A 264,047-nucleotide genomic window follows, 5' to 3' on the forward strand; every position below is an offset into this window, starting at 1 on the left:
CTGGTTCAGCCGTTTGTGCCGCGGCCTGGATCTATTCACCCCCTTAGCCCGCCTTAGTTTCTATATTCTCAGTTTCCAGTGAAAGCTGCCCTGTTTAGGTTAGTGAGGAAGGCGGAGCATTTCTTACTCCCTATTTCCTTCGGGGTTTGGTTATATATTTAGCCAATTTTTTGCTAGATCATACCTTTGGGTGTATTGCGAAACATCTAGAGGCTCCAAGGATAGGTTTTTCTGTTTCTGGTTGAAGATCTTGTTGAGTTTTGGGGGAGATTTATCGGTATCGCTTCCTACCCCGCCATTACTCTGACGTCATCCTAAACTTTCTTAAAAGTGAAACTTAAAAGAAAAATAGGAAAATAAATGCATAAAACAAAAACTCAATGTACCAAAATTTATGGGATGCAGCTAAAGCAGTACTGAAAGGGAAATTCATATCTTAATGCCTAACTTAGAAAAGCAGAAAGATCTCGAATAAATAAGCTAAACTTCCACCTAAAAAACTAGAGAAGGAAGAGCAAACTAAACCCAAATAAAGCAGAAGAAGGAAATAATAAAGATGAATGGAAATAAATAAATTCAATATCAGTGGAGAAAAGTAATGAAATAAAAAACGGGTTCTTTGAAATGATCAAGAAAATAGATAAGCTTTTAACTTGGCTGAAAAATCAACAACAACAAGAACAAAAAACCTAGAAGGTACAAATTATCAAATTCAGGATTAAATAGGGATATTGATAGCACCATTACAGAAATGAAAATAATTATAAAAAAATAGTTGAACAACAATAAGCCAATAAAATAGATAACTTATATGAAAAGAACATATTTCTAGAAAGACACAAATTACTGAAAGTGACTCAAGAAGAAATAGAAAATAAATGTGTGTACATAAACACTTTCTTCTTGAAGAACATTTTTCTTTGTTAAAAGACATTTTTTTAAGTAGTTTTAGGTTCACAGAAAATTGAGAGAAAAGGACAAAGATTTCTTATATATCTCCTGTCCTCACACATGCATAGCTTCCTCCATTATCAATATTTCTTACTATAGTGGTATATTTGTTATGAAGTGATAAACACTGATACATCATAATCACTCAAAATTCATGTTTGACCTTAGGGTTCACTCTTGTGTTATGAATTCTATAGGTTTGGACAAATTAGTAATGACATGTATCCACCATTATAATATCATACAGAATATTTTCTTTTTTATGAGCAAATATTTTAAACATTAAGCGAGAAAAAATACTTTGGAAAGTATACAGAAAAGGTAGTTAATGTTGAATTACTTATAAAACAGAACCTCGGGGAGTCTTAACAAAAATACACCTTCAGTCAACTTTTGCTTAAATTCCTCGTTTGACTTCTTGTCTGAGTGTACATGAAAATGACAGCTGCTTTGAGAGGTGTAGAGTTGTGGAGTTGGAGACTCCAGGACAATCGGTGGGGGGGGGGGGGTTTAAACTGGCAGTTTCTTGATCTTTCCTTCTTGATCTCACTTTCATCTCTTGCTGTCACCAAGAAGGGTATCCTGATCTGTGGAAATGCAGTCCAGCGTCTTCACCTCTTGAGCTGCAGGGGAAGACTTGGACTTGTGGTTTCTGGAGCCCTGGCAAAGTAACCACTCACAGAACTGGGGGGGTCACTGTCACATGGTCTGAAAATGGGACCAAAGGGAACAGCTCTCGGAAGGTCAGTGATGGGCCCCAGCTGATCTCTTTCATTTGCAGCCACAGTGCTGCTGCTCTTCCCACAAGCCAGGCTCTGGGTTCTCCAGCCACAGAAGTCCTGCATGGCCTTTCAGTACATGGTATATTCACAGAACACGCTAATGGTCCCCTGGACCCCCTGGAAACACAAACCACCCAATTCACTGACAGCAAAGGAGCAGGTATAGCCAGTGGTGGGATTCAGCTGGTTCACATTGGTTTGGCAGAACTGATACCTAATTTTTTGTTGAGTTTGGTGAACCAGTTGTTAAAAATGGTACTTGTAATCAGGGTTCTCTCTTAGGTGGGTGCCTGTGCGGCCCCCAATGTGGAAATCACAAATTTATATTCCTTACTCTTTCTCAACGTTCATCTGCGCAACAGCGTGTTCTAAGCACCTGTAGTAATGTTCATTCCATTCATAGGTGAAAAAAATTACAAGTGAGGACACCAATCAAAAAGCAATATGGAAATATTTTAAATACCAGTTTGATTGTTTTTTTGTCAGGTATTATTTAATATTTTTTGTTAATATTTTTAAACTCATAACAGTCTAGTTTTGTATACCTTTTATTGTTTTGGGGGGTGTTTTTTTATGTATTTTTCTAAAGTGAGAAGTTGGGAGGCAGAGAGACAGACTCCTGCATGTACCCGACAGGATCCACCCACTAGAGGGCAATGCTCTGCCCTTCCAGGGCATTGCTCCATTGCAACTGGAGCCGTTCTAGTGCTTGAGACAAGGCCATGAAGCCATCCTCAGTGCCTGGGCCAACTTTGCTCAATGGAGCCTTGGCTGTGGGAGGGGAAGAGAGAAATAGAGAGACAGGATAGGGGAAAGGGTGGAGAAGCAGATGGGTGCTTCTCCCGTGTGCCCTGACCAAGTATCGAACCTGGGACTACCACACACTGGGCCAACACTCTACTGCTGAGCCAACTGGCTGGGGCCTTATTGTTCTTATTTAAGTATTAAATGCATGGAATAATAAGCTACCTTTCGGTATGTCATTTTTTATACTCAAAATGGTCATTAAGGCAGAGAACCAGTTGTTAAATTATTAGATCCTGTCATTGGCTGTAGCCTGCGTGGATCTGGGATGCCCCCACCAGGGAAGTAGAACAGTTGCACCAAGTGGGGGATAATCTGGTCCTTCTGCTCTGCGTGGCCCAGACAGCTGCATCCCACAGAGTCCCAGGAAACCCTTTTCTGGGAGTCAAGGACCAGCGTGTGCTTAGCACCACAGACCACATGACATACAACTACATTGGGGACTGGCAGAATCTACCTGTCTTTTTTCTTCTCAGTGAAGATGGCCACTCACCAGGCACCAGCTCACAGTCCTACTCTATCCACTGCACCAGGGCAATGAATTTGCTATCTCAGTTGTGTCCCAGCTGACCATATTTAGGGCAAATAGAGGTACCTTTGCAATCCATTATCATACTGAATTCAGCCCCACAGGCCATTTTGGTAACTGGCTGCCCGTCATCTATTACCTATGCAGGGCTCGGGAGGGCATCGGTCTGGTTGCCAAAGCCCAGCTCCCACCTCATACAGAATATTTTCATTGCTCCCCAAATCCTCTGTGCTTCCCCACACACTGACTCCTGGCAACCACTGATCTTTTTACTGTCTCCATAATTTGGCCTTTTCCAGAATGTTTTATAGTTAGACTCATAAGGTAATTAGCCTTTTCAGACTGGATTCTTTCTCTTAGTATATGCAGTTAAGGTTCCTCCATGTCTTTTTATGGCTCAATAGCTCATTTCTTTTTAGTGCTGAACAATATCGCCCATTGTCTGGATATACTGCAATTTACTTATTTATTTACCTACATCTTGGTTGCTTCCAAATTTTGGTAATTATGAATAAAGCTGCTATAAACATCTATATGCAGGTTTTTGTATGGACATAAGTTTTAAAGTCATTTGTGTAAATACCAAGGAGCTCAACTCTGGATCATATAGTAAGAATATATTTAGTTTTGTGAGAAACCATCACACTGTCTTGCAAAATGGCTTTACCATTTTGCATTCCTACCTACAATGTATGAGATTTCCTACTGCTTAATATCCTCACTAGTATTTGGTGTTGTCAGTGTTCCTGATTTTGGCCATTTTAATAGGTGTGTAGTGGTATCTCATTGTTGTTTTAATTTTCATTTCCCTAATGACATATGATGTCATAATGTGCTTATTTGCCACCTGTATTGTATATCTTCTCTGGTGGAACATCTGTGGCCCATTTATTAAGTGGGTTGTTTTTATTCTTATTAAGTTTTGAGTTCTTTGTGTATTTTGGATAATAGCCCTTTATCAGATTGTCTTTTGTAAATACTTTCTCCCAGACTGTGGTTTATCTTCTTATTGTGGTTTATCTTCTCTTGACATTGTCTTTTGCAAAGCAGCAGATTTTAATTTTAATGAAGCCTAATTTGTCAATTATTTCTTTCATGGATTGTGCCTTTGGTATTGTATCTAAAAAGTCACCAATATACCCACAGCCATCTAGATTTCCTCCTACATTATTTTCTAGGAGTTTTACAGTTTTCCATTTTACATTTAGGTCTGCAATCTATTTTGAGTTAATTTTTGTAAAGGTTATAAAGTCTGGGTCTAGATTCTTTCTTTCTTTTGTTCTTTCTTTCTTTTTGTCATGTGGAAAAATATTTTCCTTTTAAGAATTTTTTTTTCTGAAGTTGGAAACGGGGAGGCAGTCAGACAGACTCCCTCATGCGCCCGACAGGGATCCACCCGGCACGCCCACCAGGGGGTGATGCTCTGCCCATCTGGGGCGTCGCTCTGTTGCGACCAGAGCCATTCTAGCACCTGCGGCAGAGGCCATAGAGCCATCCTCAGTGCCCGGGCCAACTTTGCTCCAATGGAGCCTTGGCTGCAGGAGGGGAAGAGAGAGACAGAGAAGAAGAAGAGGGGGAGGGGTGGAGAAGCAGATGGGTGCTTCTCCTGTGTGCCCTGGCCGGGAATCGAACCCGGGACTACTGCACGCCAGGCCGATGCTCTCCCACTGAGCCAACCAGCCAGGGCCAATAATTTTTTTTAATATATGTTCAATGCAGGTAGAAATAAAACACAGATAAACAAAAAGAGGAAATACTCCATGACCTGACATGTGTACTTATATAGGTATGTCATGGAGGGTTAAAATGTGAGTCTTTCTGCTTACTTTTTGCTGATGCCCTAAACCCAATACAATAGTTGCCTAAGGATTCTACATCTTAAACATCCAAACTGAGGTGCTATGTCTCCTATGCAACCAAAGCAGGGTAGATTAAGAAATCATGAAACAGGTTCTGCCAGTGTTAAGCAAGCACCCCTCCAACCTATGAAAGTGAGAGTTGGAGAGCAGTTAGAGAAAATATCCTGGAGAGTCTTTTGGTGGGGTGCGTCCTGCCCCAGCTGCCAGGGGAAGAAGAGGCATACATCTCTTCATTCCAAGCCAAGTGAGAGGGCCTTCCAGAGACACACTCAGGAAACTTGGCATGTGCCTCCTAGAGTTTGGGGACTGGTATCCCTTTGGCCAAGAGGAGCCTACAGGTAAAAGATTGTAGCTGGACCTCAGCCCGTGGGGAGAGAGAGAGGCTGCATTTCCACAGTGGCAGGGAAAGATGCCAGGGGTCATGTGGACCTGAGGAGGGAGCAAGTGTGGGTAGTTTTAACAGGAAACCGCACACCCTGGCCAGGTAGCTCAGTTGGCTAGAACATTGTCCCGATATGCCAAGGTTGCGGGTTTGATCCCTAGTCAGGGTGCACATAAGAATCAAACAATGAATGTATAAATAAGTAGAACAACAAATTGATGTTTCTCCCTCTTTCCCCCTGGTCCTCTATATAAAAATCAATAAATTTTTTAAAAAGTTATCAAAAAAGGGGAACCATACAAGAAGACTCCTGAGTTGGAGGACAAAGGGCCCAGAAGACAGTTAGTGTAAGGGAAATTGCTGGAGACTCCATGGGCTGAGGGCTGAACTGGGAGCTTCCAGCTAGAGGAAATACGGCATCCTCAACAAAGAACCTTGGGAGCAACCTGCAAAGATACCTGCCAGAGAAAGAGGCTGCAAAGGTGCATCTTGCCACACCCACGGGAAGCCTTCTCCCAAGCCCATTTCAGGGCCCAGCCTTGGAGGGATCCTAGATGAAGGGCAGAGGAGGACCTGTAAGAGGGAGACGGAAGTCACTGACCTTTCCAGGATTCCAAGCTCGAAGCAGGTCAGCTTGGGGGATGAGATTCCCGTTGTGTGGGAAAAAGTTCAGAATGGATTGACCATTTTAATTTTTTATTACTTTTATTTATTTATTCATTTTCGAGAAGAGAGAGAGAGAAGGAGAGAGAAAGAGAGAGAGAAAGAGAGAGAGAAGGGGGAAGAGCAGGAAGCATCAACTCCCATATGTGCCTTGACCGGGCAAGCTCAGGGTTTTGAACCGGCGACCTCAGCGTTCCAGGTCAATGCTTGATCCACTGCGCCACTACAGGTCAGGCCATTCTAATTTTCAAAGTAAGACTGTCCAGCCAATTTAAAGGGACCAGCAAAGCTTTGAGACCTGCCTGAGATTTCACCCTGGGACAGGGAAAGGACAAATCCAGGGAGGGAGTTTGAATCAAATGTGGGAGAAAGGAAGCACTTGCTTTATTATTGCACTTGTGCCCTGTCTTGTTCAACAAAATAGTAGTGAATACAAAAGTATTTTAATTTATTTTTTGAGAGAGGAGAGAAAGAGAGAAAGTTGGGGGGAAGGGAAGCATTGACTTGTAGTAGTTGCTTCTCATATGTGTCTTGACCAGATAAGCTCAGGGTTTCAAACCAGTGACCTCAGCATTCCAGGTCGATGCTATAGCCACTGTGCCACCATAGGCCAGGCAATACAAAAGTATTTTTAAACAAATATTGGATCATATCCAGGTTCTTATATAATTAAAATGACTTAATATATGTAAAGCTTCTAGCACAGGGGTCGGGAACCTTTTTGGCTGAGAGAGCCATGAACGCCACATATTTTAAAATGTAATTTTGTGAGAGCCATACAATATGTTTAACACTAAATACAAGTAAATGTGTGCATTTTATGTAAGACCAACACTTTTAAAGTACAATAAGTCTCTGAATTCTTTTTAATAACATTGTTATGCTGTTGCTAACCAATGATGAATAAAGTACTTCTTACCATTAATGTGACTTCTGGTGCTGCATGGTTTTGCTGATGGCTTTGTAGTCTGGATGATATGTGGTGAGGTTAAACTTCATGCAGGCGTTGAGACTTCCATCTGTTAAATGTGATCGTAGGTTGGTCTTAAATTCTTTAGATGTGAGAAAGACTGCTCACATGCATACATAGAGCCAAACATTGTCAGTACAGCAATACTCACATGCTGCTTTGTGTAGTATGTGATGGGAAGCGTGTTCCAAGCTTTGATAATCAGCTGGTCCACAGGTTGAAGTTTTTTCATTTCTCCCCACTTGTGTTTGCTCGTCAACTCTACTTGCTGTCGTGCAAGTCTTTCCAAATCTTCATTCAGTGACTTAAACTTGTTCCCCCACATGTCCGAGGCCTTCAGGTCAGCAGCTTGTAGGTCAAAATCTCTGATGGAGACACCGGGGATGTAACTCAGGTCGGCGCTGTCCACTGCACACTTGTGGAGATGGGTGATGAACTTAAAAAGACGAGTGTGCTCACAAAATTCTCCAAAGCATGCTTTGAATGACTGCAGGAGATTAGATGTGAAGCCTGCTAGCTGCTGGATTCAAGATATTGAGCAGGGTCACTTGCTGTGCATACATCTTTAAACTCTCCCAGTTTTTCAAAGTGTAGTAAATGACCTGTTTCAAAGTCTGTGATGAAGAGTCCCAGCTTGTTTTCAAATGCAAACACTGCTTGTTGAAGGGATAAGACTGTATTTCCAATGCCTTCCATTTTCACATTGAGCTGGTTCAGATGTTCAGTCATATCCACGAGATAGTAGAACTTCAGGAGCCACTCAGTGTTAGCTAACCCAGGATGCTCAACGTTTTTCATTTCAAGAAAAGTCCAGATTTTGCTCAGACAAGCCACGAAATGGCTGAGCACCTTCCCTCTTGACAACCAATGCACATTGCTGTGCAGAAGCAGACCAGGATAATTATTCCCATCTTTATCCAGCAGTGTTTTAAACTGGCAGTCATTTAAAGCTTGGGCAACAATAAAGTTGACCACCCGAATGACCAGTGACATCACCTCACCAAGCTGCTCACCACATATCTGAGCACAAAGTGCCTCTTGATGTAGGATGCAGTGAAAACTTAGGGTGAGTCTCTTTTCATTTTCACGAAGAAGCGCTAAGAATCCTCTGTTTTTCCCCACCATGCATGGAGCACCATCAGTACACACCAAAATAAGTTTTTCCATTGGTAGATTTTTTTCTTTAGCGAACTCAGTGAAAGACTTGAATAAATCCTCCCCTCTTGTTGTCTCTTTCATAGGCAAAACAGTAAGATTTTCCTCATGTAGTGTGTCACTGACAGCATACCTTGCAATCACGCTGAACTGGGATAAATGGCTTACATCTGTTGACTCATCCAAAGCAAGAGAAAAGAATGGTGCTGCATTTATGTCCTTCACTTGTGTTGCCTCAATTTGATTTGCCATCACAATGGTACAATCATAAACAGTTCTTGCCGACAGAGGCATGTCTTTTATTCACTTGATTATCTTGTCTTTATCCAAAAGTCGTCAAAAACTTCATTGGCAACATCAAGCATGAATGTTTTGGCATACTCCCCATCTGTGAATGGCTTTCCGTTTCTCACAATTGCTAAAGCACCAGCAAAGCTAGCCAAATTCTAGTCACCTTGTTGTGTCCAAACACAGAGTTGCTGCTGACTAGCTTGCGCTCTGCACAGTAACTCTTGACATGCTTTCTTCCTGCTGTCCCCTGCTGGATATTTTGATGCAAATGTAGTATGGTGTGTGTCGAAGTGCCGCTTTATATTTGACTGTTTCATGGATGCAATTTTATCATTCCATATTAGACACACTGCAGAACCTGCTCTCTCCACAAAGGCAAATTCCTCTTTCCATTCCTGCTGAAAAGTATGATACTCCTCATCTTTTTTTCTTTTAGCCATCTTCTTCATCAAAAAGGTTTCTGCAATTAGCTCTCTACTTGATTAAAATGAGGGAAGTTTACTTCCTGACCTCACAACGACCCGTGTACATTACGCATTATCCAATAAAAATTTGATGTTGTCCTGGAAGACAGCTGTGATTGGCTCCAGCCACCCACAACCATGAACATGAGCAGTAGGAAATGAATGGATTGTAATACATGAGAATGTTTTATATTTTTAACTTTTTTAATTAAAGATTTGTCTGCGAGCCAGATGCAGCCATCAAAAGAACCACATCCGGCTCGCAAGCCATAGGTTCCCGACCCCTGTTCTAGCAAGATGTCTGGCATATAATAGATGCTATATATAATTGTTATCTATCACTGGGGAACAATTTGTTTTTCATTTTCTGTAGCATGAGGTTTTAGAACTGTTTCTATATACTTCTGCATCGCTGATTCCAAATCTGTAATCCATCTTTTGGTGCATGCCCTAGTTTTTATGCAATTTTAATTTCTTTTTGTTACAGTTAATGGCATGCATTGGTTTTTAAATTGGAGTTAAAGGGCAATGACTCTTGGATTGAACATAACCACAAGGCAATTAATGTTTTACAAACATCACTTTTACATAGTTGTAGTTGTTTTTAAATGTAAAAAATTGTTATCTGATAAAAACACTCTCTTATTTTGTTTTAAGATTGAACCATGGCTTCTTTGAGTAGGTGTAAATGTAAGAATAGTCCTGACACCTTATTTTATATATGTGGCTGTTACACACTTCAACATCAAAGGCGCAATATTTCATCATTTGTGACACGTGCATATATTGCCAATTTTCAAGTTCCCCTTGGCGATCAACAAGAATTGGGCTCCTCATAGTGTGTGTCATAATGATAAGTAAATGCTTCATGACTGGACAAAAAGAAAATGCAAAGGAATGCCTTTTGGTATTCCCATGGTTTGGCGTGAACCTAAGGACCACAGCAGTGACTGTTATTTCTGTCTGATCCATACAAAGGGCATCAGCAAGAAAAAACAGCATATGATCGCATATCCTAATATTCTTTCAGCAATATGAACTATTCCACACTCTGAGACACTCCAAGTTCCAGTTTTCAATGGTTTTATTTCTTCTAAGGGCGAAGAAAGTGAACATGGTGATCAAGTGTATTTTGATAAGATGCATGAGGAAATGGTTGTAGAATCTGAAGGGTTTTCTTCTAATGCCAAGCAGTCATTCACCCCTCAGCAGTTTAGCCAACCTGAATTGAATGACTTAGTAAGAGATTTGGGCCTAGCAAAGAAAGCAGCTGAGTTATTAGCCTCCAGGCTTCAAGAAAAGAATGTACTTCACCAGTCAGCTAAAGTATCCCATTTCATGAAGCGTGAAAAAATTTTTGTGGACTTTTTTTCTGGAGACAGACACTTTGTTTACTGTCATGATATCAGTAGTCTTCTCAGCCAGCTAGGTGTTACCACTTACAGGCCAACAGAATGGCAGCTATTTCTTGACAGCTCTAAATGGAGTCTGAAATGTGTTCTCCTACACAACAGTAATGTTTATACAGTGGTTCCAATTGATAATTCAACTCATCTGCAAGAAGAGTATAATGACATAAAAATTATTTTCAACTTTCTGAAGTATGAGGAGCATAACTGGATCATTTGTGTGGATCTTAAAATGGTAAATTTCCTTCTAGGACAACAGAGAGGTTTCATGAAGTATCTTTGCTTTCTGTGTTTGTGGGACAGCTGAGCTCGGGAGAAACACTGGACACAGAAGGAGTGGCTGAAACGTGAAGCTCTGGAAGTAGGGATGCAAAATATATATTATGAATGAACCTGTAGTTAATCGATACAGGATCATTCCCCCCCCCCCCCCCACTTCACATCAAACTTGGCTTAATGAAGCTGTTTGTCCCGGCTTTGAATAAAGAAAGTGAATGCTTTTAACATATTATTTCTGCTTTTCTTGCCTTGTCTTTTGAGAAGATAAAAGCAGGTGTATTTGATGGACCTCTAATTCAAACCTTCATCCATGATGAAGAATTTGCCAGGAAGGTAAAAGGAGGAGAAAGCAGCATGGCAGTCTTTTGTAGCAGTTACAAAGAACTTCCTTGGCAACAAAAAAGCAGAAAACTATGAACTTCTGGTTCAAAGGATGCTGTTGACTTTCCATGACATTGGATGTAACATGAGCGTTAAGATTCACTTCCTGAACAGTCACCTTGATAAGTTTTCCGAAAATCTCGGAGTTGTTAGTGATGAGCAGACTACTGCTGGAGCATCAAATGGATTGTCCTCAACAAGTACACAAACGCAAGAGCTACAAATGCATATTTTTGCCTGAATAGAATTTAAATAAGTTTTGCCTAAATTTTATGATTAAAATAAGTGTTTTGATATGTTCTATTTCAAAATTGTAGACAAATTCTGATGCAATCATATCTTTTAGTGTATTAGTGTATTTACTGCATTATATAAATTATTATATTTTCACAAAGATGATGCCCAAGAAGACATTCTACCTCATTATGTTAAACTAAATGTTGAAAATTTTATAATAAGATGAAAACCTAAAATCTTGAATTGCAAAACAAACTGTAGCTTACAAAGAAAAACTAATGTCAGATTTGAGATCAGCATACTCGAATTAGGTAAGAAAAAGTGTTTTTGTGGATGCAACAAAAATTTTGTTCCCAGTGTTATTATTATTATTATTATTAATTTTTAATCTGACTTTTTAATTTAACAATATAGCCTAAATATGATTTTATGTCAATAAATACAATTATGGCATATAACCAGTTGTGAGATCCACACTGTTTATTCACTAATGTATCCTTCTATTTACAACAGTGCCTGTTACATAGCAGGTAATCAATACACAATTGTTAAGTGAATCATTTTCAAGTGGATGCCATGTGTTATTGTATGAAATGTACTATATTTATTCATCGATCTCCTATTACTGGTCAGAGTACATTGAAAACAATCACATGTAGGTGTATTTCAATATTTCATGGTTATAAACCAGGCCTTAACAAATATTTTTATTTTTGTATCTCTGTGTATATCCTTAATTATTTTCTTGATATATGCTCTTAGAAGAGGAATTGCTGGGTCAAAGAGTATGGACATTTTATTAAACCTTGAAAACTGTTGCCAAACTGCCTTCTGGAGAAATTTTGAGGCTAAGGAATAATTAGGAATTTCCAAGTACAGAAATCATTTTTATCATCTTTGCATATCTCTGGATATTTTCCAGTTCCAAGAGTTTTGGCATGACTTCAACCCAACAAGGATTTCTGCAAGGTTGAAATGAAAACATATTTCAGAAACAACATTTTCTAGGGCATAGTTGACTGAAACAGAAGGAAAACAGAGCAGTCAGCAACAGAGCAGTGATAAGTAACTCCTCTGCCCAGGAAGCCTCTGCTTGGAATAGAATAGATTCCTTCGCAAGCATCACAGAGAAGAATTATAAGTCAAAATACAACTATTTATTGAGCACCTGCACAGCACGGCACTGTGTTGGCTGTCGTGGATACAATGCTGCACACCTGTTTCTACTGTGCTGGTTTACTTTAGAATGCAGTGTCTGTCTCTGCAGCTCCTCCAGCCCTTCCTTCCCCCACCCCCTTCCCATGCCCAGACTCTCCAGGGAAGAGCCTTTGTTGGTTTCATCTTGCATCCCTGATACAGTGCAGAAGAAATGCAGTACATGCAGTACGTATTTGTGAAACTGAACAGAACTCCCCTAGAAAAATTCTAGAAGGTTTGGCACAAACATTGGAAAATATACACACATACATACATTTGAATAGTTGCTGGGGTCCTTAAAGCTAGGGAAGCCATAGCCCTTGGTCTTGCCTGTGTGTTTGTCCAGGGTTACCTGAGCCTGTGGAAGCGTGGGAAGCAGCTGAAGGCACGTGCCAAAATGTTGTTGTTCACCTCATTGCCCAGACCCCCACAGAAAACCTGGACGTCATCTGCATTCCACTCCAGCAGGCTGGGGTCTTCCCAGCTGCTCCCAGCTGCCATGCAAATGCAGCACTTCAATTTCTCTGGATTTCCTTTCTTCTTGTCCTCAAGAAGCTAAAACACTATCATCTTGATTTCTCTCACTAGAAACTCAAGGAGACTTGGGGAACCAAGCCCCTTCCTAGATTGGTCTGCTGTCCCCATGTTTGTTCTGTATTGGATCTAGTCAGAACAAATCATTGTGATGAGGCTTCACTCTGCTCTCTTGCATGGAATAGCAGACAAAAAACTGAAGCCAATATGAACCTGAGGCCCTGAGCCAAGCAACCCAGAAGATTGCATATGCCTTTTAGGACCTGTGTGTTGAATCTGTATTTGGGCTTCAGCAGGTTTGGTGGACATTGTCAATAGGTAAAACAATATGGTAAAGATCATTGGCTGCCTACATAATGTTCATTCAGTCTGCTTCTTCACTGGAGAACCCAATGTTATTAGAGACAGTAGTAAAGCACCTAACTTAGAAATTACATTTCCAGGTCCTTTGAGGATGAAGTAGCCAATGAAATAGAAAGGAGTTGTTGAATAAAACTTCTAAGAACACCTTTTTTTTTTAAATTTTATGTGAGAGAGAGGAAGGAAGAGAGATGAGAAGCATCAACTGGTAGTTACATTACTTTTTTTAGTTGTTATTGATTGCTTCTCTTATGTGCCTTGACCACAGGGCAGCAGCAGAGCCAGTGACCCCTTGCTCAAGCCAGTGACCTTGGATTTCAAGCCAATGACCTTAGGCTTCAAGCCGGCAATGCTTTTTTTCTTTTTGGTATTTTTCTGAAGTGAGAAGCAGGGAGGCAGAGAGACAGAGTCCTGCATGTGCCCAACTGGGACCCACCCAGCATGCCCACCAGGGTGTGATGCTCTGCCTGCCCATCTGGGCTGTTGCTCAGTTGCAACTGGAGCCATTATAGCACCTGAAGCAGAGGCCATGGAGCCATCCTCAGCTTCTGGGTCAACTTTGCTCCAATGGAGCCTTGGCTGTGGGAGGGGAAGAGAGAGACAGAGAGGAAGGAGAGGGGGCAGGGTGGAGAAGCAGATGGGTACTTCTCCTGTGTACCCTGGCTGGGAATCAAACCCTGGACTTCTACATGCCAGGCCAACACTCTACTTCTGAGCCAACCAGCCAAGTCCCAAGCCAGCAACCTTTAGTCTCAAGCCAGTGACCATGGGGTCATGTCTATGATCCCATGCTCAAGCTGGTGAGCCCATGCTCAAGCCAGTGACCTTGAGGTTTCAAACTTGGGTCCCAAACATCCCAGGCTAATGCTCTATCCACTGCACCACTGCCTGGTCAGGACTAAGAATACTTTTAAAGGAACCTTATACATCTACTGGGTGGCAATAGTCTTTCTGACTTCCTCTACTCTTTCTTCTTCTTACCTACATTACAGACACAATAGCTGGAGTTCCAGCAGCCATTTTGTGACCATGAACTCAAGGATGGAAATCAATACTAAGAATGTTAAAACAGAAAAGATAGGAGGCTTGGATTTCCTGCTTCCAGATTTATTTCACTTGACAGAAAAACCCCTATCTTGTTTAAGCTACTGTCATTTGGGGCCTTTTTTAGTAGAGGTCAATGGTAATTGCTAATAGAATAATTTTCTAAGGGTTAAGGGCATGGTACTACCCTCTGGGTGCATTTCGGAAATTCTTTTTGGGGGGAATGGTGTGTGTGGTTTTTTCTGTTGTCACAATAAATGGGAGCACTACTTGTATTTAGCAGACAGGAGCCTGAGATGTTCTGTTCCAAATGTTCATGTAGATTTAAAACAGCAACAATAAGATGTTTATAATTACTTGAAACTAACATGTAAACAAAATGGTTTTTGTTTGTTTGTTTTCCAAGATTTCAGACATACCTCATTGTTCAGGAATACAACAACCATTTAAAATAAAGAAATCTTGTACTTTGTGTTTTTTTTTAATTTTTTTTTTATTCATTCATTTATTCTTTACAGAGACAGAGAGTGAGTCAGAGAGAGGGACAGACAGGCAGGAACAGAGAGAGATGAGAAGCACCAATCATTAGTTTTTCATTGTACGTTGTAACACCTTAGTTGTTCATTGATTGCTTACTCATATGTGCCTTGACCACGGGCCTTCAGCAGACCCAGCAACCCCTTGCTGGAGCCAGCGACCTTGGGTTCAAGCTGGTGGGCTTTTCCTCAAACCAGATGAGCCCGCACTCAAGCTGGCGACCTTGGGATCCTGAACCCGGGTCCTCTGCTTCCCAGTCTGACACTCTATCCACTGCGCCACCGCCTGGTCAGGCTGTTTTTTGAACTTATTAAGATTTGTTCACCATTTGAAATATTAAATCACCAATGGTAACACTAATGGTATGCAATATAAGACACCTGTATTGATGATCTATGTTTACAGCTGTCCAATAATGGTGAAAGTATGAATGATTATTGCATTTGACTTTTTCACTTTATCTTCTAAGGTAGTTGGACCCAAGCATTTCCATATTGAAATACATATTACTTTATTATAAATTACCTTCCTTTTATTTCTTTTTTGAATCTCCCTAGTCAAGGCATTATGCTGATTTTACTTTTGAGAAGGTACATATGGGTAGGTTTATTATCTATATATTTCATCATAGGATCAATATTTGCTCCACAAAGGTGGAAGGAGGGCTGGCATGGGTCTTGACAGTACCCATTGTCCTAACTGATTAGGCTAACACTCAGCCTTTGTCTGCCTCTTTGTTTTGGTACTAAGAGGCAGAAGGGCCTGGCAATAGAGAGCTGAGTGTTTGGGGTTTGTGCGTCAAAGCACAACAAGCATGATTTTTTCATTCATTTGTGGCGAGCCTGGCTTTAGGCATCAGTGCAGAAGATGCTTCATGTGCAATGTCATTTGAAAACCAGTTATCTCTGAGAGATTTGAATATTAGTGTGTGATCTACCACTGACAACTCTACATACATTAGTTTATCACAGACACAGAAGTAGGACAGAACGATCTGTTGATAGAGAGGGAGGCAAAGCAAGGCACAGTTCTGGAACTCCAGGGACTCAGAAAGGAAGGAGAAGGGAGGTGAGGAAACCACAGTGGCCCTCCAGGGGTAGAGGAAGAGTGCCGGGGGAAACAGTGCAGCCCGGGCCACCAAGGGGACCTGCAGCCGCATGGCCAGTCCACCGTTTGCCTTGGTCACCCCAGTGGAGTGACTGAATTAACTACATCTCACACTCTAATTGGAGCAGATAATTGGTGAGCTGGCTCTGTGCACAGGAAATGTGTTCAGATAGATTTGGCAGAGTAGAACAGGAAGAATGGGGACCACCTGATTTCATCTTGTGCCAAGGAGGGTGACACAAAGCAGCAGTGTCCCCTATGGAGCCTGGCCCAGCAAAGCAGGGGGGTAGAGACCCTGTGCAAACCCAGAGGTGAGTGAGATCCTCCTGGGAAGATAGCTGGAGCAGAATACGGTCAGGAGCTCTGAGGCTGGGCTCAGTTATTTAGCTGCTTTATGACTTTGCGCTAGTAATTTAACCTCTCTGTTTCCTCATCTATAAAAACAATTGAGAGGAAAAATGTTACAACCCCCTTAAAATCACATCACTCCTCTCCATCTGATCCATGACATTGCTTGAATGCCTATTTGGTGGGCAGAACTCTGCCAGGAGCTATGCCTGCTTTCTTGAATCCTTATGGGGGTAAGATATGTGTAAAACAAACAAATATAAACAATCCTTGCAGTGTGTTTTAAATCTTTACCTTTTCCCCAGATAAATCTCAAGCAACTTTAACTTCAGGTTAGGAAATATCTTGATCAACTCTTCTGCCTCAGCTCTTTGGCCATCTTCTTTAAGAGATGCCGGGGAGAGGAACTGCTTGGAGATGGCTGTTGCTGGGACAACAGAAAACAAACACCAGTGAAGGTACCATTATTTCTGAAGATGTGGTAAGTGAAGTGTTTGCCTGATGACCACCCTGTGACTGCGATGGATTCTTTTCCAGCTACCAGTTGAAATCTTTATTCTTACAAAACCCTTTATTGTGAAATGTGCTCAGGTCCAGAAAGGATGCAATGCCTCAGTGAGCAATGCCCCCTCCCACCCCCACCCCTATGTGAACACTGGAATAGCAGGATTTTTTGAAAGATTCATCTTTATTTGCTCCTATGTTAGGGTTGGTTTATAATGACTGTTTCCTGGGGATTTCCACCAAAAATTTCAAGGAACCTAGGCCCCAGGTCTTACCTTCACAGAGGGCAGAGATGGCTGTTTTTCTTGCATGACTTTCTCTGTCCCGCAACAGGTAGTCAAAGGGAGTCAAGAGAAAGAGCTTGCGTGACTCTGGGCAAGTCTCTTTGCTTCCCTGAGTATCAGTGTAGCAACTGCGGCATACCCATACCTATTTGAAACAAAGAGTATTATTATTATTTATTGCTTTTTGCTCAAGATTTAGTTTTCATGATCTACAGTTACTCAAGTGAACATTTTCTTTTGATTTAGAGCTGTTCATGGCTAATATTATCATTCATTAGAAATGTTTCAATGTAGAAATGCATTTGTATTTTTCTTATTAAGCTTGATTCTCATGCATAACTTAGTCTGAATTACAGACAGTGTAATCTCATAAAAGTAGTAAAGTGGAAAATATTTGGCCTAGCTGTAAAAATCATCGAACATTTCCACAGAGAAAATGAATCAAAAAGTCACATGTCATTCCCACAATGAGCTTGTAGTAGATTATTAATCAGATTCTATTGTAACATCTTCCTCACTGGGCTGTTGTGAGAATTCAGTGAGGATATCTAGTTCTTGGTGCCCGGTAGGCATCTAGTAAATGATAGTATATATGTTTACATCCTTAAAAACAGACGCACCTACAAACAGACATGCGCGCGCACGCATGCACTCTCTCTCTCTCTCTCTCTCTCTCTCTCTCTCTCTTCTGGTTCAACTCTCTTACATAGAGTCCAGTTCTAGTGGAAATAGATGAATATTCTTTGCAGAATCTTGGCATGAAAGGTAATCTCTCTTTCTGCTTTTGGGGTTTGGATCACTATCTGAGAACAGTTAGTATCCCTTAGAGTCTCTGAGAGTACAGCCCTGGCTAGGTCAGCCAGCCCCTGAACTCACACTTCCAGACTAACTATGGAAACAAACCTTCTAAGTATGAAAAACAACCCAAGACTGCCTCTGAGTAAGTAACTGGATTCTGTGGTGTAGGTGAGGTTTGAACTTCCTGATCCACCTGGAACAGTCTACAGGTCTGTGGCTGCAAGCACTGTGCCGAAAGGCTATGTGGAAGAGGCACATGTGTGCCCGGGCTTGGACGAGAAGAGAAGCTGTTCATGGAGTGGGAAATTATTTGAAGGACAGCAAAAGTCATCTTCTTCCAAGATAGATTGACCAGGGGACTGATAACAGGGAGTTTATGGCACTATAAAAAATAGTGTCTCGGGAAGGCCCTGCACAGCTTTAGTAAGAGAAAAATTTGGGTTTTGCATGGCTTGTGTTGTTCCAGCCACCAACTACTGACCTAGTTCTTTCTCTTCACATCACACACATAGTTTGACTAAAGTGTTACTTATATTGAAAGATATGTATGTTACAAATAACCCTAACCACATAGGAAACTTGGAATATGCCATGGTGGGAGTATTTACACCAAGAAAGTGGCAAATGATGCCTGACCTGTGGTGGTGCAGTGGATAAAGTGTCAACCTGGAAATGCTGAGGTCGCCGGTTCAAAACCCTGGGCTTGCCTGGTCAAGGCACATATGGGAGTTGATGCTTCCAGCTCCTCCCCACCTTCTCTCTCTCTCTCTCTCTCTCTCTCCCTTTCTCTCTCCTCTCTAAAATGAATAAATAAAATTTTTTAAAAAAAGGAATAAAAAAAAAAAAAGAAAGTGGCAAATGATAAAAAGCCAGGTCAGCTGGGAGAGTGTCAGACAGAAGAAGCCACATATTAGCAGGTACAGGCAGCCCAGGAACTGAGAGGCTATGCTGACTGGGCTGTGGGAACATGGGGAGAGCAGTCAGGATGAGACTGAAGAGGTAAGAAGGGGCAGACTTGCAGGCCTTGCAGGCCATGACAAAGGTCTGTTCCTTACCTTAGAAGCCACAGGAAGCCATCAAAGTTTCCTACTATCCCTGAAAGATCTACTTGAGCAATGAGAAGCAAGACCAAGGAGATAATAAGAGAGATTCCTCCTCTTGTCATCCTCTCTCTTAAGCCCCGTGTCTTCCGAGGGCTTGCTCATAGACCAGTAACAAGGCCTGGAACCCAGTGGACTCTGAGCATATGGACCAATGGAGCCAAAGTCCAGGGAGAATCAGCTCCTGGGGTCTACTGAGCACAGGGCAGTCTGGAGCAGGCCCCCACCTCTTTAGAGTCTTCTCCACCACAGAGGCTTCTGACCTCTGTATCTCCTGGCCCCAGTGCTGGTGGCTGGAGAGCTCCTCTTCTGTTTGGGAGAGGACTAGGTCCAGGAAGTGCTGTTCCACTTCTGGTCTGCCTACCCCGAACAAAGAAGGGGCTATACCCCACGGAGAGGGGTGACTGTCTCATTCCAGCGGTCAAGTGAGGAAGAAGGGTCCACACCCTAACTCTAAGCCTCAAGGAAATACAGGATGTTCCAACAGGTCCTGTAGAAGGACTTAGTAATTTTCCAGTTACTAATTTGCCATACCTGTTCTGTTCAAACAAGCTAATAGTTTCCTCAAAAGGACTCAGGTATAGTGGGATGAGGTCACCAGAGACGTGTCTGAACAATTACCAACACTGGTAATGGGCGCGCCAAGACGTAACTAGTTTACTCAAGACTGTGGGTCTGATTTTATCTTTCCTAAAGCAAATTCAGTGAGGGCGCGCCCCCTGCTGGTAACAGTAGAAAGAACCATTCTGCTGAGTGAGCGATTCCTCTGGGTAGGAGAACAATTGAGAATAGGTAATGTTTTTGGAAAATTCTCAGAGGGACATATTAATGCTTATTTCTCAATAAATATTTGTTAGTTGCAATATGAAATTAAGGTTAGTATAATGCATTCGTAATCACAATCTTGAAATGTGTGAATTTAATCAACAATGAAAAATCTACCAAAGTAGAAAAAAAGCAGGGAGAATTGGTTTTTGGTTTGATAAGGCAAGAGAACATAACTTCCATATACTTTCTGTTTTTACATTCTGGGTATTATATTCTCTTTTTTTTATATATGGCAGTTGAATTTTTATTACAAAAGTTTCCATATATATACAAAAACAGAAATGAAACCAATAAGTCCCCATATAGTTACCACTCACGTTGTGGAATTATTATAATTTTTGTCACTCTCGTTTTATATATACCATTACTTTTTTAGTTGATTTTCCCCCTTAACTTTTATAACCCAGACATTGTGTCAGTGCACTAAATACTATACTTCAGAATGCATTTCCAAAAACTGGGCTTTTGTTTATAACCATATACCATTATTACATCTTAAAATGTATAATTCCTTGGAGGCATCTATCTCCATCTCTCTCCCTCTCCTCCTTCCCTCTTAATTAACTTATCCATATGTACAGGGTAGGGTAAGAATAGGTTTACAGTTGTGAGTACGTGAAACATTTATTCTTGTGTCATCATTTACTTATTTTTGTATTATTTTCCATATGAACAACTGTATATCTACTTTTTCCCACCTGGTATAGTGAAATGCATCAACATTAAGCATACAGTTTGGTGAGTTTTGATAAATGCATCTACCAGGTAACCCACATCCTTATCAAGATACAGAACATTTCCACTGCATCAGAAACTTTCTTCCCGTGCCTTTACAGTCAACTCTTCTCTCACCTCCATCCAGTGCTCTGATTTCTTTCACCATGGGTAAGTTTTGCCTGTTCTAGAATTTCACATAAAATGGAAACTTAAAGTACATATCTTTTTGTGAATAGATTCTTATGTTCAGCATAATTTTTTTTTATGTGCCCTAGGCATGAAACAACTCTGGCCACCAATACAGGCATCAAGCTAGGATGAACTAGGGCTGAACATCTGCTTTGCCCCTGACTGATATAAAAACAGCACCACTAATCAGGTGCCTCCTTGCCCATTGCCAGGGGCTCAGCATAATGTTTTTGAGGTTCATCCATGTTGTTGCATGTTCCTTTTATTGAGTAGTATGCCTGTATCATAATTTGCTTATGTACAGTCCTGTTGCTGGACATTTGAATTGTTTCCTATTTGGAATATTATGAAAAAAGCTGCTATGAATATTTTTGTATAAATTTTTACTTGGACATATGTTTTCATTTCTCTTGGGAAAACACCCCAGAATAGAATAATTGCTCACAATAAATTGTGTATGTTTAACTTTGTAAGGAAACCCCAAGTCTCTTTTCATAAACACTACCTGCTCTTCCATTTTTACAGTAGTGGAATAGTTCTACTTTCTTCATATGTCCATCAGCTTCCTTGTGCTGTCTCTTATCTTGTCCCTTTAACCGTGGGTTAGCTATAAACTAGTTTGATCAAAAACCAAGATGAGATCCAGTTTAAATTCTTTGGCAAGAATGCTTCAGATGTGGTGCTTTCTAGTTCATCCTACATCTCATTGGAAAGCACGTGTGATATGGTTGTCCCACTCTTAGTCAAGATGCTAAGACTGATCAGTAGACCCAGAAGGTGGCAGCCTCATCCTCCCCCATTGTAAACTTCTCCATCAACCCTTCCTCTAATGCAGTGGTTCTCAAACTCTTTGAAGTTGAGGCACATTTAAAATCCTACAAATAATTGTAGGCACACTATATACAAATTTCTGAGAAATATGTTATAATAATTAAGTCAAATATTAAAGAAAAATTATAAAGTCCAAGCATGCTTTTATGGTAATTAAACAAAATAAATACAACAAAATTAAATTTATTCTGACATTAAAAAACATTTTTATGTTACATTTTTTAGTTATACTTTTTAGAATTTGTAAAAAAGAGGGGTTAAAAAATTTTAAAATGACAAAAGTTATCTTTTTATATATATAGCTATATTCTTAGTAAGATTTAATAAATTCGGCAGGTCCCGGTACAAATGTGTTTTTTTATTCTTGTGTTTATGAGAAACATGAACCTGATGTGTCCTAGCAATTTCTTCAATGTTTGGGCATACATTTGAAAGGCAAACTCTCATTTCCTCGTCAATACATTGAAGAGTTCCTCTTTTTTTTTTTTACTCTTAATTGTGTTGAGTGCAGAAAACCCCCACCATACATATCATCTTAACTTTACACCAAACAAAGGATAGAAGAAACTTGCCTCCAGTCTTTCCAGGGAACATAGAGGGTAGTGTAAACAATCCAGCACCACAGCTTAACAGCCTTTTGCAACCTAATCAGGCAAGTGGGGTGGGGGGGTTGGGCAGACTGTCAGCTTACAGCCAATTCCTCATACCTCTGTCTCCCAAAAATCTAAACTCCAAAAACCCTGTTGGTTGTTTGGTCCCCAACAGGCACATATTTCTCTGGAATACCATAGGGCACTCCTGGAAATCTTCTAGGGCGCACCAGTGCACCTCGGCGCACACTCTGAGAACCACTGATCTAATGGTTTCAAATGATCTTTGCCTTTAAGGGTTGAATAACATGCAGTTCTCATCCTAAAGATTTTTCAGGTTAGTTGAGGTCACATGTCTAAATATAGTATAATAGGCAATTCACAATTTAAAGAAAATAATTGCCAATAATGGTTCAGAGTTTCAAAATACTAAAGGACATCAGAGAAAGGAAAACAGAGAGAAGAGAAAGAGTTAATGTAGGGAAGCATTTTCCAGGTGGTGGGGAGCAGGGAGGCCATTTAGAACAAGAGAGGGGCTGTGCACAGAAACAGACGGGTGTTGGGGAAACTGACTGAAATCACAACCAGTGAGTCTGACCAGGCAGTGGTGCAGTTGATACAGCGTCGGCCTGAGACACTGAGGACCCAGGTTTGAGCCCCCTCATGGGGGCCTGATGATTGGTACTATTTGTAGAGCTATGGAGAAAGGTGATACAAGCCTGGCCCTTAGAGAATCAGAGAAACCTGTACCTTCACTCTGCCCTTCTGTGTGATGCGGACAAGGAATAAACTGTGAAATTTGCAAAAGTTAAATAAGCAAATAAACAGTGGGTAATAGTAAAACATCTTCAAAAATTAAGGATACCAGCCTGACCTGTGGTGGTGCAATGGTTAAAGCATTGACCTGGAATGCTGAGATTGTCACTTCGAAACCCTGGGCTTGCCTGGTAAAGGAACATATGGGAGTTGATGCTTCCTGCTCCTCCTCTGCTTCTCTCTCTGTCTCTACTCTCTCCAAAATGAATAAATAAAAAAGAAAAAGAAAAATATTAAGGATGCCAATAAGCAAATGAAAGGGTGTTTATCACAAATCATTAGGGAAATAAAAATCAGAACTACAATGAGATACCATTTTGCAACCATTAGGACTACTATTATTTTTTAAATGTCCACTTATGCATGAAATAAATAAAATGTGGTATGTTCAGCCTTAAAATAGGATGAAATTCTGACACATGCTACGATATAGAAGAACCTTCAAAACGTGCTAAATGAAACAAGCAGACACAAAAGGGCAAAGATTGTATGATTCTACTTATATGAGATGCTAAAGCAGTCAAATTGATAGAAACGGAAAACAGAATGCTGGCTGCCAGGGGCTAGGGAGAGAGAGGAATAGGGAGTAGAGTTTCCTGACAGGGAGTTTCAGCTTGAAAAGATGAAAAAGTTCTGGAAATGGGTGGTGGTGATGATTGCATAACCATGTGAAAATCTACTTAGTGTTACTGAACTGTGGACCTAAAAATGGTTAAAATGGTAAATTTTATTTTAGGCATGTTTTATTGCACACACACACAACAGGGAATTCCATACAGTAGAATTCAGCAATGGACTTCCAGAAATGTGAAAGTTAATTTTTACTCTCCACCTCTTCTATCTCTCTCCCACCCCATGCCAGAAGACCAGACTTAACAGCCAGTACATCCTATCCCCCTATCTAGTTTTTTTTTTTATAAATAAATGTTAATTAATTTTAATGGGGTGACATCAATAACTCAGGGTACATATATTCAAAGAAAACATGTCCAGGTTATCTTGTCATTCAATTATGTTGCATACCCATCACCCAAAGTCAGATTGTCCTCTGTCACCTTCTATCTAGTTTTCTTTGTGCCCCTCCCCCTTGCCCTCTCCCTCCTTCCCTCCCCAGCCCCCCCATAATCACCACACTCTTGTCCATGTCTCTTAGTCTCCCCCTTAGTATCTCATTTATCACCCATTGTTCCTCAACACATATCCTTTGTTTTACAGCCAGTTTAGAGACCAATGTTCCAAAAGAAAGGGCAAAATTAGAATAAATAGGAAGAAGAATGGGGAAAGAGAAGGTTTCATGCTTAATAAAATGGCACTTTTTATTATCCAAGTGTAATAGATGATCAAGATTAACATCTAATAGGTGATCAATCAAGATGATCAATATTAACATGTTGCTCCTGCCCCTTTCCCTGTAAACAGCTCTAATGGTATATATTTTATGAAAGGATAAGTCGAAATAAACATCAAGGAGTATAATACACTCTTAGGCATCCTCCCCCCAATCTAGGACTCCTTCACCTTCTTTCTGATCATTTAAGCTAAACGGAGACAATACAGTCTGCAGTAGAGGCGAAGGACCTGGGCTCTAATTTTGCTTCTGCCATTGTCTGCTGTGTGACTTTAGATAAGGTACATTAGGGTCCTGTGCCTAATCTATCATTCTTCTGTCTTGCTATGACTGGGATGGGCAAAGCATGAGGGCATGGCCAAAGGAAGGAGTTGCAAAAATTCAAAGTCCGGAATTTCTATTTTTAGTAGAGTTCCTCAAAGTTGAAAAGCTACAGATTTTGCCTCACCGAATATTCATTACAAAAGCTGAACTTTGGAGTTCACTGCTCAAGAGAAAAATCATTTGAAGGAGAAGGCTTTTTCTCCTCCTCACCCCTTTTAATTTCATGGTAGAGTGATAGGCATTTCCCACTGGATTAAAAATATAAATAACAAGGACAATATGTCATACATAATGGAAGGCCCACAAGCAGCATTCTTTAATCCTTTTCTTGTATAAGCACTCTTTGTTGTCCATTATCTCAGTGATCAAGAGTGGTGACCAGCCTTGGGGACTGTGAGACCAAGGCAGAGAAATTCTTTACTTAGATATCTTAATGACCATGTGGGGAGATGTTGGTGGGACGAGCTGGTCGTCCGACGTCACTGTGGTAGCTGCTACATACCCACAGGTTATTATGAAGTAGAGTGTATGATTTTAGAAGCTAGAGCTTTGAAGCTTGAGAGAAGTTCTTCATTTTCAGATGTATGCAAAGATGAAAAAAACAAGACATTATTGTACCAAGAGATAATGCTCACTCAGAGATGCACAATATTGTCTAAACTCAATGGCATAATTGATCACTGTCTTTATGACCAAGGGAAGTTCCACACTGTTCTCTATCTATATATAGTTGAATCTTATTATTTACAGCAATTATGTTCTATAAAATCACTACAAACACTGAATTGACAAATAAAATTGCTCCTAGGGAAAAGAAAGGGTTAGATTCCTGTAAGTTTCACTCAACTTGATCAATGCCTTATTTTGGATGTGTTTCTGTTTACAGACCCCTTATTTAATATATATTGTTGATTCATTTACATTGAACTAATGGTCAACAGCTCTGTTCTCCATCATTATTCCCTTCATGATGCATAAAGAAGTCCTCAAGTCTTTTTTTATTCCAGATCTTTTCTTGTTCAGGATGGAGCATGAATGATACAAACCAAAACTTTTTCTTGCTGTGTGACCATAATTGATCCATGCTTTGCTTAGAAGTGTAGAAAAAAAAATGAAGCCTTTCCTTTTTCTATGACAGATCTGGTCTTCCATTGGAAGGGGAAAGCCCAGTGGTGGGATTCAGCCGGTTCACACCAGTTCGGCAGAACTGACACCTAATTTTTTGTTGAGTTTGGCGAACCGATTGTTAAAATGGCACTTGTAATCAGGGTTTTTTCTAAGGTGGGTGCCTGGGCAGCTGTCCATTGTGGAAATCACAAATTTACATTCCTTACTCTTTTTTAACGTTCATCTGTGCAACAGTGTATTCTAAGTGCTCATAGTAATGTTCATTCCTTCCATAGGTGAAAAAAAATCACAAGTGAGGACACCAATCAAGAAGCAGTATGGAAATACCTTAAATAACAGATTTATTGTTTTTTTGTCAGGTATTATTTAATATTTTTTCATTAATACTTTAAAACTCTTATAATCTAGTTTTGTGTACCTCTTTTATTGTTCTTATTTAGGTATTAAATGCATGAGATAATAAACTACCTTTTGGTATATCATTTTTTATACTTAAAATGGTCATCAGGGCAGAGTATCGGTTGTTAAATTATTTGAACCCAACCATTGGGAAAGCCTAATTCATCAGTTAATAATTTCCCAGTCTTTTCAGTTAAAACAGTTTTCTTTTAGTTTACAATAGTTTCTCCTTTCAGAAAAATCCTCATTTGTTCTGAATGTTGTGCCTTTGAGGTCACAGCAGGGGACCTTAGAGTTGCATCAAGCAGGTTCTGGTGCTGCTTCCTGGTCCTCATAGCCTCTCTGGTTATGGTACCTCACTCAACCTACCACTGAAGTCTTCGTCTGAGGAAAGTGTAATCTAGTCTCTTTTGGTTTGGTCATTGCCTAGGAGTTTTCCCAGCAGACCTGCCCATCCTACGTGACTGAGACTTTATGCCAGAGCTGACTGACACAGGGATGTACTTCACCCAAGGTGGGCCAGCAGAGACCTTCTTAGATATTTTCCAATTGTTGGTAGACAACCTAGTTCCTCTGAAGGAAAAGTGAGGGGCTCAGGACCTGAGGGCTGTTATGCTTGCTACCTAACAGAAGTAGAGGTAGCCAGGTAGAGAGTATGAAAGTTGCAGAAGCATTATGATCCCCAGTCTAAGTTGTACATGAGTTCCTGCAACTCTTTCTTTTTTCTTCTTCTTTGAGAGAGAGACAGGAACATCGAGCTGCTCCTCCTATATGCACCCTGACTGAGGAAGTGAACGAACAACCTTCGCACTCCGGAAAGACTATCCAACTAACTGAGCTATCCAGCCCTGGTCCTTTCTTCCTATTGTCTGTGACCTATACATACATCCTTCTATTCTAGTAAAATTTCCCCTTTGAGTGCAATCTAGTGTCAGTTTTTGACACCTGCAACTGAAAAAAAAATCCTAAAACAGTATGTTTTAAAGTACTTCAATCATCATCACAAACTTGTATGTTTACAATAGCTCCAAACCACTTTAGTTTACACCAGTCCCCACAAGTGTACCGTGTTTAAAGGTTGGGAACTATTGGTGGAAAGCATATGAGACATTCAAAAATAATCAAGCTTCTGATTTCTATTGTTATCATTTCCTTTTCTTTCTAGTTTTATTACCCAAGCACGCATCTCTGAACCGTATGGTTAAATTCTGCCTCCTTTCTTTTTAATGTTATATATATGAAGTCATACAATCTGTTTTTGGATTCGGCATTTTTGTTCTGGATTGTTTTTTTCAGATTTATCTAGTAGTTAACTATAGCTATAATTCAGTTCTTTAAACTTGCTGTTTGGTATTGCATTATATGAATGCATAATCTTTATTCTGTTGATAGCCATTTTTAGCTTTTATGAATAATGCTGCTGTGAATATTCTTGGTGAATATATGCACACTTTTTTTTTTAGTATTTATGTAAGAATCAAATTGTAGGTCATGAATATGTGTGTTTTCAGGTGAGTCAGTAATATCAAATTCTTTTCCTAAAGGACTGTTCCAGTGTTTATTCTCACCAACATTTTATGAATTTTTGTTCCATGTCCTAACACTTGTCAGTTTTTTAAATTTTAGCCATGGTATAGCATTGTGGTTTTAATTTCACTTCCTCCTGATTACTAATGAAACTGAACACATTTTTGTACATTTAATGGCCATTTGTATATCTTCTTTTGTGAAATGCCGTTGAAGTTTCTTGCCTGTTTTTCTATTTGGTTGCCTTCCTCCTTACTGATTTTGTAAGAGCTCTTTATATACTTGGATGAGACCCCTGTTGGATATATGTTGGCACCATCTCTCACACTCTGGCTTGCCCTTCGCTTTCTTAATAGTGTCTTGGGGGAAGATATTTTTAACTTTAATGTATTCAGACTTATTAATTGGAAATTGAAAATAATGTATCTGAAAGAGTAAGTAGATTAAGCAATGGAAAATAAATTTCTCAATTTAGTAAAAAGAACTTACACAGGCTCTATAACCAAAGTTGCACATTCTTTCTTTGGAATGTTATTTCTGTGATGGCATTTTATTTTTAGATGATTGAAAATTCCATTACATTACAAACCACAGAAATACATGTACAGTATATAATTTCGCTACTTGCTGGTACCATAAAAACTAATAATAATAATAAAAACTGTTGTTCTTAAAGTTTGCTGAACAATAGGATGTGGCTGTTAATTAACAAATTAAAAAATATAAACATGTTAAAAAGTTTGTAATCCTCTTACACATTACAGTTGGCTGTAAAATGCATAGACTCAGGCTTTCGCTATAAAATGCTGGCCATACATATAGCCAAACAAGAAACCAGAAAAACAATATTTTAATTATGGAAAATTTCAAGCATTCTACATTGCCAATATAACTAACATCCCTGTACCTACCACCTAGATAATGTTAACATTTTGTCATATTTACTTTAAAAATTAAATAAAGTTTATGCTCCTTTGTTCTCCTGTTTCACTCCTTCTTCTGTTCTCACTAGAAGCAGCCACTATCCATAATTTGATATGTACCCTTCTAGTTCTTGTTTCTCTTTTAGTTCATGTTCATGTGTTCATGAACAATACAGATATTGCTTCATGCTTTTTAGATGTATCTTTTCATGTTATAGTATACAGCCAGTTCATTTTAAACATAGTACTTTGTCATGTTGATCTGTACAGATCTAGTTCATTGGTTTTAACTGCTATGTTGTAATTTATGGCAAACATGAACTCTGAATTTATTTCATTCCTATATCAATTAACATTTCTGTGTAGCAATAAATGCAATACCTAGAAAAAAAATCTAACATATAATAGATCCTCAAAAAATTATTTAATAAATGAGTAGAGGCAGGGTTTTAATTCAAGGCAAAGTGGCGTCAAATATCTCAGGCAAAATACTTAGTGTTCCAATTCTCCAGTTATTTGTTAACGTCCACCCTATCTGCATGCGTCGCAAGAATCATTCCTGAAAATTTCTAATGTCTTTTTATCCATTTCACTTAAAAAGTCTCTGATGTGGTTTGCGTTTTGGGGTAGCGATCCAGCGGTTAAAGAACACAAAAAATCTCACTGTCAAAATATAAGACAATAAAGACTTGTCTGGTGTGGAGCAGGGGTGGGTGGCAGCAGCAGCAAGTGTTATACATTTGGGATAGGTCTGAGAGTTTACAATGCAGGGCATGTCCGGTGTTACCAGATCCGGATAAAGAGATAGCAGAATACAGAAGTCTTTCTCTGGGTGCACGTTCTGAAGGATGTAACCATCAAATACCAGACGGTTACCATGGGAACCAGCGGGGAAGAGGAAAGGGGGTTGGCCAGAATTCTTGATACGCTAAGAATATTTCTTCTTCCGGTCCTCCGCTCTTCGCAACCACCGCTACTCTCCTCGGTCTCCCGCCCATTCTGTGAACTTTCATCATTACCCTCCTCCGTGACTCTCCTCGGTCCTAAGTCTCCATCTTGAACCATGCGTCAAGATGGCGCTCCCAGCCCCCGAGGCCGAGCCTAGGCGAGTCACCGAGGCTGCGCGCGGCACCGGCTCGGGCGCGCGAGGGTGGGGCGGTGACGTTGAGACGTCGCCCCGCCCCTGGCAGTCGCCCCGCCCCTGGGCGAACCCGGAAGTGGAGGAGGAGGAGGCGCGGCGGCGGTGGCGAAGCAGACAAGCGCAGGCAGAGCAGTACCCGGAGCGTGTCTGGGGTTGGGGGCGGGGGGCGGGGCTGGACGGCCCGGGCAGCCGGGCCTGGACGGGGTGGGGGAGGCCATGGCCTCGGCAGAGTTGCAGGGGAAGTACCAGAAGCTGGCTCAGGAGTACTCGAAGGTACCCACCTTGGGCGGGGATTAGGGGTCCCCGGCCCTGCGGCCTCGGCTTGCCCTGACTCAATGGGACGGTGGGGTGCCACGGAGGAGGCACGGCGCGCACCCCTCTTCCCTCCTCCACCACCTCTGTCCACGATTACCTAGCCTCCACCTGCAGCTCCCAGGAGATGGAGACGGGCGGTGTCTGGGTTCGTGTGCGTTTCTGCGGGAAGGAGCAGAGTTTGATTCTTCCTTGTCACTGAACTAGCGGGCATGGAACTGGATGTCAGAAACCTTGGATTCTGCCTCTGGTGCTGGCCGGGAAGGTGCTGTTTCTTCAATTTTCCCAGCCCAGTGATGGGGAAGATCAAGCTTTCTCCCATCCCACAGGGATGATATGAGAATAAAGAGATTTTATTTGCCCCCATTCAATTTGGGAGGGTAAATAGAGTCATGCGTGTAAACTGCTTCATCAGGCATGGTGGTTACGATGTAGTCAGTGATTAATTAGCAAGATGTCTGGAAATGATTTTTGAAAGCTTCAGTTCTGGAGCTGGGCCCTTTTCTCTCTCTTCCCTCCGTCACTTGGAGTGGAGCAGGGCACCCAGCAGGTATTCATTCAGTACATGTTGAATTAGGTACCGCTGTGGTATTTATGATATAAGGAAAGGACTGCTTCTGGGGAGGATGTTTCTGCCGTAAAAATATTCTAATGAAGTTAAAAAAGCGGAATCTTATATCTGTGAAAGACGATTTAGAAGTCATTAAGCTTAGTTTTGAATGATTATGGCATTCATGGGGGCAATGGAAAGACTTAGTCTCCTTTTAACAATTTGGAGAAACTGAGACACAGTTTTTCTTATGACTTAACAAATATTCAGCAAGGTGAAATGAAAAAATAAAACCCATGCCTAAACATACACATGAGTCTTTTCAGCATTGAATGGGAGCCTTTTGAGATACTACACTTACTCCAACGGTGCTACCATGAGCACAGATTGCATTTCTGTTTGAAATTGTCCTAAGAGCCTGTTGCACAATGTCAGTGATGACAGTTTTCCTCCTTTGAAATAATATTTTCTTGATTGAAAGGGCCAGAAGTTGTTCGAAACATCCATATGATGAAGTGGGATGGATGGAGCATGGCAGTAGTACACAACTTGGCTCTACTATTTTGGGGTGAAAATGTTTCATGAGTATAAAGTAAGATTGTTTTTTTTTCTTCAGACAGTAAACAGGCTCAGAAGGCAGTTTCAAATGGCAAAAGGAGTTCCAAAAATGTTTCAAATAGTGACTGAATTGCTGAAAAATTGTATAACCTCCCAAAGAAAGTAATAAAAACTTTGAAATATTTTATTCCTTTGTTCAACAGACACTTATATGCCCCCCTGTAAATAGTCCACCAGAGTCGTTTGAGTGAGGTGGAGTTCCAGTTTAAGGAGATCTCTTTAACGGAATGTTCAAACACTGCATGTACTTATAATACACTGTGACGTGTATTCCGTGGGAGCACAACGGAGATGGAGGGTGAAAGTAGAAATTACTCATGCTGAGGAGTAGGGAAGAGGGACGGAAGGATGGTAGCATTCCTGGCAAAGGGAACAGGCTATGTTTGCTGACATGAAAGCACATTAAGATGCATGGCAGAGAGTAGTGAAATAGGGTTGGAGAGGTGATTTGGACCCCATCATGAAAGGTTATGAATGTCAAATAAGAAGTTTGGACTTTAGTGTTTACATAATGGAGAAACATCAGAGGTTTTTAAAGAGAGGTGTAACATTACTTTTAGGAAGTAAACTGTTTGGAGAGTGGATCTAAGTAGGGAAAGATTGGTGAAAAGAAGACCAGATTGTAGGTTGTTGAAATAGTTTGGGGAGAGTAATATAGGGTTAAATAAAGATAGAGAAGGGCCCTAGATTTAGGAATTTAAAATACTTTTTAGCTTACTTTGTTGAGTGCCTGCTTTTCACAGAGAAGTAAACTCATGACAGATACAAGGAATGTATGAGCTGCTCATCCTTGTGTCTCTCATTCTGTGGGACATGGTGAGTGAGGGAAAAAGACTGTTGACCTTGAAGTTCCAAAATGAGGGAACATGACTGCCACTGACAGCACAGGGCGGGCAGAAAGGTGAGCCGATCTGAAGTGAAGAGGTGGATTAAACTTTAGATGCAGGCATAGGATTTGGGGATTGGAAGGTACATTCATGTTATTCATACTGTAGCTTGAGGTGATTGATGTTGGGGTAATCGCTGAAAATTTTTAGTGGAGATGGACTGACTAAATGTCAGGATGAAGGCTAAAACTTTTGGAATAATTCCCATAAAGACAGTAGTTGAACTTTAAGAGTGAATCAGGGTAGAACACTTGAGGTAGATTCTTTGGGGGTGTAAGATATTTTTCCCGCCAAGAAGGAGGGGCTGGAGCCACGAAGTGTGGAATAACAAAAGGTTTTATTGAGTACAGAGCATGCTTCCCGCCCGCCCAGGGAGGTTTCCTGGCCCTGAGGAAAGAAGGAGGCCAGGGAAGTCGCAAGGATTAAACCAGGGAAGTCGCAAGGATTAAACCGTGTGGGAGATATTTAAAGGGTCCCTCTAGGGAAGTCGAGCTAATATGATGTGGTGAAATCTCACTGGCTGGCAGACGGTCGCTTTTTTCCAAAGGGTTCCTGCAAAGCTTCTTTTGGCGTGCTTGGTTGTGGGCGGTCCTAGCCAAAATTCGTGGGTCTGGGTTCTCCACATGACCATCCCTCATTATTCACCGACCTTACAGGGGGACATCTGTGGAAAGAATGTGACAGGAGGAGGAGATGCTAAGGAAACTGTAACAGGTCTGTCAGACTTGGGGTTATTCTCTCCTATTGGGCCAGACCACTTTTCATCTTTTGAATTTTTAAATATATTTTTATTTATTTTATTTTATTTATTCATTTTAGAGAGGAGAGAGAGAGGAGAGAGAGACAGGGGGGAGGAGCTGGAAGCATCAACTCCCATATGTGCCTTGACCAGGCAAGCCTAGGGTTTTGAACCGGCGACCTCAGCATTTCCAGGTCGACGCTTTATCCACTGCGCCACCACAGGTCAGGCCATCCTTTGAATTTTTAATGTGATGGAAATTTCTGAACACAAGAGAACAGAGATTGGTCAAAAGATTTCATGTGCTTTTTATTTCCTGTCAATTCTACTGCCAAGCTATTTCTAGATAAGATCTGTTCTACCTTCAACCCTGTCCCTGTGGAAGGGATATTCTATCTTTTTATTACCTTCCCTGGTGGAGAGATTGTGGGCTGATGTTGATCTCCAGTTAGGGTACAATGGAAAAAAAGATTTTCTCTTAATCTGTAGGAATCCTGCATATCGAGAGGAGCAAACATGATTCCTAAACCAAGGGCGTTTACAAAATGTTCTTATTCTTATATAAATTAAATTGCAGCCTGTGTTCCAGGAATGAGCCCACTGCTTGCTTAAGAACCATGGTCATAATCGCCTTTCCTCCTGAGAGGGGAAAAAGCACACTTAGGAGTTTGAGAGTTTAGTTAGATAGAAGATGAACTGTGGAGGCCAAAGCAGATGAGAAGGTATGTAGACGTTGATTTTCAGAGGTTATGAAGTTAGTAGGCCACAGATGGAGGCAACCTCTTTGAGATGTGAGGAAATGCTAATCAAGCCCTCAGTTTACTACACTGTTGATGACAAATTAAAGACCATTTTTTACTTGGTGTTCATCCATGGCCTGCTCTGTTTCTGAGGATCTGGTGTATCATTATAGAGGAGAAAAGTGTTCCTGGTTCATTTGATTTTAGCCTGCTTTTTTCGCAGGGGCTTCTGCACTCCTGCGTGGCACCATATTATGTGTGTAAGCAGGTTTCAAGTTCTGTCTGTCTAAAGTTTGTGTTACTCTGGGTCAGAGGCTCTCTATCTGCAGCCCCTGGCTCAGCATCATTAGATCTGGGAATGGGTTAGAAATATAAAGTCTTGGTTCCACCCCAGAATTAATGAACCTGTAACTGGTGGTCAGATCCAGCAATCTGTGTTGTAACAAACTCTCCAGCAATTTAGATGTACACCAGAGTTTGAGAACTGTTGCTTAAGGAGTGATACCAGTATAAGCTTTTTCTCAAAGATCATCTTTTTCAAACCCTTCTGAGGCAATAGCAACCAATGAGGAAACCAAACATCCATTATTTCTCTAAAATATATATTTTGCAATTGATGCTTCTTTTAGTTATGAAGAATATTGCCTTTAGGAACTTCTTAGATCTGGGTTCTTAGTATAGAGCTATTCGTACTGGGAAAAGGTCAGCTATGATTCTGTGTGTTTACTTTCCAGGTAGGGGGCCCCGGAAACCTGAGTAATCTACCCCTCCTGTGAGAGAAACAGACTCAGGAGCTGGAATGGATTAAAACTGAGTATTGGCCTTTGTTTTGTTTTTTTTTGTTACCCTGGTTTATAGGGTTGACTGCTAAAGCTGGATTGGAAAACGGCTTTAGTGCTATCAATGTGTGTTCAGTGCTATCCAATGGAACTTTCCATGAAAATGAAAGTGTTCTGTATCTGTGCTATCCAGAGGGTAACCACTAGCCATGTGGGGCTGTTGAGCACTTGAAATGTGGCTAGTTCCATTGAGGAACTAAATTTTAGATTTTATTTAATTTCAAATAATTTAAGTAGGCATGCGTTAGACAGTCCTAGCTCGGCCCCTAGATCAGTGCATCACAGACATAAATGTCTATGTGACTTGTTGAATTGTAGATTCTGGTTTGGTCGGTCTGGGGTGGGGCCTCAGATTCTCTCCCAAGTAATGCTGCTGCAGCTGTCCACAGACCACACTTGGAATAGCAAGGCTTTAGAGCAGTGGTTCTCAACCTTTCTAATGCCGTGACCCCGTAATACAGTTCCTCATGTTGCGGTGACCCCAAACCAAAAAATAATTTTGGTGGCTACTTCATAACTGTAATTTTGCTACAGTTATGATTCAGAATGTAAATACCTGATATGCATTATGTATTTTCCGATGGCTTTAGGTGACCCCGCCAGAGTCGCGACCCACAGGTTGAGAACCGCTGCTTTAGAAAGACGAGGGTTGTCTTAACCCTTACTCTTTTTTTTTCACTCAACTTACCCATCTAGTCTCTGATGGAGCAGCTAGACTGCAAGGGCTGGGGTTGGGAGTTTCGTAATGAGTTTCCCTTCATGGTAGCAGGAGCAGGAGAAAAGGTTCTACTTGAAGACCGGTCTGAGAGGAGAAGGTTTTTTTCCTTCCTCAGTGACCAAATAGCCTCAGCCACTTGTAAGGAGACTACACAGCCACCAATACTTTATCCCCTTCCAAGGGGAAGAACAGATAAGCAGGTAAAAAGACTCAGTGGTATTCCCAGGGCTTTGGAATATTTAAAATGTTAAATCTGGAAGGAATTTTAGGGATCATCAAGGCCCGAGATACTGTAGCTGGGGTCTCTAGATGACTTCAGTATTCTGAAGCTGCAAACCAGGGTTTCGGGGAGGTGTAGGACTGGGACACGGGTTGTCTGTTGTATACCTTGATTTGTTTTTTTTTTTTTTTTTTTTTTTTTTTTTTTTTTTTTTTTTTTTTTTTTGCATTTTTCTGAAGCTGGAAACAGGGAGAGACAGTCAGACAGACTCCCGCATGCGCCCAACCGGGATCCACCCGGCACGCCCACCATGGGGCGACGCTCTGTCCACCAGGGGGCGATGCTCTGCCCATCCTGGGCGTCGCCATGTTGCGACCCTCCTGGGTGTCGCCATGTTGCGACCAGAGCCACTCTAGCGCCTGGGGCAGAGGCCACAGAGCCATCCCCAGCGCCCGGGCCATCTTTGCTCCAATGGAGCCTTGGCTGCGGGAGGGGAAGAGAGAAGGCGCGGCGGAGGGGTGGAGAAGCAAATGGGCGCTTCTCCTATGTGCCCTGGCCGGGAATCGAACCCGGGTCCTCCGCACGCTAGGCCGACGCTCTACCGCTGAGCCAACCGGCCAGGGCCGTATACCTTGATTTGTAATGAAGAAAAACTGTATGTTAAAATATTGGTTTTATAAGGTTATAAAACGTGTAAATCTTGAAATGCCCATTGTATGAAAAGATCTGTGTGAGAGTGGTTCTAATACAGAAGATTGTTGAGGATTAGATGAGAAAATTCATGTAGATGATTTGTCTCTCTTTCTCCACTAACTCTTCCAATAGTTTGTGATCAAAGGTAATAAGTTCCTAATCTTGGGCCAGTTACCCCACTACAGATTGTCAAAGTGGCATGAGAGAGGTCATAGTTGGCTCACCGCTACATTGTCTGTCCTTGGAGAAATAGCTTTGTGATAAGCCTGACTGAGGCTGGGCTGCGTTAGAACCAAAGTTACGGAGAACAGGTCAGGACACTGGTTGTTGAGAGTTAGGCCCAGGGCTTTTGAGGATGCTTGGTGTCCAATAGGACCATGAAGTTCAAATTATGTGGAGAAGGGTCTGAGGCACTGTGAAAGTAGTGACAGTCTCTTACAGTTGTATACTGCATTACATTTTTTTTTAACTCTTTTTTTTTTAATTTTTATTTATTTTTTATTTATTCAATTTTTTAGAGAGGAGAGGGGGAGAGAGAGAGAGAGAGAGAGAAGAGAGAGAGAGAGAAGGGGGAGGAGCTGGAAGCATCAACTCCCATATGTGCCTTGACCAGGCAAGCCCAGGGTTTCGAACCGGCAACCTCAGCAATTCCAGGTCGACGCTTTATCCACTGCGCCACCACAGGTCAGGCCCTGCATTACATTTAAACACTATTTGCATACCGTATTTAATTTGATTATCTAAAAATTTATTAAGTGCTTTCTCTTTCCATCACATTGATCTTTCATTATAGGCAGTAGCTACAAGGAATTATACCATTGTCTCTACCAGGAAGGACAGTTTAGTTGGCAGATGAGAGATTAATAGAGAAATCATAAATTAATCATTAATCATATGTGAGTTAGTAAATGTAAAATTTACTATTTTAAACATAAAATTAAAACTGAACAGTTTAGTAAGAGCTGTCTTGTTATTGTATTAGCAAGTGCCAAGGGAACTGAAGGGCAGGCTCACTGTGGACCATAAGGGGACCACAGGGGGTGGTTAAAAGAAATTTACAGAGGAAGCAGGACCAGAAATAGGAAGTGAGCTCTTAGAAGAAACCTCAAAGTTGGAGTTTGGTTGGTCAAAATGAAGAAGGGCTGTGCCTTCAGAGTTAAATCAAAGCAAATCAGAAGATTACAAGAAAATGGAAAATAAGGTGTAAAAAGAGGCAGGGTACAGAGTTGGGATTCAGAGGTGCTGTCCCTCTACTGAATGGAAGGGAAGAGTTTGGTACACAGCTGCTGGAAATAGGCAGTATCATCTCCTGGGGAGTTTCCCTCCCTAAGGGAGACTTCAGTATGTCTGTGTGTATTGGAGTCTCCACACTTATCTCCTGGAGGCATTAAGGACCATTTGGTGATCTTATCTCTATTTCTACAACAGGAACAATGTGCATGTGCCTCCCTACTGTGCTAGATGCTGGTGAGAAGAAATAGATCCTAAATGACCAGACTGAGGACAGCAGTGTCAGCAGGGCAAGTTGCTGGCTCAGTAATGCGGAAGTGTTGCATAGTGATGCTGAAGTGCAGGAAAAGGCCAGACACCCCCAAGTGTAATTAACATAGCAATGGAGCATGCCTTTTATCATTGTCATCCTTTTCTACCTACTACATAATAGAAAGGTATTTTAGAGAAGTATTTCTGAAAGCTGTGTTTTCTATTAGGCAGTTTCATTGAAACCATGTTTGGATTGTTATTAATTTAGCAAACTGTTTTCAAAAGGAAAATCCCAATCATTTTTCATTATAGTCAGATTAAATGCTAAACAACAGTGATTTGAAAGTTTTTTTTTTCTCTTTCATAGAGTAGGCTGTTCAGTTTGCTTAGGTAGCGTTTAAGTGTGCCTTATACATGAAAGGTGAGGTTCTTTTAAATTCTATTTAATATTTTCTATAGTTCTGGTCCTACAGAAAATTTACATTTTAGAAAATTTCAAGCTTCATCTCTAGGCCTTGAAGCAGTCACTAGGAGCTTCTATATACCACACCAAGAAGACATTACACATCAAAGATAGGACAGGGGTATGCATTGAAGCCAAATACTCAAGTAGTATTGCTATCTTTTGGCTAACTGGGTTTGAAAGTATTCATTGAATTTTGTTACTTAGGTAACACATTATCTACGACTATGTAAAAAAGTAAATTATTACTTGATGGAAGCCAACATTAAAGTGATACTTCTTTCTTCTGAACTTCTAGAGCAGAGGTACCAAACTTTTTCTGTAAAGAGCCTAATGGTAAATATTTTAGGCTTGGGGCCATGTGGTTTTTAACTACTCATCTCTGCCATTTTAGATCAAAAGAACGCATAGACAATGAAAGGCAATAAATAGATAATGAGTATGGCTGTGTTGCGGTAAAACTGTAAAATAGGTCGCAGGCCAGTTTGGTCCATGGGCCTTAGTTTGCCAAGCCCTGTACTAGAGAATTTAATGTCTATACAACCTTTTTCTTAAAGCAGAAAATACTAGGATTGCTGCTGATCTTTCATCTTCCTTTTTATTTATTTTTAGTTTCATTATTATTATTTTTAAATCAAGTGAGAGGCAAGTAGGGGGAGAAACAGACTCCTGCATGCGCCCCCACCGGGATCTAGCCGGCCACCTCTGTGTAGGGCTGATGTTCTGCCCCATCTGGGGCTGCTGCTCTGTTGCTCAGCACTAGAGTTGTTTTAGTGCCTGAGGTGAGGCCAAGGAGCCATCCTCAGTGCCTGGGGTAACTTTGCTCATTCTAGCCGTGGCTGCTTGAGGGGGAGGGGAGGGGGAGAAGCAGATGGTTGCTTCTCTTGTGTGCCCCGACTGGGATTTGAACCTGGGACTTCCACATGCAGGGCTGATGCACTACTGCTGAGCCAACTGGCCAGTGCCTTCCCTTTTTAAATTGTAAGCGCTTTGAAAACAGAGACCGTTTCTTTTACTTCTTTCTCTTCTCCATATCATTTAGTGCAATGCCTTACATCAGGCAAATGATAAGAAATATATCTATTCCCCTTTATAGTCTATTTTAGTAAATAGCTCTGTTTCCATTTGTGAAGCACTTTATGGTTTAGAAAGTGCTTTTACATATTTTTTTTTCTGGTTCTCACTACTACCACAGAAGAAGGAAGATAGGGTAGATGTATTTACTTAGTTTTTAGACCATATAACTGAGGCTCAGAAAGGGTAAGTGAATTTCTGAAGGTTATATTGTTTGGTAAATTGGCAGAGCAAGATTGGGGTTTTTTTCTGTTGTGGTAGTGAACCGTGATTGTGAACAGAACAATAGAAGGAGCTCATCTCTGAGTCTGTCTTTTGCTCAAACCGACTATCCTGCAGTATTTCTGCTTTTCTTCTTAAAATCTTAGCTAAATTTTCTCTTGAGTTTCAAATACTCAGTTTAAGGGTTAGTTTAAAATATTCCTATTCTTATCGATGGTATTGTCGCACTTGTTTTGTTTCTCAGAGAAGAACCCAGTCTCTCAAGGTCTCAGTACTGAACCCCAGATTATTAGTCTATAAGCATTTGGCTTTGTCTGCATTGCACTGATCTGTTTATACTTCCACACTCTGGGTTATCTGGCTGAAAACGTTTCTCTTTCTACAGAAGTGGATTACTCTTTCTACAGAAGTAGATTTCAAAACTCTGCCAGTGGTGGTTATATTGATGTACACATACATTGGTCAAGCTGTATAATTTTTTGTTTGTATATACTTTATATAAAATAAAAGTATGCCTCAATTAAAAAAATTAACTAGGAAGAAAAAATAATTCCAGTCCTACCTCTTCAAAGGCTTCCCCCACCACTCCAGCCCCCTCCTTTACTCATTTGTATGTAGCTTTATAAAACAGTAACCAATATTGTCTAATGGCATTGTGACTCTGGAGTCAAAATGGCTGGGGTTTGGATCTCGGCATTGCCACTTCTCTGTACCTGAGTTTGCTTCTCTGTAAAATGGAGATAATATAGTGCCTACTTCATGTGGTTGTGAGGTTTAATGAAGTAATATATGTAAAATACTTAGGACAGTGCTGGTATGTGATGAGCATTCAGATCCTAGCTGCTATTATTATGAATTAATTTCTAAACAGAGCCTGCTTCTTAGTTGCTTTTGGTCACTGCCTCAGCTGATGCCTGTTAACAGGTTGCCATTCCTGATGACATTTTTACGACTAATGCTAGGAAAATTGTCCTGCTGGGTATATTGATGCCCTACACTTTGATTTCCTATAGAATTATTATTTCATAATTTGTCCAATTGTACATATTTTACAGATGAATGGTGTGCCAGAGATTCAAGGAAAATAGTTTTTATTTAAGATGACTTGGTTTCATACAAAGAACCATGTACTAGAGATTGAGAGAACTGGATTTTAGCTGCAGTTTTGCCACAGATTATGTTTTATGTCATTGGTCACCTCAGCCACTATGTGTTTATCTGAAAAGTAGAAGAATGATGATACCTAATATCCTCTTCTGGCCTAATGTTTTTGTTCCATATATATGTGAGAAGATAGTTATTCAGTGTTATGATTCCTATAAAGTAATCGTAAGTGATTTTCTTGCTATGAGTGATTTATTTAAATTAAAAATTATTTCTTATTCTGTTGTCAGCTTCGGGCTCAGAATCAGGTCCTGAAAAAAGCTGTTGTGGATGAACAAGCAAATTCTGCTGCTTTAAAGGTATGAACAGGATACTTGTATTGTGAGGCTGAGTGAGTAGTGTTTGGTGTGCATAAAGCAGGGAATTTAGTTGGTTTCCTGGGTTAAAGTCCCAACTCTGACACTAATTTACTAGGGATAGTGATGAGTAGTACAGTTTTTGTGTTTAACTTTCTTCTTTTTTCACTATGAATATTATATTCTTTGATTTTCTTAGCTAAAAATTTAAAAATTCTATTATTCAACTAATGCATTTCTCTTACACCTCAAGGCCTTTATTTAGCTAAATTCTTCTGGATTAATTGGGCTTCTTGTTGTCTTGATCACTGACAGAACTCTCAGGAGGCCCATGTCATATTCATATTTATATCATATTATATCCCCATATAGATGGTTGTTCCCTAATAAATGGATTTGAAAGTGTGAATCATTTAGTCCATTAATCTTGTGTTTGGGTTGAACTTTTTAGTAGTAATAACCTGTGTTAATCAGGACACTCCGTTTGATATTTTACCATCAGCAGGTTTGTTAACTGAGGGGAGAAATATATAGGAGATGAAAGCATTTGTTTCTAGTTCATTCTAGTTGACATGTAATAAATATTGCTTAGTGATACATATGCATATATATATATTTATTATTACTTTTTTTTAAATTTATTGATTTTAGTGAGAGGGAGATAGGAACATCAGTCCATTCCTGTGTGCGCCCTGACAGGGATTGAACTGGCAGCCTCTGTGCTTTAGGACGACACTCTAACCAACAGAGCTATTTGGCCAAGGCTGGTTTTTTTTTTAATTGGATATATTAATTCTAGGATACGGATTCTTTCTTGGCCAAGTTTTAGTTAAATGCATGTATGGGAAAAGTAGGTTTACAATTGTGAATATGTGAAATGTATTCTTTGTGTGTGTGTGTGACAGAGACAGAGAGAGAGTCAGAGAGAGAGACAGATTGGGACAAACAGGGAGAGAGTTGAGAAGTATCATTTCTTCATTGTAACTCCTTTAGTTGTTCATTGACTGCTTTCTCATATGTGCCTTGACCGGGGGAGGCGGGGGCTACAGCAGAGCCAGTGACCCCTTCCTCAAGCCAGCAACCTTTGGGCTCAAGCCAGCAACCATGGAGTCATGTCTATGATTCCATGCTCAAGCCAGCGACCCTGCACTCAAGCTGGTGAGCCTGCACCCAAGCCAGCGACCTCAGGGTTTCAAACCTGGGTCCTGTGCATCCCAGTTCGATGCTCTATCCACTGCACCACCACCTGGCCAGGCTACACAATTTATTCTTGTATTATTATTTATTAATATGACAGTTGTAAACGTACTTTTGCCCACCCCTATATACTGCCTACCTCATTTTTTTTGCTCTCTTCTTTGTTCCTTCTTTAGACTATAAAGGGATTAGGATTCTCTTTTCCCTTATCTCTTTCTGGAGTAGCCCCTAGCCAGTGACATATCCTATAGAGTTTCATTCAGTTACCTGAATGGGAACCCAGAAGTATGTCCTTTTACTTAGCCAGTGTTGCACCCAACACTAAAGAAATCATCTTTTAAGAATGCCCCCTTGGGCCCTGGCCGGTTGGCTCAGCGGTAGAGTGTCGGCCTGGCGTGCAGGGGACCCGGGTTCGATTCCCGGCCAGGGCACATAGGAGAAGCGCCCATTTGCTTCTCCACCCCTCCCCCTCTCCTTCCTCTCTGTCTCTCTCTTCCCCTCCTGCAGCCAAGGCTCCATTGGAGCAAAGATGGCCCAGGCGCTGGGGATGGCTCCTTGGCCTCTGCTGCGACGAGAGCGACGCCCCAGAGGGGCAGAGCATCGCCCCCTGGTGGGCAGAGCTTCGCCCCTGGTGGGCGTGCCGGGTGGATCCCGGTCGGGCGCATGCGGGAGTCTGTCTGACTGTCTCTCCCCGTTTCCAGCTTCAGAAAAATACAAAAAAAAAAAAAAAAAAAAAAGAATGCCCCTTGGCCTGACCTGTGGTGGTGCAGTGGATAAAGCATTGACCTAGAATGCTGAGGTTGCCAGTTTGAAACCCTGTACTTGCCTGGTCAAGGCACATATGGGAGTTGATGCTTCCTGCTCCTCCCCCCTTTCTCTCTCTCTCTCTCTCTTTCTCTCACTCTCCTCTTTAAAATGAATTTAAAAATTAAAAAGAGTGCCCCCTGCTCATGCTATTCCATAGACTCAGGGCTGAGATAGTTCAGGATACCTTACCCATACTTCCAAAATTCTCTGTGCCCAAGCCAACATGATTAAAAATAAGCTTTATAGTCAAGATTTGTTAGTCGAGTTATTATTTTGCCTAAATTATTGACGAAATGATCAATATTTGTCCTAATGATATTTAAAATCTGTTAGTGGGGAAAGTATTATATTTTTCGCTCCATAAGATGCATGGGCATTTTCCCCTCCACTTTTGGGCAAGAAAAGTGCATCTTATGGAGTGAAAAATACGGTATTTCCTAGCTTGTCTTTATAGCCCATTTTTGGTTTGACACCCTGTTGCTGGTTATGTTTGATTAACTTTAATGAAGTGATTGGGGTGATGGTGGTATGGTGATGTTGACAGCAGGTTCTATTTATTGAACACTCACTATGTATCAGGCATCTCAGTTAATCTTCATGATAACTCTATAAGAGAGGGTAACATTATTTTCATCCCCCTTGCACAAACTAGGATTTATAGAGAGTCTGGGATAAATGTCTTCTGAAATTAATGATTGGGTAATGGAGTTGGAGCATTAGTCAGCTAGTGATTACTTAATTATAAAGATGTAAAGAAATTTGTTTTACCATTCATTGCGGTGGTCATTATAATTATAGTAAGAATGACAGTTTGCTGGTTCACTCAAAAGGAATGTTAGGATGTCTTCCGTTTAGTAGGCTTTTAATTATATTGGGTTTGTCTCTTCAATGAATTGTGGATACAATAAGCATTCACTGATTTGAATGTCTTTAATTTGAAATACTGATAATTTGGACATGGTAGAACTAAATTTATCATTGAATCTCAACTGAAAACCAAGGGCTACTAAGCAAACAATAGAAAGGAACAATGTTTTTCTACTTACTCATAACTTATTATTCTATCGCTCTAGCCCAGCTCTCAACATTTAAATAGTCAATAGATTGCAGGCACCATATGTAAGGCTGGTGGCCATGGCCATGCAGGTTCACCTTGGACTCGGGCAGCCGGTAAAGGAACTGTGGAGCCAGAAAATGGTTTATTAGAGTATTGTAATGGTGGATGGACAAACAGGCAGGCAGGGAAAACCGTTTTCCTCTCTCAGGGTTCATGAGCAAACAGGCGTAAGGGAGGGGGGAACCCCTTCTCTGACAAGCAGTAGCAAAAAATGGCCTCTCAGTGGTGGCAGGCAATCTGCAATCTCCAATCTGCCCAGAGGACAAGCACCTGCAGCCTTACATAGACTATACACACTATACACACGTCGTGCTGCTTCGTGCTCAGGCACCAATCAGGCAAAGTACCAGTGAGCAAGTCTAAAACATTTGTTTGCCCAACACCAGCCTATAGTTTTTAGTTTGCTGCTTCAAAAACTTCAATCACCTATTCATTAAAACTTGACTTCATCTTAGTTTTGCAGTGGTTTTAAAGTGAAAATAATAAAAGTACAGTTCTTGGTTTTTTGTTTTTGTTTTTGTATTTTTCTGAAGTTTGAAACGGGGAGGCAGTCAGACAGACTCCCGCATGTGCCCGACCGGGATCCACCCGGCATGCCCACCAGGGGGCGATGCTCTGCCCATCTGGGGTGTTGCTCTGTTGCAACCAGAGCCATTCTAGCGTCTGAGGCAGAGGCCATAGAGCCATCCCCAGCGCCCGGGCCAACTTTGCTCCAATGGAGCCTTGGCTGCGGGAGGGGAAGAGAGAGACAGAGAAGAAGGAGAGGGGGAGGGGTGGAGAAGCAGATGGGCGCTTCTCCTGTGTGCCCTGGCTGGGAATCGAACCCGGGACTCCCGCACGCCAGGCCGACGCTCTACCAGTGAGCCAACCAGCCAGAGCTCCCAGAGCCATTCTAGCGCCTGAGGCAGAGGCCATAGAGCCATCCTCAGTGCCCGGGCCAACTTTGCTCCAATGGAGCCTTGGCTGCGGGAGGGGAAGAGAGAGACAGGAAGGAGAGGGGGAGGGGTGGAGAAGTAGATGGGCGCTTCTCCTGTGTGTCCTGGCTGGGAATTGAACCCGGGACTCCTGCATGCCAGGCCGACTCTCTACCACTGAGCCAACCGGCCAGGGCCTAAAAGTACAGTTCTTTAAAGTAGCATATGGCTGTCTGTATTTGATTACCAGTGAACACAAAGTTGTCAGAATGTTATAAGTAAAATGTAGTTAGAATAATATTTTTTAAAAAATCGAGTGAATAAAATATTTATCCAGTTTCTCATTTTCTTACCCTATTATGGTATAAACAATACAGAATGGCCTGAAGAAGATATATTTATATTTTGTTTCTTTTTTCACTTAACTTTAAAGGGGATTCATGTAGAACAGCAGCTGAAAATATTCTTGTGTTAGGATAACAATGATTTTTATCTCTGACAAATCAGAATAAAGTTTAGTTAAGTCTATAGAAAAGACTTCTTTTGACAGATTTAAATTCAGGGAGGGTTTATAGAAAAAAATGAATACAAATATATTTCTGCTTGTTCTTATTCACTGAAGGGCGTTATCAATTGAGTCTGAGGTTATCTTTAAAAATTCAAGTTTATAAAATTGTAGCCTCAGGCTTTGAGTCTGCTCACTGCCAACACGTATATAACAACATTGTATAGTAACAGATAGTTGTGGGTATTTTACTTTAAGTTGATGGCTGTCTTGTTACTTTAGTATTTGTATTCTATTTCTGAATTTCCTTGGTCTGGTCAAAAAATGTTTTTGCCACTAAACAGAGCTAAAAACAGGGGCTGGAATTATAAATGTACAACTGGAATTCTCTGAAGCAAGAGGTTTTGATTATATTTTGGTGAAGCAAAAATAATTGTTTTTTTATTATTTTTAAACCTCCAGGCTAAATTATAAAGAATAGTTTGTTTTCACTTTGTAGGAACAACTAAAAATGAAGGACCAATCATTGAGAAAGCTACAGCAGGAAATGGACAGTTTGACATTTCGAAATCTGCAGCTTGCCAAGAGGGTAGAATTGCTTCAAGATGAACTGGCTCTAAGTGAACCCCGAGGCAAGAAAAACAAGGTAGGTCAAATAAAAGCAAGGTAGTGTCACTTTGTTGTTAGGTACAGACATCTATAGGCCATCCTGCTTGTAACAGAAGACCCCACCTCCAAATTCTCTAATATTCCATTATTACACCTGGATATCAGGTCAAGAAAGCAGGTATTTACTATTAACATATACTAGGCATTAGAAGCATTTTCATATGAATGTGAGTTTGAAAGAATTTATTAAGAGCAACATGCATATATTTGCTTTAGTGGCTGATAAAATGAAAGGAATAATTCATATTGGCCAAAATTATTGACATCTTCAGTTATACCAGGTTGCCATTAACTCAAGATCTGGCAAATAAAATGAGAAACATTGCCAGAGTGTAACTGCTCACGTGAAAGTAGCAGTTACACACCTTAGGCTTGTAGGCTTGCTGTAGATGTTTTTTCTAAGTGTTCATTCTTATGAGGCCAATTTGGTAGTGTTGTCCAAAGAGGTAAAAATAAACTTTTCCCTTTATGGTTTATGTAGTGAGTCAAGATTCTTACTGCTCTAAGATGGATGATCTGGTACTTTAAGAAGTTGCATTTTTTTAAGGGTTAGGGCTAGTGATTGAGTTTCGTTTTTTTAAAAGATTTTATTTATTATTTTTTGGAGAAAGGAGAGAGAGAGAAAGGGAAGAGAGGAGGAGTGGGAAACATCAACACATAGTAGTTGCTTTTCATATGTGCCTTGACTACGTAAGCCCAGGAATTAGAATTGGCAACCTCAGCATTCTAGGTCGATGCTTTTATCCACTGTACCACCACAAGTCAGGTGTGATTGAATCTTTAAGTCATGTATGTGTGTATATAGACCAACACTCCCAAGTGTGTAGATGTGAGGCTGTTAGAATAGAGTTGTAGGAGGGAAAAAGAAGACCCACAGTAACTGTAGCAGCACAGAGTGGCTGGCAGTAAAGCCCAGGCTTGGATTCATTGCCTGCCATTTATAGTTTTATGACTTTAGGCAAATTTTTAAGCCTCGCAACCTCAGTTTCTCCATCAACAAAATGGGAATGATACTCCTGTCATCACAGGATTATGTAAAAACAGGTATGTATTAGAATCACTTGGGAAACTGTCAAAATACACGAACTCTGGAAATTCTGAAACACCATTGGGGAAGGAATAACCATCTGTACTTGAACCGTCTGTGCTTGAGCCGTGCTCCCCAGGTTGGCGAGATGCCCTCCAGGGCTGTTCTAGCGGAGATTCGGGTGTCACACTCCTGGAATCACGTTAATTAAAGCTATCCAAATTTGTAAGCTCCGAGGACACAGAGTGTGTAATTCAGCAGTTCCTTGTGCTCCTCTTCTGTCCCAAGCACAGTGGATATTTGATACATTTTTTAATATAGCTACTCTGTTTTCAAAGAGTTTTCTAATTATTGATTCACATTGGATCAGTAAGTGACTTCATTTGCAGTAAGGAATGAAGGCACAAGAAAGGCAGAGAAGTGTGGTGACTGATGTCTGAACACAGTTTCATTGTTAGGCTGTCCCTTGAATAGTCTCAGTTCTTATATTCCATGAAAACAAATGTTCATTTTTGGCTCTTTTAAATAGTGCTATTCTTCTATGTAGAAAAGTTAATATTGGTTAAAAAAGTAAAAAGCAAAAGGAAGGTATTCTTTAAAATCTTTGAGCTTTTTTCTTCTGTTTGTAACAGCTTTATTTTGTTTTTTTGAAATTAGAAATTTATGTGAACTTTTGTACAAACTTATCTTTGTGAATGCTAAGTAATTTATTACAGTATCTTAGAGGAGTTTAACAACTCAGATTCGTGGATTGCTAAAACTGTCATTTCCCAAACCAAAAATTTAAAGTGAAATGGTATTTGTTAGCATATTTATATCACTAGTTTTTTTGTTTGTTTTTCCTTTTTATTGAATTTATTGGGGTGACACTGGTTAACAAAATTATATAGGTTTCAGTATCCCTAGGTTTTGGGTCTTCTCTGTCTTCCAGCAGAACTACTCCTGAATTCATCTACAAAGAATAGTGAGCCTTATATGTTTTTTTCTCTCTCTTTTTTAAGCTTTCCTGTCCATTGCAATATTTGCAGTTCCAACTTGTGTCACATAGGAAAAGTTAAATGATGGACTGTATACCTTTTGCAGGATTTTTTGAGAATGACGAACACGTAGAAGAGACAAGCTACTAAGGTGATAGAGAATCTATGTACCTTAGGATGTTTCTCTAAAGGATGTAAGTTATATGGACATAACTTATTCTTTCTATCAGAAAAGTGGAGACTCTTCTTCTCAGTTGAGTCAAGAGCAGAAGAGTGTCTTTGATGAAGATCTGCAAAAGAAGATAGAGGAGAATGAACGGTTGCACATACAAGTGAGAAGATCTTTCTGTTTTTCCATGTGAATTTAAAAATGGGTCATATGATCTGGAATGTGGAAAAAACAAATGCAAGATAGAGTGTTCTGTGTATGTACAAGTGTTTTAATGTTCCCTGTGGTTGCTAGTTAATATATCACTGTCATTCATTTGTTAAATCTCATTCAGAGTAACTTTATAACTTAACAATATAGAAATATACAGAACACTATTTTATATAGGAAATTATTAGATGGATCATTTTTTTCCCCCAAGTGAGAGGAGGGGAGACAGACAGACTTCTGCATGTGCCCCAGCTGGGATCCACCTGGCAACCCCTGTCTGGGGCCAGTGCTCTGCCCCTTTGGGGGCCATGCTCACAACCAAGATATTTTTAGCACTTGAGGTGGAGGCTCCATGGGGCCTGGCGCTGATGCACTGAAACCAGTTGAGCCATGGCTGCAGGAGAGGAAAAAAGAGACAGAGAGAGAAGGGGGGCAGGGAAGTGGTGGAAAAGCAGATGGTTGCTTTCTCTTGTGTGTCCTGACTGGGAATTGAACCCAGGACATCCACACTCTGGGCTGATGCTCTACCACTGAGCCAACCGGCCAGGGGGTTGGATCATTTAGATGGGGGCTTATGAAGAAGTAGTGTTTGCCTTTAACTTATTACTGTTCTCCTGTTACTCTGTAATGACTGTTAGGGTACAAACCATGTTGGCTTTTTATGCCCAGCTGCAGAACAGGGTTGCACTCATGACAGGCCCTCAGATGTTTATGGAATGTTGAGTAATGTTTGCCTCCAAACATATTGTAAGTGTTATAGTACAGGCAGTCCTCGGGTTATAGACAAGATAGGTTCAGTAGGTTTGTTCTTAAGTTGAATTTGTATATAAGTTGGAAGAAGTACATTTACATATTAAATACAACTTAAATAGATATTTGTCTTAACATAGTATATATTTTTACCTTTCTGTGCATATAAATACTTAAACATTTTTTAACCTACAGAACCTATTTCATTTGTAACTTGGGGACTACCTGTGTAGTGTATCCAACTATGCTTCCTGATTTTGTGTGTGTGTGTGTGTATGAAATGGTAAACATAGTCAAACAGTGGAAAGTAAAAATGGCTTCATTCTCAGTCTTTGCCAGTATTTAAAAAAATGAACTTTTGACTCAGTACATTTTGTGTTAAGTATTTGTAATTTTTAATTAGTATTGAATTCTCAATAAGAAAAAGACCTTTACCTGTATTAGGTAGGAATAACATCTATTTGAATTTTGAGTATTTAATTATGGAAGTTAATCCAGTAGAAAAGTTATACCCTGGGCAGTTGAATTATCTGTGTGCCAGGACTTGAAATGGAAATTCATGAGACTGAGAGGAAGGAGGTATAGCCTTTGGAGTAGATCTCTTATGTTCTAATCTATTACTGGCACATTTTAGCTGTGAGACATTTGACATGTGATAGAGCCCCTTTAAGCTCCCATTTTTGTATCTGTAAAGGAGAGCTAATGTAAAACTACCTCTGACATACTGTGATGATTCAATGAGATCATGCCTGTGCTAGTTTTGCATAGCGAGTATACGGAACCATATGGAAGTTGATCAATGAATAGTCACTGCCATTGTTTTTCTCTTCATATGTATATGTTAGGATATTGTGAGAAGAGAAAATGATCTTTTCTTTTCAGTTTTTTGAAGCTGATGAGCAGCACAAGCACGTGGAAGCAGAGCTGAGGAATCGGCTGGCCACTCTGGAGACGGAGGCGGCCCAGCACCAAGCCGTGGTCGATGGCCTGACGCGGAAGTACATGGAAACCATTGAGAAACTGCAGAATGACAAGGCCAAACTAGAAGTAAGCCCAAACCTCGAGTGAGAGCACTTGAAGAAATAGTCAAGGCTTTTGTAAATTGTTTGTGCCCTTTATCAAACATAAAGTTAGTCATTCGAGGTGATACTGTTGCCAGTAGTGTCTCAAGTGTGCTCTCATCTAGAGTCTGAGCCACGTGCTTTTCTTTTTTTTCTAAAATTCAGGTAAAATCTCAGGCTCTAGAAAAGGAGGCCAAGGAATGTCGGCTTCGAACAGAAGAATGGTATGTGGAAACATGAATTCCAAAGGGCCCTGAAATAAGAATCAGAAAACTAGGGTTTTGGTTTGGCAGCTCCTGTGTCTTAATTTTCTCACATTTGAAATGAGACAGGAGTCAGTCATCTCCAGGGTCCTTTTCAATTCTGTTATCTCTGGGGCCTGATGCATTGTTGGTAGAGTGGTTTGTGCATTAGTGCGCAGCCTGCAGATGTTTTGGGCCAGGAGAGATAACATTTTTGGGCTCCTGTACTAGGGACTACATAGTTTCTGTTTCACACTACACTCAAGAGAGAGCCTTCTGGTAGTCCCAGGCAGAAAACTGACTAATCATCACTTTGCGAACTTTTTAATGGTTCATTTTGAATAAAATAGAGGTTATATGGTCTAATTTGGAGATATCTAGATCTTAAAATATTACATATTGATGGGTGTAAAAGCATATTTCAACATTTATTTGATAAATGATATAATATTTTAGGTTTTAATAGAATCAGTCAAGTGAGTTTCTTCAGTTTAGTTGCTTTGGTGGAGTTACATGCTTGGTGTGAATATATGCCTCATAATTAAATCAAAATCAGAAAAGTTAATCAGATTTTGAGCCAAAGGGAAAAAATGATATAACACCTAAAAAGAACTTTACCATAATACTTAAACACACATTTATATGTCGTAAAGAGAAAATTCATGATGTTGAAATGACTCTAAGATCACTTTGCAGTTGGGAAATGAAATTGTGGGAGATACTGAGAGTATGATACATTTTTCCAAATTTCAACATCATTAAACAGAAGTGGTGGGGGCTTGGGAATAAAAGCTTAGTAGTTTTCTTGTCTTCATCTTTTAATAATTTTCTACCACCAAGAATATCGCAGATGTCAGGTGTAGTTCTCTGAAAGCCTGACACCAGCCGTTGAGGTAACAAGTAAATGATCAACTGTCTGATTGGTGATAATGTGGTTTTGTATTTTTTTCTTTCAGTCAATTACAGTTAAAGAATCTTCATGAAGATTTGTCAGGTAGATTAGAGGAATCCTTATCAATCATCAATGAAAAAGTACCTTTTAATGATACAAGTAGGTATTAAGTACAGCTTTTCAGTATTTGCAACTTTGAACCTCTCTGTGGTAGCCAACTAATTAAAATAATTTCTAATCTATTTGGCAAAACACTTCATTGGCCCAATAGAGGGTTACTTTCTTTTTGTTCTTTTGATTTGTAGAGAGAAAAATTTTGCTCATTTTTTGTTTGTTTGTTTTTTCTTGTTTTCTTTTTTATAGAGAGATTTTAAATTGTCATGTAACTACTTCAAAGCCAGTCTTTTTGGAAAAAGCCTAAAATCACATATTTTATCGTACATATTTAACATACCCCAAGGTATAAACCAACCTACACATAAAGTACTCAAAACTTTGTACCAGAAAAGTGGTTGTTGGTGGTGGAAAGGTGTGGAGGTGGGAGGTTGGCCTCTTGGCTCCCCTGGGACAGTCCCTAGTGATAGTTAGGGAGCTGGTTCGGATAGTCCTGCTTCCTGTGCCTTCTGGGAGTGGTTGGTAATTTATACAGCCAAGAGCAACAAAAAGGACTTTTTAAAAAATTCAACTTACGTGTATAATAGGTGACGATTTTGTAACCTTTAGCCAATGATTAAATTACAACCTTGAACACAGAAAATGTTTGGTTTTTGAAATTTACATTTAAAAAGTACACATTTTCTTTTTTATAATCACATAATTGAATTAATTTTTCTTTTGCTTCCTCTAAATATTTTTTAGGGAAGACTTAAAAAAAGAGGAAAGAAAAGGCACCAAAGAAAAACAATAGTTTGATCTAACACCAGCTTCAGCATATGTCATAATCTCATCAAAAACCTAAATTCCTCGGAAACACCTGTTTCTAGTTCCTGCATTCATGTAAATAGCACTAGTTTACTTTGATCCACAAGATTTGAAACCTTGGAGTTTCATTTTCCCTTTAATTTTTGTATTAGGCATCGGGTTCTAGTAAATTTTTTCTGAATCTCTTTTGGGTTTATCCTTCCTTTTCTGATACTAGTTGTCACCAGTGGTGGGATTCAAATGATTTAACAACTGGTTCTCTGCCCTAATGACCATTTTAAGTATAAAAAAAGATATACCAAAAGGTAGTTTATTATTTCATGCATTTAATACTTAAATAAAAACAATAAAAGAGGTATACAAAACTAGACTATAAGAGTTTTAAGCCTGACCAGGTGGTGGCACGGTGGATAGAGCTTCGGACTGGGATGCGGAGGACCCAGGTTCGAGACCCCAAGGTCGCCAGCTTCAGTGCGGGCTCATCTGGTTTGAGCAAAGCTCACCAGCTTGGACCCAAGGTCGCTGGCTCGAGCAAGGGGTTACTTGGTCTGTTGTAGCTCCACGGTCAAGGCACATATGAGAAAGCAATCAATGAACAACTAAAGTGTCGCAACGAAAAACTGATGATTGATGCTTCTCATCTCTCTCTGTTCCTGTCTGTCTGTCCCTATCTATCCTTCTCTCTGTCTGTCTCTGTAAAAAAATAAATAAAATAAATAATAAATTAATAAATAGTTTTAAAATATTAATGAAAAAATATTAAATTATACCTGACAAAAAACAATAAAACTGTTATTTAAGGTTTTGCCATATTGCTTCTTGATTGGCGTCCTCACTTGCAATTTTTTTCACCTGTGGACAGAATGAACATTACTACAGGTGCTTTGAATATCCTGTTGTGTGGATGAAAGTTAAAAAAGAATAAGGAATGTAAATTTGTGATTTCCACAGTGAGTGGCTGCCTTAGAGAGAACCCTGATTACAAGTGTCATTTTAACAACCGGTTTGCCGAACTTAACAAAAAATTAAGTATTGGTTCTGCTGAACCTGTGTGAACCGGCTGAATCCCACCACTGGTTGTCATCCTGCTTTAGATTCTTATGTCATTGTGGGTTATTTCTTTTAGTTCTGAAATATTTAGAAATCATTTGCTGAGTGTCCAGAAAGTTAGGTAGCATAGGGGATGCAAAAATTTATAATATAGCCCTGCCCGGATAGCTCAGTTGGTTAGAGCATCTTCTGGAAGTGCAGAGGTTGTTGATTTCATTCCTGGTCAGATGGGTGTTCCTGTTGTGTGGGCTCCCTCACTCACTTTCCTTTCCTTTCTCTCTAAAATCAATAAATAATTTTAAAAAGCCTCTGGTGGCGCAGTGGATAAAGTGTCAACCTGGAATGCTGAGGTCACCAGTTCAAAACCCTGAGCTTGCCTGGTCAAGGCACATATGGGAGTTGAATGCTTGCTGCTCTCTCCTTCTCTCTCTCTCTCTCTATCTCTCTCTTCTATCTAAAATGAATAAATAAAATTAAAACAAAATTTTTTTAATTATAAAAATCTCAACCATCAAAGAATTTATAGTTCAGTAGGGGAAAGATAATGCATAGAAATGTCCAAAATATAAGCTAAACTATTCTATAGATAACCTGGGGTCTCAGAGAAATTAAGAGAAAGGCAGATTACTGCTGGTGGGGTTGTTTGGAGAAACCTTTTGGAAGTGTGCTTTGAGCTGGGCCTGCATTTGCAAGTAGGTTTTATTGTGCAGAGATGAGGGAAAATGAGCCAGGGAAGTGCATGGAGTATGGTACGCAGGACAAAAAGTGCTGTCATGGCCTGTTGAGCAGCAATTAGTGAAGTAAAGAGGGCAGTGACTGATAAGTTCTTAAAGGGTGTGCATGAAGAGTTCTGGGCACAGGACTTGGGACTTAATTCACAAGGCAGTGGGATTAGAGAAGCTTTTGATCCAGGGACTGTCATGATGAGATTTGTGTTCTCCTAGTTAATCTGGCTAGAGTGTAGACCACCCTGGCATGGGGAAACGGTCCAGACTATTGTGATGGTAGTCCTGGTGTGCTGCTGTGAAGGCTTGGGTCTGTGTTGTCAGGGCCATGCAAGCAGGCAAGAGAGAGGGAGGCCAGGGAGAAGGAGGAGCCAGTGTGGTGGGAAGATATGGTGCAATTGATAGAAATCAAAAAGCAAGTGAGGAGCAAGTTTATGGGAAAGATGACATGGTTAACATTGTTGTTTATCTGACAGATGAATTTATGCATATCTATTTACCTATTGTTGCATCTATTTATAAATAAATGCTTAGACCTCTGCAGAGCAAACGATGTTGACCCTCTTAAGATGGATAAACACCATTATTCAGAGTGGCGGGAATGAGGGGTACAAAGAACAGAGAACTGTACGGGGTCCTTGGAGAGTTCTCCAGCATGGTGATTAAGAAGGGGAGGGGCTGAGGAGAGAGGAGCTGGGGAAACTGGTGAGATAGAAGCAGACAAGGGCGTGTTCCCCTGATGGTGCTACTCAGTTCTACACATTGCTATGGAGAGGTCAGGGAGAGTAATGACAGTAAAGGCAACTGGGTTTGGTGACTTTGAGAGGACTAGTGTTGCTTTTTTTTTTTTTTTTTTTAATTTATTGATATTTTTAGAGTGGGGTTGAGAGAAAGAAACATCGATTTGTTGTTTCACTTATTCATGTCATCATTAGTTGATTCTTATATGTGCCCTGACCAGGGATCAAACCTACAACCTTGGCGTGTCAGGAAGATACTCCAACCAAGTTACCTAGCCAGGACCTAGTGTTGTCTTTGAAAGAAGTGCTTCCATGCCGAGTAGACACCAGATTTTTTTTTTTAATTAAGTGAGAGCAGGGGAGGCAGAAAGACAGACTCCTACATGTACCCCGACAGGGATCTACCTGGCAAGCCCCCTACAGGGCGATGCTCTGCCCATCTGGGGCTGTTGCTCCATTGCTCGGCAACTGAGCTATTTTAGTGCTTGATGCGGAGGCTGTGGAGCCATCCTTAGCACAGGGGCCAACTCGCTGGAACCAGTCAAACCATGGCTGTGGTAGGAGGGGGGAAGAAGCAGACGGCCGCTTCTTCTGTGTGCCCTGACTGGGAATCGAACCTGGGACATCCACACACTGGGCTAAAACTGCTGAGCCAACCGGCCAGGGCCAAAAGCATTTCTTAGAAACAGTAAAACAGGGTTTTAAATATATATATATATTTCTTATCTTAAAGGTAAAAAAATATTGGAGGTATTAGTTTATCTGAGAAACAACTGATTCTATGTAAATTTATTGTCCTAGATGGTGATTGTGGCTTCAATCATTTTGAATTCTTACATAAGGGTGATTTTGCTGCAGATCCTTTGTTATTTTGCAGTTAAGCTGTTTTTCTGTAAATGTAAAATGAGAGATTTAATGTATGTTTCTTTTTGTTTTATAGAATGTAGTCAGTATAATGCTCTGAACGTTCCACTCCACAACAGGAGACATCAGGTAAAGATGAAGTACATGTTTTTCTTTGCAGCGATATGCATGTCTGACTTTTCAGAAACAAGAATTAGTTGTTTGGAACTCTGTTTAGTACACTAAACCATTGTGTTTAACTTTGGCTTTACTTTTTCATACATTTTTTAAAAATTTGTGTAACTTGCTGTTTTTTGAATTTGCTGTGTCTGTTGTCTGATACCATGAGAGCTAAATTATGGGATGCACTAATTTCGTGAGCCATCCTTTCTTCTAGGTTGGTGGACCTTGCAATTAAATGGTCCAGGTTAAGTGGAGAAGGTGTATTTGCCAGAAGTGGTGGCTTTCTAATTTACTTTGATGAGAATACTAAAATCCAAGCGAGAGCAAATGAATTAAAATTAAGGAATAATTATACTAGAATTCAAATGTTTTTTCCAAAAGCAGGCTTAATAAAGTAGTTTGAGAATGATAATTTGATAGTTGACTTTATATATTTTTCATTTTAAAGCTGAAGATGCGGGACATTGTTGGGCAGGCCCTGGCTTTCGTTCAAGACCTTGTGGTGGCTCTTCTGAACTTTCACACTTATACAGAGCAGAGGATTCAGATTTTTCCTGTTGATTCTGCCATTGACACTATATCTCCGTTGAATCAGAAGGTAAACATAACTCAAGATACCTTTTGTCTTCATTGAACAAGTAGGGAAACATTTATTTTCAGACCACTTCCATGCAACAGGCAAGTACTGTGGAAGGCATGGGGAAAAATCTAAGTCATAGTCTTTACCCTCAAGATAAAGTATGGCAAACATGGAGATTCTTATGTTAAATACTGGGGGAGTTAAAAGTATGCGTGAGGCCCTGGCCAGTTGGCTCAGTGGTAGAGCGTCTGCCTGACGTGCAGGAGTCCCGGGTACGATTACCCGCCAGGGCACACAGGAGAAGCGCCCATCTGCTTCTCTACCCCTCCCCCTCTCCTTCCTCTCTGTCTCTCTCTTCCCCTCCTGCAGCCAAGGCTCCATTGGAGCAAAGTTGGCCCAGGCACTGAGGATGGCTCCAAGGCCTCTGCCTCAGGTGCTAGAGTGGCCCTGGTTGCAACAGAGCAACTCCCCAGATGGGCAGAGCATCGCCCCCTGGTGGGTGTGCCAGGTGGATCCCGGTCGGGCACATGTGGGAGTCTGTTTGACTGCCTCCCCGTTTCCAACTTCAGAAAAATACCAAAAAAAAAAAAAAAGTGTGCGTGAGTGGTTATGGCCAGTAAGTGATGTGAGTTCATTAAAGAGGGAGATTGCTGTTAGTGGTAGTGTCTGGGAAAGAGTCTTTGGTGATTTGCATGTGCTTTGAAAAATGGGCATGATTTGAATAGGAGGGAAAAAGTGGAATAGGTGCCTGACCAGGCGGTGGCGCAGTGGATAGAGCGTCAGACTGGGATGCGGCAGGACCCAGGTTTGAGACCCCGAGGTCGCCAGCTTGAGCGTGGGCTTATCTGGTTTGAGCAAAAGCTCACCAGCTGGGACCCAAGGTCGCTGGCTGGAGCAAGGGGTTACTCGTTCTGCTGAAGGTCCGCGGTCAAGGCACATATGAGAAATCAATCAATGAACAACTAAGGTGTCACAACAAAAAACTGATGATTGATGCTTCTCATCTCTCTTCGTTGCTGTCTGTCTGTCCCTATCTATCCCTCTCTCTGTCTCTCTCTCTGTCTCTATAAATAAGAAAAAAGGTGGGATAGGTGTCTTTGTCCCTAGAAGAGAGAAAGGCATGAGCAAACTCGTGGAGTAGGAGAGCACAGGGAGTATGAGTGTGGGGGTAGGGGGGGTTTGTCTAAGCAAACCAACGCGCGCGTGCGTGCCCCTACACGTGTGCGTATGTGCCTGTGTCTTCACATATCGTCACTTCTGCCACATTGTAGTGGTCATTCAGACCAACTCTGAGACAAAGGGTGAGGGGACTATACCAAGCCATGAGTAGGGGAGGCAGAGATTATCAGGGACGTGTTGAAGTTGGTCCCCACAAAGAAGAAGTTGGGGATCTTGCTATAAATGTGCTCTAAGTGCCACCCTGAAATGAGTTATACTGTTTTTTCTCCTTACCTGCTTTTTCGTCCCAGTTTGTTTTCGTGCATCATTCAGTACTTCCAGGGTTTGAATTGTGTTTATGACCACAGATCCCCTAAGTGACATTTATATTGATATTGCAAAGACTTAGCCTCTGTAATCAGACTTTTGGATTTTCTGTCCAGTTTTTTGCCGCTTTCTTGAGCGATTTATTTAACCTTTCTGTGCTTTAATGATAAGGTCCCTATCTCACAGATATGTATGTATGTGGGAAGGTTAAATGAGATAATACATGTAAAGCACCAAGAATAGCATTTAATAAAGATTAGTTATCATAATCATCATTATGCCTTACATATAAGAAGCTTTAGTGGGTGCTTGGTGTTCATCAGTTTTAGTGACTCCACAAATCTATTGAAGTTTGTAAAAATTAAATTTTGATCTTTGAAATACTCTTTAATGTCACAGTGGAAAAAAGCTATCAGAAGACGTAGGAAACAGTACTACAACATTTTAATATATTTTCTTTTATACTTTCTATAATATCAAAAACTATTTTCTACTCAATGCTGGTTCTTTGTTCATTACTGGAGTTTTATTAAAGGCCCTATGTGATTTTCTAGTAGGTCTGTAATAAAGGAGATTCAGAAGCCATTTATTAAAAGAGGACCAGAGTATTTAGACTTGTTAATAGACTTTTTTAAAAAAATTTTTATTTTATTTTATTTTTTTACAGAGACAGAGAGAGAGTCAGAGAGAGGGATAGATAGGGACAGACAGACAGGAACGGAGAGAGATGAGAAGCATCAATCATCAGTTTTTTGTTGCAACACCTTAATTGTTCATTGATTGCTTTCTCATAAGTGCCTTGACCGTGGGCCTTCAGCAGACCAAGTAACCCCTTGCTTGAGCCAGCGACCTTGGGTCCAAGCTGGTGAGCTTTGCTCAAACCAGATGAGCCTGCGCTCAAGCTGGCGAATTCGGGGTCTCAAACCTGGGTCCTCTGCATCCCAGTCCAACGCTCTATCCACTTAGCCACTGCCTGGTCAGGCATAGACTTGTTAATAGACTCTTAAAGTAGGTGTGTATACCCATAAGTTTAGAGTTCATCTTATTTTACAGTTCTAAAGATCAAAGCCCAAAGAGATTTAAGTAAATTGCCCAGGGCAATATGTTTGAATAGTTTGTAGTCGGGCCTACTGAATCACATTTCTGCAGAATGTGACCTCACAGTTTTATACTGAGAAATCAGAATTTGAGCCATTTTACAATACTTATTATTATTATTACTACTATTATTATTATTTTTAGCGAGAAAGAGAGAGAGAGACAGACAGGGGCAGACAAACAGGAAGGGAGAGAGATGAGAAGCATCAATTTTTGTTGCAGCATCCTAGTTGTTCATTGATTGCTTTCTCATATGTGCCTTTCACTGGGGGCTCCAGCCAAGCCAGTAATCCTTTGCTCAAGCCAGAGACCTTCGGGCTCAAGCCAGCGACCATGGGGTTATGTCTAATGTCTCTTGCACAAGCAGGCGACCCTGTGCTCAAGCTGGATGAGTCCATGCTCAAGCTGGTGTCCTTTCAAACCTAGGGTCTCAGCATCCCAGGCCGACACTATCCACTGCCTGGTCAGGCAACAATACTTAGATAATTGAAGTATTTCATAAGTGAAAATTAACCTTTTGCTTCAAAATTGTTTAAATGCCTGTAGGATATTCTCTGAATCTATTCTTCCTACTTAATTTTTGTAAATATTAAAGTGTCAGTAACAGTTATGAAAGTTTTTATATCATTTTTTTGTTGATAATTACATTCCTGCAATTTGTGACCCTGAATATTGTTTACAGTAAAAATAAGAAGTTGTCCTCAATAGATTTGTTAAAAAATGAAGTATGATACTGTAAAGCCAGTAGGCATGGCCATCATCACAGCCGCCTGGCCCATGCAGGTTTGCATTAGATTTGGACAGACGGTAATGAAACAATGGAGCCAAGAACTGGTGGGCCATCATCTTTAATCCTACCTTGCACCCGGCGGGCAAGTAAAAACACACACTGGGTTCCAAAACCCACTCATTCAGTGCTCAGAAAGCTACTGACTTATCTGAGTTTCCTAGAATCAAAGGTTTCTAGCTCACCAGACTTACTCACCTCTGTTCCCCATCTCCTTCCTTCTCCCTGCACAAACTCTGCACAAACTGGCTTCTCACTCAGCACTCCACCATCTTGGCTGCTTCTCCTGGCCTCCTCCACGTGACCTTTCTCTGCTCTCTCCTCTCTAATGCTAATCCCAGGAACTGAGAGCAAGCTCCTGGTCTGTCTCCCTTTATAGTATAGAAATCAAAACCTTTAATCCAATATACAAACAAGGAAGTCCCTGATACAAAGTCACTTATCTGAGGCATAATGAGATTCCTCATGAGAGTGCACCACCCCACATCATGCAATCAGTCAAGGGTGTGGGGAAAAGCTTAGTCTTAAAACTAAGCCTTAGGCTATAACCACCCTGCCAGTTTACAGCCTGGCAAATGCACACCCAATGCAAAGTATAAGTGAGCAAACATATATATCATATTTACAAACTTATTTGACTAACAAATACAAAAATCTGTCACTCAGTTTTTTTTTTGTTTTTTTTTTCACTTTTCTGAAGCTGGAAACAGGGAGAGACAGTCAGACAGACTCCCGCATGCGCCCGATCGGGATCCACCCGGCACGCCCACCAGGGGCGACGCTCTGCCCACCAGGGGGCGATGCTCTGCCCATCCTGGGTGTCGCCATGTTGCGACCAGAGCCACTCTAGCGCCTGAGGAAGAGGCCACAGAGCCATCCCCAGCGCCCGGGCCATCTTTGCTCCATTGGAGCCTTGGCTGCGGGAGGGGAAGAGAGAGACAGAGAGGAAAGCGCGGCGGAGGGGTGGAGAAGCAAATGGGCGCTTCTCCTGTGTGCCCTGGCCGGGAATCGAACCCGGGTCCTCCGCACGCTAGGCCGATGTCACTCAGTTTTGATTTTCAATTTTTATATTTTAAACGGGGACCTCTGTGGAGAGAAGCAGATGTTTGGGAAAGAGGGTCTGCTGGTGCTGGGTTATAATGCAGTTTCCCCTCCCCATTTCCACCCTGCCTGGTTGTTAACTGCCATCCCTCTTGTAGTTCCCTAGTTTGTATTGGGATGGGGACTTGCAGATAGTATCTGGGACTATTAGAGGGAAGCATCTCTGTATAAAAGCCCATTTCCCCCCACCCCCCAAAAAATGTTTCTAAAAATATATAGGTTTATAAACCCAGTGAGTCCATTTACAAATACGTTGTTGCAATTCTTTATTTTACAGTGATCTAACGCAGTTTCCCTCCCTTTCTATTTAGTTCTCACAATACCTTCATGAAAATGCATCCTATGTCCGCCCTCTTGAGGAAGGAATGCTTCATTTATTTGAAAGTATTACTGAAGATACTGTGACTGTCCTGGTAATTTTCTTGTTTGATTTCTGGAAGTGGGAGCTCCTCTTTATCATATAACACTATTAACCTTGAAATTGTTTTTCTTTTCCAGGAGACAACTGTGAAATTGAAAACTTTCTCAGAGCATTTAACCTCTTACATATGTTTTCTTAGAAAGATTCTTCCTTATCAGTTAAAAAGGTACTTACCCTTCTGAGGCTAGGGAGGTTGGGGAATTGTAGGCTGTCACCTGACCTATGCTGGTGTTAATAAGATAGTGACACGTGCCTCTTGTGATCTGCCTGACCTTTCTGCACCACAGCTAATTTGGATTTCTGTGAAAAAGAACCATGGCCTGAACAGCATAAACTTACATTTAAGAAAATTGAATTACAGTCTATAGAATTTTTTTAGTAGTTCTGTATGGTGGTTATTACTATAACCATATAATATATGTATGGTTATTTTCAGTAACTGTGAATGACACACTTATTATAAGAAATATTTCAGTTTTAGTGGGGTTTTTTGCAGAAATATCTAGAGGATTATAATAGTTAACTTCTGCATTTCAATCTATAATCCTTAGGTGTCTTTGAAAGGCATATCCTTTTTATGATTAGTCATAATTTATTTAAGTTATGAATGGAAAACTCTATTTACTTTAACCCTTATAGGATATATCATTTAGTAACCTTAAATATTCCATCTTAAATATTTTTGGGAGGATGAGAAAATAATTTATGTGACTGGAAAATTGATATACTACTAAAAGTTTCAGTACTTATGGTCTAAAACTATTAAGACTTCTAATTCTAAATCTTTCATCCTTAGATATAACCTTTAGATAAATATCAAAGAATAATGGAATGTAAGGAAAATAAGAACATACATGTATTATAGTATATTGCCAAATAAGGTTTAGAAAATTTGTACATGAATTAGCTATAGACTTTTTTCTTTTTGTTTTTTTTGTATTTTTCTGAAGCTAGAAATGGGGAGAGACAGTCAGACAGACTCCCGCATGTACCCGACCGGGATCCACCCGGCACGCCCACCAGGGGGCTACGCTCTGCCCACCAGGGGGCGATGCTCTGTCCCTCCGGGGCGTCGCTCTGCCGCGCCTGGGGCAGAGGCCAAGGAGCCATCCCCAGCGCCCAGGCCATCTTTGCTCCAATGGAGCCTTGGCTGCGGGAGGGGAAGAGAGAGACAGAGAGGAAGGAGAGGGGGAAGGGTGGAGAAGCAAATGGGCGCTTCTCCTGTGTGCCCTGGCCGGGAATCGAACCCGGGACTTCTGCACACCAAGCTGACGCTCTACCACTGAGCCAACCAACCAGGGCTGACTTTTTTTCTTACAAAACTGAAATAGTAGATGTTAGCTTTTCAAAAATATAAAATTCTATTATTAAAAAATTAATATGTGTTGAGAGCCATCTTATTTCCTAATTCTAACCTGTCAGGGTACTTCAATAACTGAAATTTTTTGAAAATTGACTCTAGAAATTTAAAAAATACTAAATCAAATATACCTTATTTGATTTGGCTTATTTTTAAGAAGAATCTGTTGAAGAACCACTGCAAAATGGTATTTACTACTTGAAACAGTTACGTATTTTTATTTTCAATTATTTTTTCACTATTACATTTTTAGAAAGACTGGATAAATCTTTGATCTAAGATTTCTATTCTTGGAACATTCTGTCTTATATGCTTTCAGCCCTACCTCATCAGGTATTCATGTTCTTAGGCATTTTTTTTTTTTTGGTCATTGGTTTAAATACCATTCAATAGACCAGATGACATGTTCTTTTGTAGTACATGGGCTTAGTATTGAATGAAGCTGTCTGCCATAAATAAAATAGGAGAAAAGTGGCAAGGTCAAGGGAATGTTTATGATTATCATTCCTGTGCTAATAACTTCTGTAGTTGTGTATAAAAAGCATTTTACTTGATCACCTGCAACAGTTTTTATAAAGCGTTAAGTTCACATGGATTTCTAAAAACTTCTAATTGAGTTTTCCACAGTAACCATATAAAATTGAAAATGATACAATGTATTTTATGAGTATTAATCATTTACTTTTAAGTTTTTTTGGTGTGTGTGTGTGTGTTTTTTGTGACAGACAGAGACAGAGAGAGGGACAGATAGGGACCGATGGATAGGAAAAGAGAGAGATGAGAAGCATCAATTCTTTGTTGTGGCTCCTTAGTTGTTTATTGATTGCTTTTTCATATGTGCCTTTACTGGGGGGCTACAGCAGACCGAGTGAGCCCTTGCTTAAGCCAGTGACCTTGGGCTCAAGCTGGTGAGCCTTGGTCAAACCAGATGAGCCCGCGCTCAAGCTGGCGACCTTGGGGTTTCGAACCTGTCCCAATTCGATGCTCTATCCCGCCTGGTCAGGCTAATCATTTACTTTTTATTTTTATTTATTTTTTATTTATTCATTTTAGAGAGGAGAGGGAAAGACAGAGAGAGAGAGGAGAGAGAGAGAGAGAGAGAGAAGGGAGGAGGAGCTGGAAGCATCAACTCCCATATGTGCCTTGACCAGGCAAGCCCAGGGTTTTGAACCGGCGATCTCAGCATTTCCAGGTCGACGCTTTATCCACTGCGCCACTACAGGTCAGGCTAATCATTTACTTTTAGATTTGAGTCTATAGATTGTTTTTTTCAATCTATATGACTTTTGCAAGTTAATATACTTAATGATTCTATCTACTAGTTTCTATTTAATTAGTTATCATTAGAAATTTAGTCCATGAAATATTTTTCTTTTGAAAGTATTTTTAAGGGGAGCATTTTTGTGCTGTTCTCAGGCTGAAAAAATAATGGACACACACCTTTATCTTTTTTCCATTTAGTCCTCTGTTACTTCATTGATATTTGCAGCAAGCAGGTATATATACATGTATCATGGTATAAAAAATGAAACCTTATAGGCCCCGGTCAGTTGGCTCAGTGGTAGAGCATTGGCCTGTCATGTGGATGTCCTGGGTTCGATTCCTGGTCAGGGCATATGGGAGAAGCGACCATCTGTTTCTCCACCCTTCCACCTCTCCCTGTTCTCTCTCTCTCTCTCTCTCTCTCTCTCTCTCTCTCTCTCTTCTCTCATGCAGCCATGGCTCGATTGGTTTGAGTGCATTGGCCACAGCCATTGAGGATGGCTCTGTGGAGCCTCTGCCTCAGGTGCTAAAAATAGCTTGTTTGCAAGCATGGTCCCAGATGGGCAGAACATTGGCCCAAGACAGGTGTTTCCAGGTCGATCCCGTTTGGGGCTCATGGAGAATCTGTCTCTCTATCTCTACTCCTTTCACTTGGAAAAGAAGAAAAAACAAAATGAGACCTTATAAATGAGATCAATTTTTTTTTTTGTCTGTCTTTGGATAGAGTTGTTTGAGAATTTAGATGGTTTCTTATAGCTGAGTGAAAATTGTTCAGGATACTCACTTTAAAATATCTTCCCATTCCTAGTTTAGAAGAAGAATGTGAATCTTCTCTTTGTACATCTGCGTTAAGAGCCAGGAATCTAGAGCTGTCTCAGGACATGAAAAAGATGACAGCTGTGTTTGAGAAGCTGCAGACTTACGTCGGCCTTCTTGCTTTGCCAAGTGAGTATGTGTGTCACTCATGGTTCAACTTGAAGAATGTAGAGGACAAGAGCCAGAGAAGGGAGATGGTTTAGCTTGGTTGAGTGAGTCAAGTATAGGATCTAAAGTTATAAAAGCTCAAATTTAAATCCACTGTTATCTGACTTTTCGAAGTGGTATCTTATTGCAGTTTTGATTCGAATTTCTGTGATTTGTAATGATTTCAAGCATCTGTATATATTCTTTGAGGATGTGTCTACTTAGATTTTTCTTTCATTTTTTAATTAGCTTGTCTTTTTATTATTGAGTTGTAAGTGTCCTTTACATATTCTAGATACAGATCCCTTACTGGATATATGATTTACAATATTTTCTTTCATTTTGTGGGTTATTTTTTTTTGTTTCACTTTATTGATGATGTCCTTTGAAGCACAAAAGTTTTTAATTTTGGTGAAGTCCAGTTTATGTACTTTTTGTTGCTTGTGCTTTTGGTGTCATATCTAAGAAGCCATTGTCAAGTCTGAGGTCATGAAAACTTAAATCATGTTTTCTTCAAAGAAGACATTATATTCAGCCCTTACCTTTAGGACTTTGACCCATTTGAAGTTAATTTTTGTATACAATTTGTATTTTGCATGTGGCTATCAGGTTGTCCCAGCACCAGTCATTAAAAAAATTATACTTTTGCCCTGGCCGGTTGGCTCAGCGGTGGAGCGTCGGCCTGGCGTGCGGGGGACCCGGGTTCGATTCCTGGCCAGGGCACATAGGAGAGGCGCCCATTTGCTTCTCCACTCCCCTCCCCCTCCTTCCTCTCTGTCTATCTCTTCCCCTCCCGCAGCCGGGGCTCCATTGGAGCAGGGATGGCCCGGGCGCTGGGGATGGCTCCTTGGCCTCTGCCCCGGGCGCTGGAGTGGCTCTGGTCACCGCGGAGCGACACCCCGGAGAGACAGAGCATCGCCCCCTGGTGGGCAGAGCATCGCCCCTGGTGGGCGTGCCGGGTGGATCCCGATCGGGTGCATGCGGGAGTCTGTCTGGCTGTCTCTCCCCATTTCCAGCTTCAGAAAAAAAAAAAAAATGATACTTTTATTGTTGAATGGTCTTGGCACCCTTGTTAAGACTCAGTTGACCATAGATATATAGATTTATTTTTGGTTTGTTCCCATTGATCTGCATGTCTATCCTATGCCAGGACCACACTCTCTTGATGATTATTGCTTTGTAGTAAGTTTTGAGGTCATGTTGTGAGAGGAGTCCTACTTTATTCTTTTCCAGGATTGACTTGGCTCTTGTGGATCCCTTGAAATTTTATATGATTTTAGAATCAGCTTGTTAGTTTCTGCAATAAAGTCAGCTGGGATTCCAGTGGGGATTGTGTTGTATATGTAGATCACTTTGGGGAGTTTTGTGGGCTGCATTGTGTCTCGAAAAGGTATCTGAAATTCTAACCCACAGTACCTATGTGTGTGACCTTATTCGGAAATTGGATCTCGGCAGATGTAATCAAGTTAAGATGAGGTCCTACTGGTTTAGGGAGAGCCCTACCAGACCAGTGACTGGTGTCCTTTAAGGGGAACTTTGAAGAGAGAGGAGACATAGGGGAGAAAGCCATGAAGAGAGAAGCAGGGCTTGGAGTTATCCTGCTACAAGCCAAAGTACATGTGATGCTAATAGAAGCTGGAAAAGATAAGGGAAGGCTCCTCTCTAGAGCCTTAGGAGGGAATATGGCACTGTCCACACCTTGATTTCAGACTCCAGGCCCCCAGGAACTGTGAGAGAATAAATTTCTGTTGTAAGCTGCTCCATTGTGGTGCTTGATTGTAAACAAGCAGCCCTGGGAAGCTAATACGGGGAGAATTGCCGTCTTAACAATGTTAAGTTTTCTGATCCATGAACATGGTATGGTTTTCATCTATGTAGGTCCTTAATATTTTTTAACTTTATTTTATAGTTTTCATGGTATCAATTTGCACCCTGATATCCTGCTTTGTTTCTCAGCAGGCTCAGACTTGGGCACACGCAGTCACCATCGAGAACAGTGTTGTTGTTTTTTTAAGGATTACGTGAATGCTACTTTATTTTTTTAATTTTTTAGATTTTTTTATTTATTCATTATAGAGAGGGGGGAGAGAGAGAGAAGAGGGAGGAGGAGCAGGAAGCATCAACTCCCATATGTGCCTTGACCAGGCAAGCCCAGGCTTTTGAACCGGCAACCTCAGCGTTTCCAGGTTGATGCTTTATCCACTGTGCCACCACAGGTCAGGCCGAGGACAGTGTTTTTGACAGGGCTCTCTTTCATTGTCTCCTTCTTAATCACACCTAGGTTTAAGCTTCACTAACTGCTGGGTTTTGCCCTCTTGTTTTTTTTTTTTTTTATTATTCGTTTTTAGAAGCTGGAAACAGGGAGAGACAGTCAGACAGACTCCCGCATGCGCCCGATCGGGATCCACCCGGCACGCCCACCAGGGGCGACGCTCTGCCCACCAGGGGGCGATGCTCTGCCCATCCTGGGCGTTGCCATGTTGCGACCAGAGCCACTCTACCGCCTGAGGCAGAGGCCACAGAGCCATCCCCAGCGCCCAGGCCATCTTTGCTCCAATGGAGCCTTGGCTGCGGGAGGGGAAGAGAGAGACAGAGAGGAAAGCGCGGCGGAGGGGTGGAGAAGCAAATGGGCGCTTCTCCTGTGTGCCCTGGCCGGGAATCGAACCCGGGTCCTCCGCACACTAGGCCGACGCTCTACCACTGAGCCAACCGGCCAGGGCCTGCCCTCTTGTTTTCAACAATGCCTCTAGGGGCATAAATTTCTCCACATATTGATCTAATTAAATTTGGGCATTTTTGTAGGTAGAGTTAGTTATAGACCTAGTATATACCAAGTAGGTATAGTTTTTGAGATAGTGTTTGAGATTTGTTCTGAACCTGGGAAATGGCTCTTCTTAGCTGTATCTTTCTCTGGTTCTCTCTGGTAAACCAACCAGCCTATTAGTATATTTAGCTTATATCATTAATGAATTACCAGTTTCCTCATAATTGCATTTACTACCAGCTTTATCATTTTTAGAGCATGCATCCTTAGGCTTGAGCACTCTTGTAAATTAAGTTAGTTTCTTTCAGTAGAGATTGAGAGCTTTCTGTTTTAAGGCCTACTTCCCACTTCAGCTAAATCTCTGAGCATGGTACTCTGGTACTGGGGGTGGGGACAGAGATGCACTTCTCTCAGAGGAACACCCCTGTATTACACCAAGTGTAGCTGAGCACTTGGTAGAAGAGGTAGGGCAGCAGCCCCAGGTCTCTCTGGCTTGCCTCTTTCAGTGTGTAGCTCCTGTTGGTGAGCTGGGGCACAAGTGATCAGGGCCCCATATGCTCAGCAGTACCATGCCTGAGTAGAGCCTCCATCCCAAGAGTCGGGGTTGGGTGAAACAGAGCCCTCATTCCTCAGTCATGCTCAGCAACAGGGACCTGGGGCAAGATGAGAACTGCAGTCCTCCAGCTGGGAGTTAGGGAGAGGGTGTCCTGTATTGGCTGTACCAGTCTGAAGTGGGATTTCTAGTTTATGAGCTAGTAAGGGAGGGAGGGAAGGAGTGGAACTTGGTTCACATACCAAAGACTCTTGCTGTTCTTACCAAATTGTTATAGAGTTTCTTGAGTAAAAGTTTCCTCATTTGGTATATGTTTTTAGAATCATTTCCAGAGTTTTAAATGGTTGCTTTTAATAATTTTCACTAGTTGTGGTGGAGAGCGGACTGTATAGCTCATGCTGCTGTGCCAGAAGTAGAACTCTATGATGTTTGAACAGCAGTGTTCTTAGTGATGCTTATTTAAAAAATAATGTGTAGGACCTGACCTGTGGTGGTGCAGTGGGTGGAGCATTGACCCGGAACACTGAGGTTGCTGGTTGAAGCCCTGGGCTTACCTGGTCAAGGCACATATGGGAGACAACTACGAGCTGATGCTTCCTGCTCCTCCCCCACCTTTTTCTCTCTTTCCACTCTCTAAAATCAACGCATAAAATCTTTTAAAAAATAATGTGTAGGGAAAGGATAAAATAACAGATATGTAATGTATTTTCACAAGGTGAAAATTCAGAAAGACTTCCATTTCCAAAAGAATCATGAAAGGTATAATTCTGCTTAACAATTTAATTTTGATTCTTAACCATTAAAAATATTTATGGACATGGGGGATGCAGATCAGTTAGATGTATTTATATTTATCACCATTCTATCTGAATGTGCCTGCAATGATTTTGAAAGCCAGTATTTTCAACATATCACAAGTATTCTTTATCCCCTCTCTTCCCAAAAGCTCAGGGAGATGGTGCATTGTCCGTTCTTCAGGTGAAGTCTTCTGGGACAATGCTTAGGTTGTGGTTTTGGTTTCCTAGGTACAGAGCCGGATGGACTCCTTCGGACAAACTACAGTTCCGTCTTAACAAATGTTGGTGCTGCTCTGCATGGATTTCATGATGTCATGAAAGGTGAGATTTGAAAAAGAGCATAAATAAACTTAAAACCTTCTTCCCACTTTCTCAGATCTGCCTGAATGAGATTTAAACAAACACTGCCAAGGCTAATAGACCTCAGATAGAGGCTCAGTAGCATTTGGCTTATGATGAAGTGCATAGCTCACTGCCTTCTGCTTTTCCCATCTGCTTCATTTCTGAAGGTAAACAAAGTACTGAAGAGGAACCCTTGTGCACAGGACTTTAGCCAAAAATACATTACACTGACTTGAGGCAGGTGTGTGAATTCTATCAAACCAGACATGCTATTCAGAAACATTTAGCAAAATACATCACGCTTGTTAGAGCCCAACATGAAGGAATTGAAGAAACCAAGGCTTAAAGATCCCAGGCCGAATGCATGAACTTTCCACCAACCTGTGCATTTTTATGTGTAAAGTGCCCATTTTAAGTCCTGTTTTGTTCAGCAGAGCCTTAAGAAGTGAAGGTCTGTTTTTAAGCTTTGGTCAGTTTTCAATCGCTTATATAAGCATAGTTAGCTGAAAAGCATTTTATATGCTTCTTAGCATGTGACTCAGAGCCCTGAATCTGAACATTTTTAATCTATAGCTCCGTGTGGCTTCTAGATTTTCTTCTCCTTTCTGTTCATTTTGAAGACTGTTGGGGTAGGGAAAGGTGAATTTGGGAAAAATTATTAAGGACTATTGGAAATAGATTATTCATTGTGATGTTTAGTTAACAATTAGTGACCAATTACTAGTTTCACAGAAAATACTTTTTAAAAACTTAAAATTGTGTTGGTTAGCATGTATAAGATGGGTATGTTTGGAGCCCTTTTATAGATTGGCATATAACCTATGGGACTCAGTATAGGCTCAACCGTATTATCCAGCACCACCTCACCATTCAGTCTGGAGAATGGTCCTTCCTGTGGCCTGTCTTAAATTATAAGGAACTTTAAAAGTCACCCCTCTTGTGGAGGTAGCCCTGGTTGCAGAAACCATAGCTTGAATAGGCAGTCTTGGTGGCAGGTGACAATAGACCCGACCCTGCAGACTCTAGTCTGGTTTATATGAAACCTAAGGGATTGTGCAGGCTTTTTTGGGGAGCTCAGACTTACCTCTAGTCGTATCTTCCAGAATTTTACTTAAACTAGAATCAGGCCACTCAAACCACAAGTGGCTCTGTGGCTAGAGGTTTTTGGTTTTGTTTTCTAAATTTTTCTATGCTGATACTATGATTTGTTCTGCTAGTAATTTCCTCTAGCATTCCTGTGAAGGAGGGACTGCAGCAGGGGAGGTAGCTATCCTATGAGATGGACCTTAGAGCTTCATTTGCATTTAAAAAATTTTTGATTTTATTTCTAATGCTATTTTAATTAATCTGTAAAATACAAGGTTTTCCAAAGATGCTTTTGTTCACATTATACATTACAAAATTTGAGAAAATGCCAAGTGGTCCAAATCCAAGGCTGTTTCTGTGACTATTTGCCATGAATTGATAGAGATTCTGGGAAGATCAGAGGCTCTCTAAGCCTCTAAGGGAGGCTCCCTCTGTGTGCCTTCATTGGTTTCTGTTCTTGAAAACTAACATATATGAAGAGAGAATATTGAGAAGCATGAAGGATGGTTGGCGAGATTATGGGTCCTGTTGATAGGTTTACATTTTAAATATCTTTTTCTCACTTGGGAGACTATTGTGTATCTTTCATGAAAACTCAAGAGTGAACATTTACTGGTATTAACAGAAGAAGCTTTGTGTTTAAGAGAACTGTTGTTTCAAACCTCTTCCCTTCCTGCTTTGCCCTGAGTAATTGCTTTATCTCAGTTTTAAGGAAAGAAGGAAGGCAGGTGGGCAGGTTGGTATCAGTGTAAAAAGAGAGCTATTTATTAAAATGTGTATCCTACCTGGATTTAAAATAGAAGTGAATTAAAATTTTAACAATGGGCCCTGGCCGGTTGGCTCAGCGGTAGAGCGTCTGCCTGGCATGCAGGAGTCCGGGTTCGATTCCCGGCCAGGGCACACAGGAGAAGCGCCCATCTGCTTCTCCACCCCTCCCCCTCTTCTTCCTCTCTGTCTCTCTCTTCCCCTCCTGCAGCCGAGGCTCCATTGGAGCAAAGATGGCCCGGGCGCTGGGGATGGCTCTGTGGCCTCTGCCTCAGGTGCTAGAATGGCTCTGGATGCAACAGAGCGACGCCCCAGATAGGCAGAACATCGCCCCCTGGTGGGCATGCCGGGTGGATCCCGGTCGGGCACATGCGGGAGTCTGTCTGACTGTCTACCTGTTTCCAGCTTCGGAAAAATGAAAAAAAAAAAATTAACAATGGGCATTCTAAGAGAGAATTGTTCATCTTTAGTCTTAGATCTAAAGCAGGTAGACTCATAGGAAACATAAAAGAAAAATCTCTGATGTAGGTCATGTGATTTCTTTGTTCTTTTAGAATTTAATGTCAAAGAACACCCTAAATATTTAAAATATGTGGACTGAATAAAGAGTAAACAATTGGATTGAGAGAATTATTATTGTCAAATCATAGTAGCATTGATCCAATAGAAGCTACATGTGTACGTCTTTCATAAGTATCTCAATTACCTGCCAATCAACCAAGGTTGCCTACCAACCACATTGTATTATAGCATTGTACACTTCCTATAAAATGTTAAATACAGTTTTCAGTGGTGAACAGAAAGAAATGTGTTAGGGATTAGAAAGTTCATTATACAAGAAATGTTCATTCCAGTTGAATTTTTATTCACTTGGATATCTTGTATAGAGAATAATCATTTATTTTAAAAAATATATTAAACATAATAGTAATATACCAATTAGCTGATTCCTTTGCTGTGACAGTTGTACTGTAGTCATATAAGATGTTAACAATAGGGAAAACTGACTGTAACTTTTCTATAAATCTAAAATATTAAATTAGAAGTTTATATATGTATATAAGTTACACATGTATATAAAATATATAAATAAAATAATACCCTAGTTTAAAAATTTTAGTAAAAATTTGTTCATAACATTTACAGTAATTTTATATTAAAATATCATGGTCATATCAGGTTAAATCTCAAATACCATTTCTTTCTAAATGGTCTTATTTCCTCTGAATTATCTACTGTCTAAAATTAACTAAATTTCTTGATTCTCAATAAATGAAAGTCTCTGCATACACATCTGCTATAAAAGTTAATTTTCATATTGTGTTATTTATTTTTAGCTTTGTTGGTAATGATAATGCTGTATAACAAAAGTATTCTTAAAAAATTTAAAGGAGGCTGTATGGTAAACACTTTATTACTTAAAAATATAATTACCCTTCCTTGTAAATCATGTTCTCTTAACAACTCTCCCATTTTCCCTTACTTCCAAGACAAAATTATTCACTTCTCAGAGACCCAGAAAACCCCAATCTTGACTGTTTGGCCAGTTTCACCTATTGCAGTTTGTCTTAACATGCCGATAGCTAAATCTCTGTTCTGTGCCTTTCTAACCACAGACCTTGGTTGTACTGTTTATTCTTGGACTGGAGGCAGTAGCACGTGAAGCCAGCCACTGTAGTATACTGTCCTTCTTTGGCTGTGGAGATGCTTCTCATTGTTAGAGTGTGTACTAGCCAACTAGCTACCGTCCAGTAAGGACTGTGGGACCTTGTGCCTCTGTTGGCAGTTTTGTTCCCACCTCATGGTTTGCTTATATAAGTACAAGATAAATTCTCATTTGTGCCTATTGGACTATCAAATCCTAGGTTTTAACTGGTAAATACTGGTCAGGGTCATTTACCCAACACTAGAATAAGGGCTAACACTCAAGTGAAGGACCAACAAGCTAGTGGCTGTGAAAGAGATGCTGGGATGGTGTTAAGAGACCCTCACTTCTCTCTATTCTTTTCACTTGGGTTGTGACCTAATTGATATTCAGCACAATCCTGATATTTGGGCCACTTTTTAAGTAAATTTGTAAGAATAGATATGGGGTATTAACAGCATAGTTATCTATATGCCCCTTATATAGATAATAATGAGTTTTTGTTCGATTGCTTTTACAGATATTTCCAAACATTATAGTCAGAAAGCTACAATAGAGCATGACCTTCCAACAGCAACACAGAAGCTCATAACAACGAATGACTGTATCTTGTCATCAGCAGTGGCATTAACAAATGCAGCAGGAAAGGTAATTTTTCTCTGGTTTACATTGACATTAAATTCAATTCTTACATATGCTCCTTCTTTTTTTTCCTTAAATGACATAGGAAAATTGATCTGTAAAAGGATTTTGGAGTATCAGGCTTTTTGTGAAATAAAGTTGTCTCCCATTTCCTCCTCCCTACTTAGTATTTAAAGCAATGTGTTAATTACTTTTAAGTATGTGTGATGAGTATGAGGATAACTAACTTTTTATGTTTTGATGACCTGTTTGATGATTTGAAGATTCTAGATGGTCTCAATATACACCCTTATATATCAAAGGTTTCCTATTAGAAATTGGGATACATAAAAACAAAAGAAAATCTTCTGTTCATATTTGAGTTTTTTCCCCCAAGTTTTTTATTTGTGTTTTGGTAATACTGTGGTAATGCTAACTCTGTGGTTTTGAACTTTAACAAGTACTTTTATTTTTAATGCACCTCTTCTTTTTTTTTTTTTTTTTTTTTTTTTTTAAGATTTTATTTATTGATTTGAGAGAGAAAAAGGGGCAGGGGAGGAGCAGGAAGCATCAACTTGTAGTAGTAGTAGTTACTTCTTGTATGTGCCCTAACCAGGCAAGCCTGGGCTTTCAAATTGGCGACCTCAGCATTCCAGGTCGACACTGTTCACTGCGCTGCCACAGGTCAGGAAACAAGTACTTTCAAAGTGCCTTCAACATATGTCTTTTCATTGAACTCTTAATATTGGATAATGATCATTTGGATCATTAAGTACTTAATTATTATAAAATGACCAAAGTGCAGTTTCTTTAAACCTCATTCTATCTTGAATATCTAGTTTTAGCAGAAGTCACATTCTAGGAATGCATGTTCATGTGGCTATGATCAATCCCTTTAGAGAGTAAGATTTCTCTGAGAATTAACCATATATATTATGCTGGAAGGACTATATTCAGGATTATTTTAGCCCATTTATTTCAACTGACTCAACGTAATTTCTCAAGGAAATGCTCATCTTGATCCATGTTTATATACCATTATTTTTCTGACAAGTTGACCATAATAGAAACATTTTTTTCCCCAGTGGTTTAAGTTAATCAGAAACGATCATAGATCATGTCAGATATTGCCAAACTTAACTGGTGCTTCCTTTAGTTTCTGTCAGTTCTCAGATCTGTGCCTATAGGATTCCTTGGTCAGAAAACCACACCCACTGCCTCCACTTGAATGCTTTTATTCTACAGCCATGTCAGTTAAGACAAATTCCAGAAAAAGAGAATGTTGGTATTTTACAGGAGTCTCTGCATTTGCCACTTTTTATAAGAACTCTGGTATATTTAATGCCTATATATTCATAGTTTATGTTAGATTTGCTTTGCCTGAAACCTTGAACTGTCTCAAGAAAAAGTATTTGAACTTCATTTCGAATTTTTATAAATGGTTTTTAACTATATATCTGAACTAATGTTAGACTATGGTATAATAGCTTAATACTTAGCTAATGTGATTTGATTAAATAATTTTATAGCTTGTATTAAAAAACAATAAGAAAGTGTAACATGCTTATGAAAGAGCATTTGGGAACTGTAGACATGATAGAAAGGGGAAAGAAAATAAACCTTATTGTACACTACCATGAAATAAATGCCAACACTGAGTGTGTAATTGTCCGTGTCGTTCATAAGGAATATATAGCTCAAGAACTTTAGTAGGTCCTCATTTTCTAGAATATTGCCTAACATAGAATTTAATTTGACAAAGTAAAGTATTAATGAAAAAATATAATCCTTCAGACCATTAGTAATTAATTGTCTACTTTTTGGACAATTCTTGCCAATATAGAATACTCTGTTTTATAAGTCACTTATTTATTTTATTTCATTTTATTTTATTTTATTTTTTTAGTGAGAGAGACAGAGACAGAGGGACATTTAGGGACAGACGGACAGGAAGGGAGAGAGATGAGAATCATCAATTCTTTCATGTGGCACCCTAGTTTCTCATTGTTTGCTTTCCCATATGTGCCTTGACTGGGGGTGTGGGGTGGGCTACAGCAGAGTGAGTGACCCCCCCATACTCAAGCCAGCGACCTTGAACTCAAGGAACTCAAGCCAGCGACCACTGAGTCATGTCTAGGATCCAACATTCAAGCCAGTGAACCTGCGCTCAAGCCAGTGACCTTGGGGCCTTGAACATGGGTCCTCTGTGTCTCAGTCCAACGCTCTATCCACTGTGCCACCACCTGGTCAGGCTCACTTTTTCTTATTTATCAAGATAGAATACTCTTTAGAGTACCCAAGACTTTCTTTAGACATTTTTATTTGTACCACCATTTCATATATAGCACTGTAGATTCAAAAAGATTGTGGCTCATCAGTTGTAGTTATGGATCTTTGTGGCTGCTTATGTACACTTAATAAAGGCTAAATCATTAAGTGACAAGAATCTACTTAAGGCCCTGGCCTGTTGGCTCAGCGGTAGAGCGTCGGCCAGGCGTGCGGGGGACCCGGGTTCGATTCCCGGCCAGGGCACATAGGAGAAGCGCCCATTTGCTTCTCCACCCCCCCCTCCTTCCTCTCTGTCTCTCTCTTCCCCTCCCACAGCCAAGGCTCCATTGGAGCAAAGATGGCCAGGGCGCTGGGGATGGCTCCTTGGCCTCTGCCCCAGGCGCTAGAGTGGCTCTGGTCTCGGCAAAGCGATGCCCTGGAGGGGCAGAGCATCGCCCCCTGGTGGGCAGAGCATCGCCCCTGGTAGGCGTGCCGGGTGGATCCCGGTCCGGCGCATGCGGGAGTCTGTCTGTCTCTCCCCGTTTCCAGCTTCAGAAAAATACAAAAAAAAAAAAAGAATCTACTTAATTTTCACTCTTTTCTATTATATTTGTGATGTACAGATTGAGTTTTACAGAATTAAATTTAAGCAGAGATTGCATATTCAAGATGCCTGCATTATGTCTTATGTTGGAATATGAAACATTTAAAGTTAAAATTCAAATGGAAGGTATAAACCCAAATGTGTATATTTTGAGAGTAGTGGCAGAATCATTGAGGTCAAGCTCATGGACATCATCTAGGAATATACTGAAAAAGTCAGAATCCATTTTGGTTTTCAGGAAGAATAAAAATTGCCTAGATTAAGACCTGTCAGTAGTACAGTCTCAATATTTATACTGGTATTGTCTTTTTATTATAAATCATTGTTTAGGCATTCTCAAATAAATGTGGACTTTGGGGCAAGTGCTGATATTTCATTTCCATTCTGAGTATCTTTAACTTTGCTTCAAAAACCACTATATATATTTATTTATTTTAGGTATATTATTGGAAAATAAAATCTATCTTCTTGTCACACTTCATTTAGATTGCATCTTTCTTCAGCAACAACGTGGACTACTTCATTGCTTCACTGAGCTATGGGCCTAAGGCATCAAGTGGATTCATTAGTCCCCTTTCAGCCGAATGCATGCTACAGTACAAGAAAAAAGCTGCCGCCTATATGAAGGCTTTGAGAAAGGTTTGTGAGCTCTGTTAACATTATTGGAGCTTCTGATAACATAAATTGAAGGAAAAATCAGGAATAATTCCAGAGAATGGCAAGAGTTTTTCCACCACTCATATTATTTAGGTTTTACACAATTTTGAGGCAATGGTGGTTGGTGGGTGTTGAGGATGTTTGGAGAGGAGGAGGTAACCGAGACCCAAATCTCACCTAATAGGTGATATACGCATAGGCTGTGGTGGACTCATGTCCCCAGTGCCTGGTGGACTGCTCAGGATGGAGCAACCAGGCAGCCAATAAGTGTTAAACCTTAGAAAATCTTAAACTTGTACAAACAAAAAATATAATTTTTACCTGAGTATAGTAAGAATACACAATCATTGCAAAAAGAAATCAAGATACAGTAGTACATGAAGAAGACAATTATGGTCATCCCAAATTCTACCACTCAAAGCTAGCTACTCTTGACTTTGTTAGAGTATATCTATATCCAAAAAAATTTTAATGCATGTATGACCATGCACACACACAGATACATATGCTATAAAAAGAGAATATGTTTGGATATGTTTGCTGTTTGAGAGTCTGTTTTTTCCTTGTAATATAATGTGGATAGCTTTATATATCAAAACATTATAAATTGTTCTCCTTTAATGCCTGTATAGTATTTCATTTATAGTATTTCATTCTGTTAAATGTGTAATAATTTAATTAATCCATTTCTAGTAGATTTTTAGGTTGTTTCTTATTTTTAATTGTTACGTGCAATACTACAGTGGGTATTCTTGCACATGCAACTTTGTGCGTTTGTTTTTACCTTTTCCTTCTTATTTCCTTTTCACTTTTACCTATACATAGTGCATAAATACATTCTTATATTACCTTAGAATATTATAGGCAAATCACAATCTCTAATTCTAGTTCCACTCAAACTCTTTTGAAGCATTTTTATGCACATATATAAACCTAGAGACAATATACAATATATAGAACTTTCTTTTTTTAAACCTAAATGCATGTTTCATTGTGCAGTGCAACTTGCTTTTTTATTTAAAATATGTTTTAGAGATTTGTCTATGTTATGACACATGGTGGCTACAATTTCCCTTTTAAATACGGCATAGAAGTCTATAATGTGACTATTACGTGGTTCATTTAGGTATTCCGTTATTGGTGGTTATTTCGGTTGATTCCAGTTTTTTACTGTTATAATACTGTGATGGATAGTTTTATAAATGCCTTTTTGAGCAAGTGTGTGGAATACTGAGAAGTGGAATGTTCTGGATCATGTCGTTTGCACATTTTAAGTTTTAATACTGTATTTACTGTCAAATTGCCCTTACAAGTGGCTATACTGTTTTTCCCTTCCCTTCCCTCCCTCTCCTCCCTCCCTCCCTTCTTCTTTCCTTTCTCCCTCCCTTTCTCTCTCTCTCTCTTTCTTTCTTTCTTTCTTTCTTTCTTTCTTTCTTTCTTTCTTTCTTTCTTTCTTTCTTTCTTTCTTTTGTTCGTTCTTCTTTCTTTCTTTCGAGGCTATACTATTTTTTCCCTTCTAGTAATGTATAAGGCTACCTATCTCCCTATATTTCTCTAATTGTTTTAATTATATCTTTAAGATTAATTTCTAAAAAATGAATAGCTGGTTCAAAGTCTAGGAATACTTCATATTTTGACACATTTTCATATTTTAAAACACTTTAGGAAGGTTACCTATTTATAGTTTACCATCAATAGAAGTATAAGTTTAACCCATAAATTTAATATTTTTTAGCCTCAGATGAGCAGCCTCATATTGTTAATTTAATTTACATTTCTTTGCTTATTATTGAAGTGGAACATCTTTTCACAAGTTATTTTGAATATTTATTGTATCAATTCCCTGTTCAAATCATTTTTCTGTTTTGAAATAAATATTCCTAAGTAGGGTTGAAAGCTCTCTCTATATTAAGGATTTAGATATCTTATTTGTATTATAAATATTTCCTCCTCCTCAGTTTGCTGTAGTTATTTTTCAAAAAATAAGTCTTAATTTTTATATCATCAAACTAATCTTTTTCTTTTCTTTTTTTTTTTTTCATATTTCTGAAGCTGGAAACGGGGAGGCAGTCAGACAGACTCCCGCATGCGCCCGACCGGGATCCACCCGGCATGCCCACCAGGGTGCGATGCTTTGCCCCTCTGGGGCGTCACTCTGTTGCGTCCAAAGCCATTCTAGCGCCTGAGGCAGAGGCCACAGAGCCATCCCCAGCGCCCAGGCCATCTTTGCTCCAATGGAGCCTTGGCTGCAGGAGGGGAAGAGAGAGACAGAGAGGAAGGAGAGGGGGAGGGGTGGAGAAGCAAATGGGCGCCTCTCCTGTGTGCCCTGGCCAGGAATCGAACCTGGGACTTCTGCACACCAGGCCGACGTTCTACCGCTGAGCCAACCGGCCAGGGCCTAATCTTTTTCTTAATGGTGGTGATTCTCAGGGGAATCTTGGAAAGTCAGAGCACTTCCTAAAATTAGAGACAGTCACCCATATTTTTTCCCAGTTCTTTTGTGGTCTAACTTTTTAAATTGAGATTTTTCAATCCATCTTGAATTCCTTTATTCTGATATGAGGTGCAAAAATAGGGATCTAAATGCTTAGTTTTCTAAATTACTTAGAAAAATAATTTGGTTGTTCTTGTACCATTTATCCAGGCTACCTTTCTCCATTGACTTGCAAATGCAACATTTGTCACATAATATATTTTTGTATTTGCTTTTGTCTGTTTTTAGATTTTTATATCCTGTTTTTTTATCTTTCTATTATGATGCAAGTCAATACAGTTTTAAGTAGTATATCTTGTAACTCGGATAACAAATTCACCTTTATTCTTTTTCTTTTTTTTTTAATGGAAAGAAATTTCTTTTTACATTTATTAAAGGAAATAGTCTATCTTGGCATACATCTGAATTTATTATCAAACCCCATTTAACATTCTAATTTGTATATGTGGGATCAGGAGGATAATATCTTTTTCTTTAATTTTTGTGATGATTTTCTCATAGCCTCTCTCTGAGTCTGTGCCTTATGAAGAAGCACTGGCCAACCGCCGGGTCCTACTTAGCTCTACCGAAAGTCGAGAAGGCCTTGCACAACAGGTATGGCACCTGGATATCATAGCACTTGCTAAAGGGCATAAATATTAATCTCCCTGCAAAAGGTTTTTAACATACATATGGTGATTTATAAGGCTATAGAAATAAACATTAAAGTTAATTGTTTAACACATGCTAAAAAGCACCATAAGCATAATTCATTGAAAACATTTCTTTGTACTCTAAATTTAAAGTCATCTTGATTCAGTTGGTATTATAATCACCAGTAAAATAATATCAACATACTTTGGCCATGATGATTAATTTTTTCTTTAGGCACTAGATTAAATGTCTGAAATAACTCAGTGGGTTATTTTATTTCTTAAATGCACAGGAATGAAAAAATTTTAGTATTCAACTGCTTTATTGTATTTGGAGGCAGGTGAAGGTAGGAGGTACTATCTTTGTACAAGTTGGTACAAACTGACACCAGTGTAGCTTTGTCAGAGGTTTATTCACTTTAACACTAGCTTGCTTTTAGTTTTGGTAATGTTTATTTTAAAAGACAACAGAAATAAATTCATCTGAGACAATATTTCATCTATACTGATCTTATTCATTGGACACATATCAATTATCTTTTCAATATTAGTATATTGTGATGTTGGAACTAAAAATTTCATTCACAGAATAATTCCTGAAAAACAGAATTCCTGAGACAATAAAATGTGGACGATCTAAAAAAAAAATTGATTTTAGACTTTTTCTTTATCTTATGTGAAGCTAGTAAAACTCAAAGAAATGAAATAGCTTTTATCCAGAGTAGCTAGTAAGTGGCAGAATTGTCTGACTTCAAAGCTATTGCTTTTCCCACTCTTCCATTGACCAGCTGCAGGCTAGTCTAATAACCACTCTAGGTCTCACCTCCTGCCTCTCTAAAGTAAAGATAATATCTACCTTTCAGGGTCCTGTAAGGATTAATTGAGCCAATGGGAGGCAATGTGATATAGTGAAAAAAATCAGACTTGTGAGCTAGACAGATGGGGCCCTAAATCCTGGCTCTGCCATTTGCTAGCTTAGCAGGTGGTTTAGCTGCCGGGAGCTTTCATTCTGTTTGAGAAATGAGAACTGTAGGACTCTTAGGAGACCTGGTGGGATGACAGGAGGAAAGTACCAAGAATAGTGCTTGGTACTCAGTGATTGCTCAGCCATGATAGCTGGTAAAGCACTTGGAATTCACTATAAGATTTTATTTTCTGTAATTCTCAAGCTTTTCTGTGCCCCGAGAATTAGCTTTTTAAACTTCTTATTGAAGTATAATGCAATTAAAGAAAAGTATACAAATTGTTAGTTGTATCCCAATAAATTAATGTAACCAGCACATAGATAAAATGTTTAAAAAAGAATATTTCCTTATTTATGTAAATATTATGTGGACCCCAGGAGCCTTTCTCATGCCCTTTTTAGTTGCTATTCTCCTCTCCCCAAAAGATAACTATCATCCTGCGTTCTAACACCATAATTGTGTTTGTTGCCTATACTGATTTTTTTTATTAAGTGAGACATGTTGTGTATACTCTTTCAGGTCTGGCCTCTTTCATTCAACATTAGATTTGTAATATTCATCTGTGTTACATGTAGTTGTAATTTGTCCATTTTCATTGCTGTTGAGTATTGTGTGAATATACATTATTCTTAACTGCTTATGAATATGTGGGTAGTCTTAAGTGTTTGCTATCCTAATGCTGCTATGAACATTCTTATACATGCCTTTTGATGAACTTGCATGCATTTCTATTGGGGATGTACCCAGAAGGGGATTACTGGCGATGATATGTTCAGTTTTTTGGGGTTTTTTTGTATTTTTCTGAAGTTGGAAACGGGGAGAAAGTCAGACAGACTCCCGCATGCGCCTGACCGGGATCCACCCGCATGCCCACCGGGGGCGATGCTCTGCCCATCTTGGGCGTTGCTCAGTTGCAACCAGAGCCATTCTAGCACCTGAGGCAGAGGCCACAGAGCCATCCCCAGCGCCCCGGCCAACTTTGCTCCAATGGAGCCCTGGCTGCCAAAGGGGAAGAGAGAGACTGGAGGAAGGAGAGGGGGAGGGGTGGAGAAGCAGATGGGCGCTTCTCCTGTGTGCCCTGGCTGGGAATTGAGCCCGGGATTCCTGCACGCCAGGCCGACGCTTTACCGCTGAGCCAACCAGCCAGGGCGATATGTTCAGTTTTAAAAGATCCTGCCAGACAGTTTTTCAGTGTTTGTCCCAAATTTTACTCCTTTTAGCACTATATATATGATTATTACAATTATTCCATACATATGCCTAGCTTTATATTTTCTGTGTTTTTTTTTTTCAATTACAGTTTACATTCATTATTATTCTTTAAATTTATAAAGTGGTCAAGTACCTACCTGGCCCCATCCATGGTTATGACATTATTACTGACTGGACTGCCTGTGCTGTGCTTCACATCCCATGACTGTTCTGTAACTGCCAGTTTGTACTTAATCTTTCCACTTTTTTAAAATTTTAGTCATTTAGGTGGTTTTCAATTGCTTTTCCTTGATAAATAGTGACATTGAGTACTGTCTTTCTTATATTTATAATCTTGGTCAAGTGTCTATTCAAGTCTTATTTTCTTTTTTTCTGTTTCTCTGTTGGGCTGTCTTTTTCTTACTGATTTGTAGAATGCTTCAGTACGTTCTGGATATTAGTCCTCTATTAGGTACATCTTTCTTCCATTTGGGGGGCTTTCCTTTTTACTCTCTTAATACCTTTCAATGAATAGAAATTTTTGATTTTACTGTAGTTCAGTTTCTTAATTTATGGATGTGATTTTTGTTGAATAAATCTTTCCCTATTCCGGGGTCAGGCTTTTTTGTTTTCACCTCTGAGGTGGTTTTGGTTTACATTCTGTAAAGTATTTGGCCACTAAGTTTTATCTTCATCATCCTCTAAGGTGCAGAACTCTCTGTTGCTTTCAAGGTTCAGCAGAGTTTGGAGAAGATTTCTAAACTAGAGCAGGAAAAAGAACATTGGATGTTGGAAGCACAATTAGCCAAAATCAAGCTGGAGAAAGAAAACCAGCGAATCGCAGTTAGGCTGAGGAGTACGAGTAGTGGGCAGGTGGCTGGGCCGGCCCAGGGAAACGCCTCTGTGGTGAGTGCTTCGGGCCAGGAGGAAGCTCCCGCGAAGGCTGCTCCAGAGCCAGTTCACAGCACCAGTCTGGTAAGTGCCGTCTCTTTTTAATGTTAATTGGTAAGGCCCTAACCCAGTGTTCAAAGTTAACCATCTAAATTACGTGTCAGTTTATAATAGGGATAATCCACGTTCTTTTGAAAAAGCAGGTTGGTAAGCAGATACCTCCTTCGAAAAGCATCTCCATTAAATTCCCTTTGATTTTACATGAAACTTTCCCAAGGTGAGGGCTGTGTTCCTGGAAAAGATAGTGCAAGTCAAATTTAAGAAAATTCTGTTTTTCCATAGTAACATTTATAAAATGGAATTATGTTTCTGACCAAGGGCTAAATGCCTAGCACTTTATAGAAGTGAACACAAATAGCATTTTTAACCAATTATGTGGTATATGTCTAGACACTATAAAGCTTTATGACATATATTTAATACAAAGACCCATCGGGTTAGTTATATTTCATGAGGCAGTAGACTGGCAGAACCTTGCAACTTTGTATTTCTTGCTTTATATTTAATTGAAGTGATTTAGAAAGTGAAGGAACATCTTTTTTTGAGTTATGGAATTCAAAGTTACTTTGAGAGAAGTTTTCTTATTATAATATTCTCCCTACTGTTAAAAATTTAGAAAATCTAGGAAAGGAGAAATCGGGAAGGAAAAAATATTCTCCTAACCAGAAAGGACTGATGGGAATATTTTTACAAGCATTTCTCAGGGAACTTGAGGAGAGCTGCGGTGCTTCTTGAGGGCCTCATGCCAACAGTGTGTGACTTAATCCTGTAGCTCACTGATACTATTGAAAAACAAACACATCATGGCCCTTCTACACTGACCTTGCATCTGATTCAGAGCATACCTGCTAGGAAAATATGCAAGCCAACTTCATTTTCAATATGTATACTGACTTCATTGCACCTTAACAGTGTCAGAAACTCAGATTATAATTTGCCTAGGTGTGATGATGGTATTATGGTTATTTAGGAGAATATCTTAATTTGGGGGAGATAAATGCCAGAAAACTTAGGGTAGGGTATCATAATGTCTGCAGTTTGCCTTCAGATTGTTCAGAATAAATATATACACACAGATAAATAAAGCAAATGTAGCAAAATGTCAATTATTGAGTATAGATGTTGACTATACAGATGTTTTCTTTAATATTTTTCCCTTCGACTCTCTGTATATTTGAAAATTTTTGTAATAAAATATAAGGGAGAGAAAAAAGAATTAAAAGTGTTAGAAAAGTGAAAAACACAGCCCAAACTTCTCAGAGTTTGGACTTGAATGGACACCAGGCACACAGGATAGCCCTATAGTGAGCCCTGTACAGAGTGCTGTGGGATCGTAGAGAAGTCTTCTGGAGCGCTGGGGGTGGAAGGAGGTCACAGAGCAGCAGTCCAAGTCGGGAGAAGAGTATTTCAGGCAGAGAGAAGGGGCTTGCTCTGGAATTCTCCCTCCGCACACAGCTGATTCCTGCCAGAAATGACCTGAAGACAGAAGAGATAAAAAGAGATGGCGTTTTCTGTCCTCCTTGATGTTTCTGCTTTTCAGCCTTTCCTTTTATCATCTCTCATTTAAAGTACAATGGAGATTGCTACATTTACCACATTTTCAGTGAAACCCAGTTTTAGGCGTGGTCTTTGATGGTCAGGATTAGAGAACCAAGAGATGGTCGGTCTCCTTTCATTTTTTGTATGATTGGCTTTCTTCCTTTCCCTTAGTTGTTCTCAAGCTAATGGAATAAGAGCTTGGATCAGCATCTGTACAGAGGAGCTGTGTGTTGTCCCACATTCTCAAACCATAAATCGGAAGGGATGAGGCCGGAGAAGCAGAATGAGTGCCAAATGTAGTGATATTTGATATTTGAATATGTAAAATTAAATGATTTGGTGTGTTACTGTAAACAGTTTTTAACCGAAAGGGAAAGACTAATTGCTACTCCTGCTTCAGTTACTAGAAAATTATGACTCTTTCCTAAAAAAAATAAAAAGTCTTATAAAAACCCTTTTAGCTAGATGGGCATAACATTCTTTATTAGCACACGTTCAGTTGATGTATAGCTCACTGTTCAGAGTAATGCTCTTGAGGATATAATTTAGAATCTGTGAAAACTGTTTACTGGGTTTCATCTCAGATGAACAGAATGCATTGAGACTGAGTTTCCAATGGTCTTTTTAAGTTATAGTGCCCAAGCACAGGAACAATAACCTGAGTCTAGTAATCATGACTGTCTGTTTTTGGAATCTTAATCCACAAAACCGAGCTCTAAAACGTGGCAGCACTTTGCCTGACTAGTAGTTGTGCAGTGGATAGAGTGTCAACCTGTGATGCTGGGATCCCAAATTTGAAACCCCAAGGATGCTGGCTTGAGCATGGGCTCATCTGGATTGAGTGCAAGCTTGTCAGCTTGAGTGCAAGTTTGCTGGCTTGAGTGTGGGGTCATCAGCTTGACAGTGGGATCATCAACATGATCTCGAGGTCGCTGGCTTGAGCAACAGGTCGCTTGATGGGCCTGAGTCCCCTGGTCAAAGCATGTATGAGAAGCAATCAATGAACAACTAAGTGACACAACCACCAACTGATGCTTCTCATCTCTCTCCCTGTCTCTCTCTCTTGCAGAAAACAAAACAAAACAAAAAAACCTGGCAGTGCTTTAATGTGTCTCAAATTACATTTTCATTGATTTAAATCTGAAATGAACACAGATTGATGTCATAATAACATTGTTTCAAAAATGTATTTCTTCAATCTCCTTTTGAATTTTCAGCCAGTGATTTTTGTTATGTTGGTGGTGGTTGTGGTTGTTTTGTTTTTGTTCTTCTTTTTCTTGTTTGGAATGTTCTGTTATGATGGTCACCATCTTGGCTGCTGCTTTTGAAAGAGGCACAGAAATGACAAGGCCAATCAAAACTGTTCTCTCTTCCCCGTTGTTGGTTTCAGTGATGAAAATGACTAACATCTTTCTGATAGAGGAAACAGTGATGATCGTTATCCATTACTGCCTCATGGCAGCATAGTAAGTGCAGTTCCACAGGTTCTGCTTCCTTGTGGTAACACGCCCCGAGGGCAATGTAGTACTCCGGTCCCAGTGTGTTCTCAAACGGTGTGAACTGAGGAAATATTAAATGTTTGTACTGTTGTGTTTGAAATGTAAACAGTCCAGTATAAAACACTTTTTTTCTTATGTTCTAGATTGGGATTTTAACCAGGACATCTGACAGTGAGGTAATGTGTGCTTGGCATCGTGTTGTTTATTAGTAAATATCTGGTTGCATGTTTGTTGACAAAGCCGTACAAAAGTCAGCTGTGTCTGATTGTGTTTTCTGACCATTTGAGCAAATGTGGAGCCAGTGTTTTCCCCCTCCACTGGGGATCCATGTTGCTTTTTCTCTGGTTCTGTTTGAACTGTCACCAACAAATTATAGCCTGTTTTGTAAATGTCTGTTGAGTGACATGTCTTGGCAGTTTGACAAGGTGTGGCTCAAGCGTGGCCATCAGCTGGCTGGCACGCTGGTGAGGCTGAGCCGCTGGCCCTCCCACTGGGCCCCTTGCGCATGAGCCGTGTGCTTCCTAGTTGTTTCCAGCCCTCAAGTGAGTGAATCCAGTTTCATTTGGCTTGTCACATAGGTTAGCATACTTGAGTTTTGAAAAATTATAAGATGTAAGTTTATAAATAACCATTAAATGAACACTGAAGTCATTCAGCTTACCACTCAGTATGGTGAGTTGGTAAATATAGTTCAAGTCAGTTGGTAGATTCTTTGATTTCCTTATTGGCCTTATACCTTAGGTAATCTTGAACTTCTGCATATATTTTTAACTGAATTCAATAGTGTGTCATTGCTAGGGTAACTAGAAGAAATACTAGTCATAACTGTTCATTATAGAAATAGTTTAATTGGTTAGTATCTTTAAGAGCATTAGAACTATCTTAAAATAATGTGGAGAAAAAAATATGTTCAGATTTTAGGGGTGCCAACACATGTCCGCTTTTCCTGTCCTCTTCCAGTTAGAGGAGGACAATAGGAGTCAGACAGATGGAAAATTTGAAAGTCAGGTTTGTGGCTCATAAAAGCAGGGGGGGACATGGTCCCAGGGCTTCCCAGTACTTGCCTTCTGCTCTGTCCCTTGAAGCCACAGCCTCATTCTGAGATAGGCAGGCTGTTGAAAGAGAAAATTTAGAGTATTCATTTACCTGCCCTGTCTGAAGTTTTTTTGAGGGCTAGGAAAACTAGGATTCCTCATCAAATTTCAAAAGAAAATGTACAAAATATTGTCTCCTTTTTCCCCCTAAAGCAATGTTACTATTTTTTTTTCTAGAACTGCTCCATCTCACTGGCATTCGTTTATTTAGTTATGTGTGCTCTCTTTAGGTTCCAGATATGGAATCTCGTGAAAACTTAATTAAAAATCACTACATGGCAAGGATAGTGGAGCTGACATCGCAACTGCAGCTGGCTGACAGCAAGTCAGTGCATTTTTATGCTGAGGTGAGTGCACAGCTAATTAGATTTGGTGGGTTTTCCTAATGCCGTCAGGAATTAGGTCAGTGTCCTGCTGCTCACTAGAGGAGCGGAGTCAGTGTCTATTATTTTATATGAATCTGGTTGGTGTTCCTATTGCTTGGTCTGTATACCAACCAAAATTTCCATTTCAATAAACATAGGACTGATTTGTCATTTCCAAGTTACTGAAAAACAGTTGAGACTTACAGGTAACTTTTCTTATGGTCATGTATGTTTTGGAACATTATGATTATAGATTACTTGTTTTAGAGAGTTAAAGGCAGGTAATATTTATAGGCCAAGGAATTTTCATATAGGTAGGTTAAAAAACAAAATATGCCTTTTTCCTTTTTTCAAAAAATAACCAGTTTCGCTTGACTTGTGGTGGTGCAGTGGATAAAGTGTCGACCTGAGAACGCTGAGGTCGCCAGTTCAAAACCCTGGGCTTGCCTGGCCAAGGCTCATATGGGAGTTGATGCTTTCTGCTTCTCTCCCTTCTCCCTCCCTCCCTCCCTCTCTCTCTCTCTCTCTCTCAAAAAAAAAAATGAATAAAGTAAAAAATAACCAGTTTCTAAATGACAATTTGTTGAAATGAGTTACTATAAGTGATAAAAAATACAATAGTTTTTCAACCTTTAACAGATACAAAAATTTACTTACTATTTATTACATTTTCTTTCCTCACTAAATAATTCATTTTAAGAGAACTAGAAAAACACTATGCAGGATAATCAATAAAATCATAAACAATTCATTGATTAGAAGGGGAGGAAATGAAGGAAGAAAGTAGAGCTATCAAAGTAAGAAACAAATGATAAGGTAGAATGGATGTTGCTCAACATGTAAGAATACCTGTAAGGTCTCTGATTTGAAACTTTATATTAAAAGGTAAGCTGTAGATGTCAGAGAATTATAATGTTGTAATTATTAAATTTAAAAAAAAAGAGAACACCCTTTTATTGGGATTTGACTTCATGATTTTCTACAATAACTATGGAAATGGAGATGTTGATAGGCAGCCAGTTGCTGGAAGTGGAGAGGGACTTTGCTCCATTTTTCCTGCTGAAATAAATGATGAGCCTAGCTTAGTGTTGTTCACAAGCAACCATTACATACCTGTTTGATAAGTGGACCAATAGTGACAGCTTGCAGGGCTCTAGAAAATGGGGAGACCAGCAGACTGCATGGATTACAACAGAACGGCTGAACTACTTATTATCTGAGCCACGCAGTCCTGCAGCACAAAATCATGCCCTTATATGGATCCCTAACTGCCTTCGGAGTTAGTGTCCCAGACTTGATTGTTATCTTCACAAGGACTCATGCCTTAGAAAACTTCCTTTCTCTTGTGCAGGTTTAGTGCTGGACACATTGATGTTTGGTTTTTAGAGGGCTTGCCTCTGTTGGCCGAGCTTGCCTGAAACAAGTGGGGATTTTTGAGGCTGTTTTATTTCTAAGAGACTTGTTTATCTTAGTTAAATGTCTTCAGCACAATTGTGATACAAGAATTTTTAAATTGTCCTAGTTTTTTTTCATCTGTAAACAGGAAGTGGTGACCCCCTGTGCGACTTTACTGGAATGATTAGTCTGAGTGTCTGACGTTGACAGAGTATTCAAGTGTGTCTCAGCAGATCCTCCTCGTCAGTCTCTTGGCCTTATCAGAAAGTTTAGTGATCTTTCTAATAGCATATCCTCTTTAAACAAGAGTGTGAGATAGATTGTTTTCCTTTTTTCTTCTGTCTCTGGAGAGCCTAGATTTGGTAAAAACCCCAGAGAAAGCAGCTGGGATTTTTACAGTCCTGTCCTCAGTCTGTGTTTCTCTTTTCATGTCGGCAGAGCATTATCTGTAAAGTAGGACTGTGGAGCTTTTATTGTTCCTATAATGTGGTCTTTAATAAAAGATTTAAAATGCAAGAGACGTTATCTTAGAATCCATATTTCATGGTCAGACACTATTAATAATGTTTAAAATAACCACTTCCTTTTTGTCCAGTGTGAGTACAAATGAATCCTGAGTAAATGTAAAAACTTTTTTATGTTTTTTGTAACCCCACTGGTCATCAGACTAGAGATAGGAAAAAAACATTGATGAGCTTGGGTTTGTAGACATTTTGTCTCCTCATTAAAATGCTGAGTGGGACCACATCTTCCTATATGCACTCTGGTGTTTGGTACAGACCTGTGGGTATCTGCAGGTATTTGTGGAAGGGGAGGGAGGGAAGGAGGATGGGCTTTGCTTTGGGTGGTGTGGGAGGGCTGTTTTCTAATAATCTTCCCTGAAGTGAATTTGCTTTTGGGAAATGTGATAATGGAATGCTTTCTGATTAACAGTGCCGAGCACTCTCTAAAAGACTGGCCCTGGCTGAAAGGTCCAAAGAGACGCTGGCAGAAGAGATGAAAGTGGCCAGTCAGAACATCAGCAGACTTCAGGTGAGTCCGTAAGTGTTACCTAAGCAGTTTTATTCAAAGTTCTTGGGCAGCAAAGTCAGCATTTCCTTTCTAAAGTAGTGGCATTCGACCTCTACACACACATTTTTCTGACCACTTTATTTCTAACTCATTTTAAAGTAACGTCTTTTATTGTAAGGCAAAAAGTGGTTGTATTGTTTGTTTCTCTGACTTGATTTTAATTTTAAATAGCTTTGTAGTCAGCATTTTTTTTGTAAGTAAAGTTACTTTCATATAGACAACACTTTTAGCAAGTTAGCTGTCACTGTCTGCTTTAAATGCAGTTTGAAATGTATGCAGTAGGTAATGCGCTCTATTGCAGTAGTTACAGCACTCTTCCTCTTCCTGCAACTTCTTTACATTTCTCAGCTTCCCAAAATTTCCAATATTATTTCAAAGAATATGATAAAAAATAGAATATTTTAGTCAGTGTCACCTTTGCTGTATTTATCTGCTTATGTCAGAGTTGCTAATCATGGATTAAAATACCAGTATTTGCTGCATTTGACTGAAGCACTGAGCATATTACATGTTTTCATTCCATATGTGGTAGTATGATCCACAGCGATGTCAGTGATAAAGCAGTTCTTTAAACAGTTACTTACCCAGAGACCTTTCTTTCCCTCCTCCTCCCTGTTAATATCTGTCATATGACTTACTCTGTCCCTTCTCTTTCATAAAACTGTTTCATAAAACTGACCTAAGCGGAAAGGTAGGGCTGCAAAATATTTCTCCTTACTCACTGCTTTGTTTTAAAGCCCCGTTCCCAGTGTGATACAGGCAAAGAAAAACACATCAGCTCAGCAACACCCACTTCCTCCTGGTTCAGCTTAGTTGATTAGATTAGGTGGGAGCGCAGGATTGGAATGGAAGGACCTGAAGTGAGCCTTAGAGACCGGAACAGAGAGGGACGTGCTTCTTCCCAGGAGGATTCTGCCTGGAGGCCTGTGAGCCATCCCTGTGGGGGGTGGTATCGGAGGGGGACTGCCCACCTCACCAAAGCCTCGGGAAAACCTGAGGGCTGTGGGAAGACCAAGTAGCTCTCTAGTTTCTTTGCCACAGTTTTTAATTGTCATGGAAGGAAATGTTTTTATTTTTGCGAAGACATTCAGAATGTTTTGAAGGCTGAGAAAAACTTTTTCCCCATTTCTTGTAACTTGGTTCTCTTGTCAGGCCTTTGGCTTAACCTTCATGTTAACTGATCATAGAAGTCATTTAGATAAGTTGCTTTTCCAAAATTCTTTTAATAGAAAAAGCTTTAGAGGGGTATGACTGGTGGGGTTTTGACTTTTTACCTCCTTTTCCCCTGTTCCTTTGCCATTTAGGATGAACTGACAACTACGAAGAGGAGTTATGAGGATCAGTTAAGTATGATGAGTGACCATCTGTGCAGCATGAATGAGACATTGTCTAAACAGAGAGAAGAGATTGACACACTAAAGATGTCCAGTAAGGTAAGGGAAGGACGGGGAGGGGGGTATTCTCTCTATAATGTGATATTTAATATTTAGTGTATTTAATATAAGGTATTTCATTGCTGTGCATTTCAGGAGCAAAAGGTTAAGAGATTTAAAGTATTTATAAGTCATTTGTAAAGTATTTATAAGTCATTTATAAGTCTATCTATAGATAGATAGATATAGATATATAGATATAGATATAGATATATATTATCATTTGTTCTCTTATCCAAAAGTAAGATTTCGGCTTTGAGTTATAAGTTGAAAGGAAGTCTGACCTCTGAGGCCCTAATACAATACTGTGTCCTTTGTTTTCTGGCATTTCAGTCGCTGTTGTGTAAGTTTGGAGGACTCTTGGGAAGTTTATGATGGGGCTGGCTCTTTTTTATACGAATCTAAAATGATACTGTTGAAGAGTAGCCCCTTTAGCAAATTAATTCTCATATATATCATTATAACCTAAAAATGCCTTGTCCTTTTCTTTTTTTTTTTTTTTTTTTTTTTTTTAATTTTTATTTTATTTTTTTATTTATTCATTTTTAGAGAGGAGAGAGAGAGAGGCAGAGAGGGAGAGAGAGGAGAGACAGAGAGAGAGAGAGAGAGAGAGAGAGAAGGGGGGAGGAGCTGGAGGCATCAACTCCCATATGTGCCTTGACCAGGCAAGCCCAGGGTTTTGAACCGGCGACCTCAGCATTTCCAGGTCGACGCTTTATCCACTGCGCCACCACAGGTCAGGCGCCTTGTCCTTTTCATTTCAAATGTTCCTTCGATTTCATTCCACATAAAGCCTCCAGGCTAGGGTCAGTCAATAACAGCATCATTATTAATGTTGAATGCATATCCACATACCATGAAAAGTACACTTCAGGAGGCCTGGGACTTGGTTCCATGCATCACCTCTGAGGCTCTCATGTTTTGGAAACTCAAACAACTCTGTACCACCGCCAGCTGGGATTGACTATCTCCAGCCTGTGCTCTTTGAAATCCACTGGTGCCCCTTACTGATTCAGCAGGCATTTATTGAGTTCCTGCTCTGTGCTGGCACTGGGAAGGAAGTAGAGACAAACAAACCATAGGTTTATTTTAGCATCTGCCTAGTGGCGGTGCAGGGCAGCATTCTGCTCAGTTGGCATCTTCTTCGAAAATATATCATGTTAATGTATTGGAATCTGCATTATATAGTTTTGTTTCTCAGGGTAGTTTCATGGTATTGACTGGCCTCTGGTTACATCAGAGAGTGTCTGTGATGCTTTTCTGGGGCATCTTGTGATGATTGTAGTAACCAACCAATGTGGTTTTGATTATGGTTCTCCAGTTACTTGTGATTCAGGAAACCTGAGCTTAGAGGTAGGGGATGGGGGTTGGTCCTCTTGAAGAATGCCTTCTTTAACCCCTTTGGCCTCTTGCTATTCCGGCAGGGCAATAGCTAGCTCACACAGAAAGTACATTAGTATGAGCAGTGTGAGAAAGCCTGTTTTAGCACCTAACACATGAAAGAAAGTAGCAGGGAAACTTCAGACTCCAGAGCTGCAGAGGCACTGGGTTCTGAATGGAGGAGGGTTAATGTTGAGTATAGCAGAGTTCTCTGAAGCTACTTTTTAGAAGAGGGGATTTTCAGGCCCTCTCAGAACTTTCTAATCTAGCCCTTAAAATACCTGTCATTATAAAAATCTGAGTTAGAGATCCTTCTTCACTTTATACTATATATTGTTAACCTTTCTTTGGTTAATCTATGATCCCCATTGCTCTTTTTTCCCTCCCTCTCCATGTGTAATTCAGATTGCCAAAGCATTATCTTATGGCTGAGTTGACATTGTCTCCACTGGATACCAAGTAAACATCCTGAAAACCATTTGCTTGCTATTATCTTGCTCTTAATATTTGTATTCTGCAAGCATTTCCCACTTACATGAAAAGAATGTAATAATTTGAATCCAATAGTTAAGTATAGGAATTTAATTATAATTTTTTTCTAAAAAGTGAATTTTTCCGGAAAGAGGAAAAGTTATGCAAAACTGAAAAGTGCGAATGCCCGCTTGTTTTTTATTCAGTTTCATAAAATCATAAGCTCCTTTGTCCTTGGAACAAAAAGAATATTTGAGGTTTGATAAATCCAAAATAGCTTTATTTCTTTAAGCCTGTCTTCGGTTCCCAGGCAGATAAGGGCCCATGAACTTAGAGCAGGAGTCGGGAAACTTTTTGGCTGAGAGAGCCATGAACGCCACATATTTTAAAATGTAATTCCGTGAGAGCCATACAACGACGACCCATGTACGTTACACATTATCCAATAAAAATTTAGTGTTGTCCCGGAGGACAGCTGTGATTGGCTCCAGCCACCCGCAACCATGAACATGAGCGGTGGAAAATGAATGGATTGTAATACATGAGAATGTTTTATATTTTTAATGTTATTATTTTTTTTTATTAAAGATTTGTCTGCGAGCCAGATGCAGCCATCAAAAGAGCCACATCTGGCTTGCGGGCCATAGGTTCCTGACCCCTGACTTAGAGAGTGGGGAGATTTAAAAGTAACAAACTGCTTTGTGATTACTGAATAAAAATGAGCAATGCAAGGTTATCAGCTTTTCTCCTTTTGGAAGCTAAAGTTGTCTAAAGTATAATATAAGTTCCAGGCACCTTGGTCTGTAAACGATGGGATTTGTTTTTCTTGAAGTTTCTGTTCTTATTGTTGATATTTTTCTTTGCACAGGGAAATTCTAAAAAGAACAAGAGTCGATAGTTTACACTTAGCAGGTTGGTGACTTCTTTCCAGAGCTGCTACTGCTGCAGGGAGCTGCAGGCCCGAGACTCCTCGTCCAGTGCTGGCCGCCTTCAGGAAGCTGGAGTGTTGTTGGACCTAGTAAACTAATCAGTGTTGTAAAAGGCCTTGAAACATTCAAAATATATTTGTAACCAATAAGGCAAATACGTACAGAATTTGATGTTGACAGTAAAATGGAAAACTATACACATACCATGGATATTGTAGGTTTCCTTATGCTGTTTTTACTGTGCACTTTTTAAAATTAGGTTTTAATTTCGGTATGTAAGAACAACAAATATTTTGTATATTTTCAAACTCAATGATATGGTAATCGATTTGGTATCTATGGAATAGATATATGTTTCTGGATAAAATGCTTTCATTGTCAAACTCATTACTTCATGCTATAATTGAAAATAGTTTCCAGATTCTTTTTGAAGACTTTTTCTTTTTCTCTCTTTCTCCTTCTCTTTCTCCTCCTCTTTCTCTCTCTCTCTCTTTCTTTCTCTGAGGGAGTGGGCCTTGCAAACTTCAGATCTTGTGGGTTTATTATTATTATTGTCTTCAGCTCTTCAGTACCCTCTCTGTGTTGGAATAATAGCTTAAGGAAATTGGTGTCAATAAATTCGTACATATATCAAACCTTCAGTCTCTATGAAAATTTGATAAAGGAAACTGAAACCTATCAAAGTAGGTTTTACAAAATTTACCAAATACCAATTGACTTAGATAGACTCTTTCTAATCCTCCAAATAAGAATAATTGTATGGTTAGTCCTTTATTAAGGCTTTGAGTTTTGCCTTGAGGAAGTACTTTTAAACATTGTATCATTTCATTGTACACCTCAGGGGTGTCTCTCCCAGTACCCCTTTGCCTGGTCCTAAATATACTGATTGCTTCTTTCTTCTGAGTTGCTTACACAGGCCCTGCTCACGCCATGTCCAAGTCCTCAGATTAGCTGAGATGTTTCAGAAACCCCTTCCTCCCTACCTCCCAACCTCCCTGCCTGCAGTGCTATCTCCTTTAAGTCTCTTCTCCAGGCAGTTGCTAATCACTCTCCAAAATGCTTTGTTATGGTTCCCCTGAGAGCTCACCACCAGCTTCTCGCACCAGCCCACTCTTGGCCTCTGCTGCAAATCCTCTGCTGCCTGTTGTAGAGAAGCCAGTTGTTATGCCCAGTGTTCAGTGAAGGAGTGTTTGGATCCTGCCTTGGGGCTCTTCAGTGAGTCAGCTCAGGCCCATTCTTCCTAGTCCTTCAAGTCTATAGTCCCTTTGTCCTTTTCGTGTCCTGTGACATTTCCAGTTCTCTCTCAGCTGAACGAGCTGTCTTCACTGTAGCTATGCCTAGGACTCTAAGCACAGTGAGGGAAACATCAAATAACCTCGCTGGCAATCCTTTTGGCATTCTTAGTCTATTCCTTTTCCTCCTTTGGAGGGTCTGGGACAGAGGAGGGATGCCGTCTGACTAGTTTTGATGGAACTGTTAGCTGCTCTGACAGATTGTGGGAGCAATGGTGGAAGCAGAGCCCAGTTAGGGGGTTGTTACAGTAATAGGCTGTTGGAGGTGGTGGTGGACTTGACTGTGTTGGTGGCATTGGAAGTTGTGTGAAGTCTGTTTTTGGATTTATTTATTTATTTATTTATTTAATTTTTTATTTTTTGTATTTTTCTGAAGCTGGAAATGGGGAGAGACAGTCAGACTCCCGCATGCGCCCGATTGGGATCCACCCGGCATGCCCACCAGGGGCGATGCTCTGCCCACCAGGGGGCGATGCTCTGCCCCTCCGGGGCGTCATTCTGCCACGACCAGAGTCACTCTAGCGCCTGGGGCAGAGGCCAAGGAGCCATCCCCATCTTTGCTCCAAAGGAGCCTTGGCTGCGGGAGGGGAAGAGAGAGACAGAGAGGAAGGGGGGGTGGAGAAGCAGATGGGCGCCTCTCCTATGTGCCCTGGCCAGGAATCGAACCCGGGTCCCCCGCACGCCAGGCCGACGCTCTACCGCTGAGCCAACCGGCCAGGGCTGTTTCTGGATTTATTTTGAAGAAAGGGTTTGATAAGATTTGCTGACAAATTTATCTAAAATTACAGCTCCTTCCCTCTATATTCTTTGCTGTATTTTACTTCTTAATACTTATTATGATATAACAGACAATATGTTTGCCTTACTTATTGCCTGTTTCCACCTCTAAAAGATATGGCTTTGTGAAGGCAGGAGTTTGGTTGGGTTTTTCATGGCTGTATTCCCTGTACCTAGGACATTGCCTGGTGTTTGGTGAATATTTGCTGAATGAATGTTGCTTGGGTGGGATGTGGAGTGTGAGAGAAAGGAGTCCAAAATGAAGGCAAGGATTTTGGCCTTAACAAACCTGACTCAGAGAAGACCGAGGGAGGAGCAACTAGCTACCAGTTGTAACTTAAGCTGGATACCTGGGAATCAGGTATTGGTTATCTTGTCTTACTGAATCTTCCTGCCTTTGCAGAATCTCTCAATTCTAACTGCTCCTTTTTCGATACCTTAAATTGAGCCCTGGCTACCTAATATCCAGACTGCTCTTTCTTGTACTCCAGACCTCCCACTCCTTTTACCAGAGCATCCTTCTAAAATCTCTGCAGAGCCCGGAGGAAAGGAGCCCCTGTTGCTTGCTGGGCACTGTCAAGCGGTGGTGTGTGCACAGGCAGCCCTCTCTCACGGGCTGATGATTCTTCCCCATGCATCCCGTGTTCTTTCCTGCCACCTTTATGAAAACCCTCAGTCCTCTAGGAAACCCTCAGACTCTAGGAAAAGTCTTACTTATCGTGCACAGTGGGCCTGTTTTTCTCACGGGCAATGTGACTCCTGGGATTGTTTCCCTTTTTGCGTTGGTGGCTGAGATTCGTGTCTGCTACCAGCTGTGAGTTGCCAGAACTCCCAGACCAGCCACCCCTATTATCCTACGTGGCGTCTGTCCCCATAGACCAAGGGTAGTCAACCTTTTTATACCTACCGCCCACTTTTGTATCTCTGTTAGTAGTAAAATTTTCTAACCGCCCACCGGTTCCACAGTAATGGTGATTTATAAAGTAGGGAAGTAGCCCTGGCCGGTTGGCTCAGCGGTAGAGCGTCGGCCTAGCGTGCGGAGGACCCGGGTTCGATTCCGGCCAGGGCACACAGGAGAAGCGCCCATTTGCTTCTCCACCCCTCCGCCGCGCTTTCCTCTCTGTCTCTCTCCTCCCCTCCCGCAGCCAAGGCTCCATTGGAGCAAAGATGGCCCGGGCGCTGGGGATGGCTCTGTGGCCTCTGCCTCAGGCGCTAGAGTGGCTCTGGTCGCAACATGGCGACGCCCAGGATGGGCAGAGCATCGCCCCCTGGTGGGCAGAGCGTCGCCCCTGGTGGGCGTGCCGGGTGGATCCCGGTCGGGCGCATGCGGGAGTCTGTCTGACTGTCTCTCCCTGTTTCCAGCTTCAGAAAAATGAAAAAAAAATAAAAATAAAAAAAAAAAAATAAATAAAATAAAATAAAGTAGGGAAGTAACTTTACTTTATAAAATTTATAAAGCAGAGTTACAGCAAGTTAAAACATAGAATAATAATTACTTACCAAGTACTTTATGTCGGATTTTCGCTAAGTTTGGCAGAATAAATCTTTATAAAACAACTTACTATAGTTAAATCTATCTTTTTATTTATACTTTGGTTGCTCCGCTACGCCCACCATGAAAGCTGGAACGCCCACTAGTGTGTGGTAGGGACCAGGTTGACTACCACTGTCATAGACCCACAGCAGGACTTGTGGACCTGTGGGCCACTTTGTGTCAGTGCATCCTGGGAGGTTTCCCAGGCTGAGGGATGGGGCAGGACTGTAAAAGGTGCAGTTGGTTTTCTGGCAGAATAGTCCCTTTTTAACTTAACTAGTAAGATCATTGCCCTCTTGGCAGAATCCCTTCTCCAAGGCATGTAACGACCATCATTTATTAAACATTTGCCTTAGTCAGGCATGGGTAACAGGTGACATGTGTTTTATTTAAACTTCCAATAACTTTCTCACTTGTGCTGTTAGCATCACCATTTTACAGACAGAAAACTAAGGCTTACAGAGACTAAGCAGCATGTTCACAGTCACACAGCTGGAACATGTTGAGCCAGGATTCAGCCAGATTCATCTGAGTCCAGAGCCTGGATTCTTCATTCTGTAGAATGAACCTTTCAGTTGGGACATTCATTTCTGTTCCTGTAGGTTCTATATATTGGAGGATAAAATATTTAATTTCTCAGTGACTCCGGTACTTCATTCAGCTCTCCTTTCCATGTCTGCATTAAGTACCCCTGAACCTTCTTTCAATCAGCTTTAGTCAGCTTACTGGGCGAATGGTCTGGCACAGTGTTTGCCTTTGACATGCTTTTTTTTCCTTCCCCAATGCTTCATTTTTATTTACTTAGTCCCTGTTATACAAACCTTCCTAATTACTGAACTCTGAATTTAATATATTTATGCCAAAATGCTGCTGCTTCCTTTTAGCCCTCTTTCTGTACAAACTTTGTTATTTCCCTTTTTTTTAAAGGAATTTTCTAACATACACAAAAGTAGAGAGATGAATGCAGCAAACCCTTATGTCTTCATTACATGTTGTGAACATTTGTCAATCTTGTTTCCATATTTTTTTTTCTCCTGGTGCAATTTAAGGCAATTCTCAGGTATTGGCCCATTTGGCCCATAAATACTTCAGTTATGCACATCTTTGTAAAAATGGAGAGCACTGACTTCTAAATCTGCCTTATCCATTTCATCATTCATTCAGCAAGTATGTGTTGAGAGCCTGCAATGTGCTCTGTGTATGGAGACTGTGATAAGCAAAACAGATGGGCTGGCTGTCTCTGCCCTGCTAGTGAGACAGCAAAGTGATCACGTTAACATATAATTACAAACTGTCCAATATGTGTTGTCTGTCCGGCCCTGGGGTTGTCTCAGGGCAGCAAGTGAGAGATAATACGTAAAGGCTATACTTTTCTTTATTAAGTGTCTATGTTTTCACCAAAATTATGAACTTAGTTTTAGTCAAGCTATTCTAAAGTATGTATTACACAGGAAAAAACAAAATGAGGCAAAACAAACCAACAAAAACAGTCCAGTGATCCTTCCCCCCACTCACGCTCCCCAGAGAGAACCTCTTGCACACACTGTTTTGGTGTCTATCTCCCTAGTTCCAAATAGCGTGTTACTTGTGTTTTCCTGTTGGGCACTGTCAAGTCACACTCAGAAGATGAGTGTACAACTGTCTCCCACTCCTCACCACTCACATATACACTTCCTCTCTTCCTGTCTTCTCTTCAAACTAGTTACATCAACATTTTGATTAGGTCAGTATTCTGTATATACTTTATTATTAAAGAGTTGTTTATAGCTGAATCATATAATGTACTATGATTCCTTTTCCTTTCCTCTACAATTCTTTGTTTTCCCCTGGAGTTAACAATTGTATTTTTAAAATTTTTACTTACTATGTTTTCTATATTACTTTATTCCTGAATTCTCTCCCACGTGTATAACTCTCAGTGTGATCAATTCAGTTGGGTATTCAGCCAACCTCATCTTCTTCAATGAGTCTTCTAGCGCCCTCTGACCTGCTCCAGGCGGGACCGGCCATTCCCATACCCCAATATTCCTGCTGTCTTGGGACATCCTTTCCTCAGCATCCCAGGAAGCAGGTGTCTCCTACTCTTAAAATAACCCTCTCACACCCCATGAGCCCTTCCAGTGACTACCTTGTCCCTCCACTTGCCATTGTAGCCCGCTTCTCAAAGACTTGTCTATTCTGTCTAGTCCTCCGTGGCATGGAAAGGAACAATGAGAGGTCATTCTAATCTAGGCACAGAGCAGTCTAGGCACTCAGTTTGCTGAAAGTCCACCTAGGAGTGAAAGAAAAAAAAAAAAAGCAGCAGCAGCAGCTCCTGACCAGGCAGTGGCACAGTGGATAGAGCATCAGACTGGGATGTGGAGGACCCAGGTTCGAAACCCTGAGGTCACCAGCTTGAACGTGGGCTCATCTGGTTTAAGCAAGGCTCACCAGCTTGAGCCCAAGGTCTCTGGCTTGAGCAAGGGGTCACTTGCTCTTCTGTAGCCCCACCCCCCGCCCATCAAGGCACATATGAGAAAGCAATCATTGAACAACTAAGGTGTCACAACAAAGAATTGATGCTTCTCATCTCTCTCCCTTCTTGTCTCTGTCCCTATCTGTTGCTCTCTCTGTCTCTGTCTCTCTGTCTCTCTCTCTCTCTCTCTCTCTCACACACACACACACACACACACACACACACACACGCGCAGAAGAAGCAGCACTTAAGTAATCACTCCCTGCTCCCTGGAGAAGGTGGAATTTTTGGAATTTATTGAAATGACATTTCCTACTTTTTTATATATTACAGGCTCATCATTGAAAGTGTGGAAAATGAGGAAAAGTATCAAGAACACACATCTCTCTTTGTAGAGATTCAACTATTAACATTTTTTATGCCTGCTTTTTTCATATATATATAAAATATTTGTTGTTTTTTTTTGTTGTTTTGTTTTGTTTTTCATTTTTCTGAAGCTGAAAACAGGGAGAGACAGTCAGACAGACTCCTGCATGCGCCTGACCGTGATCCACCCGGCACGCCCACCATGGGGCGACGCTCTGCCCACCAGGGGGCGATGCTCTGCCCATCCTGGCGTCGCCATGTTGCGACCAGAGCCACTCTAGCGCCTGAGGCAGAGGCCACAGAGCCATCCCCAGCGCCCGGGCCATCTTTGCCCCAATGGAGCCTTGGCTGCGGGAGGGGAAGAGAGACACAGAGAGGAAAGCGCGGCGGAGGGGTAGAGAAGCAAATGGGCGCTTCTCCTGTGTGCCCTGGCCGGGAATTGAACCCGGGTCCTCCGCACGCGAGGCTGACGCTCTACCGCTGAGCCAACCGGCCAGGGCAAAATATTTGTTTTTAATCAAAATTGATATTATAAGAAACTTCAAATGAGGAAAATAAGGTTCTGTAATAGGATGGAGGTATAGGTTAGCTGGCTGCACAACTCCAGGGGGCACTGTTCACATTATGTTACATAGTAGGACTGTTATATGTTATATAGTGAAGGAAAAAGACCCTTCAGGGACAGCTTGAGAAGCTGTGATAGATGACGTGTCTTGTGTAGTATTTTTTTTTCTTGTGTAGTATTTTTAAATACCACCCTCATTATCTTGTTATAAGCAATTCTGCTCACTTTTCAAAGCTGATGAAATTAGATTTTCCATTGCTTTTGTTAAACTAATTCTATCAGTTCAACTAATATACTTTTCTCTAGATATTTTTTTTTTAATTTATAGAATCTTAGGAGGAGAGAGAAAGAGAAGGGGGGGAAGAGCAAGAAGCATCAACTCCCAAATGTGCCTGAACCAGGCAAGCCGAAGGTTTTGAACCGGCAGCCTCATCATTTGAGGTCGATTGTGTGTGTGTGTTTGTGTGTGAGAGAGAGAGACAGAGGGACATATAGGGACAGACAAAACAGGAAGGGAGAGAGATGAGAAGCATCATTTCTTCATTGCAGCACTTTAGTTGTTCATTGATTGCTTTCTCATATGTGCCTTGACCTGGGAGGCTCCAGCAGACTGAGTGACCCCTTGCTCAAGCCAGCTATCTTGGGTTCCAGCTGCTGAGCTGTGCTCAAACCAGATGAGCCTGCACTCAAACTGGCGGCCTCAGAGTTTCAAACCTGGGTCCTCCACGTCCCATTCCGACTCTGTCCACTGCGCCACTACCTGGTTAGGTGCCAGGTCGATCTTTATCCACTGCTGCACCACAGGTCAGGCAGCTAATATACTTTTTAACATGACCACTTTCCCAGCTGTTATCCATTAAAACAAACAAAAACTCAGCTGCTCTATTTCTAAAACAAAAATGTAAGAGAAAATAAGTAAAGTGAGGAACCAATTAGCTAAGAAAGTGACCAAAAGATTGGAGCAAAAGGCTCTTTCCAAATGACCATGAATTAAAGGCTTCTGTATAATAAAAATCTCAAGAGAGAAAAATGTGCAGTTTATAGTTTTGTTTTTTGAAGCATTATTTTTGAACCCTGGAAGTTGCTCCCAGTTCTTGAAAGGTTTCAAACTCTGCAACCTTGACATATAGAAGACAGCAACTTGGCTGATGGCTAAGGAACCATCTGGCAGGACCACTGACAAGGACTAGTTTGTTCTGTGATAGAAGAGGAAGCTTCTGTCTTGGCTAAGACACCATGGTGATAAATGGAAAGCTTGTCAGTAAGCCATTGCCCATGCCTTAAATTTTTTTTTTTTTTTTTTTTGCATTTTTTTTTTCTGAAGCTGGAAACAGGGAGAGACAGTCAGACAGACTCCCGCATGCGCCCGACCGGGATCCACCCGGCACGCCCACCAGGGGCGACGCTCTGCCCACCAGGGGGCGATGCTCTGCCCATCCTGGGCGTCGCCATGTTGCGACCCTCCTGGGTGTCGCCATGTTGCGACCAGAGACACTCTAGCGCCTGGGGCAGAGGCCACAGAGCCATCCCCAGCGCCCGGGCCATCTTTGCTCCAATGGAGCCTTGGCTGCGGGAGGGGAAGAGAGAGACAGAGAGGAAGGCGCGGCGGAGGGGTGGAGAAGCAAATGGGCGCTTCTCCCATGTGCCCTGGCCGGGAATCGAACCCGGGTCCTCCGCACGCTAGGCCGACGCTCTACCGCTGAGCCAACCGGCCAGGGCGCCCATGCCTTAAATTTTTAAGCAGTTTAATAATTAGGCATTAGAGCAGGAAAAACCATTATAGTTCTTCCACGTCTTCGAAAGAAAAGGTTATAGAGAATTGGAATAACTTTTCATAAGGAAAGGATTAGAAGAATTGACTCCTAGGTGAAAACATAATAAAGGCTATTGTCTGCTTGGGGGTGTGGTGGTGGTGGGGCCTCAGAAGGCAACCCTCCTACACACACTTAGAACCCTTGTGTTTTTTTCAGAAGCTTTAATGATCTCTGAACTTAACCCTACTGTTCTCTAAACACTAGTGGAATAGTCAAGTGGTGATACCACATAGGTCCAGAATAGAATCAACATAGTTCAGTTAACTAGCAAAGAACAAAATGTCAGTCATATCTTGCTCAGATGCTAAGGAATATTCTCCCCTAAGCTTTCCTGAATTTCTTTAGGACACTTCTGCTGTGTTAAACTGTCAACGTATTTCATGCAGTCATTTTTATGTATGCCGTCTCCGTAAGCAGCTACAGATGTGGGAGGCTTGCTTATACTACATACTCTCCCACAATGACTAGCAGAATGTCTTGTACATAGTAGGTGTGTAATAAATACTAATTGGGTACTTTTTAGGGAGCAAGCCAAGGGACTGGCCAATAATAGTGGTCAATGTAGCTCAAGCCACATCTAGGAGTGTCCCATTTCTAGGACAAAAGCTAGCCAGTTATGTTTCTGAATTAAGAGATCATCTTCCTAAATATCATTTATTTCAGTTGGCATTCTCAGTGAAGATATAGGCTTTTAAATTATGTCTGGAAACTTCTAAAGAGTACTTAGGTTTCCTCATGGAAAATATTGTTTAAAAACTGTGTGCTTCAGATGTCAGGCCAGAATGTATCATGCACCTAAAATGGGATTTTTCCCCCCTTGTTTAACTTTCACTTTTGTTGAAGCCATCCGTACACTCTAATCTTTTTTTGAATATGGCTTTCCAAAAGCTTTTACTCTATCTTTAATAGATGCTGCAACATAAATAGAGAATTAATTGGTGTAAAGGTTTTAGAGAGGAATGTTCTTAAGCCTTTAGGGCTAACTTGTCCTAACTCTGAAGTCCTCACTTTTTCCAAATATATCCCCTTTCAAATCAGGCATTTCTGCCAGCTGGTTTGACTTTATATTAATTGATCTCAATAGCTTCAGCTGACTTGAGTTTGGAGAAATTCCATGTTAATCTACTGGGTCTTATCTGTAGACACTTTGGAGACCTCTTACTAAACAGCATGGAAGTTATAAATGACTTCATGAAAAGGCTGCCAGGAAAGGGACCTGTTAATAAAAAGGAGAATGATATCATCTGAAGATCTACTTAAGTGTAGAGCAAGGAAAAGAGCAGGAACTGGAGTAAGACCAGGTCACAGCTGGCAAGGAATAGCTGTGGTGGCTTAGCTAATTGAGGCCAGGCTGAGCCATTTACCAGCAGATTTAGATACAAAGAGTGCCCAGAAAGGGCCCTTTGGAAATACATGATGGCGTTACAGGAGATAAATCTGCGTTCATAAAAGTGGCAACCTTTGGGGCAATGCTGAGTCACGCAGAAAGGGGTGGTGGTGGGGGTGCTGTCCCATGCAAAAGATAGATGGTTTTCAACCAACTCTTTGGTCTTTAGAAAATTATGGGCCTATTTGCTTTGCAGAAGTGTCAGTTTCCAAAAGAGATGTCATTCACTAGGTAACCTATCTACTAAATCAAGGCCATACTGCTTATTCAGAGGTGATAGAATTAAAAAGGTGCCTTCAGAACTCTGTTTAAATGCATGATGATTGCTATTTGTCAAGTGTATTGTTTCCTGTATGAATCAGTCCTTTCCTTTCTCCAGCTGTTACCTTGGGCATTTCCTGAGATGGGCTGGCCTCCCTAGGAGGCCCACTGGTTGGACACATGATATAGGAGGTTCAATCTGGAGCTTCAGCCAGGAGGCCTGGGGTCAAGGCATCTCTTTTTTTTCCCTTCCTCTACCTTCCTCTTCCTTTGTCCTTCTTGCTTTGCACTTCTCTCAGCTCCTTACAAGAAGACTGACTTAGCCCAGTACCCGTCTGGTTCCATAGAGGAGTTTCTGAAAAGTTACCAGTCATTTGGCTTTCTGTTCTCTACTCTCCCACCTGTCCTTCCTCAACCCTTGGCCATTGCCAGAAAGGGAATGGGGGAAATGGGGAAGGGAGGTGGATCAGTGCCTTTTACTGTTTGTTTAGGGTGTCTTAGGGATAAAAAACATTACACAGTTTAGCTGAGAATAAAAGTATCCCAAGTAGATCTGGCTGTGTGACTTCAGGCATCTCAGAATGTTTCCTTCCTCTTAGCCCTTAGTGCAGGTTCTTAACTCTGGCTGGAGGTCGAATAGGATCCTGAATATCTTTGCCATTTCATCAAGAAACTCCAAAGTCAAAAACAAGACTAGACCTGGAAGAACATTAAAGAGAATCACATTGCAATGTGTTCATTCAGGAAGTGTTCATTCAGAATTCTCGCATTTCCTCTCTACCATCCAGGCAGAGAACTGCCACTTGAGATTTTCAGAGGGCCTCCTGACCCCTTCTTGGGTCCAGGCCCTCTCTTCCCAGATAGTTCATCTTTCAGACTGTTACACCAATGGTCCTCAATTACCATTTTGAGACCACAAGGATTTACTGGTGCCTACAGTATGCCAGGCTCTGGGAATACAAAAGTGAATAGCACACCATTTGGGTCAAAATATTTCTCTGCTTAAAAACTTTCATAGGCCTGACCAGGCGGTGGCGCAGTGGATAGAGCGTCTGACTAGGATGCGGAAGACCCAGATTTGAGACCCCGAGGTCACCAGCTTGAGCGCGGGCTCATCTGGTTTGAGCAAGGCTCACCAGCTTGAGATCAAGGTCGCTCGCTCGAGCAAGGGGTTACTTGGTCTGCTGAAGGCCCGCGGTCAAGGCACATGAGAAAGCAATCAATGAACAACTAAGGTGTTGCAACGCGCAACGAAAAACTGATGATTGATGCTTCTCATCTCTCTGTTCCTATCTGTCTGTCCCTGTCTATCCCTCTCTCTGACTGTCTCTCTGTCTCTGAAAAAAAAATCATAAAAAAAAAAACTTTCATGGATTTCCTCTTTGTCTCTGTTTCATGTCCTGTTCCACATTCCCATCCAAACATCTCCCACCTCCTCTAAGGCTTCTAGTCTTGCCAGCCTCCAAAGCACCCATGACCCAGGCCCCAGAATGCCCTCTTTTCCTCCAAGTCTGTTCAAACCCAGTTCAAGCTTCCCTTACTGGGGTTGGGGGCCCTTTCGGGGTAAAAGGCACAGGTATATCTCTTCATTCTGATTCACTACCAGTGAGGAGCCCCAGTTTCGGAAGAGGCTTAGATGCCAAGTGACTTGCACAATCTCACCTGCCTGCAGGTGATGGAGTAGGGACTAAGGGCCACCCTCAAACCTCTCAGAGGATGACTCCCCGTCCCCTCTTCTGCACTCTCCGGGCAGCACCGCTCAGAGGCACACCTCAGCCCATCCACACAGCGAGGCCCTTCTTCACCAAGCGGTCCGGTGTCCTCCTCGACTGTTGATTCACTCAGGAAGGTGAGCTTTCATCGTTATAGTTCATCTTACCCTACTACCTGAGCTGATCCCACTTCAGAAGGAAAAAGAAGCACTCAGAGCTCTAAAAATAATTCTTTAGTTCTCCTAATCCCAAGACAAAACCAAACAAACAAAAAATCTCAATGAAGCAATGGGAAGCATGACCACAAAGCCCTCCCCCCCCCCGGCCCCCCATTATCTCATGCCGCAGAGATGATGACAAGGCTATAGGGAATGCAGATTGGCTTCAGACCTACCAAGGGTCCTGGCCATCTGTTTCAAGGGGGCATGTAACATATATTGCCCTGGCTCCCCATCACCACCCTTCATTTTTGCTCCACCTTGGGGGCTGGAGACTCAAGGGAAGAAAGAGAATGGAGAATCAGACACCAGAAAAACGTGGGGTTATCCAGGGCAGGAAGGGAGTGAGGAGAGAAGTGGGGATCTGGCCGGGGACGGGGCAGTGGGGGAGGGGAGGACAGGAGCGTCTCCGAGGAGCAGCCGCCCTCCCCTGCGGTAGGCTCCAGGACCTCCCCCTCCTCCTTACCCTCCGCCTCTCCCTCTTCCTCCCACCCCCCTCCGCTGTGGATGGCGGCGGCCGGAGTTGGAGCCCCAGCGGCGCTGTCCGTGAGTGACCAGCCCCAGGGGACAGACGGGGAGGCTGAGGGAGCCCCCTCTCCGGGGTGGGGGAAAGTTTGCGGCGGGGAGCGCGGGCGCCCTGGGAGGCGGGCATCTCCGGGCTGGCGGGGCGCGCTGTGCCCGGTCGCTGCGCACCGCCGTCGCTGCCCCGGAGCTGCCCGGGGCCGGCGGGGTGGCCCCGACGGGGCTTCCCCTCCGCACCTCGGCTCGGGCTCCTGCGACCTAGGTCCGGCCCTCAAGAGAAAGAAAACTAGAAGAGCAAAGAAAAGACCAGACTCAGTTCTAAGGGAGGGGCCGGTGCTTGTGCGAACCCTCCCGCGCGGTACGGCCTTCGTGACACCGGCCACCGGCCTCCGTCCTGTATCCTCTCTGGGGACTCCAGGACTTTCCCCTTCCTTTTCCCTGGCTCCCGCAATTCGTGCTGCTGCTACCCCACCCCTCCTGTCCCCCAGGCTGCGGCCACAACCGGTGTCTCCAGCCCGGTGTCTTCTGCAGCCCCAGAAGACGACGACCCAGGCCAAGGGGCTACAGCCACAGTGCCCTCCACACTTGGCCAGACATTTCCTGCAGGAATGACCGTCAGTGTGTTTGGTGTTGGGCCCCTTAGACCCACAAACTATATACCGTGTGGATCCAAGGGGAAATTAAACACTGTATATTCTTTCTTAGGAATTCCTTCTTAGGGTTTTACTATTTGTTAATTGGGCATCTTTTTAAAAACCTCTTCAACTCTGCTTTTTTTCCAGTAATAATGATACTTCATGTCATTAACCATTCTAACTCTTGGAAAAAAAAAAAGAGAAAGAACCCAGGGAAATATAAAGAAAAAGAAGATAAAAAGAATGCTTGCTGTGCAGAGATGTTTTTTTTCAAAATGAAGACTTCATTCCACATTTAACCGTGTTAGTGGGAGTTGTGAATTCAGTATTATAGCTTGTTCTCTGACTACCCCGAACAGACCATTATGGCCTCCTTGAGGCTAGAAGTTTTAATTTGCCTGACAGAAACCGCAGAGTTTGTTGGCATTCCTCATCTTGGCATATTCCCTCTGCGTTTCTCCCCTCCTGCTAGCTCTCCTTCTCTCTCCCAACTCCCCCACTCTCACTCTTTCATAAACAGGAGTTGTGAAAACAAGGCAGTGGGGCCGGCTAAAATGAGCAGGACCACAAAGAAAATACAGGCTCACTTCTTTTACTCCTGAGGCTGTTGCTTCAACTTGACTCTGATTGGGTGGAAGAATGTTTTGTGTGGTTTTCTGTCGGTTCTCATTAAGGTTGAATCAGTGTTTCCATGACAGGCCTAGTTCTCTGGGTGCTTAGAAGGAGCTTGTTAATTTTCAGATGGGTCTGGACAGATCAAGTCTGGAGTCTGGAGTTATTTTTCTTTTTCTTTTTTTCTTTTTAGGAATTGATTTGGGTTGAAATTGTAAGCCTCTGCCCACTCAGAACTGGAGCAGCAGGGGGCAGCTAGATCTGGGGTTTGCTTCCATTTGACCCAGGAAGGAAAAGCTTTCCTAAGGAGTAAACTGTGAGTACAATCCTAGAGGGTGTTGAACTTATTATTGTCTTTAGGGACAATGCACTTCTGAAGAACTTTAGCTATTCCCACTTCTGTATCAGGTTCTGAAATACCTGTCAAAACAAGTCAAGGTATTAAACTATTGGGAAATAAATTTTTTTTTTTTTTTTTTGTATTTTTCTGAAGCTGGAAACGGGGAGAGACAGCCAGACAGACTCCCGCATGCACCCGACCGGGATCCACCCGGCACGCCCACCAGGGGCTACGCTCTGCCCACCAGGGGGCGATGCTCTGCCCCCCCCCCCCCCCCGGGCGTCGCTCCGCTGTGACCAGAGCCACTCTAGCGCCTGGGGCAGAGGCCAAGGAGCCATCCCCAGCACCTGGGCCAGCTTTGCTCCAATGGAGCCTTGGCTGCGGGAGGGGAAGAGAGATACAGAGAGGAAGGAGGGGAGGGGGGTGGAGAAGCAAATGGGCGCTTCTCCTATGTGCCCTGGCCGGGAATCGAACCCGGGTCCCCCGCACGCCAGGCCGACGCTCTACCGCTGAGCCAACCGGCCAGGGCCTGGAAATAAATATTTTTTTAAAAAGTGAATTTCATTGGAAATAGCTTCTTTATTTTATTGATTGATTGATTGATTGATTTTAGTGAGAAAGAGACAGAGATAGACTGGAACATCGATGTGTTCCTGTATGTAACCTGGACAGGGATTGAACCTGCAACTTCTGTGCTTCGGGATGATGCTCTAACCCAGTGGTCCCCAACCTTTTTTGGGCCACGGACTGGTTTAATGTGAGAAAATATTTTCATGGACCGGCCTTTAGGGTGGGACGGATAAATGTATCACGTGATGGAGACAAGCGTCAATAGTGAGTCTTAGATGGATATAACAGGGAATCTGGTCATTTTTTAAAAATAAAACATCGTTCAGACTTAAATGTAAATAAAACGGAAATAATGTAAGTTATTTATTCTTTCTCTGCAGACCGGTACCAGTCTGCGGCCCGGGGGTTGGGAACCACTGCTCTAACCAGCTGAGCTGTCTGGCCAGGGCAAATTCCTTTATTTTAAAAAAGATGTAATTCGGCCCTGGCCGGTTGGCTCAGTGGTAGAGCATCGGCCTGGCGTGCAGAGGTCCCGGGTTCGATTCCCGGCCAGGGCACACAGGAGAAGTGCCCATCTGCTTCTCCACCCCTCCCCCTCTCCTTCCTCTCTGTCTCTCTCTTCCCCTCCCGCAGTCGAGGCTCCATTGGAGCAAAGCTGGCCCGGGCGCTGGGGATGGCTCCTTGGCCTCTGCCCCAGGCGCTAGAGTGGCTCTGGTGGCAACAGAGCGACGCCCCGGAGGGGCAGAGCATCCGCTCCCTGGTGGGTAGTGCCGGGTGGATCCTGGTCGGGCGCATACGGGAGTCTGTCTGACTGTCTCTCCCCATTTCCAGCTTCAGGAAAAAATAAATAAATAAAATAAATAAATAAATAAATAAAAAAGATGTAATTCTTTTCCGTTCCCCATCAGTATGAATTAGTGAAGTTTTACTGTGGTCTCAAAGTGTAGCCATAAGGAAGTGTTGTGACTTTTATTCAAAAATAAAGCACTTAAGGTTTGGACTTGTTTGGCCCTATTGATTAGAAAGACAATGCACTCAGATAAAAATCTTCAGTCTCTTCCTCAGGATTTTTAATATTGTATGTAATGCTCTGGAAATAAACCTTATACTTTTTGGGGAGAACTCGCTTTCAGCCTTGTTCAGCTTTTTTTAATTGATTTTATTTATTTATTATTGATTTTTATTTATTTATTATTGATTTTAACTTATTGTGTTTACATAGATTTTAGGGTTGCCCCGAATGTTCAGTTGATTTTAGAGAGAGAGGAAGGTAGAGAGAGAGGGAGAGACAGGAACAGTGATCTCCTGGATGTGCCCTGACTGGGGACCGAACTGGCAACCTTTATGTTTCAAGATGATGCCAACCAACTGAGCTAGTTGGCCAGGGCTGCCTTGTTCAGCTTTTGCACCAACACTTCATGAAATCGTGTTAAACTGGGTGGTTTGCCATCCATCATCAGGGTTTGCTGTGCTGCTCCATATAGGCTGCTCTGATGCTGGGGGTATAATGACTGCTAGCAATGTGTCTTTCCCTTACCTAAGGAGCAGTTGTTTCGGGTGGTGCGATGAAGGCTGCATCCCAATAAGCCAAATGGAAAGCAGCCAGTGATCACCTGAATGGGTTAAGGGAGTTGTAAATACATGAAGCGTGGGGCCTACAGAGAGAAAGGAGGGCAGGAGCCATTAAAATAACCTAAAGGGAAAGGTATGGCCTTTTAAAATCATATTGTACAAGAATACTGAATTCCACAGGACGTGCTTAGGGTGTGGTGTTAAATGTTAAGGGCAGGTTATGAAGTAGAAAGCACTGTAATCTCACTCTTTAAAAATACATAGAAAAATATTGGAATTATATGCATCAAAATGGATGGTGTGATTATAGGTCTTTCGATTTTCTTTGTGCTTGCCTACATTTCTCAACTTTTTTTTTTTTTACAATAGTAATAGCTAAAATCCATTGACTATAAAGTACATACACGTGCTATTTTATTTAAAAACTCTTGAGTTGTGTACCACTATTACTATTCTCATATAAGATTCAACAACTAGAATCAGAGGGGTAACTTGCCAAGGTCGCATAACCACTGTGTGCAAAGTTGAATTCAGGTCAGTGGCCAAAGTCTATGCATCTCAGTCTTACTCTCTACAATCTCCCTGCACATGTATTATTATTATTATTATTATTTTAAATTTTTTATTTTTCTGAAGCTGGAAACGGGGAGAGACAGTCAGACTCCCGCATGAGCCCGACCGGGATCCACCCGGCACGCCCACCAGGGGGCGATGCTCTGCCCCTCCGGGGCGTCGCCATGTCGCGACCAGAGCCACTCTAGCGCCTGGGCAGAGGCCAAGGAGCCAACCTCAGCGCCCCGGCCATCTTTGCTCCAGTGGAGCCTCGGCTACAGGAGGGGAAGAGAGAGACAGAGAGGAAGGAGAGGGGGAGGGGTGGATAAGCAGATGGGCGCCTCTCCTGTGTGCCCTGGCCGGGAATCGAACCCGGGACTCCTGCACGCCAGGCCAACGCTCTACCACTGAGCCAACAGGCCAGGGCCTATTGTTATTATTTTAATGGTAAAGAAGAAGATACAAAATGGAACAAGAGTACTATTCTTGTGTGTGTGACAGAGACAGATAGATAGAGGGACAGATAGGGACAGACAGAAAGGAAGAAAGATGAGAAGCATCAGTTTTTCATTGTAGCACCTTAGTTGTTCATTAATTGCTTTCTCATATGTGCCTTGACCGGGGGGCTTCAGCAGAGTTGGACCCCTTGGTTAAGCCAGTGACCTTGGGCTTCAAGCCAGTGACCCCATGCTCAGGCTAGTGAGCCCGTACTCAAGCCAGCGACCTTGAGGTCTCGAATCTGGGTCCTCTGCATCCCAGTCTGACTGTCTATCCACTGTACACTGCCTGGTCAGGTGGAAAGAGAGTATTTTGTGCTTTAATAACCGTTATTTTGATTAATTGTAAAATGCTTGGAAGACTTATCTCTCTGTCTTCCACTGTCACTTCTCTTTTTTTTTTTTCCTTTTCTTCCACTGTTACTTCTCTTTGGAAGGCCTTGGGAATTACTCCAGGCTTAGCCAGAGGTAGTTCACCTTCCCTTGAGAGCTGGCTGTACTGAAAATTGTTCAGCATTCCTTGGAGGCTTCCCAGCCAGACTGGAGTTCCAGGAATCCCATGGGATTCTGCAGCAGTACTGGTAGAACACAGGATTTTTAAGTAAATCAGGCAAATTATGTCTTTAGAGATCTGCCAGTATGGGCTTACCTTGTTCTTGGCATTGTCAGGGGAGTGTGATGGGCAGGAAGACTGAGGCAAAACTCCCAGGCTCCCACTTACCTGCATGTTATATGGAATGTTTAAGGTAGGAAGGTAGGGTTTACTATGGAACAAGAGAAAGGGGAAAACTAATTGCTTCGTGATGTTTATTACAGTGAAAATACAATAATAAATTATTGTTTAGAAGAGTGGCTACGTAGGTGGTCCCATGTGTTGGCAAGATGAACTGCTTTAGTGGAGGTAGAAATATTCAGGTATTCAGTATGAAAAATGCCCCCATCCTTTGCCACCATGTGCCCTCAGAGGTCACCTTATCCATCGTCTTCTAGAAATACACCTAATACCCTAGAAGGATGGGCTTTCCTAAAACGCCTGCTTATTCCAATAATATGCTTTCAGAAGGAACCTTTATTCTACAAGGAAGAGATTCTGGACTGCTGATGCATCTAAATCATCTCCTTGTTGAAAAGAACCGTTTAAGAGTCAAGAACTTCTTTCCCAAATTACTATACTTGGACCAATGTCCCAAATCTTATAGACATTTAACTGTATGAGAAGTGTTTTTCAGGTCCTAGTGCCAAGAAAAGTTATTGTGAGCAACTTGTTTTGTATTGTGGATGCTGTGGACCCATTAGTTGACATTTTCCATTTTTTGTTCGGCTTAAAGCCAAACCACAGAGCCAACTCAGTGGCCCACATCTAGCATAGGCACAGGACTTTAAGGCCTCTATTTTTTGATAACTAATAATGTTATACACCTTTTATTTCTACCTATACTTCTCCTTGAGCCTCAGTCTTCTCATCTACTTTACGTTGTTTTTGTTTTCTTTAGTGCGTTTGGGAGACTGCAACTTCTGACACCCCACTTCTTCTGAGTTCATTTTTCTTCATGTCAACAGAAATTTAGAAGTTCTTCCATAAAAACCTTTGGTAAACTTTAAAGTATTTGTTTTCCCTGAAAATGGCTCTATTTTGCTCTTACAAATGAGAGTTTGACTGAATGTAGAATTGTGGACTCACAGTTATTTTCTCCCCATACTTGAAAGATATTACACTCTTAATGTCCTGCGTCTGTTGCTACTCCTAAGTATCAAGTAACTTTGGGCAAGTTACCTAATTTCTCTTATTCTCTCAGTCTATAAAATAGATCATGGCATCCACTTCAAGGATAATTGTGAAGAGATAATGTACAGAATGTTAGAATAGTACCTACTATTTAAGGAAGCAACGATAATTATTAGCTATTATAATTGCTTTTATATCTTTTCAGAATTTTTTGACTTTCTTGGTTTTTACTAGTCCATCTAAATGTTAGTTGGTCTAGTGCGCACGTGCGCATACACACACACACACACACACACAAAATCCTGTTGAGAATTTTATTTTAAAATTGCATTCAATTTGTATTCCAGGATAACTGACACGTTTACAGTATTGGGTCTTTCATTCAGGAAAATGACTGGTGATTTTCCCTATAAATGATTGACACAACTTTTTGCTGTATTTATTACGTATAGGTTTCATTGATATTTTACATGATATCTTTTTTTCTTATTGTACTTTCAGTTTGGTTATTTACTGACCCATAGAGACATTTCTTATTTTTGAATTTTGATCTTTTATCCAGCGTTTCAGCTGACTTCTCTTACTAGATCTAAGAATCTATACGTAGCCTGACCAGGTGGTGGTGCAGTGGATAGAGTGTCAGCCTGGGATGCTGAGGACCCAGGTTCGAAACCCCAAGGTCACCCGCTTGAGTGCAGGGTCATAGACATGAACCCATGGTCACTGACTTTAGCCTAAAGGTCACTGGCTTGAAGCTCAAGGTCACTGGCTTGAGCAAGGGGACACTTGCTGTGCTGGAGCCCCCCTGGTCAAGGCACATATGAGAAAGCAATCAATGTACAACTAAGGTGCCGCAACAAAGATTCGATGCTTTTCATCTTTCCCTTCCTTCTGTCTGTCTGTCTGTCTCTCACTAAAAAAAAAGAAAAGAAGCCCTGGCCGACTGGCTCAGTGGTAGAGCATCGGCCTGGTGTGCAGAAGTCCTGGGTTCGATTCCCAGCCAGGGCACACAGGAGAAGCGCCCATCTGCTTCTCCACCCCTCCCCCTCTCCTTCCTCTCTGAATCTTTCTTCCCCTCCCGCAGCTAGGCTCCATTGGAGCAAAGATGGCTCGGGCGCTGGGGATGGCTCCTTGGCCTCTGCCCCAGGCGCTAGAGTGGCTCTGGTTGCAACAGAGCGACGCCCCAGATGGGCAGAGCATCGCCCCCTGGTGGGCGTGCCGGGTGGATCCCAGTCAGGCGCATGCGGGAGTCTGTCTGACTGCCTTCCCGTTTCCAACTTCAGAAAAGTACAAAAAAAAAAATTCAGTTTCGTTAACGATTTTTGATGAATTTGGATTTCTATACTCAGACCAGAAGAATTCTGAACTTCCCAAACACACTGCTTCAGTCCCCAAATGCTGTCCTTTTGAGTGTCTCTAGCAGATGAAAACCTTCTCATGACCAGCCAGTATCTTAACTCATCTTCATGTGGAAAAGAAGAGCCTCTGTTGAGAGGTTCCTGTTGCTGTTGATCATGGAGATGATATTCTCTCTCTGCTTATGTGCATGTTTACACGTGTCTCTTATCAGTGCAGAGTGGTTTATATTCAATAACTGATTCTTTACTTGTGGCTGACAGCATATCTGGGAATGCTGATTGATATCAGCAAAGCATCTTTATCATATATAGAGAAATCGACACAAACATATCTTTCCCACACCTTCCCGACGAACCCTGTTCTTTTTAGGAAACCAAACCAGCAACCGTCCTTGGCCTTCTTCCTAATGGAAAAGAATGGACTTTGGGGTCAGGCAGATCCAGGTTAGAATCCAAGCTTTGCCACAAACTAGATGTGTGGCTATGTTGGTGTGTTCAAGCTGCTGTAAGAAAAAGTACCACAGGCTGGGAAGCTTATAAACAACAGAAATAGATTTTTCACAGTTCTGGAGACTGGAAGTCCAGGATGAGGGTATTAGTATGGTTCCGGTGAAGATTCTCCTCTTGGGGGCAGTCAGCCACCTTCTCTCTGTGTGCTCACATAGCGGGAGGGGTGACCTAGCGCTCTGTGGCCTTTTATAAGGGCACTACAGCAATCCCATTCTTGAGGATTGTACTCTCATGACCTAATCAATTCCCCAAGGCTCTACCTCCTAATGCTCTCCCCTTGGGGGTTAGGATTTCAACATGGGTTTTGAGGGGGACACAAACATTCAAGCTATAGCAGTAACTTGGGCCAGTTGCTTCACATCTCTGAGGCTAAGTTGCTTTCTCTATAAAATAATAAAACCTACCCCCCAAAATTGTTTTTAAGATTGAGATAACAGGAAATAATACAGACCAAATGCTTGGCATATGTTGATGCTCACAAATGTTAGTCTCCTCCCATCATTTCCTCTCCCCTGCTCTTGCGTTCAGACTAGGGTTGTGCTTCAGAAAGTCTGATCCGAGAGACCTCTAGGAAGATGCCATGGGTGCACCTCCTAATATCTTATGTTTTCTTGGTAATCAATTTAGATTTCTCCTGGATGAATTTCCTGAAAGCTTTTGGACTGCCATTTTGGTCTTGAATCTAACCCACCACTTAGTAGCCTTCCTAGACTGTCGATCAGAACACTTTATGGAATGTGTTGTTAACTCAAGAACCATGCATCTCTTAATCAGAAATATCTGTATTTGTTGGCGCTCCTTCCTTTAAAAAGACAAAAACCCTTTATCTTCCTTTAAGAAGATAAAACAAATATAAGGAGTAAATAACAGAATCACTCTTGGGACAGAAGGGGTCATGAAGGCCCAAGTGACTGAGGGGTAGGTGGGGGTAGAGAATTAACAAAAAGGAGGCAACTGCAGTGGGTAGAGGAATGGAAGGTATTCCTTGAGGATTCATTCTCTAAGACCTAAAATCTGCCTGTTTTATCATATTTTACCTGGGCCCTCTGGAATCTGTATTTGGCCCAGATCGTTTTGCTAGTGTCTTGTCAGTAATGATAATGGTAGTCATTATTGTTCTTAAGTAGAAGAAAAGAGCATCATGAAAACAAAACATAATTGGAATTATGGCAATGCCTCCATATAAATATCTGTGGCTCGGAGCACAAGAATAACTTTTCCATTGGAGACCTAAGCCAAGAGTTTTATGGAATCACACTGAGAATCTAATTTAAAACAGCCATGACCCAGAAATTTGGAGATGGGGCTAACACTTTGGCCTCTGTTCATCCCTTTGAACATTTTATTTTCCTAGCTCATGGTAACTCAAATTCAAGGTCAATTTGGAGGGCCTAGATCAAGGGTCTCCAAACTACGGCCCGCGGGCCGCATGCGGCCCCTTGAGGCCCCATTTATCCGTTCCCCACCGCACTTCCGGAAGGGGCACCTCTTTCATTGGTGGTCAGTTAGAGGAGCATAGTTCCCATTGAAATACTGGTTAGTTTGTTGATTTAAATTTACTTGTTCTTTATTTTAAATATTGTATTTTTTCCCGTTTTGTTTTTTTACTTTAAAATAAGATACGTGCAGTGTGCATAGGGCTTTGTTCATAGTTTTTTTTATAGTCCGGCCCTCCAACGGTCTGAGGGACAGTGAACTGGCCCCCTGTGTAAAAAGTTTGGGGACCCCTGGCCTAGATGATGGTAATTGATGCTACAAACCTTGCATTTGTTGGCCTCAGTTTTGTGTTAATACGCCCATAGAGAAATGTTTTAATCTCATGTCTTTATAACCGAGAACCTCCCCTAATGCAGCTGCAGGCCTATTGCCCATTTGTGGCTTGAAGTGGAACCTTACGAATTTTGTGAAAATTGCCGGTTCCTCTGCCGATCATGGATTCAGTGGGTGGTGCCCAGTTGGGGTCATTCGAAGTAGCACACTGGCAATCAGGTGCTCTTGGTGTTCACTAAAGTTATCTTGGGGGAGAAAAGATCAGGCTGTCCTAGGAACTGGGTGGTAATGTCTGAGTCCTTGAGTTCTAAGAAGGTTCAGACTTGCATGGATGAGCCTATCTCCCTCTTAAGGAAGGAGGTTATTTTAGCCTTCTGACTTGATCCTCTTTATCATTCATCTTTTGACTGTAGAAAGTCCAGTAGGAGTGGCTGTGTACCATATGTGATGGGATTTACTCAGCTTTAAACAGCCCTTGCTTGTCAGGATCTGCGTCTTTCTCACCTACACCTCCCCTTTCCCACCAGCTGTTCCTCCTTAACTGCTTGCACTTGCCCTTCCAACTGTGCTCACAGGTTTGACCAGTCATGGCCGGGAGCCTTGCTGCCAGTTCCATCGCCTGTGGCCTGCTGGTTGTCTCTGGCCACAGGGAGCGTCTTTCCTGGGTTCTCCCAGGGGCACTGTATGGACTACCCAAACTGAGGCAGGTCCTGGCTCCTTTATTGGTTTCCTAGTCTGTGCTTCTAACCCTTCATTCCTGTGGAGAACTAACATCTTTAACCCCTTCCCTCCTGGAACTTAGGTTTGTCCTGTTTCTGACTAGTGCCTTGCTGGGGCTTGACATAGCCGTGCTTCTGGGACCCTGACTTTACTTTGTTTAGGGCTTGTCTGCTCCCATCTCCTTTTGGTAGATGTGGCTCATGCATTCAGGCACCACTTACTGAGCGGCTGCTCTGTTTGAGGCTCCTGCACATCAGCACTGGTCACAGAACCACTGGTCACATCAGCACTGGTCACAGAACCACTGGTCACATCAGCACTGGTCACAGAACCACTGGTCACATCAGCACTGGTCACAGAACCACAGCTGACACCGCTCCGGTGCCGTCAAGTCACTGTGGAGAATGATGAAGATGATGTCATTCTGCAGAATTTTGGGGAAATTATCCTATGCCATGAGAGGTGTGCATAGAAAATAATTCCTTCTTATATTTTAAAACTAAGTGTTTAGGACCTGGTCAGGCAGTGACGCAGTGGATAGAGCATTGGCCTGGGATGCTGAGGACCCAGGTTCGAAACCCCAAGGTCTCCGGCTTGAGTAAAGGCTCATCTAGCTTGAGTGCAGACTTACCAGCTTTAGCACAGGTCGCCAGCTTTAGCATGGGATCATAGAAATGACCCTGTGGTCACTGGCTTGAGCCTAAAGGTTGCTGGCTTGAGCCTGTGGTCACTGGCTTGAGCCCAAAGGTTGCTGGCTTGAGCCTGTGGTCACTGGCTTGAGCCCAAAGGTTGCTGGCTTGAGCTCATGGTTGCTGGCTTGAGCCTGAAGGTTACTGGCTTGAGCAAGGGGTCACTGACTCAGCTGGAGACCCCCCTCGCAACCCCATCAAGGCACATATGAGAAAACAATCAATGAACACCTAAGGTGCTGCAACTACCAATTGATGCTTCTCATCTCCCTGTCTGTCCCTCTCTCTCTTTCTTTCTTTCTCTCTCTCTCTCAAAAACAAAAATAAAAACAAAACCCAGAAACAAACAAACAAAAAGGGGGCAGGACCTATGAAGTTCAACCCTTGTTTCTTCCCTGCCTGTGGCATCACCATCTTCCAGTTCATCCTCCACTGTCCGAGCTTTCCTTCTAAAGTTCTTATCTGATCCTGTTCACTCTCTATCAGAACTCTTTCACTGAGTCCTGTTGCCTTTGGATAAAATCAGATCTCTTCACATGATGCAGAGGGCTTCTGGACCTCACTCACCTGCCTCTTTCACTGTGTCACCCGTGTTAACTCCTGCACCAGCCGTGCCCTTCTGCCATCAGGGACACACACCTCTCTCCACTCTGCTCTGCTGATCAGTTCATATTAGCCTTCAAGATTCCATCTGGAACAGGTGTCCCCAAACTATGGCCCACAGGCCACATGCGGCCCTGGCCACACTTCTGGAAGGGGCACCTCTTTCATTGGTGGTCAGTGAGAAGAACACTGGATGTGGCGGCCCTCCAATGGTCTGAGGGACAGTGAACTGGCCCCCTGTGTAAAAAGTTTGGGGACCCCTGATCTGGAAGACTGCTCTTCCTCAGGTAGTTTCTAGAACACCACTAGAACCAGCAGCTTTGTTTCTTGCCACCGTGTGGACACTGCCACCATCGCTACCACCTGTCTTAATTAAGTACCTGGCTTAATGAAGTGCTGCAGGACCCTGCATTTCGCTTTATCACATTAACATAACATTTGAGAATTGTCCCTGCTAGATAGAGAGGTCCTGGGGTAGTGGATTGTGCCTGTTTTTCACTTACACCAGTGTGTAGCATAGTGTTAAGGGTGATCATTGTCAGGTGAATGTTGGCATGCATGAAAGAATTAACACGCACACACACATACATATACACACATGCTGTGTGCTCATACCAACTAAGATAGATCCCTGTGGGAAGCTTACTTTAAGTCTTAGAGTATTTATAAAGTACATAGTAGGTGCTTAGTGAATGTTGAGTCAAAGAAAGAATAAGTTCAAGGTCCTGGCTGGTTGGCTCAGCGGTAGAGGGTCCCCCGGCGTGTGGAAGTCCTGGGTTCAATTCCCGGTCAGGGCACACAGGAGAAGTACCCATCTGCTTCCCCCTCTCCACTCTCTCTCTCCTCCTCCCGCAGCCAAGGATCCATTGGAACAAAGTTGGCCGGGCACTGAGGATGGCTCCATGGCCTCCACCTGAGGCGCTGGAATGGCTCCGTCCTCACTGGAGCAACGCTCCAGATGGGCAGAGCATCACCCCCTAGTGGGCATGCTGGTGGATCCTGGTCGGGCGCATGCAGGAGTCTGACTTGCCTCCCCGCTTCTAACTTCAGAAAAATACAAAATAAATAAATAAATAAATAAGTTCACATAAAAACAAACTGGAAAATTTACTCCAAAATGTCTTGAGGCCTGGCCAGTTGGCTCAGTGGTAGAGCGTCGGCCTAGCGTGCGGAGGACCCGGGTTCGATTCCCGGCCAGGGCACACAGGAGAAGCGCCCATTTGCTTCTCCACCCCTCCGCTGCGCTTTCCTCTTTCTCTCTTCCCCTCCTGCAGCCAAGGCTCCATTGGAGCAAAGATGGCCCGGGCGCTGGGGATGGCTCTGTGGCCTCTGCCTCAGGCGCTAGAGTGGCTCTGGTTGCAACATGGTGACGCCCAGGATGGGCAGAGCATCGCCCCCTGGTGGGCAGAGCATCGCCCCATGGTGGGCGTGCCGGGTGGATCCCGGTCGGGCGCATGCGGGAGTCTGTCTGACTGTCTCTCCCTGTTTCCAGCTTCAGAAAAATGAAAAAAAAAAATGTCTTGAGAGGCACAGTGTAGCCCTGCTACCTCTTAACTACCTTAGAAAGAATGTGGACTCGAAAATCAAAGGTTAGAGTTCATATTCTTCTTCTTGGCTCTCTTTCCCTGAGTGAATCATTTTATCTCTTTGGACCTCTCTTTTCTCATCTGTTATATGAGATGTTAGAAAAGGTATTTAATGCCTATTTAATATTCTAGATTCCCTTTTTATTAGAAGGCCTAAAGTCAAATGACCAGCTGTTGTCCATTAAGTTTCATGAATGTGGGACTCATTTTACAGCTCATCATGGAGCATGTTCAGGACAAGCCCTCCAGCACTGGGCAGAGCAGCAAAGCTGAGACCTACAGATGGACCAGAGTTTTCCCAAACTATGGCAAGAGGCCAGACCTAGTTGGAAAGCAAACACAGACAGGCAGGAGCAGCAGTCAGTGGCCCATGTCAGTCTGAGGTCAGTGCTGGCCAGAGATACCCAGGAAAGGAGCACAGGAGAGAGCTGGACAGTGTGCTATCAGGGGTTTGCTGAAAATGCGTTCCCTTCCCAGGAGGGTCTGGGAAGACCCAGAGCAAGTCACCAAAACCAGCTTCAGTTGTCAAGGACGGAAAGTTGCAAAGGTATTTAGACTTAGTCTGTGTCCACACAGAGCATAGATGGAAGCAGCCAGGGAAAGTTAATTTGAGGTTAATTGGAGGGAGAAGAATTTATTTAATCCTGTCCAAAATGATAATAAGATGAACTTGCTTATAAAGTAATGAGGTCTCCACTACTGGAAGTGTTTATGCAGCACCTGGATAATTCCTCAGCAGAGAGATATCAGAATTCCTCAATTGGGAAGGTTGGATGAGATGATAGTTCAGGTTTTCCTCTGATTCTAGGAGAGCCTTTGCTTCTCAGGTCCTCCCCAAATTTGGTTTGGGAAACACTTTCAGATTTCAGAGCCCTTCCTCTGCATGCCCTGCCGTCCTGGTGACCAGCCTTCTGCGCCGCTCCCAAGGGCTTTGTTCATGTGCATGCATCAAAGTCCAACCAGATGCAAACAGTTTGCAGCAAAGGAAGTGGAGGTTTATTAGTTGAAGAAATGGCACCAAGCCTGGAGTCTCAGATAAACTAGTGCTCAAAGACCTGGCTCCCCGATGTCTTCCAGGGGATGGGTTATATGGCAGGGGTGGAATCATTAATCGTGGTTGTTAAAGCAGTTTACTAATTGATTAGGGCCAGGGAGGGGAGTAATTGATCATTGTATCAGATTCTGATGTCAAGCTAGGCATTGTGGCATTATTCTGTTTCATGAGGATGTGGCACATTTTCATGGGCTTGGGGCTGAAATACAATTGAAATCAAGTTAGTATCTTTAGGTTGACCAAACTCAATTTTCTTTGGGGAACAGACATGAGACTGTTCTTAAGAGGGTGTGATGCTGTGGGAAAGACAGCTGTGTTAGGATTGCTCGCTGGTTTACCAGCTGCAAGCACTTTGCTTGACGCAGTGCGTGGCAGTGCCACGTGTGGATAGTCTATGTAAGGCTGTGGGTACTTGTGCTCAGGAATGATGGCGGATTGTAGATTGCCTGCCTGGCACTGTGAGGGGCCTGAGAAGAGGTTTTTCCCTGCCTGTTTGCTTGTCCGCCATTGCGAGAATCTATTAAATGGGAATGACCCTACACTTTCCGGCTCTGCAGTTCCTCTACCGTCTGTCCAAATTCAATGCGAACTGCCTGGCTTCAACCACCAGCATTACAGATGCTGATCAGCATCTGATGTCCTAAGGACTTAGTGATTAAGGAAGAGAGTGGAGGACAGAAAGGAGAAAGGGTCATGTTAAAGAAATGGAGTTTCTACACTTTAAAAACTCTTAGCCTTTGGATGGATCCCTTAAAATGGAGCACCCTGTTTCAAGGTTGATGCTTTATCCACTGCGCCTCCACAGACCGGTCAGAAAGAAAAATATCATATGACCTCACTCATTTGAGGAATCCAAGGAACAATGAGAACTGAGGAACGGAATGGAGACAGAGGAGGGATCAAAGGGACCAGAGGAAAAGAGGACAGAGGGAAAGGGGATGATAGGATGGGATAAACCTGAAGGGAAGGGGGGAGGGTGCTGTAGGGAGGAGGGCAAGGTAGATGTTGAGGGGAATAGGGGGGAGGGGGGATGCATTCAAGGTGACCCTAGAATCTATGTAAACACAATTAATTAAATAAATAAATATAAAAAAAAGAAGTGACCAAAAGATATCTTGAGACAAATGAAAATAAAAACATGAACCCCCCAAATCTATGGGACACAGTGAAAGCAGCCTTGAAAGGGATATTCACAGCTTTCCAGGTCTACCTGAATAAGCAAGAAAAATCTCAAATAAATAATCTAACTTTATACCTAAAGGGACTAGAAAAAAAAACGGAGCACCCTGAATTGGACTTTATGGGCCAGGATGTGTCCTGGCCAGGGCCTCTCTGGGGGATAGTCCACAGTTTTTACAGATCTGATAGTGGACCTATTAATTACTCATCTGGCTTGCTCTGAGCTGAGCGGTAAAAGCAAAGAGCAGTGAGTCTGGTTACTCGGGCAGGCATTCTGGCCGCTGCAGGTGATGGACGAACTTGATTTCTTACCCACTTACCCACTTTGCTTCACTGGAGTTGAACTTCTGACGCCTTTGCAGTAAATCTTCTAATCTAGACAGGGACTTTCAGACTCGGGGGACATTTTCTGCACTGGGAACTTGCATGGCATTCCACCCTTGCCTTCTCAAGAACCTCACCTGTCACCCCAAATGCTTTCTCTTTCCTTTCTTTTACCCTTTCATTTTTCTTTTTCATTTCTTCTCTTCAGCTCTCTTTGCTCACTGAATACTACACTTCTACTTTCTCTTTTTCAATGTTTTTCTTTTTAAATTCTTTGCCTTCCTGGTCTCTCGGTGAATAGGAATGCTGGCTTGTCAGCTCCATTGTGTGCATGAAGAAAAATGCCCAGAGGTTGTGATGCGCCTGATTTACTGGCAGAGCCCAGGTTTCCTGATTCCCCTCCCAGCCCCCGTCCTGGAGATCACGGGCATTTGCTCAGGAACGCTGGAGTCACAGGGATCAGGAAGCTCTTTTCCGAGGGTGTGCTCATTCTACGGAATTTACCCCGGGGGGCTAATCCAGGCCTCTAGGGATCAGAGTCTGAGATCACACTGAAGTAAAATAAACTAACAAGAGTGATGAGAGCAAAGGAATTTATGGAGTGCTTCCTAATTTTTAAAGAAACTGTTGAGTCCATCACTTTTTATGATGTTCCCCAGAGCCCTTTGAGGTGGAATAGCCCACGTGAGCCTCATTTTGCAGGTGAAGGTCATGGGTGGAAGAGGTCCTCAGCAGACATGCCAGCTCCTGGTTCCCAAATCTTCTGTTTGGCTTGTGCTTTAGGAACACTGGGGAAAGGGAATGAGTTGTTGTGTCCCTCTGGTGTCAAAGGAAATGGAGACCGAGGGTTGTGGGCTTGGCCTTTGGCCCAAGAAGCGGTTTCATGCCGTGTTTGAAGGTAGGAGCTGGGCTAGGTGCTGGGCAGGTTCTGACCCTGGAAGTCAGGCCAGCTCCAGCAGGTTGGGAGAATATAAGGCCAGATTGGAGGAAGTGTGCAGGCTTGGTGAGTTGGTTAAGATATGGGTGAGCTGGTTTCAGTGGCCTGAGGACAGAAGTGGCCCTCTAAGATCTGCTAGATACACTAGCCGGGGCATTTTGAAGTATAGAGAGGGACACTTGTTATAATGTGAGTCTTGATATAATTTTGGGCTACTCGTCCATTTATTCAGCAAATAACAGCAAGCACTAGTAAACCTAAGTAAACCTCTTACATATTTATAGTTCTTTTATGAGGATCTCATGTATGTATGTATGTGTATCTATATTTCTGCATCATCTCACATATATTTATGCTTGCTACTGTGCATAGCCAGTGGGAATACAAAGTATTTTCCTCTGTTTATGGATTGGGAAACTGAGGCCCAAAGAGGGTAACTGGTTTGCTCCAAGTCCCACAGTTATTTAGAAGCTGAGCCAAGTCTAAAATCTATGTTTTTTGAGTTCTTTTAATTGTGCTTCTAGCTACTTCCCATATGGTAAGCAGTTCCTGTCAGGGTATATGCTTTGAAGAAAAACAGAGGAGTACTCTTTTGGAGTTATGACAAGGCTTCACTTTATCTTTATTGGATGGAAAACCTAAATGCAGAGTGGAAACACAACTTGAGCTCTTTTTGGTACCCCCCCCAAGTGGGCATATGTGTTTTTGGTATTCACTCATTAAGTCAATCAGGAACAACAACTCTTCCTAGATTTGGAATTCACGTCCATGCTCTGGTGCATCCACCCTGTGTTGGGCACCCCAGTTGCGTGGCCAAGTGAAGTGGAGCAGCAGGAAGAATGGGTTGGGTTTCCTTGGTCAAGTGGTTATGAGCGAGAAGGCACCCAACCTGGGTCCTCCTGCAGTGAGGGAAGGTTGCTGTCCCAAAGTTCCCAGGCTCCTATATGTGACTCCCTCACAGCTCAAGTTCCCTTTCTTACGTCGCACAGCCTGTACTTACACTACATGACAGAGGCTCAAGCTCCTCTAAGCCCGGCCTCTCCCCCTATAATAGGCACATAAGGCTTAATCATGGGCAGTTGGGCTCACAAGCTGAGGAAGGCTGATCCCTGAGAGGCCTCATCTGTTGGCAGCCTGATGCCTGGCACAGCCTTCCTAGTGGGATGTCCTCACCTCTACATGAGGCTCGTGCTGGGCTGCCTCAGTTGGGTGGGTGGGTGCTGTGATGGAGATTCTGAGCTCCCTAGGAAGTCTGGGCCTAGCCATGAATTTTTTTCCTGTCAGGATATCCTACTGCTGCCTTGGCCAGGTAGCTCAGTTGGTTAGAGCAGTGGTTTTCACCTTTTTATACTTGAGGACCGGTGAAAATAGAATTATTTTTGGGACCACTAAGGCAGAAATCTCTCTGAGCATAAGTGAATTTGACTAAGATCATTGGGTCTATAATCTTCATACAACATCAGGGTGGTTAACTCTTTCACAGACCAGTGGTTGAGAAACACTGGGTTAGAGCATCAACCTGATATGCCAAGGTTGTGGGTTCAATCCTCGCTCAGGGTACATAGAAGAATCAACCAAGAATGCATAAATAAGTGAAACAACAAAATCGATGTCTCTCTCTCTCTTCCTTTTCTCTCATTTCTCTCTAAAACCAGTCAATGAATAAAAATTGAAAAGAATACCCTGCCCCTTTCCAGCCAGAAGCAGCTGCTCTTCTGTGAGCCCCACGGCACAGTTCAGTCCTGCAGGGAGCCCCTAAGAAACTGCAATGAGTCAGAACCTGGCGTCAGTGTCAGGTGTATTTTTCGCTCATTCACTGAACATTTTTTGGGTCTGTGAGCTTGTACCAGGGCAGGGCTCCCAAGCATGAATAAGATCCTGCCAGTCCCTGGCCTGGGGTTGCTCCCAGCCTAGGATGGAGACCCCAGGAGACTCCCAGCCTGCTGTGACAGGTGCTGTTGGGAACTGCAACCTGGTCACTGGCCAGTCACCTACCCTGGGGGTTAGTGCCGTGGTGCTGTGTATTTCTGCCAGACTCACCAGGTCCTGGCGTCTGTCTGGGGAGCCTTGCTCTGCTGTCCCTGGGCCGCATTGCCCACTGCTCTAGTTACTGTTATAGAACAATGCTTCTGAAGTAGAGGGTTTTCAATGATGGGTGAATGAATAAATGGAAAGTGGTATGCATGCATAATGGAATATTTTTCAGCCTTTAAAAAGGAAGGAAATTTGGGCACATGCTTCAATGGACGAGTCTTGGAGACATAATGCCTAAGTGAAATAAGCCATTTACGAAAGTTCAAATATTGAACGATTCCACTTATAGGAGGTAGTTAGAGTAGTCAGTTTCATCAAAACACAAAGTAGAATGGTCGTTGCCAGGGGCTGAGAGGAGGGGAGGGAGTGGTAGTGTTTAATGGGGATGGAGGTTCTGTCTGAGAATGTGTAAGTTCTGGAGATGGAGGGAGGTGATGGTCACACAACAACGTGAATGCACTTAATGCCGCATTTTTAAACGTACACTTAAGAAAGGTTAAAAGGGTAAAATTTATCTTTAAGTATACTTGACCACACACAAAAACAATGTAGAGGCCTAAAACCACAATTTTATATTGTTTTTGCTGGTTCTGGGGGTTGACTCGCCGCCATTGGGTGGGCCTTGCTTAGGGTCCCTCCTGTAGTTGTAGTCAGATGGTGGCTGGCGTCGGAATCACTGACAGCTCAATGGCTGTGGTACCTTGATGTGGCTCCTCTGTGTGGCTTCTCTGTCCAGCCTGGGTTTCCTCTGTAGTGGCACAGGGCTCTGCCAAGCAGGGCATGACAGCTTCTAGGTCAGTTGAGGCCTCTGCCCAGAATTGTCAGTGTCACTTCTGCCACAGAGTATCGATCAGAGCAGTGACAGACCCACCCAGATTCCAGGGGAAGAGAAATGGAGCCTCTCTTTCAGTGGAGAAGGGGTAAGGTGACATTGCAGAAAACTTCCAGCCTGAAGCATGCTTGCAGGAGTCCTGAAGAGTGTAAGTTGGAAAGTCGTCAGGCAGGCCCACTCTTCTCTGCAGACCCCTTTGAGGAGAATTCATCCTCCAGTTTTGGAGTATGTAGGACTCTTGGAAGCTTGCTAGCAGTGACTTGTGTGTGATATCTGTGCTTGAGATGAGGAACCCAAGTAAATGTTGATGTTATATGCTTAGTTTGTAAATAGAAACTTTATAAATGATTTTAAAACTCTATAGTTTTTGGAATTGTTCAAGTTGTTACCGATTATACACATGCACATTCATGGAATTTCCATGAAGCAAAGCCATTATTGATTTTGTTCTTTCTAAAAGTGGTTCCTGCCTCTGTGTTCCCAGTGATGTGGACGTTTCCAGGCGAGCTTGGTGGTCAGTAGCAGCCGAGGGCTGGCCATGGATAAACCAGAATGCACTTGATCCGGGGTATGCATGCAGCCCTGATCTGAGGTTGTCTCTGGCTTGTGGCCTAGTTTGGGCAGCCAGAGAGGAGACCTGCTTGGCAGTGATCAGCATGTGCGTAACTGGATTTTGTGTTCTCTTAGTGGAAGGCATGAAGCCAGGAGAAATTCCCTTATGTGGGTGTTCACTGGCACAAGACCCAAATGCACAGAAACGTGAGCCGAGGGTGTGATCGTGAATGCCCCATCTGGTGCCCGTGTCTCTGCCCACGCAGATGTCCCCTCCCGTGTAGCCTCCCCGCTCCTGAGCCAGGGCTGTGCTCTCTGAGCCCCCAGTGTACTTTCGCACAGGAGACAGCACACTTGTCTGTCATTTGTTGTTCTCTCCTTACCAGGTTTTAAGCACTTTAGCAGCAGGACTCGATAGTGACCACAGCCTCTGTTGACGGTCTCCCCCTGCATCTATTACTTTAGTATGCACAGAAACCCCAGCTCAGGCTGCCGTGACAGAATACCAGCCTGGGTGACTCACTCAACGGAAATGTGTTTCTCACAGTTCTGGAGGCTAGAAATCCAAGATCAAGGTGTTGGCTGGTCTGGTTTCTTCTGAAGCCTCTGTGTTGGGCTTGCAGATGGGCGCCTTCTCACTGTCCTTACATGGTCTTTTCTCTGTGTTTTCGCCTCCCTGGTGTCTCTGTGTATCTTAACCTCTTCTTATAAAAGGACACCAGTCAGATTGGCTCAGGGCCAGCCTATGGCCTCATTTTAACTTAAAACAGCACGTTAGAGGCCCTACCTCTAATTACCAATACATTCTGAACAGTGGGAGTTTGGGCTGAATTTTGGGGGTACACAATTCAACTCATAACAAACCCAAAAAGTTAACTTGTCCAAGTTTTACACCTGAGGAAACTGAGGCTCACGGAATTCAAGTAACTTGCCTGATGTTGCTCAGTTTGTCGGAGGCAGGGCTGGGATTTATATTAATCTAACTTAACCTGTTTTTCCCCACGAGGTGGCTAGCGAATCAGATCTTACTTGTGTCTGTAGTCTGCTGAGGCTTCACTCAGGCCCAGCACACTGAAGACACTGTAACTACTCGCTGAATGAATGAACAGGGGGTGTGTGACACAAGATTTTGTATCAGAACCTTTGGAAGAAATTCCCCACAGCCCAGCATCCAACAGTGAACATCCTGGGGGACTTTCCTGGCAGTCGTTGGTCCTTAACTTCTCATACAGACCATTCCAGGCTGAACACAGCACCATTAGTGTGTGTGTAGGAATCATTTTAAAGTGTTAAGTATTCTTTCTGGGCCATTTAGCTACTGTCTTCTCTCAAAACCCTCAAAGCAATTACACAGTCATTAAAATAAATTACTTGACCAATTTTCATAGCAAAGTGGCCAATTTTGGTCCCTCCATCTCAGTATTTAAATCCAAAGAGATGCCTGACCAGGCAGTGGCGCAGTGGATAGAACATCAGACTGGGATGCTCAAGACCCAGGTTCGTGACCTTGAGGTCGCCAGCTTGAGCATGGGCTCATCTGGTTTGAGCAAAAATTCACCAGGTTGGACCCAAGGTCGCTGGCTCCAGCAAGGGGTTACTCGGTCTGCTGAAGGCCCGCGGTCAAGGCACATATGAGAAAGCAATCAATGAACAACTAAGGTGTTGCAATGCGCAATGAAAAAACTAATGATTGATGCTTCTCATCTCTCCGTTCCTGTCTGTCTGTCCCTGTCTATCCCTCACTCTGACTCTCTCTCTGTCTCTGTAAAAATAAATAAATAAATAAATAAATAAATAAATAAATAAATCCAAAGAGAGAGCGTCGTGTCTTTCCAGTTCTTTAAACTCCCAGGACTTTCTGCTTATTTTCAGGAGGGCCCTGGGCCTGCAGGGAAAAGGGGAAGTAGATTTGCATATTTATGATGTGTGCTCTGTGCCCAGCCCCTTCAGCTAACCCACATGTCTTTCAGTTTCCTCTGAGATTTCAGAATCCAACTTCAGGAGCCGCCATCTAATAAGTACAGGGCCCCGCACCCCAGTCCAGCCCTGGGGGCCCCTAAGGAGATCATGCCTTTCCTCATTTCTGTCCCTGAGCGTCTTGTTCTTCCCACTGCGGAACCCACGGGAGTATGAATACCAGAAGGCAGCCCTGAAAGCAGCCTTGTGTACAGGCCCTCAGCCTGCATGAAGGCGCACTTGTTTGCCCCCTTCCTCTTCCCCTCCCTGTGGAGGGTGGGCTGGATTTTTCTGAGAGTGGGAAGCCCTGGGGCCCCTTTGTGCTCCTGAGACCAGAAGGTAGGTAGGGTACAAAGAGGCAGGCTGTTGCTAGGGCTGCCAGGAACCAGTACGCCTGGAAACTACCCAGCTCCAGAGCAGCAGAAGCCCAGGTGCTGGGGATTGGGGGTGAGGTTGCCAAGACACGCACAGCTGGGCCCGGCCTCTGCCTGCGGGCTCCAGCACCCCTGCCTCCTCTGCTCCCAGACCAGCAGCCAGCCTCATCTCTACCCTCTGCTGAAGTAACCCCCCCATCACTGTCGACCTAGTCACTCAATGCAGAGGTCCTCTGTGTCTGTTGTCTGCACCCTCTGCAGCTCTTCAAGGACCCATGAGGACACTCCTTCCTGACCTTGGGGTCCCTGCACCTCCTGGTTTTCCTTTGGCTTTTTCCGAATGACTGACTTTCTCCCTTTCCTCCTCCTGTAATGACAAGGTCCCTAGCTTTGGGTGCCTGGTGGCCTTTCCCATTCGGCTCTCACCCCCAGCCCTACATGTGTAACCTCCGGTTTTCTCCCCAGGAACCGCCTATTGTTTTAGCCCCTGTATAAATTTCCACTGGGAGTAGCTCAGGCCAGACTGCCCTGGCACTGGCCCTTCCTGCCTCTCCCGTGTCGCTCCTTTCTAAGGGCCAGATTCCCCCTATTCCCAGGTTTTCTGGATCACGTTAGGTGTCTGAATCCTGTCAGATTTTCTTCTGAAATATTTTTTCCTCTGTGCTCTCTCCTGTTCTGATTCCCACTCTGGTCATTGTGGGTTAGTGGCAAGAACATGAGATTTGGGCCCAAGACAGAGTTAGATTCTGGCAGCACCTTTTTTCTGGGTGTGTGTTGGGCAAATGAGATGTAAAATCTGTATTTTCTGGTTTTGTTCACTTTTTTGGTTAATATTAATTAATGATAATATTAATTAATTAAATTAATTAGGTGATAATATTAATGCCTTTCTTGCTTGAGAAGGGGCTCAGTTATGCTAATGTGTGTTGGGGGAGGGCTTTTGCGCCAAAGGTTTTTATTTAAATTAATTAATTTATTTTTTAATGGGGTGACATCAGTAAATCAGGATACAAATATTCAAAGATAACATGTCCAGTTTATCTTGTCGTTCAGTTGTGTTGCATACCCATCACCCAAAGTCAGATTGTCCTCTGTCACCTTCTATCTAGTTCTCTTTGTGCCCCTCCCCCTCCCCCCTTCCCTCTCCCTTTCCCCCCTCCCCCCCATCCCACACTCTTATCAGTGTCTCTTAGTCTCACTTTTATGTCCCATCTCCGTATGGAATAATGCAGTTCTTGTTTTTTTCTGATTTACTTATTTCACTTCGTATAATGTTATCAAGATCCCACCATTTTGCTGTAAATGATCCGATATCATTTCTTATGGCTGAATAGTATTCCATAGTGTATATGTGCCACATCTTCTTTATCCAGTCATCTATTGACGGGCTTTTTGGTTGTTTCCATGTCCTGGCCACTGTGAACAATGCTGCAGTGAACATGGGGCTGCATATGTCCTTGTGTATCAATGTTTCTGAGTTTTGGGGGTATATACCCAGTAGAGGGATTGCTGGGTCATAAGGTAGTTCTATTTGCAGTTTTTTGAGGAACCACCATACTTTCTTCCATAATGGTTGTACTACTTTACATTCCCACCAACAGTGTATGAGGGTTCCTTTTTCTCCACAGCCTCTCCAACATTTGCTAATACCTGTCTTGTTAATAATAGCTAATCTAACAGGTGTGAGGTGGACTCTCATTGCATTTTTGATTTGCATTTCTCTAATAACTAAAGAAGATGAGCATCTTTTCATATATCTGTTGGTCATTTGTATTTCTTCCTGGGAGAAGTGTCTGTTCATATCCTCTTCCCATTTTTTTATTGGATTGTTTGTTTGTTTGTTGTTGAGTTTTGTGAGTTCTTTGTATATTTTGGATATTAGGCCCTTATCTGAGCAGGTGTTTAAAAATATCATTTCCCATTTAGTTGGCTGTCTGTTTATCTTGTTATCAGTTTCTCTTGCTGAGCAAAAACTTCTTAGTCTGATGTAGTCCCATTCATTAATTTTTGCCTTCACTTCTCTTGCCTTTGGAGTCAAATTCATAAAATGCTCTTTAAAGCCCAGGTCCATGAGTTTAGTACCTATGTCTTCTTCTATGTACTTTATTGTTTCATGTCTTATGTTTAGATCTTTGATCCACTTTGAGTTAATTTTAGTACAGGGGGACAAACTGTAGTCCAGTTTCATTCTTTTGCTTTTGCATGTGGCTTTCCAGTTTTCCTAGCACCATTTGTTGAAGAGGCTTTCTTTTCTCCATTGTGTGTTGTTGGCCCCTTTATCAAAAATTATTTGACTATATATATGTGGTTTTATTTCTGGGCTTTCTATTCTGTTCCATTGGTCTGAGTGTCTATTTTTCTGCCAAAACCATGCTGTTTTGTCGTGGCCCTATAATAGAGTTTGAAGTCAGGTATTGTAATGCCTCCAGCTTCATTCTTTGTCTTTAGGATTGCTTTGGCTATTCGGGGTTTTTATAGCTCCATATAAATCTGTTGAATTTTTGCTCCATTTCTTTAAAAAATGTCATTGGAATTTTGATGGGAATTGCATTAAATTTGTATATTGCTTTGGGTAATATGACCATCTTGATTGTATTTATTCTTCCTAACCAAGAACAAGGAATATTCTTCCATCTCATAATATCTTTTTCGATTTCCCTTAACAATGGTTTATAGTTTTCATTGTATAAGTCCTTTACATTCTTTGTTTATTCCTAGGTATTTTATTTTTTTTGTTGCAATCATGAAGGGGATTATTCTTTTGAGTTCGTTCTCAAATGTTTCATTGTTGGCATATAGAAAGGCTATTGACTTCTGTATGTTAATTTTGTATCCTGCGACCTTACTGTATTGGCTTATTGTTTCTAGTAGTCTTTTTGTGGATTCTTTGGGGTTTTCGATGTATAGGATCATATCATCTGCAAAAAGTGATACCTTTACTTCTTCTTTTCCTATATGGATGCCTTTTATTTCTTTGTCTTGTCTGATTGCTCTGGCTAGAACCTCTAGTACCACATTAAATAAGAGTGGAGAGTGGACAACCCTGTCTTGTTCCGGATTTAAGGGGAAAAGCATTCAGTTTTGTGCAATTTAATATGATGTTAGCTGATGGTTTATCATATATGGCCTTTATCATGTTGAGATATTTTTCTTCTATACCCATTTTAGTGAGAGTCTTAAACATAAAATTGTGTTGTATTTTATCAAAAGCCTTTTCTGCGTCTATTGATAAGATCCTGTGTTTTTGTTCTTTGTTTTGTTGATATGGTGTATTACAGTAACCGTTTTACGTATGTTGAACCATCCTTGAGATTCTGGGATGAATCCCACTTGATCATGATGTATTATTTTTTAATATGTTGTTGTATTCGATTTGCTAGTATTTTGTTTAGTATTTTAGCATCTGAATTCATTAGAGATATTGGTCTGTAGTTTTCTTTTTTTGTGCCATCCTTGCCTGGTTTTGGTATGAGGGTTATGTTGGCCTCATAAAATGTGTTTGGAAGTATTGCTTCTTCTTCAATTTTTTGGAAGACTTTCAGTAGAATAGAAACCAAGTCTTCTTTGAAGGTTTGATAAAATTCGCTGGTATAGCCATCTGGGCCTGGACTTTTATTTTTGGGGAGGTTTTTAATGGTTTTTCCTATTTCATCTCTACTAATTGGTCTGTTTAGGCTTTCTGCTTCTTCTTGACTCAGTCTAGGAAGGTTGTCTTGTTCTAGGAATTTATCCATTTCTTCTAGGTTATTGAATTTAGTGGCATAAAGTTTTTCATAGTATTCTACAATAATTCTTTGTATATCTACGATGTCCGTGGTGATTTCTCCTCTTTCATTTTGGATTTTATTTATATGAGTCTTTCTCTTTTTTCCTTGGTAAGTCTTGCCAAGGGTTTGTCAATTTTGTTGATCTTTTCAAAGAACCAGCTCCTTGTTCTATTAATTTTTTCTATAGTTTTTCTGTTCTCTATTTCATTTATTTTTGCTATGATTTTTATTATCTCCTTTCTTCGGCTGGTTTTGGGTTGTCTTTGTTCTTCTTTTTCTAGTTCCTTAAGGTGTGAAGTTAAGTGGTTCACTTGGGCTCTCTCTTGTTTGTTCATATATGCCTGAAGTGATATGAACTTCCCTCTTATCACTGCTTTTGCTGCATCCCATAGATTCTGATATGTTGTTTTGTCATTTTCATTTGTCTATATATATCTTTTGATCTCTGCACTTATTTCTTCCTAGACCCATTCATTTTTTTAAAAGTATGTTGTTTAGTTTCCACATTTTTGTGGGATTTTTTTTCCTCTTTTTTGCAGTTGAATTCTAGTTTCAAGGCTTTATGATCAGAAAATATGCTTGGTACAACTTCGATTTTTCTGAATTTGCTGATATTGTTTTTGTGGTCCAACATATGGTCAATTCTTGAGAATGATCCATGTACATTGGAGAAAAATGTATACTCAGTCACTTTGGGATGAAATGTCCTGTAGATGTCTATCATATGCAGGTGCTCTAGTGTTTTGTTTAAGGCCACTATATCTTTGTTGATTCTCTGTTTGGATGACTGATCTAGAGCCGTCAGCGGTGTATTGAGGTCTCCATGTATGATTGTATTTTTGTCAGTTTTTGTTTTAAGGTCAATAAGTAGCTGTCTTATATATTTTGGTGCTCCTTGGTTTGGTGCATATATATTAAGAATTGTTATGTCTTCTTGATTCAGTGTCCCCTTAGCCATTATGAAATGGCCATTTTTGTCTCTGAGTACTTTTGCTGTCTTGTAGTCAGCATTATCAGATATGAGTATTGCTACGCCTGCTTTTTTTTGGATGTTATTTGCTTGGAGTATTGTTTTCCAGCCTTTCACTTTGAATTTATTTTTATCCTTATTGCTTAGATGAGTTTCTTGTAGGCAGCATACAGTTGGATTTTCTTTTTTGATCCATTCTGCTACTCTGTGCCTTTTTATTGGTGAGTTTAATCCATTTACATTTATTGTAATTATTGACACTTGTGAGTTCCCTATTGCCATTTTATATCTTGCTTTCTGTTAGTTTTGTGTCTTGTTTGATCCTTCTCTTTCGTTTTTCTATCTTTTGTTTTTATTTGGTTGTGTTCCATACATCTTTCCTCTGTTGCTATCTTTTTTGTCTCATGTGCTTCTGTGGTGGTTTTTTCAATGGTGGTTACCATTAAGTAATGAAAAGGGTTCCTACCCTGTTCATTGTAGTGCACTATTTTGTGAGTACTTTTGCACTCCATTGTCCTTTGCTACTGTTAATCTCCATCCTCTCCCCCCCTTTCTTTTTGTTGTCACAGTTTAAATTTGGTTTTATTGTGTTCTTCTTGGAGCTTTTACTTGTGGCTTTGTTTTTTTTTTTCTTCTTTGTATCTGATTGGAGAACCCCCTTTAGTATCTCCTGGAGTGGGGGGTTTTTTTGATGATAAATTCCCTCATCTTTTCTGTATCTGTGAATGTTTTTATTTCTCCTTCATATTTGAAGGATAGCTTTGATGGGTATAGTATTCATGGCTGAAAGTTCCTCTCTTTCAGGACTTTAAATATTGGGGTCCACTCTCTTCTAGCTTGTAGAGTTTCTGTTGAGAAATCTGATGATAATCTAATGGGCCTTCCTTTATATTATATGTTGTATTCTTCTTTTTCCTGGCTGCCTTGAGAATTTTTTCTTTGCAGTTGGTTTGTGCCAATTTCATTATGATGTGCCTTGAAGTAGGTTTGTTGGGGTTAAGAAAACTTGGAGTTCTGTTTGCTTCTAGAATTTGAGGCTTTAGTTCTTTCCACAGGCTTGGGAAGTTCTCATCTATTATTTGTTTGAGTATGTTCTCCATTCCATTTTCTCTCTCTTCTCCCTCTGATATACCTATTATTCTTATGTTATTCTTTTTGATGGAGTCAGATAATTCCTGTAGGGCTATCTCCTTTTTTTTAATTTTTGAGTCTCTTTCTTCTTCTCTCTGTTGTCCCTCAAGTTGCTTGTCTTCTATTTCACTAATCCTCTCTTCTATCTGACCTGTTCTATTAGCTAAGCTTGTTACCTCGTTTTTCAGTTCGTGAATTGAGTTTTTCATCTCTGTTTGATTTGTTTTTATAGTTTCAATTTCCTTGGAGATATACTCTTTGTGTTCATTGAGTTGTTTTCTGAGCTCCCTAAATTGCCTTTCTGTGTTTTCTTGTATATCTCTGAGTATTTTTATGATTTCTATTTTAAATTCTCTGTCGTTTAACTCCAAGGTTTCCAATATCTTAAATTTTTTCTCCATAGATTTTTCCTCATCTATCTGTGTTACCTCTCTTTCTTTTGTATCCATGATATTCGATTTTCTCTTCTTTAATGGCATCTGAGGGTGGTTTTGTTGATAGTATTAATGAGATTTAATAAAGAATAAAAAGTTAAAAAAATAAAAAATCGAAGTTTTTTTTATAAATTAATCACTAAATAAAGAAAAATAAAATAAAATAAAAATTTGAAAAAAAAGGAAATTATTCCTCCCCCCTTCCTTTTTTCCTCTCCTCTCCTCTCCCCTCTTTCTTGAGAAAATCTTGTTGTGAACTGTGAATTATATTGTACTAAATAGAACAAACAATACCTGTAATGGAGGGCCTGAATTGGGGAGAAGTAATAAAGGGGCAAAGGAAAAAGAGAAAAGAAAAAAAAAGGGGGGGAGCGGTATGGACCCACAAAAAGCAAATAAGGAAAAAATTTGGGTCAAGAATAAAATGATTTGCTTTTAGGTGTTGGCTGACTAAGAGTTATGATGAGAGGAATAAGAGGGAAACAGGAAAAAGGGGGGGGAATTAAAAAATTACTATTGTATTTAGTGGAACAAGAACTAGATAAAATGGAGAGCCAGGGATGGGAGCACTGCTAGTGAGTTAAAAAGATGAAGTAAAAACCCCCCAAAATGCCACAAACATAAGTTTGAGTCCCAGATAAGATAATTTGTTCATTATTGAGGTTTGAATGAGAGGAGACGTAAAGGAGAAAGGAAGAGACTAATATAGAGGGAGAAAAGAGAGAGAGAGAGAAAAAAAAGACAGAACCACTAAAAGAAGAAAAAAGAAAAAAGAGGAGAGAGAAAGAGAGAGTTAAGGGTTTTGGAGTCCAACCCTCATAGAAAGAAAGGAAGAGGACAGAAAAGATAATGGGAGATGTAACACTTATGGGTACTGTAGTTCAAATAGAGGAGAGAGTAAGGTCGGCAGAGAATTAAACGACCAAATTGGAGGAGGAAAAAAAAAAGAAAAAAAAAAGAATGAAGATAAGAGACACAGAGGAACAAATATAATAAAATGGGATAGGTTATAAAGTTTGCAGATTATTCTTGATTTTGAGAGGTTATCTTCTTGCTTTTTCTTTTCTGTCCCTCTTCTTGGTCCGTGACTTTGTACCCGGGTTCTGCCCCTGTGGCACGCTCTGGTAGGGGTTTGCAGTTGATAATTCTCTATGGCAATGTCATGTATTGGGCTTCAGTCTCGTTGGCAGTCGAGGCTCATTAGTGTTTATAGGCTCCGCCAGTGAGAGAGTCCGTGTTCCTGGAGCCTCTCTCCTAGTCTTTCCTTCCACAATTGGAAGCCTGATAATCCAGCTATGGGGTTGCTGCTGCCTTTGCCTGGATAGTAAGAAGCTCAAAGAGTTGGCAACTCCCCACTCTATTCCCACTCAGCACTGGTCTCTGGGTAAGGCTCAGTCAGTCAGAGCTGCTAACATGATCAGGCAGGGCTTCCGCCCACTCAAAGACCTCTAACTCTGCCCTTCTGTGGGATAACATGAGCGCCCACCCCTGAGGTGCTCGGAGGAATCTCTTGCCCATTCTCCATGCGCGCTGACCAGGATATCAGGCCGGCAGTGTCTCACTCCAAGAAAGCCCTCCGCCCGCACGGAAAAGTTCCAGCGTTGGAATTGGCTCTAGCTCCCTCCCCGTGCGCGGCCCCTTCAGGGCGCTGGGGCAGTTAGGAGATTCCACTTTTGGCCCACACACAGGTCTTTGACTCTGTCTCTCTGTGGGACAACACGGGCGCCCACCCCTGAGGTGATCGGAGGAATCTCTCGCCCACTCTTTGTGCGCGCAGACTTGGATATCAGGCCAGCCGTCTCTCACTCCGAGAAAGCCCTCCGCCCGCACGGAAAAGTTCCAGCGTTGGAATTGGCTCTAGCTCCCTCCCCGTGCGCGGCTCCCTCAGGGCACTGGGGCAATTCGGAGATTCCGCTTTCAGCCCACACAAAGGCCTCTGACTCTGCCTCTCTGTGGGTTAACATGGGCGGTGCCCACCCCTGAGGTGTTTGGAGGAATCTCTCGCCCACTATCTGCGCGCACTGACCAGGAGATGGGGAAAATGGCTGCCCCACTTGTCTTTCTTTATCTGGGTTTGGTGCGAGTGTTAGCTTGTATTGCCCGGGTTGCCACAGTCACAGTTTTTCCTCGGCTTGGATCTCCGTGCCACAGCCTGGTTCGGCCGTTTGTGCCGCGGCTTGGATCTATTCACCCCCTTTGTCTGCTTTAGTTTCTGTACTGTAAGTTCCTAGTGAAAGCAACCTTATTTAGGTTAGTGAGGAAGGCGGAGCATTTCTTACTCCCCATTTCCCCCGGGGTTTGATTATATATTTAGCCAATTTTTCGCTCGACCATACCTTCGGGTGTGTTGTGAAACATCTGAAGGCTCCAAGGATAGGTTTTTCTGTTTCTGGTTGAAGATCTTGTTGAGTTTTTGGGGAGATTTATCGGTATCGCTTCCTACCGCGCCATTACTCTGACGTCATCCACATTTAAATTCTTCGCCAAAAGGTTTTAAAAGGAGGAGCTAGGAAGCCATTTGAGAGAGAGTGATCATATTCTTATAGAGAGGAAGAGCCCATAGTGTAGCAGGGCAGGGAAGCCACGTGGAGGAGGCAGCCAACATGGTGGAATGGTGAAGGAGAAGCCAGTTTGTGCAGGAGAAGGAGCTGGGCAACAGAGATGAATAAGGCTGGTGAGGTAGAAACCTTTGATTCTAGGAAACTCAGATAAGTCAGTGGCTTTGGGAGCTCTGAATGGAAAGGGAAGTGTTTCCCACTGTGTGTATTTCTTGCCTGCCGGGTGCGAGCTAGGATTAAAGGAAAATGGACCACCAGTTTTTGGCTCTGTTGATTCTTTACCGTCTGTTCGAATCAAATGTGAATCAGCGGTGGCCAGGCAGCTGTGATAGTGACCATGACCACTGGCCAAACAGTGTGTCACCTCAAGCAAATCGTCAAACGTGCCTCTAATTCACTGTCTATGAGGTAGACCCATGCAGAGAGTGGACACCCTTCTTGGCATACTCAGCTTACGGGCCTCAACAGAGAGCATGATTTTTCACCCTCAGTGCTCATGATGTTTTGGGCTGAGTAATTCTTTTTTGTGGGGCCGTCTTGTGCATTGTAGGCTGTTCAGCAGCTTCCTAGCCTCTGCCCGCTAGATGCCAGTAGCACTTCTCAGCCCCAGTTGTGACAACTAAAAATGCTCCAGACATTGTCAAATGTCTCCTGGGAGTGAAACCACTCCAGTTGAGAACCAGTGGTAGAGAGGATGCTGAGTCGGGAGGGTGGGTGACAAGCCTGACCCCAGGTCTTCAGGTTTTCGCCTTACATGTCAGCCACGTGTAGAAAGGGATCACATTACTTTTGTTCCATTCTTTTTTTTCTGATTCCATTTGACATCTCCAGTTGCTGTGCTGACTTGCTTGACTATGTAATGCCTTTGATTTCACACCTCCGTTCAGCCTACGCTGGGCTTGCACCCTGATGCTCTCTTGCTGAAGAATGAGAGCGTTCAGGGTTGGACAGGCACCCTAGGACTCTCACCAGCATCCCCTGAAGGTCTGGCCCAGCCTGCTCTCCCCCCGCCCTGCAGGCTGTAGCGATGACTGATGCAGATTCAGAGCTTGTAAGCATTGTTCTACCATTTTTTTTGAGTGCTTACTATGTAGCAGTTTACTTATTAATTTTGCATTAATGTATTTGATGCTTAGGAAGTATTATTTATTTTCACTTTATAGATGAGGAAATTGAGGCCCAGATATGTTAAGCAACGTGCCTCAGGGCTCATATGTAAAGGCACTAAGATCAGAGCCAGCCGACTGTGGCACAAAAGCCTGTGTACTGGTTGTCAGGGCCCGTCTGTGTTTGTGAGCTGAGCCTCTGCTGTGACTGGAGGACAGGAGTCCATGAAGGAGGAGCTCCTCTTAACCATGTCTCCGAAGGTCCCCATCTTGCCACCTACAGGTTCTAAGGATGGATGGGAGATCTCTAGGCCTGGCAGGTGGCTGGCTGGTTGAGACCATAAGTCCCAGCGCCGTGTCCAGCACAGGGAAGACCCCCATTCAGGTAGTTTCCTTCCTTCACGGCTTGGATGAGACTCTGCTATGGAGTGTGTTGGGTGCACAGTTCCTTCCCTGAGCCCCTGCGGTGGGAGAGGGGAGGGTCCCAGAGGCCTGTGAAGGGCAGATGGGGAGGTGCTGGCATGTGGAGGGGGGGTTGGGTAAAGACAGGCTGTGGCCCCACAGCCCCAAACAGAGTGTGCACTGGGCATCCTATGGCATTCTAGAACCTCATGTGTGGGGTGGGGTCTGAGCCCTCCAGCGGCCTCCCTGCCTCAGCCAGGAGGAGTGCCGAGCTTTAGTGCTGACAGGGGCCAGGAGGCACCGCCAGCACTGCCCGGGGACGTTCTGGGGAACGAAGCCCTTGCATGTTTAGAGGTCAAAGGCAAAAGTTCATTCCAGCCATAGCCTATCTGGAGGCTTTTTGGTCCCTTATCTAGGAAAGCAAAGGGGCATGTCTCCTTGTGAGGACTGCTGGTGTCCCAGGGGAAGAACCTATGGCTGCTGCTTGTCCAGACAGCGAAGTCAAGATGTTGCTAAACTAAAGAAGCCAGTCCTCAGGTCCGAGCACAGCAGCCGACAGCAGAATGACAAGGCCTGTGTCTTCCCCTCTGGCTATAAGGCCAGAGGGGAAGAACTGTGTTCTGTAGCCCCAACTGTGTTTATCTTAGAATAGCATGTTGCAGAATGTTCTGAAACACACTCCATATGGCCCTTTTCCCATATAAGAAGCTGCCTGCTACTCCCTCCTGGAGCCTGTGAGGCTCCCTCCATCATCCTTCAGGCTTTGGGAAGGAATGCCATGAAGAGACCTGTAAACCCTTGTTTAACCAGAATTTCTCATGTGCCTTTGGCCTCAGGTCCTTTTTCCACACACTATATTAACTCCTCTCCACTTTGGGAGGTGTTGTCTGCAGGAGAAGCAGATAGGTATTCAGACATAAGGATAGGACTGAGGCAGGAACAGATCAATCACATCAGGAGGGCAAGGTGGAGGCATGATCATGTGCCGCGCAGAATGGAAGTGGGATTCCAGAAAACGGTTTGTAACAAGTTTACCTGAGACAAAAGCAGACTCCAGAATCTGGGCTCTTTGAGTTCTTTCTGACCAGAGAAAGGAAGGCTAGAATGAGAGAGAGGAAACAGGAGGGAGAGGGAGAGGGTGAGGAAACTATCTACTGAGCACCTGTTATGAGGCAGTTTACATGGGAGGCCAGAATTATCACCATTTTACAGATGAAGAAAATGAGGCTCAAGGGCCTCTGTTTAGCAGGTTTCCATAGCATCTATGACAGTGACACAAACCCGGTCATGGATACTCATTGTGAGAATAAGATTCTGATGTCAGAATGCCCACCTAGCCTTAAATCTTTTCTTTGTTCATGTAAACACCGTCTCCCAGGCCTCGCCAGTTTGAGTTGGTGTCTGTTCATATTACTCTCTAAATTTAGGAAATGAGCAGATGACTAAAATGAGGTTAAAACAATAGCCGAGAACCAAATTCATCCTGGGAAAGGGGAGGTTAAGTGCCAGAGGGGAGGAGTGGGACTGAGGAGCTCGGCCTGAACCAGCACGGATAATATTTAAAGGCATGGATAGGTTTTGCTGTGGTTTAATGTTTTATAAATGGTATTTCCTGTCACATAGCTGAACTAAGTACCATACACACATGTTTGTGATTAAAAATTATGGACTGCAGAACATATGTGTTAATAATCCATCCAGTGCACATAGCAGACACTTCTATGAGCTAAGACAAGAGTACTCTCTGCAAGTGTTTTCACTTAGGGTTCTGTGTGTTGTCTCATGATTCCTTTGTTTCCAGCTTTTAGTTTCCCCTTTAAAGGGAAACATTGTATAGGAATGATATGTTAAATATTATCATAGCAAACCGCTAAGAAGATTCTTCATGAATGCATTGTGCACACTGGGCTGCCTTTCCTTTGTCTTTGTTTCCAGGGTATACATCCCGGGATAACAAGGAGAGTGACTTTTGCAGACCTCTTACCGTACAAAACAACAGGGAGGCTTTGTAAATGCAGCTCCTCTCTAGTTTGTGGCTGTTGAGTCCACCACTGGGGAGAGTCGGAGAATTCCTTAGTTGGGAGACGGCCAAGAAAGCCACATAGATACTGACTTGACTACATTCTTTCTCTAGATTATGCAGCATTGTTATGGAGCAAACAAGCCACAGGCATAAAGGACTAAATTCAGCCCCCTGCAAAGGCAAGGGCGTTGCTGAGGCTCCAGATGTGTTCCTGAGGCTTGAGTAGGAGTCAGCCCGACAAGGACAGCTCTGGTGGGGCTGATAGCAGGAGCGTCAGTGGTGATGCTTCCCTGAGCTCTCCCTGCTGAATACCCCTTTGGCATCAGGCTTCCCCCAGAGTCTGGCAGACACAGAAAAGCCAGACCCTGGGGTCATCCTTGAGGGTGTTACATGCTGAAGTGGGGACAGAGTCTTCAGTTGCAGATAAGTGGAATGCTGATTCAACAACCAGATGCATCTAATCTGATTTCAACAATCTGCAAAATAAGGTAGAACTTTGTATTTATACTTTATTTGAATGGTCTCTGGAGAAAAGCAAAGGAAAACCACAAAGAACAGCAGAAGTAGATGCTTGAGAATAGAGGGGGTTGAGGGTTGGCCTGGGAAAAAGGATAATGCAGGGAGATATGCCAGATTTGGGGAATTAGTCTAGCACAGTTTCCCCTTGAAGAGCAGGCGGTACTGAGGTGCATTTGCTGGGCAGTAAGTCTGAAAAGTTGTTCATCACTAAGGGTGGGCTAGCCAGGGGGTGCCGACAAGAAAGGACAGAAAGTAAGGAAGGCTGAGTGACAGAAGCCTCCAATTCTCAGAATTGATCCAAATTGATAATGAGCTGTTGTTCACTAGAAATCATGGAGAAAACTGTTTCAGAGTTTGCCTTTCCCATAGCCTGGGGTGTCCAAGTGGCAGATAAAAGAGGTGGGCTTTGTGCAGAAAGAGATTCTTCTCAGGTGAGAGGAGATTTAGAGAGTTCCCAGCTCCAGGAAATGGTGGCTTCTACTCTGGAGCTTTCTCTTTAGTGGAGGATGGAGAGGCAGGAAGTACTTGGAAGTGGCAGTTAGGACACAAGCAGTCGTCAGATCTCTTGGGACCTGTGGGGTAATGGATGGTATTGAACATCGGCTTTGGGATCAGACAGACCTGGTCACAGTCCACATCTGCCTAACTGGATGGGTTACTTTAGGTAAGTAGCTTAACTTCTCTGATCTTTATTCTACAAAATATTATTGCCTGACCAGGCGGTGGCGCAGTGGATAGAGCGTCGGACTGGGGTGCAGAAGACCCAGGCTCAAGACCCCAAGGTCGCCAGCTTGAGCGCGGGGTTATCTGGTTTGAGCAAAGCTCACCAGCTTGGACCCAAGGTTGCTGGCTGGGGCAAGGGGTACTCGGTCTGCTGTAGCCCCCCAGTCAAGGCATATATGAGAAAGCAATCAATGAACAACTAAGGTGTCGCAACAAAAAACTAATGATTGATGCTTCTCATCTCTCTCTGTTCCTGTCTGTCTGTCCCTATCTATCCCTCTCTCTGTCTCTGAAAAAACAAACAAAAACAAAATGATATTATTACCTGATAGTATTGTAAGGATTAAATAAGATCATGCACATATAGCACTTAGCATACCATGAGCACACAGTACTTGGTAAACGTTTGTTGGTGTGGTTACTTAAACAGAATACCTCTGATTCTAACTAAAATTCAGCGATTCTTTAAATTGGGGAGGGCAGTGTAGAGATGTACTTTATGGAGAACTGAATAGACCACTTAAATTATTCAATCAAAAGGTATTGAGCTACATACTTGTGTCAGACATTTGTAGGCAATGTGGAAATTGCCCTAACAAATGAGTTGTGATCTGTTCATGAAAAAGCTTTTACTGTTACTCTCAAGGAATATGTGAATTTTTTCTATGATAACTTAAGTTTTTATCCCCAAATTCTTTTTGGTGAGATAATTTTTCCATACCAGTGCTTCTTATTCGTAAGGTTTATTGCAAGTAAGTTGCAGTATTATTAATCTTTAAGGTATTGCTCTTTGTGAAAGGTTTTATTTTTAAAACAATTTAGAATAAATTTATTATAATCTCCATGATACTTTTTAAGAATTCTAGTATGATTTCTTAGTGGAAGGAAGGGATGGAATGTGGGAATTGTATATAAGTGCCTTTCTGCTGTTGGCTGTGGCCTGGACCCCCCCTTTGCTGGTCCAACATTTAGCATGGGGGGATAATTAATTATTTTAAAGCTTCTTTTAAGCCTGACCAGGCAGTGGCACAGTGGATAGAGCATCGGACTTGGATGCAAAGGACCCAGATTCGAGACCCCGAGGTCACCAGCTTGAGCACAGGCTCATCTGGTTTGAGCAAAGCTCACCAGCTTGGACCCAAGGTCGCTGGTTAGAGCAGGGGGTTACTCGGTCTGCTGTAGCCCCACGGTCAAGGCACATATGAGAAAGCAACCAATGAACAACTATGGTGTTGCAACGAAAAACTAATGATTGATGCTTCTCATCTCTCTCCGTTCCTGTCTTTCTGTCCCTATCTCTGACTCTCTCTCTGTCTCTGTTAAAAAAAACAAACCAAAAAAGCTTCTATTAATATTTTGGGTTTTTTTTTTTTAACTCTGGGTATGGCCAAGAGAATGTGCTAGGCTTCCGAAAGCATCTGTTGTGTGTGTTGAGGTAAGAGCTTGAAAACCGTGGTCTACTTATGTTGTTGTTATTCTCAGTGGGAGCAGACTTAGCCATTGTCTTTCAATTTGATCTTGAGAGCAATGTATTCTGATGCTGCTTTAAAAATAAGGAGGCCAAAAGAATGTCTGATAGTCTTAAGGGGAAGAAAATACTCCCCTAGAAACCTTCAAACCTCAAGAGATTGATATCTAGAAATTTCTACCATAAAACATTTTCCTTTCTATCTGTCCCTCATTCAGTCATGGTGTCTTGGCCTGCCTTTGAATTTTGCCTGGAATTGTCTTCTACAAGCTTGCAGGATATCCCAGATTGACTGACAACAGAACTGTGAAAGGACTCAGGCATACAGCGGGGGATGGAACCCCATCTGAGGAGAAAGCTGGGGAACTGAACCTGAGCAATCTTTGCTTCAGGGGAAGGCAGCTGGGAACTTGGTGCCAGGAGTCCTAGGTTTCCAGACCTGCACTAACTGGATCTTGGACTTTGGATGGAGAAGGCTCTTAAATGCTCTGGTCCAGTCCGGAATTTAGTATTTTTTCTCTATTGATTGATTGTAGTGAGAGAGGAAGCAAGGAGAGGAGGGAGAGAGAAAGAGATAGAGACAGAGACAGAGACAGGGAAACAAGACCATCAATCTGTTCCTGTATGTGCCTTGACCAGGGATTGAACTGGCAACCTCTTGTGTTTCAGGATGATGCTCGTAACCAATTGAGCTGTCCAGCCATGGCCTTCTCTGGAATTTAAATGAGATATTGCCTGTGAAAGGGTTCTGTAAATGGTAGGACTAAGGGCCCTCTGGAGGCATAGATACATACTTAGGTTCTATCCCATTTGCAGTGCAGAAAAAAAAAATACTGAGGTTAAATAGATGCTGCTGTTTGAATACTTCTAGATTCTAATGTTCTGCAGTAGATGGGGTGAATCTTCAGATGACTAAAGGGAAATACATGCTAGATCTCTAGACTCTGAGCTTTCTCATCCTTCCTTGAGACTCGGTGGGCCTGGGACAGACCACGGCTCTTGGACAGGATGTGACCCCCTGTCCCTGCTTGGGGTGGTGCTGGGTTAGGAGAGAAGGAAAGAATGAGTGTAAAAAGGACTGATAAGGAAGTGCAGCAAGAGGGGTAGAGAAGAGGAGAAGGAGGAGCACAGCAGGAAACAAACCTGCCCTTGACCTTGGAGCTGGAGCCTTAGCCACTTAGTCCAGAGCTGCATCTAAGTTCTGCTCTTTAAGCAGAAACAAAGGTTTGGGTTCTATTGGGCACAGTACAGAATTTAACTCACATTGCATTTGCTGAGTGTGGGAAGAGTGTGCTTTGCATAGATTTTTGCATTCAAGGTAGGAGCTTTTTTGCAAGGTGTGCTTTCCAAAGTTCAGAGGTCAGTAAAAAAGTAATGGGATTGATTTCTTTATCTGGTTTATGGAAATAATTTTTTCTATAATAAGCAAAAAAATAAAAATAAATAAATAAAAATCTGAAGAAACCAATATCACTGTCCCAAATGTTGAAACTACCAATGGAAACGGCAGAGGCAGCATGTTTGGTACAGATCAGAATAGGAGTCAGTCTGAAGCTGAATTATTTCTTCCCTTGCTTTTATATTTTTCTTTCTTTTTAAATAAACCCAACTAAAGTAAATATTTACATGATCTTTATACGAAGAATTATTTTGGCTGGTACCCTCCTGAAGAGGGTGAGATGGGACGAGTCAGTGAATATGGCTGCTGACTTCCTGCCTCCAGGCTCCTGGTGGAGTCCCTGGAAACACTGCTCTTCCCCCCCCCCCCCCCCCCCAAAGAGAAAGGAGTACTTTATGGCAACTCCAGCCCAGGGCAGTGACAGTAAAAGGCCCTCCAGAGAGCCACTTGGCCTGTGCTGCTGCTCCACTGCATGCTTTTGGACCCTCAGGAATGTAAGATTTAGCAAATGACTACACTGAGAGGTGCCCTGTCCCCTGTGGAGCCTCAGGCTCTCTCACCCTTTGTGTTGGTGCTTTCCCCAGCCTGAATGATTGCGCTGGTTGAGCCTTCATTATCCACAAGGGGAGGCGAGAAGGCGCTTTGGAGGGAGGAAAATAGGCCTTTCTCATGGCCTTTATTCGAGCAAGTTTTGAGTTTTCACAATAGTCATCTATAGAGTTTGACTTTCTGTCAGTTTGGAAGTTTGATCAAAAATCCCGGTGGTAACATAATTTCTGCTTTTGAAAAAAAATTCAACTGGATGTCAACTACCATGAAGTTGTTTTAAAACTGGAAAGAAACTCAGAGATGATCCTGGCCTAATCAGTGAGTGTCCAGTGTGAGTGGCAGAGCAGTGTCCAGTGTTCGATTGCACCCCACCCCAGGTCAGTGCTGGGTTCTATATAAGCTCATTGCCTCTGATGTCATTAGAATCATTTCAATAATTTATATTGTATTAGATTTGCATGAAGTGACCTATGTTCAAATTCGGATTCTTTCCAAGCCTAGGTTGTATACCCGAGAGAAATGATTACCCAAAAAAACTTATACACAAATGTTCATAGCAGTAGTATAATAGCCAAAAATTAGAAACACTCCAAAGGTCTATCAACCGATGAACAAAATATGGGATAGTCTCACAATGAAATATTTCAGCCACAGAAAGAATGAAGTACTGATTGATATGTGCTACAATATGGATGAACTTTGAAAACATTATACTAAGTGAAAGAAGCCAGACACAAAAGACCATATGTTGTAGAGTTTCTATTTCTATGAAATGTCCAGACTAGGCAAATTCAGAAAGATAAAGTAGATCAATGGTTTCCAGGGCTTGGGGGGAGGGAGAAAATGGGGAGTGACTTTTAATTAGGTACAGGGTTTATTTGGGGGGTGGGCATTGATAAAAATGTTCTGGAATTAGATAGTGGTTTTGGTTGCACAACTCTGTGAATGTACTAAATACCACTGAATTATCTTTTTTTTTTTTTAAGGGGGAATTTTATGTGTGTGAATTATTTTTTATGGACTAGCTTACTTATTTTACATAATGTCCTTAAGGTTCTTCTCTGTTGTTGCATATATCAGAATTTTCTTTTTAAGACTGAATAATAATAATAATAATAAAAAAGACTGAATAATATTACAATGTATATGTATATATATATGTATACACCACATTTTCTTTATCCATTCATTGGATGATGGACATTTAGGTTGTTTCCACCTCTTGGCTGTTGTGAATACTGCAATGAACATGCGATTGCAGATACGTCTTTCAGATACTATTTCAATCCATTTGGATAAATATCCAGAAGAGGGATTGCTGGATCACATGGCAGCAGGATTTGAAAAAAATTTTAGGAACCTCTCTACTGTTTCTCTTTTTACATTCTTACCAACAGTGCACAGGGTTTCTAGTTGTTCCACATCGTTGCCAACACTTTTTATTTTTATTGTTTGCTTTGTGGTTTTTTTTTTTTCTTTTCTTTTTTTCAGTAATGGCCATCCTAACAGATGTAAGGTAATATCTCATTGTGATTTTGATTTGCATTTTCCTGGTGATTAGTTATGTCAAATATCTTTTCATATACCTGTTGTTCATTTGTACATCTTATTTGGAGGAATGTCTATTCAGTGTGTTCAATAGAAGTAGTAAAAGAGGACATCCTTGCCTTGTTCTTGGTCTTAGAGGAAAAGCTTTCAGTTTTCAACAATGAATATCATATTAATTGTGGGCTTTACATATGTGACCTTTATTGTGTTGAGGTAACTGCCTTCTATTTCTAGTTTGTTGAGTGATTTCTTATCATGATAAGGTGTTGAATTTCATTAAATGCTTTTTCTGCATCTATTAAGATGATCATGTGATATTTATTCTTTGTTCTGTTAATGTGGTGTATCACATTGATTGATTTTTCATATGTTGGACTCTCCTTGCATCCCAGCGATACATCTGACTGGATAACCACATATGCTCCTTCTAATCTGCTGTTGAATTTGGTTTACTAGTATTTTGTTGAGTATTTTTGCATTCGTATTCAAAATAGTAGTTTTCTTTTCTGGTAGTATTTTTGGCTTTAGTATCAGAGTAATGCTTGCCTCATAAAATGAGTTTGGAAGTGTTCCCTCCTTCACAGTTTTTGAAAGTTTGAGAAGGATGGTGTTAATGATTCTTTGAATGTTTAGTAGACTTCTCCAGTGGAGCCATCTGGGTCTGGGCTTTTCTTTTTGGGAAGGTTTTGACTACCAATTCAGTCTTACTATTTATAGGTGTGGATCTGTTCAGATTTTCTATTTCTTTATGATTAGATTTTGTTAGCTGTTGTTTCTAGGAATTTATCCATTTCTTCTGGGTTAATCACTTTGTTGGCATATAATTGTTTGTGTAGTCTCTCTCTCTTTCTTTTTTTGTGTGACAGAGACAGGGAGACAGAGAGAGGGGCAGATAGGGACCAACAGATAGGAAGGGAGGGAGAGGAGAAGCATCAATTCTTCATTGTGGCACCTTAGTTGTTCATTGATTGCTTTCTCATATGTGCCTTGACCAGGGGACTACAGCAGAGTGAGTGACCCCTTGCTCAAGCCAGTGACCTTGGGCTCAAGTTAGTGAGCCTTGCTCAAACCAGATGAGCCTGCACTCAAGCTAGGGACCTCGGGGTTTCGAACTGGGTTTTCTGCATCCCAGTCTGACACTCTATCCACTGCGCCACTGCCTGGTCAGGCTCATGTAGTCTCTTATAATGATCTTTTAAAAGAATTTCTGTGATACCAGAATGCCTCCTCTTTATTTTTATTTTTAATTTTTATTTTATACAGGGACAGAGATAGAGTCAGAGAGAGGAATAGATAGGGACAGACAGACAGGAATGGAGAGAGATGAGAAGCATCAATCATCAGGTTTTTGTTTTGACACCTTAGTTGTTCATTGATTGCTTTCTCATTTGTGCCTTGACTGTGGGCCTTCAGAAGACTGAGTACCCCTTGCTCGAGTCAGCGACCTTGGGTCCAAGCTGGTAAGCTTTTTTTGCTCAAGCCAGATGAGCCCATGCTCAAGCTGGCGTCCTCAGGGTCTTGAACCTGGGTCCTCCTCATCCCAGTCCGACGCTCTATCCACTGCACCGCCTGGTCAGGACCTCCTCTTTTATTTCTGATTTTATTTGAGTATTTTTCCCCTCAGTCCAGAGAAAAGTTTGTCAATTTTGTTCATTTTTTTCCAAAAAAATTAACTTTTTTGGGATAATTTTTCTATTTTCAATTGCCTGTATTATTTATTTCTACTCTAATTTTTATTCTTTTCTTGCTAATTTAGGGCTTAAATTTTTGTTGTTTTTGTTTTTCTTTTAGTTCTTTGAGTTGTAAAATTAGGTTGTTTATTTGAGACCATTTTTTTAAAAATGTAGGCAATTTACCACTAAACAGTCCCCTCTTAGTGCTACTTTTACAGCATCCCATACCTTTTGATATGTTGTGCTTTAATTTTTGTCTCAAGATATTTTCTAATTTTGTTTTTGATTTCTTCTTTGACCCATTGTGTATTGTTTAATTTCTGTGTATTTGTGAATTTCCAGTTTTCCTTCTAATGATTTTTTTCTGTTGTGGTGGAAAAGATACCTGATGGAAAAGATATCTGGTATGATTTTAATCTTAAATTTGTTAAGACTTGTTTTGTGGCTTAACTTGTGATCTGTTCTAGAGAATGTTCTGTGTGTGTGCTTGAGAATGTGTGTTTTACTGCTGTAATGTGGAATGTTCTTTATATGTCTGGTATGTCCATTTGATCTATAGTGTTGTTCAAGTCCTCTGTTTCCTTATTGATCTTCTGTCTGGATGTCATATCCATTATTGAAAGTGGGGTATTGAAATCTTCTACTATTATTGTGTTCCTATCTATTTCTCCATTTAGTTTTCTAATATGTGCTTTATATATTTGGGTACTCTGGTGTTGAGTTTATATATACTTGGAATCATTATATCTTTCTGGTGAGTTATATAACATCCTTCTTTGTCTCTTGTAATAGTTTTTGACTTAAAGTTATTTTATCTGATATTAGTATAGCTACCCCTGTTCTCTTTTGATTTCTATTTGTATAGATTATCTTTTTCTATCCTTTCACTTTTAGCCTATATATGTCCTTAAATCTAAAATTTTGTCATAGCAGATTGTTTGATCTTGTATTTTTAAATCCATTCAGCCATTAAAAGTGTTTCAGTTTTAAGCATTTCTTTGAAATTAGTTAACTTGTAAATCTGGATGCTTTTAAATCCAAATTTTCTCAGAACTTAGACCTTTAGTAACTTGAATTTTTCCCCTCATTTTATAGTCATATTTTCTTTTTCTTCTTTAACAGAGACAACATATCTGACTCATTGACAAGATCACAGTCTGATTTCAAAGATGTGTTCTACGAACCCAGGCAACTGGGTCACATTTGATGAAGACCCTGCATTCCAGTCTTCTCAAAAGTCAAAGAATTTCCCTCTAGAGAATCAAGGCATCTGTAGGCCAAATGGACTGAAGCTGAATCTTTCTGGTTCTAAGGAATTTCCCAGTGGCTCTTCCTCCACTAGTAGTACCCCTCTTCCTTCTCCCATCATAGACTTTTACTTCAGTCCAGGACCTCCAAGTAACTCTCCTCTTTCTACACCTACCAAAGACTTCCCCGGAATTCCTGGCATCCCCAAAGCAGGGACTCATGTGCTTTATCCTATTCCAGAATTATCTTCAAACAGTCCATTCACAACATCTGGAGCAGATTCTTCCTTATTGCCAGCTAAACCCACCTGTTTATCCCATGTGTTCTTACCCAACAATCACTCATGTGCACATCCAGCTCCCAAAATGGGTCTTCCAGATGAAGTTAGTCCTCCACAGGCTGAAGGCCTAGAGTCACAAAGTGATGCCCTCCAGTTTCAATATTTTCGGGAGGACTGTTCCTTCTCAAGTCCATTTTGGAAAGAAGAAGGCAGTGCTTCCCAGTTCACCTTTGACTCTCCAGGAAGCAGAAAGGGGTTCCCATCAAGAGACAAAGAAATCCCAATTGATCAGAAGAGCTTAAATCAGTGTTCACTCAACTACATCTGTAAGAAGCTTGAACATCTCCAATCAGCTGAGAACCAGGACTCACTTGGAAGTTTGTCCATGCAGTGTCTGCATGCTGAAGACATGGCTTCTTCCTTTGTTCCCCACGTGCTCTTCCGGAGTCAGCCCAAAACTGGGTGGTCTTTCATGCTGAGAATTCCCGAGAAGAAGAACATGATGTCGTCCCGTCAATGGGGGCCAGTTTTTTTAAAAGTTTTACCTGGAGGAATTTTGCAAATGTATTATGAGAAGGGGTTAGAGAAACCATTCAAAGAGTTACAGCTTGATCCACAATGCAGGCTTTCTGAACCCAAACTTGAGAACTTTAGTGTGGCAGGGAAAATCCATACTGTGAAGATTGAACATGTGTCTTACACAGAAAGAAGAAAATACCATTCTAAGACAGAAGTAGTTCATGAACCAGACATAGAACAGATGCTGAAGTTGGGGTCCACAGAGTACCATGACTTCCTCGACTTCCTGACGACAGTGGAGGAGGAGCTAACGAGGCTGCCATCTGTTTCCAAACCAAAGAAGAATTATGAGGAACAAGAAATTTCCCTTGAGATGGTGGACAACTTTTGGGGTAAAATCACTAAAGAAGAAGGAAAATTGGTTGAAAGTGCTGTGTTAACTCAAATCTATTGCCTGTGCTTTGTGAATGGGAACACGGAATGCTTTTTAACATTGAATGATATTGAGCTGCAGAAGCGAAATGAACACTATTTTGAAACAGACCCAGAAAAGAAGGGGATTGATATTCTTGAGTATCATTTTCATAAGTGTGTGAGAGCCCAAGAATTTGAGCAATCAAGAATCATTAAGTTTGTACCTCTCGATGCCTGCCGGTTTGAGTTGATGCGTTTCAAGACTTTGTATAATGGGGAAGACCTTCCCTTTTCCCTGAAGTCGGTAGTGGTTGTCCAGGGGGCATATGTGGAGCTTCAGGCCTTTGTCAACATGGCCCCATTGCTTCAGAGATCATCCCATGCCAGTTCCTTGAGGTCCTGTGACAACATAATGATACACTTTCCTGTCCCATCTCAGTGGATCAAGGCCCTCTGGACCATGAACCTCCAGAGGCAGAAGTCCCTGAAAGCCAAAATGAACCGCCCAGCCTGTCTGGGGAGTTTACAGGAACCTGAATCGGAACCTGTCATACAGGTTACTGTGGGGTCAGCAAAATATGAGAGTGCCTACCGGGCTGTGGTATGGAAGATAGATCGGCTTCCTGATAAACACTCAAGTAAATATCTAACACCCTGAGTGGATTTTCGTGTGAAATAGCTTCAGTGTTTTCACCGTCCTCCTAGGATTGAAACCAGGCTGAGACGGATGGTTACTGTAGTCAGCTGAGGACAGGCTTGCACATTGCAGGGTGGAAGGTGCAACACTTAGTTAAATACCTAGTTTATTTCATCCTCTTATGCTTGTTTCTACCAGATAATTTCAACTTAAAATTTTTATTTAATATCATAAATATCATCCTAGGCTAGGATGGTGGCACCAAGGGAATATTTGTAGTTGACTTCTTTTTTTTTTTTTTTTTTTTTTTTTTTTTTACAGAGACAGAGAGTCAGAGAGTGGGATAGATAGGGACAGACAGACAGGAACGGAGAGAGATGAGAAGCATCAATCATTAGTTTTTTGTTGTGACACCTTAGTTGTTCATTGATTGCTTTCTCATATGTGCCTTGACTGTGGGGCTACAGCAGAGTGAGTAACCCCTTGCTCAAGCCGGCGACCTTGGTTCCAAGCTGGTGAGCTTTGCTCAAACCAGATGAGCCCATGCTCAAGCTGGCGACCTCGGGGTCTCGAACCTGGGTCTTCTGCATCCCAGTCCAACGCTCTATCCACTGCGCCACCGCCTGGTCAGGCTGTAGTTGACTTCTTGACATTAGATTCCCTAATTAACCTTTGAAGATCTGTCATTCATGAGTATACCTGAACATTTTCCTATTCTTAGTATCTCTTCCTTAGGTTTTGTTCTGTGCTGTTTGAAATAAGTCTCCCTTTGTCTGGCCAGGCAGTGGCACAGTGGATAGAGTGTTGGCCTGGGACACAGAGAACCTAGGTTCAATACCCCGAGGTTACTGGCTTGACATGGGCTTATCTGGCTTGAGCACTGGCTCACCAGCTTGAATGTGGGGTCACTGGCTTGAGCGTGGGATCATAGACATGACCCTATGGTTGCTGGCTTGAGCCCAAGGTTGCTGGCTTGAGCCAAGGTCGCTTGCTTGAGCAAGGGGTCACTCGCTCTGTTGTAGTCTTCCCCTGACCCACCGTCAAGGCACAAGCAATCAGTGAATAACTAAGGTGCTGCAATGAAGAATTGATGCTTCTCATCTCTCTCCCTTCCTGTCTGCCTGTCCTTGTCTGTCCCTCTCTCTGTCTCTCTCACTAAAAAAAAGAAAAGAAGAGAAATGAGTCTCCCTTTTTCACTGGGGAGGTGAATAATTGGTGAGGAGATTCAGAGAGGTGCCCTCAAGACAGTGACGGCTTACCTGTGGGCCTGGAGGACAGGGAGAGGAGGCCAGGGTCTTTGGCTTGGGGAATAGGTGGGCAATGGCGGTGCCACGAGCTGAGATAGCCTAGGATCTTGTCATCAATCTTCCTTTTAAAATCGGTGTGTTTCCCAGCCCTGGCTACCTGTCAGAACTCATAGACTATTAAGAGCTTTAAAAACCATATTTAGGCCCCATATCAGCAATGACGCTGTGGTGATGGGATGCTCAGATATGGGCGATGGTAAAAAGGCTCTCCCAGGCAGCCAGGGTTGAGAATCATGTGACCTGGGACCTCTCCTGGTTCCCCAGGCAAGGATCATCCCTCCCTGTGCTGTCTTCCCCTGTGTCTCCTAGAGCTCTATTACCCTCAGACCTGTATTTACTAGCAGTTGAGCTTTCTAAGAACAATCGCAAGAGTGGGTATTCCCAGAGAGGCGGTGGGACTTGATCTTAGCCTTTGGGAATTCTTTCTGAAGACTTTCAGAGCACTAGGCCCACAGAGAACAACATTTTACAAGCAGTCCAGTGATTACTGAACACATCCTTTGGGATCAAAGCTGCTTTGTTCAGATCAGGTCTGTGTGCAAAGAGGAGGCCCAGAGAAAAGGCCGGTGGATTGTGTCAGGTGGAGTCTGGGGGGGCAGGGCATGGTTGTGAGGTGGGCCAGGTCCTGTGGTCCTGTCTTGTAGTTTCATTGTAGGGCAGCTTGCCACTGGAGGAGTGGCACAGAAATATACTGCTCACAAAAATTAGGGAGTATTTCAAAATGAATATGAAGTAATAAAATATCCCCTAATTCTTGTGAGCAGTGTAGTAAGATTGGGATGGAGAGGAAATAAATCTCTGTCCTAAGGCAGTGCTTCTCAAACTTTTATGTGCACATGAATAGGCTTGTTAAAATGTAGATTGTGATAACTGTTCTCAGGGGATACCAATGCTGCTGGCCCATGGACCACACAGAGAATAACAGGGTCTTAGAATACATCTCTATTTTTTACATGATTCTTAAATCATTTGGGTGTTTAGAGAACAGCAGAGTTTTAAAAATTCTTTAAAACATTACCTTTTCCAAGCTAGTTTCTGAAAGGCCAATACTGTTAGAAAAAATATTTAAAGATGGAAAATGAAAGAGAACATAAGAATTAGTCTACTTGGTGCTAATTAGAAAAAAAAGTTTATGCTTTCCTCCTGTGTCGTTTTGAGTTCAGGATGGACTTCTTTTTCACTTACATGTGATTTCAAGGGACTTGGGAAGGGCTGCTGCCCCCTTACATGTGTCTTCTATTAGGGTGTCACTGCTTTGTATTTCTTTAACAGTGGGCAGGTCTTTCATTTTACAACAAAGGCGGCCCTTGGGCAGGTAGCTAGAACAGTCCATTCAGACTAAGGTGTGACTGACAGCAAAGGAACACAGGGGCCTTTCCTGAGGACAGGCTTTGGTGAGGGTGGAGAGTGAGGAATTGGGGGTTGGGAAAGAGATGGGTGGGAAGTGAAAGGAAGAAGAGGAGAAGAACTAATGAGAATGTGGTTAGCCAAAGGAATTACAGATGGTGGCATGGAATTAGAAAGAGAAGTGGAAGGGGGGGGCAGTGAACAAATATCTATCTCTACCTTCCCAGTTTTACCAATTTTTATATGTTTTGCCTTTACGTTTTCTCTTTGCTCTCTGTCATCAGCATATTGATTGCTTTCTTCTCCACTTGTATTATTCTCCTTCCATTCATACCCTCCAGCGCTCAACAGGTCCATTTCAGATGTGAAATATTTTGGTTCTAGAAGGATCGGATAGCTACTAGACCTAAGTAGATGTAATTTGCATTCCCTCTCCTGAGAAAGTTTTGGTGAGAGAGTAACAATTATCAAAGTCCGAGAGGGCCCCCTGCTGGACAGTACTGAGATTAAATAACATGGTTTTCCTTTTTTCATTTATTTGTAAATTTGCCAAATATCCATTGAGCCTCAATCGTGCTAAACATTGTTCTAGGGACAGACATGATCACTCTGCTCATGGAAATTAAAGTCTAAAGGGGGAATATGTTATTAGACATTGTAGAGTACTTAGAATTTTTAAAAGCCACGAAAAATTTGCCAGAAAACTTAAAGAAATAACACTCTCCTTTAAAAGCAAATAGAAATTTTTTGTGTCTAACATTTTTTGGAGTACTAGGTTTTCAACTTGGGTAACTTTGATTGTAAGAGTTTCCAGAAGACTATTTTCCTTTAAAATATGAATATTAAATTGTATCATCTCCAATATAGTTTTCAGCTCTAAAAATGTAGAATCCACAATCACTTCATTAACAAAATATATTAATGAAATAATAATACTGGATTTATAATCAAATAATACCTTGCAAAGTAATTATATATGCCTTCCACTTCCACTGATACCACTGTGGCATTTCACGCGCTAGTACTCTGGGTCCCCTGACTGCTTTGTCTGATCCTCACAGCAGTCCTGTAAGGTTTATGTTATTGTTATCACCATCACACCCATTTTCAGGGAAACTGAGGCTCAGAGATCAAGTAACTCACCTAGGATTACACAGCTTTTAAGCAGCAGAGCTGGGCCTGGACCCTGGGCAATATGGGTACAGTGTTTGTGTTCTTAACCACTGTGTGTCCTAAAGGAAGTATGAGTGCCTAAATTAAATTTAAATGAACTTACTGTGTCCTCACTGCAGGCAGAAGACTAGAAACGGTAATGGACTGTGGAATCCCCCCCCTGGGTGTGTGTGTGTGAATAAAGTTATCACTTGCCTGCAGTGATCTGGGTATTTGAGCACACATCAGAGGCCACTATTGTCCTACCCTCCTGTAAGTGGTGGCGATGGTTAATGAGCCTCTGTTGGTTAATTGATTGATGACTTCTTAAGGCCTTTTACAGCCTTAGCATTCTATTAGTTTCTCTGCAAGAAACAGATTGTAAGGAATGAAAGGCAATTTATCTTTTAAGAATTAAATGAAATCTTTTAAACTCTTGTTTTTGTGCCTGAAGCTATATTCTGATGGAAATGTTCTTTCTGAAGCTATGTCGGTGCTACAGTAATTTAATCTGGCTTTGAAATTACTGTCACCTCATACATTCTGGAAGTGAAGATAGCTGCATTGGGTATGTACATGCTATGGACAGTCATGCAGCAGAATCATGGCACATTTAAATAGTTACTTCTGTGACTACAATGAAAATATTTTTTATTCCATTATAACACACACACACACACACACGTTACACATGACCATATTTAAAGTTTTTGCATTTATCTGATATCCCCAAGTCTGGCACAGAGCCTGGCCTGGCATAGAGTAGATACTCAATAAATGACACATTGAATTAAGTGAAAACAAATATTAGATGGAAACATTGAGAGCCAATATGTCCATCTCTGCACTGTACATCTGTTTCCATCAAAGCTTTAAGAAGGGTGAGTGGAAAGTAATGTACTCAAATATAATCTGTTCTACTGAGAGAGAAATTATTGGCCTAGAATATTTTCTTAAATATAATAAAATTTCTTTTTTTAAAATTAATTAATTTATTTATTTTGTGACAGAGAGAGTCAGAGAGAGGGACAGACAAGAAGGGAGAGAGATGAGAAGCATCAATTCTTCGTTGCAGCACCTTAGTTGTTCATTGATTGCTTTCCCATATGTGCCTTGACTGGAGGTCACAGCAGACTGAGTGACCCTTTGCTCAAGCCAGCAGTCTTGGGCTCAAGTTGGTGAGCCTTGCTCAAACCAGATGAGCCTGCGCTCAAGCTGGCAACCTCGGGGTTTCGAACCTGGGTCCTCCGCGTCCCAGTCCGACGCTCTATCCACTGCACCACTGCCCAGTCAGGCAATAAAATTTCATTAAATGTAACTTTAAAAAAAATCAGAATTCTTAATAATGTGACCTAATTTAAGCTGAAGTTTACCTTTGCATTAATTATCAGTGAAAGAATGGTAAGAAAAAGAAAAAGTTAAGAATTATTATAAGAGCTTATTTAGTCTATTTAAGAGAGTTTTTTTTTTACAGATTCTATATACCTTGTAGCCAAATAATGATACATAATTTAAATATTATTTTTTCGTTAAAGAAACTTAGCACACTTCTAATTGAAAACATTTTTAAGAGTTAACATATGTATGTATATATATATATATAGTAATAAAGTTGTATATATTTTAAAGCTAGTACTTAAAAATTGCAGATTTCTCCTAGTTAGTGCAGAATTGTGAATTTTGCTGGTATTTTGTTCCAATAGAAACCACACTGCCGTAGTGCTAATGGAATTGCTTATTAAAGAGAGGGAGGAGTGCTCCTTAAGTTCTAGAGGCATGTTTAGCGACCACTGAAATACTTTGACGGATAATTTGGTTTTTTTCTTCAAGGTCCTGATCACCCCCATTGTTTGTCATATAAACTAGAACTTGGATCAGACCAAGAAATTCCCTCTGACTGGTATCCATTTGCTACTGTTCAGTTTGGGATGCTTGACACCTGTGCCTCAGGGACGGAGGTCAGGTCTCTGGGGGTGGAGAGCGACGTCCAGCCACAGAAACATGTCCATCAGCGAGCCTGCTACCACATCCAGGTACGTCCCCACTCCTTTGGTTCACGTTGGGGCTTCTAGAGCTGTGACCTGATTTGGCTGTGAATACACTGCTCACAAAAATTAGGGGACCAGAGAACATGCAGATACTCCAGTTCTTTCAGCCTCTTGTATAGTGCATTTTCACCAATGAAATAAAAGTTGGTTTTGCATTTCATTTGCATAATCCAACAACTTTCTTTGACTTGTCCTTTGCTTTTCTAATGTTCTTGTTTAATAAAAAAAATTAATCAAATGCTTCCTTTTTTAATCACTTCATATTCATTTTGAAATATCCCCTAATTTTTGTGAGCAGTATATTTGCTTTGCCCTCGTACGTGAGCATGTATGTTTGAGTGTGTGTGTGTCTCTGACCTAGAAAAGAGCTCGGCCGTGGAAACTTAATGGTCAGCAGTGAACCTAGTTTGTCCCCCCAGTTCTAGAGAATGTTAGAAACCTGCCTGACCTGTGGTGTCGTTGTGGATAAAGCGTCGACCTGGAAATGCTGAGGTCGCTGGTTCGAAACCCTGGGCTTGCCTGGTCAAGGCACATATGGGAGTTGATGCTTCCAGCTCCTCCCCCCTGTCTCTCTCTCCTCTCTCTCTCTCTTTCTCTCTCTGTCTCTCTCTCTCCCTCTCTCTCCTCTAAAATGAATAAATAAAATAAAAATTAAAAAAAGAGAAATACACCGTTTAAAAAAAAGAAACCTGAGCACACAGTGTCACATACTTAATCAGCTCTCAATGAAAAACAGGGCATTAAAAATGAACGCACATTTCAGAAGTATATTTATGGTAAAAATTATGTTAGAATAGCATTTTCGAGTATGTGTTCTGTGGAACATGTGTCCAAAAAAATAAATAAATTTGGGAATGCTGTACACTAAATTAATGTTAAATGAAGGCTCTGAGAAGTCCTGCAATAAAGTTTGTTAACCTTAACCCAGTTTTCCTCTAACTTATTGATGATGGAATCTGGTCCGTTTGGGCATTTGTGTGTAAAACATGTATCAATACTGAAGTAGCATTCTGTGAATCACCCCAGGGGAAGTGCTGAGTTGCTCTATTGCAACAGTTTGGAATGTTCACCATCAGTGTTTCTGCATTCTTAGGCCAGATGAATTAAAGGGTAACATACATTTGTACCTGTTAATAAACTGGCTTTCCTTCTCATCTTCAAAGTTAGTAGATACAGAGATAACCTCTTTATATTTTCTATAGTATTTTGTAAATGGCAATATATTATTGGTTTTATTCACAAATACATCATTTCATCAGAAAATATTTCTCAAGTCAAAAAACTTAAACAGCAAATAATAAGCAGGTGATTCCATTTAGAACTTATATTTGTTTTGTCTTGGACACAAATTGCATTTTATACTTTCTAATATTTTAAAATCTATGTTGTTTGAATCTCAGCTATGATTAACGCCATTCTGATTTTCCACTCATCTATTTCTATCAAAAATAGTGTGATTATATAAGACTTAATAAACACCAACTGGTGGCTCCATAATATAGTAATATGTCAGGATTTTTCTTTATTTTGGACCCTCTGTTTAGAAGTAAGTATACATGCTTGGGTCCAGTGATGTTTTTTCTAGTGAGAAATTAATGATGGGAGGCTGCTGTCCTGTGTGGCCCCTTGGGGACCTAAGCACTTATTCCCCCAGCAGCTGGGAATTGCCCTGGCTGAGAAAAGCTCAGGTCCTGCCCGCTTCCTGGGGCAGCTTTTGTCCAGTGACTGGTGGATTCAGGGATGTGAAGACCCTTTTGCCTCAGCTTGGGTAACTGCAGGGCCGTCCTAGCTTCAGCTGTCCCCGGGGTCAGCGGAAGCCTTTATTGTGACTGAATTGCAGCCCAACTTCCCCCTCTTCCTGTTCTGCTTTCTCCCCTCTGCTCCCCTTTCCAACAGGTGTCAACCCCATAATGCTCCCCATAATATTTCTGCCCACCAATCTCTGTCCAGAGTTCACGTCTTGGGGAACCTGACCTGTAACACTAGGTATAGACGCGTTATATGGGACTGAAATGTGGGCCCAGCACACACACAGACTTCATTTATACTTAGTTTCCAGTTCAGGGATGTGCCAGTTTCACAGGGTTTTAGCAGACAGCTCAAAATTATGTAACAAAAATTTCTAGCTTTAATAGCATTTACTAATTGATTGGCACTCAGTGGCAGACAGTTCCAAAGTGTTATCTTCCATTTAGTAAGTGTTTCTTGAGCAATTTCAAAGTGCCAGGTGCTTCCCTCGATGCCTGGGACACAAGAGTGAGTAAGAGATAGGTCCCTGTCCTCAGGCAGCTTACCTTCTAGTGAGGGAACAAAAATAATTAGTAAGTACATAAAATAATTTCAAATAGTGACAGAGTCCAAGAAGAGAATAAAATGGGGTGGTAGGACAGAGAGTGATGGGGGCTTCCTTACCGAGAACAGTCTGGGGTGGGGCCTCCATTGGGAGGTAACATTTGAGGTGAGATGGAAAAATAAGGGGCCAGCAGATGGTTTGGCCCAGCTGGTCTATCAGTTTGTAAACTAGCTTGTTTTAGTTCATTAGAGAGATGCTTTGGGGGATGTTATAAACCTCAGGTGGGCCAAAGCCTGGATCTCTGATATGAGGGTATAATTGATCACATACCTAGCCAGATCTCCGTCTTACCAATATATGTATTCTACATACATTTTATAAAAACTGACTTAGAAGAGAGGAGAGTTTTAGTTTTTAAAAAAATTTGATCTTAGAGGAAGGGAGTTGGGGCGGGGCTCTTTTGACCAAAAGGAGAGGAGAGTGCCTCATTATCGAACTAGTGTGAGAGTGTGGCAGGGCTGCGTCCGTGTCTGTGTCTGTGGCTACAGCCCTTACCTCATGTATGAAATGGGACTGAACAGGTGCTAGTGCTGTGCTGCACTTGTTAATGGTGCCTATGTTTTGCTTTTGCATAACAGGTTGAAATAGAAAAGAAGTGGATTAAAATCGATGGAGAAGACCCAGACAGAGCTGGTGACTGCGTAACTCAGTAGGAGTAGCAAGAGTTAATGATGACCACCCGCTTTTCACATATGTAACTTACAGAAACCACACACAGTTCTGCTCCTGTATAGTGGAAATGACCTCTGAATAGAGGGCTGAGGACAGGTCCGGTGGCTGTGTTTAGAGAAATTTAGACCTGAAACCGAACAGTTTATGTTCTATGCTTTTGATATGTTTGTGCCCCAGGGGTTTGATCTGAAATGTGTCTTGTACTTTGCGTGAATGTTTCTGCTTCCTATTGAAACTGAAAGGCGCTGTTATTCAATATGTGACCCAACAGCCCACTTGGTTAACGGGTTTTTGATTTTTGATTACTCAGTGGCTGATTGTTTTGTGTTCTGGTTACCCAGGTGTCATATTTATTATCCTCCAGTCCCCATTTCTTCTTGCTGTGTTAGCACCTGTACTGGAGGGTGAGACACAATGGAAACACAAACCAGAATACTAACTTTTCCTTCTTGCTCACCTCTGCAGCAGGGCTAGGCATGGAATGATGCTGAAACCGCAGGCTAAATGGAGATGTGGAAGTAGCTGTGACTTTGAATTATTTATCTTTCTGTCCTCTTACCCCATTGCGAGTAATCAGCGGCTGTATTTGGTACCTGTCTTTCCCCCACAGCATTATAGTTTTCAAAATATATTTGTATTCTGGTGTGTGTCATAAAGAAGCTATTTCTGTTGATACAAGTCACTAAAACCTATTGCTTTTTGCTTGGAGAGATTTCTTTTAAAATGAAATCCCAGTATTGGACACTAATTGAAATATTTATGTACATTAAAGATGAACTTTTAAAGTTCCTGAATATTCTTTCCCAAAAGTTCAAACTCTAAGAATGTATTTTGATAAAGTATTGTTTGTGATTAACACAAATCTCTCTTGAATAGAAGTCAAACTCATATGGTGATTATTTTATGCTAGTTCTACTAAATTTAGAGTCTTTTTCTTTAAAAGATGACCAGAATGAAAGACACTAGATTATTTTCCCTAGATTTTTAAGAGTTGACATTTCTGTTCTTCAGTCAGCTAAATGTTTGGTTTCTAATGAAAAGCCAGTGGCATTAGCAGTCATAATTCTGTTTATAATTTCCTTTCAATATTTACAGAGAAAGGTCAGATTTTAAAATTTATGACACCCTATATTCTAGGTATGTTTTAGTCTGAAAAAACAAACTCCTCCCTTTGATATTAATACATTTTCAATTTATGTTGAATCTAAAATATGATTGGGAGGTATTTTTCTCTATTTACTAGATTTGTTTTGAGTCAAAAACGGATACAGTAATATTCTTCCAAACTACATTTCTTTGTCGGCCAGAGTTTATGTCTTATATTTTATTTAATATTGTGTTACATTCATTGTCATCTGTTCCAAAACCAGATTAAAACCAACATGGGCGATGGTTTGCATCAATCAGCAGATTTTATTGCTTTTCATTATTTTGCTGTAACAGCAAGGAATGCAAAAGTTGACTGTTAAAATGAACTGTTATTGCTCTCTTTTTTTTTCACTCCACTGATGCATCGCTCATAATATCATATGCTTGAGACACACTGTTGATGAACGGAGGGCAGATCTGCGTGTGTGACACTAAAAACAGAACTTCCACCATCTTTCCCTGTTGTCTGGTGCGGCGCGTTCCGGATTGACTGACTTTGGTCTGCTCAGCGCGAGTGTGGAGGTGGCGGGAGGAGACGCTGCTCCACATCCCGGGAAGTCAGCCGGGTTAATGGCTGCCATGCCTTCCAAATCCGTTTCATGACATCCTGCCCACAGAGAACTCAGAGTCCGATTCAGCTGAACTTAATGAATATTTACACCTCAAAATAATTTCAGCAAAGGGTTCAATTATTAATTGCCCCTCATGCTTCACAGGTTGCCCAATATCTGTGGCTACCTCACTGTGGGGTCACTTGTTTGCCAACCATCCAGCCTCAGTAACAAACCGCTGACTATAAAGCCCAAATCGAGTTTCTGCTGCCATGCGAAGGTTGATAGCATTAACAGCGGGGTGCTATGGCATAATTGTTAATTTGCACATCTATTAGGATCTTAAATATTCATTACTTACTGTTAAATTAACATTCTGTGGAAGGAGGAGAGGCTTCCTAATGCAATTCTTCTGACCTCAGAAATGGCAGAAGGTCAAATGTGACCCATGGTGCTGTAAGTGAAAAATCAGGTAGAGTCCACTTAGACTTACAAATTAAGAAGTAGAATCTCCTTTGCTGGAAAGTAAATGATGATCTTAAAAGGTAACAACTACAATAACAAAAACCCAGGGAAGAGAGTGAAGGAGAAACTAGTCCTTTGTAACATTTTCACACAGGTAATTGAGATCAACCCTTCGTGAGTTTGACCCATTAGGGGTCAGTTGTTTGATTGACACATGTCGGGCTTCCAAGTACTTGACCAATTTCTGACTAGTTGTCCTGCTGTAATTGTTCAGGTCTGGTTGTCTTACCAGTCAAAGGATCATATTAACTCTGTAAATGAATTCATGGCTTGATGGGTACTTAATCAATTGTACAGATCAGAATTTTAGGACATTTTCTTTTTCTGTGGGAATAGAAATAGTTTATTCATTTTAAAAGGTATGATCAAAGATACTTTACAGCACATAAAGGCTGGATTTTTAAATATTTTATTTTATCTGATTTATATATTAGACAGTCTAGGGTTTAGTTCCCTTCATTCTGAAGCTGTGCTTATGATACAGCCCTTTTCTTACAAATTCAGTTAGAAAACCTTCCTTGATGATTAAGTATTGTATCTTACTTATAATATTACTTTATGACATAGCAACACAAATATAAAACAGAGCCTTAATAATCATGTAACAAAGTATTTGATATATTGCATATTGGTTTTTCAAAATTAAAGATGTATTTCAAATGATTCTTGCTGTGCAGTGGACTTATATCTTCTTTTGCAAGGTCTGGGGCTATTTTTTTAAAGGTGTGAAATCAATTTCAATAACCTTAAACAATTGATTCTCTGTCTGGTGAATGTATACTGCTTTACTATTGAGGAGTCAGTGAACATGGCATCTTGGCAAATCCCGGAAAAATAACATCACCGAACTATAATTTGTGATGTTAAGGGATGACTTTTAAAAGAGGATATAATCATTGCTTTCTTAAAGAAGTGAGTATGTGCCTAAGGTTTTACTTAACTCATTAACTAATGAGGGAACTGATAAGATGTTGTAAATGGTTCCAAGGAGAATTAAAAGAACAGAGAGACATCTAGGAAATAAAGAATTCTGAAATGCATTTACAAATAGACACAAAATGGTTCTACCCACAGGGCAGTAATCAATTTGATTAATTAATTTGTAAACTGCCCCACAATTAATTTACATTTGTATTGACTCATATTATCTGTATTAGCAGTTTTCTAAAACTTCCAGAGTTGTAGCCCTGGCTGGTTAGCTCAGTTAGAATGACTTTTCGAAACATCAAGGTTGCAGGTTTGATCCTAGTCAGTGCACATATGGGAAGCAACCAGTAAGTCCATAATTAAGTGGAACAACAAATTTGTCCCTCTTTCTCCCGTCCCCTCTGTTTCTCTGAAATCCATCAATAAAAAAATAAAATAAAATTTACAGAGTTGTAAAATAATGCAAAGACAATGAAAGGCGTTGTTAGCCTGGACAAATGAGCTAGCTAGGACAACTGCTGTTCAGTCTTGCACAATTTTTCCTGACAACAGGACAAACTTTGTCCATAGGAGACTTCTAAGGAATTTTCTAACTTTGGCAACTAGTATTCTAGATATGATTTACATTGAAAATAATTTTTTTAAAGTTAAAAAGCTTTTTATACAATTGTACAGAATATATTTCAGATAAGATGTCTGGTGAGGAGAGAGGCTATAGAAGATATGATGAAAAATGAGCTGTAATATAAACCAACCTAACAACCTTTCTGCCCACCCTCTTTGTGAAAAAGCTGCTGTGAGGGGAGAAGAATTACTTTTTCTACCCTTCTAATTTCTTCTAATCATATTGACACGAGACAGATTAACAGGAGGAAAGGACCAAGTTTATTATATATGAACATATGGGGTGGGGTTCATATATAATGGGGACCACGACAAATTGTGCAATGGAGTTTTGAGCTAAGGATAAAGAACAGGGGAGGTCCTGGTTTGGAACGCCAAAGGGGAGGAAGGCAATTCACATGACGGATAAAAGCAAATGTTTGGTAAACAAATGTTTGCTGGGCCATCTTGAACAGCACAGAGGACTTTGGTCAAACGGACCTGTGGGGTTCCTCCCTGTCTGTCACACTTAGTTCATATCAAACTAGTTATCCGTGACAACTCCCTTCCTGGAGCAGGTTTTCTATTTAAATTATTTTAGGCTGGGGGAGCATCAGAGGTTATTTCTGAGTCTTTTGTTTCTTAAAAGTAACCAGCTTAAAATACACTGCTCACAAAAATTAGGGGTCGGGGAACGTGCAGATACTCCAGTACTTTCAGCCTTTTGTACAGTGCATTTTCACCAATGAAATAAAAGTTGGTTTTGCATCTCATTTGCATAATTGAACAACTTTCTTTGACTTGTTTGCTTTTCTGATGTTCTTGTCTAATAAAAAAAATCAAATGCTTCCTTTTTTTATTGCTTCATATTAATTTTGAAATATCCCCTAATTTTTGTGAGCTGTATAATATCCCCCCAAAAGGCATGTTTTGGGTTGGCAAACTTTGCTTCCCTCACTGCCATGTGTTAAAATTCAACTTTTATCTAGCTATTAAAGTTAAATTTCAAAACTGCATCAGGAAATAGTACTTCATACAGGAGGCCAGATCTTTTTTCTTTTCTTTATTTCTTTTTTTTTTTGATAGAGACAGAGAGGGACAGATGGGGATAGACAGACAGTAAAGGAGAGAGATGAGAAGCATTACTTCTTTGTTGCGGCAGCTTAGTTGTTCATTGATTGCTTTCTCATGTGCTTGACCGGGTTGAGGGGGGGGGGCTACAGCAGGTCGAGTGACCTCTTGCTCAAGCCAGTGACCTTGGGCTTCAAGCCAGCAACCTTTGGGATCCAGCCAGCATTCATGGGGTGATGTCTATGATCCCATGCTCAAGCTGGATGAGTCTGTGCTCAAGCGGCGGCCTCAGGGTTTCGAACCTGGGTCCTCTGCATTCTAGTCCAACACTCTATGCACTGCACCACCGCCTGATGAGGTAATAGAGATCAGATCATTAAGCACTTTCTAAATCTACTATTGGATTAACAGGGCTGGGCTCTGATTCCTCAGGAACAACAAAGGATTAAGTGCCATAAATGGATCATATTTGTAACAAAATTCCTCAGACCTCATCCATCAGTTCTGTCCTGTTTTGTTTCATCTTCACCCTCTTTCTGTACACACAAAGTAATTCCACTAGATTTTGCTGTCTCTTCGGCCCCTCCCCACTCTCTGGAGCTACTTCAGTCCCAAGTTTATGCCCTTATTCAGGTCCTAAAGCACAGGGCTGAGTGTCTTGGATTGAACCTTATGAAATGACCAATATTTAACGGTTCTTTTGGTGGCAATTTCATGGAGCACAACTTAATTACCTGCATATTTTCCTAGGGTATATGAAACAAAACATTTTTCTTGTTTCAACTGTGTTTAAAAGTTCCTACTTTGAACTGGCATCTAAATATGAATTTTGACTGTAAATTTTAAAAGCAAAGCAGAATTGCTGGTCAGAAAGCAAATAGTTGAGTTACAAAAACATAAATAAAAGTTGCCGATAATATTATGCCTTTAAGGTCATGTTCCATCTATAAGAAAAAGGAAAACAGATTACACTAGTTGCTGTTTTTAAAAAACTTAGTGTGCCTGACCTGTGGTGGCGCAGTGGATAAAGTATCAACCTGGAATGCTGAGGTTGCTGGTTCAAAACCCTGGGCTTGCTGGTCAAGGCACATATGGGAGTTGATGCTTCCTGCTCCTCCCCCTTTTCGCTCTCCCTCTCTCTCACCTCTCTAAAATGAATGAATAAAGTCTTCAAAAAAAAAAAAAAAACTTGGTGTGATAACATTGGCTACTAACATTATAGAAATTTCAGGGATGTGACAATAACATCTGTATACTCTAGCTATTTTCAACTTTTTCATCTTATGGTACACACTAATTACTAATATGACACGACACACCAAAAATAGATATTTTGCCAATCTAACAACAAGAAAATAGGTATAATTTTGATTCATGCGTACCAGACAGCTATTGTGTGGGCTGTTGTCATTTTTTTTAACTTGACAATCTTGAAAGAGGTCAGTGCCCTTGAAAAGAGGTCAGTGCCCTTGACTAAATGGTCAGATACTACATGTTTTAAAAATTATTGCAGCACACTAGTTGAAAATTGCCTACTCTATTTTGTGCTCACCACTCAAGGCCTATGTTTTAAAAGATTGAAGTTCATTTCTCTGAGACTTCCTGGAGAAGAAATGCAAATTGTCATTAGACTTCCGGGAATGCAACTTCCCCCTCATCTTCCCCTTCTGTACCTGCTCCAGAACAGCCTTCTAAACATTGGGTAAGAGGATAACTTATTTAAAGGATATAATTATGTGTGTTGGCATTTTCCTGAAAGCCCATTTTGCACAACCCTGAATTGCTGTGAATTCCATGTAAAGCACTTTGCGGTATACTCTGGAAACAGAAGAGGGCGCTCACGTGCAAGCCGCTGCTGCTCAGCATTAGAAACTGCATTTGAATTTGCTGGTGTTTGTATTATGATTAATACAAGATCTTGGGGGCATTTTGTAAAGCATTTCAAAGCACTGTGAGTCCAGTGGACTATAATTAAAATTAATGCACTAGACAAACATTTTAAAGTATTCTTAATGCTTTGTCTAAAAATGCTGTTGACTATAATTTTACACATCCCGACGATTTAAATACCACTCTTAGCTCTAAACATTTCTAAGTAGTAGAAACAGAAAAATAATGCCTTTCTTAGCAGATTTCAAGCAAACTTTTTCTAATAAGAGTTAATAAACTTTAAATCTGCTTACTTTAGAAGATTTATAAAATGAATTCATCCTTTTGACTTCTGAGCTTCAGTTGCATATATCAATGTCAGTGTGGTCTCCAGGAAGATTCAGCCCAGGATTGTTCTTTCAGATTATTCAGTAAGAACAATATATGATTTCAGGAGAATATTCCATGCACCTTGACTCAGGAACGAGCCTTCTTGCCCTGTTTAGTCCTCAGAAATCAATAATGGGCATTGTCTTTTCAAGATGGTGCTGTCTTCATCTCAGAAATCTTTCTGGGCTGATATTGTTCTCGTTTATAAAGCCTGTTAGAACAGTATGTTTTCCAAAATCTTATAGCATGAATAAGTCTATGAATGTGGCTAATTACATGAGGCAATCCCAAAAGTATCTTCTATACTCTAAAGAATAGAACTTGCTTCTAACATTGGCTACCTTAAATGGTCAACTCGAATCACCTCAAAATGCTGTGTGACCATTGTTCCAATTAATTCCCTTGCTGATTCTAATGTTTATTGAGTGCCTACCACATACGTGCATTTTTCTAGGCACTGAGGATCACAAAAGGGTAAATTCCTGTTCTTTATATAATAGTAGAGGAAGTCAGGCAATTGGTAACAAATTGTGATCATTGCAATGAAGGGTGGGGGAAGCATCAGAGCGGCAGAAGAGTGCTATTTTTAGATAGGCTGGTCAGAGAAATACTCTCTGATGAGATGATATTCCAGCAGAGACCTGAAAGAAGTGAAGAGAAGAAGCAAGCAGGACACCAAGGACACGCAAAGAAAAGTATGTCCCAGAGGTAACTGCTAAAGCAAAAGTGCTGAAATTGGAGTATGCGTAGCCTATCAGAGGAGCAGCAAGGTGGGCATATGGCTACTGGGTGGAAGGAGCAGAATGAACAAAGAGGATGGTTGGGTGACATCAGAAGGGTTGCAGGTAGGTGAGGGAAGCAAATCACATAGGGCTCTGTAGGTAAGTACTTTAGATTTTATTCCGAGTGAGGAGCCACTAGATAGGTTTTGTGTGAAAGAGTGACATGAACTGAATCACATGTTAAGATGCCCTATGGCAATAGAAAGTGGGCAGTAACAGAAGCAGAGAGAGCAGATAACCCAGGCTAGAGGTGATGGTAACCAGGATTGGTGATGGAAGATGAGAAATGGTTGGACTCAGAGCCCATAAAAAATACAGGGCTAATAAGTATGCTGATGAATTGGATAGGATTCCCAGCATGAGGGAAAGAAGGAAACCAAAAATGATTTCCAGATTTTTGGCCTGAACAACTAAAAAATGGAGTTGTCTTCTATGGAGAAAAGGAAGACTTGTAAGAGTGGGTTTTGGAAAGAAAGATCAGAAATTGAGGTTTGGGTTTGTTAACTGTAAGATGTCTATTAGACATTCAAGTGGAGACAGCAGGTAGCAATTGGGTGTATAAATGGAAAGAAGGCTTGCTGGAGATGTAATGTTTAGAGATGTAAGTACTAAATTAAAAGCTGTGAGACTGGACGAGCTCACCTGAGTGACTGTAAAGAGTAGAAGTGGTCTGAGAACTGAGCCTTTGGACTCTCTGAAGTTTAGAGGTCAAAAAAGGAGGATGATTCAGTTATGGAGACTGAAGATGAGCAGCTAGCGAGAATAAGTATAATCAGCTGCCTCAAATGTTGCTGATAGGGTAAAAGGATGATAAAGAATTGGTTGAGCCTGACCTGGTGGTGGTGCTGTGGATGTAGCGTCGGACTGGGAGGCGGAGGACCCAGGTTCGAGACCCCGAGGACGCCAGTTTGAGCACAGGCTCATCTGGTTTGAGCAAAGCTCACCAGCTTGGACTCAAGGTCGCTGGCTTGAGCAAGGGGTTACTCAGTCTGATGTAGCCCCATGGTCAAGGCACATATGAGAAAGCAATCAATGAACAACTAAGGCGTCACAACAAAAAACTAATGATTGATGCTTCTCATCTCTCTCCATTCCTGTCTGTCTATCCCAGTCTCTATCTCTGTAAAAAAAGAAAGAAAAAACAATTGGTTGAGCTTCACCATTGAGTCAATTGGTGACTTTGACAGACAGCTCAAGTGGGTGTGGAGACAGTGAATAGATGGCTTTTTGAGGAGTTTATCGTAAATATGAACATTAGGACAGTAGCTGATGAGGATGAGATCTTTTTTTTTTAACACACCTCCCCTGCTTAAGACCAAAGTATTAGTCTTGGTCTTTACTAGTGTCTCACCTTCATTAAAAAAAAAAAAAAAAAAAATCTTCCTGATGTTGACTCCTGCTGAACATTTCCTTCTCTTCCTCATGGTCAATGCTTATAGAAAATGGGACCATGTCATCTGAATCATGTGTTGCTTCTATCACAGGTGCTTTTTGATGTGCCAGCTTGTAATTTTCAGGGTTTTTATTTATTATAAATTCAGCCATTGCTTCAACCACCTCTTGTTTTGCGACTTTTTTCTTGGTTGAGCTTCATTAGTCAATGTCATTTCACGTTGCTAGGGAGATCTCACTTTAGATTTTGTTATAAAATTTAGAATAATTATGAACCAGTTGTTGGTTTCACGATCTTCAAACACTTGCAAGTTCCTTCACGTTTCTGCAGGATAAAAGAAAACTACAACTATTTATGAAATAGTTTTTATATTTATCTAACGGTTTGTACTTTGGTTTTTTGTTACAGTTTGGTGTAATAACATATGTAAGCAGTTGTCTGTGACTAACAAGTGAATTTTAGTAAAATAAAAAAATATACAAAAGGTACAATTTAAGCAATGTAATGTGTTTTTTTTTTCTTTTTTTGTATTTTTCTGAAGTGAGAAGCGGGGAGGCAGAGAGACAGACTCCAACATGTGCCCGACTGGGATGCCCCCAGCATGCCCACTAGGTGGCAATGCTCTGCCCATCTGGGGCATTGCTTCATTGCAACGGAGCCATTCTAGGTCCTGAGGTGGAGGCCATAGAGCCATCCTCAGCGGCTGGAACAACTTTGCTCCAATGGAGCCTTGGCTGTGGGAGGGGAAGAGAGAGATAGAGAGGAAGGAGAGGGGGAGGGGTGGAGAAGCCGATGGGCACTACTCCTGTGTGCCCTGGCTGGGAATCGAATCTGGGACTTCCTCATGCTGGGCCGACGCTCTACCACTGAGCCAGCTGGCCAGGGCTGTTTTATTTTCTTGATTTCTTTTTTAGTTTTAAAACAATGATTAAACTAGAAGAATAAACTTCAATTTAAAAGATAGTATTACTCAAATATAATATTTCATGTGTAAAGTAACCAGATAAAACTTACCAAGCAAAAATATTACATCTTACCCTTCACATCTTATTTCATTTTTTTTAAATTTAAAGACACAAATAGCAACTCCAAATGGTTACATAGAATGACAGAGTTGAAGTAACCCAGGTTCTATTTCTTTATCTTTACAATCATTGTTTATTTTGAATCCATGGTTTAAACCTAGGAATATGTAGTAGCAATTGTATCCATTTATGTCCCAGGTTCATCTGTATAACTGGGAGTTTTCTAAATTGACTTCTGTGTAGAAGACAATGTTTATTAAATGCTGAAAAATTTAAATGTGCTGATTTGAAGCTCACATGTGCATTATTAAAATTCAACAGTAATTCAGCAATTATTTAGAACATTATGTTAATAAAAAAGTTGGGGTGGATATTTTATTTCAGACATGGTCTAGAACTGCCAGTACATAGAAAGCAGACTGCCTTTTTTTTTTTTTTTCCAGGGACGGAGAGAGAGTCAGAGAGAGGGACAGATAGGGACAGACAGGAACGGAGAGAGATGAGAAGCAGCAATCATTAGTTTTTCGTTGCGACACCTTCGTTGTTCATTGATTGCCCTCTCATATGTGCCTTGACCACAGGCCTTCAGCAGACCGAGTGAACCCTTGCTCAACCCAGCAACCTTGGGTCCAAGCTGGTGAGCTTTTTGCTCAAGCCAGATGAGCCCGTGCTCAAGCCGGCAACCTTGGGGTCTTGAACCTGGGTCCTCCGCATCCCAGTCCAACGCTCCATCCACTGCGCCACCGCCTGGTCAGGCCAGACTGCCTTTTGGTCAGTTTCATTATGGTGCTTAAATTCTGTATAAACAATGCATGCCATTATTACCTGTATCCAGGACTGACTGCCCCTCCCCTCGCTTGTATACCCCTGGATGGTGCCTGCCTCTGCGAGTTGGCAGGAATCCAGTAGTGAAAGGAAAACTGATGATGCGGAAGACACACAGAGAGAAAACACTGGGCCATATCTCTGAGTAGATGGGGTTGAGTTGCTAGCAGAGGGGCTGATTTAGATAAGGGCATGAAGAGTTCATCCACTGTAATAGGAGGGAAGGTGGAGTTTATGGGTGCAGATGCAGGCAGGCCTATATAGCCAAGGTATTATTTCTTAGCTTCTTTTCCAGAAATGGAATAGGATTCAGAGACTTTTCACCCTCTCACAGATGGTGGGTGTCTAGGACTCTTGTGACTGACTTGATTTTCTTGAATATTTTGGTTATGTCTTTCAATTTATGTGCTCTTGATTGACACTAACGCTTGATTGAATGCCAACTATTCTGACCCAAATGAAGACACTTTTGTGATTTTGGAACTGAGGTTATTAATTCCCTCACACAGAGAATTAATGTTCTGCTTTGGGAAACCCACTTGTGAGCACTGTAGAATCCTGGCTCCTTCCCTGCCTCTCATCTCTGAGAGTTGCTGCGATCTGGGAGTGGCTGCGTGGTGGGTGGGAGGTGGCAGCCAGCTGCAGTGCTTGTCCTTTTCTATGGGATTTTATTTTGATATTTTCACACTGCTCAGAGAGAATTCCACGGAAAGGTCAAGTGCCATGAAAAGGACAAGAAAAGAGCATCTTTGAACAGTGGCATTGTTAAATGCCAAGAGCCTGTCTCTCCAGTGGATAATTTTGAGATATTCTGAAAGACTTTCCAAAGGCTTTGCTAAGTACTCATTGTGGAAAAGGACAGGTTCTATATTAAACTCACACTGGGACCAGAAGTGGCCTTGGGTAAAATTGTGAACAGGGTGATGTTTGTCGCCCTCTTTTTATTGCCTTTTGCTCCATCAGGGGATGCTCCATCCCTTTCCTCCTAAACCTCCTCAAGTCCCTCGGGTCCTCCTCCTCTCCTGCTTGCCTTATTTGGTTGAGTGCCAGGAAAGGACATACATCAGTAATGTGGATCTTTTATTCCCTTATAGACACTGCCTCTGCTGCAGGCTTTTCAAACAGGGCTGCTCGTTCTTTCCTACCTCACAGACTTCTAACTGCTTCCCTGCTTCCAGCGTGGCTGTCCTCCAGCACTGCTCCATGCTGCAGCCAGTGACCTGGCACATACTTGTCAGCCTGTCTTAGCTTTGCAACACTTGTTTGGTTCTCTGTCTTTTGGCCAAACCGAAGTGCTCTCATTTCCTCAAACGCACTACATTCTCTCTCATGCCCCAAGCTTTGGCTTGTACAGTGCCTTCTCCCTAGAACACTCTTCCTGGCCCCTGCCTCTCTCCCTTACTCATTCCATAGATCTAAGTTTAGGGATCCCACTACAGAAAGCCTTCCCAGATTCTCCTCATTTGGGTTAGGTGTTCCTCCTAAGTGATCTTTAGTACTAATCCTATTATATTGTAATTGCTTGTATATTTTTCTTTCCCTCCTCCCCATCTGGAATTTTGACTGGGATGGCTCTGCCCACAGTGATATCCCAAAATACAGCAGTGTTGATCGGTGATGGTAGTATCAATGCCAATGCTATGGTGCTGATCCCTTAGCCAGAGCTTATGATCTATATATGGAATAAAAAATATTAAATGAATGAATGACAGGATGAATTTAGATCAATGTACTACTACTTCTCCTAAGGATAGTTGCATCTTGGTCCCTAAGATTTTACCCCACAAATGGGCTAGAAATTCTATTGTATATCAGTTTAACAATAAATTTGAATCAATAACATTTAATGAATGCTTTCTATATCGGAAGTACTGTGCTAGGAACTCAGGGGGCATATAAACATGAATAATAGCCCCAGCCCTTAAGAAGTTTAAAATCTATCACAATTATAGTTACAAATATACTTTCCCTTAGTAAACACACACATATGCCTTCAGGGTTTGAAAAGATGAAAATGTTTGTTTTAAATTTGATTTAATCTTATTTGTGAAAGCTGATAAACTGAAGAGAAAGCACCTTTAGCCTTTTAACACCTACTACGTGCCAGGGATCATGTTTCTTCATTTAATACCTAACATCCAATAAAGTTAGTGTTATTTCTGGTTGTGAAATGAGAGTATCCAGCTATTTGGCCAATAGTCGTGGCCATCACAGCCATGCATGTACAGGTTCTCATTGAATTCGGGCAGATAGAGAAACAATGGAGCCCTGGCCGGTTGGCTCAGCGGTAGAGCGTCAGCCTAGCGTGCTGAGGACCCAGGTTCGATTCCCAGCCAGGGCACACAGGAGAAGCGCCCATTTGCTTCTCCACACCCCCCCCCCCCCCCCCCGCCACGCTTTCCTCTCTCTCTCTCTTCCCCTCCCACAGCCAAGGCTCCATTGGAGCAAAGATGGCCCGGGCGCTGGGGATTGCTCTGTGGCCTCTGCCCCAGGCGCTAGAGTGGCTCTGGTCGCAACATGGCGACGCCCAGGATGGGCAGAGCATCGCCCCCTGGTGGGCAGAGCGTCGCCCCTGGTGGGTGTGCCGGGTGGATCCCGGTCCGGCGCATGCGGGAGTCTGACTGTCTCTCCCTGTTTCCAGCTTCAGAAAAAAGAAAAAAAAAAAGAAAAAAAAAGAAACAATGGAGTAAAAAACTGGTGGGCCATCCTTTATTTTAGCCTCGCACCCGGCCGGCGAGTAAAAACACACAGGGCTCCAAAACCCACTCATTCAGCACTCACAAAGCTACTGACACATCCGGGTTTTCCTAGAATCCAAGGTCCCCACCAGCTCAGTCACCTCTGGTTCCCCATCTGCACGCTTTCTCCCTTCTCCTCTCTGCACAAACTGGCTTCTCCTTCAGCAACCTGCCAACTTGGCTTCTTTCTTCTCTTTCTTCCTCACAAACATTTTTGGCGTGAAAACCCCTCCTCTAGCACACATTAGCATAACAATGGCCCTTCTCAAGCAGGAAGGTAATCACAGATCACATACCCGGGCAGCGGTCATTTTTAACAATAAAAGTGAGCAAATGTAAAAATCACATTTTACAAACTTATTTGCCCAACACCATCTTTTGTTAAAAGCACTTTGGACCTATTCTGTAGCTGTAGAAGGTGCTACATTTCCTTGCTTTGTTCGCATAAGGCTAAAATGTAATCCCAAATTAAAATGGGGAGTTACTGTGGAATGGATATAGAATTTCAGTTTTGTAAGATGAAAGAGGTATGAAGAGGGATGACGGTGATGGTTGCAGAACAATGTGAATGTACTTACTGCCACTGAGCTATACTTAAAAATGGTGAAGATAGCAAATTTCATGTTTTGGATATTTTATCATCATTAAAAAAATTACATCTACCCTAAAGAAGAGAGCCTCTCCTGATACCTTTTAACAGCTTTGTTGAGGACTAACTTATATATCATAAAATTCACCTGTTTTAAGTGCACAAGTCAATGGTTTTTATTCACACAGTTGTACAACCATCACAGTCAATTTTAGAACACTGCCATCTCTCCTCAAAGATCCCTCAAACCCATTTTCAGTCATTCTTTGTTTTTATCCCAGCTCAAGGCAACCACTAATCTAATTTCTGTCTCTATATATTCACCTTTGCTCGACATTTCATTAAGTAGAATTAAACAATATCAGCCCTTTGTCTCTGGCTTCTTTCACTCAGTGTAATGTTTTTCAAGTTTATCCACATTGCTCATTTATGCATACATCAGCACTTTATTCCTTTTTATTGTCGAGTAGTATTCCATTCCACCGTGCAACTCTACCACCTTTTATTTACCCAGTCTTCAGTTGACGGACATTTGAGTTTTCCCTGCCTTTTCACTATTGTCAACAGCACTGCTACGAACATCCACATACAAGTGTTTGTGTGGACATAAGTTTTCACTTCTCCTGGGTATGAGAGGGATTGCTGGGTCATATGGTATGTTTATATTTCAATTTTCAAGACCCGGCAAACTGATTTCCAAAGGAGCTGCACCACTTTACATTTTCTTCACATCCTTGCCAATGCTGGTTTGTGCCTGCCTTTTTGTTTTCTGTTTGTTCCCTGTGTTCTGTATCTTTTTTTTTTCTCCTGTCTTCCTGTTGGTTATTCGTACATCTTTTAGAATTCCATTTTGATTTATCTAATAACATTTTGGAGTGTATTTCTTTGTGTACCTTGTGTGTGTGGTTGCTCTGGTATTACAGTATACATACATAACTTATCACAGTCAGCATTTTTACCAGGTCCAGTGAATTGAAGAAATCTTACCTTACTTTATCCTCCCCCACTGACAATAGAATTTGAGAACTGCATGAGGCAATGTTTTAAGTTTTGCTTTAACTGTTAGACTCGCTAGAAAACTTAAGAAAAGGAAAGTCTATTATACTTACCCATATTTTTACTTTTCATTCTTCATTCCTTCCTGATATTCCTTCATCATTTCCTTTTTATTTTTAAAACTTCCTTAGCCATTCATTTAGAGTAGTTTTGCTAGTGATAAATAATCTTAGTTTTGTTTCATCTGAGAATGTTTTCATCTCCCTCCCTTTTTTCTGAAGGATATTTTTACTGAGTATGAGGTTCTGACTTGACAGTCTCCATGGTTCCTGATGAGAAATCCACTAATATTTGAATAGTCTGTTCTTCTCTCTGCTGTTTAAATTGGGTTATTTCTATAGTTTGATCTTCAGGTTCATTGATTCTTTCCATTGTCATCTCCATTTTGCTGCTGAGCCCTTTATGTTTCCTAGGGTTACTATATCACATTACCATAACCTGGGTAAGTTAAAATAACAGAAATTTATTGCCTTGCATTTGAAGTTTGGCTAGAAGTTTGAAATCAAGGTGTGGACAGAACCATACTCCCTTTAAAGCCTGATAGGGAAGATTTCTTCCTCTCTTTTTCTAGCTTCCATTGTTTACTGGCATTCTTTGGTGTTCCTTGGTTTATAGATGCATCACTCCAATACCTGCCTCTATTGTTACATGGCTGTCTTTCTATGTGTCTTTGTCTTTTTCTTTTAAAGACATCAGTTGTATTTTATTAGGGGCCCAACTTATTCTATTATGATCTCAACTTAACTAGTTATATCTGCAAGACCCTATTTCCAAATAAGGTCACATTTGGAGGTGCCAGGAATTAGGACTTTTTTGGGGGGAGATATAATTCAACCCCTAACAGCCCATTCATTGAGTTTTCAATTTTGGTTATTGTATTTTTGGCAGTATATAATTCCCATTTGATTCTTTTTTATATCTTCTTTTTCTTTGTTGAGACTTTCTATTATTTAATTTGTTTAAAGTACTTGTTAAATTGTTTGCTTCATTGCTCATCAAAGCAGTTTTATGAGGCTGCTTTAAAATGCTTGTCAGATACTTTCAACATCTTAGTTGTCTTTATGTTGGTGTCTATTGAATTTTTTTTTTTATTCTACTAGAGATTTTCCTAGTTTTTCGTATGCCAAATTATTGTCAATTGCATCCTGGACATTTTGGTTATTATGATACTCTGTATCTTATTTAAATCTTCTGTTTTAGTGGGTCTTCTCTGACACCAGGCCAGTGGCAGAGGGTGAGAGTGCCGTCTTGCGATTGCCAGGTGGAGGTAAAGGGCCAGGTTTCTGGCTCAGTGTCTGTTACCCTAGGGGAAGGAGGAGCATCTCATTATTGTTGGGTGGGGTGGAGGTGCAGGCCTGCTACCAGCCTTCTGCTGACATCAACCATGCTGAGACAGGGAGGGGTACCTTATTACTCCTTCTCACATGGCTTCCACTAACACTGCAAGGGGGAAGTCTCACTATCACTGGGCAGGAATGAAAGTCTTGGTCTTCTCTAATGCTATCCCAGCAGGTGGTGCAGATGCCTCAGTAGAGCTGGGTGGGGTACTAGTCCAGGCATTGCATCTCCAGTAACATTGTGGGGATGACTGTGCCTCACTGCAGCTGGGCAGAAGTGGAAATCTATACTCCCTACTCTGCCTTTGCTGACAGGGCTGGGTGGGGTCAGTTCTTTCAGTGGTGTTTGACTGGAGTAGAGCAGTTATTGTCTAAAAACTTTCTGTCGTGCTTCCCCTTTCCTGGTCCTGTGGCTAGGGAAAAAGGCGTTTGTTCTTTTTTTATCTGTGATCATTGATGTTTCTGGGTTACCAGCTTCACCAGTACCCAGTCCAGTGTATGAGGCAAAAAGAAAGCCAGGGCATTAACTGCTGTCTCATTCTTTGGGGGGTGAGGTTTCTAACTGCTCTGAGCTTTTCTCTTCACTTTCAGAGTTTTCTTATAATTGATTTATCTATAATATCTAGAGTTTTTAGCTGTACTTAGTGGAAGGAATAGGAAGAAGTGTCTATTCCATGTTGTTCCTGCCTCTCCTGATATTTGAAGCATCTAAGATAACCTAAGTATAGAATATGCAAGATGCTTCCATTTACCTCTTATAAAATAAGACAAATTATGAAAAAAGTAAAGTACAATTATTGTGAAAACTATGTTGGTTGGTTTTCTCTAGGTTATAGCCTTACGTTCAGTTTATTGGTCTTTACCTGTATCTTTTCTAAGTAGGAATTTAGACTGGAAAATTATCTGAAGACAATAGACATGATCCTTGCTAATATTTCACACATATTGTGATTAAAGAAATGAAAATGGAATAATTTGTTAGCTAGGAAATTACTGGATCCTTATCAAGATCCTGATGAGAATACTGATAAAGTAGCCATGGCAAAAATGATGTTTAAAGCCACTCTCTATACTTTCTATGAGTTAACTATAATCACTAATTTCCATATGTACACAAGGTATACATCTCTTTAATATTAAAACATTTTAAAATGGAAAATAATGTAATCATTAACAGCATTTTCCTTCATGATAAGGTCACCCGTTGGCCATAGCATTATGTCACACGATCATTTAAATTAAAATCCTACTGTGGTTGGAGGAGGGAGGGATTCATCGCTGTGGAATAGTATCTGATGTTCAAATATTGTAATTTGATTTTGGAGTTGTATTAGAAAATGGAAAATGTTATAAAAGTGCAGAGTATAAATAAATCAGAACTACCAACATTGTAACTATTTCAAAGTTACAAGGTGAGGCAGAGATTATCTGGATTTTCATTTCCTGGAAGATGTGAAGGATGAAACAGGCATTGAAGCACAATGCTGCTGGGTTTAGTGCATTGGTTGCAAAATGTTCAGAAACTAATTATGAATATTTGCTGCCTTAAGCCATATGCTCATAGACTATCTTATATTTTCCATTACTGATAAATATATTACTAAAAGTCTATATAGTTACTGAAATGCCCTGTATTTGATTTAAAATTTAATATATAAAAGATAATGGACTGCCTCTGAAATATGTTTTAAAAGTTCTTTTTTTTATAGCTTTTTAAATTTTTTTTAAAGTGAGAGTGGTGGGGAGGGGCAGACAGGGACAGACAGACCGTAAGGGAGAGAGATGAGAAGCATCAATTCTTTGTTGTGGCACCTTAGCTGGTCATTGATTGCTTACTCATATGTGCCTTGATGGGGGGGCTACAGCCAAGTCAGTGACCCCTTGCTCAAGCCAGTGATCTTTAGGTTCAAGCCAGTGACCATGGGGTCACATCTATGATTCCATGCTCAAACCGGCAACCCCACACTCAAACCGGCAACCCTGTGCTCAAGCTGGTGACCTCAGGTTTTTGAACCTGGGTCCTCAGCATCCTAGGCCAATGCTCTATCCACTGCACCACCACCTGGTCAGGCCATTTGAAAAAATTCTTATTCAGAGAATGGACTTCATACATATGGCCTTTTTTTCACAATAAAGAAAGTAAAATTGTTTCTTTACTTTTGTAATAGTATCACTGAAACCTACAGAAAAAAGTAATGAGAACATACAGAGTGCAAAGGAATTAATCTGATTATTAAGATTTGTTTAAACATTACAAAACTGGTATTGGTTATAAATGACACATTAAATATACATAGTAGTCTCTAAACAAAGCAGGAGAAAATGAAAATCTGATCCTCTGAACTGTGATGGGCATTTGGGGAAGAGCTTTATGCTTTACCACAGGTGTAATTTCAAAGAACTGAGTACTCAAAGAAGGACCAAAGCTCAGCATTCCTTTTTTATTCCCTATTTACTAACATAAAAAAAAAGTCACTGTAAAATTGCATCACTGAGGTTTTGGGATCTTGAAATTTTAATTTTAGCATCAAAAGTGATTTGTGTATGCAACATACTTTCTCTCACAATTTGAAATATTGACAAAAGAAATGTGATTATTACATGACTATAACAGTCTGCTTGTTTGATGATAACTTGGGGTCAATGCTGTCAAATAATAGTCTATAAAGATCCTTTATATACTTTTCAAATGCTCTTGAGATTGATGAAGGTATTCAAGAAACTTCTGTAATGCTAGTGGCCGAGGCCATGCAGGTTCCCATTGGATTTGGGCAGATGGTAGAGGATCTGTAGAGCCAGAAAGCATCGGAGCCATACCCGTTTATTGGAGGCTCGCAAGGACAGGCGAGCAAATAAACAACAAAAGGGAAAGAGATAATAAACAAAGGAAAATCTGCTATTCATAGTAAGGGCAGGGAGCAAGGAAAACTGCACCTCACGGTTGTGGGAGAGCGATCTGGGAGAACCACTGCCCAGGGGAAGCACCCACAGCCTTATACAGGCTGTGCATATGTGCCTCTGCCAGGTGCTCATGCACTAATCAGGCAAAGTGCTTGCAACCAGTAAATCCACAAGCAAGGCTAACACAGCTGCCCCACAACTTCAAACGCTGAGATTACACTGAGGGAAAACCAAGTCACAAGTCACAAGTCACAGTCCAATCAGAGAATGGGTCTTGTATTAGTTATTGCACACAATGTAACAAATTAGCCCCAGACTTAACTAATTAAAGTGATAAATATTTATTATCTCACACAGTTTCTGAGCATTGAGAATCTGGGAGCTCCCCAGAGGATGGTTCTAGTTTAAAGTCTCTCAAAGGGAGGAAGTCAAGTTGTTAGTCAGGACTGCAATAATATGACAGGCCAACTGGGGAAGGATCAATTTCCAAGGCCATTCAAGTGATTGTCTCCAGGCTTCTAAATCCTTACTGACCATGGGCTAGCATCTCAGTTTCTTGGCATATGGGCCCCTCTGTAGGCTACCTGAGTGACAGCTGTCTTTTTCCAAAGTCTGTGATCTGAAGGAATCCCGAGGAAGGATTATTTATAATCTATCTTGGAAGTGATACACTGTCACTTCTACTTTATTCTATTGGTCACCCAGAAAGAAACAACATGGCACAATGTGGGAGGGCACAACACAAGGTTGTAAATACTAGGAGTTGAGGATCATTGGGGACCATACTGGAGGCAGGCTACACAGGTCCAGAGCAGGTTTGCAACTTGAATTCAAGAATGTGGGTTAAAGTATAAATCTTCTAAAATTCTTGGCAAGAAATTACATGGGTCTACTAGTGACCATACAAACAGACCCCAAATTGAAGTTGCTGACACTACTGGACCAAAGTTTCACAACCTCTATGTAACCCGAGTCTAGTAAGTAAACTCAGCAATAATAGTTCAGTCACACTTTTTACAGGTACCAAGGTCCAAATTGAATTTCCAAACTAAGTATGGTTGCCTGACCAGGTGGTGGCATAGTGGATAAGAGTGCCGACTGGGATGCAGAGAATCCAGGTTCAATTGAGGTCGCTGGCTTGAGCAAGGGCTCATTTGGTTTGAGCATAGCTCACTAGCTTGAACCCACGGTCGCTGGCTTGAGCAAGGCGACACTCATTCTGCTGTAGCACCCGGGTCAAGATACATAAGAGAAAGCAATCAATAACCAACTAAGGTGCTGCAATGAAGAATTGATGCTTCTCATCTCTCTCACTTCCTGTCTGTCTGTCCCTATCTGTCCCCCCCTCCCCCAGTCTCTGTCACACACACAAAAAAGTATGTACGTTCTACAGTATAGCCCTAGAAGGGTAAATTATATAATGAAGTAATTTAAAATAGTATACTCTCACAAAAAGTTAGGTGATTACCAGTCCTATGCATATAGAAATAAAGTTTTAAAACTTGGGTACGAAATGATGGAAAACAAGAGACCTTTCAGCTTTTTTATTTCTCAGTTTGAATAATTTAATTGGATTTAATAATATCGATGGGAATCAATGACTGCTTTTAGCTTTTCTATTTTGGGTGAAAGATAAATCACTTTGAATATTTCTGGTAGTAAATTGCCAGGTACAGATACAATCATTAAAAATTACTATATAAAATTCTGGCTTTTTGTAAAGAAAATTTCAGATAGTTTTCAATTTGGGAATATCTTCTAAAGGGCTTCATATAAATCAGCTGTTTAAAACTCACGAACGGTAAGGTACCTGGCCCAGCAAAGCAAATAAAGAGTGGTAGGGCATAAATAGTTCTACTGAACTTACATGCACAAATAAATAAACAGCCAATTTTAAACCTAATAGGATTTTTAATCATTAAATAAGCCATCTGGTTAGGCTAGGACCCATCTGTAGGCTAGAAAGGCTGTTTATAGGCAGAATTGTGGCAATAGATGACTTCTTCCCTTTTCCAATCCTGCAGGTTATTTGTTCTTACATCTATCCTTTGCCCTAGGCAAGTATGCCCCTAGATGCCCTACCCGTTAGGGGAAGGAGGGAATTCTTGTATATCAAAAGATGGTGATTTCTGCCTGAGGAGGAATGGACCCTGGGTGGTATTGGGTACTATCTTTAGCAGTAATTTTCCACCTTGGCGGCATGATAGAATCAGTTCTCTCAGGTGCGTCTTAGGTGCCAAACCTTTATTAAATTCTCCAGATGATTTCAACGTGCAGCTAAAGCTGAGAATCTTTGTCTTGGGACAGCGAGTCTCAGTTAAGCGCCCATCAGACTCACCTGGGAGCATGATCAAGTTACAGAAGGCTGGGTCCCATCCTGAGAGTTTGATTCAGTGGGTTTGGGGTGGTACCAATAATTTGCATTTTGAGAAGTTCCCAGATGATGCTGATGATACTGTCCTACACTTTGAGAACCAATCTTAGAAGGGTCTGGCTCTTATATTTTTACCGGAGTTCAGCGGCGAGCGAGGCAGAGGGGGAGGAATGAAAATTGGTGGAAGGAAAGAACAGGTACCACTAGCTTCCCCTCTGTTCTGGCCCAACCCCCTTCAAAGCTGAGGGAGAACTGGGGTCTAACCACTGCATTTCCCCTCTCGTATTTTCTTAGTCTTTATTTCATAGATCGAGAAAATTAAGGTTCTTCCAGGGTCATGTGAAAGGTCCAAAGCTGATGAGACCAGGTTTAACCATCCCGTTTCAGCAGGCTCTTTGCTCACACAGGCCACCCTCTCCCTACCTTGGCATCGCACCTCCAACAAACCCAACTCCATTCATTAACCCTTTTAACCGCCCCCCGCCCCGCCCCCAACGTGTCGTTACGTAGCTGGCTGCTAGCTGGGCACGCAACGTGCGCAGACGTTCAAAGCACGTGGCCCGAGCCCTCAGCGGCGCACCGTGTGCTGCGCAGGCGCGAGGAGCAGGAGGTTGTAGCTGCCGTCATGGCCTTTGTCAGCTCCGTGGTAAGGAGGCCCAGCCTGGCCTCTCGGCCTGGGCTCTGTGCAGAGGGAGGGCCGGGCCGGGAGTCATGGCAGCAGAGCTCTGCACATTTTCCCTCCTGGCGTTCACGGGTTTTCAGAAACCCGCTCCTGTAGGGGCTTTGGCCGTTCTCCGTGTGTGGGGAAGCCGATGCCGGCCTGGCTCCCATGGGAGGAACAAGTGTTGCTCCTCTTCTCCTCCTCGCCTCTGCCCAAACCGGGGTTGCCTGGAATGAGAAGCTGAGAAGGTGGTGAGCTACAGAACTCACCTTCACCTTCCCTGTTTCCTGCGTTTAAAAAATTACCGAGTTCACTTGTACTCTAGTTGTAATTATTAATTTAAGTAGGGTTATTGTTGGGCCTAATCTATGTTAGTTACACGAAATAACAGATAATTTCACGTGACCCCACTCTTTTTCCCCCAACCTTTAGCATCTTAATGCTTAACTGTACAATTGGAATAAAAACCCCCACAAACATTGCTCACTTTAACGGATGAGAATTCACAGGCAAAATGGCACTGGTGAGACCCTCTGTCAGTCTTAAAAACCCAAATTGAAGAAAAAACAAATCAAGGATTCACTTTCATTTTCAGTTCATCTCAACAGACTTCACATTGGGTGAAAGGCAATGTGCTTGTCTACCTATGCAGCACAAAACGGTCTGTTTTTAGAGACGTATTATTTTAACATGTATCCATTCTCTGATGTTGATTTTTTTTTTTTTAATTTTAGAAGAGGGGAGGCAGACAGACTGACTCCCACATGCACTGCGACCAAGATCCACCCGGCAAGCCCACTAGGGGGCGATACTCTCCCCATCTGGGGCCATTGTGCCATTGCTTAGCAACTGAGCTATTTTATTTTTTTTAGCCCCTGAGGGGAGGGCAGGGAGCCATCCCTGGCAGAGGCCAACTCCCTTGAGTTTAGCCATGGCTGTGGGAGAAGAGAGAGAGGAAGAGAGAAGAGAGAAGGGAGAGGAGGAGGGGTAGAGAAGCAGATGGTTGCTTCTCCTGTGTGCCCTGACTGCAATCAACCTGGGACTTCCGCATGCGGGGCTGGTGGTGCTCTACCACTGAACCAACGGGCCAGGGCCAGATGTTAATGTTTTAAGATATGTAAAATACTTATGCTTTAATGTAAGCTTACTATGTATGCTATTTTATCTGATAGTGAGCTCCAAGGAGAGAGAGTATGTGTGTGTGTTTTAAATAGAGATTAAGATAGATTTTCTGTGCTATATGTAGTTTTAATAAAGATAACACACAGAGAAAGAATACAAAGTCTAACTGTAGTCCTAGAAGAAAAAGCATGTTTAATGCCTACTTTGCTTTTGAAAAATTGTGTTCTAATGGGTTATTTTTGATGGCTGCTGTTACATTCTGAGGGCATATCTTAAAGGTGTTTTTAGCCCTAGGAGTTTTTTCCTTCAGCTTTAAATGCGATCACACTGAAACGTCAATTGAGTATGCCTTTATCAGGGTAAACTGTTTTAGAAGAAGCAACTAATCTAGGGCACTTAATCTTAATGGATATACTTGTGAATAAAATTATTTAAATGTAACTGATTGGCCTATTCATAGGCTTACCCTGGATCTTTAGAAGGCTTAGTTTAAAACCTGGCTACCCTAGGTACATCAGTAGTATGTAGAATATTTACTGGGTTTATGAAAAAGCAATACTAGAATGCCTCAATTTTCATTTTGACTTGATTAAACAATTTGAATTCAGAGCAACTCAGCTAAATTCCTGTTTTGCCATTTCTTATTAGTGGAACTTCCACTAGGTCACTATTGTTTTTACACTTAGCATTGCCATTTTACAGGGGTTGAGAGTGGAGCACAATTTACATAGATTTGTAGGACTGAGTTTATTTCATAGGGCTATTTTTCTTTTTTCTTTTTTTTTTTTTATAGTGACCAATGTTAAATCTGGGTAGAAATTTGCCTAATGTTATTGTCATGGCATGTTTTTATTAGGAAGCATTTTAGGATGTTGCTTAGCCTCTGAAATATGCAGATTGTGGAAGGGTAAGGTTCATTCATTTCTTAATTTATTTTGGTGCAGATGTATTTTTACTTGATAATGGTTCAGAATATTTTTTTGGACTATGTGTATTTTGGAAGTTTGACATGCTTTGGTTACTCTGTTTTAAGTCCTTACCCCAATCTTATGGTTTGGGATTTATTTACATTTGTGGAAATAATATAGTGAAATCTAAAAAAGCTCTTTTAGCCCCTTTGAGAAAAAGATAATTAAAAACAGGTTCATTTCCACCTGCCTTAAGTTAATTTTCCTTTTTTTTAAATTTATGATTTTAATTTGAGTTTACATAGATTCAGGTGTCCCACCGAATATATCTCCTCCCACTCCCTTATTTCCCTCTAATTTCCCTTTTTAAATGGGAGTGGGGAGAGTGAACACTGACACAAATGCCAAGTAACGTAACAGTAACCATACATTTTGAGGGGATTATTATCTCTTATTATTTTGTAATCTTGTAATTCAGCATTGTAGATAGGCTGAAGTTATAGATCTGAAGGTAACGTCATTTATGGAAGACTAAGACTGTACATACTGGAAGTAGGATGCACTTAGTTAAATTTTGTATGGTGATTTTTATAAGATTAGAAAGTATACAGTGTAGTTTTTTAAGTCTGAATTCATTCAAACTTGCGAATTTATAATTTCTACAATTGCTTTTATGTAGCCTAAACTCTACAGATCTGTGATTGAAGATGTGATTGAAGGAGTGCGGGACCTATTTGCTGAAGAAGGTGTAGAGGAACAAGTCTTAAAAGATTTGAAGCAGGTTTGTCAATACAAATTTCTCTGTCTTGTTTTTCAGCTCATAAAACTGATAAATTATAGTGCTAATCCCTTAATTATAATCTGATACCCATTTATTGTGTCACCAGTTGACAGTTTAATTCCTTTAAAAAGTAAAAGAAATAGAAATGAATATTATTTTATTTTTTAAAAAGTAAACATTTTTTGTCTGCAGCTCTGGGAAACAAAGGTTTTGCAGTCTAAAGCAACGGAAGACTTCTTCAGAAATAGCGTCCATTCACCTGTGTTCACCCTTCACTTGCCACACAGCTTGCACCAGACGTTGCAATCATCAACAGGTTGGATAGAGTTAGTAAATTAGGACTATTTGGACCTTCAGAACAAATTCTCATTGGGTGGTGGTTTTGAATTAGGGTAATGTTCTTAAGGTGAGAGGGCTCAGACCTCAAAACCATTACTATTAAGTGAACACAGTTACCCCGTATAACTATTGACAAATAATTAGGTTATTCAGGTAGTTTTTTAAAATACTAAAGTCCACCAAGGTCACAAAACCTACTTCAGAGGAACAAGTTACATAGTTTGTGGTCTATTCCAGCCACCTTTGCTGAAGAAGCAGAGGGAAAGATGGGTGCTTGCATGCTTGTGCATATTCTTTCTGTCTCTTCTTTTTTAAAAAAATAATTATTCATTTTAGAGAGGGGAGAGAGAGAGAGAGAGAGAGAGAGAGAGAGAGGAGACACAAGGGGGGAGGAGCAGGAAGCATCAACTCCCATATGTGCCTTGACTGGGTAAGCTCAGGGTTTTGAACCGGCAACCTCAGCTTTCCCGGTCGACGCTTTATCCACTGTGCCACCACAGGTCAGACTCTCTCTGTGTTTTTGTATATATTGTACATCTGTTATTGTATGGGAAGCAAAGTGGAGAGTTAACAAAAATATGAAGATTATTCAAGCTAACTATGTTGGATATATAAGGTCTACCGGAAAGTTCTGTTTTTGGAATAAAACAAAATATAAATTTTTCTTACCGTTAATAAACTTTATTAAATAATATAATTGCCATTATTATTGATTTCTTGAGGGCAATTTGTATATCCCATTTTTGAAAAATATTTTATCTTTTGATGTGAAAAATTGAACCAGTGCTTGTTTGATATCTTCTTCATTTTTGAATTCTTTGCCCTTCAAAAAATTTTGTTAAGGACAAAAACAAGTGATAGTCGGAGGGTGCTAAGTCCGGGGAATATGGTAGATGCGACAGATATGCTTCTGTAGCATTTCTTCCTTGTTGAAACTCATAAAAATTACAGTGGCGTGAATGAACTTTATCAGTAGCCATGGGTACACTATCGCTTCACACATAAGACTAACATGAATCAACTTTTAGTTAATTTGCTACATCAGTATGTATATATTAAGTGATAAAAATAGAGAGGCACACATGCGCCAAATAAACGTGCTTAGGTGTCGAAACTTGTGATAGAAACGGACAGAACTTTCCGGTAGACCTTTTATATAGTGATGGTTAGAAATTGACCATATGCCTTTAGTCTTTATTCTTAGACTTACTTAATCTAGACCTCTGCTTTTAAGAGAAATATTTGTCCATATCAATATAAACTGAAAAAACTAGCAAATGAAAGATAAAATTGTACTGTTATATCTCTCTAGCCTTTTTTCCTTCTTTTTTCCTTTGATTCTTATAATTTTTTTTTCTTCATTTTTTTTTTTCCAAAGCTGGAAACGGGGAGGCAATCAGATAGACTCCTGCATGCACCCGACCGGGATCCACCCGGCATGCCCACCAGGGGGCGATGCTCTGCCCATCTGTGGCGTCGCTCTATTGCATCCAGAGCCATTCTAGCACCTGAGGCAGAAGCCACAGAGCCATTCTCAGCGCCCGGGCAATCTCTGCTCCAATGGAGCCTTGGCTGCGGGAGGGGAAGAGAGAGACAGAGAGGAAGGAGAGGGGGGAGGGGTAGAGAAGCAGATGGGCACCTCTCCTGTGTGCCCTGGCCGAGAATCGAACCTGGGACTCCTGCACGCCAGGCCGACACTCTACTGCTGAGCCAACCGGCCAAGGCCAGATTCTTATAATCTTTATGCTTCCCTTATGTGTGTGTATGTGTGTGTTTCTAGCCATCATTGTATATATTCCAAACAGGTAGCCTGAATAATCTCCATATTGTTGCTAACTCTCTATTGTGTATGTGTATGGAATATGTGTCTATACACACATATACACATATGCATTTATACATATATACATATCTATACATATATATATACATACATATGTCTACATACAGACACATGCTGACACACACAAATAGGTTTTATTGAGTTTAGCTGAAATTCAGCAGGTTAAAGTTTGAGGTGAGGGTAGATTTTGGATTAGATTGTCAGTAATAACTAGATTGATTGATTGTTCATTGAAAAAATGGGAATGTCCACCTGAAAATTACATGGGCTAAGGTGAAGACAAAAATAGTAAGGTGGCTAGTACTTTGTTTATTACAAAATGAGAGAATTTAAGTGTGGCAGCAATTATAACTTATAAAAAATGAAATAAATTAACAATGAATATAGAATTACCGAACACAACTTTTATTAATGCTGTGCTTGTAAAATATAACTGTGCTCTATAAGAATTAGCCATGGCAGTTTTAATTACTAAATTGACACATTGAAACATTTTCCATTAGATGTTGGATTTTTGGCTGTTTTCATTTTTAACTTTCCTATTTATTAGGACATCCCTTTTATTTCTCTATTTAAAGAACATTCCTTTGAATTCCTCTGTTAAAGAATTTTAAAGAGTTTTACTTAGGAGTGTCTGGAGGGTGGCAAGTATGAGAAGAATAATATACTTGACTGTCTTTTATCAGAAGTATAGTTAACACTTCTCAGTTTGTTATTCAAAATTGCAATACTTGATTTTGCCGCAAGATGGTAATCTTCCCAGTGATTTAAACCACAAAATAGTCTTGCAACTAAAATATTTAGTTGGCTTTCACTCAGAATAGAAAAGTTTTAACAAATATATTTTATCGTCTGTCTTAGAATAATAGAAACAATTAGACAAGACAGTTTTTTCATTCTTTTCTACATCATTTATGATGAAGTGGTTTACAAGGAAGTATATGTAATCCTTTAAAAATGCACTTCGGGCCTTATTCCTATTCCTCTTCATTTCTAGTAACTCTAAAATAAGATTATTAAAGCAAATAATCTCATAAAATTGATGTACTTCTTAATTAGCTTGACTAGAATAACCCAAATTAACTTCTATAACCTTTTATCTCCTGGTAACAAGTTTCAGATTAAATCTGCAATGGAATAAGTCTTTGCCTTCGTTCCACCCTTAAAAATTTTTTGCCCTATTATAGTTTTTGACTGTATTATTCACTTATTTAATAATTTCTTGTGGTCCTGGCCTGGTGGTTCAGTGGATAAAGCATCGTCCTGGTGCACCAGAGGGTCGTGGGTTTGACCCATGCCAGGATGTGTGTGAGAAGCAAGCAATGAGTACACAACTACATGAAACAACTATGTGAAATGAGTTGATGCTTTTCTCTCTCTCTCCTCCTGTCTCCCACTCTCTCTCTCTTCCCCCCTCCCATCCTCCTTCTCCCTTCCTTTCTCTCCTTCTCTCTCTTCCCTTCTCTCCTTCTTGCCCTCTCTCTTCTTTCCTCCATTTCTCTCTGAAATTAATGGAAAAATAAAAGTTATAATAATAATTTCTTGTATCTTTAGTTGTCAACTTTTCTTTTTGGTCAAGACCCCTTTACACTTTTAAAAATTGAGGATTTCAAAAGTTTTCTTTTATGTTGGTTTTGAGTATGTACTTACCATATTATAAATTAAAGCTGAGAAATTAAAAAAATGACTGTATGTTAACATAATATGTATTTGTTAAAAGGAGTTAAAATATATTTGTTAAAACTTTTCTAGAACAAAAAATATTTAAAGGAGAATAGCATTGTATTACTTTTCTGCAAATTTGTTTAATGTCTGGCTTACTAAAAGACAGCTGGATTCTCATATCTATTTTAAGATTCAGTCTGTTGCCCTGGCCGGTTGGCTCAGCGGTAGAGCGTCGGCCTAGCGTGCGGAGGACCCGGGTTCGATTCCCGGCCAGGGCACATAGGAGAAGCGCCCATTTGCTTCTCCACCCCTCCACCGCGCTTTCCTCTCTGTCTCTCTCTTCCCCTCCTGCAGCCAAGGCTCCATTGGAGCAAAGATGGCCCAGGCGCTGGGCATGGCTCTGTGGCCTCTGCCTCAGGCGTTAGAGTGGCTCTGGTCGCAATATGGCGACGCCCAGGATGGGCAGAGCATCGCCCCCTGGGGGGCAGAGCACCGCCCCTGGTGGGCGTGCCGGGTGGATCCCGGTCGGGCGCATGCGGGAGTCTGTCTGACTGTCTCTCCCTGTTTCCAGCTTCAGAAAAATTAAAAAAAAAAAAAAAAAAAAAAAAGATTCAGTCTGTTGTGCTATGTGATTTTGGCAAAAGTATATGAAGAATATCTAGCATCCCACAGATAGATAATTAAAAAAGGAATATTTTAATAGCATTTTTAGATAATTTGATATTACACTAAAACTCAACAAGTGGTAGTTTCTGAGAGGTAGTGCAAGGTGGAATGTGAAACCATATCAATGGACTTTTTGTAATAAAGTTCACTAGTCTATCTTGCACTTTGACTCATTAATCCATGTTTAATTTTGTAACATACATTGGTTATTTGGAATATATTGGGTCAATGAGTTATACAGTTGACACATTGTTTATAAAATAAGATAAAAAATCATATCCATTAATATCACCATATATCTTTTTTTTTTTTTTTTTTAGGAAAAAAAGAACAGTTATTTTTATTTATTTACTTATTTTTATACATAGGTACTGCAAATGATTGGCAATTAAAATTTAACATTTATTTTAGTCAGCCCCAACTCCAGGACATCTTAACAGATTTACACATTCCTGACCTGAGGTTAGCCTCTGGAAGAAAGGGTGCATTATGGAAGATTGCAGCCCTGGATACTCTTTTTTTTTTTTTTTTTTTCACTTTTTTTTTTTTATTAAATTTAATGCAGTGACATTGATAAATCAGGGTACATACGTTGAGAGAAAATATCTCTAGATTATTTTGACATTTGTGCTGTATACCCCTCCCGCAAAGTTAAATTGTCTTCTGTCACCTTCTATCTGATTTTCTTTGTGCCCCTCCCCTCCCCTAACCCCTCTCTCCTTCTTCACCCCATCCCCCTCACCCAACCCCCCGCCCCTGTTGCCGTCACATTCTTGTTCATGTCTCTGAGTCTCATTTTTATGTCCCTTCTATGTATGGATTCATCTTAGTTTTTTTTCTGATTTACTTATTTCACTCCGTATAATGTTGTCAAGGTCCATCCATGTTATTGTAAATGATCCGATGTCATCATTTCTTATGGCTGAGTAGTATTCCATAGTATATATGTACCAAAGTTTTTTAATCCACTCGTCCTCTGATGGACACTTGGGCTGTTTCCAGATCTTCGCTATTGTGAACAATGCTGCCACAAACATGCGGGTGCATTTCTCCTTTTCGAGCCATTCTATGGTGTCCTTGGGGTATATTCCTAAAAGTGGGATAGCTGGGTCAAAAGGCAGTTCGATTTTCAGTTTTTTGAGGAATCTCCATACTGTTTTCCACAGTGGCTGCACCAGTCTGCATTCCCACCAGCAGTGCAGGAGGGTTCCCTTTTCTCCACATCCTCGCCAGCACTTATTCTGTGTTGTTTTGTTGATAAGCGCCATTCTGACTGGTGTAAGGTGATATCTCATTGTGGTTTTAATTTGCATTTCTCTAATGATTAGTGATGTTGAGCATTTTTTCATATGCCTATTGGCCATCTGTATGTCCTCTTTGGAGAAGTGTCTATTCATCTCTTTTGCCCATTTTTGGATTGGATTGTTTGTCTTCCTGATGTTGAGTTTTACAAGTTCTTTATAAATTTTGGTTATTAACCCCTTATCAGACGTATTGTCAAATATGTTCTCCCATTGTGTAGCTTGTCTTTTTATTTTGTTCTTGTTGTCTTTAGCTGTGCAAAAGCTTTTTAGTTTGATATAGTCCCATTTGTTTATCCTGTCTTTTATTTCACTTCCCCGTGGAGATAAATCAACAAATATATTGCTCCGAGAGATGTCGGAGAGCTTACTGCCTATGTTTTCTTCTAAGATGCTTATAGTTTCACGGCCTACATTCAAGTCTTTTATCCATTTTGAGTTTATTTTTGTGAGTGGTGTAAGCTGGTGATCTAGTTTCATTTTTTTGCAGGTAGCTGTCCAATTTTCCCAACACCATTTGTTAAAGAGGCTGTCTTTACTCCATTGTATTTCCTTACCTCCTTTGTCAAATATCAGTTGTCCATAGAACTGTGGGTTTATTTCTGGGTTCTCTGTTCTGTTCCATTGATCTATATGCCTGCTCTTATGCCAGTACCAGGCTGTTTTGAGTACAATGGCCTTGTAGTATAACTTGATATCAGGAAGTGTGATACCTCCCACTTTATTCTTCTTTTTTAAGATTGCTGAGGCTATTCGTGTCCTTTTTTGGTTCCATATAAATTTTTGGAATATGTGTTCTATATCTTTGAAGTATGTCATTGGTATTTTAATTGGTATTGCATTGAATTTATAAATTGCTTTGGGTAATATAGACATTTTAATGATGTTTATTCTTCCTAACCATGAGCACGGTATATGCTTCCACTTGTTTGTATCTTCCTTGATTTCTTTTATCAATGTTTTGTAATTTTCCGAGTACAAGTCTTTAGTCTCCTTGGTTAAGTTTACTCCTAGGTACTTTATTTTTTTGGTTGTAATTGTGAAGGGGATTGTTTCCTTAATTTCTCTTTCTGACTGTTCATTGTTGGTGTATAAAAATGCTTCTGATTTCTGAGTATTGATTTTATATCCTGCCACTTTGCTGAATTTACTTATCAGGTCCAGTAGTTTTTTGACTGAGACTTTAGGGTTTTCTATATACAATATCATATCATCTGCAAATAATGATAGTTTTACTTCTTCTTTTCCAACTTGAATGCCTTTTATTTCTTCTTCTTGTCTGATTGCTGTGGCTAGGACTTCCAGGACTATGTTAAATAAGAGTGGTGAAAGGGGGCACCCCTGCCTTGTTCCTGATCTTAAGGGTATCGCTTTTAATTTTTGCCCATTGAGTATGATGTTGGCTGTGGGTTTCTCATAGATGGCTTTTATCATGTTGAGGTATGTTCCCTGTATTCCCACTTTGCTGAGAGTTTTGATCATGAATAGGTGCTGGATTTTATCAAATGCTTTTTCTGCATCTATTGAAATTATCATATGGTTTTTCTCCTTCTTTTTGTTTATGTGATGAATCACATTGATTGATTTACGAATATTGTACCAGCCTTGCCTCCCCAGAATAAATCCCACTTGATCATGGTGTATGATTTTTTCCATATATTGTTGGATCCGGTTTGCTAATATTTTGTTGAGGATTTTAGCATCTATATTCATCAGAGATATTGGCCTATAATTTTCTTTCTTTGTATTGTCTTTGCCTGGTTTTGGAATCAGAATTATGCTCGCCTCATAAAAGGAGCTTGGAAGTCTTCCTTCCTCTTGAATTTTTTGAAATAGTTTGAGAAGGATAGGAGTTAGTTCTTCTTTGAATATTTGGTAGAATTCCGTTGTGAAGCCATCGGGCCCTGGACTTTTCTTTGTTGGGAGTTTTTTGATAACTGTTTCGATCTCATTTGGTGTAATCGGTCTGTTTAGGTTTTCTGATTCTTCCAGATTGATTTTTGGAAGATTGTATGTTTCAAGGAATTTGTCCATTTCATCTAGGTTGTCTAGTTTTTTGGCATACAGTTCTTCATAGTATTTTCTTACAATATTTTGTATTTCTGTTGTGTCAGTTGTTATTTCTCCTCTCTCATTTCTAATTTTATTTATTTGAGTCCTCTCTCTCTTTTTCTTGGTGAGTCTACTTAAAGGTTCATCAATCTTGTTTACCTTTTCAAAGAACCAGCTCCTAGTTTCATTGATCCTCTGTATTGTTTCTTTAGCCTCTATGTCATTTATTTCTGCTCTGATCTTTATTATTTCCTTCCTTCTACTACATTTGGGCTTTACTTGCTGTTCTTTTTCTAATTCTTTTAGATGCAGGGTTAAATTGTTTATTTGAGCTTTTTCTAGCTTCTGAAAGTGTGCCTGTAGTGCTATGAACTTCCCTCTCAGCACTGCTTTCGCTGTGTCCCATAAATTTTGAGTTGTTGTATGCTCATTGTCATTCGTTTCTAGGAATTTTTTTATTTCTTCTTTGATCTCATTCTTAATCCATTCATTATTTAACAGCCTGCTATTTAGTTTCCATGTGTTTGAGAATTTTTGAGCTTTTCTGCTGTGATTCATTTCTAGTTTCATGCCGTTGTGATCGGAGAAAGTGCTTGATATGATTTCAGTCTTCTTAAATTTGTTGAGAGCACTTTTGTGCCCTAACATGTGGTCTATCCTAGAGAATGTACCATGAGCACTTGAAAAGAATGTATATTCTGCTGCTTTAGGGTGAAAGGTTCTGAAGATATCTATTAAATCGAGTTGATCTAGTGTTTCCAATAAGTCTGCTGTTTCTTTGTTAATTTTCTTTCTTGAGGATCTATCTAGTGATGTTAGTGGGGTATTGAAATCCCCTACTATTATAGTATTGCTGTTGATATCGCCCTTTAAATCCATCAAAGTCTGTTTTATATATTTGGGTGCTCCTATATTAGGTGCGTAGATATTTATAATAGTTATATCTTCCTGTTGGATTACTCCCTTTATCATTATGTAGTGGCCTTCTTTATCTCTTACTATATCCTTTGTTTTAAAGTCCAATTTGTCTGATATAAGTATTGCTACCCCAGCTTTTTTTTCATTTCCGTTTGCATGAAACGTTTTTTTCCATCCTTTTACCTTCAATCTGTGTGTGTCTTTTGTTCTAAGGTGTGTCTCTTGTAGACAACATATGTATGGGTCCTGTTTTCTTATCCATGCAGCTACCCTATGTCTTTTGATTGGATCATTTAATCCATTTACATTTAAGGTTATTATTGATATGTAGTTGTTTATTGCCATTTTATTCTTTAAAGGTGTATTCCTTTTTTTTTTTTTTCTGTATTCTTTTCCCACTTTATCTGTTTACACCAGGCCCCTTAATATTTCCTGCAGCATTGGTTTGGTTGTAATGAATTCCTTGAGTTGTTTTTTGTCTGGGAAGCTTTTTATTTCTCCTTCGAATTTAAATGATAGCCTTGCTGGATAAAGTAGTCTTGGTTGTAGGTTCTTGTTCTGCATTACTTTGAATATTTCTTGCCATTCCCTTCTGGCCTCAAGTGTTTCTGTTGAGAAGTCAGATGTCATCCTTATGGGGGCTCCTTTGTAGGTGATAACTTTTTTTTCTCTTGCAGCTTTTAATATTTTCTCTTTATCGCTTAGCTTTGGTATTTTAATTATGATGTGTCTTGGTGTAGGTTTCTTTGGGTTTCTCTTTAATGGAGTCCTCTGTGCTTCTTGGATTTGTGAGAGTTTCTCTTGCATTAATTTAGGGAAGTTTTCAGCTATGATATGATTGAACAAAGTCTCTATCCCTTGTTCTTTTCTTCTTCTTCAGGAACCCCTATGATGCGGATGTTATTTCTCTTCATGTTGTCACAGAGCTCTCTAAGAGTTTCCTCTGACTTTTTGAGTCTTTTTTCTCTTTTCTTCTCTGCTTTCATGCCTTCATTCCAGTTGTCCTCTAACTCGCTGATTCGATCCTCTGCTCTATCTATCCTGTTTTTAATTCCTTCCATTGTGGTCTTTATTTCTGATATTGTATTTGTCGTCTCCAACTGATTCTTTTTTATACTTGCTATTTCTTTGTTTAGGTTTTCAAACTGTCCCTCCATTGTTGTTCTAAGATCCCTAAGCATCCTTACAATCATTATTTTGAACTCCGCATCTGGAAGTTTGATTATTTCCATATCACTCAGTTCATCTCTCGAAGGTGTCTCTTGTGGTTTCATTTGGATTGCACTCCTTTGTCTTCTCATTTTCTTTTTTCTTTTTTTTCTTTTTTATTTTATTTGTAGAGTTGGTTGAGTCTAGGCTTGGTGTTGTCTGCCTCCAGTTTTCAGTTGTGTTATTTTTAGGTCTTCGTAGGTTGGTATCAGCTATTACTTGTAATCCACTCTCGGATTTGGGCAGCTTTGAAGTCTTGATTTGTTTGTTTTCTTAACAGGTGATAGTCTTGTTAACTGATCTCAGCAGGGGGCTTCCTTGAAACTGTAACCAGGAATGCTGTGGGTGTAACCTGAGAGGCTGAAGGTCTCTTCCTCCAACTAATCTCACTGGGGGCAGGGTTTTTTCTCAGCTTCAGTAGGGGGAGGTGTATCTCAGATCTCCATGGAGACCTGAGTTACTGCCCCTCCTCCCCACTTCTTGTTTTCAGCTGTGTCTTGTTGCGCTGATTGGAGCTGGATAGATGTCCGGAGATCTCTGATCCGGAAGCACTTCAGCTCTGTTTTATGAAAGGTTCAGTCCCTCCCCCAGCTATGGCCGCCTCCAGCATGAATGAGTCAGCTTTTTTATTTCGTTTCTTGCATACCTTAGCCCCTCACAGTCTGTCCCTCTCCCTGTCCTTTCCACTTGGGAGATAAGCTGGTCTTTTCAACCCACCTTGCTCCCTGGTCGCCAGGTAAGTGGCTGTGAGCAGTAGTTTCTGCTCTTTTTCCTCTGTGAAATCCTCTCTGGGCTCTCAGCCTTACCCCCCTTCCGTTCCTGTAAGCAGAGGAGATTCAGGCACTCCTTACCAGGATTATTGTGGCTTCCTCTTTGCTCCTTGGTTTTTGAGAGCTGTTCTTGCAGTTCAGTGTTGGTTTTTCATGCTGATTTTTTCTAAATTGATTTGTATTCCAGTTTGGTGTTGAGAGCTGGGCGTCTGTACGTCCGCCTACTCTGCTGCCATCTCCTCTTTTCACACCATATATTTTATCAGGAAAGTATTAAAAAGCTATCAAGCCCATTGTGGTGGATACAAAGTTTCCAAATTTCTAATTTTTGCTTGAAAACTTAAATTTTATCATTGCCAAACAAATATTAGTTTGTTTTTCTTGAAGTGGTGGGCATACTTAGTTCATTTAAAAAAAATGTCTTCTGAATACCTAAGTCTGAATAACCATAGTTTCTGTCAGTCTTTAAAGTAAAAATAGTGTTTCTTGAAAAAAGAAAAAGGTTAGGTTAGCTCTCAACTTAAACAATAGCGCCAGTGCTTTTCCTCATACCTCCTTGTATTTACTTCTTTGTGCTGCAGACATGCTTTATGTGTTCTTCCATTTCATTGCAAGATATTAAAAGGAAGTATACTTGAGGTTGAAATTTAGTAAAAACAATTATTTATGGTTACATTAAGGAACTTAAGTGAAACAGTTTTGTTCTTGCTGTTGTTTTTGTCTTTTCTTTATACTGTGAGTGAGTGGCAAAGGGGACAGTTAATACAGTGACCATTATTAAGGTTTGTGCTGTCTTAATTTGTGCTAAGGTGCTTTCGGTTTTACTCATTATTGTTATGTGCCATCAGTGAAAATATCTATAAAAACGTTTAATGAGAAATGAAAAAGGCCTATATTTTCTTGGAATTATAAAAATAATTTTGATCTCATGAACACTCTGAAAGGGTCTCAGGGACCCCCCCCCCCGCCCCAGGTTTTGCAAACTACATTTGATAATTCTGTTTTATTCTTAGGATGATAATATATATCATAACTTATAATCTACTTTTTTAAAGACTTAATTAATTTTTAGACAACTGTAGGTTCACACAAATTTGAGAGAAGGTACAGAGATTTCCTTGTCCCTCCTTACGCATAGTCTCTCCCATTATCAGCATCTTCCCCCAGATGGGTACATTTGTTGCAGTGGGTAATGACACATCATAAGCCACCTAAGTCCACAGCTTATATTATTACTGTTGATGTTGTACATTCTATGAGTTGGGGAAGTATATAGTGATGGGTATCCATCATTTTAATATCCTAAAGAGTATTTTCATAGCCCCCCACAAGTCTTCTCCTATTTATCCCTTCCTTCTGCATCAACCCCTGGTAACCACTGATCTTTCTACTGTCTTCAGAGTTTTCTTTTCCTGGAATGTATTATATATTGATGGGCAAAAGTAGGTTTACAGTTGTGAGTATTGGAAACACAAGAGTTTATTATTATTTGTCAATTATTTTCTTCTTATTATTAACCTACTTTTGCCCACCTCTGTAGTTGGAATCATACAGTATGTAGCCTTTTCAAATTGTATTCTTTCACTTAGTAATATTTCTTAAGGTTCCTGTGTCTTTTCATGGCTTGATAACTCATTTCTTTTCAGCATTGAATAATATTACATTGTCTGGATGTCCCACAGTGTATTTATCCATTCACCTACTGAAGGACATCTTGGTTGCTGCCAAGTTTTGGCAATTATGAATAAAGCTACTATAAACATTTATGTCCAGGTTTTTGTATGGACATGAGTTTTTACCTCCTTTGGATAAACACCAAGAAACATGATTGCTGGATTTTTATTGTAAGAGTGTGTTTACTTTTGTTAAAAAAACAACCCCCCTCCAAATCCACCCAACTGTCTTTCAAAGTGGCTGAATCATTTTACAGTCCCGTTAGCAATTAATGAGAGTCCCTGTTGCTCCACATACTTGTCAGCATTTGCTGTTGTCAGTATTCTGGACTTGAACCATTCTAGTAGGTATGTAGTAGTATCTTATTGTTTTAAGTTGCCTTTCCCTGATGATGATGTATGATGTGGAGCATCTTTTTATATGCTTATTTTTTGTCTGTATATCTTCTTTGGTGAATTGTCTGTTAAGGTATTTGGCTTTTAAAAAAATTTGGGTTGCTTTCTTTTTGTTGAGTTTTAAGAGTTCTTCATGTATTTTGGTAACAGTTCCCTATCAGATATGTGTCTTGCAAACATTTTCTCCCAATCTGTGGCATGTTTTGTCATTCTCTTGATATTGTCTTTTGCAAAGCAGGTTTTAATTTTAATGAAGTTCAGTTTATCAGTTATATCTTTCATTGCTTATGCCTTTGGTGTTGTATCTAAAGTTCCTCACCTACTCAAGGTCATTTACATTTTCTCCTATGTTATCTTCTAGGAGTTTTAGTTTTGTATTTTACATTCAGGTCTGTGATTCATTTTGAGTTAATTTTTGTAAAGGCTATAAGGTCTGGGTTTAGATGAACTTTTTTGCATGTGATGTCCCATAGTTCCAGCACCATTTGTTGATTGTATTGCCTTTGCTCCTTTATCAAAGATCAGTTGACTATATTTATGTGGGTCCATTTCTGTGCTCTCCCTTCTGATCCATGGATTCATTTGTCTATTCTTTCACTAATACACTAATTTCACTAATGCAGTTTTATAGTAAGCCTTGAAGTTGGGTAGTGTCAGCCCTTCAACATTGTTTTTTCCTTGAATGTCATATTGGCTATTCTGGGTTTTTTGCCCAGGGTTCAATTCTAAGAGAGAAATGGGATTCTGTTGGTAACTTCAGAATAACAAGTGTAAACTAGGACTGTCCTGGGCAAATTGGGACATGTGTCACCTAGTCTGTATCTAGGGCAGTTCATATTAGCTCTGCTATATGGTCTTCATGTCACATGGACTTTTTAAATGAAACCATGTCATTGTGGGAAGAAGAGAAGAACAGGAGCATAGAGAAGTTTGTGGTGGCTTTCATCTTTGAGCATTAAAACTGTGTGTCCAGTAGTTCTTGAACTTAGATCTGGTGAAAATTTTTGCAGTGCTTTTGGTTCTTGAGATGATTTGAGTTAGAATATTCAGTTTGGTTATCAGGAGACATCTATATGTTAATGAGTAGTCACAAAGAAGAAATTGAGGCCCTGGCTGGGAATTTCAGTTGGTTAGAGCAGTGTTTTTCAATTGCTGGACCATGGACTGGTCTGTCAGAAATTTCATTTTGGTTTTCAAAAGAGTTAACCACCCTGATGTCTTGTAAGATTATAGACTGAATGATTTTAGTCAAATTTGCTTATGCTCAGGGTGAATTTTGCCTTAGCAGTCCCCAAAATAATTTTTCTATTTTCACTGGTCCCCATATGTAAAAGGATTGAAAACCACTGGTTTAGAGTATTGTCTTGATCAGGGGTCCTCAAACTACGGCCCGCGGGCTGCATGCGGTCCCCTGAGGCCATTTATCCGGCCCCCTCCGCACTTCTGGAAGGGGCACCTCTTTCATTGGTGGTCAGTGAGAGGAGCGTCCGCATCCTGTGCTCCTGGAGCACTGTATGTGGCGGCGCCGCAAAGCGCTGAGTCGCTCACGTACAGTACTACTTCTGGTGACACAGGACGCACGCGTCACGGCTCCGGAAGCATGTCATATCACCTGTAACGGCTAGCAGTGATAGAACCGGACATGGACCATCTCATTAGCCAAAAGCAGGCCCATAGTTCCCATTGAAATACTGGTCAGTTTGTTGATTTAAATTTACTTGTTCTTTATTTTAAATATTGTATTTGTCCCCGTTTTATTTTTTTACTTTAAAATAAGATATGTGCAGTGTGCATAGGGATTTGTTCATAGTTTTTTTTTTTATAGTCTGGCCCTTCAACGGTCTGAGGGACAGTGAACTGGCCCCCTGTGTAAAAAGTTTGGGGACCCATGGTCTTGATTGTACCAAGGTTTAGGGTTTGAGCCCCAGTCAGGGCACATACAAGAATCAATCAATGAATACATATCTAAGTGGAATAACAAATTGATGTTTCCTTCCCTTCATCCCTCTCTTCCTTTTTCTCAAAAAATCAATAAACAGAAGAAATTGACTAGTCTTTGCACCTCTTAAATCATGTGACTTGGATATTAAGATTTAGAATGGTTCAAAGCAGGACAAGGAACTGTAAAATTATTAACTTTCTTAATATATCAAAAACATTTGGTGTATAGGGAAAATATACTTTTACATGTGAATGTTGTTATATTCTTACAAATTTTCTTAAATTATGTTTGTAGGATTGAATTCTTTCTAAAGCCTATTTTTTTGTGAAATTCAATATTTTAGAATATGTACATGAAGACCAAAATTCTGACACTTTAAGTAAAAACATTATTTAGTTAAAACTTAATTGCTTATCGAAATCATCTTGGATATTTTTCAAAGTATGTTTCAGGAACATAAATTGATACATATATAATTTGTGAATGTAGATAAATGGTGCATATAACTTGTGAATTTACTATCAAACTTAAGTAGGAGATGCATGAAACTTGACTATAAAATTTTGTGAGTTTATGCTTTTATTCTGATGGCTATAAAGAAACTCTTACAGCTCTGTTTGATTTATATAACTATAGAAAATTATCCTTTAGGATTTATTGCAATGTCTTTAAAAGAGAAGAATTGTTGCTATTTTTCCTCAAGAAATTCATTTAATTGCTTCAGACAGTGTGTTAACAGATTTCCGTTTCCTCTCAGGCTATGGCTTAGGCTGTACCAGCTTAATCTTTGCTCACTTCAGCTAATTAAGACTAATACCATTGTGTTCCTGCCACTGCAATTCTTCCTAATTTAGCCTCTCTGAAAGAATGCCTGTTAATAAGCAAAGCCATAGATGAACAGAGGATAAGAGTAATTTTGTGTTTCATTACCCATCAATCTATGTAGCCTTACTTCTGTTGTCTTAACGTGGGAAGAATGACTTAAGAAATACTTGCTCTTTTGAGCTGTTGTATATGATGGAGCCATTCTAGTGTCGGGAAAAAAGATCTTTGGAACAATTTTCCTTAATGTTGTATGTGAAAAAGGCCACAATAAACATTACATTTGATACCTATGTGCTGCTTGAGCATGCTAAACTAAGCATTCTTGTTTTTATTAAAGAAAAGGCAGAATGATCATCTAACAATCATGTTTAGTTAGGTAAAATGAACCTTGAGGTAAGGTTTTAAGTTACATTGATCAGTTGTTTTTTAGACTAATTTTAAAAATAGTAACATTTACAACCATTTAGTCAATCTTTTAGATATATTATAAATGAAAGGGGTAGTTAGCATAGAAAATTCGTAGATAATAAAGGAAAAACACGAGCGTGCAGCTTTAATACAGGTTGAGTTGGTGTTTTAAGAATTTGTTCTTATATTTTTCTAAGCAGTCATATCTGTTTTATGCAAAAACTTCAGGAGACATGTTCTTATTTATTTCTAAAACTATTATAGCTGTGCTTGCCTTACATGGCTAAGGTACTATAAATAATTTTTTATAAATGGAATTAATTGAAATTTCTTTTGAACCTATAAAATTTAGATTGATTTATGTTGGGTTATATATTTTTGCTCAATAGTCTAGTCTTTTGAAAATATGCACTTTAACAAATACTACCTTTTTTCCACTGTGAAATGTTGTAATGGAGATTGAGTACTACATTGTTACCAAAGACAATCTAGGTATTTGTTATGGACTTTTATAATACAGTATATTTTATTTTTTTTTTTTTTTTGTTTTTTAATTTTTTTTTTTTACTTTATTTATTCATTTTTAGAGAGGAGAGAGAGACAGAGAGGGAGAGAGAGACAGAGAGAGAGAAGTGGGGAGGAGCTGGAAGCATCAACTCCCATATGTGCCTTGACCAGGCAAGCCCAGGGTTTCGAACCGGCGACCTCAGCATTTCCAGGTCGACGCTTTATCCACTGCGCCACCACAGGCCAGGCTATTTTATTTTTTTTTAAAAGATTTTATTTATTTATTTTAGAGAGGGGAGAGAGAGAGAAAGAGGGAAAGAGGGGTAGAAAGAAAGAAAGAAAGAAAGAAAAGAAAAGAAAAAAAAGAAAAGAGAAAAGAAAAGAAAGAAAGAAAAGAGAGAAGGCAGGGGCAGGAATAGCAAGCATCAACTCCCATATGTACCTTGATCAGGCAAGCCCAGGGTTTTGAACCAGTGACCTCAGCGTTCCAGGTCGACGCTTTATCCACTGTGCCACCACAGGAGGTCAGGCCAATACAGTATACTTTATTATAATGAAATATTTTCTTTTGTTATTTAAAGTAGGTTAGTTGTGAAGTCTTTAAAGTTGTTGGGAAAAAATATTAAATACTTTTACCTCTTTTGGGATCAGGAAGTTTAGAATTCACCATGGTTAAACATGTTAGTGGTGGAAACCAGTTTTAAAAAATAAGCTATACTTAGGAATTTTATTCAGTTGGCAAATTCTAATGAATGTATAATTATTTTGTTTTCTATGCAGCATCATTAGTTATTCCTGCTGGTAGAACTCTTCCCAGTTTTACCACAGCAGAATTGGTATGTATTTTATTTAAGATATATTTTAGAAGATATGCCTTACTTTTAGTGAATGATAGCATAGATGTAATTCCTAATTCTCCAGCTGAATAGGAACGGATGTGATAAGGAACGGGGAGACCAGAATAGCTTCTCTAACATAGATGTTGCAAACACTCTGGAGTTCCAGATTGACATTTTTTTTTTTTACCAATTTTTTATATCTTCCAGAGCAGGTGTTAGCATATGCCAAGACTGTACCTACAAGATTATAAAATTTCTAAAGTTATATCATATGGAGTTTTAATACACTGTATAATGTTATATACTTAGTGTATCTAATATAGATAATTTTGATATGGCATTTTTTCTGTTTTTTTTCTCTCCAGATTTGAGCTACATCGTAGTTATTCCTTTAAGTATCATATTTTGTTCATGTTTTACTTTTGTGTAGGAGAGGTTATAGTATACATTCATTATACATAGGATTTGAGAGCAGAAAATAAAATTAAAACTCATATATAGAAAATTGAGTAGTTTTTGCTGGGGAAAAAATAGCAGTTTATCTCTTTTACCTGTCTTCCATGGTATTGATGGTATATAATCCATGTTTTTTATTTATTTTTGCCCCTGAGCTACCTTTCTAGTGTAAAAGGTTTAGTGTGCTATTTATTTCCATTTCTTTATTAAAAATAAACAATACCCACACTGCTTCCAGGATTTTTGGAAATATCTCTGGCTATGAAATTCTTAGAAATAACTTTTCTCCTGATTAAGGAAATAATATTCTTCTAAAAAGTAAAAACATATATGTAAAGTAAAAAGTGAAAGAGCCACACAGTATTATACCCCAAAGGAAACTGTTTTGTTTGATGTGTACCTAGCTGACTTCTTTCATGAAAGTTATGTTAATTTTCAGGGTAAAAAAAGGATTATTCTCTGTATTCTGTAATTTATTATTTTTTAAAATTTAGAAATACAGAGGGATTCTTTTTTTTCTTTTCTTTTTTTTATTCAGTGAAAGGAGGGGAGGTAGAGACAGACTCCCACAAGCACCTTGACCGGGATCCACCTGGCAAGCTTACTAAGGGGTGATGATCTGCCCATCTGGGGTATTGTTCCATTGCTCAGTAACTGAGCTCTTCTTAGTGCCTGAGGTGGAGGCCATGAAGCCATCCTGAGCACCTGGGGCCAGCTCACTCCAGTTGAGCCAGAGCTGCATGAGGGGAAGAGAGAGAAAGAGAAGTGAGAGAGGGAGGGGTGGAGAAACAGATGGGCATGTCTCCTGTGTGCCCTGACCAGGAATGAAACCTGGGACATCCACACTCCGGGCTGTTGCTCTACCACTGAGCCAACTGGCTAGGGCTACAGAGGGATTCTTTCTGATGCCTGTTAAATATTGATTAGCCTTAGTGGATATATCATAATTTAATTAATCTTTTTAGATGAACATTTAAATTATTTCTCGTTTTTTTTCTAATATAACATTCCATTGATTATGCCTGTAGATATGTCTTTGTATATTTGTGTGATAATCAAGTAATCAGGATAAATTCCTAGAAGTAGAATTTCTGGGTCAAAAATCATGCATGGTATATATAAAAAAATTGCATTTTGGTATAGATTGCAAAATGTTCTCCAAAAGAAATGTGCTATATACACTCATACAAGCAATGGTCTGAGAGAATTGATTTTTATCACATCCTTACCAATAGTGTTACTAGTTAATCTTTAAAATTTTTGCAGGTCTGTTAGACAAAAATGTTTCTTTGTTTTTTGATTTAGTATTAAAAAAATATAAAACTGTAAGGTTTAATTATTTCAAAATAAAGATTGTACACTATTATCTATTTAAAAAAATACCATTAGTGATGAACTTACCAACCAGAGGGCTCCTCTAAATAGCTGTGGTTCTTATAGTTGACATCTTGAAGATCAGTGGCCTAGGTAAGGCTGTGTAGTGGCCAATTGTATGAGTCAGTGTTGATACTGTTAAGACTTAATGGATTCAATGCTAATAGCCATAGAACATAATTTCTTTTATCCATAATGAGATTATTTGAAACAAATATAAAAAGGCTATTTTATTCAAAGAACTCAGATGTAATAATTAAGTGTTGTCAGAACTACTGTCCTGTATCAGATTTTTTTGTGCCTTTATGAGATCAGGGAAGAAAGATACAAATAAAGCCCTTTTATAACTTTCTAATATAAATTTCTCATATCTAGAGCACCTCAAACTCCAGTACAAACTTTACTTTTCCTGGTTGTCCTATTCACGTTCCAGCAGGTATGACACTACAGGCTGCATCTGGTAAGAATGTAATCTAAAAATGTTTTGTTTTTAGCATTGATATTGACTTCTGGATGTTAATTTTCATGATTTTTAATAAACTTTATACCTGAAGTTAAAGGAATATTTAATAAAATTTACTTTAAAATAATGATAAATGGTGGTTATTATTGCTGTGGAGGCAATCTACCACATGAGACACTGTGCTAGACCTGTCTTATATTTCATTCTCAATTCTCTTTCCCAAAATTGTGTGAGATACTTTATATATGTTTTCTCTAATTCAAGTTAGTTCTCTAAATTTTGATGAATACAAAATAACATATCTGTGTCCCTGCTAGCTCTAATCAAGAAAAACTAAAGATGCCTGACTGGTGGTGGCACAATGGAAAAAGCATTGACCTGGAGCACTGAGGTCACAAGTTCAAAACCCCAAGGTTACTGGCTCTGAGCATGGGCTTGTCAGTGCAGGGTTGCTGACTTGAGCAGGGGGATCATCCACAAGATCCCAAAGCTCTCCAGCCTGAATCCAGAGGCTGCTGGCATGAAAAGCCCAGGGTCGCTTGCTTGAGCAAGGGGACACTGGCATGGCCCTGGTCAAGGCAATATGAGAAGCTCAATGCACAACCAAAATGAAAGCAATTATAAGTTGATGCTTCTCACCATCTCTTTCCCTCCCCCCCCCCCTCATTCATTCCCTGTCAAAATAAAAAAAAATAAAAAAGAAATGAAAAACTAAAGATTAGATTCATCGACTTTTGTCTCCTTTCTTATTGGAGATTGTAGGGCATAACAGAAAGAATATCAAAGATGTTTAGAGATTAACCAACCTTTGCTTTTCAGAGTACTGTTTCTTAATTTGAAAGGAAATTATTTCAATTCTTTGGGTTGTTGCAAAGTTTAAGCAAAGCACCTAACACAATGCTCAAAAAATAAATGTAATCTTTTTAGTTTTCTTTTAAATGAAAAGGGAGGAGAAATTTGATAAGTTGAAATGATTAGTCTGTTTGGATAGTCTTATCTAATTGTTATTTGGCTACTTATATCTTAAGTATATTCTCTGTGAGTACATGTGTTAAAATCTCAAATTTGGGTTGGTAACACTGTAATTTATCAAACAATGGGAAAGATTTATGGAGTAAATATTGTTGTCCTATATGTTTTTCAACATGTGCCATATAATCAATAGTGGGAAAAGGGTAGAGTCAAAGCAGGATGTATTTAATTTTTAAAAATGAATAAGAATATTTATTCTAGCCTGACCGGTGGTGGTGCAGTGGATAAAGCACTGACCTGGAATGCTGAGGTTGCCAGTTTTTGTTTTTGTTTTTTTTTGTATTTTTTCTGAAGCTGGAAACGGGGAGAGACAGTCAGACAGACTCCCGCATGTGCCCGACCGGGATCCACCGAGCACGCCCACCAGGGGGCGACGCTCTGCCCACCAGGGGGCGATGCTCTGCCCCTCCGGGGCGTCGCTCTATTGCAACCAGAGCCACTCTGGAGCCTGGGGCAGAGGCCAAGGAGCCATCCCCAGCGCCGGGGCCATCTTTGCTCCAATGGAGCCTCAGCTGCAGGAGGGAAGAGAGAGACAGAGAGGAAGGAGAGGGGGAGGGGTGGAGAAGCAGATGGGCGCTTCTCCTGTGTGCCCTGGCTGGGAATCGAACCTGGGACTTCTGCACGCCAGGCCGATGCTTTACCACTGAGCCAACCAGCCAGGGCTAGAGGTCGCCAGTTTGAAACCCTGCATTTGTCTGGACAAAGCACATATAGGAGTTGATGCTTCCTGCTCCTACCACCTTTCTCTCTCTCTCTCTCTCTCTCTTTCTCACTCTCTCTCCTCTCTAAAATGAATAAATAAAAAAGATTTTGATAAAAAAAGAATATTCTAGAAAATACAAAAAATCTGAAGAGTAAAAGAAAAACTACAGATAACCATCATTAACATATTGATATATTTCCTTCTAGCCTGTTGTACATGAGATTTTATTTTAAAGGAAATTGGGAATCTATTGTTCTTAGAGTTTTGATTTCTCCTTTTTAAGGTCACCTTTATAAAGTTAATGTACCAATTATGGTGACACAGTCTTCTGGGAGAGCAAGTATTCTTCAGCATCCAATTCAGCAAGGACCTCAACAGCTTGGGCAGCCTTCAGTGATACAGACCAGTGTTCCACGATTGAACTCATGTTCTCTCCAAGCATCTATTGAAAAATCACAGAGAATGGGAACTGTACTCCAACAACCTACAAGCCTTTATTCTGGGACAGTGGATAAGAAGCATTTAGAAAATGCCTCCAGTGACATACTTGTACTTCCTGGACATGAGCATAAAACCATGTCTGGAGCTTTGTTGAGTCAGCTAGAGAGCACTCAGTATATCAGTCTTCCAGGTGTTGTGTTTCCTCCGCAGGTCTCTCAAAGGGATGCTAACCTGGGGCTGATTCAAAATCTGCAAGATGGACCCACATCTACAGGCCTTCAGGGGGTTCAGCACCAGCGCGCACCTGATGTTCAACTTTATGTTCTTAAAAACAGGATGTTCGGATGTGATTCTGTAGAGCAGCCAAAAAATACAGTGGAGTCCAGTAGCCTGCCTATCTCAGAGAAGGTATTAGGGGATAAACAATGGCCAGCAATTCGACATTCTGTTTTTTAAACTGTAACATTACTTAGATATATGTCTGTTTTGCTTTTTTCCTCTAGAGATTGTTTTTTAAGTTGCTTTTACTATAACTATCAGTTTTTATAGTCTTCATGCTCAGCATTTCTAAACTTTTACTTCAATTAATAAGAATATTTCTTTAAGGATAATTCGTTTGTTTTAAGGTAATCAATTTTACCTAAATTTTTACCTTTAATTTCTTTTGGAATTCAAACCACTAAAAGATAGCTTCTAATTAACTGTCCATATTGAAAATAGGTTTTAATTTTTATAGTGATGGCAGAAAGATTCATGGGGAATTTTTGATGGTAAAATAAATCTCATGCTATTTTTTTTACAAATGTAAAATATGTCTTACAGCTAACTCCATTTATCTAATTTTCAGTCCATTCACCTTTAGTCCAGCTGTAATTGTTTACTTTTCTCCTATGTAGACTACCTGAGGTCTTAAGTTTCTGTGTAAATTTAACATTCTTACTGTTCCATGAACTATATTACTGACAATTTTTGATGTGCTGCTATTTTAAAGTCTGTGTTACTATGTTAAGTTTTTCCTCAGTGTAGGAATTTTGTTTTCTAATCTTAAAATGCCATAGAGAACTGGAAACTTAGGTCTTTGTTAGAATTTCAAAAAATAGGATTAGGAGAGAAATGGGAATGGTAGTATCTTCTTGAGCGCTTTTTTATTTCTTGCCTGCCCTCCCAAACAATTCTCATTGCTCCAACTCTACATAGTGTCATTTTTGCTGCCTTATTTTTTAATTATTTGCCTGACTGTATCCTCCTAGCTACTTCATAGGCTCCTCCTCTTTATTTGCACCTCCTGTTTCCTAATTGTCTACCCTCAGCTCATTTCTCTTCATGTTTTCCCTGGGCATTCTCATGTATTACCATAATTTTAACTTACACCTATTTGTTCATGATTACACTTTCAGCCCTGTTACTCCTCTGAGCTTCATTTTTTTTTTTTTTTTTTTTTTTGTATTTTTCTGAAGTTGGAAACGGGGAGGCAGTCAGACAGACTCCCGCATGCGCCTGACCAGGATCCACCCGGCATGCCCACCAGGGGGCGATGCTCTGCCCATCTAGGGCGTCACTCAGTTGCAACCAGAGCCATTCTAGTGCATGAGGCAGAGGCCACAGAGCCATCCTCAGCACCCGGGCCAACTTTGCTCCAATGGAGCCTTGGCTGTGTGAGGGGAAGAGAGAGACAGAGAGGAAAGAGAGAGGGAGGGATGGAGAAGCAGATGGGTGCTTCTCTTGTGTGCCCTGGCCGGGAATCAAACCCGGGACTCCTGCACGCCAGGCCGACGCTCTACCGCTGAGCCAACCGGCCAGGGCCTGAGCTTCATTCTTGTATCTGCCTTCTAGGCAGCTATACCAGGAAGTCAAAATAATCCACTGCTCATCAGAGATGCTGCATTGTACCAGTGCCCACCTGGTGTCATGAGCTGAGGACTGCAATGAGCTTTTGGCTCTTTTCTCCCCTTACTCCCCTTATATCATGTGTTTTTTTGTTTTGTTTTTTTTTCCCAGAGACAGAAAGAGAGTCAGAAAGAGGGACAGACAGGGACAGACAGACAGGAATGGAGAGAGATGAGAAGCATCAATTATCAGTTTTTCGTTGTGACACTTTAGTTGTTCGTTGATTGCTTTCTCATATGTGCCTTGACCTTGGGGCTACAGCAGACCGAGTAACCCCTTGCTCAAGCCAGCGACCTTGGGTCCAAGCTGGTGAGCTTTGCTCAAACCAAATGAGCTCACGCTCAAGCTGGCGACCTCGGGTCTTGAACTTGAGCCCTCCGCATCCCAGTCCGACGACGTTCTATCCACTGCACCACTGCCTGGTTAGGCTATTGTGCTTTTAAAACTATTTTTTTTAAATGTGGGAAAATATATATAACACAAAATTGATCATTTTAACCATTTTAGGTGCAGTTCAGTCCTTTTGTAGGTGGACAGCATTAAGAACATTCACATGGTTGTGCAGTCATCACCACTGTCCATCTTAAGAACTTCTCCATTGTTTCAAACTGACATTCTATACCCATTAAACAGTAACTTTGCATCACCCCATCCATTCAGCCCCTGGTAACTTCTGTTCTACTTCTTATCTTTATGAATTTGACTGTTTTAGGTACCTCATAAGTGAAATCATGCTTTTAAGGTTTTTTTATGTTGTAGCATATGTCAGAATTTTACTACTTTTTAAGGCTGAATTATATGATTTTGATAAATTTTAAAACTTAAGTATTTCTGGAATCTGTTGCCTTATTATATATACTGCCATTGCCCTAATTGTTTCTCATTTGGGGTAACATAATAGTTTCCTAATTTATTAGGCTGTAGTCTTTGCTGTTTCTCATGCCACTCCTCCCAGTCCATCCATTATAGAGGTTAAAGGATTAGGCTTCAGAGATCAGAATCACTTTGAATCCCTTCTCTATCCTACTTAATGACTATGTGACTTGGACTAGTTACTGTTTCCTCATATGTAAAGTAAAGATAATAGTATCTACTATAGAATTGTGGTGATGGGAGGATTACATGAGATAATCAATATGAAGTGCTCAGCAGTGCACTCTCTAGCATATGGTAAAGTGCTCAGTGAATGTTAGCTATTAATCTCTGTTCCTCACAGCTACCAGAGATTTACCCAAAGTGCAACCCGCTTAACACATCACTGCTTCCATCACCTACCTACAGGATCAAGTTTACGCTCCTTAGTGTGGCATGCAAGGGCTTCCATGTTCTTGCCCAGCCAGTTTTCTATTTTCTCTTCCTTTATTTCAGGCCTATTACTTGACTGGGACACCAAAGTATAAGCAAATCTCTACGTTAACCTTGTTTCCTGCCTCTCTGTTTTGCTTTTGTTATCTTTACTACTTGGTGCCTGGCTTTCTTCCACTATCCTTTCCTCTGGTTAATTCCATTTATTACTTCCTCCAGAAATCTTATTTCAATATCTACCCTCTCCCTTTATTATTAGATTAGATGTGTTTCTTCTGTGTTATCAAAGCACCTTAAGCATGTGTCTGTATAATGTAGTTAAAGATATACACTAAAATGTCCTGTTTACATTGACAGGTATCTTTTATTAATCTGTATTTCTAGCACCTAAGAAAATATATATATATATATATATATATATATATATATATATATATATATATATATATATATTCATGTATTCTAGAATATACACTTTTAAAGAACAGGAGTTATGATTATTTGCTTGGCTCAGTACTGCTCAATCCTGGCTAAATGTTAGAATCATTAAAAAAAAATAATGTTCAGGTCTACTCCAAGGAATTTAGATCTAATTGGTCTGCAGTGAGGTTCACTTATTATTGTTTAAGAGCTTTCTGAGGTGATTGTGATATGTAGTTGAGACTAAGAACCACTCATCTAGCTCAAAATCAACATATGAATGAGAAATGAATGGAATGTGGGAATAAGGGAATATGTAATTTTAAGTAAGAGCTTTTATTTCTCACACAGAGTTATTCTGATCCTGACCTGTAGTGGTGCAGTAGATAAAGCATTGACCTGAAATGCTGAGGTCACTGGTTCAAAACCTTGAGCTTACCTCACCAGAAACAACTATTATGAGTTGATGCTTTCTGTTCCTTCCTCTCCTTTCTCTCTCTCCCCCTCCCTAAAAATATCAGTAAATAAAATTGTTAAAAAAGCCATTCAGATATTCCTCTAGTAGATAAAATATCATATTTTGAATTCAGAATTTAGTTAATTGTACAAATACACACACACATACACATACACATACATACATAGATAAAATAATTTTTAAAATTACAGTTAACATGCAATATTAGTGTCAGGTGTACAATATAATGATTAGACATTAATATAACTTACAACATGATTATCCCAATAAGTCTAGCGCCCATTAGATAGCATTCATAATTATTACAATATAATTGACTATACTCCCTAATGCTGTACTTTACATCCCTGTGACTATTTTTATAACTGGCAATTTGTACATCTTAATCAATTCCCCTTTTGTAACCATCTCCCCAACCACCCTCCCATTTGGTGACCACCAATTTGTTTTTTCTCTATATGAGTTTCTATTTTTTTTATTTTTTTTAGATTCCACATAGAAGTGAAATCACATGTTATTTGTGTTTACTGTCTGATTTGTTTCACCTAGCACAATATTCTCCAGGTTCATCCATGTTGTTGCAAATGGCAAGATTTCATTCTTTTTATGTCTGTGTAATATTCCATTGTATCAGTATATATATGTACCATCTCCCTGCTATACATTTGTCTACTGATGGATACTTAGGTCGCATACATATCTTGGCTATTGTAAATAAAGCTGCAGTGAACATAGGGATGAATATCTCTTTTCAAATTAGTTTTGAGTTTCTACATATAAATACCTAGAAGAGGAATTGCTAGGTCCTCGTCTTTGTCTCTTGTTATAGCCTTTGTTGTAAAGTCTATTTTGTCTAATATAAGTATTACTACCCCAGCTTATTTTTTGGTTTGTTTCCATTTTGCATGAAATATTTTTTTCCATCTCTTTACTTTCAGTCTTTGTGTTTGCCTTTCTATCTGAAGTGGGTCTCTTTTAGGCAGCATAAGTATGGGTCTTGTTTTCTCATCCATTCAGCCACCCTTTGTCTTTGATTGGAACATTTAATACATTTACATTTAAGTAATTAATGATAAGTATGTAGTTCTTGCCATTTTATTCATATTTTTGGCCTTTTTATCTTCTTTAAGAAGTTGTTTTTAAATATTTTATTTTATTGATTTTTAGAGAGATGAGAGAGAGAAAGAGAAAAGGTTTGGAAGGAGCGGGAAGCATCAACTCATAGTAGTTGCTTCTTACATGTGCCTTGACTGGGCAAGCCGAGGGTTTCAAAACCACTACTTCAACATTCCTGGTTGATGTTTTATCCACTGTGCCACCACAGGCCAGGCAAGAAGTTCTTTAACATGTCTTTTAGTACTGGTTTGGTGATGATGACTTCCTTTAGGTTTTTCTTGTCTGAGAAGCTCTTTATCTTTTGTTTGATTTTAAATGATAGCTTTGCTGGGTAAGAGTAATCTTGATTTTGGGTCCTTGCTTATCATCACTTGAGTGTATTGTGTCAATCCCTTCTGGCCTGCAAAGTTTCTACTGGGAGCTCCGTGACATGTAACTGCTTTAATCTTGCTGCTTTCAAGATTCTCTCCTTGTCATTAACCCTTAGCATTTTATTATAATTATGTTGTGTCTTGGTGTAAGCTTCTTTGGGTTCATCTTATTGTTACTCTTTGGGCTTCCCAGATTTATGTGTCTATTTCCTTCACCAGGTTAGGGAAGTTTTCAGTCAGTATTTTTTTCAAATATGTTCTCAATTCCTTGTTCTCTCTCTTTTTGCCTTCTGATACTCCTTTGATGTGAATGTTGGTACACTTGATGTTTTTCCAGAGACCCCCTTCAACTAACCTCACTTTTTTGTACTTTTTTTTTTTTTGCTGTTCTGACTGAATGTTTTCCATCACCTTGTCTTCCATATTTGCTGATATGATCCTCTGCTTCATCTAATATACTGTTGACTCCCTCTAATGTATTTGGTGCAGTTACTATAGTCTTCATTTATGACTTTTTAAAATGTTTTCTGTGTCCATTTTTACGTTTTCTATTTCTTTGTTAAAGTTCTAAGTTCCTGTGTTCTTCTGCTAAGTTCATTGGTCATTTTTATAACCAGTGTTTTGAACTCTGCATCTGGTAGATTGCTTGTCTCTATTTTGTTTGGTTCTTTTTCTAGCTTTCTGTTCTGTTTTTTTTTTCCATTTGGTACATGTTTCTTTGTCTCCTCAGTTTTTCTGACTTCCTGTGTTTGTTTCTATGTATTAATTAGATCTGCTTTGTCTCCTGTTCTTAGTAGAGTAGCATTATGTAATAGGTGTCCTGAGTGACCCAACAGCACAGTCTCCCTGGTCACCTGAGCCAAATGTTCCTGGTGTGTCCCTTGTTTGGGTTGTATGTGCCCTCCTGTTGTAGTTGAGGCCTGATTGCTGTTTGGCATATCAAAAGGGAGGGATTGACCCTCAGGCTGTTCGGCTATGAGGAATGGCTGTGAGTACAATGGAGGAATTGTTGTGCAGGGGCTGACCCCACAGAGAAAGATTTGCTTTAGCAGGGTTCTGGTGCCTGCTGAGTCTGCCCTTTGGGTATGTCATTTGTTGAGGTGGTTGGGTGATGCTCTGATTTGGTCTGAAGCTAGCCACTGGGTGTATGTGTTCTGGGGTCTCTTGGGAGGGGCTCTGGTGCAGGCCAAAATTAGCTGCTGCTTATACCCACTTTGGGGCCACATGACATAAGTGATTTGCAGATGGTTGCCAGACTTGGAGGCACCAAGGGAAGCTAAGCCAGAATTCATAGAAGAATTAGCAGTGACTTTCCTCTAATATTCAGTAAAAATACCAGTGCTTCTCAGGGTAGCCAGCATCTGATTTTAATCATTATTTGCACATTAGCATCATCATAAAATTCCTATGTTGTGAGACCGGTTTTGGAAACTGGAAATTGACATCTTGGTAATAATGAAAAGTGTTTTGGCTTAGCAAAATTTGGTGCTCTCTACACTGATGGTGCTGCTGAGATGCATGGCAACATAATGGTTTTGCTGCTTAAGTAAAGAGAGCATTGATAGCTATTTGAGCATATGGCATGCATTAATGCTAAGACATAGCCAATAACTCTAAAAGAAGTTTTATCAGTTGCAATGAAATTCAAATACATTAGAGCAAAGATATTGAAATACCATTTTTTCCAAGGCATTTGCAAAAATGTTGACAGAATGTTAAATTCTTCATGCAGAATTTTTCTGGCGTTTTGAAGGACAATGCTTGATGAAGCCTTTGATTGATCTTTGAGAGACTTTTTTAAAAATTTAAAAATATTTTTAGAGAGACTGAAAACTCCCTCATAGCAATTTGACTTGAATTTGTTGATGATCTATGCAGTGGATGTTTGGCCATTTGAAAGGTGTAAATCTTTCTATTCATGGTCCTATAGTATCAATTATGAATGTTGCTGCAAAAATACTGGCTATTTCAGTAAAATTATCACTTGGAAGAGAATACTGGAGTCTGATAATTATATGAACTTTCCAAAGACATTCTTTATGCCATTTTGTAGTCAATACCTTCCCTCTACCTCTGGTCCTTGGCAGCCATTGACTGATCTGTTTTCTTTCAGTATATGCTTGCCTTTTCCAAAATGTCTAACAAATGGAATCACAATACGTAGATTAAGTGTAAAACATTGGCGATTCATCCATGTTGTGGCATATATAAATCAGTTCATTCCATTGTACCACATTCATCCATTCACCATTTGGACATGAGGCCATTGTTTCTAGTTTTGGGTATTTGTGAATAAAGCTCCTAAAAACATTCATGTGCAGGTTTTTGTTTGTTTTTGTTGTGGATCTAAATTTTCTTTTCTTTTGAGTTAAATACCTAGGAGTGGGATTTCTAGGTCAGTAGATGTGCAATTTTTCTTCCTATTAGCACTCTGTGTGTTTTATTACATAGTTGACAGTTTATTATCACTATTCATTTTGTCTATTTTTTCTGTTGTGGTAAAAATGTACAGTTTTAGCCATTTTTAACTATACAGTTCAGTGGCAGTAAGTGCATTCACGTTGTTGTGCAACTGTCTTTACCATCCATCTCCAGAACATACTCATTTTCCCAAACTGAAACTTTATACCCATTTTTTTTTTTTTTTTTGCATTTTTCCGAAGCTGGAAACGGGGAGGCAGTCAGACAGACTCCCGCATGTGCCCGCCCGGGACCCACCTGGCATGTCCACCATGTGGATGCCCCTCTGGGGCATCACTCTGTTGCATCCAGAGCCATTCTAGCGCCTAAGGCAGAGGCCACAGAGCCATCCTCAGCACCCAGGCCATCTTTGCTCCAATGGAGCCTCGGCTGTGGGAAGGGAAGAGAGAGACAGAGAGGAAAGAGAGGGGGAGGGGTGGAGAAGCAGATGGGCGCTTCTCCTATGTGCCCTGGCTGGGAATCAAACCTGGGACTCCTGCACGCCAGGCCGACGCTCTACCACTGAGCCAACCGGCCAGGGCTTATACCCATTAATCAATAACTCCCTATTCCTCCCTTGCCCCAGTTCCTGGCAGCATTTTACTTTCTGTCTTTGTGATATGCATTATTCATTTACATTCTGTCTTTATGTCCTTTTGCATCCCTTTTCACTTAGCATGTCTTTAGTATTCATTCATGTATATATGTAAGAATTTTTTAAGGTTAAATAATATTCCACAGCAGCTAAAACCATTTTACATTCCCACCAGCAGTGCACAGGGGTTCTAATCTCTCCACATCCTTGTCAGCAGTTGTTATTTTCTGTTTTTTTTTTCCTTTGATAGTTGCCTTATAATGGGTGTTATGTGGTGTCTAATTGTGGTTTTGTTTTACAGTTCCCTAATGATATTGAACATCTTTTCATATGCTTATTGGCCACTCATGTATCTCTTTTGGAGAAATGTCTTTTCAATTTTTTTGTACATTTTTAAATCAAGTTATTTTCTTGTTGTTGGGTTGTAAGAATTCTTCAGGTATTCTGGGTATTAACCTTTTATCAAACATATGATTTGCAGGTATTTTCTCCTATTTTGTGGGTTGCCTTTTTCACCCTGTTGATAGTGTTCTGTGGTGCACAAAGTTTTTTATTTTTATTTTATTTTATTTATTTATTTTTAGTCAACGAGAGGGGGGAGGCAGAGAGACAGACTCCCGCATGCGCCTGGACCAGGATCCACACAGCAAGCTCACTAGGGGGTGATGCTCTGTCCATCTGGGGCATTGCTCTGTTGCTCAGCAGCAACATTTTAGCATCTAAAGTGGAGGCCATGGAGCCATCCTCAGTGCCCCAGGCCAACTCACTCTAATTGAGCCATGGCTGCAGGAGGGAAACAGAGAGAGAGAGAGAGAGAGAAGTGAGAGGAGGAGGGATGGAGAAGCAGATAGTCGCTTCTTCTGTATGTCCTGAATGGGAATCCAACCCGGGACATTCACACACTGAGCCAATGCTCTATCACTGAGCCAACTGGCCAGGGCAAGTTTTTAAATTTTGATGAAGTATTTTATCTTTTTTGCCTGTGTTTTTGGTGTCAAATTGAAGAAATTATTCTAAAATCTAGTGTAATGAAGATTTTCTTGTATGATTTTTTGAACGGTTTTATAGTTTTAGCTCTTATCCATTTTGAGTACATTTTTGTAGATGATGTCAGTTAAGAGTCCAACTTCATTCTTTTTGCATGTGGATTCCTAGTTTTCCAAGAACAATTTGTTGAACAGACTGTCCTTTCCCCATTTAATGGTCTTGTAATTTTTGTCAAAAATCATTCAACGATGTATTTGTGGGTTTATTTTGGGCTTTCTATTCTAATCTATTGGTTTGTTGTCTGTCTTTATGATAATACCTCACTGTTTTGACTCATGTAGTTTTGTGGTAAGGTTTGAATGTGAGACTTTTAATTTTTGTCTTCTTTTTATTCAGGATTATTTTGGCTATTCAAGATCCCTTGAGATTTCATATGAATTTTAAGGTGGATTATTCTATTTGTATAAGAAAGTTTTTGGATTTTCATAGGGGTTGCATTGAATCTATTAAATGGCTTTAGGTAATATTGACATTTTCATTCTACTAGCTCTTCTAATCCATGAATACAGAATATTCTTCCATTTATTAGTGTTACCTTTAATTTCTTTCAGCAAAGTTTTATTGTGTCCAGTGAACAAGTTTTTGCCTCCCCCCCCCTTTTTTTTTTACAGGAACAGAGATTGAGTCAGAGAGAGGGATAGATAGGAACAGACAGACAGGAACGGAGAGAGATGAGAAGCATCAATCATTAGTTTTTTGTTGCGACACCTTAGTTGTTCATTAAATGCTTTCTCATATATGCCTTGACTGCAGGCCTTCAGCAGACTGAGTAACCCCTTGCTCGAGCCAGCAATCTTGGGTCCAAGCTGGTGAACTTTATTCTTTTTTCTTTTTTTTTTTGTTCAAGCCAGATGAGCCTGTGCTCAAGTTGGCGACCTCGGGGTCTCAAACCTGGGTCCTCCGCATCCCAGTCCGACACTCTGTCCACTGTGCCTGGTCAGGCTTTGCCTCCTTGATTATGTTTATTATTAAGTATTTTATTCTACTTGATCATAAATGGAATTGTTGCCTGACCAGATGGTGGAACAGTGGATAGAGTGTTGACTTGGGATGCTGAGGATCAAGGATCGAAACCTCAAGGTCATTGGCTTGAGTGCAGGCTCACCAGATTGAATGTGGGGTCACCAACTTGAGCTTGGGATCATAGAAATGACCCATGGTGACTGGCTTGAGCCCAAAGATTGTTGGCTTGAAACCCAAGATTGCTGGCTTGAGCAAGGGGCACTGGCTTAGCTAGAGCCCCCTGGTCAAGGCACATACGAGAAAGCAATCAGTAAACGACTAAAGTGCTGCAACTACAAGTTGATACTTCTCATCTCCCTGTTTGTTGTTCAATTTTGTTGGTATTTTGTTGAGGTTATTTGAAGATTGATATTAATACTTCTTTAAATATTTGGTAGAATTCTCCAGTGAAGGTATATGGTCCTGAATATTTATTTGCTGGGAAGTTTTAAATTATTAATTCAGTCTTCTTACTGGTATAAGTCTATTCAGATTTTTTATTTATTTATGATCCAGTCTTGGTAGGTTATGTTTTTTAAGAATTTGTTAATTTCATCTAGGTTATCCAATTTGCTAGTATATAATTATTCATAGTATTCTCTTATAATTTTTTTCATTTATGTTAAATTGGTAGTAAAGTCTTCTCATTTCTGATTTTAGTTGTCTTTTTTCAGCAAAGGTTTATCAATTTTGTTGATCTTTTCAAAGAACCAACCCTTGGTTTTGTTTTGTTTTGTTGATTTTTCTCTATTATTTTTCTGTTCTAATCTTTGCCCTATTGCTATTGTTTCTTCCCTTCTAGCTTTATGTTCTATTTGTTCTTCTATTTCTAGTTCCTTAAGGTGTAACTAAGATTTTTTTTGTTTTTAATGGTACATTTACAGCTCTAAATCTCTTTCTTAGTACTGCTTTTGCAACATTTCATAAGTTTTGGTTTTGTTTTCATTTTCATTTGTCTCAAGATTTTTAAAAATTTTTTGGCAAAAAGTTTTGTTTCTTTTGATTTCTTTTTTTGACCCATGGATTTTTAAAAAGAAGTTATGGTGTAATGTCCACATTTTATAGATTTTCCAGTTTCACTTCTATTAATTTCTAGTTTCATTCCACTGGGATCAGAAAAGACACTATGTGGAAGTCCTGGGTTCAATTCCTAGCCAGGGCACTCGGGAGAAGTGCCCATCTGCTTCTCCACCCTTCTCCCTCTTTCCTTTCTCTCTCTGTCTCTCTTCCCCTCCCAAAGCCAAGGCTCCATTGGAGCAAAGTTGGCCTGGGAGCTGAGGATGGCTCCAAGGCCTCTGCCTTAGCTAGAATGGCTCTGGTTGCAACAGAACAATGCCCTGGACGGGCAGAGCATTGTCCCCTCGTGGGCATGCCAGGTGAATCCTGGTCGGGCGCATGTGGGAGTCTGTCTCTCTGCCTCCCTGCTTCTCACTTTAGAAAAATACCCCCCCACACACACATATACAAAGACACTTTGTATTATTTCAGTCTTTTTAAGTATGAAGATTTATTTTGTAGCCTAACATAGGTTTATCTTGGAGAATCTGATGTGTGAACTTTGGAAAAATGTATATATTGCTACTGTTGGGTGGCATGTTCTATATATATCTGTTATCTCCAATTGGTCTATAGTATTATTTTTATTTTTAAGTGAGGGGGGGGGAGGGAGATAGAGATACAGACTCCCACATGTGTCCTGACCAGGATCCACCTGGCAACTTCTGTCTGGGACTGATGCTTGAATCAACTGAGCTATCCTCAGTGCCTGAGGCCAGTGCTCAGACCAACCAAGCTATCCTCAGTGCCTGGGGCCAATACTCTAACCAGTTGAGCCACTGGTTGCAAGAGGGGAAAGGACAGAGAAGGGAAAGAGGGAAGAGAAGAGAAGTAGATGATCACTTCTCATGTCTGCCTTGACTAGGGATCAAACCTGGGACATCTGTATTCCAGGCCAGTGCTCTATCCACTGAACCAACTGGCCAGGGCCTATACTGTTATTTAAGTTCTTTATTGATATTATGTCTGGTGGTTGTATTCATTTTTGAAATGGGGTATTGAAGTTTTCTACTATTATAGAGCTATTTTCTTCAATTATGTCAATGTTTATTGCAAATATTTAGGAGCTCTGGTGTTTGGTTCATATATGTTTATAATAGTGTATCTTATTTTATTTTATTTATTTTTTGTATTTTTCTGAAGCTGGAAACGGGGAGAGACAGTCAGACAGACTCCCGCATGCGCCCGACCGGGATCCACCCGGCACGCCCACCAGGGGGCGATGCTCTGTCCACCAGGGGGTGATGCTCTGCCCCTCCGGGGCATTGCTCTGCTGCGACCAGAGCCACTCTAGCGCCTGGGGCAGAGGCCAAGGAGCCATCCCCAGCGCCCGGGCCATCTTTTGCTCCAATGGAGCCTCGGCTGCGGGAGGGGAAGAGAGAGACAGAGAGGAAGGAGAAGGGGAGGGGTGGAGAAGCAAATGGGCACTTCTCCTGTATGCCCTGGCTGGGAATCGAACCTGGGACTTCTGCACACCAGGCCGACGCTCTACCACTGAGCCAACCGGCCAGGGCTTGTATCTTCTTGTTGGATTGATTCTTTTATATATAATGTTTTTCTTTGTTTCTTGCAACTGAATTTGACTTAAAATCTACTTTTTCTAATAGTAATATAGCTCCCTCAACTCCCTTTTGGTTACTATTTTGCATGGAATTTCTTTTCTTTCCTTTTATTTTCAGTCTATGTGTGTTCTTGGATCTAAAGTGAATCTCTTGTAAACAGAATATAGCTTGGTCCTGTTTTATTCATTCTGCCAATTTGTGTCTTTTGATTGGGGTGTTTAATCCATTTATATATAAACTAATTACTGATAGGGAAGGCTTATCTTGCTATTTTTTTTATTGTTTTCTGTGTGTCTTTTAGCTTCTTTGTCCCTCATTTCCTCACTGCCTTCCTTTGTGTTTAGTTGCTTTTTTGTAGTAACATACTTTGATTTTCTTCTTATTTCCCTTTATGCATATTCTATAAATGTTTTGTTTGTGGCTACCATGGGGATTACTTAAAAGAGCTTAAAGTTATAACACTCTATTTTGAACTGATATCAATTCAACTTATTTTATTTTTATTTTTTAATTCATTTTAGAGAGGGGAGAGAGAGAGAGAGAGAGAGAAAGAGAAGGGGGGGAGTAGTAGGAAGCATCAACTCCCATATGTGCCTTGACCAGGCAAGCTCAGGGTTTTGAACTGGTAATCTCAGTGTTCTAATTTGACACTTTATCCACTGTGCCACCACAGGTCAGGCCATCAACTTTAATCTCATATTAAAACTCTGCTGCTCTGGCCGGTAGCCCAGTTGGTTAGAGCATTACCCAAAGCACAGAGGTTGCTGGTTCAATCCCTGGTCAGGGCACATACAGGAACAGATTGATGTTCCTGTCTCTCCCTCTCTTCCTCTTCCTCACTCTAAAATCAATTAAATAAACATTAAAAAAATACAAAAAAACCCCCCAAAACCCTCTGCTCCTTTTCAGTTTCACCCTCCCCTACTTCATATTACTAGTCTCAAATTACATTTTTTATATTGTTTACCCCTCCATATATGTTTACAGTTATAACTATTTCTATGCCTTTTCCCTGTAAACCTCATAGAGGAATAAAAACTAGAGTTAAATAGTGAAATATATTATTTTTATATTTATCCATGTATTTACCTTTACCAGGAAACTTTATATATATATGTATTTTTAAAATTCCAATTTAATTTACTGTGGTGAGACTGGTTAACAAAATTATACAGGTTTCAGTTAGACAGTTCAACCACATATCTTTTGTGCACTGTATTGTGTGTTTACCCCTCAAGTCAAGTCTCTGTCCTACCACTTGTTCCCCTACACCCTCCCCTTCTTCCCCCTTATCTCCAGCAATCACCACACTATTGTTTGTGTTCATGAGTTTTTCCTCTTTTTTGTCCTTTTCTGCTCAAGCTCCCACTCTCCACTGACAGATGTCAGCCTGCTCTCTGTCTATGAGTCCATCTCTATTTTGTTTGTTAGAGGTCTTTATATTCCTGTATGGCTTCAAGTTATTCTCTAACATTATTTTATTTCAATTTAAAGTACTCCCTTTAGTATTTCTTTTAGGGCAGGTTAGTGGTAATAATTCCTTCAGTCTTTATTTGGGAATGCCTTAATTTTTCAGTTATTTTGCAGGACAGTTTTGCCAGATATAGAATTCCCAGTTGGCAGTCTTTTTTATTTTTCAGCACTTTAAATATATGTCATCCCACTGCCTTCTGGCATTCAAAGTTTCTGCTGAGGAATCTACTTGTTACCTTACTGAAGATCCTTTGTATGTCATGAGTTGCCTTTCCCATGCTGCTTTAAATAGTATTGCTTTTAAATTTCAATTGTTTATTGCTACTATATAGACTTAAATTAATTTTTGTAAATTGACTTATATTAGTCTGAATGTTTATATTCCGCCTCCCCCATTCATATGTTGAAATCCTAACTCCCAATGGTGATGATAACTAAGAGGTGAAGCCTTTGGGAAGTGATTAGAACATGAGTGAGGAGTCCTCATGAATGGGATTAGTTGCCTTATAAAAGAGACCCCATATAGCTCCCTAGCCCCTCTGCCATACAAGAACACAATGAGGAGACACTATCTATGAACCAGAAAGTGGGCTGTCATCAGATACCAAATTTTCTGGTGCCTTGATCTTAGACTTCCCAGCCTCTCAAGTAAATTTCTATTATTTTATAAGCTATCCAGCCTATGGTGTTTTGTTATAGCAGCCAAAATAATAATTTCCTTATCCTTTTAATGTCTTCAGGATATATGGCATCATGCCTTTTTAAATTTCTAATATTGCTTTCCTGTTTTCTCTCTCTCTTTTTTTTTTCCTTTGTCAGTATGGCTAGAGGCTTATTAATTTTATTGATCTTTTCAAAGAATGAACTAATTTAAGTGTAATTCACATTTTTTTCTGTTTCAATTTCATATTTCTCTTAAAATATTTTTTTATTGACTTTAGTGAGAGAAATGGAGAGAGATACAGGGACATCAATCTGTTCCTGCATATGTCCTGACTGGGGTTTGAACCAGCAACCTCTATGATTCAGGTCGATGCTCCAACCCATCTATTCAGCCAGGCCATTTCTTTCTCCTTTTATTATTTCCTTATTTGCAATGAGCTTAATTTAGTTTTTTCTTTTTAGTTTCTTATGGTGGATTTCAGGTCATTGATTTGAAACTTGCTTCTTTTCTAATAGAGTAATGTAATGCTATAAATTTCCCTCTAGGTACTGCTTTAGCTACTTCTCACAAGTTATCAAATATTTTTTTTGTATTCAATTAAAATTGTTCTTGTTTCTCTTATGACTTACTCTTTGATTCATGGTTATTGAGAAATGTTTATAATTTTTACGTTTTAGGGATTTTTCAGATCCTTTTGTTACTGATTTCTGGTTTAACTGTTTTACACTCAGAGAATATACTTTGTGTGTGTTAAATTTGTCAAGGTTTGATCTGTGGCTCAAAATATGATGTATCTTGGTGAACATTCTTTATGCCCTTGAAAAAAATGTGTAATTTGGCTACTTTGGGGTGGACTATTCTAAAATGTTAATTAGGCTATATTGGTTAATTTTGTCATTCAAGTCTTCTACATCCTCACTGGATTTCAGTCTACTTCTTCTATTAATTACTAAGAGAGGAATGTTGAATTTTCCAACTCAAATTTTGGATTTGTCTGTTTCTTTTTTAAGTTACATCAGTTTTGATTTATATTTGTTCTTTTGTTTTTGGTTTATTTCAGTTAGGGCAGTCCTTTATATTTTTATTTGTCCATTGGGTATTACCATTGTCTTTTCCACTTCATCGAATTAATGTTTAAAATAGTAATATGAAATAGTTAAAATATAACAGGTACTATATACATTTAAGTAAAGTATATAAAAACTGGTAAATACTATCTTAAAGCAGTGAACTCATTTGCTCTCTATCTATGACTATAAGTAGGTCTACTTTATTTATAATTTTTAAATTATTCCTATGTTTTATAGAAATGCTAGGGGTATCCTAAAATTCAAAATTAGAGACAGAAACATTTTAAATGACCACTTGTGAGATGTTAAAGTAATTTTTATATTTTGTATGATTTAATGTTTTATACACATTGTTTGACTTGAAACACATTTTGCATTTCTTTCTCTCTTTAGGATTATAATTCTCAGATGGGTTTAAGCATTCAGATAACTGATGATGATATTAATGAAATAATTCAAATAGATGGAACTGGTGATACATCTTCCAATGAAGAAATAGGAACTATAAGAGATGTAGATGAGAATGAATTTCTAGGGATTAATGATGCAGGAAACATGAAGGTACTTGAAGGAGAAGCTGACAGTGTATCAAATGGTGATTCAACTGCTACCAGTAGTGACAATGAAGACACTCAAATAGACATTGTGGATGAGGTGAGGATTAATTTTTTTGTGTGTGTATTTTTCTGGAGAAGCAGGGAGGCAGAGAGACAGAATCCTGCATGCACTGATTGGGATCCACCCAGCATGCCCACTAGTGGGTGATGCTCTATCTAGGGTGTTGCTCCATTGTAACTGGAGCCATTCTAGTGCCTGAGGTGGAGGCCATGGAGCCATCCTCAGCGCCCAGGCCAACTTTGCTCTAATGGAGCCTTGGCTGCGGGAGGGGAAGAGAGAGAGAAAGGAGAGGGGGAAGGGTGGAGAAGCAGATGGGTGCTTTTCCTGTGTGCCCTGGCCAAGAATTGAACCTGGGACTTCCACATGCTGGGCTGATGATGCTCTACCACTGAACCAACCAGCCAGGGCCTGAGGATTACTTTTGAGCTGAAACTTGATTCAATTTATAATGTTTGTACTTTAATATACTTTGGGACCAAGAGGAATAACAATTAAGATGAATTCTGTCTTTAGTGTTAAAATGAAACTTATGTGTTCACTAATATTTAAACTTTTAATCTTAAGCTTAATTTAAATTAGTATTAAGTGTTTAGGAACCAGCTCCTATATTTGTTGGTCTTAACTAGAGATTGTCAGAAGTTGAGGGGTTAGGAGTGGAGGTTAAGAAGGCAGTCAGAGTAGAGGCAAATAGTATGTACTCCAATCCTAATAAGTGTAATAAAATATTTCTGGAATGTGGTAGCTAATAATTATGTAAATAGTATTAACTATCATTTACTGTGTCCTTATGTATGTTCCATACTATATTAAGTCTTACCTGCCTTAATGTTATTTGACATTTCTACTGCCCTATGGGTCTTACTACTATGCTCAGTTTTTCAGAGGAGAAAACTGAAATATAAGGAGTTTTAATAACTTGCTGAAGACCAGTAGTTATTAAGTGGCCAAGCTGGGATTTAAACTCAGGCTATTTGGCTTTTCTTTTTCTTTTCTTTCCTTTTTATTTTTTTTAAGTGAGAGGAGGGGAGACAGACAGATACCTGTCTGCACCCCAACTGGGATCCACCCGGCAACCCCTGTCTGGGGCCAATGCTCAAATCAACCGAGCTATCCTCAGCTCCCGGGGCCAATACTTGAACCAATTGAGCCACTCACTGTGGGAGGGGAAGAAGGAGAGAAGGGGAAGAGAGAAAGGGAGAGAAGCAGATGGTCACTTCTCATGTGTGCCCTGACTGGCAATTGAACCCAGGCTGTCTGCATGCCCAGCCAATGCTCTATCCACTAAGCTGGCCAGGGCTATTTGACTTTTAAGTATACTACTATTCTGTATCTCCAAGTTCCATTATTTATGTACATGTATCTTTACAAAATTCAAAACATTATTAAACTCCTTAATGTGACTGTCTTTCCTCTTTAGGACCCATTAAATTCTGGAGATGATGTTAGTGAGCAGGATGTGCCAGACCTGTTTGACACAGATAATGTAATCGTCTGTCAGTATGACAAGGTACTGTATTCACCTTTTAGCTTTTGGGTTTATTAATTGCATTACTAGTAGAATGGTGTGTAAAATGATTGGAAATATGTTGGTGAGTTATAGTTCACAGTTAAATTAATCTTGAAATAATTGTAGAAAGTTTAGGGATATATTTTGGTATAACACTGCTGGTTATCTCAGTGATACAAAAAAAGTGATAGTCCTTATCTCAAGAAGGTGACAATCATATTGAAACAGGCTGTGTGTCTGTATGGAATAATAGAATGGCATATAATAAGACAATAACAAAATTAAAAGCTAAAATATGTGATAGGTAAATCAAATGCTAAGATATGTAGCACATATAATAAGTCCTAAAAGTGGCTAGGAGATACAAGAAATCATTTGTAGATGGATTTCTCCACTAATCCTTCACAGGTAATGTGGGGCTTTGAAATAGGTCTTGGATCATTTGTAGGATACAGATAAGTGTGGAGAGTAAGCATTTAGAGTAGAATAGCCTGATAAAAGGCAGAGAAATGAATGCATGTAGATTGTACAAGGGGCAGTGAAGAGATAGCTCTGCCTTGACTAAAGTGTCCTCCTTTGGATGTGTTATGAAATGAGGCTGGGTGGGGAACAGAGTTGGGGCAGACTGGAAAATACAGAATCCTGGTAGTAGAAATCTAGCCTTGATTTAGTGGATATTAGTCTTCTAAGAATGTTATCGAGAAAGTTGTAATTGGATTTAAAAACTGGCAGTGTTTACTGATTTGAAAGGAAAATAATAGTAAGAACGGGATCGTGCAGACATGAAGTAACCAAAGCCCAGACTAAGGATGGCAGCATAGAACATGGAAGAGTCAGAGATTGTGATAGAAGAATCAGTGGACTTGGTGATTAGTTGGATATTAGAGAATACTCAACAAGGGAGAGCTGAAGGAGTCTTACATGTTTCAAGCCTAGAAATTAAGTTAGTGAAAATTTAGCAACTAAAATGTAATATTCCCTTTTTTATTATTAATTTTAATGTGGTGACATTAATCAGGGTACATAGGTTCAGAGAAAACATCTCCAGGTTATTTTGACATTTGATTATGTTGCATACCCACCATCCAAAGTCAAATTTCTTTGTGCTCTCCTCTCCCCCACCACCTCCCTTCCCCTCCCCTCCCTACCCCCAGTAACCACCACACTCTTGTCCATGTCCCTGAGTCTCATTTTTATGTCCCACCTATGTATGGAATCATATAGTTCTTAGTTTTTTCTGATTTACTTATTTCACTCAGTATAATGTTATTATCAAGGTCCATCCATGTTATTGTAAATGATCCGATGTCATCATTTCTTATGGCTGAGTAGTATTCCATAGTATATATGGACCACATCTTCTTTATTCAGTCCTCTATTGAAGGGCTTTTTGGTTGTTTCCATGTCTTGGCTACTGTGAACAATGCTGCAGTGAACATGGGGCTGCATGTGTCTTTACATACCAGTGTTTTTGAGTTATGGGGGTATATTTCCAGTAGAGGGATTGCTGGGTCATATGGTAGTTCTATTTTTAATTTTTTGAGGAACCACCATACTTTCTTTCATAATGGTTGTACTACTTTACATTCCCACCAACAGTGGATGAGGGTTCCTTTTTCTTCACAGCCTCTCCAACATTTGTTATTACCTACCTGTCTTGTTGATAATAGCTAATCTAACAGGTGTGAGGTGGTATCTCATTGTAGGTTTTTTTTGTTTTTTTTTTTTTTTTACAGAGACAGAGAGAGTCAGAGAGAGGGATAGATAGGGACAGACAGGAACAGAGAGAGATGAGAAGCATCAATCATCAGTTTTTTGTTGCGGTTCCTTAGTTGTTCATTGATTGCTTTCTCATATGTGCCTTGACCGTGGGGCTACAGCAGACCAAGTAACCCCTTGCTCAAGTCAGCGACCTTGAGTCCAAGCTGGTGAGTTTTGCTCAAACCAGATGAGCCCACACTCAAGCTGGCGACCTCGGGGTCTCGAACCTGCGTCCTCCGCATCCCAGTCCGACGGTCTATCCATTGCACCACTGCCTGTTCAGGCTCATTGTAGTTTTGATTTGCATTTCTCTAATAGCTAATGAAGATGAGCATCTTTTCATATATCTGTTGGCCATTTGTTTTTCTTCCTGGGAGAATTGTCTGTTCATGTCCTCTTCCCATTTTTTTAAAAATATTTATTTATTTATTTATTTCAGAGACAGAGCGAGAATCAGAGAGGAATAGATAGGGACAGACAGACAGGAACAGAGAGAGATGAGAAGCATCAATCATCAGTTTTTTGTTGCGACACCTTAGTTGTTCATTGATTGCTCTCTCATATGTGCCTTGACCGTGGGCCTTCAGCAGACTGAGTAACCCCTTGCTGGAGTCAGCGACCTTGGATCCAAGCTGGTGAGCTTTTTGCTCACACCAGATGAGCCCGCGCTCAAGCTGGCGACCTCGGGGTCTCGAACCTGGGTCCTTCCGCATCCCAGTCCGACGCTCTATCCACTGCGCCACCGCTTGGTCAGGCCTCTTCCCATTTTTTTATTGGATTGTTTGCTTTTTTGTTGTTGAGTTTTATGAGTTCTTTGTATATTTTGGATATTAGGCCCTTATCTGTGCTGTTGTTTGAAAATATCATCTCCCATTTAGTTGGCTGTCTGTTTGTTTTGTTATCAGTTTCTCTTGCTGAGTAAAAGCTTCTTAGTCTGATGTAGTCCCATTCATATTCCCCTTTTTTAAAAAAATAATACTATAACTGTGACTATGTAGTAGAATGGCCAGTTTTTGTCTTTAATTGATGCATCTTTATGTATTTATTTTTAGAAGCTTTGAGTTGTAATTCATATACTACACAAAAAATATAATTTATGGTTTTAAGTATATTCATGGATATATGCAAGTGTTAACACAGTTGATTTTAGAACACTTTCATTACTTCTGAGAGAAATTCCATTCTCATTAGTTCTCACTACTATATCTCATTTCCTCCCGTCCTTACTACCAGGCCTGAGGAACCACGAAACTACTTTCTGTCTCTTTAAATTTCCCTGTTCTGGAGTTTCATATGGAAGGAATTATGTAATATGTGGTCTATTGTGACTGGCTTCTTTACACAATGTTTAAAGTTTCATCCACGTTGTAGCATGTAACAGCTCGTTACTCCTTTCTGTGCTATCTACTCCTCTACTGAATGGATATACCACATTTTGTGTATCTATTCTTTTAATGATGGACTTTTGGATTTTTTCTACCTTTTGGCTGATAAGAAAAATGCTGCTATAAACATTTGTGTACAAGTTTTTATGTGAATATATGTTTTCATTTCTCTGTAGGAGTGGAGTTCCTAGGTGATGTGATAAAAGTTTGAGGAAATACCAGACTGTCTTCCAAAGTGACTGCACCGTTTTTCACTCCCATCACCAACAGAATATGAGGGTTTAGAATGTTCCATATTCTCACTAATACTTCTTTCTTATCTGACTTTTTGATTCTGGCCATTATAGTGGGTGTGAAGTGGTATCTCATTGAAGTTTTGATTTGCATTTCCCTGATGACTAATGCATGTTTACATCTTTGACTTTTTTCCTTAACAATTTCAGTATACTTGGGTGAAACCAGAGCTTGGTGTTTAGAATTGTAAAAATAAATCATTTTCACTAAAAATAAGTTTGTTTTCTTTCCTATAACATTTTATACAGATAAGAAATGTCAGTTTAGGTGCCAATAAGCATAAGCATAAGAAGGAATAGGAAATAGAAAAGCGATCAAACTTAGTTTACTTCTTTATAAACTGTGTATTGCCTTCTATGGAGAAAACATTATGAAACACTAAATTATATGTGTATTCCAAAGAGGCACAAATAATTTTCTAGACCATAATGGATAAAGTATTTTTTGTTGTATTTTTATTGTAATTAATGACATAGTGCTTTGTATTTTTCAAAGTATTTTCTCAGACATTTTCTTTTGTTTCTTACAACAAACAACCTTGTGAAGTAGGTAGAAGGAATGATAGTAAATGTATAGTGTTAACAAATCTAGTGTCTGAGTGTGCTCTCTAATTAATTTTTTAAGTACTAAAATTTTTAATGGAAACCAGGGTACTAGGGAACTACTGAAAAGTTTTTTTTAAGGAAATGATAAAAAGATAGCATGCAGAGAGAATGTATCTCTAAGGTCAGAGTAGAGTGGGCACTGTGGCAGTGGATTTTTATAAAAGAGTAGTTTTCCAGTTCTGGTCATTGGTTGGCTTGTTTCAAGTCGTATTGAATGACTCAAGCAAATTAAGTTTTCAGTAGTCTGTTAAGAGCTTTACTACTGAGTGTGTTTTGAAGGCCAGTGGCGTCAGTTCTCCTTGGAAGAGTTACAAATGCAGAATTTTGAGTCTTACCTGAGACTACTGGATCAGAATATGCATTTTAACAAGACTTCCCAGGTGATTTGTGTGCTCATTAAATTTTGAGCAACACTTTTTCAAAGAGTATATTTCTGGTTCTGATTAGCATATGGAATTTACCTTTAAAATTTATGTTAACAATTGGGTTAATAGTTTGCAAATATTAAGATGTGCACTGAGGAAAGGTTAAGTAAAGGTTACTGGTCAACATGCTGACTGAGAATTAACTACTTAAAGCATATGGACACGTTATTTCAGAAGCCTAGTGTATATCTAAAATTATTATAAAGGGTAAAGTAATAAGGACATCATGGGGAAGATTAGTGGTGAAATGAAACCTTTTACTATAGATGGGAGTAGTCTATGCTATAAATTGGACACTATTTATAGTTAGATGTGAAACTTTGAATACGTTGCATCTTCATTTAACACTTTCAAACTTTTGTTTATAGCTGACTTTGTCCCTCAAATGCTAGTACAATAAGTTATTGCTAATTGTGTAGCATAGTAGCTCTCTCTCTCTCTCCATATATATATATATATATTTATATAAATAAATAAAGTCTACCGGAAAGTTCTGTCCGTTTCTATCACAAGTTTTGACACGTAAGCACATGTTTATTTGGAGCATGTGTGCCTCTCTATTTTTATCACTTAATGTATACATACTGACATAGCAAATTAACTAAAACAAAGTTGATTCACATTAGTCTTATGTGTGAAGCGATAGTGTACCCATGGCTACTGATAAAGTTCATTTACGCCACTGTATTGTATACGAATTTCAACAAGGAAGAAATTCTACAGAAGCATGTAGAAATTTATTGAAAGTGTTTGGTGAAGGTACAGTTTCTGATAGGACATGCAGAAGATGGTTGGAAAAATTCGAAACAGGTGATTTCGACCTTTCTGATAAGCCATGTTCTGAGCAACCATCTTTGATCGATGACGATGTTGTTAAGACCATGTTGGAGCAAGATCCTTTTCTGACAACATCGGAGATCACAGAAGGCTTAATTCAGCTCAGCAAACCATTTTGGACCATATTAGGAAGATAGGATTGGTGTGGAAATATTCAAGATGGATGTCACATGAATTAAGTCAGAAGAATTTGTATTTTGTTTTATTCCAAAAACGGACAGAACTTTCCGGTAGACCATATATATATATATATATATGAATGTTTTGTGTTTTGAATTGATATAGCATACACATAATTAAAAACAAGAAAACACTATAGAAGGTATACTATGCAGTTTGGTTCCCACTTTTTCACCATTTGTGCTTCCTACCAGTAGCTCCTGTCCCTGCCTTAGTACAAATAAATAATCAGTTATATTAGTCCCTTAATATATTTACAGAGTCTCTTGATTCAAGTACAAGCCTGAAAGGTAGCACAGACAATACTGTATTCTGTACCTTGTTTTTTAAAGATTTTTTTTCTTTATTTTTAATTTTTTTATATTTTATTTTAGAGGGGGGGGGAGAGAGAGAGAGAGAGAAAGAGAGAGAAAGAGAAGGGGGAGGAGCAGGAAGCATCAACTCCCATATGTGCCTTGACCAGGCAAGCCAGGGTTTTGAACCGGCAACCTCAGTGTTTCCAGGTTGACGCTTTATCCACTGCGCCACCACATCTGTACCTTGTTTTTTAAAGGAGTAACAGTATATCTTGGAGATCTTTATGCTGGTATTTTTATAGCTATATATAACATCCCATTGTAGAATTACTAAGATTTATTTAACTAGTCCTCTATTGATGAATATTTGAGTTATTTTTCAGGTGTTTGCTATTGAATGACCATGTACATAGGACATTTTATTTGTGTGGTTATATCTATTAAATAAATCCCCAGAAGTGAGATTACTGGGTTAAAGGGCAAATGTATATGGTTAGATACTGCAAAAATGCTCTCTTGGAGGATAGTCTAATAAATACTCCCGTTACAATGTTTGAGAGTGGATTTCTTTTCCTACAATCTCGCCAACAGAGTATAATAAGACACCTGGATTTTTGTTATTATGAAATGTGGAAAATGATATCTTGGTGAAAATTTTAACTTTTTGTTTAAGGGCCATTTGTATTTACTTTTATGTGAATGCTTGTTCATAATCTTTTCTATTGATTTCTAAGAGTTCTTTTATTTTGGGGGAAACTAGCCTTGATATATGCAGAAATACTTTTTCCTCAGCTCGCCCTCAGTGCTTTCTCTTTCTTTCATGCAGATTTAAAAAAGAATTTTATTTATTTTTTTCAGAGACAGTGAGAGTCAGAGAGAGGGATAGATAGGAACAGAGAGACAGGAACGGAGAGAGATGAGAAACATCAATCATCAGTTTTTTCGTTGCAACACCTTAGTTGTTCATTGATTGCTTTCTCATATGTGCCTTGACCGTGGCCCTTCAGCAGACCAAGTAACTCCTTGCTCAAGCCAGCGACCTGGGTCCAAGATGGTGAGCTTTGCTCACACCAGATGAGCCCGCGCTCAAGCTGTCAAGCTCGGGGTCTCAAACCTGGGTCTTCCGCATCCCAGTCCGACACTCTATCCACTGCGCCACTGCCTGGTCAGGCTCATGCAGATTTTGAATTTGTCAACCTTTATCTTTATGATTTCTAAGTTTTAAGTCATGAATAGAAAATTCTTTCTTGCTTCAAGATTTTAAAAGGATTCACCATATTTTCTTCTAGTATTTCTTTGATTTTTTAAAATGTAAGTTCTTGATCAATTTGGTGTTTATTTTTGGAGTATAATGTGTGGCATGTGATTCCAGCTTTTTTTCTTGGTGGCTACCTAATTTTCCTAACATTATTTATTGAAAAGTCTGTTTTGTCCACATTGATAGAAGAGTGATTTATCATTTGCTAAATTTCTATATATATTTGGGTCTACTTTTTGATTTTATGTTTTATTGTTTGCTCTTGGGCCTGTACTACATTGGTTTAATTATTGAGGTTTTTAGTTATCTAGAAGGGTTAGCACTTCTTCATCATGTTCTTTTCTAGAATTTTCCTGGATGTTATGTTTATTTCTTTGTACTGACTTCAGAATCAGCTTGTCTGGTTCAAAACAAAGTCTGTTGGTATTTTCATTGAAATCACATTAAATTAACAGAATTTGGTATTTTAATAATGCTAAGGAGGAATAGGTTGCAGTTTTAAGTGGGATGTCCAGAAGAATGTGTTGGGTAAAGATCAAAAGGAGGTAAGAGAATAAACCATGAGGATATTGGTATGTAAGCATTTCAGACAGAGGGAACAGTAAAACCTAAGTGCTGAGGTAGACGTATACTTATGTGTTCAGGTAACAATGAGGAGGTCAGAGCAGTAAGTGAGGTGAAGAACAGGATTTTATAGTCCATTTTAAGGACTTTAGTTTTTGGATGGGAAGTCATTGGAGAGTTTTGAGCAGAGAAATGACATCTGATTATATTTTTAATAGGACTACCCCTGGCTACTCTGTTTATAATAGACTGAAGTGAGACAAGGGTGAAAACAGGGAAACTAGTTATGGCATACCTTAATACAGGTGAGAGAGGATAGTGGCTTAGACAAGAGTAATAATAGCAGTAGTGGAGCTGGGAGAAGTGGTTGGAAAATGAGTATGCTGTGTAGGTAGAACTAATTGCTGATGGATCTGGTCTGAGTGTGAGTAGAAAGCATAAAGAATATCTCTAAGATTTTTGGCCTGAGCACTTAGAAGAATGCATGTCCTTTTCCACTGAGATGGGGAAGACTGTGAGATTTGGGGGTGAGGTTATCTGTGTCCTAGTTTTAAATTTGTCTGACATTCAAGAAGAGATGCTTGAAGCATTTGCATGAGATTATGGAGTTTAGGAGAGAAGTGTGAACAGGAGATATGAATTATGAGAGCCATCAGCATCTAGATGGTATTTAAAGCCATGAGATTAGTTATGATAGCCAAGAGAGTGGATATAAACAGAAAGAAGACTACTGATGCACTAAAATTGAGAGGTAAGAGAAATGAAAAGTAATCAGTAAAGAAAATTAAGCACTGGTTAGATAGTCCTGTTGGTTAGAGCATTGGCCTGAAGTGCAGAGGTTGCTGATTTGATCCCTGGTCGGGGCATATATAGGAACAGATTGATGTTCCTGTCTCTCTCTCTCTCCTTTTGTCTCTGGCTAAAACTAAGAGATTTAAAAAAAAGAAAAAGAAATAAAAACTAAGAAGTTGGCTAGAGAATTAGGTAGAAAACCAGAAGTGTCCTAGCAGCTAAAAGGAGAGTGTGTTGAATGGTACCAGTAGATCAAGTATTTTTAAAATTTATTCCTAGCTATTTTCTCTTTTATTGCTGTGTAAATGAGCTCTTTATTTATGTCTTTTAATTGTTATTTATATACATAAAGGCTATGAATTTCTTTATATTTTGTATCAATACTGAATTCTTTTTTTTTTTTTTTTTGGAGAGAGAAAGAGGCAGGAAGGGAGAGAGATGAGAAGTATCAACTCATAGTTGTGTCACTTTAGTTGTTTATTGATTGCTTCTCATACAAGCCTTGGTCTGGGGGTGGGGGGCTCCACATGAGCCAGTGTCCCTTTGCTCAAGCCAGTGACCTTGGGCTCAAGCCGGTGACCTTTGGCCTCAAAGCAGTGACAATGGGGTCTTGTCAATGATCCCATGCTCAAGTTAGTGACACCGTGCTCAAGCTGGTGAGTCCATGCTCAAGCCAGATGAGCCCGCGTTCAAACTGATGACCTTGGGATTTTGAACCTGGGACCTCAGGGTCCTAAGTCAGTGGCCTATCTATTGTACCATCATCAATCAGGCAATACTGAATAATTCTTATTTAGTCATTTTAAAAATTATTTTAGGTTTTTCATACATGTAGTTATTGCATCTGCAAACTTATTTCATACTTTCCAATTCTTATATCCTGACTTTTTGTCTAATTGTATTGGCTAGTGTCTCTAGAGTGAAAAGTTGGATAACAGTGGCTGTAATTATTTATGTCCTGACTTCAGTGGGGATACATTTAGGTTTTCACTTTGTAAGCATTAAGTCAATAACTTTCAGGCTGAAGTAGGAGTGTGTGTGTATGTGCGTGTGCGCACCTATGTGTGTAGGACATAGTCTTTGATTCTTATTTTGAGTTAAAAAATAAAGAAATGCATGAGTTTTATCAAGTGCTTTTTCAGTATTATTGGAGATGATTATATGATTTGTCGCCTCAGGTCTAGCAATATAGTTTTTATATTAATAAATTCCTAATATTGAATCTTTATTGAATTTCTAGCATAAATGTAATACAGTACTTGATAAATCTACTTGAAAGAGTTGTTACTGCTATTATTTTCTTCTAATACTGGTCAGATTTTATCACCATTTCTGAGTTCAGGATTTTGTTGTCACTGTTGTATTGAGATGCTTTAAGATATATGCAAGTGAAAATTTGGGAATCAAACTTTGACAAGAAATTTTCCATTATTAGGACTTCTCTTTTTACACATTAGGAGGTTTTTCAATATTGGGAAGTTTTTCATTATTAGGACTTTCTTTTTACACATTAGGAGGTTTATCCTTTCTATTTCCTTATGCTTCCACAAAATGCTTCTGAATAGTAATCACAGACTTCTGATTCCTGCTTTCACTATTTGCATCAACAACTAGGTTTAATTTTTACCCTTGACTTCAGATCATACATTTCTAAGGTTTTTAAAATAGGTAGTCATTTGTGGTTTTCCCAAAGGTAACAGTGATTTTATAATTTCTTACTTGAGATAGTAGGATTTCCTAGTTTTTATTTTGTCTGTGTCTAGGCTGACCTACTGAATTCAAAGAATAGCTGATAGAATCTAGTAGATTGTAAGCTATATCTTCTGATTTTGCTTGGTGCTTTATTATGACTTTTTTCTTCAAAATGAAACACCACTTTAAAAGATTTCTGATATATTAACTACATCCTCTTTGTTTATTTCTTTGCAGACATCCTGAGCTGTTTGCTGTTCTTGAACATTCCAGGCATGCCCCTCCTCAGGACTCTAGCAGTTCTGTTTGCTTTGCTAACTGCTCTCCAGTCAATATCTTCCTGGCTTTATACCTCAACTTCTTTAAGTCTTCGTTCTGATGTTACCTCCTAAGTCAGGCCCACCTTTTCATAGTAGTTATCACCTTTAAGTATTCTATATAATTTATATATTTACTAGGTTTCTGTTTCTCCCATCCTTTCTAAAATATAAACTCTTCAAAGATAGGAGTTATCTTGAGGAGGTCTTATTTTTAAAGCAGTGCCATTTAGGGTCAGAATAATCACATGTGATGCACAGATAAATGTAAATATTAATCTTTTGACTTTAAAATTATTAATTTAGACTATTTTTCTCCCTCCAGGTTCATCGAAGCAAGAACAAATGGAAATTCTATTTGAAAGATGGTGTTATGTGTTTTGGAGGGAGAGACTATGTATTTGCAAAAGCCATTGGTGATGCAGAGTGGTAAAACTTAATGAGCTCAATAAATCATAAACATCAGTGGACTATATTATGTTTGGTGAAACTTATTTTTCTTTAAATATAGTCCACAGAGCTGTTCAAATATTTAGTTCACTGTATGGAATTCAATAAAATATAATTCAGATGCAGATACAAATATACAATTTTATATTGCTTTTATTTACTAACTTGAAAGCGTTTTTTTAAAAACCATCATTACTATTACAAAGTATAGATGCATCAGGTGTGATGAAGCAGGAAGAGATGCCACATTTATTTCATCTTGAATTTAAGTCAGACTGTAACTCCCCTTCATTGTAAAGTCAATATCAGTTATTCGATTGGGGCTGGTGTTCCATTTCTCACCAAGTAAGTAGTGGGATATTCCTGAAGACGTCTGTGGGTCTTTTAGTCTATACTCCTTGCTAGCAATATGCTGATTGTGCAAGCCTAGGTGGTCCCATGGAGGCAAATTCCTCTGCTAAGCCCATCTGTACAGGAACATGAAAATCTCTGTTGATGCCAGGGTTCCTGAGCTTATTCTGTGGCCCCGTCATTTTTCTGTTATCCTTCTTTCTCTCTGGGGAATTTTGAGGGAGCAGTAGGTTAGGTTCCCATTCTACTTCTTGAAACTCAGACTTCTGACCCCTTCCTAGTCATAGTGGGTTTTCCCTCTCTCCTTAATTTTTTTCTATTTTTCTTATAGTGCAAGACCACTTTGCAAACTTTCTCTCTCAAAGATACTACTTCTCTTCCTTTTCTTAACAGGGAATTCCCTTACTGAGTTTAGGCTTTCTAAAACAAAATTCAGGAGGAGATATTTTCTTCAGGAACTTCTACTTTGGCCAGAAGAGCTTGCCTAATCTTATTTGTGACAAGAAGACCTGGGTAACTGTCCTAAAATCAGGGAGAGAAAATGTAAATATAAATAAATAGCTCTCATTTTATTGCACCAGTAAAAACAAAGCAAATCATCCCCAAAACTATTTCTTAATTCTGTCTTCCTTAGTACATTCAAATCCATCAAAGGAACATTTCCCTCCTCATTCTGCTTCTCAGGGGGTCGAGTATACATGGTCTCTAAACTTAGGATCCCTACTTTCATCTCTGAACAGTTTTCTTCAAGACACACTCTCATACAGAAATCAGAGCTGGGATGAGTGGCTTTGGTCTTTTGGTCTGTGAAAGGTCCCTATGGATTAAATACCTGAATCTGGCAGTCACACAGTGAAGTCCCCATTTCTTTTCTGGAGGCAACCCCAATTATAGAGTTTAATTTACTTTGACACTTGTTTTGTCCAATGAACTCAGCTACTACTGGGAGATTATTTCAAAATCTGGATAAATCTCTTCTGGGCCTTGGACAACATATGTGGGGTACTATCTTTGGTCTAAAATTGCAGCTATGCGAGGGTTTAGTCTGTACTACAAGTGGGCTGGTCCCAAACAGATTCTCCAGCTATGTCCTCTTCATCCTCAGTAGTTATCCTTTACCCTACCACCACTGCTATTCCAGATCCTTCTCTGCCTATTGAAAACTTCCAGGTGTTGTGAGTTCTCTTCATGGATGTTGCCTACCATGAATGACCATATATTCTACATGGGAAGCAAAAAGAGGGCACTTTTCTTTGTGTCTGTCCTTGAAATGCCCCTCCAGGGCTGAGGCTTACACTCTCTAGTGTCTGTCCTGCTTCCTCTTCCCAGGCTCCTCCAGGCACTCTGTGTGTGCTGTTCGCAAACCTTAATTCAAATTAAGGGCTAATTTTATTGACAAAGTGAATTCACTTGGGGTTTGGTTTGAGTGTTTGGGAGAGACAGTAGTTTCTAAAATTTCTTTTTTCCACTGAATTTTAAAATGTCACTTCAGTGATTTTTTTAGTAGCATATTGCAGATACTATTATTACAGAGGTCATCTTTATTTATGTGGTGAGAAAAAAGGCACAGTTGTCATATTTGAGTCTTTGCATGCCTTCATGTCCTTGATCTTTTAAAAATTAAAAAAAAATAAAGTAAATCAACTTAAATGTTGGCTTACCACAAAATAAAACAAAATCCAATAACAATTATCCTGTATGCTAATATAAATGATGGTAGTTTTGGTGGTGATTGCAGAGAATTAAGAGATTACTCATTTACTTTGGTCTCATTGTCCTTTTATTAGTTTCAAATAATGCCAGAAAAATTTTGGTTCTTGAGTTGTTTAAATGAGTGATTTTCACAATTTTTATATAATATACTTTAATAACAGGTATATGTTTGCATGTACATAGATACACATAACAAATGAAACAAAAATTTCAGAAAATCATGCTTATCTTTAGCACATGATAGCTTCTCATATTTTCTATTTGATTTTCTTCTATTGCACATAAAAAATGATGTTATTGACCCAACATTGATTTCATTACCTACTGATGGATCATGATTTATATTTAAACATTTTTAATGCATGTGTTAAAGTGAGACAAATCTTATTCCAAAAGAATTATTTTTTTAAAGAATTTTTAAAAATTTTACTGATTTTAGTGAGAGAGGGAGAGAGAGAGAGAGAGAGAGAGAGAGAGAGAGAGGAACATTGAGCTGTTCCTGTATTTGACCTGACCAGGAATCGAACTAGCAACCTCTGAGCTTTAGGATGATGCTCTAACCAACCGAGCTATCTGGCCAGGGCAAAAATTATTCTTTAAGCCATATGAGTTGGTGCAGTTTATCCAAGACTAGGCTTTGATATGATATTACTTTTAGGAGTCTCTTCACCATCTCTAAACATTTCTTGTTGAATATTAGAAAATACCAAAAGTAGGTTCTAAGTTCTTATAAATACAAAACCCTGGCAAATGTCACCCTATACTCATTTATAGGTAGAGGTTACAATTATAGAAGTTATATTTGCTGTCTTACATTATACTTTCACAAATTTCATTTATCATAATTCCCAATTCAAACTTTCATGCTCCCATGGTACAGTGGTTTCTTACATACTTTCTACCTTTCCCTGTAGGCTAAGATCATGCTGAGTTTGCATAGTTAGTGTCTAGGGACTGACAAGCTGGCCTTGGCTAGAATACATTTTTTTACCTATTTTATTCAATGTGCTATAATACATGTAAATAATCATATGTATACCTCAGACTTCATAGGTTAGGAGACTCCAATTCTGGCTGAGGTTCTCTGTTTCAGTCATTTAAGTTGTGTTGAAAAACTTTAGACTGAATAGCAGCAGTTAATTAAAGTGGTGAACAGGGAAATTTTGTGGGGAATTTTCTTCTGACTCATGTTAGTAGGTTAATATTATGCTGTTTTTCAAGTAAATATACTCTAATCCAGGTGGGAACTTTGTGATTTATAACTACAAACCTAAATTATAAATAGTAAGCCCATGGCAATAACTCTTAGAAAGAAACTCAATATTAATAAAAATATTGCACATTTCAGAGAAAAGATTATTTCCAATTATGAACACATTTATTAAAGTCTTTGTTACCTAAAGACTCTTAATTTACACATGAAGTTAATACCTTTCTGAAGAAACTAAAACCAAGTGGTAGGAATAGAGGACAAAACACCTTTTGAAAATGTTTTGTAAGACAAGATGAGTGATTCTAGGTTGATTAACCCCTTTTAGTCATTTTGCAACTTATTAGTGATAGTATCAAACATTGTGAATAAAAGCTAGAAATATAAATTTCTTGAGCATTTGATGTTTTTATTATTTATATATGAGATTATACAGCATAAGAATACACCACTTTCTATGAGACCATCTCATAAGGGGGGAAGGCTTCCCTTATGATTGTTTTATATTTCAGTTATGAATGAATTAAGTAAAAAAATATTAACCACCTACCATGTGTAAGGCTTTAGAGTAGATACAGTGGGAAAAACAAAAGAGTGTATCACTAGAGAAATCTATAACATAGGTGAAATAAGAGATATACAGTTCATGTAAAGAGAATATTACCCAGCAGTGTAGAATAAGACAAATGGGTGCTACAGGTGACAAGTGCTAAAGATGTGCAAAGAGTGAAAACATTGTGGGTTGCATATTATTTTTGCCTTTTATTTCCAGGAAAGCTGGTGTCTTGACTCTAGTAGATTGGGCTGGGGATTAAGGATTGCTTAATAAAGAAGGGAAACCTGTAGTAGAGGGTCTTAAAGGGTGCAAAAGGAGAACTGGTAAGGAAAAAGATGTTTCAGGTGGTGAAAGTTGTCATGGCTACCAGAATGGAGTATAGGTCATGGCTAGGGAAAAGTAAGTGGAACAATTTGTTTCATGTAGAAAAACAGAACTTAAAGTGAGCGTATTTGAGGGTGGATTCTGGAGCTTTTTAAATGTTAAACTGGAAGAGAAAACTTAAATTTATAGGTAATGATGAGCTGCTCAGCATTTTTGGCAGGTATGTATTAAGATGAAATAGAATATTAGACAGATTAATCAGTAGTTGTAAGTATGAGAGTGTGGACATGGGAAAGATTGGATATTAATAAAAGTGAGGGAAATAGGGTAGGACCCCAGAGGTAAGGGGAAATGTCCTGAGATATGGTTGTGGCAATAGGAATGCAAAATAGATAACTGATGTGGAATATAATTCAAAGGAATAACTGGGAGGTCTTAGTGAATAAAAGGATATGAGAATGAGGCAAACAGTGAACTATAATTCTTTATGGTAAAACTTAAATTATAGTCTGACTGGTGGTGATACAGTGTATAGAGCATTGAACTGGAATTCTGAGGGTCCCAAGTTCAAAACCGCGAGGTCGCCAGATTGAGCACAGGCTCATCAGCTTGAGCATGGGGTCATTGACATGACCCCATGGTTGCTGAATTGAGCCCAAAGGTCACTAGCTTGAGCAAGGAGTCACTGACTCGGCTGGAGCCCCCTGGTCAATGCACATATGAGAAGCAATCAATGGGGAGTGATGTCAGAAATGGCGCTGTAAGGAGCAATACCGATAAATCTCCCCAAAATTTCAACAAGATCTTCAACCAGAGACAGAAAAATCTATCCTAGAGCCTCCAGAAGTCCTGCACTGAATGCAAAGTACTATCAACAAAACCACCCTCAGATGCCATTAAGGAAAAGGAAATCGAATATCATGGATACAAAAGACAGCACAGATAGATGAGGAAAAATCTATGGAGAAAAAATTTAATATATTGGAAACCTTGGAGGTAAATGACAGAGAATTTAAAATAGAAATCCTAAAAATACTCAGAGATATACAAGAAAACACAGAAAGGCAATTTAGGGAGCTCAGAAAACAACAAATACAAAGAATATATCACCAAGGAAAATGAAACTATAAAAACAAATCAAACAGAGATGAAAACTCAATTCACGAGCTGAAAAGTGAGGTAACAAGCTTAGCTAATAGAACAGGCCAGATAGAAGGTAGGATTAGTGAAATAGAAGACAAGCAACTTGCACAACAGAGAGAAGAAGAAAGAGATGCAAAAATTAAAAAAAATGAGAAAGCCCTTCAGGAATTGTCTGACTCCATAAAAAAGACTAACATAAGAATAATAGGTATATCAGAGAGAGAAGAGAGAGAAAATGGAATGGAGAACATATTCAAACAAATAATAGATGAGAACTTCCCAAGCCTGTGGAAAGAACTAAAGCATCAAATTCAAGAAGCAAACAGAACTCCGAGTTTTCTTAACCCCAACAAACCTACTCCAAGGCACATCACAATGAAATTGGCACAAACCAATGACAAAGAAAAAATTCTCAAGGCAGCCAGGGAAAAGAAGAATACAACATATAAAGGAAGGCCTATTAGATTATCATCGGATTTCTCAACAGAAACTCTACAAGCTAGAAGAGAGTGGACCCCAATATTTAAAGTCCTGAAAAAGAGGAACTTTCAGCTAAGAATACTATACCCATCAAAGCTATCCTTCAAATATGAAGGAGAAATAAAAACATTCACAGATAGAGAAAAGATGAGGGAATTTATCATCAGAAAACCCCCACTCCAGGAATTAATAAAGGGGGTTTTCCAACCAGATACAAAGAACAAAACAATACCGCAAGTAAAAGCTCCAAGAAGAACACAATAAAACCAAATTTAAACTGTGACAAAAAAACAAAAAGGGGGGGAGAGGACAGAGATTAACAGTAGCAAAGGATGATGGAGTGCAGAAGAACTCACAAGATAGTATACTACAATGAACAGGGTAGGAAAACTTTTCATTACTTAATGGTAACCACTTTTGAAAAAACCACTACAGAAGCACATGAGTTATAAAAGATAGCAACAGAGGAAAGAAGTATGGATTACAACCAAACAAAAACAAAGGATAGAAAAACAAAAGAGAAGAATCAAAACACAAAACTAATAGAAAGCAATGTATAAAATGACAATAGGGAACCCACAAGTGTCAATAATTACACTAAATGTAAATAATTAAACTCACCAATAAAAAAGGCACAGAGTAGCAGAATGAATTAAAAAAATCCAACTGTATCCTGCCTACAAGAAACTCATCTAAGCAACAAGGATAAGAACATTCAAAGTGAAAGCCTGGAAAACAATACTCCAAATAACATCCAAAAAAAAGCAGGTGTAGCAATACTCATATCTGATAATGCTGACTATCAGACAGCAAAAGTACTCAGAGACAAAAATGGTCATTTCATAATGATTAAGGGGACACTGAATCAAGAAGACATAACAATTCTTAATATATATGCACCAAACCAAGGAGCACCAAAATATATAACACAGCTACTTATTGACCTTAAAACAAAAACTGACAAAAATACAATCATACTTGCAGACCTCAATACACTGCTGATGGCTCTAGATCAGTCATCCAAACAGAGAATCAATAAAGATATGTTGGCCTTAAACAAAACACTAGGGCACCTGGATATGATAGACATCTACAGGACATTTCATCCCAAAGTGACAGAGTATACATTTTTCTCCATTGTACATGGATCATTCTCAAGAATTGACCATATGTTGGGCCACAAAAACAACATCAGCAAATTCAGAAAAATCGAACTTGTACCAAGCATATTTTCTGATCATAAAGCCTTGAAACTAGAATTCAACTGCAAAAAAGAGGAAAAAATCCCACAAAAATGTGGAAACTAAACAACATACTTTTAAAAAATGAATGGGTCAAAGAAGAAATAAGCTCAGAGATCAAAAGATATATACAGACAAGTGAAAATGACAATATGACATCAGAATCTATGGGATGCAGCAAAAGCAGTGATAAGAGGGAAGTTCATATTACTTCAGGCCTATACGAACAAACAAGAGAGAGCCCAAGTGAACCACTTAACTTCACACCTTAAGGAACTGGAAAAAGAAGAACAAAAACAACCCAAAACCAGCCGAAGAAAGGAGATAATAAAAATCAGAGCAGAAATATATGAAATAGAGAACAGAAAAACTATAGAAAAACTTAATAGAACAAGGAGCTGGTTCTTTGAAAAGATCAACAAAATTGACAAACCCTTGGCAAGACTTACCAAGGATAAAAAAGACTCATATAAACAAAATCCAAAATGAAAGAGGATGAATCACCACGGATATTATAGATATACAAAGAATTATTGTAGAACACTATGAAAAACTATTTGCCACTAAATTCAACAATCTAGAAGAAATGGATAAATTCCTAGAACAAGACAACCTTCCTAAACTGAGTCAAGAAGAAGCAGAAAGCCTAAACAGACCAATTAGTAGGGAAGAAATAGAAAAAACTATTAAAAACCTTCCCAAAAATAAAAGTCCAGGACCAGACGGTTATACTAGCGAATTCTACCAAACATTCAAAGAACACTTGATTCCTATTCTACTCAAATTCTTCCAAAAAATTGAAGAAGAAGAAATACTTCCAAACACATTTTATGAGGCCTACGTAACCCTCATACTGAAACCGGGCAAGGACAGCACAAAAAAAGAAAACTACAGACCAATATCTTTAATGAATACAGATGCTAAAATACTAAACAAAATACTAGCAAATCGAATACAACAACATATTAAAAAAATAATACATCATGATTAAGTGGGATTCATCCCAGAATCTCAAGGATGGTTCAACATACGTAAAATGGTTAACGTAATACGCCATATCAACAAAACAAAGAACAAAAACCACATGATCTTATCAATAGACGCAGAAAAGGCATTCGATAAAATACAACACAATTTTATGTTTAAGACTCTCAACATATAGAAGAAAAATATCTCAACATGATAAAGGCCATATATGAGAAACCATCAGCTAACATCATATTAAGTGGCACAAAACTGAAGGCTTTCCCTCTTAAATCAGGAACAAGACAGGGTTGTCCACTCTCTCCACTCTTATTTAATGTGATACTAGAGGTTCTAGCCAGAGCAATCAGACAAGACAAAGAAATAAAAGGCATCCATATTGGAAAAGAAGAAATAAAGGTATCACTTTTTGCAGATGATATGATCCCATACATCGAAACCCCAAAGAATCCACAAAAAGACTACTAGAAACAATAAGCCAATACAGTAAGGTTGCAGGATACAAAATAAACATACAAAAGTCCATAGACTTTCTATATGCCAACAATGAAACATTTGAGAACGAACTCAAAAAAATAATCCCCTTCACGATTGCAACAAAAAAAATAAAAAACCTAGGAATAAACATAGCAAAGAATGTAGGACCTATATAATGAAAACTACAAAGCATTGTTAAGGGAAATCGAAAAAGATACGAGATGGAAGAATATTTCTTGTTCTTGGATAGGAAGAATAAATATAATCAAAATGGCCATATTACCCAAAGCAATATATAAATTTAATGCAATTTCCATCAAAATTCCAATTACATTTTTTAAAGAAATGGAACAAAAAATCATCAGATTTATATGGAACTTTAAAAAACCCTGAAGAGGCTCTGGACAGTTTGCTCAGTGGTAGAGAGTTGGCCTGGCGTGCAGGAGTCCTGGGTTCAATTCCCAGCCAGGACACACAGGAGAAGCACCCATCTGCTTTTCCACCCCTCCCCCTCTCCTTCCTCTCTGTCTCTCTCTTCCCCTCCCACAGCCAAGGCTCCATTGGAGCAAAGTTGGCCCGGGCGCTGAGGATGACTTTGTGGCCTCTTCTTCAGGCGCTGGAATGGCTCTGGTTGCAACAGAGCAATGCCCCAGATGGGTGGAGCATCGCCCCCTGGTGGGTGTGCCAGGTGGATCCCAGTTAGGCGCATGCAGGAGTCTGTCTGACTGCCTCCCCGTTTCCAGCTTCTGAAAAATACAAAAAAAAACAAACCCCAAAACAAACAAAACACTGAATAGCCAAAGCAATCCTAAAGAAAAAGAATGAAGCTGGGGGCATTACAATACCTGACTTCAAACTATATTATAGAGCCACAACAATCAAAACAGCATGGTATTGGCAGAAAAATAGACACTCAGACCAGTGGAACAGAATAAAAAGTCCAGAAATAAAACCACATATATATGGTCAAATAATTTTTGATAAAGGGGCCAACAACACACAATGGAGAAAAGAAAGCCTCATCAACATATGGCGCTGGGAAAACTGGAAAGCTACATGCAAAAGAATGAAACTCGACTACAGTTTGTCCCCTTGTACTAAAATTAATTCAAAATGGATCAAAGACCTAAATATAAGACCTGAAACAATAAAGTACATAGAAGAAGACATAGGTTCTAAACTCATGGACCTTGGTTTTAAAGAATATTTTATGAATTTGACTCCAAAGGCAAGGGAAGTGAAGGCAAAAATAAATGAATGGGACTACATCAGACTAAGTTTTTGCTCAGCAAGAGAAACTGACAACAAAATAAACAGCCAACTAAATGGGAAATGATATTTTCAAACAACAGCTCAGATAAGGGCCTAATATGCAAAATATACAAAGAACTCAGAAAACAACAAACAATCCAATAAAAAAATGGGAAGAGGACATGAACAGACACTTCTCCCAGAAAGAAATACAAATGGCCAACAGATATATGAAAAGATGTCCATCTTCATTAGTTATTAGAGAAATGCAAATCAAAACTGCAATGAGATATCACCTCACACCTGTTAGATTAGCTATTATTAACAAGACAGGTAATAGCAAATGTTGGAGAGGCTGTGGAGAAAAAGGAAACCTCATCCACTGTTGGTGGGAATGTAAAGTAGTACAACCATTATGGAAGAAAGTATGCTGGTTCCTCAAAAAACTGAAAATAGAACTACCTTATGACCCAGCAATCCCTCTACTGGGTATATACCCCCAAAACTCAGAGACATTGACACATAAAGACACATGCAGCCACATGTTCATTGCAGCATTGTTCACAGTGGCCAAGACATGGAAACAACCAAAAAACCCTTCAATAGATGACTGGATAAAGAAGATGTGGTACATATACACTATGGAATACTACTCAGCCATAAGAAATGATGACATTGGATCATTTACAACAAAATGGTGGGATCTTGGTTACAGTATATGGAGTGAAATAGGTAAATCAGAAAAAACCAAGAACTGCAGTATTCCATATGTAGGTGGGACATAAAAGTGAGACTAAGAGATATTGATGGGGAGTGGTAGTTACAGGGGGGGAGGGAGAGGGGGAGGGTGAGAGGCACAAAGAAAACTAGATAGAATATGACAGAGGACAATCTGACTTTGGGTGATGGGTATGCAACATAATTGATAAGATAACCTGGACATGTTTTCTTTGAACATATGTACCCTGATTTATTGATGTCACCCTAGTAAAATTAATAAAAAAGCAATCATTGAACAAGTAAAGTGATGCTACTATGAGTTGATACTTACTCTCTCTTACTGTCTTTTTTTTCTAAAAAACAAAGCAAAACAAAAACCCACAAAAAACAAAAGTTATAATATAGAAAGTAAAGATCAATATTTGTGGAAAAGGCCATACAAGTTATTTTCAGAGTGTATGTACAATTCCTTGGGCTCAAACAATATTTAAAAGTGTGTAATTTAGCTTGACCAGGTGGTGGTGCAGTGGATAGAGTGTTGGAGACGGATGCAGAGGATCCAGGTTCAAGCCCTGAGGTCGCTGGCTTGAGCTCAGGCTCATTGGGCTTGAGTGCGGGGTTGCTGGCTTGAGTTTGGGAACATAGACATGACTCTATGGTTGCTAGCTTGAGCCCAAAGGTCACTGACTTGAAGCCCAAGGTCACTGGCTTGAGCAAGGGGCCACTCGCTCTGCTCTAGCCCCCCAGTTAAGGCACGTATGAGAAAGCAATCAACAAACAACTAAGATGCCACAACAAAGGATTGATTCTTCTCATTTCTCTCCCTTCCTGTCTGTCCCTATTTGTCCTTCTATCTCTCTGTATCTGTCACACAAACAGAAATTGTGTAATTTAAAGTTTTTTTCACAAGGATATGTTTCATTTTTGTTTTGTTTTGCTTTCTGCTTTTTGTTTACTTGTTTTGGCTTGGGGATTTATGTATGAATCAGAAGTTATATATGTAGATAGCAACATGACTAATTAGTATTCTCATATCACTGAAACAAATTCTAGAATACTAGCTTATAAGAGAAAGGACTGCATCTGAGTAAATACATGCAACTAATTATGGAGTAAAAAAGACAGAAATATGAAAAACATTACAGAATTTTATAGAGTTTATAATATTTTATAATTTTTTTTTTGTATTTTTTTTTGAAGTGAGAAGTGGGGAGGCAGAGAGACAGACTTCCACATATGCCCAACCGGGATCCACCCGGCAAGCCCACTAGGGGGCAATGCTGTGCCTATCTGGGGCATTGCTTCATTGCAACCGGAGCCATTCTAGTGCCTAAGGCTGAGGCCATGGAGCTATCCTCAGCGCCCAAGCCAACTTTGCTCCAATGGAGCCTTGGCTGTGTGTGGGGAAGAGATAGAGAGAAAGGAGAGAGGGAAGGGTGGAGAAGCAGATGGGTGCTTCTCCTGTGTGCCCTGACCAGGAATCAAACCCGGGACATTCACATGCTAGGCTGATGCTCTACCACTTAGCCAAATGGCCTGGGCCTTATAATTTATTTTGAATCACTTTGCACAATGATGTTAAGATTGAAAACAGACTAAATGTGTTAGAGAGTCTAGTTATGACTACATTTATTTAATACAATGTCAAAGAAGAGCTAAAAGCTGGAAAGAGCCCAGACATTCATTAATAGGAGAATGGAAAACAGTGTTATGTTTATATAATAGAATCTTACTCATCAATGAAAAGGAATAAACTGATTCTAGCAATAGTGTGGATGAATAGCAAAAACACTGTGTTGAGTTAAAGAAGCCTACACAAACAGTATATACTGTATGATTCCATTTATGTGAAGTTCTATAAACAAAACTAAACTGTGGGGAAAAACCAGAATTATTGTTACCTTGGGTAGTGGGAATGAGGGAATAACTAGGAAGGGGCATGAGGAAACTTTCTGAGTGTGATAGTATTCTATATCTTTATTGAGATTTTGAGTCACATGGGTGTGTTCATTTCTCAAAACTCATTAAATGGTATGCTTAGGATTTGTCCATTTCACCATATGTAAATTTTACCTAAAAGTATAAACAAATAGTGAACCTTGGTTAATGATAAGCATGCTAAAGTATTTAGGGATGACAGGTACTGAAATCTGAAACTTACTTTAAATGTATCAGAAATGATAAATACTGGATAGATAATTATATAGTTTGTAATGAAAGGGATATAGTAAAATGTTGACTCTCAAATATGGGTGTGTGTTACATAATTCTCTCAACTTTATGTTTGAAAATGTGCAAAATAAAAATCTGGGGAAAATTTAAAGAACTTTGGATGACTATAATTTGTTGATATGGAAGGCAGCAAAACACAGTAGTTATGAAATTGGGGTCCTGAGTGAGAACTTAATCTTTTATTAGTTTTGAGAACTTGGAGAAGTTGTAATAGAGTTTTTCTGCTATAAAATGTGAATAATAATACCTGTATCATAGAATTTTATGATGATTAAATGGGTTAACATGTAAAATATGTTTCGCATATAATAAGCTTTCAACAAAACTTATGTTAAAAGTTGAAAATATACAAAAAACACTGCAATCAAAACTGGAACTTCATTGTCCTATAAGAATCAATTCTGATAAATTAAAATATTTTTTAGCAAAATTGGATATATATTACTATACCACCAAAGATAGAAAGGATGAAATTTAAATATTTTTAATCCTTTTACATACAAAGGAAAAAGCCCATTTTTTTTCTTATAAATTTTGTAACTTCGGTTTAATTCCGCACATGTATTGCACACTATTGCCAAGATCCTGAGCAAAGAGAGAAGATAAGGATTTACATTCTCTTTAATGTCTCATTGGTCTTTAGGGACTAAACACCCAACCAAGAACATAGGCTGAAAAGTACCTTTAGATGTTTACCTTACATTAAATTTTAAATAATAAAACCTAGGCAGGGGATAACTAAAAGTCTCTAGAACAGCACTGTCCAATACAACATTCTGTGAAGATGAAAATATTCTGTCTGTTGTCCAATATGGTAACTGCTAGGCATGTGTGGCTATTGAACATTTGAAATGTGGCTAGTGCAAATGAGGAACTACATTTTCTTTTATTAATTTATTGTATTTACATAGATTCTAAAGTCACACGTGTTCCCCAGTACATCTCCCCATCTCCCTCCCCATAACACCCTCCCCCCTTCCCTCCAGGATTCGCTTTTCTGCTCTCATCCCATCCTATCACCTTATCAACCCCTTTCCCTCTGTTCGCTTTCCTTCTGGATCCTTTGATACCACCTCTGTCTCTATTCTACTCATTTCATATTGTTCTTTGGATTCCTCATGAGTGAGGTCATATATTTTTCTTTCTCTGCCTGGCTTATTTCACTTAACATAATAGTTTCCAGTTCCATCCATGTTGTCATAGAAAATAATTTCCTTCTTTTTCGTGGCCCCATAGTATTCCATTGTGTATATGTACAACTGCTTTTTAATCCAATCATCCACTGACAGACATTTGGGCTATTTCCAGGTCTTGGCTATTGTAAACAATGCTGCCATAAACACAGGGGTGCATTTCTCCTTTTCAAACTGTGCTATAGTATTCTTGGGGAATATTCCTAAAAATGGGATGGCTGGGTCAAAAGGCAGTTTGATTTTTAATTTTTTGAGGAATCTCCATACTGTTTTCCACAGTGGCTACACCAGTCTGCATTCCCATCAGCAGTGCAGGAGGGTCCCCTTTTCTCCACATCCTCGCTAGCACTTATTCTGTGTAGTTTTGTTGATGAGTGCCATTCTGACTGGTGTGAGGTGGTATCCTATTGTGGTTTTAATTTGCATTTCTCTAATGATTAGTGATATTGAGCATTTTTTCATATGCCTATTGGTCTATATGTCCTCTTTGGATAAGTTCTATTCATTTCTTTCGCCCATTTTTTGATTGGATTGTTTGTCTTCCTGGTGTTGAGTTTTATAAGTTCTTTATATAAATTTTGGTTATTAACCCCTTATCAGACGTACTGTTGAATATGTTCTCCCATTGTGTAGTTTGTCTTTTTATTCTGTTCTTATTGTCTTTAGCTGTGCAATAGCTTTTTAGTTTGATATAGTCCCATTTGTTTATCCTGTCTTTTATTTCACTTGCCCGTGGAGATAAATCAGCAAATATATTGCTGCGAGAGATGTCAGAGAGCTTATTGCCTATGTTTTCTTCTAAGATGCTTATGGTTTCATGGCTTCCATTTAAGTCTTTTATCCATTTTGAGTTTATATTTGTGAATGGTGTAAGCTGGTGGTCTAGTTTCATTTTTTTGCAGGTAGATGTCCAATTTTCCCTACACCATTTGTTGAAGAGGCTGTCTTTACTCCAATATATGCTCTTACCTCCTTTGTCAAATATCAGTTGTCCATAAAGGTGTGGGTTTATTTCTGGGTTCTCTGTTCTGTTCCATTGATCTATATGCCTGTTCTTATGCCAGTACCAGGCTGTTTTGAGTACAGTGGCCTTGTAGTATAACTTGATATCAGGAAGTGTGATACCTCCCACTTTATTCTTCTTTTTCAAGATTGCTGAGGCTATTCATGTTATTTTGGTTCCATATAAATTTTTGGAATATGTGTTCTTTATCTTTGAAGTATGTCATTGGTATTTTAATTGGTATTGCATTGAATTTATAAATTGCTTTGGGTAATATAGACATTTTAATGACGTTTATTTTTCCTAGACATGAGCACAGTATATGCTTCCACTTGTTTGTATCTTCCCTGATTTGTTTTATAATTTTCTGAGTACAAGTCTTTAAACTCCTTGGTTAAATTTATTCCTAGGTACTTTATTTTTTTGGTTGCAATAGTGAAGGGGATTGTTTCCTTAATTTCTCTTTCTGACAGTTCATTGTTGGTGTATAAAAATGCCTCTGATTTCTGAGTATTAATTTTATATCCTGCCACCTCGCTGAATTCATTTATCAGGTCCAGTAATGTTTTGACTGAGACTTTAGAGTTTTTTTAATATACAATATTATATCATCTGCAAATAATGATAGATTTACTTCTTCTTTTCCAATTTGGATGCCTTTTATTTCTTCTTCTTGTCTGATTGCTGTGGCTGGGACTTCCAGGACTATGTTGAATAAGAGTGGTGAAAGGGGGCACCCCTGCCTTGTTCCTGATCTTAAGGGGATTGCTTTTAATTTTTGCCCATTGATGATGATGTTGGCTGTAGGTTTGACATAGATGGCCTTTATTATGTTGAGGTATATTCCCTGTATTCCTACTTTGCTGAGAGTTTTGATCATGAATGGGTGCTGGATTTTATCAAATGCTTTTTTCTGCATCTGTTGAAATTATCATGTGGTTTTTCTCCTTCCTTTTGTTTATGTGGTAAATCAAATCGATGATTTGCAAATATTTATCAGCCTTGCCTCCCCAGAATAAATCCCACTTGATCCTGGTGTATGATTTTTTTTATATATTGCTGGATCGGGTTCGGTAATATTTTGTTGAGAATTTTAGCATCTAGATTCATCAGGGATGTTGGCCTATAATTCTCTTTTTTTGTGTTGTCTTTGCCTAGTTTTGGATTCAGAATTATGCTCGCCTCATAAAAGGAGCTTGTAAGTCTTCCTCTTGAATTTTTTTAAATAGCTTGAGAAGCATAGGAGTTAGCTTTTCTTTGAATATTTGGTAGAATTCACTTGTGAAGCCATCGGGCCTCAGGCTTTTGTTATTTGGGAGTTTTTGATAACTGTTTCGATATTATTTTTTTGTAATCAGTCTGTTTAGGTTTTTTGATTCTTCCTGATTGATTTTTAAAATATTATATGTTTCAAGGAATTTCTCCATTTCATCTAGGTTGTCTAATTTTTTGGCATACAGTTCTTCATAGTATTTTTTTTACAATCTTTTTTATTTCTATTGTGTCAGTTTTTATTTCTCCACTCTCATTTCTAATTTTATTTATTGGAGTATTCTCTCTTTTTTTCTTTGTGAGTTTGGTTAAAGGCTCATCGATCTTGTTTACTTTTTCAAAGAACCAGCTCCTTGTTTCATTGATCCTCTGTATTGTTTATTTAGCCTCTATGTCATTTATTTCCACTCTGATCTTTATTATTTCCTTCCTCTACTACCTCTGGGCTTTACTTGCTGTTCTTTTACTAGTTCTTTTAGATGTAGGGTTAAGTTGTTTATTTGAGCTTTTTCTAGCTTCTTAAGGTATTCCTGTAATTCTATGAACTTCCCTCTCAGGACTGCTTTTGCTGTGTCCCATAAATTATGAGTTGATATACGCTCATTATCATTCATTTCTAGGAATTTCTTTATTTCTTCTTTGATCTCATTGTTAAACCATTTATTATTATTTTTTCTTTTTTAATTTAATTTTATTTTTTAATGGGGTGACATCAATAAATCAGGATACATATATTCAAAGATAACATGTCCAGGTTATCTTGTCATTCAATTATGTTGCATACCCATCACCCAAAGTCAGATTGTCCTCTGTCACCTTCTATCTAGTTTTCTTTGTGCCCCTCCCCCTCCCCCTTTCCCTTTCCCTCTCCACCTTCCCCCCATAACCACCACACTCTTATCAATGTCTTTTAGTCTCATTTTTATGTCCCACCTACGTATGGAATAATGCAGTTCCTGGTTTTTTCTGATTTACTTATTTCACTTCGTATAATGTTATCGAGTTCCCACCATTTTGCTGTAAATGATCCGATGTCATCATTTCTTATGGCTGAGTAGTATTCCATAGTGTATATGTACCACATCTTCTTTATCCAGTCATCTATTGATGGGCTTTTTGGTTGTTTCCATGTCCTGGCCACTGTGAACAATGCTGCAATGAACATGGGGCTGCATGTGTCCTTGCGTATCAATGTTTCTGAGTTTTTGGGGTATATACCCAGTAGAGGGATTGCTGGGTCATAAGGTAGTTCTATTTTCAGTTTTTTGAGGAACCACCATACTTTCTTTCATAATGGTTGTACTACTTTGCATTCCCACCAACAGTGGATGAGGATTCCTTTTTCTCCACAGCCTCTCCAACATTTGCTATTACCTGTCTTGTTAATAATAGCTAATCTAACAGGTGTGATGTGGTATCTCATTGCAGTTTTGATTTGCATTTCTCTAATAACTAAATAAGATGAGCATCTTTTCATATATCTGTTGGCCATTTGTATTTCTTTCTGGGAGAAGTGTCTGTTCATGTCCTCTTCCTATTTTTTTTTATTGGATTGTTTGTTTGTTTGTTGTTGAGTTTTATGAGTTCTTTGTATATTTTGCATATTAGGCCCTTATCTGAGCTGCTGTTTGAAAATATCATTTCCCATTTAGTTGGCTGTCTGTTTATTATGTTATCAGTTTCTCTTGCTGAGCAAAAACTTCTTAGTCTGATGTAGTCCCATTCATTAATTTTTGCCTTCACTTCTCTTGCCATTGGAGTCAAATTCATAAAATGCTCTTTAAAACCCAGGTCCATGAGTTTAGTACCTATGTCTTCTTCTATGTACTATGTTTTTTTTGTGTTCTTCTTATAGCTTTTACTTTTGGCTTTGTTTTTTTTTTTGTTCTTTGTATCTGATTGGAGAACTCCCTTTAGTAATTCCTGGAGTGGGGGTTTTCTGATGATAAATTCCCTCATCTTTTTTGTATCTGTGAATGTTTTTATTTCTCCTTCATATTTGAAGGATAGCTTTGATGGGTATAGTATTCATGGCTGAAAGTTCCTCTCTTTCAGGACTTTAAATATTGGGGTCCACTCTCTTCTAGCTTGTAGAGTTTCTGTTGAGAAATCCGATGATAGTCTAATGGGCCTTCCTTTATATGTTGTATTCTTCTTTTCCCTGGCTGCCTTGAGAATTTTTTCTTTGCCGTTGGTTTGTGCCAATTTCATTATGATGTGCCTTTTGAGTAGGTTTGTTGAGGTTAAGAAAACTCGGAGTTCTGTTTGCTTCTTGAATTTGACGCTTTAGTTCTTTCCACAGGCTTGGGAAGTTCTCATCTATTTTTTGTTTGAGTATGTTCTCCATTCCATTTTCTCTCTCTTCTCTCTCTGATATACCTATTATTCTTATGTTATTCTTTTTGATGGAGTCAGATAATTCCTGTAGGGCTATCTCATTTTTTTAAATTTTTGAGTCTCTTTCTTCTTCTCTCTGTTGTGCCTCAAGTTGCTTGTCTTCTATTTCACTAATCCTCTCTTCTATCTGGCCTGTTCTATTAGCTAAGCTTGTTACCTTATTTTTCAGCTTGTGTATTGAGTTTTTCATCTGTGTTTGATTTGTTTTTATAGTTTCCATTTCCTTGGAAATATATTCTTTGTGTTCATTGAGTTGTTTTCTGAGCTCCCTAAATTGCCTTTCTGTGTTTTCTTGTATATCTCTGAGTATTTTTAGGATTTCTATTTTAAATTCTCTGTCGTTTAACTGCAAGGTTTCCAATATATTAAATTTTTTCTCCATAGATTTTTCCTCATCTATCTGTGTTACCTCTCTTTCTTTTGTATCCATGATATTTGATTTTCTCTTCCTTAATGGCATCTGAGGGTGGTTTTGTTGATAGTATTAATGAGATTTAATAAAGAATAAAAAGTTAAAAAAATAAAAATAAAAATCAAAGAGTTTTTTTAAAAAAATAATTAAAGAAAAATAAAATAACAAAAATTTAAAAAAAAAGAAAATTATTCCCCCCTTCCTTTTTTCCTCTCCTCTCCCCTATTTCTTGAGAAAATCTTATGGTGAACTGTGAGTTATATTGTAGTAAATAGAAAAAACAATGCCTGTACTGGAGGGCCTGAATTGGGGAGAAGTAATAAAGGGACAAAAAAAAAAACCCCAACAGAACAAACAAACAAAAAAAACAACAGAAAAAAAGGGTGTATGGACCCACAAAAAGCAAAAAAGGAAAAAATTTGGGTCAAGAATAAAATGATTTGCTTTAAGTGTTGGTTGACTAAGATTTATGATGAGAGGAATAAGAGGGAAACAGGAAAATGGGGGGACAAATTAAAAAATTACTATTGTATTTAGTGGAACAAGAACTAGATAAAATGGAGAGCCAGGGATGGGAGCACTGCTAGTGAGTTAAAAAGGTGAAGTAAAAATGCCCCCAAATCCACAAGCATAAGTTTGAGACCCAAATAAGATAATTTGTTCATTATTGAGGTTTGAATGAGAGGAGATGTAAAGCAGAAAGGAAGAAACTAATATAGAGGGAGAAGAGAGAGAGAGAGAGAGAGAGAGAGAGAGAGAGAAGAGGGTACCACTGAAAGAAGAAAAAAGAAAAAAGAGGAGAGAGAGAGTTAAGGGTTTTGGAGTGCAACCCTTATAGAGAGAAAGGAAGAGGAAAGAAAAGATAATGGGAGATGTAACACTTATGGGTAGTGTAGTTCAAGGAGAGGAGAGAGTAAGACCAGCAGAGAGTTAATCGGCCAAATTGGAGGAGGAAAAAAAGAAAAAAAATCAAGCATGAAGATAAGAGAAAGAAACAAACAAATATAATAAAATGGGATAGGTTATAAAGTCTGCGTATTATTCTTGATTTTGAGAGGTTATCTTCTTGCTTTTTCTTTTCTCTCCCTCTTCCTGGTCGGTGACTCTGTACCCCGGGTTCTGCCCCTTTGGCACGCTCAGGTAGAGGTTTGCAGTTGATAAGTCTCTATGGCGATGTCATGTATTGTGCTTCAGTCTCGTTGGCAGTCAAGGCTCATTAGCATTTATAGGCTCCGACAGTGAGAGAGTCCATGTTCCTTGAGCCTCTCTCCTAGTCTTTCCTTCCTCAATTAGTAGCCTGATAATCCAACTATGGGGTTGCTGCTGCCTCTGCCTGGATAGTTAGAGGCTCAAAGAGCTGGCCACTCCCCACTCTATTCCCACTCAGCACAGGGCTCTGGGTAAGGCTCATTCAATCAGAGCTGCTAGCGTAATCAGGCAGGGTTTCCACCCACTCAAAGACCTCTGGCTCTGTCACTCTGTCCGGTAACACAGGTGGGCACCCACTCCTGGGGTGCTTGGAGGAAACTCTTGCTCACTATCTGCGCACGCAGACCAGGTTATCAGGCTGGGTGCCTCATCCTCTGAGTTAAACCCCTCCCACATGGAAAAGTTGCAGCGTTGGAATTGGCTCTCACTCCCTCCCTGTGAGCGGCTCCCTCAGGGCACTGGGGCGGCCTGGAGATTCTGCTTTCGGCCCACACAAAGGCTCTGACTCTGTCTCTCTGTGGGATAACATGAGTGCCCACTGCTAAGGCAGTCGGAGGAATCTCTCGCCCACTATCTGCGTGCGCCGACCAGGAGATCGGGGAAAATGGCTGCCCCACTTGTCTTTCTTTGTCTGCGTTTGGCACGAGTGTTAGCTTGTATTGCTCGGGTTGCCACAGGAACAGTTTTTCCTTGGCTTGGATCTCTGTGATACAGCCTGGTTTGGCCATTTGTGTCGCGGCCTGGATCTATTCACCCCCTTTACCTGCCTCAGTTTCTATATTCTCAGTTCCCAGTGAAAGCCACCCTGTTAAGGTTAGTGAGGAAAGTGGAGCATTTCTTACTCCCTATTTCCTTTGGGGTTTGATTATATATTTAGCCAATTTTTCACTCAACCATACCTTCAGGTGTATTGCAAAACATCTGGAGCAGGGGTCCCCAAACTACGGCCTGCGGGCTACATGTGGCCCCCTGAGGCCATTTATCCAGCCCCCACTGCACTTCCGGAAGGGGCACCTCTTTCATTGGTGGTCAGTGAGAGGAGCATAGTTCCCATTGAAATACTGGTCAGTTTGTTGATTTAAATTTACTTGTTCTTTATTTTAAATATTGTATTTGTTCCCATTTTGTTTTTTTACTTCAAAATAAAATATGTGCAATGTGCATAGGGATTTGTTAATAGTTTTTTTATAGTCTGGCCCTCCAGTGGTCTGAGGGACAGTGAACTGGCCCCCTGTGTAAAAAGTTTGGGGACCCCTGATCTGGAGGCTCCAAGGATAGGCTTTTCTGTTTCTGGTTGAAGATCTTGTTGAGTTTTGGGGGAGATTTATTGGTATCGCTTCCTACCCTGCCATTACGCTGACGTCATCCTGCCATTCATTATTTAATAATATGCTATTTAGTTTCCATGTGTTTGAGTATTTTTCAGTTTTTCTGTTGTGGTTGATTTCTAGTTTCATGCCATTGTGATCAGAGAAAATGCTTGATATGATTTCAGTCTTCTTAAATGTGTTGAGACTGCTTTTGTGCCCTAACATGTGGTCTATCCTAGAGAATGTACCATGAGCACTTGAAAAGAATGTATATTCTGCTGCTTTGGGGTGAAAGGTTCTGAAGATATCTACTAAATCAAGTTGATCTAGTGTGTCCTTTAAGTCTGCTGTTGTTTTGTTTTCTCTCTTGAGGATCTATCTAGTGATGTTAGTGGGATATTGAAATCCCCTACTATTACAGTATTGCTGTTGATCTTGCCCTTTATGTCTATCAAAGTATGCTTTATCTATTTAGATGCTCCTATGTTAAGTGCATAGATATTTGTAATGGTTATATCATCCTGTTGGATTGCTCCCTTTATCATTATGTAGTGACCTTCTTTGTCTCTTACTATAACCTTTGTTTTAAAGTCCATTTTGTCTGATATAAGTATTGCTACTCCAGCTTTTTTTTCATTTCCATTTGCATGAAATATTTTTTTTATCCTTTTACCTTCAGTCTATGTGCATCTTTTATTTTAAGGTGTGTCTTTTGTGGATAGCATATGAATGGGTCCTGTTTTCTTATCCACGCAGCTACCCTATGTCTTTTGATTGGATTGTTTAATCCATTTACATTTAAGGTTATTATTGATATGTAGTTGTTTATTGCCATTTTATTCTTTAAAGCTGTATTCCTCTTTTGCTATATTATTTTCCCCCTTGATCTGTTTACAACAGGCCCCTTAACACTTCTTGCAGCATTTGTTTGGTTTTAGTAAATTCCTTGAGTTTTTTTTTCTTCTTTTTTTTTTTTTTGGTCTGGGAAGCTTTTTATTTCTCCAATTTTAAATGATAGCCTTGCTGGATAGAGTAGTCTTGGTTGTAGCTCTTGTTCTGCATTACTTTGAATATTTCTTGCCATTCCCTTCTGGCCTCAAGTGTTTCTATTGAGAAGTTGGATGTCATCCTTATGGGTGCTCCTTTGTAGGTGATAGCCTTTTTTTCTTTAGCAGTTTTAAATATTTTCTCTTTATCCCTTAGCTTTGGTATTTTAATTATGATATGTCTTGGTGAAGATTTCTTTGGGTTTCTCTTTAATGGAATTCTCTGTGCTTCTTAAACTTGTGAGACTTTTTTCTGTATCAATTTAGAGAAGTTTTCAGCTATGATATGATTGAACAAAGTCTCTATCCCTTGTTCTTTCTCTTTTTCAGGAATCCCTATTACGTGGTTGTTATTTTTCTTCATGTTTTCCCAGAGCTCTCAGAATTTCCTCACATGTTTTGAGTCTCTTTTTTTTTTTTTGCTGCTGTGCTTCCGTGCTTTCATTTATCTTGTCTTCTAACTCACTGATTCAATCCTCAGCTTCATTCATCCTGCTTTTAATTCCTTCCATTGTGTTCTTCATTTCTGATATTGTATTTGTTATTTCTGACTGATTCTTTTTTAATATTTCAATGTCCTTTTTTATACTTGCTATCTCTTTATTTAATTTTTTGTTATGGACATCTACTATTGTTCTAAGATCTTTGAGCATCCTAACAATCATTATTTTAAACTCTGTATCTGGTAATTTGGTTATATCTGACTCATTGAAGTCTTTGTCTGGGGATTTCTCTTATTCAATTGGGTTGCATTTCTCTGCCTTCTCATGTTGTCTGTGTATAAGAAGGTTTTGGCCACTGTAGTCCTATGGGTGTGGCCTCTTTGTTCCCTAGGTGTAGTCTGTCTGCAGGCCCACCACCCCCTCTGCCACTGTCTCCTGCATTCAGGCATTCGGGTATGGGCATTGTCAGGTGCAGCTCTGGCTGTCGCTATGGTTTCCGCCTCTCCTTTATGGGAAGGGCTGTGTTCATATGCCAGGGTCTACAAGCCTTAGCCTTCACCCTGCTGCTTCAGGTGGGGTGGTGCACTGCACCTGGGGCTGCAAGCCTCGGCACCGTGGGCAGGGGTGAGCACCTTTGCTCAGCCACGGGTCTCAGCCTGTTCCTGGGCTTTCGCCTCGCCCCTGCAGGCGAAGTTGCACTCACCTGTTGGGTCGCAAGCCCTGGCTCTGCTGGCTGGGCAGGGCTACATGCTTGCACTCAGCTGCGGGTCTTTGCAGATCCAAGGCTTTTGCCTTTCACCTGTGGGTTGGATTGCAGGATGGTCCACAGCTGGCAGGACGGCTTTTTTGTGCCCCTTTCTCCCCCACCAGGTGAGACTGATCTCATGTCAGGCCTCAGTCGTGGCCCGGCCTGGCTTCTGCCCCCACCCACGGGACCACGCTTCAGCGTCCTGCCACTGCCCACCCTCCACTAGCCCTCAGCAGTGTGGTTGGGGGCATTGCACCTCAGATCCTAGCACTCATACTGTATTCCTTAAGGTGCCCTCCTTCTAAGCAACTCTGCTCTGAGTGCCGCAGAAGAGTTTGTTTGGCTGGTGTCCTGCTTCCCTTTGCTGGTATTGCTGGTTCCAGGGGAAATATTCACTTCAGATTTAGGGAGTGACTCAACCCAGGGCTTAGGGTGGCTGTCCCTCAAAGTGTTTCTTCCTAATCTAGTGTAATCTAGCTAGATTACACTCTCTTCCTGCTACTCCAGTCCTCTCCTCTCTCCCCATACCCTGGAGCCCTGGGTGAGTGGTTGTGAGAGAGGTTTTCTGTGTGCTCCCTTTAAGAAGAATCCTGGGTCTGAGAAATCTCTTTCTCTCAAACAGTATCCTGACTTGTTTTGAAGCTAAATACTGTCCATACGCTTTTTCTAGGTTCTGTGGCTGCAGGCTGGGGCTTTGTTCCTGGGGCTCAGGGCCCTCCCCTCTTCACTAAACTCACTTCCTGCCACGTGAGTCTCTCCAAGCTGCCGTTCGCTCTGGGAGCTGGGCAGCCCTCTCTGCATTTCTGCTTTTCCTACCAGTCTCTGTATGGCTTCTTCAGTATTCCTTGGTTGAAGAGTCCTCTTAGTTTAGTCCAAAGTTGGTTTTTTTAGATGATGGTTCTTAAAATTAGGTTGAGGGGGAACTACATTTTAAACTTAATTGTTATTTAGCTACATGTGCCTAGTGGCTACCACATTGGACTGTGCATCTCTAGAGTG

General features: G+C 40.2%; 3 protein-coding genes and 3 non-coding genes across 14 annotated transcripts; 3 read left to right on the plus strand and 3 right to left on the minus strand.

Annotated features, from left to right (window-relative positions):
• Positions 1 to 20,776: 20,776 nt before the first annotated feature.
• LOC136332420 (small nucleolar RNA SNORA48) lies at positions 20,777 to 20,920 on the minus strand. Its single transcript, XR_010730685.1, has one exon. It is a non-coding gene; the product is annotated as a small nucleolar RNA SNORA48 (small nucleolar RNA).
• An 8,982-nt stretch (positions 20,921 to 29,902) lies between these two features.
• PPP1R21 (protein phosphatase 1 regulatory subunit 21) lies at positions 29,903 to 94,945 on the plus strand. Of its 6 annotated transcripts, XM_066267088.1 has the most exons (24): positions 32,789 to 32,811; positions 32,917 to 33,060; positions 34,311 to 34,390; positions 40,682 to 40,750; positions 45,787 to 45,933; positions 48,191 to 48,292; positions 49,972 to 50,136; positions 50,316 to 50,374; positions 51,349 to 51,443; positions 55,661 to 55,713; positions 56,195 to 56,344; positions 61,109 to 61,210; positions 61,296 to 61,384; positions 64,650 to 64,786; positions 69,147 to 69,239; positions 73,277 to 73,404; positions 76,736 to 76,888; positions 79,902 to 79,994; positions 82,921 to 83,163; positions 86,321 to 86,353; positions 87,502 to 87,618; positions 89,965 to 90,063; positions 91,407 to 91,535; positions 94,255 to 94,945. In XM_066267088.1, exons 5-24 carry the CDS (start codon positions 45,799 to 45,801, stop codon positions 94,282 to 94,284), a joined length of 2,205 nt encoding a protein of 734 aa, XP_066123185.1. In that variant the 5' UTR covers positions 32,789 to 32,811; positions 32,917 to 33,060; positions 34,311 to 34,390; positions 40,682 to 40,750; positions 45,787 to 45,798; the 3' UTR covers positions 94,285 to 94,945. The 6 variants fall into 6 exon arrangements, with proteins under 6 accessions (XP_066123181.1, XP_066123183.1, XP_066123187.1 ...); XM_066267086.1 differs by lacking the exons at positions 32,789 to 32,811; positions 32,917 to 33,060; positions 34,311 to 34,390 and adding exons at positions 29,941 to 30,003; positions 37,475 to 37,713; XM_066267089.1 differs by lacking the exon at positions 34,311 to 34,390.
• TRNAT-AGU (transfer RNA threonine (anticodon AGU)) lies at positions 67,449 to 67,524 on the minus strand. Its single transcript has one exon. It is a non-coding gene; the product is annotated as a tRNA-Thr (tRNA).
• Positions 94,946 to 101,163: 6,218 nt separating the features above from the next.
• Positions 101,164 to 101,239, minus strand: TRNAA-CGC (transfer RNA alanine (anticodon CGC)). The gene has a single exon. It is a non-coding gene; the product is annotated as a tRNA-Ala (tRNA).
• A 5,955-nt stretch (positions 101,240 to 107,194) lies between these two features.
• STON1 (stonin 1) lies at positions 107,195 to 165,280 on the plus strand. Of its 4 annotated transcripts, none has more exons than XR_010730287.1 (6): positions 107,195 to 107,242; positions 108,659 to 108,781; positions 151,593 to 153,569; positions 159,205 to 159,407; positions 162,354 to 163,584; positions 163,670 to 165,280. XR_010730287.1 is itself a non-coding variant. In XM_066267092.1 (6 exons), exons 4-6 carry the CDS (start codon positions 151,640 to 151,642, stop codon positions 162,426 to 162,428), a joined length of 2,208 nt encoding a protein of 735 aa, XP_066123189.1. In that variant the 5' UTR covers positions 107,195 to 107,242; positions 108,659 to 108,781; positions 113,490 to 113,587; positions 151,593 to 151,639; the 3' UTR covers positions 162,429 to 165,280. The 4 variants fall into 4 exon arrangements, 3 of the variants coding, with proteins under 3 accessions (XP_066123189.1, XP_066123188.1, XP_066123190.1); XM_066267092.1 differs by adding an exon at positions 113,490 to 113,587 and having other exon boundaries at positions 162,354 to 165,280; XM_066267091.1 differs by having other exon boundaries at positions 162,354 to 165,280.
• Positions 165,281 to 185,177: 19,897 nt separating this feature from the next.
• On the plus strand, positions 185,178 to 239,316 carry GTF2A1L (general transcription factor IIA subunit 1 like). Its single transcript, XM_066267094.1, has 9 exons — positions 185,178 to 185,198; positions 187,923 to 188,024; positions 188,217 to 188,340; positions 205,319 to 205,374; positions 207,583 to 207,667; positions 209,689 to 210,254; positions 226,746 to 227,006; positions 228,388 to 228,477; positions 239,209 to 239,316. Exons 1-9 carry the CDS (start codon positions 185,178 to 185,180, stop codon positions 239,314 to 239,316), a joined length of 1,413 nt encoding a protein of 470 aa, XP_066123191.1.
• The last annotated feature ends 24,731 nt before the right edge of the window (positions 239,317 to 264,047 follow it).

Source organism: Saccopteryx bilineata, chromosome 3, assembly GCF_036850765.1.
Source record: "Saccopteryx bilineata isolate mSacBil1 chromosome 3, mSacBil1_pri_phased_curated, whole genome shotgun sequence".
NCBI lineage: Eukaryota > Metazoa > Chordata > Mammalia > Chiroptera > Emballonuridae > Saccopteryx > Saccopteryx bilineata.

What these genes read in the sequence shown, in the direction of transcription:
- PPP1R21 (XM_066267084.1), top strand. Translation starts at nt 29,947, where the DNA reads ATGGCCTCGGCAGAGTTGCAGGGGAAGTACCAGAAGCTGGCTCAGGAG. An exon ending in CGGCTTCGAACAGAAGAATG is followed by an intron (nt 50,375 to 51,348) that starts GTATGTGGAAAC and finishes TTTTTCTTTCAG; the next exon opens with TCAATTACAGTTAAAGAATC. An exon ending in CCAGGACATCTGACAGTGAG is followed by an intron (nt 86,354 to 87,501) that starts GTAATGTGTGCT and finishes TGCTCTCTTTAG; the next exon opens with GTTCCAGATATGGAATCTCG.
- STON1 (XM_066267092.1), top strand. Translation starts at nt 151,640, where the DNA reads ATGTGTTCTACGAACCCAGGCAACTGGGTCACATTTGATGAAGACCCT. An exon ending in GCTTCCTGATAAACACTCAA is followed by an intron (nt 153,570 to 159,204) that starts GTAAATATCTAA and finishes TTTTTCTTCAAG; the next exon opens with GTCCTGATCACCCCCATTGT. An exon ending in GAGCCTGCTACCACATCCAG is followed by an intron (nt 159,408 to 162,353) that starts GTACGTCCCCAC and finishes TTTGCATAACAG; the next exon opens with GTTGAAATAGAAAAGAAGTG.
- GTF2A1L (XM_066267094.1), top strand. Translation starts at nt 185,178, where the DNA reads ATGGCCTTTGTCAGCTCCGTG. An exon ending in GTTTTACCACAGCAGAATTG is followed by an intron (nt 205,375 to 207,582) that starts GTATGTATTTTA and finishes TCTCATATCTAG; the next exon opens with AGCACCTCAAACTCCAGTAC. An exon ending in GACACTACAGGCTGCATCTG is followed by an intron (nt 207,668 to 209,688) that starts GTAAGAATGTAA and finishes CTCCTTTTTAAG; the next exon opens with GTCACCTTTATAAAGTTAAT.